The sequence below is a fragment of the Chiloscyllium punctatum genome, chromosome 22 (assembly GCF_047496795.1).
Source record: "Chiloscyllium punctatum isolate Juve2018m chromosome 22, sChiPun1.3, whole genome shotgun sequence".
In the NCBI taxonomy this organism is placed as follows: domain Eukaryota; kingdom Metazoa; phylum Chordata; class Chondrichthyes; order Orectolobiformes; family Hemiscylliidae; genus Chiloscyllium; species Chiloscyllium punctatum.
In genome coordinates, this window is record NC_092760.1 from 80,098,543 (window position 1) to 80,386,900 (window position 288,358).

The following is a 288,358-nucleotide window of genomic DNA, read 5'->3' on the forward strand; positions in this document are numbered from 1 at the left end:
AACAAACTCATGTCATTTATCACAACTAAAGACATGAGTCTTGGAGTATTTACAGCCATGCCTTCAGCTGTTGAGACTCTAAGCACGAGGATTCCTGTCATGGGGCTCATTCTCCCTCCTCCCCTCTCCTCTCATTTAAGTTGCCTCTCTAATCCTACCTCTGATATAGAATCTAGATATCTCCCCTCATAACTCATTAAGCGGCTCAATGTCAAATTTTTTTTTGATAATGTTCTTGTGAAGTAACTTGGCACATTCTACATCAAAGTCGCTACACAACATAAGTCGTTGACTTAAAAAGCAAAGAGTTTTAAAACAAAACCTGGATTAGTACTAAAAGAAGTGACAATTTTTAATAAAGCAAGGGAGTGCAAGAAAAAAAGGCCAGTGACAGAGGCTAAAAGAAACAGCAGAGCTGAGAATGGGAGTTAATCAAACAGCAAAGATCTGCTTAAAAACACTCAAAAGTAACACCAAAGAAACACACACATACACACAGGTGCAATAGTTCAAGAAAATAGCTGGATTGACATATACAAACATGGAAAGTGCTGTGGGGTCAGCTCTGACATATTGAACCTACAGCCTATCACAAAGGAAGATTAAAGCAACAAAAAAAGGAGCCATAGCTGATGCAAAATTACCAAGTCCTAGGGCTATTTAAAAAAAAATACAGTTCCTATGGAGTTCTGGTGATCTGCTTATCAACATGAGAAGGAAGCCGTTTTGCTTTCTTTCCACTGATAATTTTTAATTTATTCAGTGCAAGGCAAGCAACTGAGTCTACAAAATGTTAAAAACCTGCAGGCTCCTTACCTGAAACAGGTTTCGAATGGACTTTAAGGGAGCTCCCTCCTGTCTCAATGCTTTTATTAGTGACATTCCCCTCCAGCAGAAACAAAACACTTTGCTTTCATTTGAACAAAACTGAGTTTTATCTTAAAAGTCCAGGAAGGGGTGCAACCCATACTCCAGCTGCTGCTGTACAATGAACATCCCTCAAAATGGGAGTGTGCTTGGCCTCTCTTAATTGTATATTTCCATATAGATGCAGAAATTGAGAAATCAATGGAGCATTCCAAAATTAATATACTACATGGAGGTATAGCACACAGGAATGTAGTCAATTTTGCTGAATATGTTCTTCATTCTAATCTGTGTGCATGTGAATTTAGAGTGTGCAGATCGCATTTTATTATTTGACTTTGACTCGATGAAATAGAATAAAGCTAATCTCCTGTTAAAACTCAAGAAAACCTGGCCGCTTGTGGATTTTGACACCATAGTACGTGAAATATTGATCAAATTGGCAAGTATACCTTTTCCATATAAACCTGACACAGCCAACCGATGAGTAGAAAAAGGAAGCTGTTCAACTACAACTCACCTGATCATAACAGACCTTTCAGGTAATGCATATTCCAGATTTTAAAAGTTCATAAATTTTATCCATTCAAGCTATTTTGCACCAACTATTACAATTTGAGCACTTTAGTTATTGATCCACACACAAGTCTGGGTGGGTTACCCTTCAGGGGGTTGGTGCAGACTTGTTGGGCCAAATGGCATGTTTCCATACTGTAGGGAATCTAATCTAGTTGAAATAGTTACATCATAATTAATCTATTAAAGACCATCAGATTTTGAACTCATTGGACCTGAGGGGCTGAATGGCCTACTGTATTCCAATGATAAGCATCTTTCATGAAGTCTTCTTTTAACCTAGTCTGTTCCAGATGGAACCATTTCAACTTCTCTAGTCTCTACAAATAGCCAAAGTCATGTCATTGCTGGTATACTTCTGATAAGTCTCCTTGGCACCATTACATGTTGGAATAAAATTCCAAAGATTAAGATGAGGAGATCAAATTTACATTCCAAATGTACTACTTTTACTTTATTTGGTCAAAGTTATGTGCTTTTACCTTTTCATTTTTTCTTTGCACCCAACGTTTATGTTCAGCTTCTGCAAGAATCCTCTTCCTTTCACGTTCTTCTTCTTCTTTTAATTTTGCTTGTTTTAATGCCATCTCCTATAATAAATAAAGCGTTTTTACATTTAAAAACCGTACAAAAATGATTTCATCTTTGGGTGCTCGTGAGAAACTTTTGTTGTATTTTATAATGCAAAGGTCAAAATATTGATCACGGAATAGTTAAAGGTGAGGAATCCTATACTATCCATCTTAATTGATGCTATCTAGAAGATCCAAATGCATTTGATCATCTAATTGCTTCTCTCTACTCCCCCTTCCATTCCCAACTGCATCACTTCCCAGCATGCTCAGCTCCTGCCTAATGCATCAGTCTTATAACTCCTTAGTTTAATCTACAATAAAGTATGTGCAGTGCTTGATGCATCAATGTTGTGGCTTGTTGGCTAATAGCAGCTACAACTGAGTTTCAACTGATGAAAGGCAGGCATCTGTATTGGCTACAACAGAATTTAATAGCTTAAATTCCTATTGCCACTTGAGTTTTCCTCATCAGTTCAGCAGTTGTACCTTGAAGCATTGGTTGCCAAATAAATAAAGAAAACAGGCAGCAACAGAGCTTCACTATACTAATAAAAATTGCAAGATTTTGTCGGAAGAAAATCTGATCAACAGTAACAACAACTCGGTTTAATTTCGGTTGAGACCTACATTACATTAAAAAAATGGTCAAAATCCGATCACTGGTATCAGGAAAAATCCAAATTGAAAAATACAGTCCAATCTAACTTGATTGGACTGCACAATTTACAACAATCAAGAAATATTTTCTGGCAACAGAAAAATCAAAATTAATTTAATTATGCCAGTATGGGAGGTGATTTGTCATAGCAAGTAAACTGGTTTACATTGAAGCTAGTTCAAATAAACACTCAATTAAATTTGTGGATCTCGAGAATTCAGCTCAACAGATTTCACTTGCTGAAGATTGTCCTTGAAATTATTTTTATTTGACACAAACAGTCTGTAATTAAAAAGTAGCCAGTAAATTGGGTGAAACAAGCATTTTGTTTGAATTTCATCATAACTAATCCATTATATAACCAATAATATTATTTATAGATGTTTGTCTTTATTCAATCGTCCTTAGCTATTCTTTTGGTTTCAGTTCAGTAATCTAAAAACAAAGAACAATAAGGCAACAGTATAATTCACTATAAACCCACTCAGACGCACTGTGTCATTTAATCTTTCAAATTTAGTGGCCTAGGCACATGAACTGAAAGACTTGCCTGTTGAAATTTGTTCTGTATTTTTATGCGTTCTTCCTTTGCTTTCTTGATAAGCCACTTCTCCCAGGCAGTAAGATCACCTCCCTTATAGTGTTGCTCTTCCTCTTCACTGAGTTTGTCTTTACTTAATGAAGCTGTAAACCTTTGGAACAAAGTAATTCTTCATTACAGAGTTTATGCAATGTCTGCAGCAGTCGGTGTATTAAGTGCATGGAGCACTTGAAAATATACATGCAGGAAAAATGTAAGAGTCATACATATCTTACTTTTACAGATCCTTGATAACTCTCACAGAGGTACAGAGCAATTAGTGATTTTCAAACTACACTATCAAGCAATCTGGGAGCATTGCACAAGTTGGATAAGAAACAACAGATCATTCATATTATTGTTATCAAAGGCCAGTAGGTATAAAGGTACCAAGCTGACACTTATTTTAGAGACTGGATTGTGAACTAGAGGTATGTGGGTTTTGTTCTGAGTTTTATAATTCAGGATTATGCAGAATGTTTAATAATTAATTTGTTACTCGTTCTGGAGCCATGATTTTTAAAACCAGGATATGAGAGAGAGAGAGAGCCAGAGAGAGCTCTTAGCTTAATAAGATTTATAATCAGACAGAATAAACATTGAAAAGCATTGGCTTGCTTTCAGTTTAGAAGAATCAGGAACTTGTTTCTTCGCTTAGGAAAAACCCCATAAGGTGCAGATGTCCTGGTGGCTTTGGGTGAAGAACACTTTCTCCTGAAGAGAGGAGTTCATTTGGAACAGTTGTGAACTACGTTATTTTGGTGTAAGAGTTTTAAGTTGAAATTTCATGCCAGAAGTGTTTGGTTGGAACTGTGAAAGGATTCAAGAAAATTTAAGCTCAATGATATTAATAATCAAGGAAAATGTTATCAAACTTTCAAGAACGGGAATCAAAATAAATAGCTAAGTCAAACCTAATAGATGTGATACAGAAGGGAATGCTCAGATTTTGAGTACTCTAAAGTGGTGGTATTGGTACAGAGATTATTGTATTTTTTGCTGGTGTTTGCAGTTGGAATCATACAATTACTATATTTAAATTCCCCAGTTGTCACGGTGGGATTTGAACTCATGCCTCCCATCGATCGTCTAGACCTCTTACCAGAACAGTAACATAATTATTAGCTTATGGTATCTTTGTGTAGCAAGAACAAGAAAACTATGTTAGGATCATTTCTGGTACCAATTCTGACCATATAAAAGTACAAAGTGTCCAAAACAAACTAATTCAGTACTGTGCAGTTAAAATATGTGTCATCCATTATTTGAGGTATAGTATTTGAAGAAACAATTAGTTCTAACAAGAAAAACAATTGTTTCAATTACTACAGGATTTTTTTTTTCAGTCTAAGATTATAGATCATCGAAATTTGCAAAATAGATCCTCAATCAGTAGAACTTTAAAACCCTGGAATGGATAGACAATCCATTGTGATATGCAATTTCATATCCTGGTTCATATACTTTTTGGGGCTGCAACATATAGATGTCTTATATTTAAACATTCTACTCTAAAGCTGAAGGACTGAATTGAAGGCAACAAATTAATTGTATACTTTCTCTTAAAAGGCGTTGCAGCCTTACGGGTTTAAAAGATGAATCACCCACTAAGACCACACCTAGTTGCCAATTAAACAACGATATCTATTCAACTATGTGGATGTATTGAAGTAATTAAGACAAATGGCATAAATGAAAGATTTAAAGTTCAGTGGCCAAAAAAGTAGTTTAATATCGGCATTCACCATCTCTGAATTCTCACATTTGGATACTATCTTTAGTTACAGAAAATTCTGGTTTACCTTTTTTTGGCTAAGCTGAATTAAAAGTATAATTTAGAAAATTTGAGTAATGATGAATTAATGACCCTTTGCAGATCTCACAACTGTTGAATGCTGTACCTGGATGTTTTTGGTCTGACTGCAGTAGACACCGTTGGTCTTTTTGACGGAATGCTTTTTTGTTTGCTTGCAGTAGATATCAATCCTTTATTTGATGTTCTACTTGCAGGTGTCATGGGGGCCTCAATATCCCCCTCCTCACTTTCATAACTATCATGGTAAATAGGAGAGAGCAAAGAAGTGGTGGAATCTCTCAAAAACTCCAAATTACAACTCCTGTGCAGACTTTCTCTTTTCAACCAATTGTTGTCTCTATGTAGAAACAGAACTGAAGATTAGAATTTTATAGACTTTATTCAGAAGAAGCATATTTCACAAAGTAATATATTATTTTGCAAACATTCTTGACGTTTCATAAAGGTCTATGACAACACAGTTCTTCCATGTCATGAAATGATCTAGCAATATCTCTTATAAATGTCACAATCCCAATGGCAAACACTGTTCAAAACAACCTTTGATACGACAGCAAGTCAATCTAATTTTATTCACCACATTTTAAAACAGTTATAAATACACATGCTATACTTGGAAATTCAGGCTGTAATTAAACAGAATAAGCCTGCAAACCAAATTCCAAGCTTGTACATTATCTACATGTAATCTACTGAACTGTAACCATATCTGCAATTGGTTAATATGGAAATTATAGATTTAATGAAGAAATTAGGCCAATTTCTGAATAAGAAGAATCCCATTTTAGTTTCAGTTGGCAACTTTATTAAACTGAGTTTGAAAAAAATAATGTCAGCAACCAATCACTGAAATGGACAAGAATAAATGTTAAGTCTGCATGTTGTTTTGTAAAAAGAATTAACTCAATAAGTATAATTAACAAATCAGAAATCTTTACAATTTTTTAAAAACTACACAAGCTATATAGCTTTTCAGTAAAAATTAAACACTGTTGTGCTGAAAGGACTGTACTGTACATAGAGAGCAAGTGAGAAATGCAGATATTGTTGATTCATTTGATCAGACCCAAATCTGATCTGCAGAATCATATTAAGGCTAGAAGTAACCATCTTTGGCACTGAATTTGGTTACTTATAGACTAACTTTCAATGGGTTAACTGAAATATCAGCACAGTAAAAGGACACATCGGCTTTGGCAATTACCTAATTGGCACTTTGTTTTCCTAATGTTGAAGGGACTACAGTGGTAACTGATTACAGTGGATCAGAAGTCTTGCAAAGAAGAATTGCTTTGGTCCCAGGACAATGGTGCAGGAAGAGGTGATTCCTATAGTCGCACATCAAATTGCTTGGAATTTAAAGCTGGGGTGCTAAAATGCTGGACAAGCACTATCTGGAGAGAATGTCTCTCTGGGAAATAAAGCTGGGTGTTCAACATGTGCATGGTGCTAGAGTCATATTGTAGGTAGCAAAAATGACACTTGACCTGGTAAATTCAAAATTGGCTAGAGGATGGCAAGGAGCAGGATTGAAGGGGAGGACATGGGCAATGCAGTAAAGAGGGTAGGTCAAACAGAATACGGACACTATTTTGTTAAAAATCACACAACATTGGGTTATAGTCCAACAGGTTTACTTATAAGTACTACTTTCAGAGTGATGCTCCTTCATTGGGTAACTAGTGAAGGAGCAGCACTCAAAGTTAGTACTTCCAGATAAACTTTTTGGACTATAACCTGGTATTGTGTGATTTTTAATTTTGTCCGCCTCAATCCAACACCATCACATCCACATCATGACAATATTACTGAGGGAGTTGAGGACATTGTTAACCATGATAGGAGAAAAACACAGAGGCTCTCTTTTTTTCCAACCTATATTTGCCTAAAAGGCAAAAGTATACCTGGATTTCTTTTGCCCATGTGGAGTAGAAACTACTGGTTTTTTTGAGGCACTGTCTTTCCAACTGCTTGGCGTAGACTCTGAATCTCTGCTTGAAAGTCTGTCTGCCTGCTTGTTTGGAGACTCATTTTCCTCATCTTCACTTTCATAACTATCATGATAAATAGGAGAGAGGAGAGAAGTGGTGGAATCCCCTGAAGAGGATAAATCACAACTCTTGGATCGGACATCAATCTCCAACCGACCATTTGGCACATATGGTTCTGAATGAGAATCTTTTGTTTTCAAATCTTCTTTATCACTTCGCGTTGAAGTCATTCTTCAAGAAACCCGTCTGGTCAAAAATAAAGACAATCAAATTTAAGGTTTCAAAAAAACTTTTATTACAGATATGAAAAACGATATAAAAGACTGCATGAAAGTGAATGAAGCACATCAGGACAAATCAGTGTAGAATACGTACGTGAAGACAATGAATCAGGCAGGAAGGGGAGGAGAAAGTGGAGTAGAGGATGGGGGGACAGGGAGACGGGGGGTGAGGGAGGGAGGGTAAAGAGAGGGTAAGGGGAGGGGGAGAGGGTAGGGGAGGAGGAGAGGGGGATGGGGTGGAGAGGGGGAGGAGCGGGGAGGGGGGGCGAGAGGAAGAGGGGGAGGGAGAGGGAGAGGGGGAGGGGAGAGGGGGAGGGGGAGGGGGAGGGGGAGGGAGGGGGGAGGGGGAGGGAGGGGGGAGGGGAGAGGGAGAGGGGGAGGGGGGGAGGGGAGAGGGGGGGAGGGGGGGAGGGGAGAGGGGGGGAGGGGGGGAGGGGAGAGGGGGGGAGGGGAGAGGGGGGGAGGGGAGAGGGGAGAGGGGAGAGGGGAGAGGGGGAGGGGAGAGGGGAGAGGGGGAGGGGAGAGGGAGAGGGGGAGGGGAGAGAGGGGAAAGGGGGAGGGGAGGGAGGGGAAGGGAGGGGGAGGGGACGGTAAGGGGAGGGGGACGGTAAGGGGAGGGGAGGGGAGGGTAGGGGAGGAGGAGAGGGTAGGGTGAGGGTAAGGGAAGGGTGAGGGAAGGGTAAGGGGGAGGAAAGGTACGGGAGGGTAGAGGAGGGGAGGGGGAAGAGGAGAGAAGGGGAGAGGGAGAGTAGGGGACGTGGAGAGGGAGGATGGGGTAGGGGTGAGAGGGAGGACGAGGGGAGGGTGTTTCTCTTTCCTCTGTCCATCTAACTCTCACTCACCCTATCACCCTGAGTGGATCTTCTCGCGCTCTCAGTCACTCCTTTCCCCCCCGAGTCCTTGTCTCCCCGTGATGCTGCCTCCACCAATCAGGACGCACGTCCCCGGCCGCGAGGACGCGGTGACGTCGTCTCCATGGTGACGAGCTGGGCCTAGTTCCCGGCGAAGCCTGTACCACAATAACGGCTCGTTCCCCCCAGTCCGACCCACCACTGCCACCACCGTCAGTATCACACGGATCCCGAGTCTTCTCCCTCTTCACTCTGCATTCAGCCTTTAATTGTTGCTCTAAAATCTCATATTATAAACATGGGTGTAAGCTGCTAGGCTCAGTTTGTGACCAAAAGTAATTTAAAATCTGTAAGACTGTGGACCCCAGGTAGGTTGGTGCTAATGACTGATTGTGGGTCCTGAGGGGAAGTGTGGTTTATTGACTGACTGCTTGTTGCAAAGTAAAGAAAGTAAGTTAATAAGGCGGACGAAACATTGGAGCATCATGTGAGGTGGGAAAATAGGAAACAAAATCAGAAATTTCTGGAAAAGGCTCAGCAGGTCTGGCAGCATCTGTGGGGAGAAACCAGAGTTAACGTTTCAGGTTCAGTGACCCTCCTTCAGAACTGATTATAGTGAGGAAGACGTTGGTATTTATGCTGTGGGTGCTGGTTGGGATGAGTTAAGCAAGAGATGGAGCCTAGAGAGAGAGAGAAAAACAGTTGAGCAGACAAAAGAATGGGTAAAGGTCAGGTCGGGGAAGCCAAGAGTAGACAAACTGCAGGCTGGAAGAATGCAGCAAGCTGGGTGGCGTTAGGAGGTGGAGAAGTCAAAGTTTTGGGCCTAACCCCTTTTCAGGACTAGCCGTGTCTGTGGGTTTCCTTCCACAATCCAAAGATGTGCAGGTCAGGTAAATTAGCTGTTTGAAATTGCCTGTAGTGTTAGATGCATTAGTCAGGGGTAAATATGGAGTTAGGGGAATGGGTCTGGGTGGGTTACTCTTCGGAGGGTCGGTGTGAACTTGAAGGGCCTGTTTCCACACTGTCGGGAATCTAATCCTAAAAGAGGTGTCAGGGTAGGGGCAGCTAAAGATGAGGAGAAGGACAATCAGTAGCTGCTAATGGGGGCTATTAGAGCCTCACAATGGGTTGTTTGTGGTAGCAACCCATGCAATGTGGGGTGTTGGGATCCTTTAACATTTTTTCTCAGGTCACCATTTATCTCAGTTGAGGGGAGAGTTGAAAATTAGACTCCTTCAAAGTAAGCTGAGCTGGTGCATGATTTGAATCCATGTTTTTTTTTAAGATTAGATTACATTACAGTGTGCAAACAGGCCCTTCGGCCCAGCAAGTCCACACTGGCCCACCGAAGCACAACCCACCCATACCCCTACAGTTACCCCTTACCTAACACTACGGACAATTTAGCATGGCCAATTCACATCTTTGGACTGTGGGAGGAAACCGGAGCACCCGGAGGAAACCCACACAGACACAGGGAGAACGTGCAAACTCCACACAGTCAGTCGCCTGAGGCAGGAATTGAACCCAGGTCTCTGGTGCTGTGAGGCAGCATTGCTAACCAATGTGCCACCGTGCCGCCCAGTGTTGTGGTATCTCTCTGTATCACAAACAAGCCATCTTGCCAAGTGAGCTAAAGTACAGGGCAGATAATTACCTTGTTGAAAACTATGAATACTTTTACTTTGAAATGTCTTATAACATTTCTCTGTTTCACTTTAGCTACTTTTTAACTTCTCTCCCTGTTGAATGTGCTGATGCATACTGTGTACACTAGTATTTTAACAAATTGATGGTTATTTTTCTTTTCCTCCTGTCTTTACCTGAAACTATTGAATATTTTAATGGGCAGGAAAAGAAACGTTGCGTTGCACACTTGAAGCCAGAAATACCAAGTGGATGGTCCATTTCAGACATCACACTATGGTTGTTGGAGATCCATCATCTCAATCTTAGGAAAACAGCAGGAATTCCTCAGGACATTGTCTGTGGTCCAGTTATCTCCAGCTGTATATTGAATCTTCTTTTAATTCATTTGTAGGACATGTGTGTTGCTGGATGACCAGCATTTATTGCTCGTCACTATCTGTCCTTGAAAAGGTGGTGTTGAGCTGTCTTCTTGAACTCCTGAGGTCCACATGCTGTGGGTTGGCCCACAATGCTCTTAAGGAGGGGTTTCAGGACTTTGATCCAGTGACAGTGACAGACCTCTCCGTTTACCCTGTTGGTGGGAGCCCAAGGATTTAAGCCTGGGGTTTAAATGGACTCCGGCTTTAAGTTATGGGAGAATAAGGGAATATCTTGTCTGGGAGGGGGGATGTCCTGATGTCACTTAGCCAGCTAAGTCACAAATATGGATTGTCTAAATAGGGACCTTTTCTGGTACTTTCAGATAAGGGATTATAAACAGAGGAAGACAAGGAATGGCAAAATATTTGCCAGTCAACGTTGTGAGTGGCTTGTTGGGAAACTTGCTGGTGGTGGTGTTCCCACTTATATGTTGCCCTTATCCTAGATAGAAGTATACGTGAAGTTTGGAAGATGCTCTCTTTGGATCTTCTGTGAATTTCTGCAATACATTTTGTAGATAGTACACACCTGCTATTGGGCATTAATGGTGGAGGGAATGGATGCTTATGGATGTGGTAGGATCAGGCCGGATGCTTTGTCCTGGATGATGTCAAGCTTCTTGAGAGTTGGAGCTGCACCCATTCAGGCAAGTGGTGAGTATTAGATTTGATTTGATTACTTACAGTGTGGAAACAGGCCCTTCGGTCCAACAAGTCCACACCGCCCCGCCGAAGCGCAACCCACCCATACCCCTACGTCTACCCCTTACCTACACTACGGACAATTTAGGATGGCCAATTCACCTGACCTGCACATCTTTGGACTGTGGGAGGAAACCGGAGCACCCGGAGGAAACCCACGCAGACACAGGGAGAATCCATCACAGAACTGACTTATGCCTTATAGATGGTGGACAGGCTTTCGGGAACCAGAAAATGAATTAGTCGCTGCAATATTCCTAGCCTCTGACCTGCTCTTGTAGCCATTATTTGTGTGACGAGTCCAGTTGAGTTTCTGGTGAATCTACCTGCCCCTTGAATACAATAGATTATGGATGTGCTTGTGTATAATATGTCCCAACCTTCCTTGACAATTTAAGCTGGGAAAAAAAATCAGACTTTATGCTTGTGTATCTCTGTAAACACTGCATCACCATTGAATTGTATGAGTTCTTGTTGTTTCAGGAAGTTTTGAAGTTTCAGAATATAGATTTGTTAAAGCATAATAAGACTGTGTACAGCAGTGTACCTGACTCAGTACCATTGCTATTAAATAACCATCTGTCCAAGAACATATGAACCCTTTAAGACCACTAGGATATTGGCGTTTTGATAGATTACCTCCTGTTCGTGTAGCCAAAAATAGTTTAAATATGACTTATCTTCGGGAAATCAGATTATTTACTGTTCAAAAGAATGTTATCCAGGATTAGAATATTGTGAAGATTGTACTGAAATGTAAAAAGCAAAATGCAAACACAATGTTTGTCATGCATAAATTTATTATTCACAACAGTCATGCAGAGGGGAAGAATATCACAAAACATAGTTACACAGCACAGAAGCAGACCCTCTGGTCCAACTCATCCTTGCTGACCAGATATCCTAATCTGACCTAGTCAGATTTGCCAGCATTTGGCCCATATCCTTTTAAACCCTTCTGGGTCATCTACACAAGCAGAAGCTGTTTAAACATTGTAATTGTACTTGTCTCCATCAGTTCCTCTGACAGCTTGTTCCACGCATGAGCCACCCTTTGCATGAAAATGTTTTCCCTTAGATCCCTTTTAAATCTTTCCCCTCTCATCTTAAACCTGTGCCCTCTACTTTTGGACTCCCCTACCTGGGAGGAAAAAGTCCTGGTTATTCACCCTATCCATGCCCCTCTTGATTTTATAAACCTCTATAAGGTCACTCCTCAGTTCCGACGCTCCAGGGAGAAAAGTCCCAGCCTATTCAGCCTCAAATATAGCTCAAATCCTCCAATCCCAGCAAAATTCTTGTAAATCTTTTCTGAACCCTTTCAAGTTTAACAAAATCTTTCTCATAGCAGAGAGGGCAGAATTAAACATAGTACAGGTATTCTAAAAGTGGCGTTACCAATATCCTGTACAGCCGCAACTTGACGTCCCAACTCCTATACTCAGTGCACTGACCAATGAAGGCAAGCGTGCCAAACACCTCCTTCACCACTTTGTCTACTTGTGACTCCACTTCAAAGAACTGTGCAGCTGTACCCCTTCGGTCTTTGTTCGGCAATACTCCCCAAGGCCTTACGTTAACTGTGTGTCTTGCCCTGATTTGCTGTATTAAAAACCCAGCACTTCACATTTATCTAAATTAAACTCCATCTGCCACTCCTCAGTTCATTAGCCCATCTGATCAAGTTCCTGTTGTACTCTGAGATAACCTTCTTCACTGTCCACTACACTACCAATTTTGATGTCATCTGCAAATTTACTAACCATACCTCCTATATTCATATCCAAATCATTTAGCTCAAAGTACACTTTAAATTAAGTTTTAAAAAATGCTACTTTAAAATGTATTCCGATGTTTTAGCTGTGAGCATGCTTGGAGAGAATCAAATGTGTATACGTAATGGTAATATAATTAACTGCATCCAACTCCAAGTCAAATAGATCCGGACTACAGTCCAACACTGAATTGCCAGATGGAAAACAGAAAGTGCTGAAGAAACTCAGCAGGTCTGGTAGCCTTTGTGGAGAGAGAAGTACAATTAGTGTTTTGAATCCAAGAGTCATGTTGGATTTGAAACATTATCTCTTTCATGCTCTACAGATGCTTCCAGAACTGCTCCCAATTTCTGTCTTTGTTTCAGATCTCCGGTGTCCACAGTACTCTGCCTTTATTAAAATTATCCTATCTACAAATTCTGCAAGCAAACTGACAGTAGAGGTTCAACTTTATGAATCTCCCTCCTCTCTGAGCACCAAAATAGTGTCCAAGGAGATTACATCCATTTATTTATTTGATTATTTAAAATCACTGTTTTGGGGGGACAGCATTGAGTCATAGAGTCGTAGAGATGTACAGCATGGAAACAGACCCTTCGGTCCAACCCGTCCGTGCCAACCAGATATCCCAAACCAATCTAGTCCCACCTGCCAGCACCTGGCCCGTATCCCTCCAAACCCTTCCTATTCATATACCCATCCAAATGCCTCTTAAATGTTGCAACTGTACCAGCCTCCACCACATCCTCTGGCAGCTCATTCCATACACGTACCACCCTCTGCGTGAAAAAATTGTCCCTTTGGTGTCTTTTATATCTTTCCCCTCTCACCCTAAACCTATACCCTCTAGTTCTGGACTCCCCGACCCCAGGAAAAAGACTTTGCCTATTTATCCTATCCATGTCCCTCATAATTTTGTAAACCTCTATAAGGTCATCCCTCAGCCTCCAATGCTCCAGGGAAAACGGTCCCAGCCTGTTCAGCCTCTCCCTATAGCTCAAATCCTCCAACACTGGCAACATCCTTGTAAATCTTTTCTGAACCCTTTCAAGTTTCACAACATCTTTCCGATAGGAAGGAGACCAGAATTGCATGCAATATTCCAACAGTGGCCTAACCAATGACCTGTACAGCCGCAACATGACCTCCCAACTCCTGTATTCAATACTGTGACCAATAAAGGAAAGCATACCAAATGCCTTCTTCACTATCCTATCTACCTGTGACTCCACTTTCAAGGAGCTATGAACCTGCACTCCAAAGGTCTCTTTGTTCAGCAAAACTCCCTAGGACCTTACCATTAAGCGTATAAGTCCTGCTAAGATTTGCTTTCCCAAAATGCAGCACCTCGCATTTATCTGAATTAAACTCCATCTGCCGCTTCTCAGCCCATTGGCCCATCTGGTCAAGATCCTGTTGTAATCTGAGGTAACCCTCTTTGCTGTCCACTACACCTCCAATTTTGGTGTCATCTGCAAACTTACTAACTGCACCTCTTATGCTCGCATCCAAATCATTTATATAAATGACAAAAAGTAGAGGACCCAGATTTATGTTGAATGCGTACCATCTAAGTTATGGCTACAGATTTGATTTTCTGCTCTTGGTGGCACATTTATGCAAAGGCAAGATCATACTCAGAATATAGGAACAGGAGTAGGCCATTCAGCCCCTTGAACCTGTTCCGCCATTCATTGAGATCATGGCTGGCCATTTGCCTAAGTCCATGTACCTGCCTTTGGTCCATATTCCTTTAAAACATCTGCTTAACAAAAAGTTGTCTATCTCAGATTTAAAACCAACAACAGATCTCCAGTGGCATTTGTGGAAGAGAGTTCCAAACATCTGCTACCCTTTGTGTGTAGAAGCTTTTCCTAACATCTTTCCTGAGCAGTCTGACCCTAATCCTCAGACTATGCCCCCTTGATCCAGAATCCTCAACAAGCAGAAATAATTCACTTTTATCCACCCTGTCTTTTCATGTTACTTTCTTGAAGACTTCAATCAGATCATCCTTAACCTTCTAAATTCAAGAGAAAACAGGCCTCATTAGTATAATTTGTCCTCATAATAATTCCTGAAGTCCAGGTATTATTTTTACAAACCTATCTTGTACTCCCTCAAAGGCCAATATATCCTTCCTAAATTGTGGTACTGATTCATTTACATTAATATTATTGCTACAGTAAATACAGTCAAATAGTGCCAGTTCCAAGTTATTTGCGCAAAAGAGGTAAGTGACCAAATTGCTTCACAACTCACTGAAAGGAAGCACAACACATAGTAGTAAAATTACTCATTAAACAGTTTTCATTCCAAGTCTTATTCAACTTATTCTTATACATTTGGTTGTCTTCATAATTAATTATTGTTTATACAAAACCTACAATATCTAATGTTTAATGTCATTGCAAATCCTCTATTAATTGAAATGAAAATGAAGAGGCTGAATTTTAGGGGGGAAAAGGCTTAAAGTAGATAAACCTCCAGGATCAGATGAAATGTATCCCGGTTTGTTGAGTGAAGCAAGGGTGGGAGTAGGAGGGTGCCTGCAATACTTTTAAATTCCTCTCTGGCCACAGAAGAGGTGCAAAAGGGCTGCAGGACAGCCAATATGGTACTGTTATTCAAGAAGGAAGGAGAGGAGAAACCAGGAAATTATAGGCCAGTCAGTCTAACCTTAGCAGGGAAACTATTGGAAGCAATTCTGAGGGACAGAGTTAATCTGCACTTAGACAGGTGGGGATTAGTTAAGAACAGTCAACATGGTTTTGTTAACGAGAGGTCATGTCTGACTAATTTGATTGAATTTTGCAGAGGTAAATGAGTGTGTAGATGAGGACAATGCATTTGATGTAATCTATTTGGGACTACAGCAAGGCTTTTGATATAGTTCTGCATGGGAGACTGACTATGAAGCTAAGAGATCATGGGACCCAAGGAAATTCAGCTAACTGAATCCAGAATTGGCTGAGTGGCAGGAAGCAAAGGGTAATGATCAAAAAGTGTTTTTTTGACTAGAAGTCTGTATCTCTTCGGTTTCCATAGGCATCACTTTAGGGGTCCTTTCTTTTGTGGTGTATGTACATAATTTAAACTTAAATATAGGAAGGTTGATCAGTAAGTTTCCTACTGCCTCAAGGAAGCAACCAACTTAATCAAAGACCCATCCCACCCAGTTATACTCATTTCCACCCTCTTCTGTTGCTCAGAAGATACAAAAGGTTGAATACATATAAGAATAGATTCAAGAACAACTGTTATCAGGCTTTTGAATGGACCTCTCAAGTGTTAATGTCGATCTCTCTCTCTCTGTACTGTAACACTATTCGATACTCTGTTCTGTTACCCTGAATGCATTTCGTATGGTACGATCTGCTACAGAGCAAGCAAAACAACACTTCGTGGTTTCTCAGTAAATGTGACAACAATAAATCAAATCAAATCAAAAATAGGTGAAGTGGTAAGTATTGGGGAGGATAGCCTCAAATTACAGGAGAATAGAAACGGATTGATCAGATGGGCTGATCAGTGGCAAATGGAATTCAATCCGGATAAGGTGGGGCACTTGTGCGGGATAAACAAGACAATGGAATACATGATAAATGGTTGACTCTGGGAAGCACTGAGAATTGGAGTGACCTTGGTGTGCATGTCCATTGGTCCCTTAAGGTAGTGAGGCAGGCAAATAAAGTGGCATATGGGATGCTAGCCTTTATTTGCTGAGGCATAGGGTTTAACAGCAGGGAAATTATGCTGAAACTCTTAAACAAAAGGTTAAGCTACAGCTAAATCATTGAGTTCTGGAGTCCACATTATATGAAAGCTATGGAGAGGATGCAGAGGAGATTTACCAAGAGGTTGCCTGGATTGCAGAATTTTAGTTATGAAGAGGGATTGGATAGACGAGGGGTTCCTTCCTTAAAATAGAGGTGATTAAGGGGGGACATGATTAAGATGTTTAAAATTCTATGGAGCAGACTGGAAGAAACGTTTCCCTTTGGTGGAGTGATCAATGACCAATGGGTTTAGAGTTAAGGCTTGAGGTTTGTGGGGTATATGAAGAAATACATTTTCATCCAGAGGTTGGTGGGAATGTAGAACTCAATGCCTGCAAGAATGGTCAGCACAGAAACTCTTAACATTTGAAAATTATTTAGATGTTCACTTGCAGTTTCAAGGCATACAAGGTAGTGGTCCAAGTACAGTACTGGAAATGGGATTAGAATAATTGAATAGCTGTCTTTGATCAACACAGATTCAATAGTTAAAGGACCTTTTCTCTGTGCTGTAGACCTCTATGAATTTATAATCTCTCTCCTCTCAGCCTTCTCCAATTTATCTTCATAACTGAAGTTCCTCATTACTGAAACTGTTGTTATGAATCTCATCTGTATCCTCTCAAATGCCTTCACATCCTTTCCAAAAATGTGGCACCCAGAACTGGATGTATTATGACCAGGTAAGGAGAGTTGAATTCATTTTCTCCATTTAACCTCCTAATATGGTTGCAAATATTTATATCCTTTAGGCATGATGCTACACCTTTTTCTAATTTAGGATTGAGAAGGCAGAGTCATAGTGCGCAGAAACAGACCCATTGGTTCACCCAGTCTATCCTGACCATAATCTATTGTAAACTATTCTCACCTGCCTGCACATGGCCCATATCCTTCTAAATTTTTTCTATTCACGTACTTAGCCAAATGTCTTTTAAACGTAACTACCTACATCCACCACTTCCTTTGGAAGTTCATTCCACATATGAGTAAAAAAGTTGCCCATCATCCTTTTTAAACCATGCTCCTGCAGAAATTAATTCATTCAGAGGTTGTTGAATCTGTGAAATTCTCTGCACCAGACGGTTGTGGACGTTCCATTCATAAATGTATTCAAGATCAAGGTTAATTGATTTTGTACACATTAAGAACATCGGGAAATATAAGGATTGTTATAAAGTTTGACCTTTTTTGTTGTATTTTTAATTATGGACTGATATGAGAAAAGGACTCTTTCAAAACCAAGGTTTGCTGAAGGACTATTGTGTGATTTGAAAACAAGTAACCTAATACTCATTGGAAGCAAGGTTTACACAGCTGCTGTTTCAAGCAGTAGTTGGAGAATGTGCAGATGAGCTGGAACCATGCGTGTGCAAAACAGAGATTCAACCAGCAACAAGCAGTTGATTGGTCTGTGAATTAATGACCAGTTATTGATGACAAAGGCCTTCTGACTGCCAACAACGTTATAATTGGTTCTCAGTAAACTAAACAGCTTTGAACTGTGAACAAAATAGTGTGAAGTCACAAGATCTCAACAAGCTCTTAGCTTTCTCTATTCTCTGCAGTGAATAAAAAAAGTTTATTTTCCCATAAGCAGTTGCTGGTAATTCAACATTTTAATACATCTAAGGCATTTGCAAGTGTGAAGCATTACCCTGTGCCTCCTGCAAATGAGAAAAAAAATCTGGAGAAAGACGACTGAGAAGCAGTGATCTGATCAGCATAAGAACCATTTCAGATTCTGTGAACATGAAACCCTGAACTGCTCTCCTAGTTTGTTCCTTCTACCAGTAACATCTATATTTCTTTCCTGTCTGTGTGCAAGTATGTAAGGAGGAAATTATATGGAGATGAATGTTTTAATTTGAAGTACAAACACTTTTTATTATAAATGGAAGCATTCAATAGTCTCCTTTCATTAAAAAGATATGAAGGTAATGCTTTTATTTGTTCTTTGATAATATCTGGGTATCATGAACAAAGTCAGCATTTGTTGTTCATCTCCACTTGCCATTAAATTAAATGCCCTCTCGGCCATTTTTTTCAGGCACTTGGGAGTCAATCACACAGCTGTGTGCTTGGAATTGCATGTAGGTCAGACAAAGATGGCAGATTTCCCTCCCTAAACAATATCAGTGAACCAAATAGGTTTTTATAATAATGATACTGAGACTGGCTTTATATTCCAGTGTTGTTAATTGAATTTTATAGAAGATTTGACTGCGTGTCTCGAAGAACATTATCCTGGGTCTCTGAATTATTAATCCAGTGGCATTACCACTGTCTAACTAACTTGCTTACCCCACTTATGCATATGCAAACATTAGACCCAGTAGACAGAGGTTTAACAGACTAATACTCTATTGCAGCATCCATATATCCACTGCTGGCATTCAAATAAATCCTTCCTTCCCATAAAGTTTCATTCCATTGCCATGAAGTATAAGATGCAGTTGATTGAGGTACAAGGGAGAAGCAGATCAAAAGGTTTTGTAATGCATTTTCATGCTTTTACAAGTTTGAAACTGTCAGGACGAATTAGCAGAGCTATCATAATTATATGAAATAAGCTCAGTGAAGCAGTTACATCATAAATCACTGCATTTTGCCCAGCGGCAGAGTCAGATTAATTAGTTTCAAAAAGTAACAATGAACCAGATAATAGATATGATTCAGAAGTTGTGGCATGAAGTGCAGAATAGGCACATGATGGTCAGAACAGTGACAATCGTGGTCCATATATGTACGAATGATGCTCAACTCTGCCCATCAACTCCATGTCTTGATCTAAAAACACTTATGCTGCTCCCTCTCCAGATGTCTGAGACCCTGAACAGGAAAAGAAATAATCTCCAGTTAAATGTCAGCAGAAGAGCCACCTTCTTCACTTCAAGCCATGCAAAATGGGACAGCTTCTTAGCTCTCTCTTCAACACAAACGTTGCTTCCTACCTCACATTACACACCATCTCTTACACTAAACTATCATTTGGCTTCTTCTAGTCTGTACTGAAACTCATATCCACGCTTTGCCAATTTTAGGACTTGGTTCATTCAACACTTTCATCCTCACCTTATTTGCCCCACAATTGGCAACTTTGTTTTGAATTTGGAAATCATCCTGTTGAGGGCTCTGGCTAAACTTCAGTCCTTTCAAGATTGCTTTTGAATCTGCTTCTTCGATCAAACGTTCATAACCCCCCTCCCTTGGCTCAATAGCTGCCTTTTTCATTATATCTCTTGTGAAATGCCTTGGAGCATTTTTCTACATTAAAGGTATATAAATGCATGTTACTGTTTCTGATACTCTTGGTCTCTAATAAATACTACATATTCTAAATTCACCGGTGTACACTTTGAATCATGTTCATCATTTTCATTCTTTTTAGGGCAAAGGGACTTGCTGTGTCCATTAAATAGGCCCCATGCTCCCTTCACTACGTTCCATTGAAACTTTCTCAGTTGGTGTTCAGAATCACTGAAATCATCTTATGCCCCTCATTTAAAATGTCAGGCACTTCTTTGGGTGCTTTGTCATCGTTATTTTACCAAGTATTAAAATACAAATTTGGGAGTGTTTTTCACAGCCTAGGGATATCCCAGAGTGCATTGCCACCAATGAGGTACATTCCAAATGGAGTCACTGCTGCAACATAAATTTGCATACAAGAAAGTTCCTCAAGCAACATACTAGTAAGCAGTTAATCTTTACTTTTATAAAGGTGTTGGCCAAGGTGATGATTTGGAAGTAGTACGGTAAGAAACTGCCTTAGTTCCTTTATAACGTCTGTGGAATCAGGATTGTTTATTTTAGGAACATTACATTTCAAGAGTTGCACAATTGTAAAGGGATCAAATGTTATTTTCGTAAAGAAGAAATGCTGGTTTATGTAACTTGCTGACCCTTGATCCAGAAAGATCAAAATGCTGCAATATTCTAGATATGATCTCACCAACATCCTGAACAGTTGTAGAAAAATTGTCCTCATTTGTACATCATGCAACAATCTAGGGAAGGCAGTGGCTTGGTGCTAATGTCACTGGACTAGCAATTCAGAACTCCAGATCAATACTCTGGAACATGGGCTTGAACCCCACAATGACTGATGGTACAATCTAAATTCCATAAAACAAAATTCTGGAGTAAAGAGCTAGTCAAATGATGACCATCATTGATCATTCTTAAAAACACAACTGGCTCACTAATAACATTTCCTTCCTTTAGGGATACAAATCTATTGTCCTTCCCTGACCTATACGTTACTGCAGAGCCACATCTTTGAGGCTAACTCCTATTTGCCAGTGACCAGTGGGTCAAAGTGGGGACACCAGTGACCAGCAGGTCAAAGTGGGGATGCCACTGACCAGCAGCCAAAGCTGGGACACTAGTGACCAGCGGTGACACCAGTAACCATTGGCCGAAATGGGGATGCCAGTGACCAGTGGCCCGAAGTGGGCACACCAGTGACCAAAGCGAGAACACCAGTGACCCAAAGCAGGGATGCCAGTGACCAGCAGCCTGAAGCGGGCACACTAGTGACCAGTGACCCAAAGCGAGGATACCAGTGACCAACAGGCCAAAGCGAGGACATCAGTGACCAGCAGGCCAAAGCGAGGACATCAGTGACCAGCAGGCCAATGCAGGGTCACCATTGACCCAAAGAAGGGATGTCAGTGACTTGTGGCTCGAACTGGGCACACCAGTGACCAAAGCAAGGACACCAGTGACTTAAAGTGGGGATACCAGTGACCAGCAGGCCAAAGCGAGGACAAGAGTGTCCAGCAGGCCATGCGGGGTCACCAGTGACTTAAAGCAACGACACCATTGATACATATTGGAAGTAGTTCTGGGTCCAGTATGGATTCCTTTGGTACCATCAGTTTGCTTATATTAATTTATTTTCCTGATGCAACTCCTCATCAAAAAGGCAGTAGTTCTGAAATACAGCAGGTCTCCAAACTTGTCCTGAAGTGTGAGCCTTGCTTAGCTTAGTCTTGAGTGGTATTGGAGGACATGAACTTCTCACACAGCAATTGAAGATAATACCAAACTGACATGCTTCCACTTGGTGCCCGAATGTTTTCCGTACGATCTGTTAGTCTGTCAGAACAGGTATCGTTCAACCTGAGGAATGTTTTCATTAATAATTTCAAATGATATAATTTATGCATTTTATTGATTGCAAACACAATGCACATGCAATAGATTTAAAACGTGTGCCTGATTTGTGCTACGCAAGTACGAGGCAATGACTATCTTCCCTTGATGTTCGAAGGCACTCCCTCATCAACAGCTTGGGGATTACAACGGGATGGAAACTCGACTAGGCCAGCCATATACTTCTTGTGGTTACATGAGCAGATCAGAGGCTGGGTTATCTGTGGTGAGTAACTCACCTCCTGATTCCCCCAAAATATTTCCAACATCCAGAAGTCACAAGTCAGAAGTGTGATGGAATGCTCACCACTTGCTTAGGTTAGTGTAGCTCCAACAGCATTCAAGACGTTCAACAAAACAATAAAGTAGCCCACTTGATTAGTATTGCATCGATCAGCTTAAATAATTAGACTCTCCAATATTGGCATACAGCAGCAACAGTCTGCAGCATCTGCAAGAAGCAGTAACTTGCCATCACTCTGCTAAAGCCAAATACGTAATCATGTGTGTTTATGCATGACTCGGGAGGCAACAGCCAAGTAGTATTATTGCTGGACCATTAACCCAGAGACCTAGATAGTGTTCTGGGGAACCCGGGCTCAAATCTTGCCATGGCAGATGATGGAATTAAGAGTCGAATGATGACCAATCCATTACCGATTTTGGGAAAAACCCATCTGTTCAGAAGGAAATCCGGCCTACATATGACTCCAGATCCACAATAATGTGGTTGGCTCTTAACTGCCCTCTGGGCAATTAGGGATAGGCAATAAATGCTGCCTAGCTAGTGATGCCCTTGTCTTGTGAATGAATAAAGAGAAAAAGAAGTCATGGTAACATGAGATTAGAACACACAGTTTTAAAGATCATGAAGCACGAATTCTTTATTCCATTGGCATTGGATCATAAAGAGAAATTATGGCTAAACAAAAAGTATTTACAAGGAATGAAGCTTGTGGTTTATATTCGATTGAGGAATCCTTTGTCAGACCCTTCTTCCTATAAACCTTCTATCACCGAAGGAGAGGGTCTGTTGGCTGCTTGCCCTCAATGTTATCACGTGAAGCTTGAGATCCTGTGGCCTCTCTCACTGACACCACACGGTCTTAAAAGTTCTGTTACACATCTCCATCATTGAAACTTCCTGTCCCAGCAATTACACATAGCATAGTGACCATTTAGAGTCATAGAGATGTACGATATTTGTATCATCGATAGACCTAAGTGAGGTGACAGAAGACTGGAGGTTGGCAAACATGGTGCAACTGTTTAAGAAGGACGGTAAGGACAAGCCAGGGAACTATAGACCGGTGAGCCTGAGCTCAGTGGTGGGCAAGTTGTTGGAGGGAATCCTGAGGGACAAGATGTACATGTATTTGGAAATGCAAGGACTGATTAGGGATAGTCAACATGGCTTTGTACATGGAAAATCATGTCTCACAAACTTGATGGAGTTTTTTGAAGAAGTAACAAAGAAGATTGATGAGGGCAGAGCAGTAGATGTGGTCTATATGGACTTCAGTAAGGCGTTCGACAAGATTCCCCATGGGAGACTGATTAGGAAGGTTAGATCTCATGGAATACAGGGAGAATTAACCATTTAGATACAGAACTGGCTCAAAGGTAGAAGACAGAGGGTGGTGGTGGAGGTTTGTTTTTCAGACTGGAGGCCTGTGACCAGTGGAGTGCCACAAGGAAGCAGTTGTGTGATTAGTAGGTTGACAGGGTTGTTAAGAAGGCATACAGTGTTTTAGCTTTTATTAATAGAGGGATCAAGTTCCGAAACCATGAGGTTATGCTACAGCTGTACAAAACTCTGGTGCAGCCGCACTTGGAGTATTGTGTACAGTTCTGGTCACCGCCTTATAAGAAGGATGTGGAAGCTTTGGAAAGGGTGCAGAGGAGATTTACAAAGATGTTACCTGGTATAGAGGGAAAGTCTTACGAGGAAAGGCTGAGGGACTTGAGGCTGTTTTTGTTAGAGAGAAGAAGGTTGAGAGGTGACTTAATAGAGACCTTTAAGATAATCAAAGGGTTAGATAGGGTGGACAGGGAGAGCCTTTTTCCAAGTATGGTGACGGCGAGCACGAGAGGTGATAGATATAGGACAGATATCAGAGGTAGTTTCTTTACTCAGTAGTAAGGGTATGGAATGCTTTACATGCAACGGTAGTAAGATTCACCAACTTTAAGAACATTTAAGTCTTCATTGGACAAGCATATGGATGTACATGGAATAGTGTAGGTTAGATGGGCTTCAGATTGGTGAGACAGGTCGGCGCAACATCGAGGGCCAAAGGGCCTCTACTGCGCTATAATGTTTTATGTTCTATATGCTCTAAGTGTGGCCTGATGGCTAAAATGTTTGAGTCCACATTAATGTCTGCATGCTGTTCCTGTATCACCAATTCGGTTATGGTGATAGCCAGCATTGGTAGTGTGAAGGGATCCAGGCTCTGGGTCAGATCATCCTTGGTCCATCAGTACCCGAACAACCATATCATTGGCAGCACTTATTGCTTCAGCTTCTGCTTGCCAGAGATCCTCTCTGTACCATCTACCAGGGCCTCCTCACGTTGGGTGATCCCTGGATTCACAGGCCACTTCAGAATTTGACATTGCTATTCGGGTCCACTCCATTCAAGCCTTCACACACAGAAAATCACCTGAGGTTGGAATCAAACTCTGGTCCCTGGTGTTGTGAGGCAGCAGTTCAACAACATAAGCATGATTAACCTGCATTAAGCCACCTAACAATTCTATGCAATTCTAAGCTTTCCACACATCTTGTATCTCATTCCAATCTCTGATATTCCAACTTTGGAGGAATATCCTTGTGCCGATTAGAAGATCAGCCCTGTCAGCCTTGTAATAAATCATGTTTTCCTTGCTCGGTGTCTCTTGCTGTCTGTCCTTTTGGACACCATTTGAAATGCATGGGTTAACCTAGTGATGCTCAGGAATCCACTTATTGACCTGGCCATTCCCGTCAAAAGGCATGGTGAGTCTCAGGAGGTGTTCCATAGGGAGATCTGTTTCTCATTCAAGTGTGGAGAATAGACTGTGGATAATTGTGAGATGCCATTATAAGCATAAACCAGTTCCAGAGGGTAACTAGGCCACTGCTGTTCATTCAATTGTACACTTTAATAGTTTACAGTAGATGAAGGGGGTAGTTCAGTACTTATCAATGCTATAGATAAGACAAAACCTCTAGGAAATATCTGTCAAACTTGCATCCCTGATAACTAAATCCATCATGGCACACTCAAATGGACAATCCATTTATAATCTAACACTTCCGCTATAGTTGAGACATTTTGGTCAGGAGTGGAAGTGGCCTGTGCAAACCTGGGAGAGACATCCAGGAGTATGAAAAGATGCTCAATTCCATTACTACTGGGGTGAGGGATCATGAAATCCATTGCAAGAGTCTTTGGATGTGTCATGGGACCACAGATTTCATCTAGAATCAAAACTATATGGGTTCAACAACCCATTGTTATGAGTCTCTTAACTCCAAGCTTTCCTCATAACTTTTCATAATCATTCCTTCAGCATTCTCTGATTTCCTCAGCTCATTCTGGAGTGGGGAGTCAAGGCATAGCTATGCACAAGCCTCCTATAGTAATCAGCTGGACAAAGATACCTACCAACTCCTTCCCTGTCTTAGACTAGGGCCACTCCTCTCCTGCTCAGATTTTCTCACCTTCAGGAGAAATGCCTTCCTTCGTAATAAAGTGCCCAAGGTAATTTAGCCAGCAAAATTGGCACTTTTCTGCTTTAATTTTCAAATTTAACAGTAACAAGTGAGCTGAGGTGGTGTCTAATCTTGTAAGGGTTTCCTCGAATGTGGAGCTGAATATATGTCTATTTGGTTACACAAGGAGGAACTGGGAATTAAGGCCAACAAATATCTATCACATGCATGAAAGTGGCAGTGGCATGACAGAATCCAAATGGCACCCTTGAGTATTCACAAAATTCCTCTGTACTCATTCAGAATGCTGTCGACTCAATGCCCTTTTCAGCAATAGGTAGCAGGTTATAACTATAGGCCAAATTGAGATTGTAGGAACTCATCGGACCTTTGAGGATTTAAAGTGTGGTGTTGGAAAAGCCTGTCAGGCAGCATCCAAGGAGAAGGAGAGCGATATGCTCAAAACATCGACTCTCCTACCCCTTGGATGCTGCCTGACTGGCTATGCTTTTCCAGCACAACACTTTTTGATTCTGATCTCCAGTCCTGAGCTTCTCCTTTAAGGACTTTCAATGTTTTGCCAATCCGAGGTAGATGGTAAAGATCCTTCTGCATCTTTGCACTGAAGGTGGGATCCAGCAGGACGATGCGATCAAATAACTTCACTATGGTTACTGAAACTAGGCCCACCCCTTCAGCTTACCTGTATACACAAAGATCCTGAAAGATCCACTGGAGATATTTTTTGCAATGTTTATTCCAGTAAGCCCATTGGGAAGAGTTACAAATGTTTATTTGCGGACACTTCCTGCTCACTCACATTTAGCATAACTATCTGCATGACCAAATTGAATTGTCAAATCATCGGGTGTTTCCAGTCTTTCTAGCCACCTGCTCATTGGCAAATAGAACATCCAACCAGAAGTTTCGCTTCCTTTCCTCTGTAGCTTCATTGGAATGCACACAGAAAGCCTTTGCCTGGGTTTGGCCTTTGGTCGGATTCCATTTGACAAGACTTGAGCCTCCAATGATCCCAGAGAAACTTCAGCCTTCTTCACAGACCTTACCACTCCTCCATCATCTGCTTCATCTTGACAATGTGCATTTGAACCTTATCCACCATGACTTTTTAGATTTAGATTAGATTACTTAGTGTGGAAACAGGCCCTTCAGCCCAACAAGTCCACACTGACCCGCCGAAGCGCAACCCACCCACACCCATTCCCCTACATTTACCCCTTCGCCTAACACTACGAGCAATTTCGCATGGCCAATTCACCTAACCTGCACATTTTTGGACTGTGGGAGGAAACTGGAGCACCTGGAGGAAACCCACACAGACACAGGGAGAATGTGCAAACTCCACACAGTAAGTCGCCTGAGGCAGGAATTGATCACGGGTCTCTGGCGCTTTGAGGCAGCAGTGCTGACCATTGTGCCACCGTGCCCCCCCACTTGATGTCGATGCAGTTTAATCCTGCCAGCTATGCCAGAAATGTAACATGATTTCAACATGGACGGCCCAAAGATCATGAAGCAATGATTCATTATTCCACTGTCATAAAATCATTACAAAGATAACAGGAAATTAAGGCTAAACAAGAAAACATTCATAATATTTACCAGGAATGAAGTTTCAAGTTTACATTGGGCTGAAAAATCCAGTGTCTGCCTGGTCCTTCTTCCTAAGAAGCCACCTTCCTTCAAAGGCATCTTTTCCTCCAGAAAGGATCAGTTCGACTGATCCAGCTGCTCTCCTTCACCATCTCCTGTTATTGGAAACCCCAGTACCACTACTTGAGTGGCCTGCTCAGCGAACTCCCTCATCATTGCCACTTACTATGGGAGGTTCTGAACCTTTCATTTCAGCAAAAGACTACCAAGGAGGAAAGAAAACTCCACAAAATATGATCTATTAAACCAGACTTCATTATCATTATGGGATCAGCCTTGTCAGGAGTCAGATCAGTTGGGATCATTGTTCCTGTTAGTTCTCCAATTCATTTGCCTTCTGCCCAGTAACTGTATTGTCTCACCTTCACAACGACTGGTTCAAAAATTTGGAAGTCTTTTCACAACAGCACAGCAGAGCTATATGAACAGTATAGGTACAATGGTTCAAGAAGGCAGCCCACCAGCTTCTCACCAACATTATGGAAGAAGAATTAAAAGCTGGATGCATCAGTGCCACCAAGTGAATAAAAACTACATTATCACAAGTATGCTTTCTTTAATCACTTTTTTGAACATATGCCTATTTAGTGAACCTAAACATGAAATCAAAAACAGAAGCTTTTGAATTTCAAGTGCACTGACATTTCTTGAACTTTCAAATTATATTGAATTTTTTTTTCAGAGAGAAATCTGATGCTTCTTTTTCAGGCTGTGTGTCTGCTTCTCATCAGGTGATTTAAAAAAAATTTAAACTGTGTTACCACAGATATCCTTTCAAGCCTTCTTTGTGACACAGCAAAACATTCACATTTCATCCTGTCTCATTGGTTGAGCTCACAATGAAGCAAGCGCAATGATTCCTTTGGTACATTTCTTTAAATTTAATTATATGTGAAGGATCTTTCTTTTACTTAAGAGTACTGGGTTTTAACTATCCCTGCCAAAACTACAGCTGAAGTTTAAGAAAAGATCTGAAAGATCAAGATAGCTTTTCTCTCCTTTTATCTTCACAAAAGTAGTAGATAATATGGTTTCTTCAACACTTAGAATAAGTACCTCAAAACCAAGCCAATTGCCAGGACAGAATGCACAATCTGGCAGCATGAATCACACTGGATTGACAAACATAACCAAGATTTCTAATGTTGAAAAATCCAAACACCTTTGCTGCATTATGTGTTGTTAAACTACAATGTTTCTGGAAAACCAATAAAATAAATCTCCATTCCTAAAGTTAGTTTGGTTCTGCACGAGTGCAGTTTCAGAACTCATCAGCAGAGAAAAAGAGTTAAGGTGCACGTCAAAATACTCAGGTGTGCTTCCAATAAAATCTTTTCGTCCTGAGGCAGTTTTGTCATGTTGTCATCTATAGTAACCAGTGGTTTAGGAATATTGACAGCTGTCCTTGATCTTTGTCTGATTTTTCTGTTGAAGGAGCAGGAGACAATACAAATTACCCACAGGATTGGGTACACGTGTGACTGCCAACAGGTGATGGTGGCACAGCTGCTGGCAAACAAAAAACAGTGGAAGGTAAGGGATGCCTAATGACAAAATGACCCTGGCTTGAGGAACTGTCTCTATGAGAGTTGAGATGGGACTGACGGGAAGGAATGGAAATGGCGGAGTGGGATGGGAGGCGCATGGGAAAGGCAGATATGATGATGGAATTGGTCAAGCATGGGAAAATCATTGGAATAATTATTTGATCCAGCTTATTCAAAAGCAACTCTTTTAGCTAAATGTAAGGAAATCACTAGATTTGAAGTAATGAGAAGAATTTTCCCATTTTGTTGTGGTGTTTTCAAGCGAGATTCATTGCACTTGATTCACCATAACCCATGTTGGCTTTTTTCATATAATCTTCTGTTTTGCATCTTATTGATTTTGCAGTTGGTCTTTTTGGCACCAGCCTTACGTGCAGGGGAAGCAGAAGTGCTGGTTGCAGCCAGGAGTTTCATCATTCACACCACTGGCCCCATATTTAAACCTCAGTTCCACAGCACTTCAGGTGGTACAAACAGGAATTAACCTTCACACTGGGGTTTCAGCATTGGTCCCAAGGAAATGGCCCAGAAAAGTGGGTCACCTCCATGCTTTACACACAGGTATTTCAAGATGCCTGGGATTGGGTGGAGGTGAGGGCCACCTTCTCATGAATAACCAGCAAAGGAGGCCAGATCCCCAAACTCAGCCAGTTTGGACCCAGCTAACAGCGTGGGTCAGTGCAGTGACTGGGATTAAAAGAAATACCCAGCAGTGCAAAGATAAGGCTACTGTTGGATCTTACGTACTCTGCATACGTAAGTGCCATCACTTTCTCTTGGCTACCTCACAATCAAGGTCACCTTACCTGCATCTATCCAAGACTCATGGACTTTAACTCTATCATATGTAGTACATCGTCTCAACCACCTTTCTTTCAATCCACACTTTCTTACTGTCACTCTGTGCTTCCTACTCACTGGGGACATCTCACTACTCGTTCTGCACCTTCATCACCACTAACTGCTCTTTTGTTATATTCAAAGCCCTCCATGTCTCAGTCTAGGTAACACTGGCCCAACCTTGACAGTAATGTCTCCCACAGACTGGCCTACCTGTAATCCCCCAACTGATTGGACAATGGCACTTGACTTGCAATACTGACCAATTGGAGGACTGTAAGGACACAGATCCCCAGACTTTGGTCAGACCAACCCCCTGGACTAAGTTTCAATGATCACCATAACTGACCATGTTCCCATTTTACTTTCAGACATGATCATTTGGTTGAAGCCCATGCAGTGAGTTTGCCATATGAGCTACTGACCCTTGCTGAAGGTATGACACTGGCATTGCCATCTCCCGACTCAGTATGACATGCCCATCCTGTTTAATGTACAAGGCTCCAAACTGTCTGCCTCTCGCTTTGTCTCTGTACTAAACAGCAATGCAACTCAGAGGCAGGTAGCCTCCAAGCAAGCATAAAGTGAGTACGTGCTAAGAAAGCAAGCCTAAGAACCCTAAGATGCACACTAGGTAGATGCATGAGATGGGTCTGTTGCTGTTGGCAAAGTGACCTGGCAGAAGCATGCAAGCCAAGTGATGTCTTGACGGGTTGAAGTGGCAGTTGGTCCGGAAGCAGCCATGATGATGTTACTTGTATAAACTAAAGCTAGAAGACGAGTGTCCCTGGATCAAAGTTACATTGAAGTGAAGTGAAGAGAATTAGATGGAAGCCCAGAAAAGTGAAATGCTGCTGGGTAACCACATTGACTTTAATGTTGAGAATGCCACCATCTAGTTTGCTGGAGGAGAGAAATGGAAACTATATAAAATGAGCAAGTCTGGCTAACAATGAGATGCAAATGCATTGAAATTGGAAAGCCATTGCTCATTAGTGAGATTCTGAAATCAGCATTTAAACCTTAAGCAGATAATCTGGAAGTTTATTTCTCAATATAAAGACTTTTTAAAACATTTTCACCAGATTGTGCCAACTTTCTTGCCACTGTCCACACAACTCAAAAGGAGCAGGAAATCACACTCAGTTTTAGAAATGTTGATGGTGAATTGATAAAATACATCAGTTTTAATTCTACAGCAAGGATGATGTTAATAATTTATATCCTCCTGAGTTTCTACACAGTCAAATTCCAATCAGCACACCACCGCTCAACTTTAGACCCTGATTATTTTTGTTCTCAAGTTGGGTATGCAGAGGCGAGATGATTATTTAACTGAAAATACAGCCTTTAAAATGTTCATTTGCATTGCCAGTTTTAATCTGGTGGAATGGGCTGGATTGGAAGTTAGATTGGGAACAACTGGGTTGGCTAAAAAAGAATCATAGAATCGCTAGTGTGGAAACAGGCCATTTGGCCCAATTAGTCTACACCAACCCACCGACTGAGTAACCCACCCAGACCCATTCCCCTACACTATTATGCTATAGTTACCTTTGACTAATGCACCTAACCTATACATCCCTGAACACTATGGGTAATTTAGCATGGCCAATTCACATAACCTGCACATCTTTTGATTTTGGGAGGAAACCCGAGCACTCAGAGGAAACCCATGCAGACACTGGAAGAAATGTACAAACTCCACACGGACAGGTGACCAAGGCTGGAATCAAACCTGGGTGAGGCGGCATTGCTAACCACTGAGCCACCGTGCCACCCCACAGTATTCCCCTGGAAGATTGGGCAGAAAGCCTGCCTTGGGGCTCCAGCATTATGGTCAAAGATCAAAATGAAAGAAAAAGTAAAATATTCCTCCAGTCCTCACCATTCATCTCCACACACTGCCCATGTTCTATCCATGCCATCCCTTATGCCATCTCTACCCCTCCATTCTGCAGATTTTTTTACTTCATCTATCATGCCAAGTTACCTGGTATCCTCAAGCATCCATGTATACTCAATTAAGATTTATTATTTAAAAGTTCCACATTGAAGGTAAGCATTCATTCATAAAAACACTGATAGTTCAAGGTCTCAACACTTCTATGTAGGTCTCTTACACAGTTGATCTTTCCAAAGGGACCATGTTTACATGCCATCTTCTCAACAGATTATCCTGAACAGAACAGAGATCCCACCGAACAACAACATAAAACATCACTTTCAAAACCTTATCAAGCATTGTAGGTATAATAAACCAGGTTTTAAATGAAGTTTTTTTTGACAGTAGTTAGCTTGACATTGACCCAGTTATCATTTGACCCTGAAAATTGTGTTTAACAAGCAATCATGAACTTGGACTCACCTTATAAACAAATACTCGTGTAAGAGGGACTGAATGACTGAATGTAACTTGGGCTCTAGATGAACAAATTTCTAAAATATAGTCACATGAAAGCACAAAACAACATTTCATCTTGACTTTCTCCATTCCAATAACAATGCTTCCTAGCCTTTGACTTTCAATGTAACTATCATCTCCAATTCTAGCTGTATAGTAGACTTCATTCTCACCTTCATTTCTGTATTCAGTCATGAGCCATGATGATGCTAGAGACTTTTTTTCTTAAAATAGTCTTTCCAACCTGCACTCTCCGTCAAGAGTCAAAGGTCTACAACACATCTAGAGGAAATACACTTGACCCTTAGGTTTCTCTGCCTTTTCATACTTATATAATTTAATTAAGTTTAGGGGAAAAAAAGCATATCTGTCACAGCCACAGTCATCTCAAGTTTTTTTAAACAACACTCCATTTCACTATTTTCCATAGCCTCCAACTTTGGACAATCAGCAAATTTATTGAATGTGCTTCCCAAAACCAAGTCATCTATAAATTTTGAAAACATAATTGGACACACCACTGATTTCTTCAGTACATTATATCTAATTTTTTTCTAATTCAAGCTTCCATTTATTGAAGCCCTTTGCTTCTTGTCCAGTAATTAACATTCCTTTTGTTCTTGAATCCCCACCCTTTCCAATAAGCTATGATTATAGAGGGCTGTCTCAAACAGTACACACTGCACCACTGGTGCAACAGTGGGGTTGGTCAAACTTACCACCATCTTAATGCCTTTCCTGATATGAGCACCATCCTGGGATAGTTATAATCAGTAGTAAAATAAAGTGTTAGAAAAAACTGCTCTGACCACATTCCAATTTCTGAATTTTGCCAGCCACCAATATAATCAGTCTTGCAGGAAATTCCGTTCGATTTTGTCATTGCAGACACTGGTGTTGCTTGGATAATATGTAGCTTTTGTTAAAGCAGTGCTTCATTTTCACTAATTTTGTGTTATTTACTGCATGGAGGTACTAAGAATGAGATTTTAATTTCTGAAAATTATTTTTGAGATTTGTGATGACAAACTCCACAAAATTGAAGGCTGGAGAGGTTTTAAACTTTTACTTGTGAATAGCTTGGTTTAAAATTACAATATTAATAATCCATTCCACATTGTAAAAACTACAAAAAGTTACATTTTAATATTGATTTACAAAGATTCTGCTTTATTTTTATAACATGGTGATAATGTACATCCAAAAGTATTTACAAGACAAGAATTGTTAAAACCATGTACTGTATGTAGACCACAATCGGGTAAACAGCTACTGGTGGTCCAACTTTATTTAAGAGGTAGTTACCATTACTTAAAATGAGTACATAAAAGAATACCCCTTTATATTTTCATCCAATAATTTACAATACAAATTTGAAAATGTGTCATATGCACAGTATCTACAACCCATTCCTGAAATTTCAGTTTGGAAATAATTTTTGGCATCTTCTAACCTCCTGAGGAACTACAAGTGATGAATCCAAAGTATGGTATTCACATTTGTTTACGCTAACTGAGTGGAGCTTCTGTTTATTCTTCAATGCAGGCAAGTGTTAAGTTACTCAGCAGGGAACATGTGAAGAAACAGCAATACAATCTGGCAGTGAATTTTCCGTTAAGAGACACAACTGTAAATATAAGCCAACAGCTACTTTAAAGGACAAAAACACAGCAAAATTGCATGACTATGAGACAGAATGCACCATAAAAATAGTAGCTATTTTAAAAATAAATCTTTCTTGTCAATAAGTTTATAAACACCATTGTTATATACCAAACACACAGGCACACATAAAATTAATCAGTTTGGGCGATTCTCTTTTTGTAAGAACAGATGGCTCAAAATAAAACTGACTGAACGTGATTCCCTTTTCTTTTGACAACTGTCAGATTGAAGAAAAAGTGCTTCCCAGAATAAAAGTTCACACAAGAAAAAGTTAGATTGTTTCTAAATGTTCATACATGTACCTTCCTGGCATTAAGTCTTCTGAAATTAGTCTTTGATCCTTGGAATATTATACGCATAGTGAACCAAAGGAAATCCCCGACTTTGATAGAAGCAGGCTCTCCCACAGGCCTGTACTTGGTCGGAACTATCGGAAACAAAGGAGTCTCCCTCGTCAGCATATTCAGAATGAGCAGACTGAGTCCCACAGTCTGACCAGTAGCCGTTGGGCCGCTGGCAAGGCACCACAGCCAAGGCTGGGCAGCTATGTGACTTCACTAAGTGTTTGCATGTTGAAGGTTTTGTCAATAACAATGATTCACAACAGTCACATACAGTGAGATTACCCTGTAGGTGGGTATACACTCCGCAGTCATAGAAGAATTCCGGTGACACACAGTTGCTTTGAGCATTCACTGTAACTGCAATAGATTTGTCTTTTTGTTTTGGGCGCCATTTCAACATATTCCAGTCTTCTCTGAATCGTGGATTGAAGAAAACATACAGGACAGAGTTCAGACAAGCAGGCAATGGAAAGAAGATTAGTGTTACGGACTTCATTATTTCAGGGCTGATGGAAATTGCACTGATAAGAGGTGCAAATGAGAAAAAAGCAACAGGACAGAAGAAAATGCAGTTGGTGAAAATTAACCAGGCAACATGCTTAATCATACTTGACTGAGAACTTTCTGCAAGATCCTCTTTTTCCAAGTTGCAGTAGAGCTTTGTGTAGACAACTGCCATTATCAGGAAGGCTATTGAGTTTAGCAACACCAGAGTTACTGTATAACCCAGGGAAGGAGACTCACCAGTGGGGAAGGGCAGACAGAGCGGAGATGCTGAAAATTCTCCAATATGAAACCACGGAAGGCAAGCTATCACTGCAGCAACCAAGACAGCAAAGGCAGCAGCTATCTGAAAGTGTATCAAACGATGGCTTTTCCCTTTTTTGATTAAGTCACGTGTAGTCAGAGTCCGTTCAAAAGATGCCAGGGTAAGGAAGAAAATTGATGCTTCGGAAGAGAACATGGCGAGGAATCCAGCAACTTTGCAGCCACTTCCTGTCTCCCACCAGGCACCATATCGAGCAAACTTTCCCCAAGAAATTGAATCTAGAATAGTCAGGGTACCAGTATACATTCCCATTAAGAGATTGGCTGTTGCAATTAGACCCACAAACAGCTTTGCAGAAGACAATGGCGCACGTGATGCAAATGTTGTTACGACAACAATTATATTGAAAATTAGTGCCACTAGAAAGATGAACCATACAGTCAGGCGAATCATCCAGCTTCCCAACAAATGTTGACATGGTTTGAATGCACCTGGTGGAGATAAAAATTAAACTCATTACCAAAGGATGCTAGGTTTGTGGAAGTGGGTTTGTTGACATACATTCAAGTAGAACCACAACTTTCAGAAAAAAACCCCCAAGTTTCTAAATTCTGATGCACTAGCATATTTATTCCATCTTGAAACTACAATGTTCGTTCTTTCATGTTCACATGATATGAAGGAAAGTATGATTACTTGGCTCCACGGAATACCAATAATTACAACAGTCAACAGGATGCTTGGACAATCTGTTCATTTTTTGATCTTACTGCTGGTTACCCATCAAAAAGCATGCGCTTCAAGCAGGTAATTACTCTTTCAACAACCTTTCATTACTTTCTATTTGTTATCATGCTGCATTCTGATCTTAGTCTACTTAGATTCTATTGTCTTCTCTGCTAAGTGTGCAATAATTATATATTTTTTAAAAAAAGGATTTCCTGATGGTTTACTGAAGTGCCTGACAACAGACATTGACACACAAAATCACATGGATTATTATGATGGTTGCCCCTTGCCCATCATCATGCATTCTATACATTTTTAAAATAGCTGTTCATGTGGCAGCAGCAATCACTATTCTTATGCAGTTTTTAGTGACAATTACACAATCATGGAGGACCTTTTAAAAAATACCTCCGAATGCATGAATAAATATTGGGAAAGGTAAAACTGAAAACCTTAATAACAAGTCCATTTTTTTTAAACAAGACAGACAGAAAGAGAGAGGCAAAGAGAGATCCAGTGAGAGAGGTCAATGCAGCTGATGGAGCAGATTCGCTGAATACTTTTAAGAACTAAAAGACCATAAGATAGAACAGCACCAGGTCTGCTCCATCATTCAAAGAGATTGCAGCTGATCTGATTATTCTCAACTCCAACTTCCAGTCTTAACCCTATTGCATTAAAAATGTCTATCTCAACCTTGATAATGCTTAACAAACTAACCTCAACACCGACAAAATGGACAACCCTCAAAAATTCCTCAGCTGTTTAAAATGGGAAACCTCTTACCCTTAGGTAAGGGAAGCAGAGCTGTTCACAGTATTCCAGCTGTGATCTGACTAGTGGCTTTTATAACGCAAGCAGGACCTCACTAATTTTATAGGGAGAAAAAGTGAGATTGCAGATGACGGAGATCAGAGTCGAGAGTGTGGTGCTGGAAAAGCACAGCCGGTCAGGCAGCATCCGAGGAGCAGGAGAATCAACGTTTCAAGCAAAAACTCATCAGGAATGAAGAAGAGCTTATGTTCGAAACATCGATTCTCCTGCTCCTCTGATGCTGCCTGACCGGCTGTGCTTTTCCAGCACCACACTCGTTGACTCACTAATTTTATAACCTATTCTCCTAAAGGCCAGTTTTCTTTCCAATTACCTGCTAACCCAGGATGCCTGCCTTGTGATTCAAGCACGAGGACCCCCAAATCTCTGCTACAACATTCTGAAGTCTTCACTGATTCAAACAATATTCAGCCTTTGTATTCTTCCTGACACAGTGCATGACCTCACATTTTCCTACATTATATTACATAGCCAAGTTCTTATCCACTCAGTTACCCATCACTATCCCTCTATAGTCTTTGGGTCATCCTCAGCAGTTGCTTTCTAATTTTTGTGTCACCTGCAAATGTGGTGGTAGTTCATTTACTTTTGCCACTCAGGTCCTAAATATATATTGTAAATGATTGTTGCCCCAGTACCGATCACTATGGCACTTTATTAGTTACAGGTTGTCATTCTGAAAATACCCCCTTTATACCAACTTTGTCTTTAATTAGTTATGATATGGAGGAGCCAGTGTTGGACTGGGGTGGACAAAGTTAAAAATCACACAACACCAGGTGACAGTACAGCAGGCTTATTTGGAAGCACTAGCTGTCAGCTATCTGACGAAGGAGCAGCACTCTGAAAGCTAGTGCTTCCAAATAAACCTGTTGGACTATAACCTGGTGTGGTGTGATTTTTAACTTCAATTAGTGAGCTAACCTTCCATTCACACTAATATACTAGTCCCAACACCACGGCCTTTTAAAAAAATTCACTTATGGGATGTGGAGGTCATCTGTCTCCTTGAACTGCTGCAGTCCATGGATGCTGATCTTGTTAAGTAGCCTTATGTGTGATAACTTATTTTGGAAATTCAAACATATTAAATTTACTCATTTCTCTTTATTTAGCCTATTTGTTACTTACTCAAAGAATTCTCAGATTTGCCAGGCATGTCTTCCCTGTCATGAAGCCATGTTGACTCTGTTTAATTATCTGATGCATTTCTAAATGCTTTGCTATTGCTTTCTTTATAATCGACTCTAGCACTTTGCCAATGACAGATATTAAGCTAATTGGCTTATGTTAGCTGCTTTTTTATTTTTTGCCCTTTTTGAACAAAAATGTTAGTTTTCTAGTACTCTGGGACTTCTCCGGAATCTGAAATTCTAGGAAGATTACTATTTATGCAGGAGATCAGTTAGCTCAGTTGGCTGAATAGCTGTTTTGACGCAAAGTGATGCGAGCAGCATGGGTTCAATCCCTGCATCAGCTGAGGTTACCATAAAGGATTCACCTTCTCACTCTCTCTCCTTGCCTGAGGTTTGCTGACCCTCAGGTTAAACCACCACCAGTCATCTCTCTCTAAAAAGAATGCAGCCCTATGGTCTGGTAGGAATATGCTGACTTCACCTTTACTACTAATAATTCCCCCATCACTGTAGCTAATTCCTTTTAAAAAAGGTGGATTTTCTTGCTAAGCAGTGGAATCAAGGATTATTGGAGTAGATGAAAAAGTGAAATTTAAAACACAAATACATCAGCTATGTTTTTATTGAATGGTAGAGCAGACTCTCTTAGGGTCAACTGGTCTACTTAAGAGTCGTAGAGATGTACAGCATGGAAACAGACCCTTCAGTCCAACCTGTCCATGCCGACCAGATATCCCAACCCAATCTAGTCCCACCTGCCAGCACCAGGCCCATATCCCTCAAAACCCTTCCTATTCATATACCCATCCAAATGGTACCATCCTCCACCACTTCCTCTGGCAGCTCATTCCATACACACGTGCCACCCTGTGTGTGAAAAGGTTGCCCCTTAGGTCTCTTTCATATCTTTCCTCTCTCACCCTAAACCTATGCCCTCTAGTTCTAGACTCCCTGACCCCAGGGAAAAGACTTTGTCTATTTACCTATCCATGCCCCTCATAATTTTGTAAACCTCTATAAGGTACTGCAGCTTCTTTCTCATATGTTTCACTAAAGCTGTACAAAAGGGAGAGTGAGCACAGTAAGCAATTTTTAAAAAAACTCAATAGGGTTGACTGTCCTCAGGTAAATACTTCTAGGTGGACAATAAATGTTCCTTCTTGGATACATGAACTATTCTGGAGGATTTCAGTGCTTTCTCAACTTCAAGTGAAGAGAATTGTTTTTGCCACATTTGCTGGGGACCTCAAATGCTACTACTTAGATTTAGCTAAACTGAACAAACACAGAAATGAAGTACAACTAACTTCAGTCTTTGTTGCATTTGACTGAATTAATTAAGTGACTATTAGCATGTGACAGCAAATGTGTTGTATTGTAAACAGTATACAACTCTCAAATGTGGTAAGATAATTACTCCAGCTGATCTCTGGAGACAAGCAAATGAAAGCGTGTTGGATTACTGCTCAGTATCTTTCCTAATTGAGAGTTCCATTTCCAAACAGCTCCTTCAAAAAAAAATCCTCCTTATAGCACATGACACCTTCAACTATTTCAGTTCAGACCAGAAAGGTCACCTAAGAAACAAATCAGCTTCAGAGGAAAAATAGCATTTAAGTGACTTTAAGTATCCACTAAGACAGCATGCAAAGCAAGTTGAATATAGAATTTTGTAAACAGTACCTGGAGATGGGGTACAGTGCACTGTGGACGGGATCTTGTCTTCTTCATTTTTAATCTCATCATCTACACTTTGACCTGAAGAAAAGACAAGAAAAGTTTGATGATTTTCCATTTCAACACCATAAATATTTGCATAAAGACTAAGTGCAAACGTGCAATCCGTTTTTGCAGGATTGAGCATGCTAGTGTGATGTCATTTTCCCCACCTTGCAGCTTATGCTGACATGTGCCACCAATATCTACAATTATAGTAGTTCATGATTGCCAGTCACCCAGGACTGAACATTTAACAGCAAATGGAAAAGGTTTGGTAATTGAGTGACGAGTAATTAGATATTTTGATTTGTGTGAAAACAGATAACTACAGGCCAGTTAGTTTAACATCTATCAAAGATGTTACAAGTTGCTATTAAAGAAGTTATAGCAAGGAAATTAAGAGACATGTCAAGGTTTTACGAAGGGGAAATCTTTCAGCAATTTATTGGAATTCTTTGAGGTTACCTTTGCTGTGAATAAGGGGAAATGGTACTATACTTGGATTTCCAAAAAGCACTTAAAAGCATTGCAGGTTATTATGAAAGTACAAGCTTATGGAGTAACAGGCAACGTACTGGCAATGGATAGAAAGTTAGTTAACTAATAGGATATTTTTTCATCTTGTGAAGACATAATGAATGGTGTGCCAGAGGATGGTTGCCAAATTTGATGATGATATAAAAATAGGCAGGAATGTAAGATGGGATGAAGAGTATGTAAGGAGGCTACAAAAGGGTAATAAGGTTGGTTAAATGAGTTGGCAAAGAACTAGCAAATGAAATATAATGTAGGCAAATGTGAACATGTTCATTTTAGCAGGAAGCATAAATAAGCACTTTTAAATAAATGGTGGGAAAATGCAGAGGTCTGAGATGCTTTAGAACACCTCGATCCTTTTGCATGACTCACAAAAGGCTAGTATGCAAATAATCAGGAAAGATAATAGAATGTTATCCTTTACTGTGAGGGGTATATGATGTGAAAGTTGGGAAGTTATGCTTCAGTTATACTTCAGACCATATTTAGTGTACTGTGTTCAGTACTAATCACTCGTTTAAGGACCAGTGTAGAAACAGGTCAGACAAGGTTTTCCAGACGAAAACCTGGAATAGGTGGGTTGTCATAAGAAGAAAGGTTGGACAGGCAAGGTCTTTACGTGTTGGTGTTTGGTAGCGTAAGAGATGATTTGATTGAGACGTAAGATTCTGAGAGGTCTTGACAAGATAGATGTGAAGAGAAGGTTTCCTCAAATGGGAGAATCTAGAGCTAGTGGTCACTATATTAAACATGTGACACAGTATTTTCAATCAAAGATGAGGTGATTTTCTTTCTCTTAGATGCACATGAGTCTTTGGAATGCTTCCTAAAAAGGAGCTGAAGCAGAATATCTAAATAGTTTAAGGCAAAGTGGATAGAGGGTAACAAGATACTGAAAGATCATCACTGGTAGGTGGAAATATGTATTACAGATTAGTCACAATCTTATTAAAACAGCAAGAGTAGCCTCGAAGGGTTGAACAGCCAACTTCTGGTCCTCAGTCATATGTTCAAATGTTTGTACGTCATCATTACCAGGGAAAAGGTACTCGGGAGACTATTTGATCACAGGTTTGATAAGTCAAGACTGCATGCAGCCAAAGGCTTTAAAAGAAGTGGCTAAAGAGAGATGGTAGAGGCACTGCTTGTAATCTAGAATCTAACGAATTTTTAAAAGAAGGGTCCCAGCACATCAGAAAATAGCTAATTTATCAGCATTATTCAAATAACAGACAAAAAGCAGGAATCTGTGTGTCAGTTAACCAAACACCTATCATTGGGAAACTGCTACAGTACATTGTATAGTAGAATACTTATCTAAAAAAAAATCAGTGTGATCAGGCAGAGTCAATATGGGTTTTGTGAGCTTTTTGAAGGAAGTAACAGGTAAGGTGGATAATGGGGAACCTATTGGATGAATGTTGTAGATCTAGTAGGTAGAGTCGAGAGTGTGGTGCTGGAAAAGCGCAGCAGTTCAGGCAGCATCCGAGGAGCAGGAGAAGCGATGTTTCAGGCAAAAGCCCTTCATCAGGAATGTAGGATTACTAGGTAGTCATGTTGAGCTTAGTTTACTTATTATCATGCAATCCAAATGAAGTCATTAACATAATAGATTTTAGTACCTTCATATCACATGACTGATTAGCCTAACCTGAACAGGAAATGCACATGATTTCAGAAGGTTAAACAGTGAGAACTTTGAACCTTCAAGGTTGAGGAAGCTCACACCCTCCAAACCTGTTAAATCCTTATGAAAACCTGATGTTATCAATAAAGGAAGACTACAAGGGATCTATTGTGGGAAGGAAGAAAAGAAAATCAGCTGTGCTCTAAATTAGCTTTGTTATAATTGATGTTTTAGAAGAGAAGCAATGAAAGTTAGCTAAATATCATTTTTATGCTATAGAGGTAACTTTGTACATTGTGAGTTTAGGTTTGTAACTGTATAATCCTTTAGGATTCTATCACTCAAGACAATGTACTTACTGAGTATATTATGATACTCTTAAGAGAGTGAAAGACTGAGCAAATACACAGAGTGCTGGAGAATTTACAAAGTAACATTTGATTCAGAACAAACCGCATACGCTGAGTTGGTAGGAGACAAAAACACAAATTCAAATTTGGTTAAATTATACCCTGAAAAATATCAAACTCCAACTCAATTCGAATTCAGTACATTGACAATCTTAAAAGCCAATAACACAATTTGATGCTTTGGGAAGCAAAAGACCGGGGGGGGTATTGAACAGTTGAGAGGAGAACTGCCAAGCCCAGCATGTAAACAGACTGCTTGAAAAATACCTCTCAAAAGTATTTTTTCAATCAGTAACCTGTGATGCAGAAATTCCTAAGAAGACGGCAACGACACAGGAAGATCCAAATAGAAGCACGAAAGCTGCGTGGTTTTGAGATAAGAAGTGCGGTTTTGTAAATCTTAATTGGGAGTTTTATCGGACTAGTATTTTAAAAGGCAAGGTAAAAGATAGGTTAGAGGAAGAAATTATAAATAGTGTTTAGTCAATTATTCTCTGTTAAACTTTAAGAAATAAAGTTGTTAATTTTTACTTTAAATAGTTCTTGGCCACTCAGATGTTTACAGATTGCTGCATGGGAACAATTTGTGTGTTGCTGGTTTTAAATTAAGCAGGAGGGTTTAACCCTGTGTCGTAACAATACTCTGATTTTCCATAGCTAATAGGAAACACAACTTAAGGATAAATTGTTTTTTTTTTCAGGATGACAAGCTAGAACAACAAACACTTTTGGAAAGATCATTGGACTTAAAATGTTAACTGTTTCTCTCTCCGCTGATGCTACCAGACTTGGTGTTTCTCCAGCAATTTCAGCTTTTATTCAAGCTTTATAAAGCTTAGATATCTTTCTTCTAGTTGGTTCCTGACCAGTTGGTTTAAAACTGCAAATTCCCACATTGAATTTTAACTGTCCCTTGAAAACGTCAATCTCAAAGGGTTGGAAAAGGAGTTGAAGAAAAGGTTTCTAGGGAAATCACAAATCTATAGGCCTTGTTTTGATTGTGGAAATTGTATCTATGCTGGGGATAAAGCACCAGATCCATTTATTGGGATCTTAAGGGTTTTAAGAGCAGCATTTGAGAGAACTCTGAATACTGTATATATGGATTTTATATTTTTTTGATTGGATAAGATTTAGAAACAAAGAGAGATGGCAATGAGTTAGTCTGGATTTTCAATGGTTTTATCAGTGATTTGCTATTGTGGGTCTGCTGCTGTCTTGACACAATTAAGATATCTAAACGTGCATATATTTTACAGTGCATTCAATTTAATATCAATTATGTACAAATCTGAAAGGTGATGGAGAATCTAGACTTGATCATAACCTAACTCCTGTGTCAGAATATGCAGATTCAGATGAGGTGTTTAACTTTATTGATAGCTTAACAAGGTAGGGTCTCCTGATGATACAGAGCAGTCAATATTCAGGGATATCAAAGAGAGGCAGCCATCAATTGGGAGGTGAAGGTCAATCGCACACTGTCTAATTTACCTTTGATCGTCCTGGTTTGATACAGCTGACTAATTGATTTCTAAGACATAGACAGGTGGTAGAAGAAACTTGATGTTACAGCACGTTGGGAATTATATGCCCAAAGTTACTTATTTATCCCAAGAATACTACATTTACTAAATGTCATGTCTCCATTTATTCATACGTTGCATTTCAAAATGTGATTATCTGAAGTCCTAATATTATATGGTCAGGAAAATTCGATTCAGCCACAAAACTTAGATAAATTTTAGCCAGGTCACAAGACTGAACAGCTTACAACAACCTCAAAGCAGGAAAGATACAAATTAACACCATCTATTCTCAGTGTAACAAACATAATATTTTAAAAAAATACACAACCAGTGAAAGCATGTAAGAAGTTGCATAATCAGAGTTAAAATGTCTATTTAATAAGTCTATTAAGTAAGTTGGGGTAATTTTCTTTATACAGTAAAGTCCCCATCATCCAGTACTCTGTTATCCAGAATTTTCATGCAACCGGCAATTGTGCTGGGAACTGATGGTGTCATCACTTCTCTCTTTCTTTCTCTCTCTCCCTGCCCCTTTGATTAAACCTTGTTGAATAGTCCTAGCCATAATTGGCAGCCCCATTCTGGATGCGAGTCAGATACTGGGGAATTTACTGTATCTGCTTCAAAACAAAAACCCTCTAAAATCAGCAATCCTCTCAATAGGAAGGTTAAGTAGTCTGCTTCACATCCTTTACTAGTCAATAGCCTTGTTTTGCTACTTAGCAGTGCTTATGGAATGAGCAAATCAAATTCCTTTGTATGGTCTTGTGGTTGTTGACCACCTGAAACTGGCAATTTGCCATCTAAACACAGCCTGTGTCAATGTTTAGCAACTTGTGAATGGCACTTACCAGTCTTCTTTTCTGATGGTGGAATATTTGCTTCCTGATTTTTGATGCCTTCAGGTTTTACAGCTTGATAGGTTTCACAGCTACTAAATGCACAGCACTGATAGGCATATGGTACCATCAACGTCCTATAAGGAGTTAAGGCAATAAAACCTTTTTTCAAATTAAACATGTGTATGTTTCAATAACATTAACTATTAAATTGTAGTATTGGATGCAAAAATCGTGCACTGGGAAGAATCCAATGATAAAGTATCCAACTATTACTCTCAGTTTACACACAAAATGTCTTACTCTTCTAAATTGCGCTTATGGTAGATAAGTTGGTTGCTATGACATTCTATAAGAATTATAGGTAAGTTTCTACACTCTAAAAATGGCAGAGAGGAATGGTATGGGTCAGTGATACTTAGCGATTGAGTTATGTGCTGTTTTAAAGAAACACAAAGTTGATAGTCATTCATGTGACTTTTAGCTTTGACAGGGGTACAATGCAAGACAAATGTCTGTTAGTGTGAATGCATTAATCTACCAGGAACAAATTAATAAAGATATTATGTTGCTCTGATCTTGCAATTAGGCATTCAATTTTGCAATGCAAGCTATATGGAGACAAGCAGTTTGATATTCAAACTTTCTTTTAAAAACAGACAAACCATTGCAATAAAGCACATGAAAGATTTCAGGTTAACTCGGGCATAGACAATAATGTTAACTGAACTATTGCATACTTTATACTTCACACATGATATACTACAAGAGCTATGCAGAAATGGGAGACAAAAGGAAATTGGTAACAAAACCATTGGCCACAAGTTAGCAAGTAACCAATTCCCAGGCATTTGCCAATACCACTTGGCAACTATTCAGGTAGTTTTAAAAAGTAGCACAAGTTAACATATAATTATGGATTAGAGCATATTTGGTTTGCTGTGTTGGTGCGAGGTCTTCAACAACTTTAGTTCTATTTGCCTATACCTTTCATATTATTTTTCAAATGCTTAATTCCCTTTTAAATTATGGTACAATGTGTGCTTGAATAGCTAATTCTGATAAAATATCTGAAAAAAAATTATACCCTTCATGAAAGATTAATTTGGTTCCCTTTATGACTATTGTCAGTCCGCATTTGTGATTTGCCCTCTGAAAACTTCATATCATCTTAAATCACAAGTACTCCCGCCAAAACCAAAAGTCACACTGGAATGTAGTCACTCATGCACAATTACTTCATGGCAACATAAATTACCCCTAACTTGTTTTTGAAAAATTACAAGTATAGGAAGTTATACCAATATAAAATCTGGTGCAACGGTCATAGCAGAGAAGAAAAAAAATTGAACTTTTATTTAAACCACTACTGTTCTCAGGCCTACACAAACAGAATAAAGTTAAGGTCAGCATTAAAAACTCAACATAAACATAGGGTCACAGGAACAGGATTAATCTCTGCAACTCTGCTCCACCATGCAAATTGGATAATGGCTCTAGAATAGATTGGACTCCCAACAGTGTGGAAACAGGCCCTTTGGCCCAACAAGTCCACACTGACTTTCTGAAGAGTATCCCACTCAAGCCCATTCCCCATTACTCTACATTTACCCCTAACTAGTGCACCTAACCGACACACTATGAGCAATTTAGCATGACCAATACACCTAACCTGCACATCTTTGGACTGTGGGAGGAAACGGGAGCACCCAGAGGAAACCCACACAGACACAGGGAGAATGTGCAAACTCCACACAGACAGTCGCCAGAGGTTGGAATCAAACTGGGGTCTCTCGCGCTGAAAGGCAGCAGTGCTAACCACGCATTTTCACTCAATTTACTTGCCTTGGTTCCACATCTATTAATTGCCTTAGCTAATAAAATGCTACCAATCTCAACTTTACATTTTCAACTGACCTGGCTTTTGCATAAATTTTCACCTAAACTTTCCTGACTCACCTTTGAGCAATTCAGCTCTAATTTTAACATAATGCTCCGCTAATCTTGACATCTGCCAGGCAGCATAGTTTCTCTCCACCTACTCCAGCATATTATTTATGCATGTCAGATATGGCACAGATGCAGGCCATTCTACCATGCTGTTAAAAAGGATGAATGTAAATACTTCAAACATCTCTAATTTTATATACGCTAGGAAAAAAAAAACAAGACCATACTATTGTCCTCATCATTTAAACCTCGAAGTCCTAATATCATTCTGCTGAATCTAAATTTCACCTACTTTAAAGCCAAACATTTGTTTCCTGAGCTGCAGCACCCTAAACTGAATGCAGTACTCATTGTTGTTTAACGATAGATCTATATAACTGCAGCATAGTTATCACCCGTTTTTAACTCTCGATTGCCTTAAGCCACAGTTTAACAAACCTCAGCCTAGAGAGGTCCTCTGGTATCAGTAGCTCCTTCAGGCCAGCATTCCCAGAAAGTTTAAGTTGATTGAGACCTGTTAGCCCAGCTGTTGGGAAAGAACTCAAGTGATTGGAACTTAAATCTCTGAAAACAGAACAAAACATATGAATTAGTGCATCCTAATGAATGAACGTTGACAACATAAAAAAACAAGTAGGCCATTTAACCCTTGAACCGGCTCTACCATTCATTTATAAGCATGGACTGATCACCCAAATCGATAGCTTGTTCCTCCTTTTCCCCAGATCCTTTCATCCATTAGCTATATCCAATTCCTTCTTAAATCATACAATATTTTGTGCTGAACTGCTTTCTATGGTGATTGCACAGTCTCCCCACTCTCTGGATGAAGTGATTTCTCCTCATCTCAGTTCTAAATAGTTTAGAATAAGAATTAGAATCTGTACAGCGAGGGAACAGGCCCTTTGGCCGAACAAGTCCACACCGGCCCTCTGAAGAGCAACCCACCCAGACACATTCCCCTAACCTATATTTACCCCGATTAATAACCTACACTGTGGGCAATTTAGCATGGCCAATTCACCTAACCTGCACACCTTTGGATTGTGGGAGGAAACCGGAGCACCCGGAGGAAACCCACTCAGACATGGGTAGAACATGCAAACTCCACACAGACAGTCACCCAAGGCTGGAATCAAATCTGGGTCCCTAGCACTGAGGCAGCAGTGCTAACCACCGAGCTACCATGCCACTCATATTTACCCCGTTTACCCCGTATTCTTAGACTGTGACCCCAGCCGTAGACTCCCGCACCAGTGGGAACGTTCTTCCTGCATCTACTCTGTGTAGTCCTGTTAAAAGTTTTAATTTGGTTGATATGAGATCCCCTCTTCATTTTTCTCAATTCTAGCGAATATAATCCTAACTATTTCAAGCTTTTCTCGTAAGTTATTCCCATCATCCCAAGAGTCAGTCTGGTTAAACATTCACTGTACTACCTTTGTAGAAAGAGCATCTTTCCAAAGATAAAGAGACCAATTCAGCACATAACATTCCAGGTGTGGTCTCACCAAGGTACTGCACAATTGCTGCAAGCCTTCCCTGCTCCTATACTCAAATTCCCTCCCTTTGAAGGCCAACATACCATTTGCCTTCTTTACTGCCTGCTGCACTTGCACACTTACTTTCAGTGACTGGTATACAAAGACACTCAGATCTTGCTGAAGATTCCCTTCTCTCAACTTATAGCCATTCAGATAATAATTGGCCTTCCTGCTTTTGCTACCAAAGTAGATAACCTCACATTTATCTGCCATGCATTTGCCCACTCACTCAACTTGTCCAAATTATCCTGAAGCATCTCTACATCCTCTTCACCCATTCCACCCAGCTTTGTATTACCAACAAACTTGGAGATATTACATTTAGCTCCCTCATTGGAAATCTTAACATATTGTGAATAGTAGGCGTAGTACTGATTCCTGTATTACCTTATGAGTCACAGCCATTTAGCAACAAAAAAGGGCTGTTTACTTCTAATTTTTATTTTCCATCTTCCAGTTTTCTTTCCATCTCAACACATTACTCCCAATCTTATGCTTCAATTTTGCAGGCCAATCTTTTAAATGGGACTTTGTTGAATGCCTTCTGAAAGTTCAAATAAACCATATTCACTGCCCCCTCCCTCATAAACTCTACTTGTTACATTCTTGAAGGAAATATGTAACAAAAACAACACTGGCCACAAGTTAGAATTCCAGTATATTTGTCAAGCATGATTTCCCTTTCTAAAATTCATACTGAGTCTGTCCAATCCTGCCACTGTTTCTAAGTGCTCCGTTATTAAATCTTTTACAATAATGTCCAGCATTTTCAACACTACTGATGTCAGGCTGACCAAGCTATAATTCCTGGTTTTCTCTCTACATCCCTTTTTAAATAACGGGGTTATTTGTACTCCCCACCAATCCACAGGAACTGTTCCAGAGTCCAGAGAATTCTGGAAGATCACCAAAGAATCCACTATTTCTGAGGCCACTTCCTTAAGTACACTGGGACGTTGATCATCAGCCCTCAATCTCATCAATTTTCCCAACATCATTTCTCTACTAATGCTAGTTTGCTTCATTTCCTCATTCTCACTAAACTCAATGTTCCCCAACATTTCTGGTATGTTCTCTGTGAACATGAAATCAAAGTACGTATTTAGTCAGTCAGCCATTTCCTTGACTTCCATTGTAAATGTCCCCATTTCTGACATGCTTTTCAACTTTATTTTGGGAAGAAGTAGTTAAAATTAAAAGCACAACTAATATATCAATCATTAAGCACAAAGTTTAATATTTTAAGCTCATGACCATAATGCAAAAATCAACATTAACAGCTTGAAACAATTTCAGTCACTTACAAGTTTGTAAGTTCAGTCAAAGAAATGAATGCATTCTTGTGAATTGTAGAGATCTGATTTTTACTTAGGTCTCTGTAAAGGAATAATGGAAGAGGGGAGAGAAAAATTAATTATGCATATGAATATAAAAAAAGGAACTGGTTTGCATTCTGATTTTACTTAACCCAACAGTATTATTTTTAAAATTCAATGACAATACAGCATATTCCCCTATTATCTCTGCAACTATAATTTAATAATTTTCTTGCATTTCGTTGGCAGAATAACATTCCTATATACAGATAGTAAATGCTGCTTGATTAGAAAACATTTTCTATACCTATCCCTGTTTAATTTTACAAACAGTACTTGTACAAATTAAAGTTCAATCAAGAAAGACAGAATGATCAATATTCAGATATTGCAGTAAAACTTTACAGCTATATTCTTCAGTTCACACTTTCTCTTAGATAGGTAACCCGTCACATACGACTAATGACAGTCTGGATCTGGCTTCAGTGGAACTATTAGTACAACTGAGGAAAAATACAAGATCTGTACTCACAGCAAATGAAGAGACACCAGTCTCTGGAATGTCTCTGTTTTGATCTCTTTGATTTCATTGTGCTTTAAAGAACTGTAAAAATAATGTAATACAAAAACATTGGCAATAAATGTACTTTAATTAGACAAGACGATGAGATTTAATTTTATTGCTCTCAATTTATTCTTTGCTAATATCCAACAGGATGGTGTTGATGGCCTGGTGGTATTCTCCAGAGACACAAGTAATGTTCCAGGAGACCCAGGTTTGAATCCTGATATGACAGATGGTGGAATTTGAATTCAAAAAAATTCTGGAATTAATACAGTCATGAATCCATTGTTGATTGTCACAAAAACACATCTGATTCACTAATGTCCTTTAGGGAAAGAGATCACCATCTTTATCTGGTGTGGACTACAGCAATGAGGATGACTCTAATTATGGGCAATTATGTTTGAGCCATAAATGCTGACCTAGCCAGTGACAGTCTTATCCTGTGAATGAATTAAAAAAAGACTATTACAATAGATTAATATAAATTGTGGTGGGATGGGGTGGGGGTGGCAGCGGAAGGGGGAATAAAGATATCCTTCTTCTTTCTCTTAAGTCATGATTTGGAGATGCCAGTGTTGGGACTGGGGTGTACAAAGTTAAAAATCACAACACCAGGTTATAGTCCAACAGGTTTAATTGGAAGCACACTAGCTTTCGGAGTCTATCACCTGATGAAGGAGTGACGCTCCAAAAGCTAGTGTGCTTCCAATTAAACCTGTTGGACTATAACCTGGTGATGCGTGATATCTTTAAAGGGTGATCTTGTCAACTGTTACATAGAACATAACAGCGCAGTACAGGCCCTTCGGCCTTCGATGTTGCGCCGCCTTGTCATACGAATCTGAAGCCCACCCCACCTACACTATTCCATGTACATCCATATGCCTGTCCAATGACTACTTAAATGCACTTATACTTGGCGAATCAACTACCGTTGCAGGCAAAGCATTCCATACCCTTACTACTCTGAGTAAAGAAACTACCTCTAACATCTGCCTTATACCAATCTCAGACCTTAATTTCAGGTTTCTCCCCTCACTTTAAAGTTGTCCCCCCTTGTGTTTGCCATCCCCATACTTGGAAAAAGGCTCTCCCTGTCCACCCTATCTACCCTCTGATTACCTTGTATGTCTCTATTAAGTCACCTCTCAACCTTCTTCTCTCTAACGAGAACAGCCTCAAGGCCCTCAGCCTTTCCTCGTAAGACATTCCTTCCATACCAGGCAATATCCTAGTAAATCTCCTCTGCACCCTTTCCAAAGCTTCCACAGCCTTCTTATAATGCAGTGACCAGACTGTACACAATACTCCAAGTGTGGCCATACCAGAGCTTTGTACAGCTGCAGCATAACCTCCTGGTTCTGGAACTCAATCCCTCTATTAATAAAGGCCAAAACACTGTATGCCTTCTTAACAACTCCGTCAATCTGGATGGCAACTTTCAGGGATATGTGTACATGGACACAGAGATCTCTCTGCTCATCTGCACTCCCAAGAATCTTACCATTATCCCAGTACTTTGCATTCCGATTACTCCGTTCTTGATAATCAAAGTTAAATATTTGTTTATTGTAAATTACTTAGGCAATAATTTGACCCTGTTCAACATGAGAAAGTTAGGACTGCAGATGTTGTAGATCAGAGTCAAAAAAAATGTGGTGCTGGAAAAGCATAGATGGTCAGGCAGCATCCGAATAGTAGGAGAGGCAACAGTTTGAGCATAAGCTCTTCTTCAGAAATGTGGGGGAATGGCCCAAGGGAGATAAATGGGAGGGTGTGGGGGTGGTGGAGAGAGATAGCTGGGAATGTGATAGGTAAATGAAGCGTGGGGTAATGGTAATAGATTATTTTAATTAATAGGGACATTATGATGATTGCAGCATTAACATTTGGAAGCCAAAAGAGTGACGAAGAGAATTGTGCATCATATAAGTATCTTCAAAGTACATCAAATTTGAATCTGTTAATTGATATTTATTGTGACAAATAGATTTTCTTCATTTTTGTAGCTACACATTAAAGTCCTGTTTTATAAAAATGGTCCAAGCAGCCAAAATATATTTTGCATTATAGATGCAGTTCACACAATTCTTCTGTTAATCAAATTCAAGTTCCATGAATCCTATTCAGAGAAAAAAATGCATCTCTTTCACAGACATGCCTCGAAAGTAAATGTCTTAGGAGTACAATATAAACATATTTCACCTCATTACTCCTCAAAGTCTGCCTATCATCTACAAGGCACAAGTCAGAAGTGTGAATGGAATATTCTCCATTTGCACGGATAAGTGTAGCTGCAACAGAACTTAAAGGAATTCGATAACACCCAGGACAAAGCAGCCCACTTGTTTGGCACCACATTCATAAACATCAGTTCCCAATTATGGATTAACTGTAACAACAGTCTGTATCACCTACAAAGTGCACTGCAAAAATTCACCAAAGCTCCTTGTACACCACATCCCAAACCCATGATCACTACCATGCAAAAGGTCAAGTGCAGATACATGGGAACACCAAACCTGAAAATTCCCCTCCAAGTCAGCCAACATCCTGCCCTGGAAATACATCAGCAGTCCTTTAGTGTTGCTGGGGCAACATGAAGGAAGTCCCCTCTTAATGGACTGTAGTGGTTTAAGGAGACAGCTCACCATCACCTTAAAGACAACTTGGGATGGTCAGCAGATGCTGGCCAGCCAGCTATACCCACATCTCAATGGATTTGAAAAAAACCTCATGCACTTGTAGGTATTAGACAAGTCAACAAATGAGTGCGAGACCGCCAGAATGCTGTGTTCAGGCTGACTCTGTATGACCCATCACCACTGTATTCATTTCACTCATTGTTCTCTGGATTTGTTTTAATTGGTCAAATGGTAAGGAGGATACACTTATTTCAGAAATGGACATATTGAATAGAATGACTGTTGCAGAGCTGGATGATTGTATATGTCTCAGCTTGCCTCCTTTTTCAGCTAAGGGATTTAATAACTGTGTTAGGCTGAACAATTCTACTTTGCCTACAGCAGTGAGGAAAGCTGTCTTTGCAGAGAAGGCAAGCAGTTTGTTTCCCCCTATCATCTCAAGAAGATTTCATAAAAACTGCACAAAGTAAGGACTGACAACGGCCACACAGAACAGTAAACATATTAAATTTGTATCCAGATTGCATAGGAAAGAACTACAACTTCAATTTCAGCAAAAATATGTAATAATTTTGAAGTCCTGTGATAGGATAATAAGCATTACATTGCCCCATTAACTGTATTGTTACGTTAATATAAACACATTCACTAGAAAAGCCAGCCCAACTCTGGGACTATTATGAAAAAAAAAATTACTAAACATTTCCACTGGCATATATCCTCTTTGTGTATACTCCTTACACCTGCTTAAAGAGTGGAATTTGAAAGAAAGTTGAAACAACCAGCTGATCTTTGTAAATCAAGAACCTTTTTTAATCTCGCCAAAAAAACAAACTATAAACCACAACAACAGTTACAAAACCTAGAAGAAAATACTGTATAATTGGATGCCAAACAGCATATAGCATATCTATTTATAAAATCCTAAAGGTTCCTAAATTTGTGCATAAAAATATTCTAATACAACCCATGACTGGAAACAACTAAGTGATGTATTAAACACAGTTTAGCTCCAGGCTCCAAATGTCTATGCCAAGCAGCAATTAAGTGGATGCTGTTGGTTTCAATTCATAATTCAGTATAATCTCCACTATGACAGGTGCGATGCTAACAATGTAACCAAATTTTCTAAAGCATTGAGAGAATCCTTGTCCTTCTATCTCTAATATTTACACTATGGTCACTGAATAACTTATACAATCAGATCTCCTTTAAAAGATGACTTGTCATTCCAAACTACTACAAAAATTTTTTCAGTTGATATCTACTATGGTTTAGGGTGTAGGTTTGCTCGCTGAGCTGTAGGTTTGATATCCAGACGTTTCATTACCTGGCTAGGTAGCATCAGTGGCGACCTCCAAGTGAAGCGAAGCTGTTGTCTCCTGCTTTCTATTTATATCTTTCTCCTGGATGGGGTTCCTGGGGTTTGTGGTGATGTCATTTCCTGTTTGTTTTCTGAGGGGTTGATACTTGGCATCTAGATCTATCAACCCCTCAGAAAACGAACAGGAAATGACATCACCACAAACCCCAGGAACCCCATCCAGGAGAAAGATATAAATAGAAAGCAGGAGACAACAGCTTCGCTTCACTTGGAGGTTACCACTGATGACGTTACCTAGCCAGGTAATGAAACGTCTGGATATCAAACCTACAGCTCAGCGAGCAAACCTACACCCTAAACCTCAACCTGAGCTACAAACCTTCACAAACCTTACACCTACTATGGTAAATTGTAGCAGGAGGAGTTTGATAGTACAATGGCTGTGAACCCAACTGCTTGGGTCAAACACCTAAATGTGTCCTGGGAAGCCAAGATATTAGATTCACCTGAAGAGGTCTGGCTCCAGACAGATCAGAGCTTTGGCAGAGATCCTGGATTTCGTTGAACCCTGGTGATGGAAACAATTGTGGTTCTGGTTTAGAGAATCTGCTGCTTGGAGACGCATCTTTTCAAGTCAGGGAAGGATTTCAACACAGAAACAACATCATCTCTTTCCTGGGATTTGCATGGCAATGACATTAACTATTGCCCATTTCTGAATTTCCTACAAAGTGGTGGTCAGCCATTTAGTGTCATAGAGATGTACAGCATAGAAACAGACCCTTTGGTCCAACCCATCCATGCTGACCAGATATCCCAACGCAATCTAGTCCCACCTGCCAGCACCCAGCCCATATCCCTCCAAACCTTTGCTATTCATATACCCATCCAAATGCCTCTTAAATGTTGCAATTGTACCAGCTTCCATTACTTCCTCTGGCAGTTCATTCCATACACGTACCACCCTCTGTGTGAAAAAGTTGCCCCATAGGTCTCTTTTATATCTTTCCCATCTCACCCTAAACCCTCTAGTTCTGGATTCCCCGACCCCAGGGAAAAGACTTTGCCCATTCAACCCTATCCAATAGTTACAGACAATCTGGACCACACTCCTCCAGAAAAGTTGGGATTATTCCATCACATTTCTGACTTGTATTATGTACTAGAAGATAAACATTTTTGAACGGAGGCCACATTTTTAGAGAGGGCTTTATTTTAGCTAAACACACACCATAACAAATCAGATCCCCACATTTATACAACACACTCACCTAATTAATCATTAATTAATATAGCCATCACCTGTTCCCTTGTTCCATTAGGCCTCAGGCATCCCTTCAGATCAAATTAAATGATAACAGCCTGTACCTTGTAGGTGATGGTCAGGCTTTGGAGATGAGTTTCTGACCTGAACTTGGATTTATATGGCTTGTCCAGTAGTGTTTCTGACCAGGTAGCCATTGGAGCTCAAGGCTGCATTTCAATGGGTAAGATACCCACAGTGGTGCCCATTGCTGAAGGCTTTTCCATCCTGACTAACAGCTCCAGCCCTTTCAGGCTTTATATCCCACATTCATAACCAGCAATAGGAACAGAGGTGCAAGCTAAGGGCCTCCTATTTGAAATTGTGTCATGGGACCAATACTCTAATCCAGGAGGTATAGTTTCCCAATTAGGAATTCTGGAATAAATTATGAAACAGTCTCACCAGATTAAAAGACTTAATTGACTGGATTCAGAATAATTTTCTTTTTGTAGAAGAGCTTTTTCATATTTGTTGACAGGACGTAGGTTTCACTGCCTAGCCCTGCATTTATTGTACAATCCTAATTGCCTCTGAAAAGACAATGCTGAGCTGTCTTCTTCATTCACTGCAGTCCATATTGTATATGTACACCATTAGGAAGGGAGTTCTAAAATTTGACCAACTACTAAAGGAAGGCGATACTGCTGCAATTCAGAAGTGTGCACAGTTTAAAGGAGATTTTACAGGTGCAAGTATTCTGATACATCAGGTGCCTTTGCCCTTCTGGGTGGTAGAGGTTGCTGGTTTGGAAGGTAGTGAATTGCTGTAGCGCACCTTGCAAATGGCACAGATTGCTGCCATTGCATCAATGGTGAAGTGAATATTTAATATGGAGGATAGGGTGCCAATCAAGCCAGCTGCCTTGTTTTGGATGGCACAGAGTTTCTTGAGTGTTATTTGAGCTACACCCATCATGCAAGTGGTGAGTATTCCAAACACCACTGACTTGTGAGGCAGACTTATGATCAGAGATAGTGGTAAAACAAATTGGAACATTTCCTGCCTGATTGACATTTAATACTGAAGGAGTGGTACACCATGCAAAAAAAGTATTTTGGTAGATTTTTGCAATATTACGTTTCCAATTCTTTGTCACAGTTTATTATGCATTCAAAAACTCAATGTTATTTGGTCATTCATATATTCTTACAGCTTTGCTCTCATCATTATTTCGTTCAAGCATTTTTCCATGTGTAGTTGATCATGTACTTGATTTGGTTTGGCTCATGGAAAACTTGCTACACAGCGAAACTAAAAGCTACTTCAACTATATTACAAATGTTAATATTTGATGCTGCATTTGAAATTACAAGTGAACCTTTATTCTTAAAAAAAAAATGCTGAAACACAACTCCATTAGTTTGTCAAACCCCCGGGCAGTGTCAATAAAATTCAGAGTTTACATCCAGAATCAGTAATTATTTAATGATTCAAAAGCCAAAAAGTATCTTCACAGTAACAATGAGGATTTTGTTATTCTTAAAACACAAAGTATTGTAGGTACAGTTGAAGGTACTGTACCATCAATTTACAGGGTAACTCAAATTCCACTATGGCAAACTGTGCAACTGAATTCAATAAATTGGTATCAAAGATGTGCAGGTTAGGTGGATTGGCCATGCTAAATTGCCCTGTAGTGTCCAGATATATACAGAGACCCATAGGGGTGAGGGACTGGGTCTGGGTGGGATAACCTCTTTCTGCATTATTGGGATTCTAAGATTCTATGAAAGCAAAGTACTGGAAAAACTCAGATCTGGCAATAGCCATGGAGAGGGGAACAGAGTTAACGTTTCAACTTGATTACCACTCTTCTGGAGAACTCAGTAAGCCTCATGGGCTAGTTCAAGTGACCATAAAAGTGGCCAAACTAGATCACCTATGTTCCTCAAAGAAGGAACTTGTGTCTATACTTGGTCTTGTTCTCCTATGATGCTAGCCCCAAATTATTGACTGACACCTTAATACCCTGAGAGAAAATGGAACGTTGGGTAATAAACACTTCTTGTCTCTGTCTCTCATAAATCAAGAACGAAGACTTGAAAAAAAAAATTACAGCATTTTTCATTTTATTCCCTTCACAATCATTTGGTTACTGTAATCATGGGCTTGGAAAGATAAAACCTAAGTTTTGGGATTGTTAATAATAGCAGAATGAATTTGCATTTATAATTTTTAAAACATAAACTTACATTTCTTCCAATGCTGAGCAACCCTGGAAACTTGGCAGTTCCTCTATCTGATTATATGACAAATCCCTGTGAAGAATAACATATTATGCAATGAAAAGGCTTGAAAAAATACACATATTTCCAATTATTGCAAGTCAAATCCAATTTGGGAATGAAGTATAAAAAATCAGAACTTTCAGCAAAGTCCAATATTTGCTTCATAGTTCAGGAAAACTTGGATCAAGTTTTCAATTCTTAACTACATACAGAAAGTGCTGGGAATTCGCAGTTCCTCAGGGAGTATCAGTTAGAAGGAAACAAGAGTTAACATTTTAAGTAGATTTTGTATCAGACTGAAGTGTTAACAATTTCTCTTTTTTAAAAGTCTTTCTATAGACACTGACTGATCTGTTCAGTATTTTCATCTTTTTCTGTTTCTTTGCTTCAGATTTCCAACAAGTTGTTTGATTTTGTCTCAGGTCATAGATGTTGGGAGTTACTCTTGCATCATCCCGAACTATTTTCTTAATAGCTTTTCTCAGCTTTGTAATTGTCTCTCTCTTTGTCAAGAGCAGGGTGATAAGGCAGGTCCGCACTCTGCCTTAGCTGGAATGGGAATCAAACATGAAATATTGACATTATTCTGAACCACACACAAACCAAGCTACTCAAGCTCTGAAAAACATTCTTGCTAAATAACTATGCAAATTCTTTTTTATTTCAAAAGTAAAATATTACACAATAAAGTGGTATACTGTTATTGAGTTACTGAACACAAAACAGTCACTAATGTGGATGACTTACCTACTTGCTAGCTCAGTTATCCACATGAACAAACTGGGATATGAAAAGCATCTAACTTTTGGGTGGTCACCTAAACACCTTCAAATTCTGTTCTACACAGTATGCACATTTAGATTACTCCATGACACAAAGAGGCAAATTGTTCAGCTCCTCCTTGACAAAATGAGACACTGAAAACTCAACATCAAAACTCTGCTCTGTAACCATAGCAATTATTAGACAATCTTGGCTTTCATGGCTACTGTTAGCTCATAACACCCAAGCTCTCATTAATTCTTGTTGCAAACTTATACCATTTAAGAGTTTTACATTCATAGTTTATATTTTGAAATTGGTATGAAACTACGTAAAAAATTGATTAGGCTACAGCTAGAGTAATGTGTCCCATTCTGAAATCCACATTATAAATGAGGGATGTGATTGCACTGCAGAAGAGATTTAACAGGATGTTGCTGGGCTGGAAGTTTTTAAATTAGGAAGAGAAATTAGATATACTGGAGTTGTTTTCCTTGGAGCAGAGGAGGCTAAGTGGGGACACAATTGAGATATATAACATTATGGAGGACATACACAGGGGAAAGACATGAAGATATTTTTCCCTGTAGTGGAGTAATCACTGACCAGAGGACATCGATTCAAGAAAAAGGGGAGGAGATGTGAGGAAATGTATTTTTCACCTAGAGGGTGGTGGGAATCTGGAAATCACTGCGTGTAAGGGTGGTAGAGACAAAAACCCTCAAAACATTGTAAGCATTCAAATATGCAGTTGCGATGCCAAGTCACACAAGGCTATGGCCAAGCGTTGGAAATCAGAATAGTTAGGTTTTTGTTTTTGATGGGCCAAAGGGCTTCTTTCTATGCTGTACATTCCTACGACTCTAAAAGTAGCAAAATAAACATACTAAAATGATTTAACTTATACAATGTTATCTTGCTTTTCAAAGGATGATGGAAGCCAAACTTACAAAAATCTGAGCATCTTCAGTTGTTGGCACAAGTCAGTCGGGATTTTGTTTATTCTGGTTCCTGTCAAGGTGCTGAATCATAGAAATATACCAAAATAAATATGTTAATATGGTATTTCATTATAATTATGCAACTTGATATGAGCATTCCAGAGAATCAAAATATTGATATTTTAGTCTTTAAGGTCTTTTTGAATAATTTGATCATTATTAAAATTAGTTCACTGTTCACTCATAAATACTATTTGTTTATACATGGAGAATACAGGAATGACAGGTACACTTTTGTTGTCTATGGTACATTGAAATCGTAAATAAAAAATGTTAAAGAGGAAATCAAAATTTCTATTGATGCTGTAAAGTCTTCAAATTAAAAGATTTCAAATGGTAACAAATTGGGTGCTATCAAAGACTTATGTACTTCGTCAGATTGTTCCTCATACCCTTATAACAGCTATTTAAATTCAATAGCAATTTTCAAGTACTGAAATATTGCAAAGTGCTTCACAGGCATATTATAACACCAAGTATGACAATGAAACTCACAAGGAGATTTTGTTAAGACCACGAGAGAGGTCAAAGAGAGGCTTTATGGAGTGTCTGAAGGGGTAAAAAATGAGGTAAAGTAATGAGGAAAACATATTACAGAGCATACAGCCTAGGCAACTGAATGTGTGACCATCACTGACGCAGCAATTACAATTGGGTGTGCAAAAGAGGCCAGAATTAGAGGAATGCAGATATCTCAGAGGGTTGTGGTGCTAGAGGAGTTGCACAGGTCACAGAGGTGTCTGAATGGTCTAGATCTGATTTGCTTTTGTAGTCATAGTATTGCATCAGATGCACTTAGGTTTTTGGTCAATTATGATCTCCAGAATATTGTTAGTGATGAAACTTTTGATTTGATTTATTTATTGTCTCATGTACCTAAGTACACCGAAAAAATTTGATTATGAACAGTACAGGCAGATCATATCAAGCAAGGACATACAGATCACAGGGTGAAATAAAACTAGACAGAGGCATACAAGTTAAATTGCACAGGTGTGCGCTAGGCAAGATCAATATTAGCAAGGTTTGCATTTTTTGAAGTTAGAGTCCATTCATCAGTCTGATAATGGCAGGGAAGAAGCTGATGCGTGTTCATGCTTCTGTATTTTTTGCCTGACGGACATGGTTGTAGGACAGCTTTGCCAGGGTGTAAATAGAGTCCACGGATGGAAGGTTGGCTTCCATGGTGGTCTGGGCTGTGCACACAACCTTTGTAGTGTCTTATGGTCCTGGGTAACACAGATACCATACTAGGCAGTTATGCACCCAGACAGTGTGCTTTCAATGGTGCACCTGTAGAAGTTGGTGAGGGACCTCATGGACATGTCACATTTCTTGAGCCACCTGAGGAAGAGGAGGCATTATTATGCCTTCTTGCCTGCCACATCTATATGGAACGTTCAGGATAGGTTGTCAATTTTCGTCACTCCCAGCAACCTGACAATGTCCATCCCCTCAATCTCAGCATTGTTGATGTAAATAGGGGTTTGTTCTCCTGTCTTCTTCCTGAAGTCAATGTTCAGTTCTTTAGTTTTGCCAATGTCCAGAGAGAAGTTGTTCTCATTGCACCATGTTACCGAGCCCTCTATCTCTGTTCTATATTCTGACTCGCCATTGTCTGATCTCTGACCTACCACGGTGGTGTCATCAACAAATCTGTAGATGGCGTTCATTCAGAATTTAGCAACACAGTCATGGTTGTATAATGAGTACAGTAGAGGGCTGAGAAAACATCCCGGGGTGGGGGGGGTTTCCAGTGTGAATGTTACGATTGAGGAGGTGCAGTTGAAGACAGTAATGTGCTGAACTTTGGAGGAAGTCACGATCTCTTATTTGTAGATGGTGTTGCATGGCATTTGAAAGATACGAATGCTATTTATCAACCCAAGCTCAAATGTTGTTGAGGCCTTTCCGCATGGGACTTCCTGGTGAGATGAGCAATTCTGGGTAAAATGAACATTGTGCAATTATTAGTGAGGAGTTTCACTTTGACTTCATGTGGAGAGGTAGCTGATTAAATGCTAGGTTGAGTGGCACTTGTCTCCAGTCAGGTAGAGTGAACTTCTTTCTGGCAGCATTACTTGTGTCCAATTTCTCATACTCTAAGCAGATATGCAACTCACATCATGCATGGAGTTGATTATAAGCAATTTGGTTAGACTCCCTAACATACAAAATTAAAATTTTTAAAAAAGTATATTACATATATATATATTTTTTAAAACTTATTTCTCTTTTCACCTTAAGATTCATCCACATGAAGAGGATTCAACTCTCAGATGTGCTTAAAAATGGTTTAACAACCCAGATGCATAATAAGAATTTTAACAATGTTCTTCTTTTGATCACTATCTTGCACCTATTTTTCCTAGCAACCATTCATTAACCACCGAAATCATTTTCTTCTCATTGACCAACAACACCCTTCAACTTTGAGAAGTTTGTCAGGTCTCCTCCTAACTTCCTTGTGAAAGAAACAGTGACCCCAGTTTAATCAGGTTTTAATCTTCCATAGTCCTCCATCCTTTGGATTATTTTAGTGAATTTCTTGTTACATGACAATCTAACAGCTGAAAATGGACACAATTTTGTGCCTACAGCTTAAATGGAAAAAAAAGTCGCACATATTATCTATTACTGCTTTAGCTGAGAGAATGATTCTGGGGCATTTTTAATCCCATATTAGCAATCACTCTGGTTTAACATTTATTAGATCAGTTTATAATAATGGCAGTAGCACAGTAATTGTTATTTGCAAAGCAACTTCAACACATTGGAAAAACATGTAAAAAGAATCAAGATATACATGATCCCACACCAACATTTGTTAATACTTAAGTAAACAGATACTATATTTTACAAGTATCTACAGAATGACAGGTTAGTTCATACAAAGCTTATAATCTAATTTTTGGCATCAGAACACACAGGTAGCAACACTTAATGTTTACTTTTTTAAAAGACCTGTCTATTTTTGGAGTAGTCTTTATAATTAGCTTTATAAAGGTGCTTTATAATTAGCTAATTTGAACCTAAAGAGTGAATGGGATAAAAAAAAGCATTCAGATTTGCCATTAAGTGGATTGTCAACAATCTTTTATAATCATTCAGTTTCACAGAACCCCTACAGTGTGGAAACAGGCTCTTCGGCCAAACAAATCCACATCTATCCTCCAAAAAGTAATGCACCCAAACCCATTCCCCTGTATTTACCCCTGACTAATATACTTAATCTGCACATCCCTGAATACTATGGACAATTTAGCACTGCCAATTTACCTAAGCTGCACATCTTTGGATTGTGGGAGGAAACCAGAGCACCCAGAGGAAACCCATGCAGGTAGGGAGAGAATGTGCAAAACTCCACACAGACAGTTGCCTGAGGCTGGATTTGACCCCGGGTCCTGGTGCTGAGAGGCAGCAGTGCTAACCAATGAGTCACTATGCTGCCCCAAACTGTTAGCTTAGCAGCTTCAGAGTTAGCAAATGAGTTAAAATGATGAGAAATGCCAAATGCCTAAACTTCAGACTGTGTTCAGTTTACAGATCTTCCTTTGATACAGTAATAACAGGCAACCTCAGAACGCCAGGAGATGAGGCATGCGGAGATCAAAGATTCCCACTACTCACTGCAATGCAACAAACCATAACTATATGGATGTCTGGTGAGGAGAAGATTGTCTTGAGCTGCACTACTTCTGCTAAGTATCTGAAATCTAGTCCAATGATTAGATTTTAAAAAGCATCCTGAAACTGAAAATATGCATGGTAGCCGTTGATAAGATGGTCAAGGCTATACAGGGTATTTGCAGAATCTTCCAAACTTGACAGTTCAGCCCAAATTCTTTACTCCTTTGCTTTTGTATCCAAATACTTTTGCTGCATCATCAGTCACAGTCTTTCAACTCCCAAGTTCTAATCTCTGAAATTCCTTTTCTAAGATGCTATTTCCCCTCCCTTTCTTTTTAAAAAAATCCCTCACCTTTCAAGTCATCATTGAGAGACCAGTAGCCCTTCATAAATCATGTCCATATTTGACATCAATATACTCAATTTTGTACAAATCCAAATTTTGTACTTACAGAGATTGGAGTTCAGACAAGTTTTGAAAAGCTGAAATCCCCACAGAAGAGATTGGGTTATCATACAGATGTCTGAAACATAAGACAAAGGTCAGTTAACCATCAGGATAAGAGCATGAACCAAAAACGTAAATGGAAGTTACTCCATGGGGAGAATTCTACTTACACAGTCCGAAGCAAAGGATTCCCACTGAAAGCTTTATCTGGAATTATTGCAATGTTGTTACTGTGGAAACCACTGCACAAAGAAGCAAAACACCGATCAGTTTTAAGCTCATTAAAGTCAAAACAAAATGCTATGCCAAATATTTGACAGTCTCCAATTTCTAGCTGATTGCATTTCATAATTTGGACAAACAGTTTTCTCTTGCTTTTGTTTGACAGGTAAAGTGAACCATAAAACTGACAATTTTGTTTAATTCGGTAATACGATCTGTTTTCAACTCTACATTTTGGTTTGATGTTTTAGGCCATCGTTTATCAGACAAACCTGTATTAAGGTTTAAGGGCAGTCCTGAAGTAAATCTGAAGGTAACATGTCAGATGGTAAAGACAACACAGGGAATACTTTCCTCAATCGGATCAGGTGTTGAATACAAGAGCAGAAATGTAATGCTGGAGCTACAGAAGATGCTGTTTAAGCCACGACTGGAGTTTTATGCACAATTCTGGTCATCACATTACAGAAAGAAAATCATTACTCTAAATAAAGTACAGAGAAGATTTCCAGGGCTTGAAAATTGCAAAATTGGATAAGTTAGGGTTGTTATTCCTCAGAATGGAGAAAACTGGAGGTGTATAAAACAATGAGGGGCTTGGATAGAGTAGACAGTGAAGACCTATTTCCCCAAGCAAAAATGTCAATGTCCAGGGGACACGGATTTGTGGCGATTGTTAGAAGGATTAGAGGACATGAGAGAAAAAAAATGTTTCACCTGGAGGATGGTGGGTATCTGAAATTTGCTGTCTAGTTTGGCAGTTGAGGCAGAAAGCTTCAACTCATTGAAAAGGAACCTGTGGATTACTACTTTGTTCAATCAGTGCATTCACAGTGGGCTGTATGGCTTCTTTCTGTTCTGTAATCTATCTATGATCTACAAGGGATAGGCACTAAATATTGACCCAGCTATCAACACCCATATTCCATGAATCAATAAGAAAAACAGTGGAATTGTCAGATAACAATGTAGACTAATTTGGTTTTCACCAAACTGTTATTTTCATAGTACAATGAAAACAAACACTTCTTTTCAGTCTGTCAGAGGTATGAGGGAATTTTCAGTCACAAAAATTGGATTGGTCAAACCTTAAATTAGTTATAAATGTAATGCTTAGCACACTCTTAGGTTTGTTTAAATTGTTCAACAGAATCTCAATTTTATGAGTCAGGATTGCAATATGGCTCATTTGCAATTGGTATAAGCTCAATATATTCATGCACAGGTACCAGTTCTTGGCAAGCCAAAGGATCTCATCCAGGCAATGCACCTCTTTTTGAGATAAACAAAAACATAGGAGACAAAGGTTCTCCTACTGCATTTGCTATGACAACACTGCGATGAAAATTAACTTTTCAACCTTTTCTCCTCTTGTATAACTTGTTGCTCCCTTTGAAATTTGGCGTTCTTGCATCTGTCCTGATAAGTGCACAATGATTAACTTGACAATGTCTCTGTTTACACAAATACTTCAAAGAATATTAAAGCAAATTATTTGTTTAGATGATGTTTTAAATATTGCCTGTTTGCGCTGACTTAGGACAGATTTTGCATTCAGTCATATGCACATGAGTTTGAGTGGAAACATGAATGGTGGTTGTAGCAGTAAAGTGGCAAGATATTTGATGGTCTGCAACTATAAGGTTGCGATACTTATGTTCGCCTTCACAACAGATATGAGATGTGGGCCATGCAGTCCGAATAGATGTAGTGACTGGTTCTTAGCAGGAATAAATCACATTGCAATACAGTAGTTGCAATTTTGAGTACAACTTTCCCCAGAACCACTGAATGTAGTTAAAGTGTCCAAAGGCACATTTCTCCAATTACTGGATTTTTTTTTGTTATTTCCAAAACTTTATGTAACCCATTGTTACAAATTAGTCTTCTTACGACACGAAATGATTTTTGTGTGGATTTCTGATATCAGTTTTGAATTTGTCAGTTTATTTTGCAGCTCACTAATCAGTTTTCTTAATCTTCTCATATAGTTTTCTAACCATGATTTGATCTAAATTGGAGAAAGGCCAATTTTGACGGTATTAGGCAAGAACTTTCGAAAGCTGATTGGAGGCAGCTGTTCGCAGGTAAAGAGACGGCTGGAAAATGGGAAGCCTTCAGAAATGAGATAACAAGAATCCAGAGAAAGTATATTCCTGTCAGGGTGAAAAGAAAGGCTGGTAGGTATAGGGAATGCTGGATGATTAAAGAAATTGAGGGTTTGGTTAAGAAAAAGGAGGAAGCACACGTCAGGTACAGACAGAATAGATCAAGTGAATCCTTAGAAGAGTATAAAGGAAGTAGGAGTATACTTAAGAGGGAAATCAGAAGGGCAAAAAGGGGACATGAGATAGCTTTGGCAAATAGAATTAAAGAGAATCCAAAGGATTTTACAAATATATTAAGGACAAAAGGGAGAGAATAGGGGCCCCTCAAAGATCAGCAAGGCGGCCTTTGTGTGGAGCCGCAGAAAATGGGGGAGATACTAAATGAATATTTTGCATCAGTATTTGCTGTGGAAAAGGATATGGAAGATATAGACTGTAGGGAAATAGATGGTGACATCTTGCAAGATATCCAGATTACAGAGGAGGAAGTGCTTGCTGTCTTGAAACAGGTAAAGGTGGAAAAATCCCCAGGACATGATCAGGTGTACCCGAGAACTCTGTAGGAAGCTAGAGAAATGATTGCTGGGCCTCTTGCTGAGATATTTGTATCATCGATAATCATGGGTGAGGTGCCGGAAGACTGGAGGTTGGCAAACATGGTGCCACTGTTTAAGAAGGGCGGTAAAGACAAGCCAGGGGACTATAGACCAGTGACCCGGTTGTTGGAGGGAATACTGGGGGACAGGATGTACATGTATTTGGAAAGGCAAGGACTGATTAGGGATAGTCAACATGGCTTTGTGTGTGGGAAAGCATGTCTCACAAACTTGATTGAGTTTTTTGAAGAAGTAACAGAGGATTGATAAGGGCAGAGCAGTAGATGTGATCTGTATAGACTCCAGTAAGGCGTTTGACAAGGTTCCCCATGGGAGACTGATTAGCAAGGTTAGATCTCATGGAAGACAGGGAGAACTAGCCATTTGGATACAGAACTGGCTCACAGGTAGAAGACTGGAGGTCTGTGACCAGTGGAGTGCCACAAGGATCGGTGCTGGTCCCTCTACTTTTTGTCATTTACGTAAATGATTTGGATGCGAGCAGAAGAGGTACAGTTAGTAAGTTTGCAGATGACACCAAAATTGGAGGTGTAGAGGACAGCGAAGAGGGTTACCTCAGATTACAACAGGATCTGGACCAGATGGGCCAATAGGCTGAGAAGTGGCAGATGGAGTTTAATTCAGATAAATGCGAGGTGCTGCATTTTGGGAAAGCAAATCTTAGCAGGACTTATACACTTAATGGTAAGGTCCTAGGGAGTTTTGCTGAACAGAGAGACCTTTGAATGCAGGTTCATAGTTCCTTGAAAGTGAAGTCACAAATAGACAGGATAGTGAAGATGGTGTTTGGTATGCTTTCCTTTGTTGGTCAGAGTATTGAGTACAGGAGTTGGGACGTCATGTTGCAGCTGTACAGGACATTGGTTAGGCCACTGTTGGAATATTGCATGCAGTTCTGGAAAGATGTTGTGAAACTTGAAAGGGTTCAGAAAAGATTTACAAGGATGTTGCCAGGATTGAAGGATTTGAGCTATAGGGAGAGGCTGAACAGGCTGGGTCAGTTTTCCCTGGAGCGTCAGAGGCTGAGGGGTGATCTTACAGAGGTTACAAATTATGAGGGGCATGGTTAGGGTAAATAGACAAAGTCTTTTCCTTGGGGTCAGGGAATCCAGAACTAGGGGGCATAGGTTTAGGGTGAGAGGGGAAAGATATAAATGAGACCTACGGGGCAACTTTTTCACACACAGGGTGTTACGTGTATGGAATGAGCTACCAGAGGAAGTGGTGGAGGCAGGTACAATTGCAACATTTAAGAGGCATTTGGATGGGTATATGAATAGCAAGGGTTTGGAGGGATATGGGCCGGGTGCTGGCAGGTGGGACTAGATTGGGTTGGGATATCTGGTCGGCATGGACGGGTTGGACCGAAGGGTCTGTTTCCATGCTGTACATCTCTATGACTCTATAATTGATAGTTTACATTGCTCTGACCAAAAATAAACTTGTGATAGGAAGCTGAATAGGTTCTTCCAAGTACAAGTTAGGAGGTTTGTTCTGATAATCACATGGATTCCGTACTTAGCATGCTAAAAGTTGGTTATATTGCAAATATTCTAACAGTCTTATTTTGTTAAAATAGCATGAACTCAAAACAGTAGTGCAACCAATGTATGAAAGAAATAATTTTAAACAGCTATGGGATTAAATGAATATGGGCAAAATGATTACATTAAATTTCTACTTAATCTGTATTCCGGTTACATTCAGCAACAATTATAAGCCAACATATTTTAATCCAAATATTTGTGACCAATAATTCTATAATTAGCATGTGAACTTCAATTAGAAAAAGGGTCTGATAGTCATTGTGAGGTCAACGCATTGTTAAATATTTCTGTAAGTTAATATAAGAAATAGGCAGCATACTCCCTAAAAATTCAGCTCAAAATTGATATTGACAGAATAAACATTTTCAATTGTAGCTGGACATCAACTTATCTATTACTTTTTATTCTTCTGGTGACAACAGAACAAAGAGCAAGTTCTGGCACATGGAAATAAAATTCTCAAGAAAGAACCATTTCTGAAGGGACAAAACTTGTTAAAGAACAAACTTGCACAACCTTGGCATGTCTCGAACTAGCTGAAAAACAGTACCTGCTTTGAGCACAGCAAGGTTCAGTGAACCACAAAGATGATAATGATCATCTATTTTAGTGACACTGGTTGACTTTTGGCGATGATGGTCTTAAGAACTCCCCCATTCTTCTGTGATGTGTAATGTGATTCTTTAAATGTAGCTGAGAACAGGCTTAGCCTCATCTTAACAGGCCTCACTTGAAAGTGGTATTTCTCAGTGCAGTGCTCCTTCTGAATTACCCTACAGTTTCAAACTAGATTGCATGCTTATCTTGCTGAAATGGGTCTTGAACCTGCAAATGTCTGACAGATAAAAATACTGCCGCCGATTGATCAGTTTTGCTTGTTAGTTTTCAATCTATAAAAGGAATTTTTATTTAGGGGAGTGCATCTCAATTGAGAAAGGATTTGAGCTGTCACTCTATAAACCTTAATGCTAATTCAACTGGAGTTGTACATTTTTCTTCTGTCAGTATTCCATGCTCAAGAGTAATGGGTAACAGCAGCATTATCTACCCCGACCCAGGGTTTCTTTCAGAGAAACTTTTAGGCACTAACAAGATATTTGAAAGACTGGGACTAAAAACTATCATCTGTGCACCATAATTCTTTCAGCTTTAATATAATTTAGCTCTGTTTCAACAAGGGTCACTCGAGATAGGAAGGAGTTTTTTTAAACTAAAACTTCTTAAGTGCAGCATTCAGGACTTCAGAAGCACTGAACTTTTTAATTCAACATGTAATTTTCCAAGGACTGAAAACAACTGTCACTGAAGACCACTGAGATCACTGAAACACTAAAAAATAAATACAGAAATTGTAACTCACAGCTCTTTCAGATTCCGAAGAGACTTTATAGCTTCAGGAAACTCCTTCAGATTGTTGTAATTCAAGTCCCTAATGAATAAATACATTAGCTAAACAGTCAGGTAATAACGTTTACTACTGCAAGCTTTGGGAACAATAGCTAACAAAGAAGAAAATCACTTGCAGACAAATTTTCACCAAGACAGACCTAGCATCAAAGGTTAACTTTCACCAATTTCAATTATTCCACGATACACAAATCATTATCCACTGTGTATATTAGATTTACAGTATACAGACAGGCCAAATACAGTCACGAGTCTAGTCCCTCCACAACTATTGTGCACAATTATAACTAGCTACAAGCTCGGGTTAGTACTTGCAAAGATTTTACAAAAAAAAATCAAACTGAAAACCAGGAAATAAGTGTAATTGGGAACATGAAAAGATGGTCACTTAAAAATCAGACAGGCAAAACTTCTTTGCAGAGTATTGAATTAAAAGTAAAAATATACATTAATATATAACTGAAGTGTAAGCAAATCTCTTTAGGAGATGTGGGATGGTATGAAATTTAAAAACCTAGATAATTGCACATGCAGTGTCGTGCCCCTTTCTACATACTACTACCAAAAGATCTAAAAATCATTAAGTAACAAGTTAATCCCAAATATCACTTCAAAGAAAACATTAGTTTCAGCAAAATTTGATTATATATTCAAATATGCTTAAACTGTATAGGCAGTTCAACTGCAGTTTAATTTCTCATTTAATTAATATGATTCAGACTTACGCTTAAGTGATGGTCATAAGTACAAAAAGGGAAAAAAAAATGTACTTACAGCGTCTCCAGATTATCAAGCCCATCAAAGCAATGTATATCTACTGTATCAATTTTATTATTGTGAAGATGTCTAGAGAAAAATGGATGAGAAAGAAAGCAGAAAGGATCGTGTCAGATGGAAAAAGGTTTCAGTATGTTGAAACTATTCGTTACGCATTAACAGAATGTTACAAATTACTTTATCACAAACCAAAACAAATTCTAAAACGTCCACATGCACAATAGTTACTTTGACGCACAAAATCTGGTGAGATAGTTAATATTTTCAGCCACTCAAAAAGGCAAGATTTCATAAACAGCAATTGGAATCAAGGACAATTCTATTTTTACTTTGTGATATTAGAAAAATTGCTGGCTAGGACACTGCAACTTACTGCTTTTCAATATTTACATGGGATTTTTATAACCATCTGAAGAGAAACAGGATGACAAGGTTGTAAGTACAACACCTGCCACAGTTAGTACTGTAATGGAGTAACTAAACCACGTAGATGCTTCGCACAATTAGTTGTACATATATACAGAAGCAGAAAATATTCATCAGATTAAAGATAATTCTAGGATAAACTCATTTTAAAACTCTTTCATTCACGTGATGTAATACCGCATAATAGAATTGGATAGCCATAATGAAGCATGCATACTTCAATGGCTAAGCTCAAACATGCAAAGTCACAAAGATAGAAGACTGGTCTGTGCAGTAGATACAGATGCAGATGTACAGCTACTTTTAACAATACATTTTGAAAAGAATACCACACATCGATTACTCCAGCTGAAGTACTTAACCGTCCAAAGCCTTAGGAACCTTATTTTTTCCAGTTTACAATACAGCTCTTAAACTTTAGTCATGCTTTAAAATTGTGTTCTATGTTAACCTTTTCTATTTTATGTATTGTTATGTCTACTTTCATTCATGTCATCTTAATACCAGACTTATTAACCCTTTTTCCAAAAAACCTCAATCCATTATCTATAGACGTCAGTCTTGTTGAAAAATTAAAATTAATATTAAGTTAGAAATATTCAGTACTTCGATGGGATGACATCAAGGGCTTGACTTTTATTCATTAAGGCGGTTAAATGTAATTAAAAAATAAACTGCAATAAACTTCCACCAATTCCCTGAGGGCAAAATACTCGGCTTGCATCAAAGAATTTTAATGCCTATCAGCCCCTACCAAATGACATTAGTGCACACAGCAGAAAATAAATATGCGCACTGCCAAGCAACCAGTTTATAAGTTTGTTCCTTTTCTAAGGCCCCTGCAGAGTTTCTCAGCTGAGGTTGTTAGAAATGAACAAGTCCATCCAGAATGTGTACAATATTCCAATCTTTGAGCTTCAGTACAGATTTTTAAAAATTCATTCCAAGGACATGGGTTGGGTTACCCACACCAGCATTTATTGCCTATATTTAATTGCCCCCCTTGAACCACGGCAATCTTTAGTGTGCAGAGACATCAGCAGCAGAGTCCTGAGTAGAGCCCCTCATTTCAAATTTATTCAGCTGGGAATTTATGCATACGGAAAACAGTTTTTAAATAGTAACAAAAATGGCTTTTAGACCTGGCTACTTAGCAATGCACATATTTTTTCCCTGACGTGCAACCTATGCCACACCACATGGCAGTACCTAAAAGTTATTAAAACAAAACTCTTTGTTGTAAATAAACACAAGATTACAGCTCCTGGAGATGAATGGAAGGTTAATGAAGAAATTTCAGGTGTTTATTTGTGCAATAAAATCTCCAAGGTCAGAAGCTTACTACACTGGGCACTGCAGAAACACACACATCTACACCATAAACAGCTCCAGCACTACCAAAAACCAGGATGCCTAAAATTATATCAAAGCAAATAGATTGTATGAATGGAAGAAATAGAGGAGGGAGTACAAAGTTATGATGCAGTGCAAGATTTCTGTTATTTTACTGTTTATAAGTCGCGTTTGAAACCTGTGTGCAGAGTTAGTAATGTCACCTGAAGCTCAGATTGTGCTACAACCTTTAACCACTTTTCAGCTACTGATTTTATTGTCAAAAAAGTAAAGTACAGGCTATTCTGCATTAAGTACTTTACTATTTTCATCTAATAAACTAGAATATTTACAGTGATTCTGCAGAAAAAAATGGAGAGTTCTTCCAAAAGAGACTGGGTTAAAACAAGTTATAAAGCTACATAAAGACTGCAATAATACACTTTGCTGCTTGAAAACCATATTTGATTTTTTTGTACCAGCACTAACATAAATACATCAGTTTTAAAACTGCCATAACAGAGAAAGCTACTTACAGTACAACTAGACTGGATAGATTTGCAAAGGCAAAGTTGGGTATGTGCGTAATTTTGTTCAACGCCAGTGTTAGAGCTTGTAGTGAAGGTAGTTTGCTTAGTTGATAGATGGGAACTTCAGTTAGGCTGTTATCATCAAGCCAAAGGTGCCGCAGTTGAACTAGACCCTCAAAGCTGTCTTCAGGAACAGATGTGATGTGGTTTGCATCCAAACGCCTAAGGATTAAAGCATAAAACCATCAGAAAACATGCATGGCCTTGTTACTCCCACTTGCTGTAATGTCCAATCACCTCTTTGCTTATAACAACACTAACTCTGAAATGTTTTTCAGTTATATGAGAAAGACCTGGAAAATTAAACTTCAGTTCCACCATTTATAAAATTTTCAATGCTGGATTATGATGAGTTTCAACAGAGTTATACCATTTTAGTTACAAATAAGTGAGGAAAGTCTATGCAGCAATTTTTTTTTTTAAAACAGAAGCCATCAATGAAAAGTTGCATAGTGGGATCTCAATTTATTTATAATCGATTAGGTGCTCCACTTTTCCAAGACAGGGCAATTGGACTCTGAAACCCACTCCACAAATCTGTAACATGCATCCGAATGGTAAATTAGAATAACATTTGCCACATTGAGTTTTTAACCCTCTTATCAGTCATGGGAAGTATTGAAAAGTTTTAATGGAAGCCATTAATTGTCGTCAATTACCCAAGAATTAGGAGTACAGAAACTATTTTGCGATATTACTCAAGATTGATTTTCAGTCTAAACTGTGACTTGAATTATTAAGACAGATACAATTGCAGTGTCAATACAACTGCCATCAATTTTAATGCAATTGGCTTATTTGAATGAATTTAATGAACCTTAAGTGTCTTATTGCATTCCCTATGTAGCACATTACTGATCCAGAAAAAAACATAGGATAGATGAATATACTGACAATGTTAGAATATAAAACAAACACAGAACATTGAACTGTACAGCACAGCACAATGTTGTGCCGAACATGATGGTAAATTAAACTAATCCTCTCTGTTGCCCTTTGGTCCATATCCCTCTGTTCCTTGCACACTCACTTGTTTATCTAGAAGTCCCTTAAACCCACCCCACCACCCCCCCCCACCACCACCACCATTGTATCTGCCTCTACTACCAACCTTGGCAGTGCGTTCCAGACTCCTACCACGATGTTAAAAAAAGCCCCCTCCTTTGAACTTTCCCTCGCTCATCTTAAATGCATACCCGCTAGTATTAGATTGAAAGAACATTTGAGATTTTGCACTGAAACTTTGGGTAAAGAAACAAATCATTTTGTTTATCAAACATGCATTTATGTTTTTCACCACACATTCCCTCTAATGTTCTCCCTTTCAGGCAACTACTTAGTTTACATTTAAATGGATCAATGGGACTGGATTTCACAAATGCTAACCACTGTACAAAAGATGCTTTTTATGACCTTCAATTCTATACAATTATATCTTCAATTGGCATGCTTATCAGTGAAATGGATTTATCAGTCACAGATTGCATGTTCAGTTTACTAAGGAAAGAAAGGATTTAAATTGTATATGTTCTTTGTTGCCATGTTATTCAAAAGTCTTACCAATCTGTCAGAGTAAATCTAACATTTCTATATCTTTTAAGAATGGACCCTAAAGAATTAATGTATTCAAGAAATTTTACTTGTATTAAATTATTGTAAATGCCTGCCACACTGCTCAATGTTTATTCCATGAGTAACTGCAAGGCACAGATAAGATCGATGGGTGATCATCACGATTAAAATCCTGGAACTCCTCGCTTAACAGCTCAAGAGAAATTTTTACCACAGACTGCAGCAGCTCAAGATGGTGGCTTAACATCACCATTTTGAGTTCAATTGAGGGTGGGCAATAAATGCTAACCTTGCCAGCAATGTCCATATTGCAAGAAGAATTTAATAAAATAAGACCACGAAAATAGTGTAGTGGTGGGATATATTTGTCGCAGTAAGTGTCCAGTAAATAAATAATAGTAGAGAGGGTTATGGTCCACTATCTCAGTCCCATTATTGAGTATCCTGCTGTTTTTCACTGTAAATAGTAGTCACGCAAGATAAGGGCTACCGTATACTAAGGAAGTATGCCTAACGAGGTATTCACGTTTTGAGGAAAGGAGAACAGATGAAAAGTAAATAAAAATTAAAATTTACAAAAGAAAGTCGAGATGAATAGACCTATACTTCTACAGAAGATCAATACAACACAAGTCATTTTCCAGACCCTCAAACAAAATCACAGCATGCTAAAAACCAAATCTGAACAATAGAAATCAAATGAACTGTTTGATAACATAGCTCTGTTGAATGATGGCTGGAAGCTACCTGTCTACCTTGTTGATTGAACTCCTTCCCCCACCCTGAAGATCAAAGACATTGTTTCCATTACCTGGAATGGATCTGGCAGAAAAGTACGAACAAATACTATGCCTTTCCTTTGCAAACACTTTGAATAGGCACGCAACACGAGGAAACTAAACTGATTTGATGAGGTGCAGGAAAAGGGGAATCTTTCAGTTGATTACTTCAATAGATGCACCTTTAAGCCAGGCTTCACTAACATAAAAGAAACAGCAGTCCCCAATCACTGCACCCACACCATGCCACCACCATCCCTCCCCCCCCCCAAAGTAATGCACTCGCAACAGTACACAACCAACAGCGGCTCTTGCCTTCAAGTCAAATTCAGATTGCATCCCAGAGACTTGATCACAGAAATCAAGGGTGACACTACAATGCAACATTAAGGGGAAAATTGTGCTGTTGGTGGTACTACCTTACACAGAAAGTAACAAACTGAGGACCCACCAGTACTCTCAAATGGGCATTAATGACACGGTGAATACTTTTAAAGAAAAACAGGGACGTTATCCCTGGTATTTGCCCAATCAAAATACAAATCCTCTGGCTACTATTACATTGCCATTGGTGGCAGCTTGTCAGTGTGCTGTCTCTCTGGAGGAGACACCTCTCCCTTCATATGGATGCAGAAGATTCTCTGACACCATTTCCCCTGGTGTCCTGCCAATATTTAGTCCTGAACATCCATCACTGAAGCACATCATCTGGTCACATCATTATTGTTCACAGAACTTTGCTTTGTGCAATTTGCCTGCTGTACATGCTAAATTGCAACAATTAGTCAACTCCAAAATTTACTTGAGGAACCACTGATGCTGTGATCTTTTTTTCTTATCTGAACAGAGGCCTAACAGAACTTCCATTTACTAATTGGGAAAGCATTATATGCTCTGTTTTCCCATCTACAATAATAGGGGGAAAGAAAAGTCACAACACAGCAATATTCCCTCCAAATTGGCAGCTGCTGTGAAGCTCTGCGCATGCCAATTGGTGCCAACGCATTGGCTTCTGCTTTCAGAAACCGTAGCCACACGCAGGTCCAATACGCAAAAAAAAGCATACAGAGAATGTTCCCACTCAGTACTTGACAATATTTCTCAGCAGATGGATGGACGCATTTTGTCATTTTTGTCTGGCCAGATTTTCACTGAAAATGAATAGAGTAAGTTCGCAAATATTTAGAATGAGATACTGTGCCAAGAATGGGAAGTTTTCTTACAATGATGTTGCTATAACTAATCCATGTTTAAATAAAAACAAGTAATCCCATGGGTTAATTATAACACATTTACATTCAAGGGAGCATGCAATATCACCGTGAGATGATAGTTACCATCAAACCTTGTCTTTTGAGTTCAGAAAAGGCCTTTTGGCCCATTGAGTCTGCACTGACAAAAAAAGCCAACCCATCACCTATCCACATTAACCCCACCTTCCAGTAATTGGACTTCAATGTTATGACACTTCAAGTGCTCAGCCACATACTTTTTAAAGGTTGTGAGGTTTTTGACCTCTACTATTCATCCATACAATGGATTCCAGATTCCCACCAACCTCTAGGTAAAACATTTTCTTCCTGAATTTCTCTCAACCTTTTACCGTTCACCTTCAAATTATGCCTCCTCATTCTTGATGCTGTTTGTAATGCACATTAATTACATAGGCAATGATGTAGGAAGTATGATAAGTAAGTTCACAACTGACATGAAAACTGGTATCATGATAAATAGTCAGGAGGAATGCCTTAGATCTTAGGATAACATAGACAAGCTGGTAAGATTGAACAAAAGCAAATTGAATTTAATTCTGAAAAGTGTGAGGTGATGCATTTTGGAAGGACTAACAAAGCAAAAGGAATACACATTGAACAGTAGGATCTTAGAAAGCACAGAGGACCAAAGGGATCTTGATGTATATGCCCATGATGGGCTGATCAGGTGGTTAAAGGAAGCATATAGGTTAGTTTCTTTAATTAATCAAGGCACTGATTATGAGAGCAATCAGATTATGATGGAGCTCTGTTTAATGTTAGTTTGGCCACAGCTGGAGTACGGTGTACAACTCTGGGGTTACCACACTACAGAAAGGATGTGACTGCACTAGACAGGGTGCAGAGAAGATTCACCAGAATGTTAAGTGGACTGTAACAATTCAGCTATGAATACAGACTAGATGTCCTGAGGCTTATTTTCATAAAGCAGTGAAGGCTGATGTGGGACCTGATTGAGGTGTTCAACTTATTATGAACGCGAATAGGGTACACAAGGAGGAAATTTTTCCCTTAGTAAAGGGTTCAAAAACCAGAATGCACAATTTTAAGGTACGGAGCAGAAAGTTTAGAAGGGATTTGAAGAAATACTTGTTCACCTAGATGGCAATGGGAATTTGAAACTCATGGCTTAAAAAGGGTTAGAGAGACAGAAACCCTCAAGATATTTAAGAAATATTTAAATGAACACTTGAATTACCATAGCAAGACTATGGACCAAGTACCGGAAAATCGAACCAGAACATTGCAACCAAAGACTTTCTCTTGTCACACTTGTATGGCTACCTCAAGAATACAACCTATATTGGTCCCTTTGTTTTCTTTATCTAGAGGCTGCCTTGTGGCAATATCGTCCACAGATATGGATTAAAACTTTACATCATTAGCTCTAAACCCTCACCACCCATGTTTCAGTGCCGCTCTGTGATTAGAGCTTGCTTGATATCCAATCCTGGATAAACAATTTCCTTCTGCTAAACACTGGGAAAACAGAAGCCATATTCTTTCGAAACTAAACTCCTTCTTCGGCAATATTTCAGGCTGTTTTGAAACTTTTCTTACCTCAGAATTCTATTATGATCCTAAAATGGGTTGCTGATTCGGTTAAGTAGAGGTTAATAGGTTAAAAAGTGCCATTCGAGAAAGATTAGCTGGCTGAAACCAGCTTTCGAAATTACAAAGGCTGTATTTTTTTGACTTAAGCCAACATGAATCAATGTACACTTCGAGTAAAATTGACAAAAATTATGAAATAGCAAAATGGTCCAATCAATTTCCTCTATGCTCCAAAATTACTGTCCTTTTGTTTAATTGGAGGGCTGGATACTCAAGGGAATGGACTTCTCAAAAGCTCAGTTTGATTCAATGACTCTGTTTCAATGTTCAAACAAGCAACTAACCAGCTTTCCTTAAAAGGCGAAGATTATTTTGTGCAAGAACACTGTATTGTCACCCAACTGGAAAAATGAAGACAAAGGCAAAATACTGGTGACGCTGTCAATATGAAGCAGACACTAACTGCAGCAGAAACTCAGCAGATCTGGAAGCGTCCATGGCAAGAGCAACAGAGTTGATGCTTCCAGTCTGGTATGTCTTCTTCAGAACTAGAAAGTACTGAATTTTTTTTAAAGTGTTCTTGGCAGATTTAAGAGACAATGAAAAAATAAACATTTCCGAACATCTTTCAACTCTAAAGAGTCATCCTGGATTTAAAACATAACGCTGTTTTTCTCTTGGTAGATGCTGCCAGACCTGTGTGGTTTCTCCATTATTTTGTGTTTTCTTTTGGAAAAATAAAATGAAGACATTCAACATATTCTAATTAACTTCAAGTGCAAAAAAGAGAATAAGAAAGGAAGGGAGTTTGTGGAGTGCCTCAGAGATGGAATTTTAGAATATCTTGTACTGGAGCCTACCAGGGAGAAGGCAATTCTGGATCTGGTGTTGTGCAACGAACCGGATTTGATCAGAGATCTCGAAATAAAGGAGCCATTAGGAGGTAGTGGCCATAATGATAAATTTTAATCTGCAATTTGATAGGGAGAAGGGAGAATCGGAAGTGTCAGTATTGTAATTGAACAAAGGGAACTATGGGGTTATGAGGGAGGAGCTGGCCAAAGTTCAATAGTTCAATATGCTAACAGGGATGGCAGTGGAACACCAATGGCAGGTACCTCTGGATATAATGCAGAAGGTGCAGGATCGATTCATTCCAAAGAGGAAGAAAGATACTTAGGAAAGGCAGGGGTGGCTGTGGCTGATGAGGGAAGTTAAGGACTATATAAAGATAAAAGAGAAGTAGTATAACATAGAAAAGATGAGCGGGAAGCCACAGGACTGGGAAACTTTTAAAGAGCAACAGAGGATAATTAAAAAGGCAATACATGGAGGAAAAAATGAGGTACGAAGGCAAACTGGCCAAAAATATAAAAGGAGGATAGTAAAAGATTTTTTAGGTATATGAAAAGAAAATGGGTAAATTTACTATGGAGAACAAGGAAATGGCAGAAGAGTTGAATAGGTAGTATGGATCTGTCTTCTCTGGGGAAGACAAAAGCAATCTCCCAGATGTAATAGTGTTATGAGAATATAGGGTGACTTGGGCAGGCTAGTTGAGTGGGCGGATGCATGGCAGATGCAGTTTAATGTGGATAAATGTGTGGTTATCCACTTTGGTGGCAAGAACAGGAAGGCAGATTACTATCTAAATGGAGTCAAGTTAGGCAAAGGGGAAGTACAACGAGATCTAGGTGGTCTTGTACATTAGTCAATGAAAGCAAGCATGCAGGTACAGTAGGCAGTGAAGAAAGCTAATGGTATACTGACCTTCATAACAAGAGGAATTGAGTATAGGAGCAAAGAGGTCCTTCTGCAGCTATACAGGGCCCTGGTGTGACCGCAGTTTGGCTCTCCAAATTTGAGGAAGGACATTCTGGCTATTGACGGAGTGCAGTGTAGGTTCACAAGGTCAATTCCCAAAATGGCGGGACTATCATACATTGAAAGATTGGAGCGACTGGGTTTGTATACTCTTGAGTTTAGAAGGATGAGAGGGGATCTCATTGAGACGTCTAAGATTATTAAAGGATTGGACACACTGGAGGCAGGAAGCACGTTTCCACTGATAGGCGAGTTCAGAACAAGAGGACACAGTTTAAAAATAAGGGGAGGCCATTTAGAACAGAGTTGAGGAGAAACTTCTTCACCCAGAGAATGGTGGATATATGGAATACTCTGCCCCAGAAGGCAGTGGAGGCCAAGTCTCTGGATACTTTCAAGAAAGAGATGGATAGAGCTCTTAAAGATAGTAGAGTCAAGGCAGGATCAGGATACTGATCGTGGATGATCAGGCATGATAATAATGAATGATGTGCTGGCTTGAAGGGCCAAATGGCCTACTCCTGTACCTATTGTTTATTGTCTATAATATTGACCTTGAAAGGCAAATAAGCAGGACGCACGTTTGCAGCTTACACTTGAAACATCATCTGGTCTAACAAACATTTCGGGTAAAAACAGGATTATACAAGGATGAAGCCTCAATACATTGAGATTACATTAGGCTGAACATTCAATTAGCACAGCAAAAGGTTAAGGGGATAAACTCTAGAAATTGTATACCCAGCTTTTTAACACAAAATGGGGAGATGAATCCAAGAGCACCAAATAACTAATTTTGCCCTGCAATACTCAGTGGGAGTATGGCATACGAGTTTGGTTACATTTAAGCTGTGTGTACAAAATTGAGCTGGAATCAATCAATCCTGACAGAGCAACACAAGTGTTTTGATATTGACTACTACAATGCTGATATTGCACTAGTGAGATATACATAAAACTTTTAGAGGAAAAAAGACATGGTTTTCACTTATGACTTAAAAGTGCTTTAGAATTAATGAGGTAATTTTGAAATGTAGTCACCATTGTGATGAAAACAAAAGTTAATTGCACATAGAATACCCCACAAATAGCAATGTAATAGTGACATGCTAGCCTGTGCACTATGGAGAGTTACCAATAAAAAAAAAATGGCCAAGATGCTAGAGGAAACTAGTCTCCCCTTCTCTGAAATAGTATCATTCTGTCTTTTACATCCACCTGAACAAGCAGGTAGGACCTTGATTAGATATCTTACCAGAAAAATTGCATTTCCAACAATAAAAGACCTCTTCTGAATTGCACTGGAATGCCAACCTCGATTTTGAGCTCAAGCCCCTCAACTAGTACTTGATCCCAGAACTTCGAGATTCAAAAGGTTACCAACTAAGCTGTGGCTGACTCTATGAAACAATGTTTACCACTGGATGGAATTCCACTATTTAAGTGGGTGAAGACGTTTTACCCCAATGAAATTCACCAAAGTAGCAGAAAATACCACTGACCTGGGAACTTGTTTCTTTTAGAACTCCTCCCAGCAGCTAAATATACTAGAAGGGAATAAAAACTCCTCCCAGCAGGTAAATACGCTAGGCGTGATAAAAACAACTGTTGTAGTAGAGATAAGTAACACTCTGACCAAGTGGAATCCAAGAAATGACGTCAGAAGTGAATGTAGTGTCTACACTATCACTTCAACCATGCTAAACGCAGAGCCTCTGTCAATGCCTCCTGCTGCCAAATAACCGTTCAAGATAATGACAATGCAAAATCCAGGAAAGTGAGCTATGATATTAATGACCCTTTTTTCCTCTATTATAAAGACTTCTGAATTATATCTTTGCAGGACTACTGACCCCTCAACACTGAACCTCTCAGCCTAGCGTTTGTCACCTCCAGGCTCAACTTTTCAAATTACTAATGGTCGACTATCCTTCAAAACGTAAGTTTATTCAAAACTGTGTTAGTCATAACCCACCTCTCACTAATTCTGTTTATTCCATAATCTTGTTCTCACTGTACAATGCTAGCTCAGTCTACCAAGTATAAAACATTTAAAAATCTAACCCATGCATTTAAATTGCCTCCTTTATTTTGCTCTCTATTTTGCAATATCCTTCAGTACTACAGAAACTCTTTGCCTTTGAATGCAGTTTCTCTTGCATCTCCTTGTCCATATGCCCCACTATTGGTAGCATATCATTAGCTGGAATTCCTCCTCCCCTGTCCCTTTCCTTTTCATTTTATTTGTATAAGGTATTGTTAACATCTACCTCTTTGACCAAGCTTCTTCCCCTGACCACATAACTCATTTGGTTCAGCATCCTTTTTACCTTGATTACCCTTCTGTGAAGCACATTGCAATGTTCCTTTCAAGTCACGGCAAGCTGTAACTGTTGCAATTAAAAGTATGATCAGCCAGTGCATTCAAGTTTACTGTAACAGCGTATTAGCCCATCCAAATAAAAACCTTGGTTGCCATTATTTCTTTTGTTCAAAAGCTCAACCAAAAGTACACATAAAACTTGCTGACAAATGTCGCATAATTTGCAACACTCGTCAGCATGATTCACCTTTTAGCAATATGTTCCATAGACTGTACTCATTTTGCTCAGTTTAGAGAACTTCTTACAATCCCTAGATTTTTTTTTCTGAAGAGCAGACTGCTTATAATTTTTCAATAATTGAACATTTCCGACATGGTCAGATTACTGATGATTTACACTGAAATGGTAAAGGAGGAAGTGAGGACTGCACGTGCTGGAGATCAGTGTCAAGACTGTGGTGGTGTAAAAGCACAGCAGGTCAGGCAGCATCCGAGGAGCAGGAGAGTCAACGTTTCGGGCATAAACTCTTCATCAGGAATCAGAAACATTCCTGATGAAAGGCTTATGCTTGAAACATTGATTTCCCTGCTGAAACAGTAAAACATCCCTAAAAGACTGGAACCTTGAAACATTTCTTTCTTCATGCTTCCATGAGGTAAGCAAGACAAAAAGAATTAGATATGAAGAGGAATGTGCAAATGCTTGGTATAAGTTGGATTTTAAGATGGTCCTAATAAGCCATCGTCCTCAAGTTGTACAACTAAACTGGATTAAACCAGAACAAAACACTGCTGATAGTGTAAATTTACACTAAAAGCAGAAAATGCTGGACATACTCAGCAGATCCAGGAGCATTTGTGGAGAGAAAAACAAAGTTAGCATTTCAGATCCATGATCCTTCATCAGAACTGAATTATAATCAAGGTTTATGTTCAGAATAGAATGGAATCTATGGCATCTCCAGGGAACACTTCCTCTGTTCCAAACTGATGTGAAGTCCTAAATATTTTAAAGTGTATTTGATATTATCTGAATACTGGAACCCAAAACAAAGGTCTACTAGCAAAATCCAGGGATTTAATAAGACAAAAAACCTGCAAACTTAGAAGTTTTCAAACTTTAAGACAATGAATTGTAGCAGGCTGGGGCTTACACAACTCTTTCTGTAGGGCCATAGCTCTCCATATACTGAAATGATAGCTGAAATCAGGGAGAAACATAGCATGTTGACCATATTTATGAACACACCCAAAATGCACTAACCACTCATGAACATATACATAATTAAAAATAATTACTTCATACCCTGTTGTTACGAGCATGAAAAATCAGAAAACAGCTGATCAGTTCAAAACAGACTGTTCTAGTTTCTATCACAATTACTAGGAATGTTTATGACACTCCTTCAACTCATGCTGTCAATAAACATTGAAACCTGGATGTTCAGTGACGTTTGCTGCAGAAGGTATCTCTCTGTACACATTATTTTGGGATGAAACTAGTGCTTTCCATTCTTTAAAACAACTTATATACAGTGTAAATTACACAGTGCATTCATAGTTAGAAAGTGAAACCCATAACTACTTCATATTGATCGAATTTAAAAACTAACTTATAAGCAATGGTCAACTTCTTCCTTCCTGAGATTGAAAGCATAATGCACTTTGGTTGTTTGTGGCTAACAGCAGAGCTTGTCTGGTAATCAGGTTCAAATTGTGATCATCACCAGAGTCTTGATATAAGCTGCAAATTAGAAATCCTCTGCTGTAACTCATTATACCCGATGACCTCCCCTCAATTCACCTGAATTTATGGACTAATTTTTAAGAGATTCGAGATTATGAAGTGTTCAGGAGAATAGCACCATCTAGATAACCCAGATCAGCCATTGAACATTTAAATAAAATTTTCCGTAACTCTGCTACTTAAAGTGCTTTGCAGACATTTAAAGAAATGTAGTCACTAGAGATTCAACAGTGAATTTTCACACAGCAAGGTTTCACAAACAGCAATATAAGGAACATTGACCAGACTGGGCCAATATTGATGGAGCTGGACAGATAGTAAGGGGACATTTTCCCTCGCTGAGAAATTAAGAACAGGAGGCAGTTTCAAAATGAGTGATATTCAATTCAAGAATGAGACAAGGAGGAATTTCTTCTCTCAAGACGGTAATTGTTTGTTTATACTTCTCTCTCTGGCAAACAGTGGAGGCTGGGTCCTTTTTTATTCATTCACAAGATTAGGGTGTTGTATGCAGCATGTATTGTATATTCCTAATTGCCCAGAGGGCAGTTAAGAGTCAAGCATATTGCTATGGGTCTGGAGTCACAAAGACCAGACGAGGTAAGGATGGCAGTTTCCTTCCCAAAAAGGACATTAGTAAACCAGATGGATTTTTTTCCGACAACCAATTCATTGTCACCTTGAGGTTCTTAATTCCAGATATTAACGGATTTCAAATTCTACCATCTGCCGTGGCAGGATTCAAACCCTGGACCCCAGAATGTTGTCAGGATCTGAATGAACAGTCCAGCGATAATACCACTAGGCCATCGCCGCCTCCTTGATTGAATTCAAGGCTGATTTAGACAAATCTTTAATCTAAAAGTATAAAAACGGGGACATGAGAAAAGATTTATTCAGGCGTCTGGAACTCAATGAACAAAAGAGCAGTAATTTCCAGGGATATGGACCAAGTAATGTAAAACTTGAATTAACTTTGAGTCCCGTTTATCAGTAGCAGAGTGGCCACTTTCTAGTCTAGAATAAGCCTACAGCATTGCAATATAAAGTTACAGCCTCCATTACTGCGTCAAAAATTGCCTTTTTAAAAAATATGATTAAGGCACAAATCAAAATTCATCATTTTCTGTATTTTAGATGCACAGAGCCGAGATAAATGTCAAATATCTACAATCTGATGACAGCTGTACGTTGATGAAATAATATTTCTGATCAAATTATGACAAATTAAAAAATACTCTATGCTGGTGCCATTATCTGGATTACCAATCCATTTAGCGCATGTACTGAATAGTTACAGCACTTACACAGCTGATCAGTTTACATGTGTGTAGCTATGAACACAGTTCAACTTTTACATAACATAAACAACGTTTGCCACTTTTCAAAAGCCAAACATGCTACAGGCAACATTGTTATTTTGTAAATCTTTATTTCCCTTCCATCTGTCTTTAAGAGGAGTATTCTGCAGATTTGTTTTTGCATCCATCTAGTAGAGAATAGGTCAAACTGCAAACAAGTCTTTTGTGTATTATATGCCAACAACAGTACAGTATGTATTTCTTTTGCGTCAGAAGACTTATTGAGTATGTCTGCAGCCTGGACTCTCAAATATACTGGTTAGCAATATTCTCATATGTAGTTAATTCCTGTAAATCCAAACCATGTGCTACCTATTCCTTAATCTTAATGGACAATTGTCAGAATCAAGGCTACAAATGTAAACAGAAGCAATCTTTTGTTCTGAGTTAAACTGTATAAACCACACAAAGATAACATGGACAGAACCTACACCTTCAAGATGAAAGGCATTAAAAGTTATTACAGAAACGATTGTCAATGTCAAACGATATATTTTGATGACCATGAAAGAATCATTCTGGAACAATTTCAAGAGTGCTTCAGCAGGAGAAAAAAAAAAGCTAAAATGCAGCTGCAAAGTAATACTTACAATGACTGTAGTGTAGACAGTCCTTTCAGGGCTTCGCTTGGTACAGTTTTCAATTGGTTGTTCTGAAGCATTCTGCAAAATGAAAAAGGTGGACAACTCAGCATTTTAGAGTCATGTAAATGCACTGAAATATAACCACAAAATATCTCAAAACAAATTCTTTTATATCTCAACATTCACTGAGGTCATAAACCAACAGCATTTTTGCCACTAAAATAGGCAAAAAAAACTAATGCATTTGACACAAGCTACGTAACTCCATGAAATGCAGTAAATACTGATGAAGAATGCCAAGGACATTGTAAGAAAATGACACTTCATGAAAATAACAATATTTTCTAATAGATTTATAGAGCTGTATAGCACGGAAACAGACTTTTGGGTCCAACTTGTCCATTCCAAACAGAAATCCCAAATTAATGCGGTTCCATTTGTCAGCATTTGGCCCACATCCCTCTAAACCCTTCCTATTCATATACCCATTCAGATGTCTGTTAAATATTCTAAGTTGTACCAACATTCACCAGTTCCTCTGGCAACTCATTTCATTCACACACCACCCTCTGCATGCAAAGGTTACCCCTGAGGTTCTTTTTAAATATTTCCCCTCTTACCTTAAACTTATGGCCTCTAGTTTAGGACTCCCCTACTTTGGGGAAAAGACCTTGTCTATTGACCCTATCCATGCTCCTCATGATTTTATAAAATTCTATAAGGTCACCCATCAGCCTCTGACGCTCCAATGAAGTTAGCCCCAGCCTATTCAGTTTCTCCCTACTGTTCAAATCCTCTAACCCTAGCAACGTCTTTGCAAATCTTTTTTGAACTGTTTCAAGTTTTAGAAATATAGAATCTTGGAGGCAATTTTGTCCATGTCAGCTTTTTAAAAAGGTTATCTCATTTCATCACCCTGCAAATTACTCAACTTTATTTATTCCTATACATTAAGTATTTTTTCTTTTGAAAATATCAATGAATTTGTTTCAACCATTCTTTCAGACAGGGCACTTTCAATCATTACATTACATGGTGTAAAATAATTTCTTTTCTTGTCCATTTCATTTACCGATTACCTATTACAATTTCCTGAAGTACGGTGCCTAGAATGGAATACAATATTCCAGGTGGGACCTAATTAGCAATTTGTAAAGATTTAGCATAATGCCCTTGTATTCACACTCCTTGCTCCATTTATAACATCAAGAGTCCAGAGTGTTTTTTAAATAGTCTTCACAACTTGTCAGTATTTCCAACAGTATGTAAATCCCTACATTTCTCTCTATTCCTGTGCAACTTTAAAATGTAGGATTCAGGAAGACCGCAATGCCATTATCCCCATAACCTTTTATTTTATCAGTATCCATCAATTTTTATCTTCAACTTAGTCTCTAATCTACCCCAGTCCTCTGGGAGAAAGCATTCCAAACATTTCCTCTGACTGAGGAGATTTCTCTTAGTCTTTCCAGCATTTTGTTTTGGATGGCATGGTGGCACAGCATGGTGCCTCACAGCACCAGCAACCCAAGTTGAATTCCAGCCTTGGGTGACTGTGTGGAGATGGAAACAGTCTCTTTGGTTTACCACTGGGTACCCTGGTTTCAACCCACAGTCCAAAGGTGTTCAGGTTAGGTGGTCTGGCCATGCTAAATTGCCCTGTAGTGTCCAGGGATGTGCAGGTTAGGTGGGTTAGCCATGGTAAGTGCAGGGTTATGGGGATGGGATGGGGCAGAGTGTCTTCACAGGGTGGGATGTTTTTCACAGAATTGGAACAGACTGAATGGACAGAGTGGCCTATTTCTGCACTGTAGGAATTCTATGACCCAATGCATTCTGTCCGAAGTGATTTAACTTTTATTCCAAAACAGTATCGCCTAGTTCTAGACCGTATCACTACCCACACACCCAGCCAGGAGAGAAAAAAAAAGTTTCTGCATCCACCTGATCCCAGTCACATCTGTAAGAATTGTGTTAGTTTCAATTAGATCATCTCTCATTCTCTGAAACTCTGAAAACAGACCCAGTTTCTTCAATCTCTCCTCACAGGATTGCAGGACCAGCCCAGGATTAAGTCTGGTGACTATGCTGCACTCTTACTACAGAAAGGACTTTCTTCCCACGAAACCCTTGAAGTGTTGGTAGCTCTTCGATCACTACAGATGGCAGAGCAAATCTAAACACGGTCTTGCTTATAATCTTGATTTCGCTTCCAGCAGACACCACCACCTTTTAAAAAATAAGTTCAAATGTGTTGATGGAATACTGATTACAATATTCAGCAATTGGAATGGCAGTACTGATACATGAAGCTGTATAAGAGGGATTCTCTTGGAAACATACAAAGTTCTAGCAGTGCTAGACAGGGGAAACATAGGAAGGATGTTCCCAATGATCAGGGACAAAGATCACAGTTTAAGGATATGGGATAGGCCATTAAGGACTGAGATGAGGAGAGATGTCAACACCCAGAGTCGTGAGCCTATGGAATTCTCTGTCACAGAAAGCAGTTGAGGCCAAAACATTGATGTTTTTCAAGGAGTCGTCAGGTATAGCTCTTTGGGATAAAAGAACAAAAAGGGTATGGGAGAAAACAGGAAGAGGGTATCAAATCAGAGGATCAGTTATAACCATATTGGATGACAGAGCAGGCTCAAAAAGGGCCAAGTTGCCTCCTCCTAATTTCTGTTTCTAGGTTTTCTTTTTGTTAACAAACAATTGCTCTTAAATACTGGAATCTAGTTCTTTGGCTTTATAAAAACAGACGATCTATTATATTGTTAACAATATCATTCTTTGTGGGTCCTACTGAAATTGGAATGCATCACAACTCTGGCAAACAATCAATTTGAGAGGATTAATCACTACAAGAGTGAAAATCTCAAAAGAAAACACAATATATCTAAATTACAACTCTGTTAGGAAAACTTGTTTTCTCCACATAAGTCACAATATCCCCCTGACCTACATAACCTGCAGCTCCCTTGGAACCCAGCCTAGAAACAAACACATTTATACACACCACAATACTTTTCAGCATGTCCTAGGAAGAGAACAGTCATTGGGAAACCTGGTTCTGCCAAAACAGCCAGCCAGAAAGGTTTCATCAAAAGCTCACCCACCAAAAAAATAAGATTAACTTTTAGCTAGAAGCTATATTATTCTGACTTTTTTTGAATAGCTAAAGCATTGCCATCCTAGAAGACAAGAATTTATACAAGGTTCTTCATTTTCCACAAAAATACAAGCGTGTGGAAGCTACCGTCAATGTGCTATAAGGAGGAGGATGCAAGCTTGAATTTATTCTATGAATATCATGTTCAACCACTTTACACTTATAGACTATTCGGATTCTGTCCTGTGGTAAACCAGCATTAACATTTACATGAAAAGTCCTATCACTGTACTTGGATTTTTTTTTGTCCACTTAATTGTGTTCTTCTTATAGTGGATCTCCCCTGAACATTTGCAAATAAATATTTTGCATCAAAACTCCAAGTGTTTGGCTGTACAAAAGTGGACTCCAATTAGTGCTACTGCAACATGCTATTTAATTTCAAATCAAAAGTGTAATATTTCCTCTCATCTTTCCAAAGATAGAAAAACATAATTACTTCTTATCGAGTGTAATTTTGTTTGAGATTAGAATACATCTCAACATGGCAAGGCAAAGTCTGCCTACTGTTTTTCTATAGTTTGCTGATCTTTATATAACCAAAGTAGTAAATTAGTGTTAAGGTCTGATGAAGAGTCACTGGACTCCAAACATCTTTTTTCCTCTAAAGATGCTGCCAGACCTGCTATACTTCTCTAGTACTCTGTTTTTGTTATAAATTAACATTAGTATAATTCAAAATTGTGCTTATGGAAGACATTAATTGGATAATTCAAGTCTGAATATAGAAGATTCAGAAGGGAAAATGAGAAAGTAAGAAAAACAATTAGAGATTAAGATGAGAAACTGGCAGCTAACATACGAGAGAATCCCAATGCCTTCGAGAATGTTCAATACCAGGAATATAGAATCTTGGAGGTCATCTTGTGTTTGCTCTTTGAAACAGCTATTCCATTAGTTGTATTTCCATCTCCCTTACTCACCTTTATTTATTCCTCCATATTAGCATTTTCCAATTTTCTTTTTAAAACAAATTGTTGAATTTGTTTCAACCATTTCAGGCAGAGCATTGCAGGTCATTAAATCGCATTGTGTAAAATAATATTAAAAATTAAAAGAGAATGGAGCCAAGTAAGGACCTAAAAGGGGATTAATGCATGCAGGCCCAGGCTTTTATTGCAGTATTAAATGATTGCCTTACAACTGTCTTGACAAAACGTAATAGTTGCTTCTCAGGTTATGATAAAAGAGGATAGTGTTCAAATATTTGGAAAAAATTTTAAATTGGTAAGGCTGTCTACATTTAAAGTTTGTAAGACACCAGGATAGGATGAGATGCCTCAAAGGTAACGGACGGAAGTGAGTGTGGAATTTGCAGAAGCACTGGACGTAATTTAGACTCAGGAATACTGCACATGTCACACCCTTGTTCAATAAAGAATGTAAAGATTAGCCTAACAATGACAGGTCAGTCAGTTTGAGTGTGTGAAACTTATGCAAACAATAAACAAAAAGCAAAGAACTGCAGATGCTGGAAATCTGAAACAAACAGAAAAAAAGGTCACTGAACCTGAATCATTGACTTTGCTTTCTCTACAGATGCTACCAGACCTGCTGAGTTGCTCTAGCTATTTCTGTTTTTGTTCTAGAATCAATAATTCAGAGCAAAATTAATAGACTATTGGACAAAACTGGCTTAACAAAGGAAAGCCAGCAAGGGTTCATCACAGGCAAATCATGCTCAACTAATTTACTGGAGTTTTTCCTAATAGAGATAAGAGACTATCAATAAGGGTAATGCTGTTGAGGTACTGAACATGAACTTTCAAAAAAAGTCAACACTCGCTGCACAGACCTATGAGCAAAGTTACACTTCGTGGATAAAGAGGGACAGTGGCAACATGGATATGAAGTGACTGACAGGAACAGAGTAATGATTAATGCATATTGTTCAGACTGGAAGGAGGTTTGAGGTGAATTCCTCAAGAGTCAATTTTGGTTGCTCTTCATAACCAAAACCTTGGGGTGTAGAATTGAACATTGCAGATGATACAAAACTTTAGAGTAATGTGAACTCGTAGAGTAGGGTTGAGTAGAATGGAATAGAGTAAAAATTCAAAATGATAGAAAGATGGAATGGGCAGAGAGGTAGCAGATGAAAGCCTTGCAGGGAAATGTGAAGTGATTCACTTAGTAGTAAAAACATACAGAGAGACAATATAAAATGAAAAGTGCAATTCTAAAGGAGGTGGAGTTGAGGAATCGGGGTGTCATAAGTCTTTGAAAATGGCAAGACAAGTTGGGAAAGGAGTTAATAAACCATAAACTATTCTAGGCCTTACTAATAACAGCATAAAGTATAAAAGCAAGGAGATTAATGTAAATATGCATAAAACTCTTTTGGCCTCAACTAGAGTATTGCATCCAAAACTGGGTGTCATACTTTAAGAAAGAGGTGAAGACATTAGAGACAGTACAGAAAGAGAGATTCTCAAGAATAGGTCTAGAGGAACTTAAGTTATGCAGTTAAGATTAAAAAAGTTGGGATCGTTTTTGTTGGAGATGAGCAAGTTGAGATGTGATTTAATATGGATATGCAAAATCAAACCATTCCAATTCAATTAAGAAACCGAGTTCACAGATTTAAAGGTAACTGACAAAAGTAGTAATGAAAACTCGTCAGGAAACTTCTTTTACAAAGCTGGTGGTTAGCATCGAGCTAGCACTGCCCAAGAGTGTGTGGAGGCAAGTTCAATCGTGCCATTCAAGAAGGAATTAAATTACCTGAAAAGGAAAAACGTGTAGGGTTACAGAGAAACGATTAATGCCTCATTCAGAAAGCCAGCAGAGATGTGTCAGGCCCAAAGGCCTCAATCTGTTCTGTGACAATTTTAAGATTCTGAGAGATCAACAGGATGTTTAGATAAAAAGACTCTTGCCAGCATTTAGGTCTGGATTGAGGGGTCATAGATAGATGATTAAGATAACGACATTTTGAAGATAACTAGATGAAGCCCTTGACAGATTTGTGGAGTTGTGAATTCATTTTCAGGATTAGTAGTTACAATAGAAAACAAAACAATGTTTATGAAAATAGACATAAAATTAAATGAAAACAGGGCAAATAGATGTGATTCAGAATAGTAAAGGTAGAAGAACCTGACTGGGCTGAATAGCCCACTGTAACTTTTGTCTATTTCTGTATAACTTACCCTGAACCTCACTAAACTTTAAAGGATTTTTAGGAACTAGCATTCTGTTTTTCTTTGTTCACAATTCAAACACAATCAGAGTTAGAAAAAAAAAGAGGTTACAAACATCTGCAGACTCAAGTACAATCTTGCTGGGCAGACAGCCGAACACACCTTAAGTATTTGTGCAAACAAATGAACATTTTTACCACATGGGTGAAACAGGTTGTCACAAGCTACACCAAACACTCACTCCTGACTGTTAAGTAACATCATGGGATAAGGTTATGGGAATTTGCATCAAGCACTGATGAATCGCAAAATTAATGGTAACTGTTGAATAACAGAAATTAATCAGAGAACTTATACTTAAGAAAGGTTTTATATGGATGCTACAAATCAAACTGGAGGGAACTAAATAAGTTGCTTAGACATTTTACTCTGTCATGAGTCTTCTGCCTCCAGTTCCCTGAAAAAACTCTCGGTCTGCATAAACCGGCTCATAATTGCACTCTATATGATTCTATCTTGCTTTTAGTAAGAATGGAGTGCCATTTAAACCCAAATATCTACATCTCACGGGATCAGAAATGATACCAAGATTCTTAAATTGAATGATAAGTATATACAGAACAACCTTGGTTATCCGAACATCGATTATCCGAATTTCAGATTATCCGAACAAGATCTCAAGATCCCGTAAAAATGTTACATCAAAGAGGTGTTACCAACACCACCTCCAGTCCCCATTAACGAAGCTATCAAAGGCTTGTGACATTTCATGGAGTGGTATGAAGCAGGCGGTAAGAGCAGTTTGGGGCTGAGAGGAGCAACTGATACACAATAGTACAAATAATATTCACCTCTGTTGCTATGAGCAGTTGCTGGTGGATAACAGTCATCAGGACTATGGCGCTTTATTCACAACGCAACAGTTACTATAACTGAGGCTGCCTCTCGCTCACGCGCACATACCCTCCCTCCCACACTCCATCCCTGAGCCTCCACCCCCCAACCGACTGATGGCAGAAAGCCAGCCATCAGCATCATCTCACACAGCATTGGGGCTGCGCTGCACTCTGATCACCTTTTGATCCTTGCACGTTTTAAGGAGCCCTTGTTTGTGAATCCTGCTTGGTGCCTGCTTTTTGTTTCGTTTCCTGACATTAATCATCCTGATCTGTGCGCAGCGTGGACCTCTGTCTTTTCAACCTTCCTCTATCTTCAATCTCTACCTTTGCAGCACAAATCAGTTATCCAAACAAAATAATCCCCACACGTCTCATTCAGGTAATCGAGGTTGTTCCCTAGATATTCAAAGAAAACTCACATTCAAGACTTAAATACTACAAAAGTAACTAATGTATTAATCCAACTTTGAAGTTCTGGTGACATTCACAATCCAATCAACACCTCAAATGCTTTAAGTAATTTCAATTCATTTTGGGCTATCCTTACCTTAGCATATAATCATAATACAACTGTATAAAATAAAATATTTGTTTGATTTGAAATCTAGGAAAGAAGATCTATATAGGGAACTTATTTATATTATTTTGATATTGCCAGTGCAGTGGAGCACTGTGAACCTTTGTAAATGCAAACATTTCTTATAAATAGATTATGCTTTTCCACCTGAATGTGTGAATTTGACCCATCTCTCAAATTCCAATCCATGGGTATTATGACTGACCTATTCTCATAGGCTTCTAAAAGCTCTAAGCAAATGCTATTTAGATTGGCTTGCCTTCTAAACTAGTCCAAAGTATCTATAAACTTGAATCAAATCATTCTGAAGCATCGTACACTGATGCATCAATATTTTTGACACACACGGAGAAAGGTGGAATTAAAAAATAAATTGAGGTATAAGATATTACAGGTAGTCAAATCGTGCTCATTCTTTTAAAATCTAGTTTACAGATGTTATGACACGCATCTGTGATAATTGGAACTTGAACCCAGACCTTCTTCCCCAGTGGTTGGGACATTACCACTATGCCAAAAGAGCTCATAGGAGATAGACTATTTAGTAGTTGAATATGGTCAATAATCACCGTGTACAAGCACAGACAAATAAATAAGTGCTCAAAGTATTTCAAGACCTAACTTTTTCTCTTTCATCACTGTGGCAAAAAAAAATCATGCATCAACATGCAGCACTCCAACAATATGATGCATTTTTATACACTTGTTCAGTTGCGCACTTCAGCAGTCATATTTTAAGAAAACTATGCTAATTGGACTGGTTCAGAAGGCAAGTCAGTCTAAACAGCAGTTGCAGTTTTACCAGCCACTGTGGAATACGTCAGAGAGATTGGAGCTCAGGCACTTATACACACCCAGAGATCAGAATGGGAAAGATGGTAAAATTTATTCATTCAGATAGAAAAGCATGATCACTATAAAGAATATTGGCATTAATGGGTCACACCTGTTCTCCACTACAATGCCAATATCACTGATATCTAAAATGAGATTTAATTTAGGACCAATAATATTTTAAAACAAACATCATAGGGAGTCACCTTTGGCAATTCCTAACCCATTTTTAGCAAACAATGATCAATTTCAAACAGCATTATTGACTATATCTTGAAATATTTTGAGGTGGAAATAATGGACTAATACTTACAAAACTTTTAGTTGGTACAAACCAGACAAAGCCTCCGGGTGAATGTAAGACAGGTCATTGCCAGCTAACCGCCTATAAAAGGGAAAAGAAGCAATCTTGTAAACCAGTTCAGAGACAGGTAACTTTTTTTTAAAGTCAATACAAGAAGAATTACTCTATAACAGACATTAATCAATCTGAAATTAAAATACAATCCTGCTTGTTTAAAAGCACTTTAATTTGGATGACTCTCAGCGGATAACAGCCCACATATCACATTCAGGCACTCAGTTGTATTTGATACCCTGTAATTGTAATAACCACCAAGATCTGCAAAAAGTGTAAACGTTTTACTAAAAGGTTGTCACAGCATCTCAATTCCAATCTCATCATTGGACTGTCTTAAACTAATCTATAATGCAGCTATTTTGTGTACTGTATGGTGGTAGTGACATGCTGGAAATAATGGCTGTAGTTAAGAATATAACATCAAATGACAAATAGAAATTATAGGTTGTTGAACCAATATACCTTATATCGCAGGGCCACATAGGGATTCATTTCAAACACAAAACAGGGTGCAATGTTTTAATTATGTGTAGTCAGCCTACAAATTTATCCCAACTACTAAAGTTCTGAAGGCATACAAAGTTTGCCGGAAATACAAAAACCTGAGGCACGTATGCTGCGTAATCCACTTTAAAGGCCATAATGCCCACCAACCCAGTTACTAGTTGTCCTCTTCACTACTAGAGCTCCAACTCAACTTTGCACAGGTTTCAGTGAATATTTCCAATCTTGCAATCATTTCTTGAAACAGATTTCCTGCCTACAGCGTGCAATATAATTTGATTGCTAAGAGCAGGAGAATAAGCATCCTGTAAAAGGCAAAGCAGCAGCAACACGGTTGGATGTATGAATCGTTACAGGAAAAAGGTGGAAATAAAGGTGCCAGTTTACATTAGTAGAATGTGAAATGAAGCACAGGTATCATAGCGAACAGAGTTGAGAACATGGCGAAGATTTAAAAAAAAGTAAAAAGTATCTCCAAGGAACTGAAACTGAACCAGGCAAGTGGAAAAAATTGGTTTCATAAATTAACAATCTTAAAATTAATTTTCAAAGTTAGCAAAGAGCATCAATATATCCTCAATCTAGGCCGTTTTGGTTTAGCCGCAGGGGAAGAGATCCAGGCCTCTGTTTTATCTCAGAAAAGTCTGCTGCAACATTCCACACTACTCAGTTCTGGCTAAGTAATGTGAGCACTTAAAATCAAGAGAGTATTAGGAAGCAACACACAAATTATGTTTTTGCAGATTGTTTTCTAGCACTGTGAATCACTTTTATGAGGACAAACTAATTTTAAAGCCAAAGAATCATTGTTTTAATAGCTGTACTTGAATAATGAAATATATTAATGAAAATCCTTAACCAAAGTGATTACAAAGCATTCTCTGCAAAAGATTTAATAAGGATGAGAGGAGGGGGAAAACCTCTACATCGACCAAAGCAATCTATTTCAAGCCATCTCAAAGCAAGGCTCATAACGTGGGACAAAATAGCAAAGTCACATGAATATCCTTCTATTGTGCTTTAGATGGCTGATATGATTCTACATTTCTTCAGAGAGCCATATCTTTAGCTGATGCACTGTGTTTAAACAATAGAAATGGCAAAGTTTATGCCTGTAGATCAAATGTACCAGATGTGTAGAACTCTCTTTCCTTGCTTCAGTAGTTAAAAGATAACAGGTTGGCATCTTCTCAGTGACCTTAAAAGTGGATTTAGTGGCGTTGCCAGGTAACGTGGGAAATCTGAATTTTTGTGCCAAGCAAAATACAGAACTGTTTACTGACGTTATAAATAAATTTTGCCTTGCATGCATTCTGTTGGCAGTTATATTGTGTGTTGTACAATGGCCATGATAGACTGACCTCAATTTACGCAACTACACTTTACCCAACCCAGACATTTATCAGTTTGTACAATGACTTAATTATATATCACCGGTTATGTTCTAAAGGTACAATGCAAACATAATGTTGAGCAACATAAAATTGTTTTAAAATTACATGAATTACAAAAGAGTACTTTCAGCAATAACTCAGAATAGAACTGAAAGTTAGTGTCCAAGAACTCAACGGATTTCACTTTAGCTGTGCAATGCCAAACTATAAACTTAGTGTGAACCTTTCTACAGGATCAGAAGGATGCTAACCATGTAAGCCCATTTTTTTCTCACTTTGTTCTCTCACCGATACAGACTGTATTATACAGCATGAGCTTGATATATTAAACCTTTCAAAAATGTTTGGAGTGAATATTCAGACTATTCCTTATGGTGCCGTTCAATGTACTGAAAGTGAAAGTGACAAATTTGTCACATTTTCCTTTTGCGGGACCTACAGTTGGTGTGCTTTCTGTCAACTAGACCACATGTCCTGGATATCCCTCCACAAACCCCCCTCTTCATCTTCTCCCTGAAGATCACTTTAAAATCCACCTCTAAGCATCTAGTGACCCCGCTCGTGAGCCCTTCCTTACATGTCTGCTCTTTTCTGAACATGCCTCTGAAACCACTTGGCACACATTTCATGCTGAATTTAATTTATGGCATTCTGAAATCTTCTAAATATAACAGATTAACTTTATCATTCTGCAATCAATTCATAGACATGTATAAAAATAATGCTATACAATGCACTAAAGGCCTTAGGATAAAACTGAACGACTGTTCACAATGCCCTTCTTTCCATTAACTCCACCTAGATCATACCCTTGAAAAAAAGTGACAAAGCAAACATCAGTGAAGCTATTTTGAGGAGGGTGGAATAGATGGCAGTTATTATGTTAACTCAACATCACAAATTTGTACAAATGACTTGCCACAATATAACTGAATCTCAAATTTACAATAAAAGCAAAATACCACTGATGCTGGAGAAACTCAGCAGGTCTGACAGAAGCTTTGGACAGAGAAATAAAAGTTAAATGTTTTGAGTCTGGCATGACTCTTTTCATTCAGGAGCCAAAACGTTAACTCGGTTTCTCTCTCCACAGATGCTGCCAGACCTGCTGAGCTTTTCGATCATTCTGTGTTTACTCCAAATTTACAAGATGAAATAATTTTATTAATTCATCATACAAGCAAGAAGCAAATGGTTAGATTTTTAAATTGGCAGCTTTGGTTTGTTATTATAAAGACGTGGCATGCTTTCTTCTCTATGATCAATATGGAATATGTTACAAACCATATTCTTTGGTGACAAAATGATTTTGGGAGGAGACTTTTACTTCAGATGGTTGCTAGGAAGACAAAAATTGTGGTCCTAATCAAGACCTATCCAATGTGCTACCCAGTCACGCTTCAGAGAATGGAAGCTTTGGAGCCAGCATGCCTCTGTGGTTTCTGCCTGAACATAGTGAGATGACTATTAAGATATGCATGTGCTTCTAATCAGTTTATCAGCCTCTGCAGTTACTTTAAAACCATGAAGTTAGAGACGGTTCCTGGGTGTGGCATAAAAATAACATTTTACACAGTTGCAGACATGATAGTGAAATTATCAGCACATTCCATCTTTGCCTTAAAGTGCTCGAAACAGTTCCAGAGAAAAGCCATTTCTGTAAGACAGACTGTCAAAAGTACATCACTATGTAATACAAAATTAAAAATGCAGAAATTTCCTGTGGACTTTAACAGGAAATTGAATATTTAATTAGTCAAGTAAAATTCCACATGAATCAATATCAACTGATATTTGTAACTGAATTCTATGCTTAATATGAACACTTATGAACCTGCAAGTTAAATTGGGGCTTTAAGTTTTCATACAACCGGACAATTTTAATTTACAATGTACTGTATTCTGCACCGATCGCATTAAGGAATGGTGTAAATGTAACCATCCTTCATAAATGCTTTTAGAGGTACTACATTGACTTGAATTTAGCTTTACCCATCACAAGCTTCTCTTAGTCAATCTGAATGAGACTGCATTCTTTGTGAATTACTTGTAGTTCCCCTTGTTTTGAGCTCTGTAGTCTGACTGCAATCAATTCTCAACTTACAGCCCTTAAAATACACAAGGGCAAACCTTCCCTTGAAACTGGATTTGAACCTTGCTTCTGGTGAAAAGATTCTGCTCCAAAAGTGCCCCACAATTATGAGAAAATACATCTGCTAAGACCAGAAATGGGAAGGTCATTAGAAAAATGCAAAAACAAAATGTTATTTGCGTAGCAATTGCAAAATAACAAAATAATACAATATACAGAATTTTTTCTCCATCATTCAAAAGTTTCACTGATTACATTCCAGAAATTGAGGCTCCCATCTAGGCATCTAATTCACTACTCACAGTTACTACAGAAAAATGTGTTTATTATAATTTCTGATTTGAAATAGGTTTCTCTTTTTTTAAAAAAAAATGCAGTAAACCACAAGCTTTTCAAAGCTGTTTTATGTGGTAATTTTGGACTGAGTGGTTCACCAAAACGGATGTGTTTAACACACGTGGAAGCATTGACTACTTAGTGAGATCCGATTAACTGCATCAGAACTACACAAAATATGTGAACTGTATCGATGTGGGCCATACTACTAAATTCCCAGCGTTATAACTCCAGGAAACAAATAGTGCCGCATTTCCTCATAAAACGCTTAATTTTTGAAGCCATCAGTATATGAGGGAAAATATTCTTTGTTCAATTGAATGCAGTTAATGTGGCATGCTAAAGGTCGATTTGAAAATAACTTTAATACTGCCGAAAGTAAACATATTGGGAAAAAAAGTCAAAATGAGAGACAATATTTTTATATAGTGTACCCATTGAAAAAGACTAATATTAACCATCTAATGTCAGTATTATTATAACAAGAGACTTTTACTCGCTGAGCATCACTGATCACATCCGCAATTGGAGGTCAAGTTTCCCACCCTCGAAAGTATACCTTTTTTGCCAAATAACGAGATAAACAACACTGAGCTTCACAGGTTATAATGGGTAACTCTTGACTGTATGCCAGCAATTGGAATGCATCGTGTTTTGCCACATGATTGTCTGCATTTCAAATCTAGAAATCTACAGTTATCAGACTGATGTTTCTATCTTTCAAATCAAAATGCTATTTGCAGCAGTCTGATGACTGAATAAAATGGGAGTGTGCACTTCTTGAGCCTCTTCTGTAAATAAAAATATTAAAGATACAGCTTACCTTTGGCTCAAGCACAGGTCTCGGTTACTTTAGCAGTTTGGGGGTTTTCCTGCATTAAAAAATCTATTTGAACACATGCTTCTTTTTGCGAAACTGGTTGCTGTTTAGAAACTAGCTTACCTCTATTGAGCTAGCGCTAGACATTTAAAAACACAATCTGCACAGGTGTTTAATACAAAAATTCTCAGTGACTGACACTAAAAACAAACCTAGCACTGATTGTAGATTGGGCCCCAAATATAATGCTGTAATATGATAGGTCTGACCACAAATGTCACAACTACAGTCAAATAATGACCCTGTGTCCTCTGAGAGGTTCTCAAATGGCTTTAATTTAAGCCACTTTGGCTAAAGTTTATTATTTGACCCCTGTCCAGGTGGCTTTGGACTACCCAATTGTCCATCTTGAAAAGTAAACTGCAGATGACTGCATCTCTCAAATACACAAAGAGCAATTTATTAATGCTGAATACAGTCACTCTCTCCAGCAAGGACCTCCATTGCCACTGAATGCAATAGCTTCAATTCACACCTTAAAATATGAGCTAATCTCAAACTTATCCATAAACAATTACTAAGCCCTTGTCTGGAACGGATCTGATTACCTGTAAATAGATTTATTTAATATATGTGAAAGTGTTGATTCTGTACCAACACTGAAGAGTATTATATAAATGGACGTGTTCCTGAAAATTCTTGACCATTGAGGTGTTAACTTGGAGTATTGCGTACAGTTCCAGTCACCGCAATGTAGGAAGGATGCAGAAACATTGGAAAAAGTACAGAGAACATTTACCAGTATGTTGCCTGGTATTGGTGGTGGTGGTTTTGGAGTGGGGGGTGCTTATGAGATAAGGTTGAGGGACTGGAGTCTGTCTTCGTTAGAGAGACGAGATTGAGGGGTAATTTAATAGAGACATACAAGATGATCAGAGGATTAGATAGGGTGAACAGTTGAGCCTTTTTTCCTTGGATGGTGATGGCTAGCATGAGGGGACATAGTTTTAAATTTAGGGGTGACAGATATAGGACAGATCTCAGAGGTAGGTTCCTTACTCATAGCAGCAAGGATGTGGAATGCCCTTCCTGCAAAGCTAGTAGACTTGCCAACTTTTAGGATATTTAAATGGTCATTGGATAAAGATATGCATGATAATGGAATAGTGTAGCTTAGATGGCCTTCAGATTGGTTTCACAGGTCAGCGCGACAGAGGACCGAAGAGCCTGTGCTGTGCTGTAATGTTCTATGTTTTATGTTAACTACTTGCAGTCTACTTCTGATCAAACAATGAAAGTAAAATTATATACAAGGGAAAAAACATTTTTGTCTTAACAATTTGAAGATCCTGAACACGAACCTGCTGGGATTTTTCATTCCCCCCTCATCTATTCAAATCTGTCTAACAGTTCAAATCCCTGATGAGCACCCAAACTGTTATGACACAAGGTAAACGCTCCTGCTGACTATAAATCAGCAACAAAAAATTTATCCCATGCAATAATCTGTGAAAATTCAAGAGGCCAAGAACTAAGTAAAAATTAACAACTTTATTTCTTAAAGTATAACAGAGGATAATTAACTAACAATTATTTACAATGAGTATAGGAGTTGGGAGGTCATGTTGTGGCTGTACAGGACGTTGGTTAGGCCACTTTTTGAATAGTGCATGCAATTTGGTTTCCTTCCGATTGGAAGGATGTTGTGAAATTTGAAATGGTTCAAAAAAGATTTACAAGGATGTTGCCAGGTTTGGAGGGAGACACTGAACAGGATGGGGCTCCTTCCCTGGAGCATCGAAGGCTGAGGAGTGACCTCAGAGGTTTATAAAATCATGAGGGACATGGAAGGAGAAATTGACAAAAGTCTTTTCCCTGAGGTGGGTAGTCCAGAATTAGAGGGCATAGGTTTATGGTGAGAAGGGAAAGATATAAAAGGGACCTAAGGGGGCAACGTTTTCACGCAGGGGGTGGTGTGTGTATGGAATGAGTTGCCAGAGGAAGCGGTGGAGACTGGTACAATTGCAATACTTAAAAGGCATCTGGATGGATATATGAATAGGAAGGGTTTGGAGGGATATGGGCCAAGTGCTGACAAATGGGACTAGATTGGGTTAGGATATCTGGTCAGCATGGACAAGTTGGACTGAAGGATCTGTTTCCATGCTGTACATCTCTATGACTCTATCCACTGTTAAGCTTAGTAAAGGGTTCTTCGAATTTACTAGATGATTAGAACATAGAACTTTACAGTGCAGTACAGGCCCTTCAGCCCTCAATGTTGCGCCGACCTGTGGAATTAATCTGATGCCCATCTAACCTAGACCGTTCCATTATTTTCCATATGTATGTCCAATGCCATTTAAATGCCCTTAATGCTGGTGAGTCTATTACTGTTGTAGGCTGGCCATTCCGTGTCCCTACTACTCAGAGTAAAGTAACTACCCCGGATATCTGTCCTAAATCTATCACCCCTCAATTTAAAGCTATGTCCCCTCATGTTAGCCTTCACCATCGGAGGAAAAAGGCTCTCACTGTCCACCCTATCTAACCCTCTGATTGAATCGCGACGTCAAAGACAGTCAGCTCTCAACCTCCTTCTCTCCAACGTAAACAGCCTCAATTTCTCAGCCGTTCCTCATAGAGCTTCCTTCCATTCCCGGCAACATCCTAGTAAATCTCCTTTGAACCCTTTCCAATGCTTCCACATCCTTCCTATAATAGTGACCAGAACTGTATGCAATACTCCAGATGTGGCCTTCCCAGTGTCTTGTACAGCTGAAGCATGACCTCATGGCTCCTAAATTAAATCCCAACACACCATATGCCTTCTTAACAATCCTATCAACTTGGGTGACAACTTTCAGGGCACAGATTTCTCTGTTCATCTACACTGCCAAGAATTTTATCATTAGCTCAGTACTCTCATTCCTGTTACTTCTTCAAAAGTGAACTACCTCACACTTTTCCGCATTAAACTCCATTTGCCACTTCTCAGCCCAGCTCTGCATCTTATCTTTGTCCCTCTGTAACCCACAACATCCTTTGGCATTATCCATAATTCTGTCTACCTTAGTGTTATCTGCAAATTTACTAACTCATCCTTCTACTCCCACATTCAAATCATTTATAAAATTGACAAACAGCAGTGGCCCCAAACCAGATCCTTGTGGCACACCACTGGTATCAGAGTTCCAGGATGAACATTTCCCATCAATCACCACCCTCTGTCTTCTTTCAGCTCACCAATTTCTGATCCAAACCACTAAATCACCTTCAATCCTGAAACTCTATTTTGTTCAATAGCCTATCGTGTGGAACCTTATCAAATTACTTACTGAAATCTATATACATCAACTGCTTTACTTTCATCCACCGGTTTTGTCACCTTCTCGAAGAACTCAATAAGGTTAGTGAAGCACGACCTACCCTTCACAAAACCGTGTTGACTATCCCTATTCAAATCATTGTTCAGATGATTATAAATCCTCTCTCTTAGAACCTTTTCCAACACCTTACCCACAACCGAAGGAAGACTCACTGACCTATAATTACCAGGGTTGTCCCGACTCCCCTTCTTTAACAAGGGAACAACATTTGCTTCTGGCACTACTCCTGTTGACAATGATGACATAAAGATCAAAATCAAAGACTCTGCAATCTCCACCCTGGCTTCCCAGAGAATCAGAGGATAAATCCCATCCAGCCCAGTGGACTATTTTCAGATCTTCCAAAATTGGTAAAACCTCCTCTTTGTCAACCATAATTCTTAATCTAGTAGCCTCTATCTCAGTATTCTCACTAACACTTCCCTTTTCCAATGTGAATACTGATGAAAAGTATTCATTAAGCTCTTCCCCTATGTCCTCAGATTCCACACACAACTTCCCACTACTATCTTTGATTGACTAGAGTAGGATTAGGGCCATTCTTTTATTCTTGATATGCCTATAGAAGGCCTTAGGGTTTTCCCTGGATCCTATCTGCCAACAACTTTGCATGTCCCCTCCTGGCTTTTAGCCCTCTCATTATATCTTTTCCAGCTAACTTAACTCTCATGTCCCTCAACTGAACTTTCATGTCTCATTCTCACTTAAGCCGCCTTCTTCCTCTTGACAAGAGCTTCTTCTTTAGTAAACCATGGCTCCCTCTCTCGACAACTACCTCCCCGCCTGATAGGTATATACTTATCAAGGACCCGCAATAGCTGTTCCTTGAATAGCTGCACATTTTGAGTGTGTCCATCCCCTGCTGTTTCCTTCCCCATCCTATGCTTCTTAGATGTCTCCTAATTGCATCATAATTGCCTTTCCCCCAATTATACCTTCACATATCTTCCCTTCATTGGTGAACTGCATCAACTCCCCCAATTCGTGGTGCACTGTATTGAATCTGGACCACTAATCGTTTGCAACATTTGTCCTAGTTACTGATTCACTGCCCAGGGTCTCCCAGTTGCTCCAATTCTCAGTTATTAGCACCCTCCACCAGGTCTTTAATTTACTGATACCCCGCACCAATTCTCCAATTCAGTGTTGCTTAGCACCATTTTCCCTCAATTACTGAAGTCCTGAACAAGTTCTCCACTCAGTGTATCTTTCCCTGTGGTATATACATATCCCTGCCCATTGTTATTGTAAACATAACCGAATTGTGGTCGCTCACCTACCTTATTGGTGATGAATTTGTTTTTGGCCTTGCCAAGCTTAAAAAATATCTATTTGTAATAGCGAGCAGATGCTGCCATTTCCAATCCTCTGTGTAAATTTATTTTCCTTATGGGTTTACAGTTCCACTCTTTTGCAATAATTTGGTGCCTTTTGGTCTTGTGGCAAATTCAGGGAAACATTGCAATCATGAATAAATGCCAAACCTGAACGTTCTTCACATAATACTTGAAGAGATTCAGATAGTTTGTTTTTCATAAGGTGAATCAGTGTTAAATATAGATGGTCATTAATATTTTAGGAAGCAATAATACTGAAATCACGAATTACATTGATACTGTACTAAAATAAAAATGAAAAATATTTAAATCAAACAAATGGAAATGATAAGATTCATTTGATATATTGAGTTACCAAATTACGAAATTAACAATTTTATAAATTGTAAGTCTTGAAACATTGGCAGTGGTAAGTAGACTTACAATTTTAACAATATTTGGTTGTGTTTGTTAATATTCATTCATGGGATGTAGGGATAGCTTGCAAGGCCAGAATTCATTACCCACTCTTAAGTGCCCAAGAAGAATTTGATGAGTCACGTTCTTGAAATGCTGTTGGCTTTAGGTACAGAAAAACCTCGATTATCAAAACATGATGGGCGGGCACTATTTCGTTCGGATAATTGATTAATCGGTTAATTGATTAAATGCTTTTCCTCGGGGCTCGGAATTTTTAAAAGCTGCTCCCCATTCAGGAGACAAGGCAACAGCACACAGCGTGCGCGGCCCCACCCCCAACACCGCCCCCACCCCAGCCAACCATGTCCCCCCACCTCCAACACCTCCCCCACCCCATTCCATCACTCCATCGAACACCACTACCCTCCTCCGGCAACATCCAACGCTGCCCCCCTGTCCTGACCCTGTCCGACACTGCCAGCTGCCCCCTGACCTGGTCCAACACAGCTCCCGGCCTGCCTCCCAAGACCTGCATACCTCTGCCCCCTCTCCGGGGCAGCTGGACTGGACATCAACAGGACTGCTGCTGCTACTTTTGTGGGGCAAGTTTCCAAATAGTGCGCACACACAACTCTTTAGTGCAAATTTTTGACAGGTTTCACCTTTGCCCTGTACAGGACAATGTTGAGAGATTATATGGGGAAGGGGGGGTTTAGGGTACACCCCTCTGTAGAACTCCAGGGAAAGTGTGGGGAGAGGGGGAGGGCGGGAGGTTAGTTATTTGGAGACGGTGCCTGTTTAATCACTATAAACAAAAGACACGATCACTGTTGGAAACACGTCTTTGATGTAATGTTTCCATTGGGACCTCCAGATCTCCTTCAGATAATCCAATTTTTGGATAATTGGTATTCGGATTATCGAGGTTCCTCTGTATTTCCAAAGTATTGTTAAATAAAGGCATTCAGATAAGGCAGCTGAAAAAGCTATTGTTAGGTCACTTTTTCAACAATACAAATTGAGATCAACCTTCAAGAGCTCAACTCGGTAAAAACAATGACTGCAGATGCTGGAAACCAGATTCTGGATTAGTGGTGCTGGAAGAGCACAGCAGTTCAGGCAGCATCCAAGTAGCTTCGAAATCGACGTTTCGGGCAAAAGCCCTTCATCATCAACACTGTTCAAAATAGTCACCATCTATGTAACTTGCAGAAAAAACAGTATTGAGGGGGAGACATTTAGGAATACATAAATCAGAATACCCTTATAGCAGATGCATGTTCTAAAAAAAATAATTTTCTAAAATATGATCTAATAGATGTTCAGATCAAGATAGTTTAGGATAAAACCATTTTGTAGACCATTCAATTAAGAAAAAAAACCTCCATTTATGGCAAACTTTCAGACTTTATAATCCTGCAATCAGCAAGACTATTTTGTAAAATGCAACCATAATATGGCCTTTTGCTCACTGAATTTTGCTTACAAACAAATAGTAATTTAACATGCAAGCAACAGAAACCAATAAGAGAACAGCATTTGAGGATCTAATGTGTTTATGGCAGGACGACAGACAAGGGACCTTTACTGATTATTAAGTCACAAGCAGTGATCGTAAATGTCACCAATGTACTACGCCTTAATTTCAGATTTTAGATTTTTCTTGATTTTCAGTCAGAAACAAAATGGGTTTAATGAATACATGTTTATTTGAAATATAAGCAAAAGCTTACAACAAATAAAATACAGGTGGCTGTAAATGGATTTTAAAAAAATAATCGCGACAAGCATCTTCAGAAAGCAAAACACTAAATAGAGGTTGATGTTCATCATTATCAGCACATCTGACTAATCAACCCCAGCTGTACACGCCATTCTGGGAGTTACAAGCTGAAGCACACTGTGCACCAACATGGATGTATTGGCCTACATTAAAATATTATTTTTGGCATTTGTGCGTTTTTTAATTGGATTGGACATGACTTTGCAAGTTCATTTTTTTTAATTATTAGGATTTAGTTATTAGGTTTAATCAGATTTTTTCAAAAAAATCAAAGAGCTTACAAATATTAGCATAATGTTAACATTTACCTTAAAAACTGCCCCTCATTAGACAAGTTTTAAACATTGCAGTAAGAGTTAATTATAGCTTCAAAGTTAATTATAGCATTCAATACAGATTAAACAATGAATGTTAAGTCTCGGAGCAGTATTTCGTATGTTTCAATCTTTTCCACAAAATGTCAAATCATACAAGAAAATGTGCAAAAACACCACAACTAAAAACCTTAAGTGTTTAGATTCAAATCAAACAAATGCCCGGGTGAGATGCGAGAACATTTAGGTACCTCAAGGCAACTCCTGTTTACTCAGAATGCTGCAGCCACCCAACACTAGACTCTGCTCCACTGAACATCCGTTTCTCTACATTCTGGCAACCCTCCAGAAGACAGGATACAACTAGCTAATGTGGGAGGCTCTTGCAGAGCAGTTCAGCCAGATTCTATTTATCATCATTCATCAAGGCCTAAGGGCCTGTATGCTTTTTCAGTGGGGATCTGTAAGGTTTTCATCATGACAAGACTAACTGATTAATTCACTATTGGCAGCATTAGCAAGAAAACCAACAAGGCTGGCAAAGAGCTTACAACATGAAACAATTACAGAATCCATCAAGTGTCAAAGCAAGCCGTCACAGAGGCACCATTTAACCTTCACTATACATTATAACCACACCCATTTCATTTCATGGTTCTCTAAATCATAAAAGTACTTCTCCAACATCAACAAGAAACTATGAAAGGTAGCATGAGCAACAAACTTAACCTCATTACGCTGAACCAGCAACAACTTTATTTATCCAATGCCTTTAAGGTAATGGAATAACCCAAGGTGCTTCACAGGAACATTACAAGAAGTATGAAAACATAAAGGAGCTGTTTTATCAGATGAGAAAAAGGTTAGTCAAAAACATAGATTTTGAGAAATGTCTGAAAGAAGGAGTATAATGGACAGCTTGAAAGGTGTAGGGAAGAACTGCAGAGCTTAGCATCCAGACAATTAAAGACACAGCTACCATTTTTAAAGCAATTATAATTGGGAATACACAAAAGGACAGAATTAAAAGGACAGCAATTTCTCTGAGGGGGAGATCAGAGAAATAGGAAGGTGCAAGATGAAAGTTTTAAAATTTAGGCATTACTTTCCTAGGAGCCAATGAAGGCCAGCAAACGCAGGAGTGATGGAAGAACTGGACTTGATGTGATTTAAAGACAAGGGAAGGTCAGTTTTGCAAGACCAAGTTTACAGAGGGTAGGATGTTAGAGATAGTCAGAGGTATAATGGAATAGTCAAGTTTAGAGGCAACGAAGGCATGGTTGAGGATTTTTATTTATTTAAAGGGAAGATATTACTTTGGAGGCAGTTCAGAGAAGTTCACTATGATGATCCCTGGTATGGAGGGATTGTCTTGTGAGTAAAGGTTAATAGATTGGGACTCTACTCACTGAAGTTTAGTAGGATGAAAGATGATGTCAATGTAACATATAGGGTTCTTAAGAGGCTTGACAGGGCAAATGCTGAGACAATGTTTCCCCACATAGAAGAGCCTAGGACCAAAAGAGAGTCTCAGAATAAAAGGGTCCCAATTTAAGACTGAAACGAGAATGAATTTATTCTCTCAGATCCTTGCCACAAAGTGCTGTGGGAACAGAGTTCTTGTGTATATTTAAGTGCGATATACTGTAGATAGATTCGTAATCAGTTGGGGAATCAAGGGTTATGGGGAAAGGGTAGGAAATTGGATGTGGGGAATATCGGATGTGGGGAATGTTGGATCTGCCATGACCCTATTGAATGGTCGTGCAAGCTCAAAAGGCTGAATCATCTACTCCTATTTCTTATGGACTTAGCTTCAGTAGCAGATTAACTAAGACAGGGGCAAATTCGAGCAATTATATTGAGGTAGGAAAAGGTGATCTTAGAGATGGCACAGAATGAGATCAGATGTTCACCTCAAGATCAAAAGTGATGCCACTGTTGCAAACAGGTAAATCTCATACTATTGTCAGAGGGAGGGAGAAATCCAGTCATTGGAGTCTGAAAGCAACAGCTTCAGTCTGTAGGAGCGACATGTGCGCAGTCCCAACTAACTCAGTGATAACATGGAGGTGGTGGATCGTGTTGCGAACCATATCATAGGCTGCAGATAAGATAGATAAGGACAGAAAATCTTCATCAGAGTCACATAAGATACCACTTGCAATGCTTCATTATCAAGAACAATTACTGTTAAAGAAGTACAAATTGTAAAGTTGAAAAGCTACCCAAAAGCACCAAATACGAGAGCAAATTTGGTTGTTGAGATGTGCAACACCATCTGCATCATGACAAAATACTTGTAATACATATGTTTGCCTTCTCTTTCAAGAACTTGAAAGGGTTCAGAAAAGATTTACAAGAATGTTGCCAGGGTTGGAGGATCTGAGCTACGGGGAGAGGCTGAACAGGCTGGGGCTGTTTACCCTGGAGCGTCGGAGGCTGAGGGGTGACCTGAAAGAGGTTTACAAAATTATGAGAAGCATAGATAGGATAAACAGACAAAGTCTTTTCTCTGGGGTCGGGGAGCCCAGAACTAGAGCGCATAAGTTTAGGGTGAGAGGGGAAAGATATATAAAAGAGACCTAAAGGGCAACTTTTTCATGCAGAGGGTGGTACGTGTATGGAATGAGCTGCCAGAGGAAGTGGTGGAGTCTGGTACAATTGCAACATTTAAGAGGCATTTGGATGGGTATATGAATAGCAAGGGTTTAGAGGGATATGGGCCAGGTGCTGGCAGGTGGGACTAGATTGGGTTGGGATATCTGGTCGGCATGGACGTGTTGGACCAAAGGGTCTGTTTCCATGCTGTACATCTCGATGACTCTGTAACAAGTTATGATATCCACACGTGTTTATTGGATTGCTATGTATGTCTCAATTCATGCTAAATTAAATCTTTATTTACCTTCATTAAATTGACATAAATTTAAGTTATTTAATAGTCTGGCATGTTGAAAAAGATTTTAGTTCTTCAAACCATTAGTCTTAGGCCATGGGGCAAAAAATTGACCTCATTCCTAATTTCAAGTATTTTATTTCTTTATAAAGTTAATGGCCATCCTTCATTTCCAACATAGTTGAGGCCTAACCTCAATCCCAACATTATCTTCAATTGAAAGCAATGGAAGCTCCAAGTTGGGAGTAGGAAAATACTTCAAAAAGTGTACCCTCAGATTTTTACTATGCGGCTAGTTAAGATTTGATTAAATATTTTTATGCTTACTTTTTATGAAAGTAGGACAAGCTCTTTCCATTTAACTATTATTTGTGGTCATCAAGACATCCTTAAATAAGCCATGCCTTTAAAAGTGATGACACTTGCCATCAGTCATAGAGTCATATTGATGTACAGTACAGAAACAGACCCTTCGATCCAACTCATCCATGCCGACCAGAAATCCTAAATCAATCTAGTCCCATTTGCCAGCATTTGGCCCATATCCCTCTAAACCCTTCCTATTCATATATCCATCTAAATGCCTTTAAATGTTGTAATTGTACCAGCCTCCACCACTTCCTCTGGCAGTACATTCCATAAGTGTGCCACCTTTGGGAAATGAAAAAGTTGTTTCAGTCAGTGTTGGACACAGGGCAGAATCTACATCAATGTTCAATTTCAAGAATACAAAATCTGAGTGCTGGACAGAGTATTTTTTTTAAAAATACTATAGGAAGTAATTACTGCAGTGCATTGTGTGAATGGTGTAAACTGCAACAAGAGTGTTTTGGTGGTGAAGAAAGTGAACGCTGAAGATGTTAGATGGGATGCCAAATCCAGCAGGCTGTTTTATCCTGGATGAGGTTTGGCTTCTTGAGTGTTGTTGCAACTGTACTAATCTAGGCAATTAGAGAGCATTCCATTACAATCCTGACTTGTGCCTTGTAGAAGGTGGACATATACTGGGAAGACAGGAGGTGAACTACTCTCCAAAATCCCGAGTTGCCAAACTGCTCTTGTAGCCACTGAGAGAAAGACGAATTGCTTCACTCAAAAGGTACTCACTCTTAGGAAATCTCTACCCCGAGGGGTATGGAGGCTGGCTATCTAGTTTATTCAAGACACACTGATCATCTAAATGGTGGTGATAAACAGATATGGAGTAGCATGGGAAGCGGTGTTGAGGTAGAAAGACAGCCTGAATCTAATTGACTAATGGAGCAGGCTTGAGAGGACAACCTTCTGGTCAGCAGGGTGGTTGCATGCTAGACCTCTGTCACTGCCCAGGTTCTTTTAAAACTAGATGCAAGAGACGGGACTTGGGCTTCAGATTTTAACATCTTAAAATACAATTTGACCAAAAGTCATCCAAGTTTTGTGATTAAAATGCCCCCAACTGTCACAGTGATTTCTTACAGTTTATGCATTGTGGCCTACAGCTTCTGAAGCACTTTCACTCTGCTAAATTTTCTTATATTTCCCCATAGCCCTACACATGTTTAAAAACAGAAACAATCAAATATCCTCTCAAATGCTTTAATGGAAGCTGTCTCCACCACACTTCCAGGTAGTGCATTCCAGACCCTAACTACTCACTATACCAAAAAGAATTTTCTGCCCTCAAATTTATTTCTTTTGAAAAACATTTTTAAACTGTACCCTCTGGTTCTTCATCTTTTCCTAAGTGGGAACAATTCCTGCATATCTACATCGTTCACACCTCTCACTATTTTAAAAACTACCAAATCTCCAGCTAGTCAACTTCTCCAATCTTTTCTCTTAACTGAAGTGACTCATCCCTAGACCCATTCTCATAAAGCTCTTCTAAATTCTCTCCCAGTGCATTTACATCCTTCCTGTAGTGAGGTGAGCAGAACTGTATCCAGTTCTCCAGCTGACAGCTAAACAGCATCTTATACAAGTGTCATAATGACCCTGTTCTTCTAATCTATACCCTTATTAACAAAGCCAGGAAAAAATGTGCAGGTACTTTAATGACTATATAGATAAACACTCAGGTATCCCTACTCATTCTTACATTTTAAATAGTACTCTTTAACTTTATACATTTTTCCATGTTCTTTGCACTACAATGAATTATGTCACAATTCTCTGCATTGAACTTCAGCTGCCACCAATTCACCCAATTTGCCAACTTGTCAATGATCTTTCTGAAGTTCTAAACTGTCCCCCTCACAGTCTACAATGCTTCCAAGTTTTGCATCATATTGAAATTGCACACGAAAACCTAGATTATGGGCGTATATCAGGAAAAGCAAGGGTCCCAATGCTAACACTTAGATTTGTAGTGGTATTGTCCCGTTTCCTACCACCTACCACCTCTACACCCCCCCTCCCCTCCCCTCCCCTCCCCCCACCCAAGTCAAAGCAAAACACTCAGACACATTATAATTTTACCTCCATCTTTACTCTGGGCCCTGGAAGCAGAGACAACAATCGCCCATGTGCACAGAGACAAGAGTTCACGGCCTTCTCTGGAACAGCAGTTTCTCAATCACTATATAGTAATTTTACAGGAGGAGCATCCAGACAAGGTAACATACATATTGATTGGATGACCATTACAATCAGCGAGTGTCAATAGTAAAGATTAAGCCATCTGCTGTTACGCAATGAATAAGTGACTTCACATAATGAATACTTTTCACTTTGTTAACCTTACCTCCAGCATCCCATTGTTAACTGTACGTTGTTATCTGATCTGAGTCATGCTCAGCTGAACCTCTTGTTTCTCAAAACTCAGAACTTAACTCTTTCCATGCCTGCTTATACCCTATACACATTCTCAGTGGAGTTCCCTATTTCCAGCCTGAGAAGTTAATACAGGCTTAAAATTGACCTCATAACTTTAACTATGTGGGAGGAAGAAAAATGTGATGGGGAAAAATATTAGCCAAGGCTCCTGCTCACTCCTGATTATTATTTATGAGTAGAAGATAGAAGTTTGAAGCAAGTTTTGTCTTCCAAGTGGGGCAAGCAAACAGTCACTTTCATCCTGTCTTATTCTCACATCCTGAAGTTATTGTTCAGTCCCATTCCAAAAATTAGTTTACTGTCAACAGTCCAAGATTAACCAGACAAATCACAAATTTTGTCTTATTTGACCCTGAGCTGATCAACCACATATTCATGCCACCAAGACCACCTATTATTTTCACCATGATAACATGGCCAAACCTCAACCAGCCTTAGTTCATTTGTTGCTGAAACTCCCATGTTGCTATTACTCGTAAACTTGAGAATTCCAATATATTGCTGAAAATGTGTTGCTGGAAAAGCACAGCAGGTTAGGTAGCATCCAAGGAGCAGAAGAATCGACGTTTTGGGCATGAGCCCTTCTTCAGGAAAGGAAGAAACTAGCTCATGCCCGAAACATCGATTCTCCTGCTCCTTGGATGCTGCCTGACCTGCTGCGCTTTTCCAGCAACACATTTTCAGCTCTGATATCCAGCATCTGCAGTCCTCATTTTCTCCTAGAAAATTCCAATATATTATCAGGTTGTCGCCCATATTCTAATCTCCATAAACCTTAGGTCATCCAAATCTCTGCTGCTGTGAATTTACTTAAGTAATTCCTAACCCCCTATGTTTCCATGCTTGCTGGCCTAAATGGCTCCAACTTAAGCAAAGGAATTTTAAAATTCTCATTCTGGTTTTTCAAAGACTTCTTTGACTCTATTCCCCAGCCTCAAGATGTTTTCATTAATTCTGCTATTGTTGGTCACACCTTCCTTTGCCTAGGCTCTAAGTTTGGAATTAAGATTAGAGTGGTGCTGGAAAAGCACAGCAGGTCAGGCAGCATCCGAGGAGCAGGAAAATCAATGTTTCGGACAGGAGCCCTTCATCAGGAAAGTTTTTAAAAATCTACCATTTTTGTCAAAGGTTTTTTTTAACCAACTGAGATAATGCTACAGCCAGTTAACAATGTTGTACTTACATTCCTTCTGGACAGCCTCACATTCAATCCATCAATTCCCATGTGCCCACAATTGCTGCATCAATGTCACATTGCTATTCACTAGTACACTGTACTAACACCAAAACAGCAGTTTTGGCCAACTAGGAGGCCAGCACTGAAACCATTGACTGTAATTGCGTACCACCTAAGGCAAAAACAAACTTACAATAATAAAAAAAGGCTCGGAAATATACGATTCAGTGTTAGCACTGCTGCCTCACAGCACCAGCGACCCAGGTTCAATTCCACCCTCAGTCAACTGTGTGTGTGGAGTTTGCACATTCTCCCCGTGTCTGTGTGGGTTTCCCCCGGCATTCTAGTTTCTTCCCACAGTCCCGTAGATGCGCAAGTTAGGAAGACTGGCAATGCTAAATCTCCTATAGTGTCCATTCATGCGCAGGCTAGGTGGCTTAACCATGGGAAATGCAGAGGTGAAGGGATAGGGTTGGGGGGAATCTGGGTGGTATGCTCTATGGAGGATTGATATGGACTTGATCAGCTGAATGGCCTGCTGCCACACCATAGGGATTCTATGCTCCTATAAAAGCACCCAAAACTAAATTAAACATATTGTGCTTTAAGTTAGTAAAATAAATACAGCTTTTAAATGTTAATACATTCAGTTTCTACTAGTGATTAACTACGTTGCTATACAAAAATCGAGATCTGGGGCACCATTCAATCTGTGAGCCAATGTCACAGAGAAAAATGCTTGCCAAGCAGACGTCGTGGGAGCAAACTCCAAGTATGAAGCAGTCGACCGTTTATTGTATAATGAATTCTCAGTCATTGTGACTCTGTGCCAATTTTTCACTAGAGAGTAAAGAAACAGTAGGACCCAAAGAAAAGCAAGAAAGTGTTCATAACAGCTATCAATTTAACTCCATTTTAATATTTCAGTAATGTCTTTGACATGCTGTAGCAGCCGCCTGAGAAATCAGGCATACTTTACATACATAATAATAACAGTTTCAAAATGTTGGCAAAAAAACACATTTGGGTCTTAAATGACCAGCTCACTGCACAGAGCTTGCTTACACACATAATGTTTATTTAATGAAGTGAGCTGGGCTTTCAGCTTGAAAAACGCAACCAAGTCCGATTAACAATTTTTTGTCATTGTTATATGAGAAACCGGGAAAGGTGTTTGGAATGAGGAGATTTAAAAGTGGACTAGAAGTGCAGCAAGAGCTATTTTTGTAATTTCAAACTGGAAGTGAAGGATACTTAATTATAAACTTGGTCACAATTTACTTGGTTTACGTAATCGCTGAAGATAGATGGTGATGCTGCATATATTGAATACATAAATTCCAGTTGTGTAAACGTGATTTTCAAAACAAAGGGTGTGTGTAAATGTGAAAAAAAAATTCCACACATCTCAATATCAAATATGCCTAGACATATTTTTAAAAAATCCTTCTTTGGAACATTTACCCTTGCATTATCTCAGAGAACTTCAGTAGGCAATTAAAGCTCTTGTCTCTTACTTTAAAATGGTACAACTAACGTTGGCAATTCCATAGGTTCTTGCAATATGCATTATGATTACTATGGAGTTGAGAAGCAAATTTGTAATTGTTCAGTCGCAAAGCCACATTCTGCTAAAATTGCAGCATTTAAAAGGCATCTGAATGGGTTTACGAATAGGAAGGATTCCGAATAGGGATATGGGCCAAGTGCTGGCAAATGGAACTAGATTAGGCTAGGATATCTGGTTGGCATGGACAAGTTGGACCGAAGGGTCTGTATCCATGCTGTATATCTCTATGACTCATATTTGATTGGGCATATAATCTTATAAGATACATATTCTTCAATATACTTACAGTTCCTCAAGGTATGGGAGATTTTTGAAGGAATCAGGTTGCAGCTCAGTAATGTTATTCATGCTGGTGTCCCTGGGGAGAAAAGTTCATAAGACGTTATAAGTACATGTCAACAAAACTGTACATTTTTAACAAACTGATTTATTTTCATTCAATATTTATTTTAATATGATTCTTGCTTTTGAAGGTTATGATTCTTTGCTGAGGTTAGCAGGTACGTCATACCACATTTTGCATGGAAAGTGATGGGAAAAGATCTGGGATGGGGGGGCTCAGCATAGGTTATTAAACTTTCTAAAACAAGCAACTGGGCATGGAAACGGTCAGTAATGTACCTTCAGGCACAGCAGATACAGGGACAACAACGAAAAGTAGGGAGTGACAGTCAGCGCAGGTCGAAGAGTGTTGTACTTAAATGCACACAGCATAGGAAACAAGATAAATCAGCTTGCAACACACATTCAAATTGATAGGTATGACGTTGTGGTTACTACAGCGATGTGGTTGCAAGGGGATCAGGGCCGGAGGCTTGCCTTGTTAGTAACAGTCAACGCAAGAAATAAAATTAACTCAATAGCAAGTGATATAGAGCCTGAAGGTTAGAATCTGTGTGGGTAGGATTGAGGAATTGTAAAGGACAAATAATCCCCTTATGAGGGTTGTGTACAGGTCTCCTAGGAGTGGTTAGGATGTTGGGAAGAAAATAAATCAGGACATTGAAAAGGCGTGCAAGAAAAGCACTATTACAATAATCATGGGGGAATTCAATATACAGATAGACTGGGAAAATCAAGTTGGTAGCAGATCTCAGAAAAGGGAATGTCCACAAGATGGGTTTTTGGAGCAGCTTGTGCTAGAAACTCACTGGGGAACAGGCAATTCTGGATTTGAAGCAGACCTGCTAGAAAGCTCAAGGTGAAACAGCACCTGGGGGGCAGTGACCACAATATGATAGAATTCACCCTGCAGTTTGATAGGCTGAAATGAGATGTAACAGCATTACAATATTACAGAAAGAGCAAAACTTGGCTTTCTCTTGAGAAATAAGGAGGAGCAAGTGACTGAAATGTCAGTGCTGGTGCTCTAGGATCATAACTCTGATAGTTTTAAACTAGTTACGGAAAAGGATAGACCTGATCTAAAAGTTAAAGTTTAAACTGGAGGAAAACTTTGACAGTATTAGGCAAGGATTTTCAAAGTTGATTGCGGGTGACTATTCACAGGTAAAAGAGATGGCTGGAAAGTGAGAGGCCTTCAAAAAGGAGATAATGAGAGTCCAGAGACAGTATGTTTGTGTTAGTGTTAAGGGAAAGGCGGGTAGGTGTAGGAAATGCTGGATGACTAGAGAAATTTAGGCACTGGTCAAGATAAAGAAGGCGACATGTTAGGTGTAGACAGCTGGGATTAAGTAAAGCCCTAGAAGAGTACAAAAGCAGTGGAGTATACTTAAGAGGGAAATCAGAAGGGGACATGAGATAGCTTTGGCAAATAGGGTTAAGGACAAACACATCAAGGACAAAAGTAACTAGGGAGAGATCAACAAGGCTGCCTGTGTGTGCAACTGCAGCAGATGAGTGATATACTAAACAGGTATTGTGCATCAGTGTTTATAGTGGAGAAGTCGTGGAAGCTAAATGTTGAAAAATGTTCCTATTACAGTGGTGGTGGTGCTACATGTGTTAAAATGCAAGAAGATGAATAAATCCCCGGGATCTGATCAGGTGTACCCCAGAATTTTACGTGAGCTAGGGAAATGATTGCTGGGCCACTTGCTGAGAAATTTGTATCATCCATTGCCACACGTGAGGTGCCAGAAGACTGGAGGGTGGCCAAATGTGGTGCCATTAATTAAGAAAAGGTGGTAAGGAAAAGCCAGGGATTTATCTATCATGGCGTCAGGCTCATCAGTATATAAGTTGGTGGAGGGATTCAGAAGGACAGGATAAGGAAAGATCTGATTTGGAAAGGAAAGGTCTGATTAGGCACAGTCAGCATGGCTTTTTGTGTGGGAAATCATGTCTCACTAACGCGATGGAGTTTTTTTTAAAGTGACAATGAAGATTGATGAAGACAGAGCGATTAACTTTGTCTATGTAGATTTCAGCAAGGCAGTTGATGAGTTTCCTCATGGTAAACTGGTTAGCAAGGTAGAATCATATGGAATACAGAAGGAACTAGATATTTGGATACAAAATTGGCTCGAAGATAGAAGACAAGAGGGTGGTGGTAAAGGGTTGCTTTTTGGATCAGAGGGCTGTGACCAGCAGCATGCCACAAGATTCAGTGCTGGGTCCACTGCTTTTTATCATTTATATACATGATTTGGATGTGAAAATAGGAGGTGCACTTAGTACGTTGCAGGTAACACGAAAGTGGGAGGTGTAGTGAACAACCACGAAGGTTACCTCAGAGTACAAGAGGACCTTGATCAGATGAGCAAATAGGTCACGGAGTGGCAGATGGAGTTTAATTTAGATAAATGCGAGGTGCTGCATTTTGGAAAGGCAGTTCAGGGCATTATATGCTTAATGGTAGGTCCCAGGAATGTTGCCAAACAAAGGAATTGGAGTGCAGGTTCACAGTTCATTGAAGGTGGAGTCTCAGCTAGACAGGGTAGTGAAGGTGGTGTTTGGTATGCTTGCCTTTATAGGTCAATGCTTTGAGTGTAGGAGTTGGGAGGTCATATGGCAGCTGTACGAAAAGTGGCCTAACCATTCAGTTCTGGCCTCCCTGCTATAGAAATATATTGTGAAATTTGAAAAGGTGCAGAAAAAATTTACAAGGATGTTGCCAAGGTTAGAGAGTTTGAGCTATAGGGAGAGGGTGCATAGGCTGGGGCTATTTTCCCTGGAGCATCAGAGGCTCAGGGATGAACTGAGAGATTTTTAAAATCAATGTGTGATGAGCCACAGGAGATAAAGGTCGATACTAAATGATTATTTTACATCAATGTTGACTGTGGAAAAGGACGTGGAAGATACAGAATGTGGGGAAATAGATGGTGACACCTTGAAAAATGTCCATATTACAGAGGAGGTGGATATCCTGAAAAGCATTAAGGTGGATACATCCCAGCACCTGATCAGGTTTCCCCTAAACCTCAATGGGAAACTAGGGAAGTGATTCGCTGGGCCCCTTGCTGAGTTATTTAGATTAGCCATAATCACAGATGAGGTGCCGGAAGACTGAAGGTTGGCTAACGTGGTGCCACTATTTAGGAAATGGCTGGAAATTACAGACCAATGAGCCTGACATTGGTGGTGGGAGGGAATCCTGAAGGACAGGATTGACATGTATCTGGGTAGGCAAGGACTGATAAAGGATAGTCAAGATGGCTTTGTGCATGGGAAATCATGTCTCACTAACATGACTGAGTTTTTTGAAGAAGCAATAAAGAGGATTGATGCGGGTAGAGTGGTGGATGTGGTCTACACAGACTTCAGTAAGGCATTTTACAAGGTTCTTCATGGGATATTGGTTAGCAAGGTTAGATCACATGAAATACAAGGAGAACTAGCCATTTGGTTGTAGAACTGCCTAGAAGGTAGAGACAGACACGCTGACTCATCGAATGGCACGGCAGCTCAGTGATTAGCACTGCCTCCGCACAGCACTTGGGACCAGAGTTCGATTCCAGCCTCAGGCAACGACCTGTGTGGAGTTTCCGCATTCTCCCGGTTTCTGCGTGGATTTTCTCCAGGTGCTCAGATTCCCTCTCAGTCCAAAAAGTGCAGGTTAGGTGGAGTGGACATACTAAATTGTATTAAGTGCATTAAATAGGGGTAAAATGTTGGGAAATGGGACTGGGTGGGCTACTATCCAGAGGGTCGGTGTGGACTTGTTGGGCCAAATGGCCTGTTTCTACACCGTAGAGAATCTAATTGAATAGAGGGTGGTGGTGGAGGGTTCCTGGTCAGGCTGGAAGCCTGTGACCAATGATATTCCACAAGAACGATGCTAGGTCCACTTCTTTTCGTCATGTATATAAATGATTCTGATGTGAACGTAGGATGTATGGTTAGTAAGTTTGCAGATGACACCAAAATTGGAGGTGTAGTGGACAGCGAAGAAGGTTACCTCAGATTATAATGGGATCTTGATCAGATGAGCCAAGAAATGGCAGATGCAGTTTAATTTGGATAAATGTGAGGCGCTGAATTTTGGAAAGGCAAATCAGGGCAGGACTTATACATTTAATGGTAAGGTCCCGGGGAGTGTTGCTGAATAAAGAGACCTTGGAGTACAAGTTCATGGTTCCTTGAAAGTAGAGTCTCAGGTAGAAAAGATAGCGAAGTAGGCATTAGAAGGCCTTTATTGGTCAGAACATTGAATATAGGAATTAGGAGGAGGTCATGATGGGGCTGAACAGGACATTGGTTAGGCCGCTGGGTGAGAGGGGAAAGATATAAAAGAGACCTAAGGGGCAACTTTTTCACACAGAGGGTGGTACGTGTATGGAATGAGCTAACAGAGGAAGTGGTGGAGGCTGGTATAATTGCAACATTTAAAAGGCATTTAGATGGGTATATGAATAGGAAGGGTTTGGAGAGATATGGGCCGGGTGCTGGCAGTTGGGACTAGATTGGGTTGGGATATCTGGTCAACATGGACGGTTGGACCGAAGGGTCTGTTTCCATGCTGTACATCTCTATGACTCTATAACTTTTGGAATATTGTGTACAATTCTGATCTCCCTCCTATTGGAAAGATGGTGTCATACTTGAAAGGGTTCAAAAAAAAAGATATACAAGAATATTGCCAGGGTTGGAGGAATTGAGCTACTGCGAGAGGCTAAATAGGCTGGGGCCATTTTCCCTGTAGTGTTGGAGGCTGAGGGGTGACCTTATAGAGGTTTATAAAATCATGAGGGGTTTGGATAGGGTAAATAGACAAGATATTTTCCCTGGGATGGAGTAAAAAGGAGAAAGTGAGGACTGCAGATGCTGGAGATTAGAGCTTAAAAATGTGTTGCTGGAAAAGCGCAGCAGGTCAGGCAGCATCCAAGGAGAAGGAGAATCGACATTTCGGGCATAAGAGTTAGGGCGAGAGGAAAGTTTAAAAGGGACCTAAGGGGTAAGTTTTTCATGCAAAGGATGGTGTATGTATGAAATAGGCTGCCAAAGGCAGTTGGGAAGCCTTATTTAAAAGGTATCTGGATAGGTACATGAATAGGAAGAGTTTAGAGGGTTATGGGCCAAGTGCTGGCAATGTGACTAGATTAATTTAGGATATCTGGTCAGCATGGGCGAGATGAACCAAAGGGTCTCTTTCCGTACTATACCTGTCTATGACTCTATGCACGGCATGGATAGAGTGAATAGCCAAGGTATTTTCCAAAGGATAGAGGAGTTCAAAACTAGCAGGCATAGGTTTAAGATGACAGGGGAAAGATTTAAAAGGGAGCTGATGGGCAACCTTTTCATGCAAAAGGTGGTGAGTGTATGGCATGAGCTGCCAGACAAGGTGATGAACGCTGGTACAATTACAACATTTAAAATGCATCTGGATGGGTACATGAATAGGATGGGTTTAGAGGGAAATGGACCAAATGCTGGGAAATGGGACTAGGTTAATTTCAGCTATCTGGTCAGTATGAATCAAAGGGTCTGTTCCAGTGCTGTACATCTCGATGACCCTATGACTTTACAATTGAGTAAAGATTAACTACCCCAATATGAGAGGGGAGCTGGCCAGAGTTGACTGGGAGAGAAGGCTAGCAGGGAAGACGGTGGACCAGCAATGGCCGGTGCTTCTGAGAATAATTTAGCAGCAACATTTCAACACAAGGAAGAAGAAACATACTAAGGGGGGGATGAAGCAACCGTGGCTGACACAGGAAGTCAGGAACAGCATAAAAGCAAAAAGGAAAACATACAATGAGGTGAAGATCAGTGGGAAGCCATGAGATTGGGAAGCCTTTAAAAATCAGAGGATAACTGAACAAGCAAAAGGGGGAGAAGGTGAAATCTGAGAGTAAGTTAGCTAGTGATATTAAAGAATATGGCAAGGGCAAGATATCTAAAAGGTAAGAGGTGTAAGAGTGGTCATTGAAGGACTGGAAAATGAGGCTGGAGTAGTGTGGAACAAAAGAAATGGCAGAGTTTTAATAGGCACTTTGCATCAGTCTTCAGTCGAAGACATCAGCACATTATTAGAACTTCAATAACCCAAGGTAGGGTCCATTCCAAACTTTTCTTGGAAAAACACATTTTTGGGCTGGAAACAAGATTGTATACATTTGCTTTGATGTAAAACTGTTGTGGCTGTACTTTCAGATTGGATTCCCAAGTCAAACACTTTAAGTAAGGCACAAAGTGTAATTACTGAACATCCTATGAAGGCTTTTTCTAAAAAATGGTTTTACTTTAAATTCAACTTTGTTGGTTCAAAAACATGAAAATTCTTGTACTGTGAAAGTCATTTCCCACAAAATAGAATTCTGCAAAGCAAATTTTCAAAAATCTTAAGAATTCAGCTAAGAAATTAGGTATGTTTCAATATGTTATGGGACACTGCATTTTTTTTTCAAATAAATAGCAAAATTACCTTCAGCATGTCATAACAAATATAATATTAAGTTAGTTTACAAAGCCAGATTAATTTTTTTAGCCATGAATTTTTCAATTAGTTACGAAGTATTTACATCACAGTAACAGGCTGTCTCAGACAACTAAATTTTGAAGATCTTCATGCTACACCTTTGAAAATAAAGTATTCAAAAGAGGATTCTGTTCATAAAGATGAACAGAAATTAAAGATAGTGAAGAGACCAATTCAACAGGAAATAACAGGAACAAGATAAATCATTTATAATGAAAGCAATGGCACATTTTCAGATAGCTGACCAGACAGTTATTGCAGCATAGATGAGTGTTTCACATTGGGGACCTGCAAAATCCCCATCATTGCAGACTTCAAGAGAATTTTCCAGGAAATTGAAGATTCCACTCGAGAATCCCACTACGTTTGGAACCCTCCGAAGTATCTATTGAGATTGGAGAATTGAGGGGATTCAGGAAAAGGTAGATTGCTAAATAATTAGACTAAATCCCAAGTAATTATTCCATACTGGCTTCACATCAACATTATACCTTTGCCTGAGTACTTACCCCACAGGACCCAATACCTATGTTCTACTCCCCGTTGTGAACCCAACCTCCCACCCACCTACCCCTACCTTAATCACTGCATCACTCACCTGGCCTTCTTGTATTGTTACCCCTCTGCCCAGCACTCAAAGTCCTACCACCCCTGGCATCATATTCCTACCTACTTGGCAGCCTACCCCACCTAGCAATTTACCCACAAGCACCTGGCTTCCTAACCTAAGACTTATACACTTCATGATTAACAGCAGTTGTCAAAGTGGCTGTCTGAGATTCTGGACCTTCTAAAGTTTAGAGTACAGCAGCTGATTGCTATGACAAGGTGGCTTAGTTCATCTTCCTATGGACATCAAAACTGTTCTCAACAGAAGTATAGTTCCACATATCTAAAGAAGCCCTGATCGGAGTCCCCTATCAGAAATACAGAGCTCTCTCTCCCTTGATAATAATGAAGAGGCAGAGTGACATGAGATCACTATCCCTCAGAAAATGAGGATTAATTCAGTCATCAGGTAAACAAGAAGTTCACAAGATTTTATTAAAGGTTTACTATAACTGAAGATATAGAATAAAACTAATGACACCATCAAGTTTCAAGAGTTTAGGAACATTTCTCCACACAAAAAAGGTTACTCCTCACTTTCTTATTGCATACGTGCAACCTCAGATTTTCTTTATGAAAACTGCAATTATTTACATATTCATAACATTTGCCACCTTCTATATCTTCTCTGGACCTTCAAGGGCTATTTACATTCTTGTACTTTACATTATCTGAGTAATATGTTCTATTTTATGGCATTAAATTTGTTTTGATCAATGAGAAGGGGTCGGTCACAACAGACCAGATAACTGCAAGATCTCATTGCATATTAATTCAAATAAGTTAGAGTCCTGAAAGTTAAGGCAAGTATCTTTCTTAGAATTATGAATTATTTAAATTGCTTCCCCTCCCATATGCGCACACTTCCTATTACAAGCTAGTGGAGAGAACAGTCAAATAATTCAATTCACCTCTCCCTCTTTCCCCACACTTTGGATAAAGGTATGCTTGATACTTTCCGACCTAAACTTTGCTTATGTCAAGAAGTTGTGAAGAATACACAAGGAGACTCTAAGGGGATATAGATAGGTTAAGTGAGGGGGAAACGGTCTGACAAATGGAGTACGACATGTGATGTGTAATTTTTCATTTGGGTAGGGATAGTAGAAAAACATTATTTAAATAGTGAGAAATAGTTGAGTGATCTGGGTGTCCTAGTATATGAATTATAGATGGTTAGTACGCCGGTACAGGAAATAAAGAGACAAGTTAATAGAATGTTATTGTTAGGGGAACTAAATATAAATGCAGGGAGGTTATGTTTTGCTGTACAAGGTGGTCTCTGTGCAAAACAAAGGATATACAGAATAACTTTGGTTATCCAAACAAGATCTCAAGGTCCCGTAAAAACATCATCCATTATCCGAACAGTTGTCCCAACAAAATACTCCTCACCCGCATCTTCTGGATAATCGAGGTTGTTCTGTAAATGTGTTTGAAGCAGTTTAGAGAAGATCTATCAGACTAATATCTATATTGGGTGGACAATTGTTACAACATGGGGTAAACTCTGCTGCTTAATTTAAAACCAGCAACACAGAAAAGATTTATCCTGTGCAGTAATCTGTGAAAATTCAACAGGCCAAAAACTAATTAAAGTAAAAATTAACAACTTCATTTCTTAAAGTATAACAGAGAATAATTAACTAATAACAATTTACAACTCCTTCCTCCAACCTATCTTTTACCTTCCCTTCTATAATACTAGCCTGATAAAACTCCCAATTAAGATTTATAAAACAACACTTATCTCAAAACCAGGCAGCTTTAGTTTCTCCTCTGTATTTTGGTCTTCTTTCCTTCTTGGGGATTCTGCTTCACAGGTTACTAATTTGTACAGGTACTTTTAAGAGAGCTATTGTTCAGGCAGTCTTTTTACATGCTGGTAGCTTGGCAGTTCTCCTCTCAGCTGTTCAATTTTCCCTGGTCTTATTGGATTGTGTGATTGGCATTTTTAAAAAATATTTTTATTGAAAAATGTTTTCTTTTCAAAGTTATAAAATTACAAAAATATGAAAATATAACAAACAATAAATAATAAAACTACTACACTACTCTACAAAACTCACAACTACGCTCATTACACATCAATAAATAAGTAAATAAATAATGCTGCTTAGTGTAACAAGACTTCAGCTCTCAACCTTCGACGGCATCAATTATTAAACCTATGTTTGCTCAAAATTCTTCTTCTCAGGACATTAGGCTAAACAGCTAAACAAAAGCCCTAATTAAAATGGCAGACAGATCTGCTTCTAAATAATTCAAGAAGAGCTGCCATGTCTTATAAAAACTGTCCATTTCCAGGCGCACCATATTTGTAATAAAGTCCAAAGGAATGCGTTCCATAACTAACTTATGCCACCCCACAGACCCCATGGGGTTCTCAGACACCCAGCACATCAGAATGTTCTTCTTCGCACGAAAAGTGAGGATGCTAAAAAGCTTTCTCCCACGTACATTTAAGGGAGATAAACTTGGCAAACTCAGAAGAAAAAGGGGGTCCATCTTGACTTCGGTCCCCAAGACCTTCTCTATTACTCCTGCTACAGCACTCCAATATGTACAGAGCCTGTGGCAGGACCACAAACAAACGAGTGAGGATACCTGTATTTATTTTACATTTGGGGCACGGGGAAGACATACCCTGCTTAAATTTTGCAAGCTAATCAGATGAGCTTTATGAAGAATCTTTAACTGCACAGCATAGGTCCTATTACACATTGAAGTCTTGCACTCTAACAAATGTCCTTCCGTGTTTCCGGAGTGATCTCCACACTAACTCTCTTTGGCAGACCTCCCATAATCGTAAGGCCTTTAAGGTTGTCAATATACTAAATCCAAACCGGATTGGAGTTTGGTATTTTTCGGGGTATAATTTAAACTGATTGGCTTAATTCAATTCTGTTTTGTCATTTCTAGGCAACCTGCTAATTTAGCTTTTGACCAAAGTGTTACATTGTTACCTTATTGAGAACACTTTGTGCTGTCAGGTAGCTCTAACAGCTTTTTACTCTCAAAGGTACAGAACACCCCACATCTTCATAACAATCTTTTGAGGAACATCAAGCAGGTCAAAGAAGCTCGGCGATTGTGAGCTAGTTATTTGATTGAAACATACATGTTACTTACCAACCTTGATGGATAAGATGTGAAAGAATGCTTCCTCCTGTGGGACATACGTAGAACTATGGGGTCACTGTTTAAAAATAAAGGGTGATCTATTTTTGAGACTAAACTGAAGAGAAATATTTTCTCAGGTTTCAGAGTCTTTTGAACTTTTCCTCAAAACTGGGGGAGAGCAAGGAGTTTGACTACTTATAAGGTGGGATAGACAGATTTTTGATAAGCAAAGGGGTAAAAGGTCATTGGGGAATTTGCAGGAAAGTGTAGTAATACGATCTATGATCTTACAGAATGACAGAGAAGGCTTAAGCAGCCAAGTGGCATATTCCTGCTATTAATACATGTTTTTTCTGTACTGTATTCCGGTAAATAAATATAAAAGTCATTATGTTCTTCACTGAAGTACTGACAGTATTACATTGTCAAAAGTGGGACTAAAATGTCTCTTGACTCTTTTCAAGTAGCCCTAACCATCATCCCCTCTCAATTAGTAGTGCCAATAACAGAGTGATCTTGCTGTTGTTTGTGGGAAATTGAAATGTGTAAAACTGCTGCATTTGCTTAAAAATGAAGACTGAACTTCAAAAACAGTCAACTGCATAATGGAATGAGTTATATAATAATTTTTTTAACAGCTCAACACTGCTTAAACTAAACAAACTGGAACAGTTATAACATGTTCCTGTGAAAACTATTGCAATTTTTCACCTCATGAATTCATTAACTCATGCAAAGGTGTTCATATTAGTCATACTATTACCACATCCAAGTAGCCACTCTTTGTGTAAGCTGACAATATCGGTGATCTTCTTGACTACCAGAAGGCATCATAACTGATTTTGGTCTTCTCCTCACACAATACTCAAGTACGTACCTCGTGAATCAACAACACAAAGGACTGAGAGCCATTGCTAGTCTTTTCATCTCTAACTTGGGCCTAACCCTGTTGTCATATACCAAGTAACAGCCTTAATGTAATTAGTGGATGCTAATAAATATTTCATTCCCATTAAAGTGTCGACAAAGTTTGAGTTTAATTTTTAAACAAAATGTGCAGTTATAGAATGATAGAATCCTTACAGTGTGGAAGCTGGCACTTCAGCCCAGCAAGTCCACACCAACCCTCCAAAGAGTATCAAACCAAACCCATTCCCCACTACTCTACATTTATTCCTGCCTAATTTACGCACCTAATCTACACATCCCTGAACACTGTAGGCAATTTAGCATGGCCAACTCACATCTTTGGATTGTGGGAGAAAACCGAAGCACCCGGAGGAAACCCACGCAGACAAGGGGAGAACGTGCAAACTCCACACAAACAGTCGGCTGAGGCTGAAATCAAGCCAGAGTCCCTGGCGCTGTGAGGCAGCCATACTAACCACTGAGCCACTGGAGCAGGAACAATATTTTTTTAAAGGCAAAACCTTTCACTGTAGCAGTGTATAATATTTAAACTTTTATAGGAACAAGTCATTTGTCCTAATTGTATGAAGTGTTAAATATTTTAATAGTACTGAATTAAATGACAAACAATATTATGTCTGATTGACGTAAGTGAAATCATTGAAATAAAAAAATAGAAATTGCTGAAATCAAAGTTGCACAGAAGTTAAAATTCTATTGTATAAAGGTATAAACATTTTCAAAATGACAGGGCAAAATCTTTGATCACAGCTGCAACATTGAGTCAAATAAAACTGATGTATGAATGAAGGTGTTGCTGAAGAAGCATTGACCAGTTCAAACATTCCTGTTTTTCCATCACTCAAGGAGTTAACTCATGTTGGGGTACAGTTTCCATTGAAGATCTTATCCAAATCTCCACTCTTCATATACAAAATCAGTCAGCAAGCACAAACATAATCAATTAATTACCCACATATCACAATTGCCCTTCTGCAACTGATGATGTTAGAAAGTACCAGAGTGTCCATTATTACTATGCAAAGCTGGCAACAACTTCCGAAGTCCGCACATAGGTTAAATGTGGAAATCCAGAATTTGCTGTCAGTTACACAGTGCTCCTCCATGGCACAGTGGTTAGCACTGCTGCCTCACAGCGCCAGAGACCCGGGTTCAATCCCCGCCTCAGGCGACTGACTGTGTGGAGTTTGCACATTCTCCCCGTGTCTGCGTGGGTTTCCTCCGGGTGCTCCGGTTTCTTCCCACAGTCCAAAGATGCTAAATTGCCCGTAGTGTTAGATGCAGGGGTAAACGTAGGGGTATGGATCTAGGTGGGTACGCTTCGGTGGGTCGGTGTGGACTTGTTGGGCTGAAGGGCCTGTTTCCACACTAAGTAATCTAAATCTAAAAAAAAATGTGCTGTTATAGGCTTTTAAGCTGCAAACAACACAAATTAGTAGATTCACCTAAATGTAACATTTTGTTCACAATATAAAAATCACTGAAAATGTTACATTTTGTTAAATTAATTTTCAATGGGATATCAAGTCATAATTGCAAATGAGCAAGCATGCTCTCCCAAAAATAAAATAGATTTACAAATGAGGGGTACCGTCCCCTTTGTGTGAAAAAGTTGCCTCTTCGGTCTCCTTTATATCTTTCCCTTCTCACCCTAAACCTATGCTCTGCAGTTCGGGACTCCCCCACCCCAAGGAAAATACATCAATTTTCCTGATCCTCGGACGCTGCCTGACCTGCTATGCTTTTCCAGCACCACTCTAATCTGGACTCCTAGCTGAATATGTCTATCCCAAATCCTGGTGGGATTTCAGAACTGGGAGATCCACAATTGACGCTCTCTCTTCCCTGTTCAGCAGCTGCAAGAAACAGCATGGACAAAAGGAGACCATTATGTTAGCTTTCGCAATCTCACCTAGGCATTTGACCATGTAAGCAAAGGGTAGTAAGCTGCCAGAGAAAATTGGAAGCCTCCTTTAACTGCTCAATTTGATCTCACCCTTCTGTTACAACATAGTGGATAAAGTCAGTTATAATAGGACGCAACAGTACCTTGAAATCTGCAATGGGTCAATCCAAATTGTGTTCCAGCACCAACACCAATTGCCATGTTTTCTCTGCTGATGTCATAGAGTCATAGAGATGTACAGCATGGAAACAGACCTTTCGGTCCAACCTATCCACGCCAACCAATATCCCAACCCAATCTCGTCCCACCTGCCAGCACCTGGCCCATATCCCTCCAAACCCTTCCTATTCATATACCCATCCAAATGCCTCTTAAATGTTGCAATTGTACCAGCCTCCACCACATCCTCTGGCAGCTCATTCCATACATGTACCACCCTCTGCATGAAAAAGTTGCCCCTTAGGTCTCTTTTATACCTTTCCCCGCTCACCCTAAACCTATGCCCTCTAGTTCCGGACTCCCCGATGCCAGGGAAAAGACTTTGTCTATTTATCCTATCCATGACCCTCAATTTTGTAAACCTCTATAAAGGTCACCCCTCAGCCTCTGAAGCTCCAGGGAAAACAGTCCCAGCCTGTTCAGCCTCTCCCTATAACTCAAACCCTCCAACCCTGGCAACATCCTTGTAAATCTTTTCTGAACTCTTTCAAGTTTCACAACATCTTTCCAATAGGAAGGAGACCAGAATTGCACACAATATTCCAAGTGGCCTAACCAATGTCCTGTACAGCCGCAACATGACCTCCCAACTCCTGGACTCAATACTCCGGCAATAAAGGAAAGCATACCAAATGCCTTCTTCACTATCCTATCTACCTGCAACTCCACTTTCAAGGAACTACGAACCTGCACTCCAAGGTCTCTTTGTTCAGCAACACTCCTTAGGACCTTACCATTAAATGTATAAGTTCTGCTAAGATTTGCTTTCCCAAAATGCAGCACCTTGCATTTATCTGAATTAAACTCCATCTGTCACTTCTCAGCCCATTGGCCCATCTGGTCAAGATCATGTTGTAATCTGAGGTAACCCTCTTTACTGTCCACTACACCTCCAATTTTGGTGTCATCTACAAACTGCATCTCTTATGCTCGCATCCAAATCATTTACATAAATGACAAAAAGTAGAGGACCCAGCTCCGATCCTTGTGACACTCCACTGGTCACAAGCCTCCAGTCTGAAAAACAAACCTCCACCACCACCCTCTGTCTTCTGCCTTTGAGCCAGTTCTGTATCCAAATGGCTAGTTCTCTCTTTATTCCATGAGATCTAACCTTCCTAATCAGTCTCCCATGGAGAACCTTGTCAAACGCCTTACTGAAGTCCATATAGATCACATCTACTGCTCTGCCCTCATCAACCTTCTTTGTTACTTTTTCAAAAAACTCAATCAAGTTTGTGAGACATGATTTCCCATGCACAAAGCTATGCTGACTATCCCTAAATCAGTCCTTGCCTTTTCAAATACATGTACATCCTGTCCCTCAGGATTCCCTCCAACAACTTGCCCACCACTGAGGTCAGTCTCACCAGTCCATAGTTCCCTGGCTTGTCTTTACCGTCCTTCTTAAACAGTGGCACCACATTTGCAAACCTCCAATCTTCCAGCACCCCAACTGTGACTATCGATAATATAAATATCTCAGCAAGAAGCCCAGCAATCACTTCTCTAGCTTCCCACAGAGTTCGCGGGTACACCTGATCAGGTCCTGGGGATTTATCCACCTTTAGACGTTTCAAGACATCCAGCACTTCCTTCTCTGTAATGTGGACATTTTGCAAGTTGTCACCATCTATTTCCCTACAGTCTATATCTTTCATATGCTTTTCCACAGTAAATACAGATGCAAAATATTCATTTAGTATCATTTTCTGTGGCTCCACACAAAGGCCGCCTTGCTGATCTTTGAGAGGCCCTATTCTCTCCCTAGTTACCCTTTTGTCCTTAATGTATTTGTAAAAACTCTTAGAATTAAGGAGAATCCAATTTGCCAAAGCTATCTCATGTCCCCTTTTTGCCCTCCTGATTTCCCTCTTAGGAGTATACTCCTACTTCCTTTGTACTCTTCTAAGGATTCACTCGATCTATTCTGTCTATACCTGACATATGCTTCCTTCTTTTTCTTAACCAAACCCTCAATTTCTTTAGTCATCCAGCATTCCCTATACCTACCAGCCTTCCCTTTCACCCTGACAGGAATATACTTCCTCTGGATTCGTATCTCATTTCTGAAGGCTTCCAATTTTCCAGCTGTCCCTTTACCTGCGAACATCTGCCTCCAATCAGCTTTCAAAAGTTCTAGCCTAATGCAGTCAAAATTGGCCTTTCTCCAATTTAGAACTTCAACTTTTAGATCTGGTCTATCCTTTTCCATCATTTTCAAACTAATAGAATTATGGTCGCTGGCCCCAAAGTACTCCCCCACTGACACCTCAGTCACCTGCCCTGCCTTATTTCCCAAGAGTAGGTCAGGTTTTGCACCTTCTCTAGTAGGTACATCCACATACTGAATCAGAAAACTGTCTTGTACACACTTAACAAATTCCTCTCCATCTAAACCCTTAACACTATGGCAGCCCCAGTCGATGTTTGGAAAGTTAAAATCCCTGACCATAATTACCCTATTATTCTTACAGATAGCCGAGATCTCCTTACAAGTTTGTTTCTCAATTTCCCTCTGACTATTAGGAGGTCTATAATACAATCCCAATAAGGTGATCATCCCTTTCTTATTTCTCAGTTCCACCCAAGTAACTTCCCTGGATGTATTTCCGGGAATATCCTCCCTCAGCACCGCTGCAATGCTATCCCTTATCAAAAACGCCACTAGCATTTGTATCCTAGAACATTAAGCTGCCTGGCCAGCCCACCCCTGAGCCATGTTTCCGTAATTGCTATGATATCTCAATCCCATGTTCCTAACCATGCCCTGAGTTCATCTGCTTTCCCTGTTAGGCCCCTTGCATTGAAATAAATGCAGTTTAAATTATTAGTCCTACCTTGTCCCTGCCTGTTTGATTCACTTCTGTTCTCAACTGTACCAGTCTCAGATTGATCTCTCTCCTCACTATCTCCCTGGCTCCCACCCCCCAATCTTACTTTAAATCCTCCCAAGCAGTTCTAGCAAATTTCCCTGCCAGTAAATTAGTCCCCTTCCAATTTAGGGTGCAATCCGTCCTTCTTGTACAGGTCACTTCTACCCCAAAAGAGATTCCAATGATCCAAAAATGTGAATCCTTCTCCCATACTCCAGCTCCTCAGCCATGCATTCATCTGGATTAGTGGTGCTGGAAGAGCACAGCAGTTCAGGCAGCATCCAAGGAGCTTCAAAATCGACGTTTCAGGCAAAAGCCCTTCATCAGGAATGTGCTTTTGCCCGAAACGTCGATTTCGAAACTCCTTGGATGCTGCCTGAACTGCTGCACTCTTCCAGCACCACTAATCCAGAATCTGGTTTCCAGCATCTGCAGTCATTGTGTTTACCTCATGCATTCATCTGCTCTATCCTCCTATTCCTACCCTCACTAGCTCATAGCACTGGGAGGAATCCAGATATTACTACCCTTGAGGACCTCAGTTTTAAATTTCTGCCTAACTCTCTGTAACCTCCCTTCAGAATCTCAACCTTTTCCCTTCCTATATCATTGGTTCCAATGTGGACAATGACCTCTTGCTGGCCCTTCTCCCGTGAGAACATTTTGCACCCATTCCGAGACATCCTTGATCCTGGCATCAGGGAAACAACACCATTCTGATTTTTCTCTGTCTGTACCTCGGACTACAGAATCCCTTAACACAATTGATCGCTTGGAAGCCGACGTACCCCTCGTTGCATTAGAGCCAGTCTCAATACCAGAAACTTGGCTGTTCATGCTACGCTCCCCTGAGAATCCATCACCCCCTACATTTTTCCAAAACAGCATACCTGTTTGAAATGGGTATATACACAAAAGACTCCTGGCCTAGGTGCCTGCCTCTTACCCTTCCTGGAGTTAACCCATCTATGTGACTGTAGGAAGGGGGGACTTTCCCCCCTTCCTATAACTGCCATCCATCACATACAGTTGCCATATGCCTTCAAGTCAGCAATACAGGATGACTATTCACATACAAGAACAATTACAGCATTTAAAAGTCATCTAGATGGGTATATGAATAGGAAGGGTTTGCTGGGATGTGGACCAAGTGCTGGCAAATGGGACTAGATTAGATTAGGATATCTAGTTGGCATGGACGAGTTGGACCGAAGGGTCTGTTTCTGTGCTGTACATCTCTATGACTCTTTAGCCTTGCTTGTCTTAGACAAAACCATTTGCTAAGTCGTCCTCAGAGACTCTTTAATGCAGACGATGCCACATTAGCATTCCATACAAGCATCTGCAATGGCAAAGAGCACACTGCATCATGCTTGTAAAGAACTTTGTTTGACTATCAGTATTAGGAAGACAGTTGTTACGGTCCAGAATGCTGCAATACCACCATCTATCAACATTGACAATGTGATGCTGAATGAGGTTGATGGCTTCACATATCTAGGCTCTACAAGCCATCACAGGAAGGATGCCATGAAACTTGAAAGGGTTCAGAAAAGATTTACAAGGATGTTGCTAAGGTTGGAGCGTTTGAGTCATAGGGAAAGGCTGAATTGGCTGGGGCTGTTTTCCACGGAGTGTTGGAGGCTGAGGGGTGACCTTAGAAGGTTTATAAAATCATAAGGGGCATGATTGGATAAGGCTTTTTCCCTGGTATGTGAGAAATCAGAACTAGCGGTCATCGGTTTCAGGTGAGAGGGGAAAGATTGAAAAGGGTCCTAAAAAGCAGCTTTTCATGCAGAGGGTTGTGCATGTATGCAATGAGCTGCTAGAGGAAGTGGTGGAGGCTGTTTACAATTACAAAATTTAAGAGGCATCTGGTTGGGTAAACGAATAGATTAGTTTACTTAGTGTGGAAACAGGCCCTTCGGCCCAGCAAGTCCACACCGACCCTCCAAAGAGCAACCCACCTAGACCCATTCCCCTACATTTACCCCTTCATCCAACACTACGGGCAATTTAGCATGGCCAATTCACCTAACCTGCACATCTTTGGACTGTGGGAGGAAACCGGAGCACCCGGAGGAAACACATGCAGAATGTGCAAACTCCACACAGACAGTTGCCCGAGGAAGGAATTGAACCCGGGTCTCTGGTGCTGTGAAGCAGCAGTGCTAACCACTGTGCCACCGTGCAAATAGGAAGGGTTTAAGAGGGATATGGGCAGAGTGCTGGCAAATGGAACTAGATTAATTTGGGATGTCTGATTGACATGAACAAGTTGGTCCAAAAGGGTCTGTTTCCATGCTGTACATCTCTATACCAGCTCATGCTGGAAAGCTTCAGCTGTTATGTCCAAGCTGAGTAAGACTTTTGAATAACAGCAACGTGGTTGAGAACAGCAAATTAGTGAAGATTGACTGGCTATGCTAGCTAGGAGACGGGTTAAACAATTTTCACCTTTGTTGTCTCAGACATATTCTTAGCATTCCCTGGTAGAACAAGAACTCAGAGCATTTTTGCTAATTCTGTAGCGTACAGTTACTAAGTCAACAGTTCTGCATTGGCTCAGCTGTATCTTTACAGATGGCAGACTACTTTATACCCAGAAACCACCCTCGCAGTGAACTCGTCATTCGCCAACATTTAGATGCACACACTTCTGCTACAAGGATGCCTGCAAGTGAGATAGGATATTGAGACGGATAACTAGGAAGTGAACACTGACAGCAGTGACTCCTGGAGACTATTTGTTTGAAAAGACATTGGAAAAAAGTGAGCAAAAATAAAAAAAAGGTCAGATGACAAAGAAGTGTACCCAGAGAAAACAGAAGGCAGTGAATCATGCACCTTTTTGGCCTAGTGTCTTCCTTTGCATTAAATCCAGAGACATCCATGCCAGAGATGGAGTTCCTCAACCATAAAGGCAATCCCAAATACAGATTTCACCAACATACCTGCTGTGCTTTTCCAGCACCACACTTTTGACTCTGACCTTCACCATCTTCAGTCGTCACTTTCTCATACTGCAAACAAATATCTTCTATGATGGAAGGCTGCCAACATAGCAGTGAGGTCTCATGAGTCAGCTAATCTAAGCCCCAAAAGTAGTCTGTTGTTATATGGTGCAAGTACTCGTGCATATATTTAGTTTGAGTTGTATTCATTCTAGATTTTTGGGGTCATCAAAAAAAAGGAGGGTAGCACGTGCTGCTGATTTTAAGAGTATAGAAACGTGCACATTTAAACAGAAGTAAGCCATTCGCAACAGAAGTAAGCCATTAGCACCTTGAGCCTGCCCCATTCAATAAAATCATGACTGATCACAGTTTTGAATTCTACTTTCCCATCTACTCCCAATTAACCAGGCATTCTTGTTCCTATTTCTACTGCCCTCTGAGGTACAAAGTTCCAAAATTGTACAATCCACTGAGAGAAAAATGCTCTTATCTTTTACCTAAAAAAAATCAATCCCTAATTTTTAAATACTGTCCCCTCATTTTACAAGGATGTTGCCAGGGTTGGAGGAATTGTGCTATAGGGAGAGGCCGAATAGGCTGGGCCTGTTTTCCCTGGACTGTTGGATGCTGAGGGGTGACCTCATACAGGTTTACAAAATCATGAGGGGCATGGATAGGGTAAATAGACAAGATCTTTTCTCCGGGCTGTATGATGATACCAGGTATTCATGAAATCTTTGGATTGTATCACAAACCTGCAGATCTTGTTTGAATTTTGAAGTCATCAATCATTCGTAATAACTTTTACAGACCTCTGGATATTTAACACTTATTTATAAAGGCTAGGGTCCTATTCTCACAACTTTCAACAAGCCAATAACTAGCGATAACAAAACCCAATCCAGTGCAACAGCTTCCAAAGCAGGAACTGCCTCCAAAACCCAGTCAAAACCACTTCATTCTTTATTGTTTTTCTTTCTTTTTCAAGATTTCTGGTTGGCTGGCCAGGACAAATCCATCATTGACTGACCAACTCAATATTCAACCAGCTACCAGTTCCTGAACATAATGTCCTGGTGCCAGTTCATTTATAGCGTTCTTAGAGCAGTAATTAAACTATCTTTTCAGACCAGTTCCTAATAGCAAACATCAGCCTTTTCTTCTTTTTAAAAAAAAGTAAGCTTCTGATCAAAGTTCAAAGGTCAATTTCAACATCAACTCACTGTTCCAAACCAAAAATGAGAAAAATATCAGAAAAAAGCCTTGGTCTCAACACTAATCTGCCCTAAAATTATTTAGTGATTCGGCATCCACTGCCTTTTCAGGAAAGGAATTTTAACACACCCAACCCTCAGAGAGAAAACAAAAAGTGTCCCCATCTCGGACTTAAAGGGATGCCCACTTATTTTTAAACCTCTACCTCTAATTCTAGCTTCTCCCACACAAGGAAACATCCTTTCCACATCCACTCAGTTAGATCCCATCTGGATCCTACGTGTTTCAGTTAAGTCACCCCTAACTCTTCAGAGGATGCAGGCCTAGTCTATTTAGCTTTTCCTCAGAGTTGGAGAGGGCATTTTGACCTAATAATTTTTCCAAATTTTTTTTCCAGTCTTTAACAGAAAGAAATATAATGACTAAAGTAAATTAAAATGAAACTTTTGGAATTAAGGTTTCAATTTCTTTCTCCAAAAATTGGCAGTTTCAAAATTCTCCACAGCCCAGTCCTGAGTTTGTTGGCTTTAAGACATGTACCTGTACTTGTGGACTACCAAGACTTTGCGAGGAAGAATTACAGTTTTGTCATAGGAAATGATCAAAAAGTCCACTATCAAACCAAACTGGAAAATCTCAATGCTATCTTAATGGCCTTTGACACAATAATGAGGCAATGACAGAACTCTTTTCAACTGAGAGAAAGTTGTCCTCAGTCCCATCTCAAGAGTCATTGACCAATGATTTAAGATACAAAGCAGGAGTTTTCAGTCACCAAAAAGACAGTAGTTGCTGTTGACCTCAAAAGGAACCAAACTCTAACAATCTTTGTGGCATGGATTGCCATTTTTCTTTCGACTTTGAGTCTGGTGCCAAATGAAGCGAATCAATAAAGTTGTCACACAAGGTAATCACAAGCCAATCACATTGGAATACTTTCACAGATCACAAGACAGGAGTAAAATCCCCTTACTTCCTTCAAATTATAGTTTTTAAATTTTACAGATAAACAAGAAATCATCAGGTCAACATTTAGGTTAAAATATGAAAAACATTTTTTAAAAAAGTGGAATTTATCTGCAACATAAAATTATTCTTTAAGAGCCAGCAAGATTGTTTAAAAGTAGTTAGGAAGTTCACATAACTTTTAAAAAAAAAACTTATATACATCTCATTTAATGAGGCATAACTTTATGAAAGCTTCTAACAGTTAGACTCTAGAAACCAATACTCTAATCAATTCAGCAATTTCTAGTTAATTGTCCTCTGGGGAAACCTCAAAAAGTGCAGCCTCTGAACTTAGCTGAAAACACTGACACAACTTATAGATTTCTACATTTTATTGTGCATGTTCAGGATGCACAGGTTGATATCAGTTTCAGAAGAACCACCAACAATAATGCTCAGAATTGTATCATAATTGTGACAAAGTCTGGACAAATATCTTGCACGTCAAGTGAACACATGAAAACCAATGGTCTAGCATCTCTTGCATAGTATATTCTGCAATTTACTCCAGCTGCACAGTATGCTTGCACTACCATTTAGCTTATGACGACAAATACATGCAATTGTTCAATTCAACCTAGTACAGATTTAAATATTTGCCAAAACGGATTATCTATAATTTAATAAAGTTTCTACAATTACGGTTGTAATCCAAGTACCTTGAATCTTCAATTTTGATTTAGGGTTAGCTGATAACCAAGCAAAGAACAAAACAGCCAAGCTGAAAATAGAAGGTTAACCTCAAATGTTATCAGGGTAAGCAGGAATGTGGAGTAATCAGATCAGTGACAAATTATCAAATGACAGAGCAGGCTTGAAGTGCCCTACTTCTGCTCCAAATTTATCTGCTTGTTATTTGGAAGCCAACTGCTTGTGGAACTTACAAACATTACAACTTTGGGAAGATACAAAACAAAGCTGAAGACTTGGTTTCAAATATGACAGGCAAAAATCACAGCAATCAACAAAAGTGAGTCATATCCACGCACACTTGAATACACTCTATCATAAAATTTTAGCAAATGCAATTACAAACTCTACCATCTTACTTTCATGTATGCAGCACCTTTTACTCTGAACGTATGGGCATAAGGAAAACAGACCAAGAGGGATTTTGTGGGCAAATTATGCTCGACTAGGAACACTTGGAAGTTTAATTTCAATAAATTTCAGTAACTATATACCAGGCTTCACATTTTAAATATCAAAATGTACAATTACCACAAACACACCACTGTTGAGATAAACAAATTGATTTTCCCAGAACTAAATGAAGGTCAAGAATTGTAAAACTAGGCCAAAGCAGAGTCAAACCATAGGTTGTTCAAATATTTGACGTGAAATGTTTAATTATGGAGCATGCAAACTTGAGAGGAAAATATACAGACTTCACATTGCATTTGGATGCAAGTCAAACCACATTAATAAAAGAGCATATTCAACCTCTGATTATATGTATATTAAATATTTTTCCTCTTGCAAAGGATTGTACTGTTCAATTTCCACTGAAGCTTTGTGCAAACTAATTGTGAATTATAAAATTTGCAGTACAAAAATTACAGTAATTTTATCATATTCCAAGAAAACCATAAACCAAGAAAGTCAATTAAAATTTGAAGTACTGGTTTTGTCTTGCAATGACTAGTAGTATATTGCAGTTTAAAATAGTTTAATGAAAATTTCCATGGCATCAATTTTTATATCCTTGGGAATTAACCCTCAGCCACAGCAACGAACCCAGGTATTTGAGATTTTTTACTTTACATTTTCTTTTTCACAACGATTTATGAAAATATGAATTACAAGATGTACGCCATTTGATCTTTATAAGCCTATTCCACACTAGTCAATACCATCATAGCTGATAGTCCATGGCTATTTGCATTCTGAATTCTACATTCTCATTTCTCCCTGATAACCTTCAATTCCCTTTCCTAAAAATAACTGTTCTTCTCTTAAGAATATTAATGGCCCACCTCCACTGCTTTCGGAGGTACTGCATTCCAAACATACAATTTCCTTTCTTACTTTTTGTTCCAGGTTGAACCCCCTTTTCAAGTGGCCCTGAGTTCTGGACTCACCTCCACATCACCTTGTCAAGGCTATTCAAGATTTTAAGCTTCGATCAAATCACCCTTCGCTCTTCGAAACTTCAGTGAAAACAAGCCTAGCCTGTTCAATGTTTCTAAACAAGACATCCCTCGCTCATTCCAGACAGTCCAGTAAATCCCCTCTGGACTGCTTCTAACGCATTTATATCCTTCATTAAATAAGACGACTAAAAGTTCAAAGTGTATTCGAGATGTTGTCCCACCAATGCCCTGGATAACTGAGGCAAAATATTTTTCCTTTTATGTTCATTTCATCTCATAAGAAAGAAAAGTATTCCCTCGCTTTCTTAAATCACCTGCAGTATCTGCATATTACTACGTTTTTATTTCAGATTTCTAGCATCCAAAATACTGGAGAATCTCAACAGATCTGGAAGCATGTGCAGAGAGAGAAATAAAGGTCAACTTTGAATCTAGTATTATGCCTTGGAAACTTCTTCGGTTGTACCTGTATATTAATTTTTTGTGGCCCAAGTACCAACAGAACATTACCTGCCCCACCAGGAGCCCGAACATTTTAGTCAACTGTTACACCACTGTGAAAGATGCCTACTGCTCCATCCCCTGCCCTCATTTTGGGAACTCCGACCACAGTGCTGTGCTTCTTCTCTCGGCTTCAAGGCAATAGCTCAAGCAGGAGACCCCCTTGCGGATACAGGTCCATTGCTGGTCAGTGGAGGGAGAGGATCAACTCCGGTGCTGTCTGGAATCGGCTGATTAGGCAGTGTTCAAACAAGTCGTAGGTACCTTGGACGAGTACGCCACCACCGTCACAGACTTTATCAGCAAGTGTGTGGAGGACTGCATACCAAGGAAGTCAATCCGGGTGTTCCCAACAGGAAACCCTGGATAAATCAGGATGTCCAGAACCTGCTAAAAACCAGGCGTGAGGCCTTCAGATCAGGAGACCCACTCAAATATAAGGAATCCAAGTATGACCTTTGCAGAGCCATTAAGACAGCCAAGGACCAATACTAACCCAAACTAGAGACCCAAACAGACACCTGGTGACTATGGCAAGAACTGAATGACACCACAGGTTCTAAAAGGAGACAGTACAAGATAGCAGATGATGACATATCCCTCCCAGATCATCTCAACGCCTTCTATGCTCGCTTTGAGCAGAATTTCTGTGGAGAGGTAACACCTACTCTGACAAGTCCTGACAAACCTATCCCAACAGTCACTGCACCAGAGGTCAGATCAATTTTCCTTCGTGTGAATCCAAGGAAAGCAGTGGGACCAGACTGAGTACCAGGCCATGCACTCTGAGCATGCGCAGATCAACTGGCAGAGGTCCTCTCAGACATCTTCAACTTCTCCCTGCAGCAGGCAATTGTTCTTGCCTTTTTTAAAAGGGCCAACATCACCCCTGTGCCTAAGAAAGCTCATGCAAGATATGTCAATGACTACCGCCCTGTGACCCTAACATTGGTGGTCAGGAAGTGCTTTGAAAGGTTGGTCATAGCATTAATCAACTCCAGCCTCCCCACTTCTCTTGACCCATTCCAATTTGCCTATCGGACCAACAGATCCACATCAGATGCCATATCACTTGCCCCTTACTCCTCCCTAGAACATTTGACACCAAGAACAGCTGTGTAAGAATCCTACTCACTCACTACAGTTCAGCCTTCAACACTATTATTCCTTCGGGACTGATTACTAAACTTAGTGATCTCTGACTAAGCCTCACTCTCTGCAACTGGATCTTCAGTTTCCTGACCCAGTGGCCTCTGAAGATTGGGGACAATATTTCATCCTCACTAACAATCAACACTGGAGTCCCCCCAGGGGTGCATACTCAGCCCCCTACTGTACCCATTGTATATCCATGAATCATCACTAAATAGCAGACTAATACCATTTACAAGTTTGTTGATGACACCACCACAGTTGATTGAATCTAGATGAAACAGATGACAGGCAGCAGGTAGAGTACCTGGAAAAATGGTACACTGAAACAACCTAGCTCTCAATGGCGGCAAAACCAAGGAACTCATTACAGACTTCTGGCAGGATGTTACTCATGAAGACGGTTACAGAGAGTGGTGAACACTCTCAATCACAAAGGCCAACCACCCATCTACAGAATCCACCTACCAGGCCCGCTGTCAAGGAAAGACCACCAGCATTCTCAAAGATCCATCCCACCCTGGCAATGTTTTCTACAACCTCTACCATTGAGAAGGTACAAAAGCCTGACCACACGCACCACCTAGCTTCGAAATAGTTTCTACCCTATTGTTGGTGGAACACTGAATGGACTCTCAAACTTCTTAGCATTCACCTGTACTTGTGTTTTTTTCTTTTGCTGCTGTTTACTTATCTACGTTATTTAACTATGTGATCTGCTTGTATTGCTCGCAAAGCTTTTCACTGAGCCTCGGTACACGTGACAATGAATTCAATTCAATTAACACCTGAGAATACTTAAATCCCTCTGCACCTCTGAATTTGGCAGTTATTCGCCATTTAAATAATAGTTTATTTTTTTCCTGCCAAAGTGAACAACTTTGTATTGCCCAAATTATACTCCATCTATAAGTTTTGCCCACTTAACCTCTATCAGTCTGCACCCTTGTTGTCATCTTCACAGTATACTTTCCTACCTTTGTGTCATTTGCAAATTTATCCATCTGGACTTGAATCCCCTTATCCAAGTCATTGATGTAAATTGTTGAAAATTGAGGGTCAGCACAGATCCCTGCAGAACCCTGCTCATCACATCCTGCCAATCTGAAAAAGTGGCCATTTACACATAATGTTTTTTTTGCCAGTGAGCCAATCTTCCATTCTTGTTAGAATGTTACTCCCAGTACAATAATAAGATTTTATGTGGCACCATTTCAACAGACTCTCCTTTCTTCACAGTGCATGTCACACCTTCAAAGAATTCCTGTAAATCTGCGAGACATGAACTCCCTTTCACAAAACTGTGCTAACTCTCCTAGATTAAGCTGAGCTTTTCCAAGTTCCCAGTTATAACCTCTTTCACAACCAACATTCCCCATGACTGACTATAATCCAACAAGTCTATAGTTCCCTGTTTTCTGCCTCCCTCCCTCTTGAAGAGAGAGGATATACTTGCTACTTTCCAATCTGATCGAACCTTTCCAGAATCTAACAGCTTTTGGAAAATGAACACCAAATGCATCTACTTCCTCAATAGCCATCTCTAAGATCATAGGATGAAGTCTATTGTGACCCAAGGACTCATCATTAACTTGCAGCTCCATCGGTTTCCTCAATGCTGCTTCACTAACAATCAGAATTCGCTCATATACAGGTATAATTGGGATTTCTTTAAATACTGAATTGAAAAGTATGGCACTAGAAAAGCACAGCAGGTCAGGCAGCATCTGAGGAGCAGGAGAATCGATGTTTTAGGCATAAGCCCTTCATCAGGAAGTTTTTAATATCCTCTAGAATGAAGACAGAAGCAAATATTTATTTATTACATCCACCATTTCTTTATTATCTACAAACAACTTCCAATTTTCACCTTCTAGACCAACACATACTTATCCTTTTCATTTTTAGATACCAAAAGAAAACCTTACTGTTTTCACATTCCTCACACAATAAAGCAAAATACTGGAGATACCATGAGCAGAATCAAATACAAAATGCTAGTGAAACCCAGAAGTCCGGCAGCAGCTTTGGGGAGAGAAATAGAGTTAACGTTTTAAGACTTTTGCAATCGACCGAAATTTGCAGCAATTTGTGTTTGTCCCTCTCATGTTACAATTTATTCATCTCTATTAACCTTTCAGTCATTCTAAGTATTCAGTCATCTGATCTACCACTCGTCTTTGTGCAATAGATGCTTTTTCCTTTAGTTTTAGGCTGTCTTAACAGTTTCTTGAAATCCAGTCTGAAGACAGTTAGTAGTCTGTCATGTGAACAGTTATTTCTCTCTTCAGGTTTACTTACCCTGGAAGGGAGCAATTAGTACTCAAACAAGATGACTGATTTACTCAATCCTCTGTCCAAATTAAGCAGTGATAACTGAGAAACAGTCAATGGAAAGTTATATTTGGCACAGTGCCTTTTTGTGACTCCATGTTAAAGGTACTTTCAGGGCAGAGCTGAAAATATCCAAGCGCACATACCCATCATATATTGATAAATATATGCATAGACAAATATATTGGTTCAATAAACAGGAGTAGGAATTTAGTACAGATAAAATGACATGTTGCTGTACCATTGGAGATTTATTCTGCAAAAAAGAAAAATGCAGGCCAAGCACAATTATACATTCAATTCCTCCAGCTGGAGGACACAACTGTCTAGACCACAGAAATCTTAATAAGTACTGGCAAAGTCACTCCATAACAAACCAAAAATAGGAGCATAATGTAGCTTTCTGAACAATATACTTTAATTATAACACTAAGACCCCCACACCCACTAGCATTTGTGTAATGTATTCACTGCTGTATAGGCATGCAGGCTAAATAAGGTCAGGCAGCATCCGAGGAGCAAGAGAATTGATGTTATGGGCAAAAGCCCTTCCCAATGAAGGGTGTTTCCTTGAAACGTTGATTCTTCTGCTCCTTGGATGCTGCCTTACCTGCTGTGCTTTTCCAACAACACACTCTTGACTCTAACCTCCAGCATCTGCAGTCCTCACTTTCACCTACGCAGGCTAAATAAACCAAGTGAACCTAGCATGTACCAGTGTGAAGGCCCATCTAGAGTCAAATCAGCTTAGAGACTTTGGCATCAGGCTAACAGTTGAATAAACTATCTGCTCATTTAACTTAAAAATGTTCAATGACTCTTGAAAAAGAGTCATTAACCATATCAGAGACTACATATAAATAAATGGTCAATAAATTTCCATACTAGTTGAACCTCAAGTTTAACTGTACTGAAAACGGAGGGGGAATTTAATAGTTTTACAACAAAAGGTAGAACTGTAAATCAACTGATTATAATAAATTCATGCAAGTTAATTTTACTAGATCAACAAAACATTCTAATTATTTTGTGAAAAGTTAAAGTTAAAAATGATGCCATTTCACATTTAGAAATATTTATTTGTGGTTTGTTTCAGCCATCTCCAACATTCAGCATAACTGGGAAACAAATGTATAACTTTGCCGAATTAAGTCACTTATGAAGATGTGGGTGTACTGTACCTTTAAGAAACTTAAAAGGTAGCAGAACCACCTGATAGCACCCAGTGTTCTGAATAAGATATAATGTAATAAGTGGTCCACCTACTGGGGTAGCTAGGATAGCTGGTTGCCTGGAGACAAAAACAGATTTGAATTAGGCCAATCAGTTTAAATTATACCCCAAAAAATTACCAAATTCCAGTCAAGTTTGAATTTAGAATATTGACAATCTTAAAAGCCAATGACACAATCCGATGCTTTGTGGGCAGAAGACCAGGGAAAATTGAACAGTTGGGAGGAGAACTGCCATGCCACCAGCATGTAGAAACTGCCCGAAAAATAGCTCCCTTAAAAAGGTGCCTTTATCAATCTGTGAGTTGTGAAGCAGAATCCATGAGACAACAACACAGGAAGATCCAAATGCTGGCCGATTTTGAAAACATGAAATTTTAGTAAATCTTAATCGGGGGTTTAATCGGACTAGTATTATGGAAGGGAAGGTAAAAGATAGGTTAGAGGAAGGAGTAGTAAATAGTTGTTAGTTACTCTGTTATACTTTAAGAAATAAAGTTGTTAATTTTTACTTTAACTAGTTCTTGGCCTCTCAGATTTTCACAGATTATTGCACAGGATAAATCTTTTCTGTGTTGCTGTTTTAAATTATGTAGGAGGTTTTACCCAGTGTCGTAACTTCATATACACCTCAGTTACATAGGAAGTAACTTTGTATGCTCCATATATATTTCAAAACCTGTTCATAGACATTATTAACCCAGATTAAGACCACAGCTGTTAAGTTATGTGGAGGTTTTCAGTTCCAGCAAAAATTGCTGAGCTTAGGGTGCCCCAGTATTGATCAGAGATGCAAAACAGGATTTCTTTTTTAAAAGTTACCATAAAATCAAGGGATCCAGCTACAAATGAGAAATGTAATAAATGAAATAACTTGTTATCAAACTTAAAATACTACAGAATTTCAACATCTGGATGAGCATGCTCTGCAACTGTATGGAGATAGCAAGACTGAAATGTTAGGACACAAGAACTAGGAGCAAAAGTAAGCAATTCAGCCCCTCAAATCTTTTCCACTAATCAAGGCAATGATAGTAAAAAAACTCCTCTTTAAGTGTACTCAATGTACTGATATCCTACACACTCCGGAGTAGTGAATGCTAAAGGTTCACAACCTCTTGAGAGAAGTAATTTCTCCTTACTGGTTTTAAATCTGCTACTCCTTAACCTAAAAGTATGACCTCATTCTAGATTGCTCCACATAGCAATATTCTCTCTATATCCACTTTATCAATTCCATTTAGCATCTTGGACTCAAATTAAATCTCTCGCATTCTTCTAAACTCAAGGGAGCATCAGCCTAAACTGCTTAATGTCTGTTGATAAGACAAACCCCTCAACCTGGAAGCAATCAAGTGAATCTTCTCTGAACGGCTTCCAGCGCAATTATACCCTTCCTTAAGAAAGGGGACCAAAATTCTATGCAATTCTTCAGGTATATCAGGAATGTCAAAAAATTTCAAGTCACAACGCTAATTACTTAATATATTGAGCACTACAAAACAATCTCAAAATATTCTGTTAACACAATCACATGCTCATTTTCATCAAGTGTACATGCTGGATTTGATTTACATTTAGCTTTTTAAAATCCCCGAATGTCCTGACCATATTCAAACTTATTTTCCAGCCAATTTGCTAGCCATGTTAGAGTTAAGCAAAGGGGCTAAAGAGAGCAAATTCCTGTTTGCCTGCCATTCTCCTATCTGTTCCAGGTTACTCCATTTTCCAGTTCTGAAGTAACCAAATTGCCAAAGCTCTTTCTCAGCCCCATACCATAGCAGAATGGTGTTTATTGGAGAAAGGAAGTAAATTTGCAAATGACAAATATAGGTGGAAAGGCTAGGCATGAAGAGGATAGAGTTTACAGAGAGATATTCATAGGTTAAGTGGGCAAGAAGTTGGCAAATGCAGTACGTTATCATGTGGTAAAATGCAAAGTTGTTCATTTTGGAAGGGAGTACAAAATATTATTTTAATAGCGAAATACAGCAGAAAGTTGCAACACAAAGGAATGTGGACCTACCCATGATTTGGAGATGCCAGTGTTGGACTGGGGTGTACAAAGTTAAAAATCACAACACCAGGTTATAGTCCAACAGGTTTAATTGGAAGCACACTAGCTTTCGGAGCGTCGCTCCTTCATCAGGTGATAGTCACCTGATGAAGGAGCGACGCTCCGAAAGCGAGTGTGCTTCCAATTAAACCTGTTGGACTATAACCTGGTGTTGTGATTTTTAACTTTGGACCTACTCAGCCATTCTTTAGTTTTGTTTAATCAAACAAAAAGGCAAAAAAGGTTTTACGAGCTAGCTCTACTGCTTGGTACTTTTTTTAAAAATCGCCTTTATTAATTAATTTAAAAATAATCAATTTATTGCTTTAACATGGTTCCACTTATTTGATTTCTTCATCTCAATTTTTAATAAAATTCATGTTTCATATTGTGTCAAACCTCATCTTACTGAAATTTATTCAATGGTCACTTAATGAAAATAAAAGGTCCCTCACACAAGAAAAGATGGAAAACTTCGTTATTCCACTATTCCAAACGCAGAATTAGGGATTTTTTTTTGGTTCAGAACAGCCTTTACAGTATATGGTGTGGTTGACCATTTCACAATTTCCAAAGCATACAAAGTACCATATACGCATATCTTCACAATGGCGTGTCTTTTCCATGCAAGATAACCACTAATTACCTCCAAGTTAGTTGCTAATGGCAATCTTAATTTTGAGACAAGAACAGAAATTGCTGGAAAATCTCAGTAGGCATAGCAGCATCTGTGGAGAGAAATCAGAGTTAATGTTTTGGGTCCACTGACCCTTCCTCAGAACTGATGGTAGCTAGGAAAAGTTGCTTTTATGCCGAATATAGGGGGAGGAGTAAGGAGTAGATGATAGGTGGAGAGAGACCCCAAAGAGACAGAAGAACAGTTGGACACACAAAGGTGCTGCATTTTGGAAAGGCAAATTAGAGCAAGACTTATACACTTAATGGTAAGGTCTTGGGGAGTGTTGCTGAACAAAGAGCCCTTGGAGTACTGGTTCATAGTTCCTTGAAAGTGGAGTTGCAGGTTGAGAGGATAGTGAAGGTGGCATTTGGTATGCTTGCCTTTATTGGACACAACACTGAGTATAGGAGTTGGGAGGCCATTCTGGGGCTCTATAGGACATTGGTTTGGCCACTTTTGGAATATTGTGTGCAGTTCTGGTCTCCCTCCTATCTGAAGGATGTTGTGAAACCTGAAGGGGCTCAGAAAAGACTTACAAGACTGTTGCCAGCTTTGGAGGATTTGAGCAACAGGGAGAGGCTGAATAGGCTGGGACTATTTTCCCTGGAAAGTCAGAGGCTGAGGGGTGATCTTATACAGGTTTATAAAATTATGAGGGGCATGGATAGGGTAAATAGACAAGGTTTTATCCCGTGCAGTAGGGGAGTGCAGAACTAGACGGCATAGGTTGAGGGTGAGAGAAGAAAAAATTTAAAAGGGGCCTAAGAGACAACCTTTTCATGCAAAGGGTGGTGCTCTATGGAATGAGTTGCCAGAGGAAGTGGTGGAGGCTGGCACAATTACAACATTTAAAAGACATCTAGATGGGTATAATGAATAGGAAGTGTTTAGAGGGAATGGGTTAAGTGCTGGCAAATGGGACTAGATTAGGTTAGGATATCTGGTCGGCATGGACGAGTTGGACCGAAGGGTCTGTTTCTGTGCTGTACCTGTATATGACTCTATGAGTGGATAATGGTCAGCCTAGGAGAATGAATTAAGAGAAAGTGACGACTGCAGATGCTGGAGATCAGTGTCGAGGATAGGGTGCTGGAAAAGCTCAGCAGGTCAGGCAGCATCAGGGGTCTCTCTCCACCTATCAGGCATAAACCCTTCATCAGGAATGAGCTCATTTCTAATGAGGGGCTTATGTCAGAAACGTCAATTCTCCTGCTCCTCGGAGGATGCCTGACCTGCTGTGCTTTTCCAGCACTACACTCTCAAGTAGGAACATGAATGACCGCTAATGGGACTATTAGATGCTAACAATGGACAGTGTGTAATAGTGTGTAATTTTGAGAGACTTGGTTCCAATCGTTCTTCAAAGTTCTCTCGACCCATTCCCACCAAAAGGCACATTAACCATTTTAACTATTACCCACTTTTAGGCAACTTATTTTCCAGTGATCCGTTAATGGCATTCTATGCAGGCATATGCTTAGGTTGGATCTCATACGATTAATGACTGTCAGCCAGATCCTGAAAGGTTTTTAATACCAAATGTGACTTCTGCTCTGGTGACTATATTACAGAATCATGAAAAACTGGTTGCATGAATCTGCCACTGGGTAAAGGGAGCCAGATTTAACAGTTTAAACATTAAGCACCTCATTGATGTCAGATTGCCAGAATCCAACTTAAACAAGCACCATTGTAAGAGTGGCTAAACTCTTCATTTCAATTCCAGACCTCAGGGTAGTGCATCTGTCAGCAGCTTTTTCAAGGTGCCAGGCCAAATCAGGCAGACAGACAGTCTTTATATTACCATTCTATTGTACAGGATACTGCTGTTTTTCTTCATTCCCATTAAATTATTTCTGAATACTTTCAAGTATAAAAATCTCTTAAGTGTGACATTTCCAAATGCCCCACTGCACATTCTTTAAAGTAAATATGAACTTATCGTTAGCATGAGATTGAAACTCTTATGTACCTATTCCATTCACATTTTTTTTGAATAAAGGACAACCTTTGCTTTATGGGATTTCTTGTACCAAAGATTAACATGAAAAAGCTAAGGACAAGAAAAGACCACAAGATCCACAACTTCCATGCATGATTTAAAATCGAAAACTCTTGTTGCTTTTCTCCCTCCTTTGCCTCTGTAGCCACAGATTTAATGCTGTGCAGATTTAGTCATTTCACTAAGTATACTGAGTAAACCAAACGTTGTTTCCAACGTGTTAGTTAACTTTCTGAAGCACTTACATTTTACTTGAGTTTTGCCCTCCCCCGTCCCAAGGCCATGGACTGCTTGTTGGGTTACAAATCCACAGAGACATACTGGAATTTCTTCTGACTTAAAAACCCCCAAGGCAGAGAATCACCCCTATTGATCATATTAGCCTTTGTTTGATTTTTTTGTGAAATCAAAGCAACCAACTAGCACACTATATTCTAAACATGGCCTTATTAGTCAGTGATCTGTACAAGGTGAAAGTTACATTAGAAACTTACTCAATGTCATTTAATTGCATATCATCAGTCCAGCATGTTTAATAGTGAATAGTATTTTGTAGATTTCATTTATAGTTATTCAGCCCAAGCCACAAAAGGAAAAAGATACTGTACTGCTCAATTTCTATGGACTTAAGTTTGTAAAAACAAAAGAAAACTGGGAAAATTTTCAGGTTTGGTTATTGGAAGGTTTGCCCATAACACACACTATAGCTGAAGACAGAGCTGAAACTGTTAGGAAACTGCTAAGACAGGATGTCAGCTGTCACCACTAAAAAGGGCACATTATGCAAAGATTGAATCCATTAGTTCTTTGACCAACTTTCTCACAAGACTCATATACCAAATTTCTCTCTCTACCCTATTTTGGCCCCACCCTCCTTGTGTTACACTGGCTTGTGTTTATTTTGTTAGAAACCAAAATACAGAAAAAGAAATGTGAAATAGGTGCTGAAGCAAAATTTCAGAGCCTTTCAGGCCCAAAATCTTGTTTTAAGAATTCTCTTCCCTTTCAATTAAAGCTTAACAGCACAAAACTAGGCAAATCTAAATGATTGCTATGAACTGAAAACATTTTTTGCTGCTCAAGAATTGGTGCCATAAGCACCTGCTGCCCCTACCCAAATAGTTAGTATTCGTTTTGTTTACTTGGAGAAGTGCTGCAAATATAGTATACAGTACTTAAATGAAAAGACAGTCAGAGATATTCACGATACTTTCTCTGACATCCACTTCCAGAAAAAAAGGATTTGTCCTTCTTTATCAAGAAACAGATAAATAAATTGCAAGGCTGCTGCAACTGGCCTAATTCAGAACAAATCATTTAGATAGCCATCAAAAATACACCCCTTAACCTTGGGCAGAAATATCTGCCAGTACAAATAAGCAAAGATAATGTTTTTGCAAAAAAATCATATGAATAATCTAGCATGAAATTAATAGCTCAAGGATGCAAAATAGCTCCTTAATGGTAAACAGACATAGTAATAGCAGTATAACAGCTCTTTGTTTACCCTCAAACTGGAATCATTTTCTCATCAGTTGTATAATAATCAAGACATTAACAGTCACTTCAGTTTTCACTAGTTTCTATACATCAAATAGCCTTCCACTGGTCCCTTAACACCAAACAGCACAAAGCTTTACAAGGAAAACATCTTAATGATTCACTCACATTCCAGACTAAACCTAAAATGGTTGGAAATTTCTATTTACCTTCAGCTTAATCTCCCATGCTTGCAGCTGCCCATAGAAATAAATGCAATAATTGGCTTCTTTCACCTCTGTTAGACCAGAACAAAAGTGTCATTCAGTTTAAATTTACAAAATGCACCAATGGATGGTCAACTAGCAGAACCAACAGGGTGGAATAACAATAACTCTGTAGCATTTTCTTCTTTCTTTTGTTTAGCCTTTCAAAGCCGTTAATTAAGACTTACACAATGCACCCCCGTGGGTTTTTTATCTGGAGGCATTACACGCTTGTAATTTTTTTATAACTAAAAAGAAAGTTGAATCCTGACACAGTTGTGCTAAATTACACAGGTTAAGACTCTTATATTAAAGAATAAAAATTCAAAGAAACGTGCACAGGTTCAGCATGGAACAGATTGTTTATTTCACACTATGGTGCACTGGGCCTCTATTTATTTAATTATCCGAAAAAAGAACTTGGGTTCTTCCTTACATAAGCAGGTGGAATTAGGAGGCAGCACAAGAGGCCCAGGACAGGAAAAGAAAGGTCTGTGAAATAAAGACAAATCTGTAATTTAAACTCCAACTTTTGTCTTGACAGATCTTAGACCATTTTGGCAAGAACCTGACTGTTCCGTTTTTCCTTTCTTCATGATGAGAGACTGAGTGACAGATTAATGTGATTGCTTCTTTTCATGGTTCACTGGGGGTGGTTTTGGGGGAGGGTGCTAAACAGGAACAAATGCCTAACAATGCACTCATTCTGAGGAGTAATTTTCAATCCGTCAAAGAGTAATCTGGCCCCATTCTATTGTAAATGTGTTTATTCTGTGGCAAACAGCGCTGGACCTGTTTCCATGCAGCAGCATGACAGTAAGATGGAGAATGCAGACCATAAAACTCCCAGGCTCCTTCAAAAGAAGCCAACATAACAATCAACCTCAACATAACCTTTTTTGTATAGGAATTACTCCAACTCTAGATCTAATCGTGCACGGCTTTGAGAGGCTTCTGTACATTTCCTTCCATTGGGTTCGCTACCATTTCGGAGTCCATTTAGCAAATTCAGCTATACACACAACTGACACCCCCTGCACACTTTATTCCATTAATTTGTAATGCTCTTTTCAGAGGCAACAAATCCTATTACAGTAACATCTTTGAGAGACTTTCAAATACTCACAAAAGTTTAGCAAGAGGCTTAGGGAGACTGGCATATAATACAACAAGAGGACTGTGTGCATGATATCAGTTTCCGTCTGCTTTTTATCTTAACCAACTGTTTTGGCGCTTGCTAAGGGATTCCCAAAAATAAGCTCTCTTCTCATCTACTCAGCACTGGCTACATGGCAGCTTTTATTACTGCTGTATATTACAGACTTAACAACCAGACATACTGGACAATAGATGTTTTACTACCCAATCAGAAAAAAGCAGCTCAACTTCCAACATCTCAAAATTACATGATATTTGCATGTTTCAGAAAAGTACTACATAACCAAGCAGTTTTGGTACAAGATTCACTAGAGAGGGGAAAAAGTTTACAATCACTCGTTACCATTTGCTAATGGAGTTTGTAATTTGATACACTGCAATTAGTAGAACCTCAAGGCTACTTCAAGGACTATAATTACTCAAGGAGGGGGCAGCAAAGTAGTAATGCTAAACCAATAGTCAAATTATTGACAAGTAGGTTTTTTACTTCCTTTATAATTGCTGCCAAGGAGTTATTTCCATTACAATAAATACAGCCAATAACTTGTAACTCTGTAAAGTTAAAATATTTGAAATAGTTTGAGAGAAGACATTTCAAATAATAGTGAACACAGCAGCCAGTTTCTCATGATTCAACGCAGTAAACATGCTGCGTGCTGCAGCCTTGAACTGGGCAATATGGTGCAATAAATCAGGAAGACGCCATTCAGGCTGATTTCATTACCTAATGGTTGGACAATGCAGAGTCTTATTCTAGCACACTTTTTTTTGCCCGCAGCTTCTATATGATGGCTGTAAACTAATTAACACCTACTAAAGAGAAATAAGCAGTTCTGCCCACATTGCTAGCAACAAAACAGAAAGGAAAAAAGGTACTAAAAAGAGAGGAGTGGTTGGTCTGGTTTATTTGACAACCTTTAGTTTCAATACTTTCCACACCAATCATTATTACTATCACCCATGCCTCTGTTAATCAGCAATTACCTGAATACATCCGAAACAAAATACCAGATATTGTTTACCTTGCGTGCCATTGACAAACCACATCGTTTAATGTCTTGATACAGAACATGTTTGGGTAAAAAGCTAATTTTTCAGGTTACAAATTGATGTATCCAGAGGAAGATAGTTTTGTTGCATTTATCGTATCCATGAAGACTGAAAACCTTTAATTAAACTGTTAATTGTAAGTAGTGAGCACAATGTGTAAACGTCAATAATATTAAATATTATCAATAGAGCAACAAGTTTAAGCTGTTATTAATATTTAAACAACAAACTATTTGATAGACTTTTAAATTATGTTTATTGTGCATTGTTTGTTATTATATACATAAAATGACATTTCTTCTTGATTTGCCCTAAGGATTGCCAAAGCATGACACTCTTCCAGGCCAGATAAAAAGCAGGTTTCCTCAAAGCATTGAAATAGTTACTCGGACAGTCTGAAGAAGTGATTTTAGATTTGTGAGATCCATGGTGAAAAGTGTCATCAATAGTGCTATCAAGCAGTACCTGCTTAGCAATAAGCTGCTTACTGATGCCCAGTTTAGGTTCTGACAGAGTCATTCAGCTCCAAGACACATCCTAGGCTCAAACATGTACAAAAACAGCTGAATTCCAGAGGTGAGGTGAGAGTGACAGTCCTCGACATCAAGGCTGCATTCAACTGAGTGTGACATCAAGAGGCCTTAGCAAAACTGAAATCAATGCATATCAACAAATTTTCAATTGCTGGACTTATACCTGGCACATACAAGCTGCTTGTGGTTGTTGGAGGTCAGTCATCTCATCCAGGACATCTCTGCAGGAGTTCTTCAGAATAGTATCCAAGGCCCAACCATCTTCAGCTGCTTCAATGACCTCCCCTCCATCACAATATCAGAAGTGGAGATGTTCGCCGATGATTTTGCAATGTTCAGTCCCATTAGTGATTCCTCCAACGCTGAAGCAGTTCGTGATCAAAGGCAACAATATCCAGGCTTGGGCTGACAAGTAAAATTTGCATCACACAAATGCCAGGCAATGACCATCGCCAATCTAACTCCCAGCCTTTTACATTCAGTGGTGTTACTATCACTGTGACCCCAATATTAACATCTTTTGGGCTGCCATTGAACAGAAACTCAACTGGACTTGCTATAAAAACACATTGAGCCAGAGACGAGGAATACTGCAACAAATAACTCGCCTCCTGACTCCCCAGAGCCTGTCTATCATCTACAAGGCATATGTCAATAGTGTGATGGAATACTCCCCACCTGACTGTATGGGTGCAGCCCCAACAAGCTCAAGAAGCTTGACACCATCCATGACACAGCAGTCTGCTTGACTGGCACCACATCCACAAGCATCAACTCCCTTCGCCCCAATGCTCAGTAGCAGCAGTGTGTACTCTCCACAAGGTGCACTGCAGAAATTTGCCAAAGATCCTTAGACAGCACCCCAAACCCACAACCACTTCCATCTAGAAAGACATGGGCAGCAGATACTTGGAAGCACCGCTGGCTGCAGGTTTCTCTCAAAACCACTCACCATCCTGACCTGAAAATATATTCCCATTCCATCACTGTCACTGGGTCAAAACCCCGAAATTCCCTCCCAATAGCATTGTGGGACAGCCTACAGCATGTGGACTGCAGAGGTTCAAGACGTCTGCTCACTACCACTTTCTCAAGGGTAACAAGGACAGGCAATAAATGCTGCCCAGTCAGCAATGCCCCCATCTCTCGAGTGAATTTTTAAAAAAGTGCTAGTTTTTACACCATGAACTGTTGCTCATTTAGTACTGGATTTGGATCAGCAAACTCAATTTACCTCTGACCTTTAAGAGCCAGATAACAACAGGTAAATCATTCATGAGAGTAAAAAACAGTGCAGGTACTGGAGCCAATTGGAGTTCTCAAGTTAGTTTTTAAAGCAATAGATTCCCAGACAATCACAGCTTTGAATGCCAAGGCTACATGTTACTCAAACCTACATCGGCAAGATATTATCAGTTCTCAGCTACAAGATGGAAAATCTCAAATGTGGATCACTCCAATTTAATGGAGGAAGGAACAGAAAAGCAATAGACTGTCCTTCCCAACTAATGGTCTTACAGATAATTCTAGTAAAGTACAATTGAATGCATTTCCCCAGCAAGAAAATAAATTACATTAATGAGACAGTGAATGTGAGTAGAAAAACAAGAAACCAGTCAGTCTAAAGTGACCCATTAACAATATGATTATAAGTCCAAGTAGTGCCAAAAATGCATTCATGTTAAAATGCCAAAGGTTACGCCCAATTTAAAATGTGTAGAAAAATATAAATCACAAGTCTTACAAATTGTATTGACCAAATCCTTTGATGCCAGCAAGTCATCTTTTTTTAAAATTCACATTAAATAAAATGTACGTCTCAAAATTGATCGTATTGCATTCTGGTTAAAAAAACAAATCTTTTGATTGAAAATGATTGCATAAACTGAATATGAAAAAGAAGCATTAATATATTGGTAAGTGGCAAGTAATTTTTCAAACCAAATGGATTAAATCCTTCAACAAAATCAAAAAAAGGTTCAAAGTAAGGATTAACACTTATTTTAAAAAACAACAATTGTAACCTAACTATAAAACAATTTTAAAGTGCAGCATGCACATTTTGGAACAAGGAAAGCTATTAAGATGAGCTGTGCTGCCTAGATTTTGCACACAGATAAGTACAAGTTATCTAAAAAAGAAGCTTAAGTCACTGCATGGTTTAATTACTCACTAACACTCCCTGAAAAACAAATTAAACATCCAGGCATGCCCTGGGTGAAAGGGCACAGAACTCAATTACTGGAAGGAAATATCTCACTAGCCAGAGAGAATAATCAACCCTGCATGTCATTAGCCACATCAAGATTTAAAGTCAACTTAATGAGGTGGAAAAGGGGGCAAACAAGGAACAGACAGAGTAACAACTTATCTAGGCTTTCAGACTATTTATCCCTGACAGGAAGACTGTTATTCGGAAAGAGAGATGGAAGGATTTGTCGAAAATAGAAACAGAACCATTTTCACATTCTGCAAGCAAATGATTTATAAGAAAAGAATTCAGGAACCTTTGACATTGACGACTTCTGTAGAACATGCTGCACTACTCTGCTGGAAAACTGCCCTTGAAACAAATAGGCTTGGTGTATGCTTTCATCGAGAACAACTCGATATCAACCATTCAGTTAATGTCTACAATTCCAGATCAAGGTGTTAAAACAAAATAGATATCAAAAATTAAAATTATGTATATGCATACTGCACAGTTCAGACCGTGAACAAAATATTCATTCGGAATCATACACCATACAAACTTAAGTTCAGCATTACAATTTTTTCTTCTTGCCATGTAAACATTATGCATTTTAAAACATTTAGTTTTATTTTGTAACCTGTATTACATTTAAGAAAGTAGTTTCAAATGCTAGATTCTATTACATTGATTCTTCAAAAACATAAAAGTGAACAGATATGTTGACCCCATGTCCCAAAACTGATGGTTATATGCAGCACAAGTCACCAAGCTCTACTACCCTAAAAAGGGAAAGTGAAATATTCCATATGTTTTCTTTGTTGCCAGCAAGGTTCTTGCCATAAAGACCACATCAGCTTCCCTGCAGAGGGACCAGGTCAATGCCCCGTGCAACTATTCATATGCATCCAAGTGGAAGCTAACAACTCATTTCAAAATGGATACTGTGATGCTTGCCAGAAAACTTATTTCTCTAAACTGCATTTTTGTTACTTCCTTAGAGTTTACATCTCAAAATTGAACTCGTCCTAAAAAAAAATGCAGATTTTTGTTATAAACCAATGGAAAAGTTTGAATATAATGTGTATTTTGCACCTCTATATAAATCCCTGTACCCTGTACTACATATTTTGGCTGAGACAGCCTAAGGTATTGTGTTTCCTGGGTCGCTATGTCTCACAATGGCCGTAACTACAATCATTTGATTTCCAGATGGAAGTTCTTACTCATTTTTCTTGCTCTCACCTCTTCACAGAAAACCAAATAATCCTCATGTAGGCCATTTTTGCCTAATCATTCCCCCACAAAAATCCCTGACCAGGAATAGCACTCAACTCAACTCGCTCCATGTAGCGCCCTCAGTTGTCGTAAGCATAGCTCTCAACACATCTAACTCCAGAAATATTTTCGCGAATCCATGATATCATAAATGCAGCAAGGAGAAGATACAGACCCCGAGAACTCTCATCTGATGACGGGATTGAACACATGCTGCAACCATTAAGTGCTACAATCCAGCCAACAGAACCAACCAGCACATACAACTCTTCAGCTGGATTAAATACCAAAATGAAATCACCATCATATTTTATAGATGAAAACTAATTTATTTTAGAACAGACAATTGTTTTAATTGTAATTTTTTTCCTCCAATATGTAGAATGAATCACTGAAATGTACCTTATGGACAAGATGCAGCAACAATGTTTACATGGAATTGTTTCAATAATTATTCAACTCTATTTTACAGTAGCTCATCTTAACCAAGCGTCATTTATGGTCTGAAGCTGTATAGATTTAGCTGTTGAAATATATAAAAAGGAACATGAAACATAAGATCCAGAGGGGTTTGACAGGGTGGATGTGTTAAGGATGGTTCCTGTTGTAGGAGAATCTAGAACAAGGGGCCACAGTTTAAAAATAAGAAGTTGCCCATCTAAAACAGAGATGAGGATATTTATTCTTAGAGAGTTGAAACTCTTCAAAAGTCTTCCTCAAAAGGCAGCAGAAGCAAAAAAAAATTATTTGAATCTTTAAAGTAGGGGTGAATGGATTATTGGCAAGTAACAGGATGCAAGTAGGAATGTGCAGTTGAAGTTACAATTAAATCAAACATGATCTTACTAAATTGTGGAGCAGGTTCAAGAAACTAAAGGGCCCACTTCTGCTCAGAATCCATCAGTTTGCAGTTTTGAGTAAAATCAAAATGTCAGGTGTAACAGATATAGATGTCAAATGTAATTCGTTAAATTTTGGAACTATGGAATGCAAGCTCTGATGAGAAATTAATGCAGAACAAATAGAATTAGAATCTGATTTTCACTGCAGTAAGGTAGAATTATATATGATTCTCAGTTTCTCAACATGACTTATTAGAGTGAAAACAAAATTGTGTAGTATTATATTACTCATTATTCATATCCCTTCTCAACTAAAACACAACTACTGAACAATGTTAAATCACAACACAGAATTATGTAGCAGAGAGCAAGACCATTCAGTCCATTACACCTGTGCTGACTCAATAAAGCAATGTCCAAATAATCCTACTCTCCAGCTCTGTCCCATGACATTGCAAATTGTTCTTATCAATACTTATCCAATTCTTCCTTGAAAACTACTATTAATCTACCTCCGCACTCTCAGACATTTCAGATGTGATAAAGAAATCAGATTTTCACAAAATCTTGCCACTTCTTCAAAAAGGTTAACTAGAATCTTCTTTGGACACATAAGAACAAGCTTATCAGGTACTGTACTACTAGCAACCTAAATATTGAGTGATAATTACATTATGAAACCCAGAATAAAGTAATTTCCCACTTAAGAGAAATTAGCTCAATGAGTTATTCTATAGCTCCAGACAGAAATAGAGTCATAGTCAGAGAGCTGTCCAGCATGGAAACAGACCTTTCGGTCCAACCCGTTCCATGCCTACCAGATATACCAACCCAATCTAGTCCCACCTGCCAGCATCCGGCCCATACCCCTCAAAACCCTTCCTGTTCATATACCCATCCAAATGCCTCTTAAATGTTGCAATTGTACCAGCCTCCACCACTTCCTCTGGCAGCTCATTCCATACACATACCACACACTGTGGAAAAAGTTGCTCCGTAGGTCTCTTTTATATCTTTCCCCTCTTACCCTAAACCTATGCCCTCTAGCTCTGGACTTCACGACCCCTATCCATGTCCCTCATAATTTTGTAAACCTCTTTCAGGTCACCCCCCAGCCTCCAATGCTCCAGGGAAAACAGCCCCAGCCTGTTAAGCCTCTCCCTATAACTCAAAACCTCCAACCCGGGCAACATCCTTGTAAATCTTTTCTGAACCCTTTCAAGTTTCACAACATCTTTCCGATAGGAAGGAGACCAGAATTGCATGCATTATTCCAAAAGTGACCTAACCAATGTCCTGTACAGCTGCAACATGACCTCCCAACACCTGTGCTCAATACTCTGACCAATAAAGGAAAGCACACCAAATGCCTTCTTAACTATCCTATCTACCTACGACTTCACTTTCAAGGAGCTATGAACCTGCACTCCAAGGTCTCTTTGTTCAGCAACACTCCCCAGGACCTTACCATTAAGTGTATAAGTCCTGTTAAGATTTGCTTTCCCAAAATGCAGCACCTCGCATTTATTTGAATTAAACTCCATCTGCCACTTCTCAGCCCATTGGCCCATCTGGTCAAGATCCTGTTATAACCCTCTTTGCTGTCCACTACACCTCCAATTTTGGTGTCATCTACAAACTTACTAACTGCACCTCTTATGCTCGCATCCAAATTATTTATGTAAATGACAAAAAGTAAAGGACCCAGCACCGACCCTTGTGGCACTCCACTGGTCACAGGCCTCCAGCCTGAAACACAACCCTCCACCACTACCCTCTGCCTTCTACCTTTGAGCCAGTTCTGTATCCAAATGGCTAGGTCTCCCTGCATTCCATGAGATCCACCCTTGCTAATCAATCTCGCATGGGGAATCTTGTCAAACACCTTACTGAAGTCCATATAGATCACATCTACTACTCTGCCCTCATCAATCCCCTTTGTTACTTCCTCAAAAAATTCAATCAATTTTGTGAGACATGATTTCCCACGCACAAAGCTATGTTGACTATCCCTAATCAGTCCTTGCCTTTCCAAATACATGTACATCCTGTCCCTCAGGATTCCCTCCAACAACATGCCCACCACTGAGGTCAGGCTCACTGGTCTATAGTTCCCTGGCTTGTCCTTACCGCCCTTCTTAAACAGTGACACCACGTTAGCCAACCTCCGGTCTTCCGGCACCTCACCTGTGACTATCGATGATACAAATATCTCAGCAAGAGGCCCAGCAATCACTTCTCTAGCTTCCCACAGAGTTCTAAGGTGTACCTGATCAGGTCCTGGGGATTTACCTTTACCCTTTTCAAAACATCCAGCACTTCCTCCTCTGTAATATGGATATTTTGAAAGATGTCACCATCTATTTCCCTACAGTCTATATCTTCCATATCCTTTTCCACAGTAAATACTGATGCAAAATACTCCTTTAGTATCTCGCCCATTTTCTGCGGCTCCACACAAAGGCCACCTTGCTGATCTTTAAGGAGCCCTATTCTCTCCCTAGTCACCCTTTTGTCATTAATGAATTTGTAAAAACTCTTTTGATTCTCCTTAATTGTATTTGCCAAAGTTATCTCATGTCTCTTTTTTGCCCTCCTGATTTCTCTCGAGTATACTCCTACTTCCTTTATATTCTAACGATTCACTCGATCTATCCTGTCTAAACCTTATATATGCTTCCTTCTTTTTCTTAACCAAACCTTAAATTATTGCTTTTGGCAAAAATGTTACAAACTGAGAGCATGGACACTTTGTTTAAAAAAAAGATTGTGAAATCAATGCCAACCATAGTTCAGGTCACCACCAGGTCTGGAAAATGTGCAATGCAGGCAAGATTATTCAAGGTAAAAATAATGACTGCAGATGCTGAAAACCAAATACTGGATTAGTGGTGCTGGAAGAGCACAGCAGTTCAGGCAGCATCCAACGAGCAGCGAAATCGACGTTTCGGGCAAAAGCCCTTCATCAGGTTATTCCTGATGAAGGGCTTTTGCCCGAAACGTCGATTTCGCTGCTCGTTGGATGCTGCCTGAACTGCTGTGCTCTTCCAGCACCACTAATCCAAGATTATTCAAGATCTGGCCAATGGGAGACAAGATTTGGGTTTTGCAGGAGAGGTATAGAACTCCCTCATTCATAGAAAAGAATGAGTTAAGAATTCAAGACCTGCAAAATGTATTTGCAAATTTAAATAACCACAGTGATCACAAAATTTAAAAATTATTACAAATATAGTTGATCATTGAATAGTGACCATTACATGGGACAATGTTATATTTCTTTGTTTTACTAACCCAAAAATGAAGTGTTTAGTAATGAAAGTTTCATACGATAAAACATTTTGGCACATAGTTCACCAAAACAGACTTTAAAGATATTCAATTGTTTTCAGTCAGTCAAGCCATGCTTCTTATTAACCACCTTAGGCAAGATAAGAGGAACTGTAGAACACCACATGAGACTGAGCACAAGGTTGCATTTTAAGTTCTTGATTCCAAAAATACCTTGAAACTTTATAATTACAATACAGATCTAGCTGGTTTAAAGCAATGTACAAATTGATTACATTCAGAAGACTGCAATCTGCAATTAACTACTGTCATGCTCAGTGTGCAGAAACTTAACATAATTACACTTCTTCAGAAATAGCGAGCTTTTATTGCATAAAGATCACATATATATATAAGGAGTGTTCAGAGTTCACTAGCACCTGTAACTAAAATAGCCATGCAGATATTAAAATAGGCCACAGCACCTCTGGGTTTTAAAGGGAAAAAAATAAGTTGGCCAGACTCTCTATTTCTGGTCAATATTCAGGGAATGTTATTTCTGTGCAAACATCAGACAAGAACACAGAGTTGCACTTTGATCCAACTTTTCCCCAGAGTGCAGTAACCTGTCAACAATTACCATCAGGATTCAGACATGGTGAACAGTCATTTGGACAAATTAACAGGGAGCACCAACACCTAATGGCACCATATTTTGGTAACATGCTGAATGTAGTTTAAGGACAGGTATAAAAGTAGTTGAAAAATAATATTCATATCAGTATAACTTGGCTTTTTTTTATTTTTAGCTCCACTGGTTACAGTTACAATCCAACACTTGTTGGAAAGGCTGTTAAACAACATTAGATGCAAGATCTTACAACTTTTCAAAATCTGCTAAACACCAATACCTGCAACCTCCCATTTAAATTGCATATCATCCCAAGTTAGATACATATGGTCATTCTTTCATCCTCATTAGATCAAAATCCTGGACCCCTGACAATAGGAGGACAATCACAATATGGATGTAGCCAAATCAAAAGGGCTCACCACCAACTTCTCAATTAAAAACCCGATAATAAGTGCTGGTTTTGCTCATGACACCACCAACTAAAGGAAATTTCTCTTAAAAGAATCACATGCACAAATAAATAAATTCCCTCAACTTCTGTGGCATGGCACTGAGATTGAGACAAGAGATTCACCATCCTCCTTGTTTGCTACGATACCTTACAGTGTAGCCAAGCAACAGCTGAACATTCCACTAAAATAATTTAGTTTTGTCCAACTGTAAAATGAAAACACCTAAATTATTACCAAACACTTAATAACAAAGCTGTACATTTCTTAAGTCTCAATCAAGTAGATTAAATGCCTAGTTCACCTATTAGTATCTTGGGCACTTTATCTGTTCAAGATGACAGAAACACAAGTCCTGTTTTACTGATAATGTGCAACTGTTCAAGTAGGTCAATATGGGTAAGCCACAAACTACCCCCATTTATGGCTACCAGGTGCATATGAATACTGAATAATATTAGCCATATTTTCCCCTCATCCCTTTACTTACAAATTATGTTCAGACTATGCAAATACAAAGGTGACATTAACTTTGCAGGGGAAAGGTAGATACATTAGTTCTTTAAGGAAAAATACTGTCGAATTATTAAGCAACAAAATAACTTAGAAACTAAAGCTAGCTGTCAAACACAATCACTATTTATAACTTGCGTGCTGAGGCATACATAACCCTGGGTTAAATCAAGCGCATAGATGTAGATGTTGGCACTGCACAAATGGTTCAAGATTTTGTGAACTATTTAATTTCCTAGACTTTTGAAAGCAACTAATTTATTGTACAATATGTTATCAAAGTATCCGCTAAAGCACATACTTATGACATAAGAAAACATTGTCTTAAGGATTTAAGTTATTGTGTGACTGATTTCAAATACTCTAACATGCCCTTTCTAAAATTATCAGGAATATCTACATTTTACTAAATTAACATTCCAACATGCAATACATGATGCAAGTTGAGCATACAGTAGCCAAATACTGCTGCATACCCCATGTAAGTAATAACCTTTGAACGTATAAAGCTCCAAGCAGTTATTCGAGAAAAGATAATACCAAAGTCTCAAAGATTTTGGAAATATTGCAATTTTGTTTTACCCATGATCAACACAACCTTTCTATTTGCAAATTACATTGCTGTCAAATATTTACTGCAAGATAGTTCCAAGGTCACAGTTTCAGTGGTTTTACATTTTTCTCTATCATAACTAATAGGACTTTTCTCCCTAGTCAAAGTTTTGAGTTGCTCTGAGACAACATGAAGCAAAACCTTTGGAACACTGCACATAATTGACATTTGTTAAAGAATAAATTTGTTGCATTGGATAATTTTTCCTGCCTGTAAATAAATGTTTTACTAAACTGAACAGAATCTACTTCAAAACTTTAACTGCTTTTCCCCGTAAAAGAATGAAACACAGTAGTGGTAAAAGCAGATGATATTCTTTCTGAATAACAGGTATCCAATAACTATCATCTCAGATCACTGATGAAAATTATGGTAGCTGAAACTATGGCTTTGCTAAAATTCATGACCATTTACTCAATGCATAAAGAACATTTTTGATTTCATATATGAAATAATAATTGTGTGCTGCTGCTTTTGTTTTAATATGCATTAATGCCCAAGTTATACTGCTCCAAATAAGAACATTTAACAGCACTATGACTTGGGTTAGAATTGCAGTGCCCACTTTCACACTTGGTTGATTTAAGGGAAGGGGCTGTGATGCATATGCACACACAGAGAAAATGCACAGAGGTAATGCTGGAAATCCATAACAAAACCAGAACACACTTGAAATACTCAGCAGGTCAGACAGCATCCATGGAGAAACAGGGTTAACATTTCACATTAAGAAATTGCTTCTTATGGAAGATAAACTATCACTGTTTCTCTCTGTGCAGATACAGCCTCATCTGTTGCATATTTCCAATATTTTCTGGTTTTATTCCATTCACAGTTCACTAACATCTTTCTACTGGTGTAAGTTGTAGTAAAGGATAATCAGCTCTTGGCTTCAGAAATTTATATTGCAGCAAAGGAGCATAGCCTCATTAACTTATCATTCAAATAGCAAATGAAAGTCATAACAACTCCCTTTTGCAGCAGCATTTATACTGACAAACTACCAATTTCTACACAATCAATAACTGGCTGTATGTTGTTCTGTGTGTGGTCCAAATGATCACCCAAATGCCAAAACTAAAACATAGCTGAAGCAAGCACAATAAATACAGAAATTATCCTTAACTGAAAACCTACTGCTGGTCAGCCAGAATCTGATACATTAGATTTTAATAAATATACTCACAAACAAAGCATGAGAGAAATCTGTTTACATTATAAAATCTGCATTGGGTCATTTTAAACCACAAGTATGCAATCTGATGGGGCTAGTCAATAGTCTAATTTGCAATGCAAAACTGAGATTTGACCGCAAATCATCTGCATACTTCACTGCACATCGGCTGCATTTCCAGCTTCAAACTTGACTACCTCGTAGGAGATGATTTGTATAAAGGCAGGCATTTTTTGTGTATTTTAAAAAAAGTGACTAGTCATGCTACAAAACATCTCCCCCGTGGCAATCAGAAGTTGCACCTTACAGCAGTAATCATTTTAAAAATATCTGATGCTCTCTACTCCGCATTTTTGTAGAGTTTCAGCCGGCAAGAAACTCTTTCTTCAGCTGTCCCGAGAGAGCACTTTCTTGCGCTGAACCAACCTGAAAGAACAGTTCCCTGCGAAACAATTAATATTCGCTGCACATATTATTTCCAAATAAAAACTGTCAGCACTTTCTCTTAAAAAGATGCACGCACACAACCTCTCAAGATTTCCCTGGCATTTGCAGGACAGGGATCCAAATAAATCTAAACGTACCTGATGCGCGAGCGATTTTTTTCTATACTTTGCTTCAAAAATAAAAGGCATTTCATTGAATTTTTATTTTGAGAGCCGGCGGTTCTGATACTCACAAGAAGAAGGTGAAGATGCTGAGGCCTTGCGGGACGGTGGTCAACCCTCGGCCGGAGCAGTCGACCCGGAGCGCGGCTCCACCGTCGCCCTCGCAGCGACACACGGCCGGGCACGGAGCGGCCACATTCTCGGAGCGGCCGCCGCTCGATCCCAGCAGCAGCAGCAGCAGCAGGACAGGGAGCAAGGCGGCGGCAGCAGCCGGCCAGCGGCGTCCCGAGCCCGGCCGCCGCCGCCGCCGCCGCCGCCCCGCACAACACCAGCGGCACATGAAGAGGGACTCTCAATTAATTTCAAATATCAAACCGACCGCAGCGAACCTCTGTCTTTCTCACACACTCTCTCTCTCCCACCCCCCCGGGGGCGGCGGGCGGTCGGTCGGTCGCCGGTCCGTACTCTCCTGCCCCCAGCCCCGGTTCCAGTCCTCAGTGACCCGACACACACACCGATCCCGTGCTCTCCCTTCCCTCACTCCGACAGCTGGGCCCAGCCCGGACCGCCCAGGGGGGGAGGGGACAGGTACCGTCACCATGGAGACAGGGGCGGAGCTTGCACCCTGATTGACAGCTTAGCCTCTGATTGACAGCTCCCCCTCTGATTGACAGCTCCCCCTCTGATTGACAGCTCTTCTTTTGACAGCTCTCTCTGATTGACAGCTCTCTGAATGATAGATCTCCATCTGCTTGCGTTCTCTGTCTGACAGTTCTCTGGTTGACAGCTCTCTCTGATTGACAACTCTCTATCTGATTTATAGCTGTCTGATTGACAGCTCTCTCCCTCTGATTGACAGCTCTCTCCCTCTGATTGACAGCTCTCTCTGATTGGCAATTCTCCCTCTGATTTACAGCTCTTTGTCTGATTGACAGCTCTCTCTCTGATTGACTGTTCTCTCTCAGATTGACAATTCTCCCTCTGATTGACGGCTTTCTATCTGATTGACAGCTCTCTCTGATTGACAACTCTCTATCAGATTTATAGCTCTCTGTCTGATTGACAGCTCTCTCCCTCTGATTGACAATTCTCCCCCTGATTTACAGCTCTTTGTCTGATTGACAGCTCTCTCTCTGATTGACAATTCTCCCTCTGATTGACGGCTTTCTATCTGATTGACAGCTGTCTGTGATGGATGGCTCTCCCTCTGATTGTCAACTTTCCCTCTGATTGATGCCTCTCCCTCTGATTGACAACTCTCCCTCTGATTGACTGTTTGCCCTTTGATTGACAGCTCTCTCTCTCTGATTGATGGCTCTCTTTGATTGACAGCTCTATCTCTGATTGACAGCCCTCACTGATACAGCTTCCTCTATGATTGACAGCTCCTTCTGATTGACAGCTATCTCTCTGATTGACAGCTCTCTCCCTGAGTGACACCCCTCCCCTCATTGTCAGCTCTCCCCCAATTACGGCTCTCCTGTAATTGACAGAACCCCCCCCCCCCCCCCCCCACCGCCCCGTGAACAGCTCTCTCCTGATGGACAGCCCTCCCTTGATTAATAATTCTCCCTCGATAATAGCTGCCCTCTCTGACTGACATCATATCTCTCAGATTGACAGCCTGACCCAGATTAACAGCTGGTTTCTGACATGCAGCTAGCTCCTTGAGTGATAGCTGACACCCAACTGACAGCTGTCACATGATTGATTGTCCACCCACCCCAAATTAACTTCTTACACTTCTGATTTACAGCTTGAGATTGATCCCTGTTTGACAGTCAGCTACACTATCTGTGAGATCCTCTGTGTATGCCTGGACTGTTTGCGACACTGCACACTGCCTCAAATCAGCTGGAGGGGCCGGGTAGAGACTATCACTCATCCACTTCACAAATGTGCCTTTGCAAAGGAAGTCTGGAGAGAGAGAGAGAGAGAGATGCTGTGGTTTTTGTCAAGGTTCATCACGTGCAGCTCCATGATGCAGGACTCTTATGTTTTCAGGGCTGTTCTTGAGATGCACACTGAGACAAACATTGACTGCACCTGGATGACCATCAATTTGGTGAAAGACGCTCTCCATTCCACCCAAAACTTCCAGAACAAGGCGTTGACCTTGAGCGAGTGTTGTAGACTGGAACATTCCAAGGTCTAGGACTAGGTGCGAAGGGATGCATGAAAGTTTGGGGCAGCTGTCGCGAAGACAGAGTGGGGAAAGACCACTATCTAAGGTCTTTCTGCCAAAATTAAATGGAGATACATTCAATTATCGGACCCTCCCAGTGCCTCAAATGTATGTAAATACAATCTTGTATAAGTAAGAAATGCCTTGGGTTTGTTGTTCTACATAGGAGCATAAGAGGTACAGTTAGCAAGTTTGCAGATGACACCAAAATTTGAGGTGTAGTGAACAGCTAAGATGGTCACCTCAGATCACAACAGGATCTGGACCAGATGGGCCAATGGGCTGAGAAGTGGCAGATGGAGTTTAATTCAGATAAATGCAAGGTGCTGCATTTTGGGAAAGCAAATCTTAACAGGACTTATACACTTAATGGTAAAGTCTTAGAGAGTGTTGCTGAACAAAGAGACCTTGGAGTGCAGGTTCATAGCTCCTTGAAAGTGGAGTCGCAGGTAGGTAGGATAGTGAAGAAGGCGTTTGGTATGCTTTCCTTTATTGGTCACAGAGTATTGAGTACAGGAGTTGGGCGTCATGTTGCGGCTTTACAGGACTTTGGTTAGGCCACTGTTGGAATATTGTGTGCATGTATGGAATGAGCTGCCAGAGGATGTGGTGGAGGCTGGTACAATTGCAACATATAAGAGGCATTTGGATGGGTATATGAATAGGAAGGTTTTTGAGGGATATGGACCGGGTGCTGGCAGGTGTGACTAGATTGGGTTGGGATATCTGGTCAGCATGGACGGGTTGGACTGAAGGGTCTGTTTCCGTGTTGTGCATCTCTATGACATTTGTAAAGGCTTTGTGTAGAACCAAAATGCTCTAGCTACTATGCATTTAGGAAAAGATTTTTATGAATAAAGCATATTTTTGAAATAAAAAAGGGACAGCTAGCTAGCTACCTGACTGACAACATGCTCCTCTAACAACAGCCAGTTTGCTGCCCATCTTGTGACAGGACTTGTGGATTTTATTCACCTCAGCACACACAACTCCCTAGTGGAAGAAAATCATCCTTGATTCCAAGGGACTGTCTAAGAAGAAGATAACTAATCCACATCTCTCTTCTGCTGAAGCTACAGTTTGTTTGTTGATTTGATGGACTCAACTTTCTTTTGTCCTTATTTTCAAGTGTAGGGATTCACTTGTTTTGGTTCATGCTTCAGTGTAACTTTGCGAAATAGTTGTGCAGGATAGCAAGACACATCACCTGTGAAATCCTTCCAAGAGATGCTCGCAATCCTACTACCCAATCTCAGACAATATTGGAAAGACTTACAGTCTTATTTTCACTGGGGTTTAGAAGAATGAGGAATGATTTGAAGTTCATTCGATTTTGAATGGTTTTTGGCAAGGTGGACGTGGAGAGATATTTCCTCTTGCGGATGAGACCAGACTAGGGGCTACTGCTTCTAAATTATCGGTCATGTTTTATGCAGAGGTAGTGAGAAATATTTTCACTTGGAGGATTATGTCACTTTAGAACTCTCTGCCTCAGAAGACGGGGTCAGTAAATATTTTTAAGGCAGGAGTAGATAGATTCTTATTAAGTAAAATAATCAAAGCCTATTAGGGATAGATGGGAATATGGAATTCAGAACAGAAAGAAATCAGCTATGATCTTATTGAATGGTGCAACAGGCCTGAGGATTCAAATAGCCTACTTTGCCCTGAAGCTGTATGTTCATTATAATCATTCAATAAGCAATGACCTAGCAGCATTACTGATAGACCTATTAATCTAGAAATTCAGCTATTGTTTGGAAACGTGGGTTTGAATCTCAGCACAGCAGAAGGTGGAATTTCAATTTTAAAAGAAGTCTGGAATTAAGAATCTAATGATGACCATGAAATCACTGTCAAATGTCATAAAACCCATCTGGTTCAGTAATGCCCTTCAAGGAAGGAAATCTACCATTTGGTCTGGCCTATATGTGACTCCAGACTCACTGCAATGTGATTGACAATCAGCTGACCTCTGGGCAATTAGGGATGGGCAATTAATACTAGCCTAGCCAGTGATGCCCACATTCTGTGAACAAAGAAAAAAAACTTCCATAGCAAGCAAGTCCTTCCATGGGATTTGTAGGTAAAAACAAGGACTGCAGATGCTGAATTCCTGATGAAGGGCTTTTGGCCAAAACGTTGACTTTCCTGCTCTTCGGATGCTGCCTGAACTGCTGTGCTTTTCCAGCACCACTCTAATCTAGACCATGGGATTTGTATCCAAGACTTTGTAGTTTAAACTTGAAAGTGTATCACAGCTGATAAATCTGCTGAATCACCTGCAGATTCTGACCTTTCTTTCAGTACTAATGGATTTCCTATTATTCACATTTGCACAATAATGAAAAACATTATGATGTAAATGCAAATAAGGGTGGACATGTAAAGATAAAAGGTACAAAAATGATTGCACATTGCACAATTCACTTTTGTTGGAATTTTACATGGCAAACTTCAACAACAAATGGTGGAGGCTGGTACAATTACAACATTTTAAAGGCATCTGGATGGGTATATGAATAGGAAGAGTTTAGGAGGATGTAGGCCAGTGCTGGCAAATGGGACTAGATTAATTAAAGATATCTGATTGGCATGAACAAGTTGGACTGAAGGACCTGTTTCCATGCTGTACAACATAGACTCCATGACTCTAAATGTTTAGAAGCAAATTTTAGGACTCTAAATATTTAGGAGTACAAACATCTGTAAATTCTTTGGTTTGTATATTGTGCACTTGACAAAGAAGTGGAGATCTTAGAGAAACATACCGCATGTGCTTTTGGTGTAAGTTGTCTTCACAGTGTTCATGCCTAACTAAATTATGTTCATTTCACTCTGTAGCATTCATTGTATAGTATTCCTTGTCCAGGCAAAGGGTCAGTCTACAATGTGTTATTCTCAAGCATAACATATACTAGAACTTGTTTTATAAAATGGTAACATTCATTCTATCAAGCTTAATCCAGTCCAAGACAAGTAAAATATGTGTTTTAGCTGAATGCACTTAACTGCATAATTAATTATATTAATTATAGTAAGACATTTTAAACTTGGTTATTATCTTGCAAAGTATGTTCATAGCATGGCTGCCTCTGGAAAACCTCCAACACTTTAGCAACTCTGAACTATAGAAAGAGCTTTTCAGGTTCTGGAATGTTTTAGGAGAAAGTGAGGACTGCAGATGCTGGAGATCAGAGCTGAAAATATGTTGCTGGAAAAGCGGAGCAGCTCCTTGGATGCTGATTGACCTGCTGCACTTTTCCAGTAACACATTTTCAGCTCTATAATGTTTTAGCCAACTTGCGCAGTACCTATAAAGAGAATTGCTGCCTTCTAATCTGACATTATCCTGACAGTCAATTTGTTTCTCCCCACCAGAACTTTTTGTGTTCCCCTTTTTATGTCTGTTTTCTCTTAGTGGCCTCATCTACTTTATCCTCCATCTCCTCTAAATGTTCCTCTTTGAGTGCAACCTTCCTCTATGTCAACCTGTCACAGAGCTTCTTTCTTAAATGCCTTCCCATTAGTATTGCTTCCAGTTCAATGAACAAGAGGTCTCATGGACCTAAATTTCTTATTATCTGAGAAGATTACAATTTGCCCCTTTGCAATGATGCAAGCTCTTAAAAGTTCTTCCCTCACACTCTTAAACACAGATAAAGAGGACTTTTAAATAAGTTTTCTTAACAGTGATATTTCCACATTAAAGGTGTATATTCTGTTGTCAAAAGTAGCCCATCTTAAAGTGAATTCAACTACTGAATATATCACTCATAAAGAGTTGCTGACCAAGACAAACATCACTTTATTTAGCTCACACCAGATTCACTTGCTGCTGAAACCTTCATCAAAACATCTGTTAACACAAAGCCTAATGATTCCTCTTTCCTCCTGGCCAGCCTGCCACACCCCACAAATTTTAGTTCACCTAAAACTCTGCTACCTGTAAGCTATCCCATGCCAAGTTGTTCACATCCATCCTCCCTTTCTTCAATAATCTACATTAGTTCCCAGTCCCTCACTTCTTCCAATTGAAACTGTTCACACTTACATCTAATTATATCTCTTCATTGCCTTTGATCTTTCATGTCTTTGTAATCTTACCTGGCACCCCTGGCTTCCGCTACCTTTCTGATTCAATTCACTGACATATCCCCATCCCATTATTGGTTGCAATTTATTTAATTGCTTTTGATCCATCTCTGGAATTTACTTCACAGTTTGATGCCAAATGAGACTAGATCAGTTTAGGGTATCAGGTTGGCATAGATAAGTTGGATGGAAGAGTTTGTTTCCATGCTGTTCATCTCTATGACTCTCTGACTCTAATTGACCAGCCAGCTTTGTCAACTAATAGAACCAAGCAAGATAGAGGGTACAGTAGACTGTCTTCTAATAACTATACTTTGATGAGATGTGAGTGTCTCTGACATTGGTATTTAAGAGTCCACTGAGTTTGTATGGATCTGGAATCACATGTAGGCCAAACCATTTCTTTCTCTAAAGTACATTAATATTTTTCACAACAACAGATAATAGTTTCATGGTGACCATTACTAAGACTAACTTTCAATTTCAAAAACTTCAATGAATTTAAATTCTGCAGCTGGATTGTGTGCTTTAATCCCATGATATCACAGTGTTAGATTGATCTCTTCCCAGTAACATCCTGATAATATTGCAGGTCAGGGTCAGGATACTATCAATCACTGATCTACTTGCAGTTTCACCAGGTGCAACTGCAGATTAAGGTTCTGTGGTATCTCACCAGTTAGCTCTCCAATTCTTCAACCTGCCAACCACAACCCAAACCCTCTTTATAAATTGAGTAAGTTCTTACACAGGGAGTGCATACATTTTGCATTGGGTAAGCAGACACTTCCATGTGAAATGTTTGCAGAAACTAGAATCATAGGCTCATAAACATTGTTTTCATATATCCAACCAACCACCAAAAGTTTCTAATCAGCTTCTATCTAAAATGCCTCCCTCCAAGATGCTGAATTTCAAATATTAAATTATAATGCAATTAACAGCTAATGATGTTGATGTGCCCACATTAGTAATAATGAGATAAACTCTAGATGTGTTCTTAACATATTGCAGAAACACTACATATGGCGGATGTGTAAAATTCGGCTGATTACTCTGTATTTAGAGCCTGATCTTTTTGGAACAGAACATGAATTTTCAATGGGCTGTCATTGTCCAGTTTTGTGTGTATAGAAAACTGCCACCACTACTTTCACAGGTCCCTATTAATTAGTTACTCAGTTTTCACATTACATTACATTACCGAGCCCATGGACCTGCATATAACTGAGAAGATATTACATCAGCATAGATTTCCTGATGTGGTATTTCTTGTTACAGGGAATTGTAATGTTTTCAGAATTAAGTCAAATGTTACATACAAACCTCATTATTTTCAACCTTGCTCTTAATTGTCATTCTGGTCTGATCACATCTTAATTCTCTACAAATGGTTGTGAAAGGGTTCCACTTAGTGCATCTATCAAATATGATTCAGATTTGATTTGGAGTAAGTGAATCCATCAGGGTACATTTTTCAGCCTTTTACATATGGCCACTGTTTTCGTTTGAAAGTATCTGTCAGCATGTTCATGGCAATTACACAGCTAAATCTGTTCTCTTATCTCATTGGCTATCTCATCAACCTAGTTATTTGCTCCCAGATGTGTCTCTGGTAACAGAAGCAAAAGAGCACAAATATAAAAGTGGCCTTAGCTTAGATGTGCTCTGAAGTTCTATATTTAAGACATGTACATGGTATCTTCAAAGTAAAACTGGATGCTGGCAGGTGGGACTAGATTGGGTTGGGATATCTGGTCGGCATGGACAGGTTGGACCGAAGGGTCTGTTTCCATGCTGTACATCTCTATGACTCTATGACTCTAAATTACAAAAATTTAGTTGAGTGTAAAACTGAAAGATTTCAACTTGTAAAAACCAGCTAGCAGATTCACTGATTCATAAAATAATTATGCCAGGGATTTTACACATTTGGCACTTTGTATGAGCAGTCAAATATGTCCCCCTATAAATTAAAGTTCTTTTATAATTTAAAAGTTGAAAATTGATTTTAATTACTTTACATGGTAGCATTTTTGAAAATACTACTTACGTTTTATTCAGGTGTATTCTGTCAGTAGAACAATGCAAAAGCAAAATTTACTAAAATCCATGCACTTTCTCAGTCTGCAGCTAATGTGCTTGAAACTGACACATATAGGACTCTGGAACTATGCTGATAAACACTACCACAAATTTATCATCTGCTTAACCAGCATAAATTACTTTAGGTGTGTTCATTTGTTTTTAAGGATGGTTGCTGCTTTGAAGCATGGGTTGTATTTTTCTAAGCTTGGGGCCAAACTTCCAAAAATCTACAAAATACAAATGCATCCAATTTGTTTTAATATCCATATTACAACATGTCGTCGCAAACAGTACCCTTCCATCGACACCATCATCCACCTGGTTGAACTGGTTCTCACCCTCAATAACTTCTCCTTCCAATTCTCCCACTTCCTCCAAACCAAAGGGGTAGCCATGGACACCCGCATGGGACCCAGCTATGCCTGCCTCTGTGTCGGGTACATGGAACAGTTTATCTTCCACGGTTACACCGGCACCATCCCCCACCTGTTCCTCCTCTATATCGATAATTGTATCAGTGCCACCTCATGCTCCCATGAGGAGGTTGAATAGTTCATCAAATTTACCAACACCTTCCACCCCAACCTCAAATTTACCTGGACATCTCAGACACCTCCCTCCCCTTCCTGGACCTCTCCATTACCATCTCTGGCAACGACTAACTACAGACATCTACTACAAACCCACACAGCTATCTAGACTACACCTCCTCCCAGCCTACCTCCTGTAAAAACACCATCCCTTATTCCCAATTCCTTCATCTCTGCTGGATCTGTTTCCAGAATGACCAATTCCACCCTTGAAAATCCCAGATGGCCCCCTTCTTCCCACGTGGTTGACGATGCCTTCCAGTGCATCTCCTCCACTTCCCTCACCATCGCCCTTGAATCCCACCCCTCCCAGCGCAACAAGGACTGAATCCCCCAGTCCTCACCTTCCACCTCACCAACCTCCACATACATTGCATCTTCCTCTGCCAGTTCCGCCATCTCCAAATGGGCCCTGCCACCAGAGATATATTCCCTTCCCACCCCTATCAGCGTTCTGAAGAGACCATTCCTTCCATGACTCCCTCATCAGGTCCACACCCCCCACCAGCCCACACCCCACTCCTGGCACCTTCCCCTGTCACTACAAGAATTGCAAAACCTGCACTCACATCTCCCCCCTCACCTCTGTCCAAGGCCCCAAAGAATCCTTCCACATTTGACAGAAATTTACCTGTCCCTCTACCAATGTCATCTACCATATCTGTTGCACCCAATGTGGTCTCCTTTACATTGAATAGACAGAATGTCTTCTTGCAGAATATTTCAGAGAACATCTCTGGGACACCTGGACCCACCCACGCCACTGCCCCATGGCTGAACACTTCAACTCCCCCTCCCACTCCATCAAGGACATGCAGGTCCTGGACCTCCTCCACCGCCAAACTGTTACCACCCGATGCCTGCAGGAAGAGCGCTTTATATTCCACCTTGGGAGTCTGCAAACACAAGGGATAAATGTGGATTTCAACTATTTCCTCATTTTCTCCCTCCCCCCCCCACATTATCCCAGTCCCAAGCCTCCAACTTGGCACCATCCTCCTGAACCGTCCATCACCTATCCCATCTATCCGCTTCACCCCCCCCCCGCCTCCGACCTATCACCTTCTCTCTCACCTTCAGCTACCTATTGCTTTCTCAGCTACCTTTCCCCCCAACCCCACCCTCCTCCTATTTGTCTCTCAGCTTCCGGGTCCATAAGCCTCATTCCTGATGAAGGGCTTATGCCCGAAATGTTGATTCTCCTGCTCCTCGGATACTGACTAACCTGCTGTGCTTTTCCAGCACCACACTCTCAACTGAAATCCATATACATCACATCAACCGTTTTACTTTCATCCACCTGTTTGGTTACCTTCTCAAAGAACTCAATAAGGTTTATGAGGCACGACCTACACTTCACAAAACCATGTTGACTATCCCTAATCAACTTAATCCTTTCTAGATGATTATAAATCCCATCTCTTCTAATCCTTTCCAACGCTTTACCTACAACTGAAGTAAGGCATTCTGGTCTATAATTACCAGGGTGGTCTCTACTCCCCTTCTTGAACAAGGAGACAACATTTGTTATCATCACGTCTTCTGGCACTATTCCTGTAGACAATGATGACATAAAGATCAAAGGCTCTGCAATCTCCTCCCTAGCTTCCCAGAGAATCCTAGCAAAAATCGCATCGGGCCCAGGGGACTTGTCTACTTTTTCATCCAGATTGGGAGACATATTTTTCTTTACCTAATCCTTCTATTTGGAAGCCTCAAGTTTTCCTCATCGATTTTTCAATCTCTCGTTAGCCATCCATCCTTTGTAGAAGGCAGACTAGTAGAGAGCTATACTTTTTGAAAATTTTCAAAAGAATTTTGCTCTTGAAGAGCACCACTGGCTTAAGCTTTGGCCTCGTGGACATACTTGATAGTTTAACAGTGAATCTACGTATTAATGGCTAACTGTCATTGCTAACATAATTTTCTCTCCAATCTTGCTAATTTTTTTAACAGGTTAGCTAAAGTGTGGGAGTCTAATCCATGTTCACAATACATGCCAATATGTATCCATTTTGTTGATGTCTTATTATTAATCTTATCAAATTCTAGATAAATTTTATTATAATTTTTTATTATAAATGAAATGCAATATGTCTGCTATTATATTCTGTTGGCAGATGCAATGAAATTTTTGTCTTTTGTTGCATTACTAAATTGCTTCTCTTTATAAACCTGGTATACCAATCAAGGCTGTTTTCAAAATCTGCATTATCTAGCTTTCCTGCTGTTTCAGCAAGAAAACCTATCTCAGACTAAAAGTGTTGGGATAAGGCCTTGAAGATGTTACTTAAAGCTGAGTACATTTAGACAGGTGCATGATAGCTCCAAGCAGAGGTTATCTACATCAGTCTAAAAGTTGAAGACGCAAGTGAGCTAAAACTACTGAGGTATTAAATCCAGGGATTCTGGTGTGAGTATTGCATGGTGGTATTTGATTACTGTACTAGGGGTGTCTATTGGGTACTGTACAACTAGGAGAAAGTGAAGACCGCAAATGCTGGAGATCAGAGATGAAAAGTATGATGCTGGAAAAGCACAGCTAGTCAGGCAGCATCCGAGGAACAGGAAAATCGATGTTTCGAGCATTAACTGTTTTGTTTCTTTTTTATTTATGATGGAAGGTTTTGAGAGTAATGAGATTATTATTTTAGCACTAATAATAATTATGCTAATTAGATAACTTGCACTTGTAAACACATTGTAATTATAGACTTAATAAAAAGCTGTTGTAAGGAAAGGTCACTCGACTTGAAACTTTAATTCTGATTTCTCTTCATAGATGCTACCAGACCTTCTGAGTTTTTCCAGCAATTTCTGTTTTTGATTGTAATTATAGACTTAGTTACTATAGACTTTAGTCGCAATACTTTCCTCTTCTCTTGAAAGCTTTGATACTATTCTACATTAGCCAGGCATCTTTACTACCTGCTCAAGTAAGTCAGTCTTCACGATGAGTGAGCATTGATATTGGCCATTAGCAATCTATTTGACTCCAAACTCATGTAAATGAAGTTCAATCCTTCCTTTTGCTGTTAGCACATGTGCACTTTTAACCAAGGTGAATGCATCATCATCAGAAATTGAAACACAAGCCAACTTTCGCCCTAAAAACCTTTAGAAAGATTTACATTTTTTACATTTTCATGTGCTTTGGACACCTCTGGGTGTTTGATAATACATGAAGTACTTTTTGGTGCAGGTCATTGTTACAAAGTTGGAAACATGCCATTTAACAGAAATCTTATTTTTTTCTATTGGTTAAGAGCTAAGTATTGCCCAGGACACCAGGGATAATTCCTCCATTCTTCTTTGAGATACTATTTTAAAACCTTTACACCAGTGGAGTGAGCAGTTGTGGCTTTACTTTAAACTTTCATTTGAAAAGCAGCACCTCTGATAATGTGGAAACTCATCATTAATATATCAGAGTGATTTTATGTGCTCAAGCCCTGGAGAGAGATTTGACTCCAGAATATTGTGATTCGGATGAAAATATGCTGCCATCTCAGCCACAGGGTCAATATAGTGACCCCAATCTCCACAACTGAGATTATTAAGTCTAATTTTTTGGAGACCATGGATTGAGACTATCATCAGTTTCATCAATCTTACTTTCAAAGTTCCAGTTGTTGTGAAATCTTAACCTGGAGTATGAAATACCTTGGCAGAAACCATTGAAAAACTAGCTGTGTTTAAGTGTATTTTTAATTTTGTAAACCTAAAATTATTTTTTAAGTTAAATTTATCGTTACTGAAATGTGGAGTTATAATCATTATTTCCAATAGTGTGGCTTGCTGATTAGATGGAGACAATAAAACTGCTGCGGCTGGAATCCAAAGTAGACAAACAGGAGTTGGAAGAACACAGCAAATCAGGCAGCATTAGGAGGTGGAGAAGTCAATGTTTTGGGTACAACCCTTTTCCATGACACGACAGAAAGATTATACCTGAAACGTTGACTTCTCCATCTCCTGATGCTGCCTGATTTGCTGTGTTCTCCCAGTCTCCTGTGTGTCCACTGCTGATTAGACTGTGTAAGGGTAAATTCTATTAATGCAGAATTGCCTCAATATTTGCAAAGTGGAAACCATATAAGCTGTAACAAATAATTAAATAATTATCCACTTCATTACAACAATTGTAAAATATCAATAACTTGCGAATTATAGTTCATCACAATTCATTTCAATAAGTTTTTTTTTATTTCCCCAGTGTTTTTCCCTTTAAAGTATTGATTGAAGTATTGTGTTTTGCCTCCAAGGACTCCCTGGCATTTTTTACCAAGTGGCCCTTTCTCATGTTAGCCTGAACTTTGTTGAAATGAGAAATTATTTCTGAAGCTTTCCATCTTGCAGTCATCAGGACTAGTGCAACATTTCAAAATTCCAAACAATCACAACAATTTATACTGCAAGTAAAAAGGGTGATAATTGGCTGCCAAGATGACTCTGATTGGTTGGGAATGCAAGCCAAAAAGATTAATTGGCATATCTCTCTTTTCAGTCATACTTTAGTTATTGTTAACCATTTTTTATACTGTGAAACTTTATGAAATCTGGTATTTAATTTTCTAGGCAAACGTTTTTTTGTATTTCTGAAGAATAATCACTGGACATGGAATGTTAACTTTGCTTTCTCTCCACACATGATTCTAGGCCTGCTGAGTTTCTCTCGCAATTTCTGTTTTAGTTTCAGATTTCCAGCATCTGCAGTGCTGTATGTTTTGTTTACAGTTATTTTTAATGTTAAAAGGCAAAGGGCTGTTGCTCTTTGTGGTTAGGTCAGAAGTCAAACAACACTAGGTTATAGTCCAACAGATTTATTTGAAATCACAAGCTTTCGAAGTGCTGCTCCTTTGTCAGGTAGAGTGAAGAGAGGCACCATTTGATGAAGGAGTAGCACTCTGAAAGCTTGTGATTTCAAATAAACCTGTTTGACTCTAACCTTGTATCATGTGACTTTTGACCTTTTCCACCCCAGTTCAACACCGGCACCTTCATTTTGTGATTAGATTATAGATTGGTTTCAGTTTTCAATTTATTTCCTTTATTAACATACTGGTAATTAAAAACCACAGAAATATATAATTCTAGCTACCAGTGATTTTGTTTTTGAAGACCGCATTACCTTTCACTAATAAAAGTCATTATTCTTTGCCTGGTAACAGTTAATTCCTGCTACCAGATAATGACTGTAATGAGCAATTAAATTGCATTGATTCTGTGGATATGCAATACTTTCAACAGTTTAAAGTATATTTCTTGAAAAATGGTCTCCAGTCATGGCCAGGCTTCACAAGGGCACAAACAGAAATTAACTATCTTCTTAAAAGTATGCTTGGAATATTCAAATATCACTTGAAAGAAACTTCACATTCACATCTTTGATTGCAGTGGAATATTTCATTCTTTGCTTACTCTGACTAAAATTGACAGTAATCTTATTCTGCAGCATTTCATATCACTTTAGACTGAACGTCATTAAAGATAGATGTTCCATGAAAGAACAATATTGGCAACCGTCACTCTGCCAATTGTTTGCTGTATTGAAACTGTTGCTTAAAGAGCAGACATTTTGAGCAGAATTATTAATCATGAATTAGTCCACCACTGATGTAACAAATTTGAACAAATGAAAGAGTTGCATTTATATTTGGCAACTGGAGACTAGGAGAAATATATGTTTTAGACATTGTGACCTCTTTCTATGTTTAAGTTTCTGTCATTCAATACAAAATGGGAGATTGTGGGAGCAAGGGTAACTGCTCCTTCAATCAAGGCAGTGCAGACATGAGGGGCTGAATGGTCTATTCCTGTGTTGAAAGCTTTCATGATTCTATTCATTTATTTCCCCAACTTGGCTTAAAACTAAGATTGTAACATTAAGATCTTGTTTATTATATTTTCCAATTGTTTCCTTTTTTTGAATATTACTAAAGCATGTTGCCAAAGCTTTTTGTTTTGCCCTCATCAAGGCAATGCAAGAATGTCAAATTTATCATGTTTTTTATCATAAGTATGGTCAGCAGGAGAATGATCCTTGATCAAAATGGAGGCTTCATGGAAATTGCCATTTATTAATAAAGGAAAATAATAAAACCTTTTTACTTTATCAGGTCTGGAGAGAACTTTAGAAATGTTTAGACCTTAAAGGTCCGAGCAGAGGCAAGAATGGTGGACTCTTCACCAACAAGCAAGTTTTTGTAAGTTAATGAACTCTGACTCAGTATGAACAATGGCACAACAGATTGGTGCATATAATACCCTGAGGGGACTTGACAAAAGAAAGTGGTTAAAAAGGCATTTAGCATGTTTGCCTTCATTGCTCAGACCTTTGTTGAGGACGTGCAGGACATTGCTTAGCCTTCTTCTGGAGTACTGTGTCCAGTTCTGGTTACCTGTTATAAAAAGAATCTTATTAAGATGGAGAGGGTTCTGAACAGAGTTATCAGAATACTTCTGGGAATGGAGGGTTAGAGTTATAAAAAAAGGCTGTATAGGCTGGGACCTTTTTCACTGGAGCAGAGCAAGTTGAGAGGTGGCCTTATAGAGGTTTATAAAATAATGAGGGGTATTGATAAGGTGAATGACAGGTGTTTTTTTTTCAAGGCTAGGGGGTAATTTTTAAGGTAAGAGGAGAAAGACTTTAAAATAACATGAGAGGCACATTTTTTACACAGAGAGTGGTTCGTGTGTGGAATGAACTTCCAGAGGAAGCATTGGATGTGAGTACAGTTACAACATTTAAAATACATTTAGATAAGTACATGAATAAGAAATGTTTGGAGGGATATGGGAGAAGTACAGGCAGGTAGGACTAGTTTAGTTTGGGATTATGATCAGCATGGACTCGTTGAATGACTCTATGACTCTGTAAAAGGATGTTTTCTCTTGAGGGAGAATCTAGAACTAGGGATATTAGTTTAAAAATGAGTTACCCATTCAAGACAGAAACAAGAAAAAATTTTGTTTTCACAGAGGATTGCGAGACTTTGGAACTCTCTTCCTCAAGAAATGGCAGAGTGACCTTTTTATGTTTTAAGGCAGAGGGTAGATAATTTTTGATAAGCAAATGTTATTGGGGGTAGGCACGAAATTGGAGTAATCAGATCAGCTGTGTGGCCTTCTCTTACTCTGATGTGATGTACAATATCCATGAGTTTATGTCATACACATTTCATCGGGCCTGGAAAAGAACTTGGAATAGTATGGGAGAGATCCAGGAGTCATTATCCATGCCGGCAGTAACGACATTGAGACGTCTGGAAAGGTGATTCTGTTGAAAGATTTTGAACAATTAGGAGCTACACTAAAAAGCAGAACCTCCCAGGTAATAATCTCAGTGTTATTACCTGAGCCACAGGCTAACTGGCTTAGAGTAAATAATGTCAACAGGTTAAGTTGATTGGTGTGGGAGGAATTGGTTTCAGTTCATGGGGCACCAGCATCTGTACTGGAGTAGGAGGGAGCTGTTCCAATGGGACAGATTTCATTTGAACTGTGCTCAGACCCAGTGCTGGGACCAGTGCGCTGGTGTATCAAATTGGGCTGTAGAAAGAGCTTTTAACTAATTAGAGGGGAGATGGTTAAGGAGGAGTGATCTGTAAGCTGACAAAGCAAAAGGATACGGTGAAATTGCAGGGCAACTATTTTGTTAATGATATCCAGAGTGGTACAGGAAGAGTCAGAGAGTACAGAAATACAAAAAACAGTAAGTAGATTCAAAGAGGAAAAGAAATAGTAAAAAGACAAATTAATGGCTCTTTACTTAAATATGTTTAGAATTAAGAACAAATTAAATAAATTAACAGTACTTATTAATGACTTTGAGGAAGCAAGTGAAAGTACTGTTGCAGACAACACTAAAATAAGTGGAAAGGTGGGTTATGAAAGGGATACAAACATCTTAAAGAAAGATATTGACAGGTTATGTAAATGGGCAAGATATTGACAAATGGAGGACCATGTGGGTAGATGAAAAATTGTTCATCTTGGATGGGAGAACAAAAGAAGAGAGTACTATATAAATGGAGAAAAACTGCAGAAGGCTGCAACACAAAGGGATTTGGGGAAACTCATGCACAAAATACAGAAAGCTAACACACAGGTACAGCAGGTAATCAGAAAGGTCAATGGAATGTTAGCCCTTATTTCAATGGAGTCTGGAGTGTAAGAGTAAGGAAGTCTGACTGCAAATGTACAAGGTGCTGGTGAGATTACGTTTAGAGTACTGTGAGCAGTAAGGCCCCTTATTATTTCTTTGGAAGCAGTTCAGAGAAGGTTCACTAGGATGATCCTTGGAATTGGGGGGGGGGGGAGCGATTATTGTCTTATGAACAAAGGCTAAGAGGGCTTCTTGAGATATTGAGACTCTACTCACTGGGGTTTAGAAGAATGAGAGGTGATGTCATCAAAACATATAAGATTCTTAAGGGGTTTAACAGAATAAATACTGAGAGGATGTTTCCCCTCTTGGGAGAGTCTAGGACCAGAGAGCATAGTCTTAGAATAAAGGGTCACTAATATAAGAGATGAGAAGGAATTTCTTCTCTCAGAGGGTTGTGAGACTTTGGAACTGCCTACTCCTTGCCACAGAGATTAGGCGGCAGAGTGGAGGGGGCGGTGGGGAAGTGGTGTAAGCAGATTTCTTTTGCATATGACAGCTCAGATCAATTGATTCTTCATCTGTAGGGGATTTGAGGGTAATTGGGAAAGGGCAGAAAAATACCACTATTGAGTGGTGGAGTAGGTTTTAGTCGCCAAATGGCCTACTCCTGTTTATATTTCTTATAGTCTTTTTGTCTGATTGTCACAAATAAAGGTTAATGGGTATGATCTTAGAACCATTACAGAAAAAATAGTATGAGGAGATCAAAACTGGAACTAAATATTCAGGTGTTTATGACTTTTTGTAAGGACAGGTAGGAAGGGAAAAGTGGTGTGGTAGTTTTGTTGGTGTGAGATAGGGTAAGTATAACAGAAAGAAATAATCTTAGATTGGATGATGTACAATATGAATGAAGGTAAATAATAATAAGGGTAAGAAGACTCTGGTAGGAACACTCTATAGGCCCCTAGCAGTATCTGTTCTATAGGACAGAGAATAAATCAGGAGAGCTTAGGAGATATGAACAAGACAGGACATAAATCATCAGTGACTTTAATCCCTATATTGATGAGGTAAAATAAACTGGCAAATGTAGCCACAAGGAAAGTTTCAGACAGTGTATTTGGGATTGTTTACTGGAACTACATGTTGTGGATCAAACCAGAGAATCAGAGTCAAAAGGTGTGGCACTGGAAAAACACAGCATGTCAGGCAGCATCCGAGGAGCAGGACAATCAATGTTTTGGGGCATAAGCCATTCATCAGGAACATGTGGTGGGGGGTTGCTGAGCGATAAATAGGAGTGTGGGGGTGGGGATGGGGGGGAAGGTAGTTGGAAAGGCAATGGGTAGATGCACGTGGGGAGTGATGGTGATAGGTTAGAGGGGAGGGGATAAATGGAAAGGAAGATGGACAGGTAGGACTGTTCAAGAGGGTTGTGCCGAGTTGGAGTGTTGGATCTGGGATGAGGTGGGGAAGGGGAGAATAGGAAACTGGTGAAATCAACATTGATGCCATGTGGTTGAAGGGTCCCAAGGCAGAAGATAAGACATTCTTCCTCCAGACATCGAGTGGCTTGATTTGCTGGTGGAGGAGGCGGAGTCCTGGGCGGAGTGGGAGGGGGAGTTGAAGTGTTTGACCACTGGATGGCGGGGTTGTTTGGTGCATGTATCCCACAGTTGTTCCCTGAAACATTCTGCAAGTTGGCGCCCTGTCTCCCCAACGTAGAGGAGACCACATCGAGAGCCATGGACACAGTAAATTAGTTATTTAAATGTGCACGAAAATCTCTGCAGGATGTGGAAGGATCATTTGGGGCTTTGGATGGAGGTGAGGGGGGAGATATGGGCAAGGTTTTATACCTCTTGTGGCAAGGGAAGGTGCCAGGAGTGGAGGGTGGGTTAGTGGGGGAGAGCGCGGACCTAACAAGGGAGTCATGGAGGGAATGGTATCTGCAGAATGCTGATAGGGGTGGTTAGGAAATATATCAGGGAATCAGGCTATTTAGGATCTGGTAATGTATAATGAGGAGATATAATTAATTACCTCAGAATAAAAGATTCCCTAGGGAACAGTGACTATAACCATGATAGAATTTAGCATTCAATTTGAGAGGGAGAATCTTGGATTGGAAATAACTGTGCTAAACTTAAATAAGGGTAATTACATAAGGTTGGGGGCAGAAGTGGCAAGAGTGGACTGTGAAAGGGATTTAGCAGAAAAGGTTTCTCAAGAACAATGGTTAACGTTTAAGAAAATAGCTCATGACTTACAGCAAAGGTATATCCTGAATATACATTTTATATATAATATATAGTCAACTCACATGACTTCTAACAAACCTAGAAAAAGTTTGCAAACATTTCTCAACACAACTTCTGACTGCCTATTGTCAGTTCCCCTAACAGGTTTTTCTTTCTGAAGCCTGGTGTCTGACAGGGGCCTGGGGCTGGGGCTTGGCTCTATGACCACAATCTGTGCTCATGGTGGACCCTTTAGCAACAAGTTTTTGGCAACTTGCCATTAGCCCACCCACCAGAACACTGTTTTGTGCTGCTCCACCCACAGTGTCCTTCCCAATTCATGCCTGCCTTGGCCCCTCCTGCTCAAACCCAGATTACTCTGCTTTGTTCAGCTTTGTTGATTGTTATCATGACCACAGTCTGCAGCAACAGCAGAACAAGAAAGTCCAAGTTGATGCTTTCATGGGTCAGACAGCCTTGGTGGCCAGCTATAGCATTTAAGTCTATACTCCCATTAAAATGCATTTATCTGAAGTTGTGATACTAGAAAACATTATTTTGGTTTAGTCTTTATTCATTAACAATGTTAAATAAAGCTATTCTCAGATCTCCAAGCCAACAAATTTCAAACTAGCAGATAAGGAACAAAAGCACAGATAGGACTGTGTTGCCTGCGCTTTGAGTATCAGATTACACACAAAAATGTCAGTCATTGATGTTCTATGTCAGTTACTTAGGGCACTCCTTAGTGTTAGAGATTTACTTTTCACCTTACGATGCGGCTGATGCTGATGAGACCTCGGTTATTGCCCATCCCTGGCTGTTCATACTTTCGGTTTCCTAGGACATCTTTTTAAAATCAATCCACACATTGTGGAATTGGAGTCATAGGCAGAGCAGATTAAAAAGGTTTCTTTATTTAAAGGAGATGTGCGAAATACAGCAGAGCAAAGGGGCCTCCTCTTATAGCCTCTCTCCATCCTCCTAAATGTGATTGCTACCATATCCAATTGGCTCCAATCCTCCTGTTCTCATGCTCCCACTGGTGCTGCCCTGAGCTGCCAACTGTGTACACTGTATATGTGAACTCCTGTGACAGTGTGCACACCAGTGAGGCTACCGCCTTCGCAACTTACTCTTCACCTGAGATGTGGTGACCCTAAGGTTAAAGTCACGTCTAGCCCTCTCTCTCTCTCTCTCTCTCTCTCTCTCTATCTCTGTTGGTGGAGCAGCCCCATGTCCTCTGGGACGACGGTGAGGAATGGGAGGTCACAGGTTCGCTTTTTCATTTAGAAGTGGGTGGATGAGTGATAGTCAGCACTTGACAATGAGTGAAGGATACCAAAGTGGCAAGGAATTAGCAGAGAGCTGAAAAGAATCAAATTCAGGGAAGAATGAGGAAGGAAGAGCTCTATTTTCTTTCTCACACTGTGTCTCTAAGAAAACAATACTTAGAGTCTTAGAGTCATAGAACTGGAGAGCGCAGAAACAGATCCTTCAGTCGAACTCACCCATGCTGACCAGATATCCAAAACTAACCTAGTCCCATTTGCTAGGGATTTTGAATGACCCGGCTGGGTTCATGCTGCAGTCAATCTCCTTCGACCTGAACCAACTCTCTCACAAATCCATTTTTTTCTTCCATTTGTCTTTTCCCCTTTCTTGGAGAGACAAATAATGAATAATAAAGAATAGAGGACACTTTATAACCAAAGGCTTTTGAATCAAATGAAGGTGCCAAGGACCTGAATTTAGTTAAATCAAATATGCATAACTCTGTTTTATTAGCTTACTTGGCAGGTAATGTAACTGTTTTCTTTTGGATATGCAAATAAACATTTGAAATTTAAAAAAACATGAGGGTTGGGTAAATACATTGAAAGGGAAAGGAAGGGAGGATGAGAATAAATTAGAGGGGGAAGGAAGAACTGAAAGCGCCTGTAAATGAAGAAGAGAGAGATTACATGGAGCAGGGAGGAATAGAAAATGGAAGGAGAGAGGGACAGAATGGATGAATCTAGGAGATAGCAGCCTGCATTGCAAAAGGAGAGGGGTAGAGTCCAGAATAAATTGGAAGGAATGATTGTGAATACTTAAACAAGGGAAAAGTACTGGAAAGAAGGTGTGGAATGCATTTCAAAGGAAAGGGTAGCTTGCATGGCAAGAGGGAAATTGATGTGGAGTGGAAAGCAGATGAAAGAAAAAGCTTGAGCATTGGCCAAACAGCAGGGAAGGACAATGGGGAAAGTGAAGAGGAGAGGTAATAAAAAGGTTGGGAAGGGAGGAGAATCCCAAACTGATGAATGGGTGTGGTGATGATCGATTGGAGACAGAAAATGAGAGGAGAAGCTGGGAATGTTTTTTTTGGTTGGAGGGGCCAGTGACTGAGTGTGATAAGACTCAGAGCATGAGCTCTGGATGGGGTAGGGAAGAGTTTGAACTCAACAAGGTTAGAGCTGAGACCAGAGTGGCAAGTTGTATTGTTGAGGGAGAGATGGAAGAATGTGAATATGAGAAGGAGGTTTGAATAAATGCTGTCACCATGAAAGTGTGCGGATTTAAAAAAAAATCACTTATGGGATATAGGGGTTGCTGGCTAGATCAGTGTTTGCTGCCCATCCTTAATTCCCCTTGAACTAAGTGGCTTTCTAAACTAACTATGAATTAATAATATTTCAGAGTTTTTAAAAATTGATTAATTTGTAGGATGTGGGTGTCACTGGCTGGTCAGTATACTTTGCCCATCCCTAGTTGCCCTTGAGAAGGTGAGGGTGAGCTGCTTTGTTGAACTGCTGCAGTCCACTTGCTGTGTGTTGACCCACAACATCATGAAGGAGAGGATTCCAGAATTTTGACCCAGTGACAGTGAAGGAACGGCAATATATTTCCAAGTCAGGATGGTGAGTGGCTTGGAGCAGAACTTGAAGATTGTGGTGTTCTCATGTATCTGCTGCCCATGTCCTTCTAGATGGAAGTGGTCATGGGTTTGGAAAGCGTTGTCTGAGGATCTTTGGTGAATTTCTGCAGTGCATCTTGTAGATAGTACACACTGCTGCTATTGAGCATCAGTGGTGGAGGGATTGGATGCTTGTGAATACAGTGCCAATCAAGCGGGTTGCATTGTCCTGGTTGGTGTCAAGCTTCTCATGTGTTACTGGCGCTGCACTCGTCCAGGCAAATGGGGAGCATTCATCACACTCCTGACTTGTGCCTTGTAGATGGTGGACAGCCTCTGGGGAGTCAGAAGGTGAGTTACTTGCTGCAGTTTTCCTATCCGCTGACCATCTCTTATAGCCATTGTGTTTATGTGGTGAGTCCAGTTGAGTTTCTGGTCAATGACAACCTTCAGGTTGTTGTGAGTGGAAGATTTGGTGATGGTAACACCACTGAATGTCAAGGGGCAACCAGATTGTCTCTTACTGGTGATGGTTATTGCCTGGCATTTGTGTGGTGCGAATGTTACTTGCCACTTGTCAGCCCAAGCGTGGATACTGTCCAGATCTTGTTGCATTTGAACATGGACTGCTTCAGTATCTGAGGAGTTGCAAATGGTACGGAATATTGTGCAATCATTGGTGAATGTCCACACTCCTGAGCTAATGATGGAGGGAAGGTCATTGATGAAGCAGCTCAAGTTGATTGGGCCTGGGATACTACCCTGAGGAACTCCTGCAGAGATGATCTGGAATTGACTGACCTCCAACAATCACAACCATTTTCCCATGTGTCAGGTATGACTCCAACCACTGGAAAGTTTGCCCCCGATAGCGATTGATTCCAGTTTTGCTAGGGCTCTTGGATGCCACACTTGATGTCAAGGGCTGTCACTCTCCCCTCCCCTCTGGAATTTAGCTGTTTTGTCGCATTTTTGAATCAAGGCTGTAATGAGGTCAGGAGCTGAGTGGGCCTGGCGGAACCCAAACTGGGTGTCACTGAGCAGGTGTTGCTTGACAGCACTGTTGGTTACACCTTCCATCACTTTGCTGCTGATGGAGAGTAGACTGATGAGGTGGTAATTGGCCGGGTTGGATTTCAGTTGCTTTTTATGTACAGGACATGCCTTGGCAATCTGGAGTCACATGTAGGCCAGACCAAGTAAGGTCAGCAGACTTTCTTCCTTAAAGGGAATTTATGAAACAGATAGGTTTTTATGACAATTGACAATGGTTACATGTTGGTCATTAGGCTAGTTTTCTTTTTAAAAAATTCTAGAATTTATAGATTTCAAATGTCACTATCTGCCCTGGTGGGACTTGAACCCATATTCCCTGAGCATTTATTTCTTCACACACTCAAGCACACAAATGCAACCTTTATCAATTCTGAGAAAGAGTCAGATTGATCTTAAAAGATTAACTTTGCTCCTATCTTAACACATTGTGCCAGATCTGTTGAATTTCTCCAGCATTTTCTGTTTTTATTTCAGATTTCCAGCATTTTGTTTTTATGCCCCCAGAACATTAGCCTGGAGCTCTGCATTACTAGTTCAGAGACATTATCACGACAGCACTGTTGGGTGAAATGCAATCTAGCTGGGTTGATTCTTGAGGTTCGAAAGCGCCTTTGTGAATTGCATTGATGGGGATTCTCAGCATACTGCACAGAAACAGACCTTTCGGCCCATCATGTCTATGCTAACCAGCAAACACCACGCTACACTAACTCCATTTACGTGCATAAGCTTCAAAGCCTTCTATGCCCTGACATTTGAATGCTGTTTCTTAAATGTTGTGAGAGAATATGCCTTCACCACTCACTCAGGCAGTGTGGTCCATATTTCTGTCATCTCCAGGTGAAAACTATTTGTTCAGAATCCTTCTAAATTACTTGCTCCTCACGTTAAGCCTATGCCTCCTAGTCTTAGACACGTCTGCCATGGTGAAGCTATTCTCACAATCCACCCTGTCTATGCCTCTAATAGTTTTAGCTACCTCAATCAGATCCCCTTTCAGACTTCTCTGCTCCAGGAAAGATATATCCACCTTATCAAATCTCCTCTCATATCTGAGTTTTATTTTCCTCCCAGACAATGACCTGGCGAGTTTCCTTTGCACCCTCGCAAGTGCAATCAGGTCCTTCCGATAGTGTGGCGACTGGAACAGCACACAGTATTTCATCTGTGGCATAAGCAATATTTTATAAAGTTGTAACAGGAGTTTTTTGCTCCTATACTCTATGCACCAGCTAATGAAGACAAGTATCCTGTATACCTTCTTCACTACCCTGTCCATTTGTACTGACACCTTCAGGGGCTTTTGGATTTGTACAAGAATCATCAGTACTCCCTAATAGCCCACCGTTCATACCCTTCCTTATTGGACCTCCCAAAATCCATCACCTCACACTGACCAGGATCAAATTGTATCGACCATTGCTCTGTTCAATTTATCAGTTGATCAATATCAGACTATAGCCTGAGACTATCCTCCTTGTTATCAACAACATCATCAACTTCCATGCCATGTGCAAACTTACTATTATACCTTCTACATTCACATCTAAGTCATTAATGTGCTGAACAAACAGTAAGGATCCCAGCACCGATCCTTCTGGTACACTACTGGTCACAGACTTCCAATCATAGAACAACCCTCCACCATCACCCTTTGCCTCTCATTTATAAGCTAATTTTGGAAATCAGTTTGCCAACTTACCTTAGATTCCATGGGCTCTTACCTTTTGGACCAGCCTTCCATGTGGGACCTTGGTAAAGGTCTTAATGAAGTCCATGAAAACCACATCAACTACACTACCTTCATTGATATAATTAATCACCTTTTCAAACAAAAATCTCTGCCCAGAGGCCCTGCAGTATCCTCCTTTGCCTCACACAGCAGCCTGGGATACATCTCATCAGTCCCTGGGGATTTATGCACCTTTACATCCAATACAACATCTAATACCTCCTCCTTCTTAATCTTACATGTCAAGGATATTTCATGGTGCCTCTTTGTCTTCCTAAGTTTTTCTGAAGGGCCTTCTCTACATTTAATGCTCTGTACCTAATATATACTTCCTTATTTTTCTTTATCAAACTCTTAATATCCATTTGACATCCAGGGTTCCCTTGCCTTTCATACTTAGAGGAATACACAGGCCCTGAACACACATTATACTGCAATCAGTCTTTCTATAACGTGATGGTTGTGTTTGTGAGCAACCCAGTGTTACAGAAAAATCGCGCTTTAGAAACAGCGCTTAAAGTGTTGGCAATATAATTGTGTGACAGCCAACGCATGTTTTAAAAGTTCGTGCTTTAGAAACAATGTTGCCAATTTGCCAATCGTGTTACAGTGAATTTGCATTGACGAAATGCACATTATAGCAGAATGATCTGTATTTTAAAAAGACTGCCACTTTCCAATTGTAGGCTTCCTTGCAAGGAGCTGCTCCCAGTCTGTTTGCCAGCTCCTGTGCAATGAGATTGAAATTGACCTTGCCACCAGTTTAGACACAATATTTGTTCTATCTGACAGGGTTATGGTCATTATCCCCAAAATGCTCAATCACTGACACTTCAACCACTTGACTAGCTTCATTCCCTAGGATTGGGTCTAGCACTGGCCCATCTTTATTAGAACTATCTATATACTGGATCAAAAAGCTCCCCTGGATGCACTTTAAATATTACGCCACCTCTAATCCTTTCACACCAAGGTGATCCCAGTTAATATTAACAAAGTTGAAATCCCTTCCAACTATAACCCTCTTGTCTCATGCCTTTCTGTAATTTGCCTGCTCATCTATCTTCCTTTGACGGTTGGGAGGCCTATAGTATGATCCCAGTAAACTAATCGCCACTTTTTTAGAATAGGTTCCCTACAGTATAGAAACAGGCCCTACGGCCCAACAAGTCCACACCAACCCTCCAAAGAGTAACCCACCCAGGCCCATTCCCCTATCCTCTATTTCCCCCTAACTAATGCATCTAACACTATTGGCCATTTAGGATGGCCAATTCATCTGACCTGCACATCTTTGGATTGTGGGAGGAAACCAGAGCACCCAGAGGAAACCCACGCAGACACAGGGAGAATGTGCAACCTCCACACAGACAGGCTTCCGAGGTGAGAATCGAACGCAGGTCCTTGACGCTGTGAGGCAGCAGTGCTAAGCAGTGAGCCACTGTGCCACCCGTAAAGCTGTTATTTCAAACCTTTTACCCAGATGGCCTCATTTGGGGCATCCCCCCTCAGTACTGCAGTGATGGGTTCCTTTATCAATATGCAATCCCCCCACTTCTGTTATATTCCCTCCATTTTCCACCTGAAACTTTTATACTCTGGAATGTTGAGCTGCCAGTCCCGTCTTTCCTCCAACAATGTTTCAGCGATTGCTACAATATCATATTTTCATGTGCTGAGTGTTGTTCCAAGTTCATCTGTCTTACCAGTCAAGCTCCTTGCATTATAACAGATACAATTTCGCTTTCTGGTTTTCCCATTTCATGAATCATATCTTCGCTCACACATCTGTTTTGCTGCACTTTATCAACTATCCTTTGGAAGTCTAGGGACATTTCATCAGCAACACACTCCGTTTTCTCTTCAAAACCTCCAGTAGGTTGGTCAAGCATGATTTTCCTTTAACAAATTCCCTGGCATTCCCTTGGCATTTGCCCAAGGAACTACTAATTTTCTCTTGCATTAACATTCCCAGAAGCTTCCCTACCACCAAGGTTAAACTAGCGGGTCACTTTGTTTTTCTCTTCTATAAATTTTTGAAAAGCTACAAATTGCTTAAAGTTACTGAGACTGAATCACCCAGTTTTCTGCTAAACCAACTAAAATAGAACCTGCCAGGTCTGAACCCAGGATTGTGCTGAATTAGTTGATCTGCAGAAGCCATGATGAGGCAGTTGGCTTATCACTGGTGTCTTCGGACCAGGCAGGGAGAAACAAGGGAGTGAGCTTTGTTTTGGCTATCAAAATAATTAAAAGAAATGTACTAAGGAATGGTATCTCCACTTGGACCTGTAAAGTACACAGTTGTTTTGTAGATAATTTTAATCAAACTGTTCAGATATATTTTGACACACCTTTAGAGGTTGAACCTAGGCCTTCTGCTTCAGAGCTAGGGACGTTACCATTACACCACAAGAACCCTCATGTTTGTTTCATGTAGTAGTCAGAGCATGTGCAGCATATAAAGGAAGGGACCAACAAAATAAAGATTGTGTGAGGCACTGCTTAAACCTTAATAGCACACACAGTTATCTTTTTACTGAGAATACCAAGAATTGGCTTATATCTCTCTTTTAGAGAAGTAGTAAGACTAACAACACATTACTATTTGGAGATAGGTTTTGCAAATATATTGCACAAAGGTCAACATTGATAAGGAAACCTTAAGATAAGAGAATCTGAGTTGACCTCAGTGCAAAGTAAAACTGACAAAACCTTTAGTAAAGCTAGTACAGCCTGACCCTGAATTCACAGTGCTGACAACATTGGGGAAAAAAAATCTAATTAAGTTGTATTTGAGTACCCTCAGAATTACTCTTTCAAAAGGACCATTCTGCCCTATCACAGCTTTCCACCTGACACTACCTATGTCATGTTGTTTCTAATAGCATAGAGTTACATTCCTGGCAACCAGGAGGGAAAGCAGCACCACTTGTTTTCTTTCTGATTAGGGTTGTGCAATCATAGATACCTGCCTAGAAAACTAGTAAAGGCAGACAAACAGCTTCCGTAAAGCTGACAATACCGGAGAAAAAAAAAAGTGACAATCTATAAACAGCTCTAAGTATGGGCTTAAGACAGGTGAAAGAAAATCGTTAACTAGGCTTTGCAATTTGAGTTGGGACCTAATGCTTCCTTACTTTTGTTGGATGTAAAGAAAAATTGTATTGAAAGCCATGAGTTTTGGGGGGGGGTGGAGGCGGAGCTTAGGATGGATATAAAATGGTTGCAGGCAGAAATATGGTCTTTTTTAAGACTAACATTTTCTGCTCATGTAAAAGTTTTATCTTTTACAATTGATAGACTTTGCATTGAAAAAGTATGATATTTGAAGTTTCAACAGAAAAACCAAGCCATCACCTACTCAAAGGTTTCATGAGCTTTCCCATTGTATTCCTTCTGTTACTAGTTATAGAGTCATAGAGTCACAGAAATATACAGCACGGAAACAGACCCTTTGGTCCAACTCGTCCTTGCTAACCAGATATCTCAATCTAATTTAGTCACACTTGCCAGCACCTGGCCCATATCCCTCCAAACCCTTCCTAATCGTATACCCATCCAGATGCTTGTTAAGTGTTGCAATTGTACCAGCCTCCGCCACTTCCTCTGGCAGCTCATTCCATACATGTACCACCCTCTGCGTGAAAATGTTGCCCCTTAGGTCTCTTTTATATCTTTCCCCTTTCATCCTAAACCTATGCCCTCTAGTTCTGGACTCTCCCACCCCAGAGAAAAGACTTTGTCAATTTATCCTATCCATGCTCCTCATGATTTTATAAACCTCTACAAGGTCACCCCTCAGCCTCCGACGCTCCAGGGAAAACAGCCCCAGCCTGTTCAGCCTCTCCCTGTAGCTCAAATCCTTCAACCCTGGCAACATCCTTGTAAATCTTTTCTGAATCCTTTCAAGTTTCACAACATCCTTCTGATAGGAAGGAGACCAGAATTGCACGCAATATTCCAAAAGTGGCCTAACCAATATCCTGTACAGTCATAACATGACCTCCCAACTCCTGTACTCAATACTCTGACCAATAAAGGAAAGCATACCAAACACCTTCTTCACTATCCTATCTACCTGCGACTCTACTTTCAAGGAGCTATGAACCTGCACTCCTAGGTCTCTTTGTTCAGCAACACTCCCTAGGACCTTACCATTAAGTGTATAAGTCCTGCTAAGATTAGATTACTTACAGCATGGAAACAGGCCCTTCGGCCCAACAAGTCCACACCGACCCACCGAAGGGCAATCCCACCCGGACCCATTCCCCTAACACTATGGGCAATTTAGCATGGCCAATTCACCTAACCTGCACATTTTTGGATTATGGGAGGAAACCGGAGCACCCGGAGGAAACCCACGCAGACACGGCGAGAATATGCAAACTCCACACAGAGAGTCGCCTGAGGTGGGAATTGAACCCAGGTCTCTGGCGCTGTGAGGCACCAGTGCTAACCACTGTGCCACCGTGCCACCCATAAGATTTGCTTTCCCAAAATGCAGCATCTTGCATTTGTCTAAATTAAACTCCATCTGCCACTCCTCAACCCTTTGGCCCATCTGATCAAGATCCTATTGTAATCTGAGGTAACCCTCTTTGCTATCCACTACACCTCCAATTTTGGCGTCATCTGCAAACTTACTAACTATACCTGTCATGCTCACGTCCAAATCATTTATATAAATGACAAAAAGTTGTTGATCAAACTCAGTGATTAAACTGGAAGATATGAACAATAAATGTATGTTTGGCAAATTAAAGGAGAAACTGACTGGAGATTCAGGGTGACTATTGCAGACGGTATCATCTAAAACACAACACAATAACATACTTCCCATTATTGTTGGGGGAATATGAGCTCTCCTATTTCCTGAGGCACATCCTTAGATTTTGTTTGTAAAATGGAAAGAGGGCCAGCATATCAAAATGTTGATGCTGAATGCTGCACGGTGGATCCTACAGATCGCATGGTCCTGATTCCAGAAACAGGACCAGCAGATGTAACCTGGTGCATTTATCCATCCCACAGCACAAAGGCACTTTGATCCCGATGTAGCACCAGAGGAATATTGGATATTTGCCAACCAGGACTTGCACAAGGTTCAGAAGCCAGAGTGACTGAGAGGAGATGAATGCAGCTAATACCTAACCAGAAAATCATTTGAGACCATTGAGATTTAATAAAGAAAGTGGGGAATAGTGGTGAATAGATATTAAATGCTGAATCCATCGCTGTCCTGACTGTGTTAAAAGTGAACCATGACTTAAGCATTAAAGAAACATCAACAGGACAAAGCACTTGATGGACACCAACTTAGAGTAGCTTGTACAAAAGGTCAAATCATAACAATGTATAGTATGTTCAAACACCATAGTTTCCATTTAAGAGATGTGAGTGGCCCTGCAGTGTACAATAATTTACATTATTTCAGGTTCAGAATCCTGACTTTCAACCATTCTTGTTTTATGGCTGTAAATGAAAACCAGCCTCTCTGGTCCATTTCCTAGAATCATCCTAGAATTATCATTGGATGAACTATCTTTTTGTTTTGAAAACATTATTTTGCAGTTGTCTTCTGAACCACAGACAACCAAATCTAGGTATTGACAAATTAATCTTGCAAACATATATCAATAACACGCCAAAGCTAACAATGCTTTAAGTAGTATATTTGTTCTACTTATCCATTTTAAACAATATATAGCAAATTCCTAGTATCTTTCTCACAAATTTTTACTGGGTCATATTTTAAAAACAGCAAAATGCCTCCATGTCAAATATATTCTTATTGACAGAAATACATTTATAATTCTTAATTAAATGTTAATACTGTTTTGGGCCACTTTTGGTTAAATTCTCCTCTTCCAGTATCACCTGCAACCAACATTTCCTGTAGTATAGTGGTTATCATGTGCCTCACATGTGCAAGATTCCTGACTCAAAACTGAGTAGAAACAGAAGTACTTGTTTGTTCTCAGTGACTGGTTTGCTGTTTCTGCCTGCAGATTGAGGTAAATCGAGCTTGTGTGTTTTTGGGGTGGGTCAGTGGTTAGCACTGCTACCTCACAGCACCAGGGACTTGGGTTCAATTCCAGCCTCGGGCAACTGTCTGTTTGGAGTTTGCATGTTCTCCCAGTGTCTTTGTGGGATTCCTCCCACAGTCCAAGGTTAGGAAATTAGCCATGAAAAATGCAGGGTTACAGGAATAAAGTGGAAGAGGGGCTGGTGAGCCTGGGTGGGATTCATTTTCAGAGAGTTAGCATTGCTTTGTTGGGTCGAATGGCCTGTTTCCACACTGTAGGAATTCTGTGATGCTGCTATCTCTCCTTTCCCTTCAGTGATATAACCCACGATTTTTCTAAATACTCAAAATAAATATATCTGTGTTACTTAACCGCCACTGTTCCGTCTTAAGGAGTAAATTACTGTGACATAGATACACACAGCAGCAAGTGGACAAGATAGTGGTCTGTGTCTTTGTCCCCAAAACAGTGTTAATCAGTGGGATTGTGCACACATTAAAGGTAGGTTGCATGAGAGCAATGGGGAGGTGGTGGCATAGTGGCAATGTTACTGCACTAGCCGTCCAGAGACCCCAACTAATACTGTAGGGGTACATGTTGAAATTGTAGCAGCTGATGAAATTTAAACTAAATATGGAATTGAAAACTATTTTCACAAACAATGGCTGATGTAAGATCCACCCGGTTCCCTAAGGCCCTTTAGGCAAGTAAATGATGGGGTTGAGTGCTGGATCAGTCATGATCCTATTGAATGGCACAGCAGGATTGAGGAGCCGAATGGCCTAAGTTCCTGTTTCTTAAGGCCTTCAATTAGCTCTCCTTACCTGGTGTGATCTAACTGAGGTTTCAAACCCACAGTAATGAGATTGACTCTTACTTGCCCTTAGAACTGGCGTAGCAAGGTCCTCGGATATTAGTTCTAGGGAAATCAGGGATGGGCAACAAATGCTGGCCTAGTTCATGACACCCACATCTCATGGAGGAATAATGTAAAGGCAGCTGGAAATGATAGGGGAAGAAAAAAAAAGACATCAGCAAAACCTGAAAAATGAAATAGCTGGGTGTGGTGATTATAATGAGGTCAGCCAGCAATTTCCTGATTGGGGCTGTTAATCTGGGCCAATCAGGGAGCCCTAGCTAACAGATAAAGAAGAGGAGTATGCCAGGAGTGTTTGCATTATATGCACTGTTTTATTGTTCGGTTTATCTGATTGTCTGTATGTGATTGCATGTACTGTTTCCTTTTTGATATAATAAGGTGGGATTTATAGTTCACTCTCGTTTGCCTGTGATCTGGTTGTACGGTGGGGTTTGGGTGTCTGCCTTTGCTGCCCCCTTCCCCTGGAAACTGCTGTTTCTTGTAAACTGCTGTTCATTGTTAACTGTTCGTAATTTGTACTGGGTAATAAAATAAAAAGAGGAGTATCAGAGATGCGGACACTCTGGTAGCTGACTCTATATGAGGCACTACTAAAGTCAGGGACTGTTAATGTGTAAATGAAAGGTGATTTGGTGATAGATACTGGCCTCTGTGGAGTTATTTCACTGGGAAGAGGAGAAAAAAATTGACTTAACAATAATCATTAGTGGAAAGATACATAAAACCTTAAACTGAATCGTCCCAGAAATTGGCAAAGTATCATTTTTGGTGAGCTTCAAGGAGGGTTTCTCTCCAGGAGGCCTAATGTGTTTTATAGTCATAGAAGTCTGCAGCACATCACCTCTGTGCTGGTCAAAAATAACCACCTAACTATTCTAATCCCATTTTGCAGCACTTTACCCGTAGCCTTGTGTACCTTGGCAATATACATGTCCATCTAAATCCATCAAGGGCCAAAGGTTTATTCCCTTCTATCCTGTCTCTACTCCTCATAATTTTCTCATATAATTCTCTCAACCTCACCTCATTAACTGTGCATCACACTCCTATGATTCCCATTTGTCATGTTCTCCCAGAGGTCACTCTTGGGAAAATTGGGACTGGTGCCATTTTTAAAGCGCAGCCTACAGCTGCCCTGCACAGTTCCCTTTATTTGCTGTGGACATGCCTGCAATGGGTAATTGGCACCACACATCGCTGAGGGAGACCTGGGGGGATCCTGCTGGATGGGGTGGGGATGTGTGTAATTACTGTCCGTGGAACTTACCCTGAAATGTTACCAACTGATGGATCTCTGTTTTTTTATGACCGGAACTGTCACGGTGACCTTTCTACTTGGCTGGTGGGAGAATGGGAATCTGCTCTTCACTGAGGTGAGATTATGTAACATGTTAGAATGTTAATAGTATTTTTGTAAATTGGCCTCTCACTGTTCATAAGAGAAAATCTTGTATTGCCATTCAACTCTGCGTTGAAAAATCAGACAATATGCTCTTGATGTCGGGAAGTTCCTACCTACGGAGTATTTCCAGCATTTTCTGTTTTTATTTCAGATTTCCAGAATCTGTTGCAGAATTTTTGATCTTGTGTTAACAAAATTAGTTCCTTATACGCCAACAAGCAGTTCCAAGTGGCACCTGGTGGTCAGAATCTGGAAATGCAAGAGAACTGAAAGAAATGTTTAAAATGGGAGAACTTTGGGGAGCTTCAGGTATTTTATGATTTAAAAATACAATAAAAAGCAGATGGCTGAAAGTGAAAAATAGATTAGAGAATCACATAGAGGCGTCACAAAAAAACTCAATAAGGAATGGATAAAGTTACCTTTGAAACTCCAGAAGGCCATCTCGATGTTGGAAAAGTATCGATGTACCCTTAATGCTTTTCAGAAATATTGTGGTGACTTAGCAGCCCAACTCTCCTGATTAATTTTCAGATTTATATCCTACCAAACACATCCAGCAAGCTCAGCAGCCAGAAAGCTCAGTGGGGAAACCAGAGCAGGTACGTGGTGGATTCAGCTCACTGCTTGCTCTGAATGACCTCCATGCTGGACAGTGGGCACCAACATCTACATGGGCACCAGTCCACATCTACAGGGTTTGGCATCTAATACATGCCACCCTCTAAGAAGCTCCTTGGCAAATCTCCAATCCACTTACAGTATGCTTCCGCAATTCAATGTTGCACCACTAACTCTCATTGTAATGCTGCTGCAAGTACACTATGTGCTCAGGGGTATGCGCCCAGCTCAGTGAATTGACCAGGCTGGATCACTGGGCTGTATCACTCACTGTCATGGCATTCACTCATTCTGAGCCAACCTGGATAATCACAGCATCTCTCCCCTGCATTGCCTTGTCCTTTTGCACATTGGCCCCTTAGTCAGAGATACCAGGCTCATATCACTGCCATTAAGTGAAGACACAAAGCCAGGAAGGTTTGCAATGGTTGTCAGTGAGTCAGGGCACAGTAAGCTTTGATATTAATCTTGGAAACAAACAATCAGCTGCTCAGGGTGGCTTGAGTCAGGATTCTGGCCACATCAGGAGCATTGAGATGAAGTTGGTCAGCTCACAACCCATCTTGACTCTTTTGGTCCTGTGGACAATTTTCTTCCTGGAATAAGGCTGTAAGACAACAAGATATAGCAGCACAATTAGGCCATTCAGCCCGCCATTTGATATGTTTCTCAACCTAATTTTCCTGCCTTCTCCCCGTAACCCTTGATCCCCTTACTGATTACGAACCTATCTACTTCTATTTTAATTACACTCAATGATTTGGCCTCCACAGCCCTTTGTGGAAATGTGTTCCACAGATTAACCACCCCCTGGCTGACAAAACTCCCCCTCATCTCTAAAGGATTGTCCCTTCACTCTAAAGCTGTGCCCCTCAGGTCCTAGTCTCTCCTGCAAGTTGGAACATCTTCTCCATATCAACTCTACCCAGGCCTCTCAGTGTTTGAGAAAATTCAATCCAATCAGATCCCTGCTCATTCTTTTAAACTCCATCGAGTAAGGACCCAGAGTCCTGAACAGCAACTCCAATGATAAATCCTTCAGCCCCAGAATTATTTCCCTCCAAGGCCAGCACATTCTTCTTTAGATACAGCTCATAATACAGAGGAACCTCAATTACTGAAGGATACAGACGGGGAGTATTTCAATCAGTTAATCAAATTCTGGATAATCAAATGCTGGATAACATAGTTTAGCCAAGCATTAGGATTTTGCCAGATAATTGAGGTTCCTCTTTATTCTGAATGTGGTCTGACTAAGGCCTTAGATAATTCTATAGGAATTGGAAAGGTTTACTAGGGAACAGAGTAGGACAGATGTTTGTTGGAAATTGGGTTTCTCTTTTAAAAAAAACATAGGTTTCAGCTGGGTGCTCTGGTTTTCTCCCACAGTCCAAAGATGTGCAGGTTAGGTGGATTGGTTATGCTAAATTGTACATAGTGTCCAGGATGTGCAGGCTAGGTGGATTAGCCATGGGAAATGTGGGGTTATGGGGACAGGGTAAAGGTCTGGGTGGAATGCTGTTCAGAGGGTTGGTGCCGACTCAATGAGCTGAACAGTCTCTTTCCGCACAGTGAGGATTGTATGATTCTTGTATAATTGTATGATTATTTTTAAAAATTTAAAGATTTTTTAAGCGCCTAGCGGACCCGGAAGCTGGTGTCGCGCTAGCTTACCTGGGAAGGTTTTTTTTTCTTATAAAAGCGCGCAGGCGAGGAACCCGAGGCACTACAGGGGTAGAGCCTCCCACCCGCCCTCCTCCTCTAACCTAATAATAAGACCCATTGTGACAAGCAGGTAAGTGCTGCATTTTGCTTGTTTGTTTCTTTAGATCTAGTTTTTAAAGTTTCTCTTTTAGAGGGATGGCAGCGAAGGCAGTGCAATGTTCCTCTTGCAACATGTATGAGGTGAGGGAAGCCATTAGCGTCCCTCCTGATTACACTTGCAAGAAGTACACCCATCTCCAGCTCCTCCAAGACCGTGTTAGGGAACTGGAGCTGGAGTTGGATGAACTGCAGATCATTCGGGAGGCAGAGGGGGTCATAGATCAGAGCTTTAGGGAAGTAGTTACTCCGAAAGTTATAGAGAGATGGGTGACAGTGAGGGGGAGTGGGAGGAAGCAGCCAGTGCAGGGACCCCCTGCGGTCATTCCCCTCAAGAACAAGTATACCGTTTTGGATATTTGTTGGGGGGATGACTTACCAGGGGTAAGCAACAAGGTTCAGGCCTCTGGCACGGAGCCTCTCCCCGTTGCTCAGAAGGGAAGGGTGGTGAAAGGTAGAGCGATAGTTATTGGGGACTCAATAGTGAGGGGCACAGATAGGCGGTTTTGCGGGGGCAACAGAGACTCACGATTGGTATGTTGCCTCCCAGGTGCAAGGGTACGTGATGTCTCTGATCGTGTTTTCCGGGTCCTCAAGGGGGAGGGGGAGCAGCCCCAGATCGTGGTCCACGTTGGCACCAACGACATAGGTAGGAAGAGGGGTGAGGAAGTTAGACAGGCTTTCAGGGAGCTAGGTTGGAAACTCAGAGCTAGAATGAACAGAGTCGTTGTCTCTGGTTTGTTACCTGTGCCACGTGATAGAGAGTCAAGGAATAGGGAGAGAGAAGAGTTAAATGCGTGGCTACAGGGATGGTGCAGGAGGGAGGGATTCTGGTTTCTGGACAACTGGGGTTCTTTCTGGGGAAGGTGGGACCTCTATAAACAGGATGGTCTACACCTGAACCTGAGGGGCACCAGTATCCTTGGGGGGAGGTTTGCTAGTGCTCTTTTGGAGGGTTTAAACTAACTCTGCAGGGGCATGGGAACCTGGACTGTAGCTTTAGGGTACAGGACCTTGAGTGTAGGGAGGTTAGGAACATGGCATCGATCTTGAAGGAGGGTGCCTGTAAACAGGAAGGTGGCTTGAAGTGTGTATACTTCAATGCCAGAAGTATAAGAAATAAGGTAGGTGAGCTTGCAGCATGGGTTGGTACCTGGGACTTCGATGTTGTGGCCATTACAGAGACATGGGTAGAACAGGGACAGGAATGGCTGTTGCAGGTTCCAGGGTTTAAATGTTTTAGTAGGGTCAGAGATGGGGGTAAAAGAGGGGGAGGTGTGGCATTGCTTGTCAAGGATAGTATTACAGCAGTAGAAAGAGTGATGGAGGAAGATTAGATTAGATTACTTACAGTGTGGAAACAGGGCCTTCGGCCCAATAAGTCCACACTGACCCGCCGAAGCGCACCCACCCATACCCCTTCCCCTACATTTACCCCTACATCGAACACTACAGGCAATTTAGCGTGGCCAATTCACCTAACCTGCACATTTTTGGACTGTGGGAGGAAACTGGAGCACCCGGAGGAAACCCACGCAGACACGGGGAGAATGTGCAAACTCCACACAGTCAGTCGCCTGAGGCGGGATTGAACCCGGGTCTCTGGCACTGTGAGGCAGCAGTGCTAACCACTGTGCCACCGTGCCGCCCACCAGACTTGCCATCTGAGGTAGTGTGGGCGGAGGTTAGAAATAGGAAAGGTGAGGTCACCCTGTTAGGAGTTTTCTACAGGCCTCCTAATAGTCCGAGAGAAGTAGAGGAAAGTATTGCGAGGATGATTCAGGAGAAGAGTGAAAGTAGCAGAGTGGTTGTTATGGGGGACTTTAACTTCCCAGACATTGACTGGGAAAGCTATAGCTCGAGTTCGTTAGATGGGTCGGTGTTTGTCCAATGTGTGCAGGAGGGTTTCCTGACACAATATGTAGACAGGCCAACAAGAGGTGAGGCTATACTGGATTTGGTTCTAGGTAATGAACCAGGCCAGGTGTTAGACTTGGAGGTAGGTGAGCACTTCGGGGGCAGTGACCACAACTCGGTGACTTTTACTCTAGTGATGGAGAGGGATAAGTGTGCACTGCAGGGCAACAGTTATAGCTGGGGGCAGGGAAATTATGATGCGGTGAGGCATGACTTAGGATGTGTGGATTGGAAAAATAGGCTTCAAGGGAAGAACACAAATGATATGTGGAGATTGTTCAAGGAACAGCTAATGGGTGTCCTTGATAAGTATGTACCAGTCAGGCAGGGAGTAAAGGGTCTTGTGAGGGAGCCGTGGTTTAATAAGGAATTGGAATCCCTTGTGAAAGGGAAGAGGGCGGCCTATGTAAAGATGAGGCGTGAAGGTTCAGTTGGGGCGATTGAGGGTTATACGGTAGCCAGGAAGGATCTAAAGAGAGAGCTAAGAGCAGCGAGAAGGGGACATGAAAAGTCCTTCGTTGGTAGGATTAGGGAAAACCCAAAGGCTTTCTATAGGTATGTCAGGAATAAAAGGATGACTAGGGTAGGTATCGGTCCAGTCAAGGATAGTAGTGGGAAGTTGTGTGTGGAGGCGGAGGAGATTGGAGAGACACTAAATGAATACTTTTCATCAGTATCACTCAGGAACAGGACACTGTTGCTGATGTGAATATTGAGTCACAAGTGATTAGAATGGATGGCCTTGAGGTACGTAGGGAAGAGGTCTGGGGAATACTGGAAAGGATGAAAATAGATAAGTCCCCTGGGCCTGATGGCGTTTATCCTAGGATCCTCTGGGAAGCTAGGGAGGAGATAGCGGAGCCATTGGCCTTGATTTTTATGTCGTCGTTGTCTACGGGAATAGTGCCAGAAGACTGGAGGATGAATGTGGTCCCCTTGTTCAAGAAGGGGAGCAGGGATAGCCCGAGTAACTATAGGCCAGTGAGTCTCACTTCTGTTGTGGGCAAAGACTTAGAGAGAATTGTAAGGGATAGGATTTATGAACATCTGGATAGGAATAATGTGATCAAGGATAGTCAGCATGGTTTTGTGAAGGGCAGGTCGTGCCTCACAAACCTTATTGAATTCTTTGAGAAGGTGACCAAGGAAGTGGACGAGGGTAAAGCAGTAGATGTGGTGTATATGGATTTTAGCAAGGCGTTCGATAAGATACCCCATGGCAGGCTAATGCAAAAACTACGGAGGTATGGCATTGAGGGTGCATTAGAGGTTTGGATTAGGAATTGGCTGGCTGGAAGGAGACAGAGGGTAGTAGTTGATGGTATAGGTTCATCTTGGAGCGCAGTTTCTAGCGGTGTTCCACAAGGATCTGTTTTGGGACCATTGCTGTTTGTCATTTTTATAAATGACCTGGAGGAGGGGCTTGAAGGCTGGGTGAGCAAGTTTGCGGATGACACGAAAGTCGGTGGAGTTGTGGACAGTGAAGAAGGATGTGGCAGGTTACAGCGCGATATAGATAAGTTGCAGAGCTGGACAGTAAGGTGGCAAATGGAATTCAATGTAGCTAAGTGTGAAGTCATTCACTTTGGTAGGAGTAACAAGAAGATGGATTACTGGGCTAATGGTAGACTACTTGGTAGTGTGGATGAGCAGAGGGATCTTGGTGTCCACGTACACAGATCTTTGAAAGTTGCCACCCAGGTAAATAGTGCTGTGAAGAAGGCATATGGTGTACTGGGCTTTATTGGTAGAGGAATTGAGTTCCGGAGTCCTGAGGTCATGTTGCAGTTGTATAAGACTCTGGTGCGGCCTAAGCTGGAGTATTGTGTGCAGTTTTGGTCACCATACTATAGGAAGGATGTGGAGGCATTGGAACGAGTGCAGAGGAGGTTTTACCAGGATGTTGCCTGGCATGGTAGGAAGATCGTATGAGGAAAGGCTGAGGCACTTGGGACTTTTCTCATTGGAGAAAAGAAGGTTTAGGGGAGATTTGATAGAGGTGTACAAGATGATTAGGGGTTTAGATAGGATTGACAGTGAGAACCTTTTTCTGCGTATGGAGTCAGCTGTTACTAGGGGACACAGCTTTAAATTAAGGCGTGGTAGGTATAGGACAGATGTTAGGGGTAGATTTTTTACTCAGCGGGTTGTGAGTTCATGGAATGCCCTGCCAGTAGCAGTGGTGGACTCTCCCTCTTTATGGGCATTTAAGCGGGCATTGGACAAGCATATGGAGGTTATTGGGCTAGTGTAGGTTAGGTAGGCTTCGGTCGGCGCAAAATCGAGGGCCGAAGGGTCTGTCCTGCGCTGTATTTTTCTATGTTCTATGTTCTATTATATAGCCTCAGCATTACACATCCGTTCTTGTACTCTAGCCCTCTTGAATCGAATACCAACTTTACATTTACCTTCCAAACTGCCAACTGAATCTGCATGTTAACTTTAAGAGAATCCTGAACGGGAACTTTCAAGTCCCTTTGTCTTTTGGATTTCTGAAGCCTTTTCCATTAGAGAATAGTCTATTTCTTTATGCTACCTACCAAAGTGCATAATCTCACAATTTCCCATGTTGTATTTCATCTGCCAATTCTTCCTTTGTCCAAATTGTGAATGTATTATATTAATTGTTATGGTCCCAACATGGACCCCAGTAGAAATCCACTAGTCACTGCCATCTTGAAAAATACCCCTTCATCCCTACTGTTTGCCTTCTGCCAGTGAGCAATCCTCTATCCATGCCAGTTCCTTGTCCCAACATCATGGTCTCTTATTTAGCAGACACTTGTATCAGAGGCCTTCTAGAAATCCAAACAGATCACACCCACTGGCTCTCCTTTGTCTCACTAGCTCACTGCCTCCTCAAAGAATTCTAATGGATTTGTCAGGCATGACCTCCACTCGACGCTGTGTTGACTCAGCCCTATTTTCCATTGCACTTCCAAGTACTCAGCAATTTCATCCTTATTAATGAACTCCAAAATCTTACCAACGACTGAGGACAGGCTAACCGGTCTATAGTTTCCAGTCTTCTGCCTCCCTCCGTCTCTCCTTAATTAGGGGTATTAGCCATTTTCACATCCTCTGGGACAGTCCCTGAATTTAGCAAGTTCTGAAAGATCACTACCAATGCCACCACAATCTCCTCAGCTATCTCTTTCTGAACTCTGGGATGTAGTCCACATGGTCTGGATGATTTATCCACCTTCAGAACTTTCAGCTTCATCAGCGCTTTCTCCTGAGTGATGGCCACTACACTCACCTCTGCCTCCTGACTGTTGAAGTTCTGGTATGCTGCTGGTGTCTTCCACTGTGAAAACTGATGCCAAGTACCTATTCAGTTCCTCTGCCATTTCTCTGTTTCATATTACTATTTCTCCAGTCTCATTTTCTAGCAGTCCAATGTCTACAGACCAATGTCTAATCTTTTACCTGTCCAAAATTACTCTTGAAATCTTCTTTAATATTACTGTCATATTTCCCCTTCTCCCCCTCATTGTTTTTTAGTTATCATTTGCTGGTTTGTAATGGTGTTAAAAGAAGGGTGAGAGGTGGGTGCAGTAGAGGTGGAGCCAGTGTAAGGTATCGGACAAAAGATGCATACTCCAGAGAATGCAGAAGCTCATTGATCTCCTTCCCACAATGTTGGGCATTTTTTCAGAAGTCTGAGATTGCTTGAAGGCAGGTGCCAAGCTCAGTCCAGGTTGGCATTGTGACCTCCACTGCTGGTCCTGGGGAGAAGAATGTCCTGCCATTGCATTACCCTGTCCAGCAGGCCATCCTTGAGGATCATTCCCACAAATCAGGGCTTGGATTTCCTCCAAGTCTGCCATGTCTGGGGCAAATGCCAGGAACTGGGCTGGGTAGTTCTGGATTGTCAGTGCTTGGCGGGCGCACAATGGGTTGTGGGAGCAAGGGATATTGGTGATTCCCAGCGACATCCGCTGAGTGGCAAGTTGGTTTCGGAAAGGAGTGTTGTAAGATGGTGCTGAAGTCAGGTGCAAGGGACAGCATGGGAGTGGGGGTAATTAATGAGGTGACTTTGGGAAGTGAGCATGAGGGAACTTGCTAGGTCTTGCAGTGACAAACCCTCCAAAGAAAACTCTGAATGATTCCAGAAAACATAAGATTCAACATATATATATTTCCAAAAATCTATAGTTGACCAGACATGATAATACTCACTAATCATCAGAGAAAATGCTATAAAGGCATGAACCTATTCAGACACATTATTACACGCCTCCATGAGAGCTAGGAGTTGAACCGACAACATTAAACCCAGAATTAGAGATACTCCCACTGCACCACAAGAACGGTCCATTTAGCCCTGCTGTATTTTTTCAGAGTATTCTTGGTGTTCCTGGTATAAGTGAACTCAGTTGGAAAGTTCAATTGAGGCATCCCAGAAGGAATAGGACTATTATCAGTAAAGGAAGAATGCGCAAAGCTACAGGGAGAAAGAAGGGGACAGCCACTAGGCAAACTGCTCCTACACAGAGTCCATAGAGGGCTGAATGGCCTCCTTATATGCTGTAACAATATAGGGATTCAGTGAAATTTGTAGATTAGATCTTTAATTGCATGGAAACCATGAATCAGTGGCCTGGATTATTACCAGATATTCAATATCCTGTAAAGTTCACATTCCACCTCTAAACAGAGGACTATGTTGCACAACAATACTTTTCACTGTATCTCAGTACATCTGACAATAATAAATCAGAAAGCAAAAGGAGAAGTTGCTTTAGATGATAGATATCATAGAATCCCTCCCTAACCTGCACGCCACTGGACTGTGGGAGGAAAGAGAATGTACTGCTGGAAAAGCACAGCCAGTCAGGCAGCATCTGAGAAGCAGGAGACTCCATGTGACAGGACGATTCCTAATGAAGGGCCTATGCCCGAAACGTCAATGCTCCTGCTCCTCGGATGCTGCCTGACCTGCTGTGCTTTTCCAGCACTACACTCTCGACTCTGAACTCCAGCATCTGCAGTCCTCACAATCTCCTCCCTGTGGGAGGAAACCAGAGCATTCAGAGGAAACCCACACAGACGTAGGGAGAATGTGCTAACTCCACACAGACAGTTGCCTGAGGCTGGAATCCAACCCGGGTGTCTGGTGTTGTGAGGTAGCAGTGTTAACCACTGAGCCTCTGTGCCAGCACCAACATGTGTAGGAAGGCTAGGGGTTTATTGAGCTTACAATATTGGGCGGCACGGTGGCACAGTGGTTAGCACTGCTGCCTCGCAGCGCCGGAGACCCGGGTTCAATTCCCGCCTCAGGCGACTGACTGTGTGGAGTTTGCACGTTCTCCCCGTGTCTGCGTGGGTTTCCTCCGGGTGCTCCGGTTTCCTCCCACAGTCCAAAGATGTGCAGGTCAGGTGAATTGGCCATGCTAAATTGCCCGTAGTGTTAGGTAAGGGGTAGGGGTATGGGTGGGTTGCGCTTCGGCGGGGCGGTGTGGACTTGTTGGGCCGGAGGGCCTGTTTCCACACTGTAAGTAATCTAATCTAAAAAATTGGCACAGTTGTCTCAGGTTTGTGGGAGCGTTAGAGGAGGCTGAGGCTGCAAGATGTGTAAGCAGTGAGAGGAGGTAGCCTGAAAGTGGGAGAGGTGAGATGTATATGATAAAGGTGGCAGCAAAGGTGGTCTTTGTGAAGGAGATGGCAGAGGAGTTGTGGGTCAGAGAACGTCATGTGGAATAATTGAGTTCCTGAGTGAGAACAGTGAGGAGATGCCTCAGAGACAAAGGAACAGTAAGACGGATTTCTCATACATGGGTCAGTGGATGTGTAAAAGGAAGGAATGATTCCTGTAGCAGAAGGTGGGATTGAAGAGATGCCGCAGGAGGGAGCCTGGAGATGGGAAAACCATTTTCCTGAATGTTTCTGACAACTGGTTCTAAGTTCTTTCAATTTTTCCAATGCTATTAAACCACAAAATTCAAGTGTGGAAAACAGTTAACAAGATGTCAGGCTATTGAGAACGTGGGTTTTCAGAAGACAGGGCAGCCTGGATGCAAGTTTGGGAATGACAGGTAGGCAGCTGGTGCAGGAGTCTTCTGTGGCTATCCCCATTTCAAACAAGTATGCTGTTTTGGAAAATGTAGGGGGTGATCGAGGTCATTGTCCACATTGGAACCAGTGATATAGGCAGGGAAAAGGTTGAGATTCTGAAGGGAGATTACAGAGAGTTAGACAGGAATTTAAAAAGGAGGTTCTTGAGAGTAGTAATATCTGGATTATTCCTGGGGCTACTAGTTAGTGAGGGCAGGAATAGGAGGATAGAACAGATGAATGCATGGCTGAGGAGCTGGAGTATGGGAGAAGGATTCATATTTTTGGATCTTTGGAATCTCTTTTGGGGTAGAAGTGACCTGTACAAGAAAGATAGATTGCACCTAAATTGGAAGGGGACTAATATACTGGCAGGGGATGTTGCTGGAGCTGCTTGGGAGGATTAAAACTAGTAAGGCGGCGCGGGGGGTGGGGGTGGGGGGTGGGGTGGGTGGGGGTGGGGGTGGGGGGTGTGGATGGGTGGGGCGGTGTGGGTGGGTGGGTGGGGGGTGTGGATGGGTGGGGCGGTGTGGGTGGGTGGGGCGGTGTAGGGGTGGGTGGGGCGGTGTGGGTGGGTGGGTGGGGGGTGTGGATGGGTGGGGCGGTGTGGGTGGGTGGGGCGGTGTAGGGGTGGGTGGGGCGGTGTGAGTGGGTGGGACCCAGGAAGATAGTGAGGAAAGAGATCAATCTGAGACTGGTACAGTTGAGAACAGAAGAAAGTCAGTCAGGGCAGGCAGGGACAAGGTAGGACTAATAAATTAAACTGCACTTATTTCACTGCAAGGAGCCTAACAAGGAAGGCAGATGAACCCAGGGCATGGTTAGGAACATGGGACTGGGATATCATAGCAATTACAGAAACATGCCTCAGGGATGGGCAGGACTGGCAGCTTAATGTTCCAGGATACAAATGCTACAGGAAGGACAGAAAGGGAGGCAGAAGAGGAGGGGAGTGGCGTTTTTGATAAGGGATATCATTACAGCTGTGCTAAGGGGGGATATTCCTGGAAATACATCCAGGGAAGTTATTTAGGTGGAACTGAGAAATAAGAAAGGGATGCTCACCTTATTGGGACTATATTATAGACCCCCGAATAGTCAGAGGGAAATTGAGAAACAAACTTGTAAGGAGATCTCAGCTATCTGTAAGAATAATAGGGTGGTTATGAAAGGGGATTTTAACTTTCCAAACATAGACTGGGACTGCCATAGTGTTAAGGGTTTAGATGGAGAGGAATTTGTTAAGTGTGTACAAGAACATTTTCTGATTCAGTATGTGGATGTACCTACTGGAGAAGGTACAAAACCTGACCTACTCTTGGGAAATAAGGCAGGGCAGATGACTGAGGTGTCAGTGGGGGAGCACTTTGGGGCCAGTGACCATAATTCTATTAGATTTAACATAATGATGGAAAAGGATAGACCAGATCTAAAAGTTGATGTTCTAAATTGGAGAAAGGTCAATTTTGATGGTATTAGGCGACAAATTTTAAAAGCTGACTGGGAGCAGATGTTCGCAGACAAAGGGATGGCTGGGAAATGGGAAGCCTTCAGAAATGAGATAACAAGAATCCAGAGAAAATATATCCCTATCAGGGTGAAAGGAAAGGCTGGTAGGTATAGGGAATGCTGGATGACTAAAGAAATTGAGGGTTTGGTTAAGAAAAAGAAGGAAGCATATGTCAGGTATAGACAGGATAGATCAAGTGAATCCTTAGAAGAGTATAAAGGAAGTAGGAGTATACTTAAGAGGAAAATCAGGAGGGCAAAAAGGGGACATGAGATAGCTTTGGCAAATAGAATTAAGGAGAATCCAAAGGGTTTTTACAAATACATTAAGGACAAAAGAGTAACTAGGGAGAGAATAGGGCCCCTCAAAGATAAGCAAGGCAGCCTTTGTGTGGAGCTGCAGAAAATGGGGGAGATACTAAACGAGTATTTTGCATCAGTATTTACTGTGGAAAAGGATATGGAAGATATAGAATGTCAGGAAACAGATGGTGACACCTTGCAAAATGTCCATATTACAGAGAGGGAAGTGCTGGATGTCTTGAAACGCATAAAAGTGGATAAATCCCTGGGACTAGATCAGGTGTAACCTAGAACACTGTGAGGAGCTAGGGAAGTGATTGCTGGGCCTCTTGCTGAGATATTTATATCATCAATAGTCACAGGTGAGGTGCCGGAAGACTGAAGGTTGACAAATGTGGTGCCACTATATAAGAAGGGTGGTAAGGACAAGCCAGGGAACCATAGACCAGTGAGCCTGATGTCGGTGGTGGGCAAGTTGTTGGAGAGAATCCTGAGGGACAGGATGAACATATATTTGGAAAGGCAAGGGCTGATTTCGGGTAGTCAACATGATTTTGTGTGTGGGAAATCATGTCTCATTGAGTTTTTTGAAGAAGTAACAAAGATGATTGATGAGGGCAGAGCAGAAGAGGGAAATAGATGGACTTCAGTAAGGTGTACGACAAGGTTCCCCATGGGAGACTGGTTAACAAGGTTAAATCTCATGGAATACAGGGGACTAACCATTTGGATACAGAACTAGCTCAAAGACAGAAGACAGAGGGTGGTAGTGAAGGGTTGCTTTTCAGACTGGAGGCCAGTGACCTGTAGAGTGCCACAAGGATCGGTGCTGAGTCTTCTACTTTTTGTCACTTACATAAATGATTTGGATGCGAGCATAAGAGGTATACTTAGTAGGTTTGCAGATGACATCAAAAGTGGAGGTGTGGTGGACAGCGAAGAAGGTTTCCTCAGATTAAACCAGGATCTTGATCAGATGGGCCAACGGGCTGAGAAGTGACAGATGGAGCTTAATTTAGATAAATGCGAGGTGCTGCATTTTGGGAAAGCAAATCTTAGCAGAATTTATACACTTAATGGTAAGGTCCTGGAGAATGTTGCTGAACAAAGAGACCTTGGAGTGCAGGTTCATAGCTCCAAGTGCAGGTAGATAGGATAGTGAAGAAGGCATTTGGAATGCTTTCCTTTACTGGTCAAAGTATTGAGTACAGGACTTAGGAGGTCATGTTGCGGCTGTACAGGATATTGGTTAGGCCACTGTTGGAATATTGTGTGCAATTCTGGTCTCCTTCATATCAGAAAGATGTTGTGAAACTTGAATGGGTTCAGAAAAGATTTACAAGGATGTTGCCAGGGTTGGAGGATCTGAACTACAGGGAGAGGCTGAACAGGCTGGGGCTGTTTTCCCTGGAACGTCGGAGGCTGAGGGGTGACCTTATAGAGGTTTACAAAATTATGAGGGGGATGGATAGGGTAAATAGACAAAGTCTTTTCCCTGGGGTTGGGGAGTGCAAAACTAGGGGGCATAGGTTTAGGGTGAGAGGGGAAAGATATAAAAGAGACCTAAGGGGCAACATTTTCACGCAGAGGGTGGTACGTGTATGGAATGAGCTGCCAGAGGAAGTGGTGAAGGCTGGTACAATTGCAACATTTAAAAGGCATTTGGATGGGTATATGAACAGGAAGGGTTTGGAGGGATATGGGCCGGGTGCTGGCAGGTGGAACTAGATTGGTTTGGGTCATCTGGTCGGCATGGATGGGTTGGACTGAAGAGTCTGTTTCCATGCTGTACATCTCTATGACTCTATGTCAGAGGGCAGCATTTGGTTCTTGTACCAGATTCCTGAAGTCATCACCTGACTCATTGCTTGGTCACATAGCAAGAGGTCTCCCAGTCAAACAGTTATCCAAAACAGAAATCAAATAACATCAACTCCCTCGCACAACGACTAAATTGAGGCTTGTTGCCAGCAAAGTGCAGACTCCAAATTGATGAGTGAAATCTTCTCCTGAAAACCAGCAGTGCAGATGGCGGGATGGGAAGATAAACAAATAAATTGGTATCAGGGAGATACCTGAGACTTTCCTGCCATGACAGGAATTAACCTCTCGGTAGGAAGGCCCAAGTCTGACCTTCCTGTCGGCATGGGAAAAATTTTTCTCCTTCTCGTACCGAAAATGATCAAACTCCTTTGTTCAGTGGTTTATTCAAGCATAAAAAAAAGGGGGACTGCACACTTCCCAAGAAGTCCTGAAAACAAAAAATGCTGGAGGTCACAGTGGGTCAGGCAGCATCCATGAAGAGAGAGCAAGCTAATGTTTTGAGTCTAGATGACACTTCATTAGAGCTGACGTGAAGTGTGGAGGAGGTAGCAATCAGTGTTTTCCCAACTGGTCCTTTGCCATTTTGGTTGGCCACAAGCCAAGATCTCCCATGTGCTAGTTGGGGGAGTTGGTGGGGGAGGTGGTGGTGTTGTTTGATTTCTGCTTGGATGGCTATTTGTCCTGGGAGACTCCTGTTATGTCCTGTCTAAAATGATACCCACCATCACACTTAGAAAAACAAACCCATAAAATCCTTGCCAATTTGTTGGAGCAAATGTACAAGACTCCAAACAGCCTACCTACCCAACCCTTTGAACACCATTTTCCGCACATTTGACGAGGCGAGGGACTGCATGTACTGATCAGGTATCGCAGAATCCATTGGACAATAGATGGAGGTAAGTCATTCTTAATCATAAGGTAGTATCTAAGAAGAAGAGGAGGCATTCTTGCTAGGGAGGGTGTGGCAGTGGTCATAGTGTGCAACAGACAAATATTAAAAGCAACCTGGTTATGGTTAAGAACAGTTGTGATCACTCAATCACAGAGAGAGCTTTTCCTCCTAGAGGGTACAGAGGCACACAACTAAGATAGTTCAAGATTTCAACATGCATGAAGAAAAACTGAGGAACTTGAGTTAATTTTAAGTAGTGAGAGACAATTAAATTCTTCGCAGTGATCAATTGCCAAAGATGATCCAAGTTGAAATAAAACCATAAATTTCTGGAAAAACTCAGTAGGTCTGGCAGCATCTGCAGAGAGAAATCAGAGTTAACGTTTCAGGTCCAGTGATCCTTCCCCTTTTAACACAGGTAAATAAAATACTACACTTGGTGCAAGGAGGATAACTAAGCAAAATGTTTAATTTTAAACAAAGGGTATGCAATAACGAACGCAATTAAAGAGTCAACTAGAGGAAACAAATATAGCAAATGGCACTTACAAAGCACTGTTACAGTCAAACATCCAAGATTTCCATCAACAAAGTTCAGTTAACAAAGCGGTTTAGCTTCATTTTGGTGAAAATAACAAATGCTGGAGATTAGAGCTGGTCAGACTGCATCAGCATCTGCAGTCATATATTCCTTCATTTTGGCAGAGTCTGATTGAAGTGTGCCATCTAGTGGCTCACAGTCAAAAGAACGGTCAATGAACTCCACCTTGAATTCACTAACATGCAGGGACATTAAATATATTAGGTTCTCTAACTGCAATTAAAATCATGGTCTTATAAATTTTCTTAAAATGCACACTTTACCTCTTTGTTTTTATTAACAGAAGGTAAAGTTTTCACAGATTTACCAGTCTATAGACAGAGAGATGAATTGTGGTGGCTAACCTGAGGATCACCATGCCTCAGGCGAGGGGAGAGGTTAAGAAGGGGAATCCATCGTGATAACCTTAGCCAGTGCAGGTATTGAACCCACAGTTAGCATCACTCTGTATTTAGCCAACTGAGCTAATCAACTCCAGCTTGTTTATTAATCACGCTAAATGACAAACAAAAGTTGAACACGAAGGAACAAAATAATTCTGTTTAATTAAAGTTGTTATAATTTTTGTTTCTTACAGCTTCTATTAAGAATACATTCTGTTCAAAAACAAAGAAAAATAATGTTTTGGAATGTTTGAAAATGAGACTTTGACTCTTAGTTCAGAACTATAGACCGGTGAGCCTGATGTCAGTGGTGGGCAAGTTGTTGGAGGGAATCCTGAGGGACAAGATGTACATGTGTTTGGAAAGGCAAGGACTGATTAGGGATAGTCAACATGGCTTTGTGTGTGGGAAATCATGTCTCACAAACTTGATTGAGTTTTTTGAAGAAGTAAAAAAGAGGATTGATGAGGGCAGGGCGGTGGATGTGATCTATATGGGCTTCAGTAAGGCATTCGACAAAGTTCCCCATGGGAGACTGGTCAGCAAGGTTAGATCTCACAGAATACAGGGAGAACTAGCCATTTGGATACAGAACTGGCTCAAAGGTAGAAGACAGAGGGTGGTGGTGGACGGTTGTTTTTCAGACTGGAGGCCTGTGACCAGTGGAGTGCCACAAGGATCGGTGCTGGGTCCTCTACTTTTTGTCATTTATATAAATGATTTGGATGCGAGCATAAGAGGTGCAGTTAGTAAGTTTGCAGATGACACCAAAATTGGAGGTGTAGTGGACAGTGAAGAAGGTTACCTCAGATTACAACAGGATCTTGATCAGATGGGCCAATGGGCTGAGAAGTGGCAGACGGAGTTTAATTCAGATAATGCAAGGTGCTGCATTTTGGGAAAGCAAATCTTAGCAGGACTTATACACTTAATGGCAAAGTCCTTGGGAGTTTTGCTGAACAATGAGACCTTGGAGTGCAAGTTCAAAGCTCCTTGAAAGTGGAGTCGCAGGTATATAGGATAGTGAAGAAGGCATTTGGTATGCTTTCCTTTATTGGTCAGAGTATTGAGTACAGGAGTTGGGAGATCATATTGCGGCTGTACAGGTCATTGGTTAGGCCACTGTTGGAATATTGTGTGCAGTTCTGGTCCCCTTCCTATCGGAAAGATGTTGTGAAACTTGAAAGGGTTCTGAAAAGATTTACAAGGATGTTGCTAGGGTTGGAGGATTTGAGCTATAAGGAGAGGCTGAACAGGCTGGGGCTATTTTCCCTGGAACATCGGCGGCTGAGGGGTGACCTTATAGACATTTACAAAATTATGAGGGGCACGGATAGGATAAATAGATAATGTCTTTTCCCTGGGGTCGGGGAATCATCGAGTCATAGAGTCATACAGCTGTACAGCATGGAAACAGACCCTTCGGTCCAACCCGTCCGACCAGATATCCCAACCCAATCTAGTCCCATCTGCCAGCACCCGGCCCATATCCCTCCAAACTCTTCCTATTCATATACCCATCCAAATGCCTCTTAAATGTTGCAATTATACCAGCCTCCACCACTTCCTTGGCCATAGGTTTAGGGTGAGAGGGGAAAGATATAAAAGAGACCTAAGGGGCAACCTTTTCACACAGAGGGTGGTACGTGTATGGAATGAGCTGCCAGAGGAAGTGGTGGAGGCTGGTACAATTGCAACATTTAAGAGGCATTTGGATGGGTATATGAATAGGAAGGGTTTGGAGGGTTATGGGCCGGGTGCTGGCAAATGGGACTAGATTGGGTTGGGTTATCTAGTTGGCATGGATGGGTTGGACCAAAGGGTCTGTTTCCATGCTGTACATCTCTATGACTCTAAATAACCTAAACAGTGGATCTCAACGAGCACAGTATTGCATTCATCCCAAAACAAAGCAAATTTCCTCACCAATTCCTGCAAACATCAATAATTCACATGTCACAATTAAACAGACACTTGCATGACATGAGACTAAAGGTGAGTACAATTTTGCAAATGCATATATTGTGTTCCATTGAGCAGTGATGCTGGCTAGTTTTAATCATAATCCTTGTGGAGTCTAGGTGTCATTCTGGTTAATCTACGCTACACTTCCTTCAAGATCAATATATTCTTCCCAAGACGTGGTGCTCAGAACTGCTGCTAGCATTCCAGTTGATGTCAAACTAGGTTTTTGCAACTGAAGGAAAACTCTAACCCATTGTCAAACACAAGCAGATACTAGTGCAATGTGTTCAAGAGATTCCTTTTACCAGTCCCACTTGGTCTTTCCTGTAAGTCCTGCAACATTTTCCTTCATGTGGATCATCACTCAGTAGGGGATCCATTTTTCCATATTGTCAACTTGGCAGGGAGCCAGATGGGAATGGAAGAAAAATAGAAGGTAACTCTGGAAGTACCTTCACATTCCCAGTCTCACTGGCTTCTTCACTGCCTTCCCACACACACCAGGACAGTAAAATCCTGAGACAAACATTTAAACACTAAATTTATCAGTTTAATCCTTTTAAATTCATATGGAGATTAAATTCATATCCCTCACTGAAAAAAATCTATTCTTATACACAGTATACATTTTGTTTTATGGACAATGTTGAATAAACTTGCATTAGTAACCAAATAGGCTGCAGATATCTTTATGAAGGCTACAAAAACCACAATCCATATTTTTTTGCCAACAGCCATACTTATAAGGACTTAACTGGATATACTATGGACATTTAAATTTAATTATTTTGTACTCTATTCTGCCATTGATATAGGATTGCTGAATATGTCACGAGTAAGTTTGTTTACTGCTCTATGAAGTACTGTGGGAAGTTGCACAAAAGCATATTGTTGATTTGGACACAGCCGAACAAATCCCGGAAGGAGTTTCTGGAACGTGTTTTTCGGACAGCAGTCAGAAAGAGGCAGTGCTCGAGGAAACTATTTATGGGCGGGTTGCAGCAGACTAGATTGGATTGGGATATCTGGTCGGCGTGCACAGGTTGGACCGAAGGATCTGTTTCCATGCTGTACATCTCTATGACTCTATGAACAGTTCAATCAAGTTTGAAGCACTTGAGAATAAAGAGAATATAGGGAGTTAGTTTGGAAGTTAGAAGGTAGGACCAGCAGAGGACTACTACCGGTGCCGCATGCTAGTGAGGCTAGGAATAGAGGCGAGTGCAGGTGAACACAAGGCTGCAGGGCTGGTGTAGGAGGGAGGGCTTCAGATATTGGAGCAAAGAAGAATCAGTGGTGACTTGATAGAGGTGTACAAAATGTTGTGAGGCATAGTGGATAGCCAAAGACTTTTTCCCAGGGTGGAAATGTCTATCACACGGGAGCAGAATTTTAAGGTGATTGGAGGAAGGTTTGGGAGATGTCAGAGATCGGTTCTTTACACAGAGTGGTTGGTACATGGAATGGTAGAGGTGGTAGAGGTAGACACATTAAGGACATTTAAGCAGCTCTTGGATAGGCACATGGAAGATAGTACAATGAAGGATATGTAGGTTAGTCTGATTTTAGAGTAAGATAAAAGGCCACCACAACATAGATGGCCGATGGCCCTGTACTGTTCAATGTTCCTTCACTTTTCCCAGAAAAGACAAAGACAGGATCATGAAATGGAAAGTAGTAAAAAAAAAGAAATGGTACTGGGGGTGGGATGGAGTTTATTAATTCAGGTAGGAATGGGATTGAAGTGGCAGCCTAGATGAAGAACATCTGATGCTTTGTTGCTTCTCAAGTACCAGACTTAGATTAGATTAGATTAGATTACTTACAGCATGAAAACAGGCCCTTCGGCCCAACAAGTCCACACTGCCCCGCCGAAGCGTAACCCACCCATACCCCTACATCTACCCCTTACCGAACACTACGGGCAATTTAGCATGGCCAATTCACCTGACCTGCACATCTTTGGAGTGTGGGAGGAAACCGGAGCACCCGGAGGAAACCCATGCAGACACGGGGAGAATGTGCAAACTCCACACAGTCAGTCGCCTGAGGCGGGAATTGAACCCGGGTCTCTGGCGCTGTGAGGCAGCAGTGCTAACCACTGTGCCACCGTGCTGCCCACTTTGGAATGGTAATGCTATGGAACGTAAGGAATGGCATCCAATCATCATAGCTCTCATGGAAAACTGTGAGGCTTGCTCACAGATACCTTGTTTGGATTCTGCCAGGGAGCTTTCAGCTTCTTACCTTGTTACAGCCTTGGTCCAAATAAGAACTAAGTTCCACAAGCATGTTGAATCACACTCCTGAGTGTGCATCATTTAGCCCAAGCAAGAGGTTATTACAGATCTCTGAAGCAGGCACGACTTGAATATTTGCCTCCTAGGTCAGAGGTAATGACATTATCATTGCACCAGAAGAGCCAAAGTTCTTCAGGATGGTGTCCCAGTCCCAACCATCTTCAGCTGCTTCATCAATGGCTTTCATTTCATCACAAGCTCAGACCTGCGATGTCTACTGCTAATCATACAATCTTCAGCAACATTTTAACTTCCCAGATAGATGCAGCCAATGTCTATATGAAGCAAGACTTGTTCAACATGCAGGATTGGGCTGATAAGTGGCAATAATATTCACACCACACAGGTGCCAAGCAATAATTGTATTCAACATGAGGGAATGTAGCCATCTCCCATTGATATTTATTTGGATCCCTCACTACCAATATCCTAGGGCTACAATCGACCAGAAACTGAAGTGGATTAGTCATGTAAGTACTGGGACCACAAGAACATTCCACAGGTTAGAAATTCTGCAGTATAACTCACCTCATCTTCCCAGTGCCCTGTCCACCATCAAGACACTAGTCCGGAGTGTGACGGCAAACCCCCCCCCACTCGTTTGATGGATGCAGCTCAACAACATTCAAGCTTGACATCATACAGTAGCAGCAGTACGTACATCTATGAGACACACTGCAGCAATCATTCAGGCTGCTTTGATAGGAACTTCCAACCAGTGACCTCTAACACTTGAAAGGTCATAGCTGTAGATGCAGATAATACCAACACTTGTAATTGCCTCTCCAAGTCATAGAAAATCTGGGCTCAGAACTATATTGCCCTTTCTTCTGTTGCTGGATCAGATCTTGGAATTCCCTTTCTTATAACATTGTGGGTGTGCCCACACCCCAAAGACTGCAGTGATTCAAGCAGGCAGCTTACTATCATCTCGATGGCAATTAGGGATAAGCAACAAATACTGGCCAAGCCAACATTGTCCACTTTCCATGTGAGAAGGGGAAAATAAATCAGAAAGCACAATAGGAAATAGGAATATTCAAAAAAAGAGAATTAATGCATATGAGGAAATGGGAACAAAGGAATTTGGGAGACAGGGTGGGAAGACAATAGTGGGAAAACAATAGTGGGAGGATGCTTTTCGGGAGTGTTAATACTGGACTGTGTTTATGCAATACAAGACCAGTTATTAGCAAGAAAAAGCCTGAGATAAAGTAATGAAATGTAATGTTGAACAAAAATGGTAATATAGTCAAAACAGACAGAAAAAAAAGGACAAGTGCATTTTTTGAAATGCTGAGTGAGAAATCAACTGGAGGACTAAGTATTAATGCCACAGGATGACATAGATTTAATGACAGCACTGTTTTCACTACAAAATATCCCACACTTGATATCACAACTGACCACAAGCAAATCCCAGGCTTTAAGCTAAATTTAGTTCAGAAATTGTGCAGTTTGCAAGAAGGGGTAAATGTTGCATTGAAAAAATTATAAACATTCAAATTAGGTTTATTTATCATGACCCAGTATTTGCTACCCTTGAGAAGGTGGAGGTCAGCTGCCTTGATGTGCTAGTCTGTTTGCTGTTGGTAACCCCATAAGGCTGTAGTGAGCGAGTTCCTGGAGTTTGGCCAAGTGATACTGCAGAAATTGTAATATATATATATTCAAGCCAAGATGGAGGGGGACTTGCAGATAGCAATGCTCCTATTGCTCATGAGCTTATAGATGGTAGTGGGCTTGGATTTGCAAATGCTGTCAAAGAAGCCTTAGTGAATTTCAGCAATACATCTTCTAGATGATACACACTGTTGTTCTTGTGCATTGGTGGTGGAGAGGAGTGAATGACTGTGAATGTAATGCCAAAGAGTAGGTTACCTTGTCCTAGATAATGTCAAACTTCTTAAGTGCTGTTAGGGTTGCACCTATCCAGGCAAGTAAGGAGCATTACATCACACCTCTCAATTGTGCCACTAGATGGTGAACAGACTTTGAACTCAAGTGGTGAGTTGCTGCAGGATTCCTAGCCTCTGACCTGTTCTTGTAGCCACAGTATTTATACAGTTAGTCTAGTTCAGTTTCTGGTCAACGGTAAACCCCCAGGATGTTGATAACGGAGGAAGGCAACAATCTAGTGTTGGGCTGTTAATCCAAAGACCCAGGTAATGGGGATCCAGGTCTGAGTTCCACCTCTGCAGATGGCGGAATTTAAATCCAATAAAAATCTGGGAAATAGGAGTCCAATGATGACCATGAATCCATTATCAATTGTTAGAAAAATCTATTTGGCTCACCAAAGTCAGGAAAGAAGCTGCCATCCTTACCTAGTCTGGCCTACATGTGACTCCAGACCCATAGCAATATAGTTGACTCTTAACTGCTCTCTGGGCAATTAGGGATGGACAATAAATGCTGGCCTGGACAGTGATGCCTACATCTCATGATTGCATAAAAAGATCCAGTGATGGCAATACCAGGAAATGTCAAGGGACAGCTGTTCGATTCTCTCCTGTTGGAGATGGCCAATGCCTGGCATAAATGATTCTTGCCATTTGTCAGTCTAAATCTGGATTCTGTCCAGGTCTTGCTGCTTTTGGACAAGTACTGCTTCAGTGCCTGGGGAGTCATGAATGGTGAACGTTGCACATGAGCATCCCCACATCTGACCTTATGAAGGAAGGAAGGTCATTGATGAAATAGCTGAACGCAGATAGGCCCAGGGCACTACAATGAGGAATAGAAGGAAGTATAACATTTGACAAAGCATACTAATTTTACATATATAATTTTATTTTAGGTACAAATTTCAACATACACAAAACAAAATAGACAAAGATCAGATTAAAATAAAGCTACTGGATCTTAACTGGTTACAAATTAGAATCCCAGTGCAAGGTGGATCTACCTTTTGGAAAGTATATATTATACAGATACAAAAAAATCCATTCAATATTTTTTGGGTTTCAATCACTATAAGCTGCTCTTTGGGTCTCACAGTATCATTTTGCTCACTTATATCAGGCATCTTATTTCGCTTCAGTGCTGATAGTTAATTCTAAAAGCGTATTTATAAAACGACATTAAGGATGACATAATTAACCAAATAAATTTGAGGCAATAGTTTAAAAACAACTTTACTAATTTTTCTCCTCTAGAAGTGTCTCGTAGCAAATAGGCATCATCGTAACACAATTAGGGCTCCACAGATTTGATCTGGCTCAGGTAACTAATGCAACTGGTAACAAATTCTATTCCTTTCATATTTGATTTTGAACATTTGGTGCCAGAGTTTGAAAGAAAAGTGTCTTCAAATACCCCAAAAAAATGTGTTTTAAATCAAAGTGCAATGGCTGTGCCTGAAGTGAGTTCAGTCTTCACACAACATTGGTGCCAGAAAATGAGACTTTTGAATAGAAATACAACTGTGACAAACAACAAAACATGATTGGAAGAGATTCTAGTAAAAATATTGTACAATAAACAGGCTGAAGACTTTCTAAATCCCACCTTGGCCTGAGTCAAATCTGTGGTTTTTTTTCTTTGAATGGCAGCAAGAATAAAAAACCTCCATCGTTAAAATTCAGTAAAAGTTGTCAAAAGTTGAGAGATATTTATGAGTTGTTCACTTCCCATATAACCACACTGACATGTGGGTTCTTGGATTTAAAGGATTGCACTGCTCAGGTACAAATAGGCAATTTAGACAAATGAGACAAACATTTGGTCAAAACGAACAATCATGAACATCAACAGTGTCCAATCTGATTTCTATTTAAACACATATAGAACACAGGCATATCATTACACAGCAGAGCATGAAACAACAAAGCTGCAGGACAAAAAAGCACATTTCTGACAAGCAAAATCTTAAAAATATTACAAGGTTCTCTTACAATCAGCTGTATAATACTCTAATTAATTGACATAGTCCAGTTATGTGGATAAATTGGAAACAAAACATTTTGTAAGTGAATAAATATAAAACCATTTGTACTTCGTGTAGTACTAGGTAAGTCAAAACAAACCAATAGGTAGTAGTACTAGAAAAAAAGGCTTCTTTTATGTAACTAGCTGCTCAAACAAAACAAAATATATTGGAGATTTGCTTCAGTTTCTATCACCATGAGATGTTTATGACCACCAAATTGTAACAAGTTTGAAGATTTTCATAGGATCAAGTGGTTCCTTTTTTGGTTTCTGATGATTGACTGATGACTGAAGGATCTAATATGGGTTTTTATGCATTTTTATTCTACTGAATTGCCCCTTTTAAATATAAAAACCAGTACAAAAATTAAGCTGTCCAAATACAAAAAATTGTTCTGTAAAAATTACTGGCCTTGTAAGTGGTAGAAAATCTGAAGCAAAGAATTAATAGAAGCCTCATATAAAAGTTTATTCAGTTTCAGTTAACAATTTAGTAGTCTAATTGTCGTTTTATTGTGGAGACATGAGTTTGGAGGCAGAAACTTAAAGTGAACTATTAATTTTATGTAAAAATAAGCTAAGAATGATTTCGATTGCCCACTTAAAACTTGCCCATAAATTGCATGCACTTTGGTCAGGCCAATGCAACATGACTGGATGCTATTAGTTTTGAGCTCCGAACAGTGTGCTTAAAAAAAGTAAATCAGGCTTGAAGTCAAGTTAATTTATCTTTTACTCCTTGGAAGTAGTGTTGAAATGATAAGTACTGGGCAGTTACCAGCAATAAGATGTGGTCCAATCATGCATTATTTGTTTTAGACTGACTCATTGACTTCTGTTATCTATTTTACTGGAATGAAGATCTGAACAACAGCAGTTCAGTTACTGAAAGGAATGCATCTCTTCTGGGATAAGTACCATAACAGCACAGTATTTATTTGACAAAGTTATGCGTAACATGGACAGGTTAGCTGTTTTGAAGAGCAAGCCTCACCATTAGTGCATAGAGTATCAACTAATTTGAAAAGAAAATATTAGGAATCTTATTTTTATTCTTTTGTTTACTCTCATTTTTTGATGGTTTAACTGGCCAGTGCTGAACTTAACTAGGGATATTCACATGGACTGTTGCAGCAAAGTGAGACTGAACAGTTCAAGCAACCCTATTCCTGAATTTCCCAAGTTATAGTGTTGTTCTGATGATTAAGCATTTATGGATTAGGATATGGACAAAAATGAATAACTGCAGGTCTTATTTCATGGTCAGACTCCAGTTTAATAACAATTAAATGGGAGAGCATAACTGCTCTCTAACTATATCCATAACAGCTATCTAATTCTGAAGTAGATACTCATTTTCTAAGTCTTAATTTTCATTGTTGTAGTTGGACCAAAGGGGTAGAGTTTGCCTCAATTACACAAAAATAAGTGACAAAGGAAACTCCTGTCCCTGATGTCACACCATCAACTGAGGTTTTCTGCATTTGCAAATTAGGAAAAGTAATAATTCTTTGAATTAGAAATATGATACTTGAAACAGATTTAAACTGACTTCACTGTAAATTTAACACTGGATTAATAAGCAAAAATGCATTATTGTGATGTACTGTTAGTGTGACTAACTAATTTGAGTATGACACTGACTGATCATGTCACATCAATAGCAAGTACAACATTCAGAAATCCCAGCTGTCATGAAAAATAACAGGAGCACAGCACCACAAAAATCAATAATTGATTTGCTGCCTGCGTTTTGCTGACCTCATTTTCTCAAACCGCGATTCCATTTCTTCCAGAACTTTTGGCGTGTATCTGACGACTAATTTAACCGTTCCATGGGCAGCTTTCAGAAGTTCAACTGCTTTTTCATGGTGTTCTCCTTCAACACTCTGCACACAAAAAAAACCATTAATCCATTTGCTCTTTAAAGCTTTTGACAAATTAAATACATGCTTGGTTAGTTCAGCCTGTAACTTGTCCACCTGAGTCAGAAGATTGTGGATTAAGCTTCATTTCAGCACTATGATATTTGTTTTTAATTAATGTGTTCAGAGATGTCATGACACACCCATCGAGCACGTGGGACTCTAACTTGGGGCTCCTGCATCAGAGGTAGGGACACAGTCACTGCACCACAAACACCTGTCTGGTCCACTGTGATACCTTCAGGAAAGTCTCAATTGACTGTACCATGAGACACATTACTGCATGCAAATTGGTTGCATCATCTGCCTAATATTACCATTCAATTTCATTATTAAATGAATTGGTTGGCATTAAATCTTTTGGGAAATCCAGAAGACATGAAAAGCACACGATAAATCATTTTTTAAAAACAAATCCAGTAAAACAGTAATGTAGTTATGAAGAAACATTGCTCCAGAATTGTTCTCGAAGTAATACGCTGATTTCCTATTCCAGCATAAGTTCCTCTGAGGTTTAGTTGTTCTGCATTCATATTGACTATTGACAAATTGTTGGAAATATAAAGATTAAACCAAAATTTTAGGCATTCGGAAAATTAAAACAAACATTTTAACAGAATTAGGGTAAAGGGCAAGGAGGGAAGACAACTCTGTTTCTATTACAGATTTGCCATATGCCTCAATCTTTTATGTTCTCTTTTCAAAAGCCACGAAAAGAGACTTCAAAGTGAATGATGCCAAATTTTAAACTTTAGTTGACAATCAATGCAAATTGCAACACCAGCTTTGAGCAGGAATTCATCACCACAATGAGATGTGATTTCATACGCGAAAAAGCAGGTGCTAGCTCTGCAGATAAAAAGCTTCCATACCAGTGGTAAGGGACAATTCATATGCAGCAGACTTTGTCTTTCTAGAATCAGGTTGTGCAGTCATCAAAAGTACAGTACAGGCAGTCTCTGGTTTGCGATTGGGTTCTGTTCTAGAGTCTATTTACAAATTGATTTGTATGCATGCTGGAACACAATACAGGACAATATAAAATACCAGTTTGTAAACAGTTGCATGTCAGACGTTTAAAATTACTCCCCTATATGGGATCACATTTGTAAGTCAGGGACTCCCAGTACATCATCTCCTCTGTTGTCAATGAAGTGCTCGAGGCTATATTCACTCTCACAGATAGAAGGATGCTAATTAGCTAACAGACTAAAGATCTTAGCTTTAAATTTTTTCTCTGAATGAGGGCCCTCTCTTAAAAGTTGCCAAATTTTTTCTCTGTTCAATCTTACGTGTGCATTTGCAGTTGTCAAGGCAGTCAATGCAGAAAAAATTAATTGCTTTCTTAACCAGTGGTCAAATCACAGAGAGACAGAGCTGTACAGTATAGAAACAGACTCTTTGGTTCAACTCGTCCACGCTGACCAGATATCCTAACCTAATCTAGTCCCATTTGCCAGCACTTTGCCCATATCCCACTAAACCCTTCCTATTTAGATGCCTTTTAAATGTTGTATTTGTACCAGCCTCCACCACTTCCTCTGGCAGTTCATTCTATTCATGCACCACCCTCTGCATGAAAAAGTTGCCCCTTAACTCCCTTTCAAATCTTTGCCCTTTCACTTTAAACCTATGCCCTCTAGTTTTGTACTCCGTTACCCTGGCTATACCCCTCACAATTTTATAAGCTTCTAAGATCAGACCTCAACCTATTCAACCTCTCCTTATAGCTCAAACCATTCAATCCCAGGAATACCTTTGAACCCTTTCAAATTTCACTGTCTGTTTGGAGTTTGCACATTCTCCCCATGTCTGCATGGATTTCCTCCGGGTACTCCAGTTTCCTCCCACATTCTAAAAAAATGTGCAGGCCAGGTGAATTGGTGATGCTAAACTGTCCATAGTTGTTAGGTGCATTAGTCAGAGGGGGGTGGGTTACTCTTCAGAGGGTCAGTGTGGACTTGTTGGGCTGAAGGGCCTGTTTCCACACTGTAGGGAATCTAATCTAATCGAATTTAATCTTTCCTACAACAGAAACCAAAATTGAATGCAGTATTCCAAAGTGGCCTCACCAATATCCTGTACAACATGACCTCCAAACTCCCATATTCAATGCACTGATCAATAAAGGCAAGCATACCAAAGGTCTTCTTCACTTTCCTTTCTACCTGCGACTCAACTTTCAAGGAACCTTGAACCTGCACTCCAGAGTCTCTTTGTTCATCAACACGCCCCAGATCCTTACCATTAAGTGCATAAGTCCTGTCCTGATTTGCTTTTCCAAAATGCGCTGAATATAATCCATTTCTTATATCAATGAGGCTGCTGAATTTTAGAATATATCCCAGTTTCAGTCCAACTGTAAAAAGGTACCATTAATCTCAAGTGAATTCCCTTCTCATGACTCACTTGTGCATTGAATGAGTGGTTTGAACCTTAATAAGGACAGGTAATTTACCAGAGTTAAACCTGTTAATGAGCAAGCTATTCTCAGTCAGATTGTACCAAAGTTACTATCGGCTACGTTCATTTGCATTTGGTAGGAAGAAAAATACATGCATAAAGCTTCTGCTTGCAATTGTTATCCAGTGATCCTGCTGTAAACACATGTGAGGATGTCAGGTAATTAGTATCCATATATCAACAAAGGAATGTCATTAGGAAATAAAGGGAAAAACTTGCAGAGGAAAGAAATCTGGTTTAAAATGAGGTGAATGTTAATGATTTAAGTATTCACCCACATGTTCAGCTCAACTGCTTAGATTTTTGTGGGTGGCACAGTGGTTAGCACTGCTGCCTCACAGCGCCAGAGACCCGGGTTCAATTCCCGCCTCAGGCTGGAATTTGCACATTCTCCCCGTGTCTGCGTGGGTTTTCTCTGGGTGCTCCGGTTTTCTCCCACAGTCCAAAAATTTGCAGGCTAAGTGAATTGGCCACGCTAAATTGCCCATAGTGTTAGGTACAGGGATAAATGTAGGGGAATGGGTCTGGGTGGGTTGCGCTTCGGCGGGTCGGCGTGGACTTGTTGGGCCGAAGGGCCTGTTTCCACACTAAGTAATCTAATCTATTCTTCTCTTAAACTAGCAGGTTCCAGTCAGTTTTCAAAGATGCACAAAACCAGCATGTAGCAGGCAGCAGGCTTTAAAACTTTAAAAATACCCAATCGTAAATCTAAATACTAAAGTATATATCATGATGAGAAGTAAAAATAATGCAAGGCAGCAACTAAGTCTGTCCAAATCCTCTTGAATCTGTTTTGCATGTTTCTCAGAGGACATATTCCCATGTACCTTTGCATCATCCAAAAATTTACATTCGGTCTCCACATCCAATTCACTGATTTATACTGTGAACATTACACTAGTCAAAGGTGGCCAACACAAGACTGACCCACTTATTCCAATATTTCTGGCCGTTAGTTAATCCTTAATTCATGCCAGTAGATTAGCAAAATTAAAAGCACTTGGGTAGGTGAACAACGCCTTCTGCAGGGCATTGTTTCCAACAGCTTTCTGAAATTCCAAACGTACTGAGTCCCCTTTATCAAACATCCTAAAATAAATCCAACAGGCTTGTCTAACATTATTTAAATACACACTAACTATCTCCAGTCAGGTTTTTATTACAAAACTGCCCATTTATCAATCTATAAACAAATTCTAACGATTTCTCAACCACCAGTACAAAGATATCACACCTGTAGTTCCCAGTTTTCTCTCTCCTTCACTTCTTTGAGTGAATTGGATTTATTAATTGATTATAAATCCCATTAGATGAAATGGTGGGATTTGAACCCTTGTTTCCAAAACATTAGCCTGTGCCTCTGTATTATTCATTACGCCACCATTTTCATTTCAGCATTTTCCTTGAAACCTTTCAGAGGTAGTATGGAATTTCAACTCACACCAGACAATCAGAAATCCAGCCACCTGTACTGCAAACCTTACAGCCTCATCACCACTCCAACCCCTCCAGCAGTGGGACATTCAAGGAGCTTAAGTCATTGCCCATTAGACCTTCGCTTTCCCCATGATCATTTTACACCGAGTTGAGATTAACAACTCATTTTTCGGTTACTGCATGCTAAATTGTCTTCTTTCATAATTTTTTCCATGAAACCAAGGTGTAGAAGCAGGCCATTCAGCCCATCATGTCTGCCCTTTCATTCAATGCATTATGGTGAGTCTGATTATCCTCAATCCCATACTCCTGCTTTATCCCATAATCCTAGTTTCTCTTACTGATTAAAAAAATCGCTCAGCCATGAATACAATTAATGACCTGCCTCTATATCCCTGTATGGTAAAGATTTCCACAGATACAATAGCCTCAGAGAAAAAGAATTCTCATCTCTGTCTTAAAAGTGCAACCACTTATTCTGAGATTATGCCTCAATGTCAGTATATCTTTCCTGAGATAAAGACCCAAAACTGTTCACAGTATTCCTAAGGTCAGACTGATGTTATTTAGTTTTAAGGAGACTTCCCTATTTTTACACTCCACTCAGAAATAAAAACCATTTCCCCATTCCATGGGAAGAGTGCATCACTGGAATGGTCAACATTTATGGCCAATTCCCAAACTTTCAGAAGTTAGCGAGCTTTCTTGAACTTCTACAATCACACTTACAATGCTGGTAAGCAAGGGAGTTGTAGGATTTTGACCCACAGACAATGAAGCAATAACAAAACCGTTCCCAATTAGGAAGATACGTGGGCTGGATGGGAACATGCAGGTGGTGTGTTTCCAAGTGATTATTACACTTGTCTTTCTAGGTTACAGAGATGATAGTTTTTGAAATTGCTGCCAAAGAGCCTTGTACATGGTACACACTACTGCATTAGGGATCAATAGTGGAGATAGTAAATGTTTAAAATGGTGGGCAGGGTGCTGAACAAGCCATGCTTTGTTCTACATGGTGTTGAACTTTTTGAGCGTTATTGGAGCTGCACTAATTCAGACAAGTGAAGAATATTCCATCATACTCCTCACTTTCATCTTGGAAGGTGGAAAAGCTATGGGGAGTCAGGAGGTGAGTTACTAATTGCAAAACCTGAGCCTCCAATCTGCTCTTGTAACCACAGTATTTCTATGATAGTACAGTTGGTCAAGGGCAAGTACCCAAAATGTTGACGGTGGACAATTCAGTGACGGCAAGCTTGGGATTACTTGATTAACACAATTAAGAGTGCCGGTGTAGGTCTCAAAGTGAACATTTAAATATATTTTGGACAACATTAGTGGCTGTACTTCAATTGGCTGCAAAATATCTTAGGATGGAAAAGGTGTGATATAAACACAAGTTCTTGCAAAAGAATATCAAAGATACCTACCACTCCATTGACTGACAGGAGCTGGTCCCCACGTTTCAAACCTCCATGACGATCTGCAATGCCAGCAGGGATAATGCGGGATATGTATATGGGAGAATTTTGTTCCTTACCACCCATGATATTGAATCCTAGCCCTTCATCAGTTTTGGGTAATTCCACAACTCTTGGATGTGAGTGACCTTCACTGGCAGCAAATGCTGCCACTGTTGCCTGTTGAGACAAATTACACATTTACAATCATATCAAATTCTGTAAAACAAGCTGGTGCACAGCACAGACACGATAGTACACAACCATTCCAAACACTACAAAGGCAACAAAGGTCCAAGTAACCTACTCCCGTTCCTCATTTGTGTGCACAATATTCAGGAGAGAAATATTCCAACTCACAATGGACTCTTGAGGAAATGTTACATTCAAATGTTCTCACTATAACTCACTGTTTGACCTCAGGTTCAAGAGAGTGGTGCTGGAAAGGCACAGCAGTTCAGGCAGCATCTGAGGAGCACGAGAATCAACATTTCGGGCATAAGGCCCTCATCAGGAATGAAGGTTTACTGAGTGTCGGTTCAAACAAAGTTTGATGTTTCATCACAATTCTTATAGGTTCAAAGATAACTTTTCATTTGGTAGACTTAAAGAAATCAAGGTTTCAAAATTGAAAGCTCTATCTAGGGGCTCTCAATATCTTGTCATCCACTGTTTTTTAGTACTCTCTTTCTCTGTATGTCAATCAGACCTTTCCCACCTTGACCACCTGTTTCGACTTTGTAGGTGCCATGTAAAATTCTCTTTTGCTGCATCACTTTTAAAGCGTTTCCACTGTTTTTCTTTCTCTTATCCACTCATTTTCTATGGCCATTTTTTTCCAGGTACCGTTCAGATGGTAAAATTGTGGGCAATATACAGGACTGGAAGTGAACAATGGGTCTGAGAAAGGAAATCCTTCCAGGAGGCAGGAGAGAGTATGCAAATAACTGAATGCAGGGCTTTGGAAAGTCAAGCAGGGATACTGGGACTTGCAAGCACATTGCAGAGGTCTAGAGTCAGATTGGATTTGTTGCTGCTTTCCTGTCTGGCAACCTATGTGGAGAAGAGATAGTGAAGCTCAGGCATATTAAACAAGATTCATGAGAAACTAAGATGAACAATTCCTGAAGCATTGGTGGCTTGAAGAATTACATTGAGGGAAGCAATCTTGGGCTTGTTAAACACACTAATGCAGAGTGGAGAAAGTTTGAACCTGACAGCAATTTAAGAGAATGTATAAACTACAATAGCACGATAACTGCAATTGTACAGAGTATAAAAGTTACATTTTTTGACTGGTCTACTTTCAAGCAAACAATCTCCATAGTTAACATTTATTTGATCAATCAGTTGCAAGTATTATGCACATATCCAATGTATTACAGACACGTAACAGATGTAACAGATATACCATAAAATCGCATGCTTATCCTTCACACAAGCATCTAGATCATGAAAACAGAGAAATTGATATATACCAATTATTATAAAACTGATATTTTGAGCAAAAGATCCGATCTGGTCAAAGAACGGACACAGTCTATTTCACTCTGGGAAATCTAAATATTATGCAGCAAAAAAACAATTTTGCGTCAAGTCAAATTTATTTGCTAATATTCAATAATAAAGTCACAATTCCAAGTTCAGTTTGTGTTGAGGAAGGGATAAGCAAAAACTGCAAATTGCATTTCTCATCATGGATCCAGTTTCCTATTGTCCAACAGAAGAATTGCCTGTTTTGGTCAGCAATGAATATAAACTGGTTGGAATGTCAGCTATATGGGTTCATTCCAAACCTTAACTTATAGGGTAAGGATTATATAGAAAATGGCATAGTCAGCATAGATATATCTCCCGTCGGATTGAGACAAATTTTCAAGTTATATCATTCTTTCATACGGTGCAAGGCAGCAATTCAATATTCAAGGAACAGATGATTCCAGAAGTTGCTAGGTGGCAATACTCAATTTTGACCAACAGCATGGAAGCTTTTTAATGCGTCATTCTGGACTGTTAAAGGTCACTGATAAAATATTATAGAAAGAAACTGAAAGTCATTGTGTTGGGAAGGAGACAGAATGTAGACTCCATGCTTCAGGCTAGAAGATTTTTTTTAGCTATACTGCAGGAAATGCAAACGAACCACTCAGGTTCTGTGTGGAGGACATTGAGTTAAGTCCCAACAACAATTGAATACCTCTGTACTGTCGGAACTTAGGACAGGTTCTAGGAATTATTAAGCAGTCAGGATTTAGGAAAAATCTGAGAAGTCATGGTGGCAACTCATAGGTGACTAGAGAGTGGGGGTTGAAAAACCACATGTATCTCACCTTTTGCCGATAATGTATGTTCCGTAACACAGATCGTATCATAATTTGGTGGTCTCACTGGAGTTCAAAATAGCATACAGTTGTAACACGTGCCAATCTTTCTAAAAGACAACAATGCTATTTTGCTGAAACAGGGCAACAAAGAGCCCCTGAGGCTGAACAAAAGCAGGGCAAAGCTGGTACCTATAATGCACCAGGACCCCTCTACTTTGTTCCCATTTAGGTATTGACATGTCAAGTGCATGGTGGAGTAGGGGAACAAAGGAAATCAGAAGATATCCATGCTTCCATGGACCATGGCACCTCACAGAAGCTTGAGCAAACAGCTGATATTGCAGTGAAAAGGTATAATGTCATGAACAAGAAATTATACAAAAATTGTCCTGAAAAATACTAAGAAACCTGCCTAAGGGTATACTCTCAAATCTTTGACTCAGAGGAATCTGTAACAGATTTTGCCAATTTCGAGAGGAAAACACATAAAGAACTCTCCTTTACTTGTGTTTTTCCCCAAATTACACAATATTCCCAACATACAAATCAAGTAATTAGGCTTCTCTGTTCTTTGAAACCAATTGTTTGTAGGTGAACAATGAATGGATGCCTTATTTTCTTCCCTTACAGAAAGTGCATTATTTCCACCTGGCACTTTGCCACAGTGACACAGTTCAGATAGAGCAAATTATCATAGGCATGAAACTGCCATTCAAGCAGCATGTTAGAGCAGTAACTTGCTGAGCACATCTCCAGCAATTTTTCTTTTGCAAGAGAGAGTTCAGAAAAAATAACTCAAAGTATTCTTTGCAGATTTCTCCTAATAAAGAATTAAAAGTTTGCTGAGAAACAAATCAAATTTCAAATTATTTGAACAGAAGCCTGTCAAGCAACATGCATAACTAATCACGTCCCTTATCACAATACGGTAGGAGCCTAACTGAAGTTTCAGAAACTTTATACCAATTATGAAGATCACTCAAATTACTATGGTAACAAATATGAATCCTGGTAATAACAGCAAGGCATTATGAAAGAAATATTTGCTTAACTTGCCAACCTGGTTACTCAACAGACCCCTCATCTCTTAAAAAGTAAGACATACAACTTGGGTTTAAAAAGTGGAAACTCATTGAATATACACCCAAGGAAAGCACATTGTCAGGAAAAAAATCATCATGACGTACATTTATCTGCTCTAAATATATTCAAACTAAAAGTAAAATTGAGATTCATTGCAGCAAGGTAAATAGTATGGAGGGATATAGGAGTACAATAATGCAGTGAAGCTCATACAATAAAATTTAATTCATCATAAAAGCTGTGGTACTTTTACAGCCTAACTGTGCAATGCCAGCCTTTTCAGAAATACTGTTGCAAGTCTCCTTATCATAAAGCACTGTCGAATTAAGTGATTCTGAGGAATTTAAGCCAACAAATATAATATGAGCCATTAACCAATTTACAACAGTTTCCTACCTTAGCAGTAGCATTGGCTCTCACCTCTGGACTACTATTAATATCCACAGTTTCATAAACATGCTCGTAAACCTGTGGGCAACACAGTGGATGTTACTGCTGGGAGCTAACTAATTTCCAGGTTTACAGTATTCATTCACAAATAAGTCTTCCATATACTTTGGCAGAACAGAACTGGACAAAAACCAACTGTCAGCAAACAAATTCAAAAGTTAAAATAAAACAAATTATGTTTATTTAAAGATCTAAATTTAATTAGAAAATTAAGGTAATCATGATATTCAAAAGACTAGTTCTTAGAAATCAGTTGTATATGGTGGTGAGAGGTGGGATAATTTTCATTTATATTTTCCCATTTGCATAAACAGTTTTATTTTATGAAGCGCAGCAAGTAATTATTACCTTAAACCATAAACCACCAAGCATTCCAGGGTTCTATCCTACATTAAGATTGGTTTGGATTATTCTGCATTAGACTGATATAACCATGTCGCAACCTTTGAAAGTACAAGATTTTTCTCAAATGTTTGTCTGAATTTTTGCACAAAAGTAATTATTCAGTGAAATAGTATTTAAACAGCTTTCTTACTTTATTATACATCATTTAGAGGGGAAAATGTACAGGGACATACTTCTCGTACAGCAATGCAGAATTCACTCTGAAGTACCCTTTGCAAAGCCTGCAGTTTCTGCGGTGGCACCTCTCCACTCCTTTGTAACTTCTCCAGCAGTTCAATAGCCCGGGAAACATCTGAAAAGTCAAGTACAAATTCAAATACAAATACAGTCAGTTACGCAACCCAAATCAATTCTTTGCAATTAGTTCATATACATAACAAAAACCTGTCCTACCCAATTGTGGTAGAGCTTTCTAGAAAGTTTATGCACAATATTGGCTAATCAAAAAAATCTTTTTTACTTGCTGTCCTCTATTGGTCAGTACTCCAGAACAGTTTAATAATCTTTTAAATTCAGACACCTGTCTGCATCATCTATTTGAAGTTCCTAACTTGATTTGTTTTTAATGAATTAGCAACTCTGCATAAAAGCAGACTTTCAAAGAGAAGTTCTTGCTAACAGTCCACCTCAAACTTACAATTGAAAAAAAAAGGCAAGGTATGTTCCCGATCTTTATGCTATGTTAGCTCCATGCTATAAAATCAAAACATCATTGAAGATTTCTGTTGTCAAAGTAGTCATTAAATTGGAAATTAGTTAGGGAGCTAATTAGCCACAGTGCACAAGGGACTGTGGGCAGATCTCTATGAGAATAGGAAAATAGCTATATTACTTGAGGAGCACCACTCTACAACCAACAAGGGACAGGCAAGGACCAGGTCCCAAGTCGACCTCAGTCAGAATGGGAACTGAACTTGCTTTGAACATGAGCTAACTGAGTTAAGATTAGATTACTTAGATTACTTAGTGTGGAAACAGGCCCTTCGGCCCAACAAGTCCACACCGCCCCGCCGAAGCGCAACCCACCCATACCCCTACATCTACCCCTTACCTAACACTACGGGCAATTTAGCATGGCCAATTCACCTAACCTGCACATCTTTGGACTGTGGGAGGAAACCGGAGCACCCGGAGGAAACCCACGCACACACTGGGTTTCTGCGTGGTTAACTGGCCCACTCAAAATTTTAAAATGCCACAAATTTTAAAAGTGTCTTTAGCCTTCAAATTTGAAATAAATGACTGTCCTACATCTATTCCCATTATAATCATGTCCAAAATTCAAGCTAATGAATTTTGTTACTGCAAGAAGGCTTTTTCTATAGACATGTGTACAATTCTCAGGAAAGTCTGACTTTGCAAAGAACAATTGCAGCAGAGCACAACATATCTGGGTGATAAACACTAGAAAATGTCCTTACACACAACTTTTATATTGTATGGTGATGTCAATACTACCAGAATAGCACCAGCAATTATTGCCAATCCAGTGGATAATTACTTTTATGAATGAGAGTACATTATTCTCCCTTTGCTACAGTAATCAGTGTTTCAGTATCAGTACTTGATTGTCATTATTGTGTACACATCTTCCAAAGCCACTGAAAAATAGTCTGATTACTGCACATTATTTTGGAAATGAAACATGTTTTTAAATTTTATGACAATGTCTTTAGTTTTCTATTCTAGCAATGTTTATTACAACATTTGAAGCGAACTGGTCTTCATTCGATTTATTTCCAGTTCTTTTGCTAACCCTAACTCCATTAGTCTCCTCGTGGAATTACAAGTAGCTGTCCGCCCATTTCCTACATTTGGTTAAATTAGCACAGACTGTACACCAGAGGCATTACTTTCTCATTCACTTGCAGCTAAATTGATTCCAAACAATGAAATGGTAGTTCTGCCTCACAGGAAGAAAGAATTTGATTTATATAGCAGCTTTAACATCCTTCTGTTGTCCCTTGGCACCTCACAACCAATTAAGTATTTTGAGAAGCATAGCCAGTAAAAGAAAGAAAGACATCTAATTGTTCATAGCAATGAGCCACAAATAGCAATAGTCAGCCTTAATTATTTTGATTGACAAATATTACCCAGAAATCAGAATTCTCGACTCTCATCTGAATTGTATCAGGGAACTCGAAGGACTAGGTAGTCAGTTCAAAACTCATCTTGAAGGCAGAATATCTGACAGACATTCCCTTCTATTTTTCTGGTTCACAATCCAAGATGTTCACTGAGTTCAGTTAAACTTTACAAAATTACAGATAGTACAGAATGTCTTAAAATCTACTTCCCCCAATTCCATTCCTGGTTCCTCGCTGAAAGTTGCCATGCCTTCAATGTCATCTACTGTCCCATGTATAGTAACCTTAAGTTCAACATGAGGAAAATTATAATTACAGGTTCACTCTCCTGCTTTTAAGTAATTGCATAGAAGTTTAGCTTTAGTTTCTATTTAGTATGTTTCTTGAACATAAGTTCAATACTATCATTTTCCAAGATATTAATTTATACCAATATTTTTAAAGCCTTGTTCAGGTAAGGCAGTTGTCACAACTAATGCATTAGTTACTCTGTTCTTGTAGCTCATTCCACAACAATCAAACAGCAATTATCCTTTCTTTCCACACCATTATCAGACAGTTCTGCAGCATTAACTAAACTGCAAACAGACAGAATTTGAAAAGGAAAACATTGAGTGCACTATGATGGAATTCTTCCTTTCCACAGTAATCTGTACAGAAGCCATCACAAAGTATCTTTCTCACAAACCCATGATAAATACATACAAAATTGCTCTTGAGTAAATTCACTGCCTCAGTTACACTTGCTGATGTTTCTGGGTCAAATTTAAAACTCACATGGTGAACTAAGTGCACAACCAAGGCTGAATGCATGTATCCTTCACTCCAAACCTAACTTGCAAATACAAATTTTTTTATAATTTGTTCATGGGATGTGGGCATTGCCCATCTTTAATTTCCATTGTAAAGGGCAGTTCAGAGTCAACTACATTGCCATGTGTACAGAATCACAGGTAAGAATAACAAATTTCCTTCCTTGTGTTTCTCTCTAAAGATGCTGCCAAAGCTGCTGAGTTTCTTCAGCACTTTGTTTTTGTTCCAGATTTCCAATCTCTAAAGTTCTTTGTTTTAAATATCCTTCCCTGCTGACCAGTGCATTCCTAATTTTATACTAAAACAAATGTATGATTAACAATATTACTGCTACAACTTTGCACCTTAAATATTACTCCAAAGAAATAAAGTCTTTAAAATAAAGCCCAGAACACTGAGAAACAGGTGCAATACCAGGGATGCAATTTTTCAGAGAGACAGCTGAAGTATCTATCCCAGAGGAAGCAAAACACCTGAATGCAAGAATAATTTTGTTTTAGACAAGATTCCTCTCTGAACAGATCCTTAACAACAGCAAAACCCTTGAGATCTGAACACCTCCTAAAATACTTTACAACAGCATGAAGTAAAATTTGACATTGAGGAACCAAAGGATATGAGGGGAGCTGATCAAAAGTTCATTGATTAAAGGAGAAATGTTTTAAAAAGTTTGTTAAAAAGATGTCACAATTTATTCCTTTTCCTTAAGGAGGAGGAATGAAGCAATTGAGGAGAGATAGCACTATAGCATCTGAAGGCACAGGCTCTTTTTTTAAAGATTAGATTAGATTACTTACAGTGTGGAAACAGGCCCTTCGGCCCAACAAGTCCACACCGACCCACCCATCCCCCTACATTTACCCCTTCACCTAACACTACGGGCAATTTAGCACGGCCAATTCACCTAACCTGCACATTTTTGGACTGTGGGAGGAAACCGAGGCATTTCGGTATAATGGGGGTTGCATGAGAGGCTGGAATTAGGGAGTCCATGTACCTCAGTTTTTTTTTGGGGGGGGGGTGAAAAGTGAGTGGATGGGTTCACAGAGGGGCAAAGGCATGGTGGGATTTGAAAACAAACATGAGAATTTAAAAACAAACAAAACCAGAAATTAGAGAAATTCCACTGGTCTGGCAGCACCGGCAGAGAAAACAAACAGGGTTAACATTTTGAGACCTGTGACCTTTCCTCAGAACTAGTTTTCTCTTTGTTCCTGTCTCTCGAGGTACAGCTGGACCTGCTGAGCGCCTCCAACAATCACTGGTTTTATTTGCTTCAGATCCCCAGTTCTGAGCTTTATTTGAAAATTATAAAAGCCTGCCTTGTCGTTTTTGCCCTTTTTGGTTGGGGGTAGTGGTGGTGCTGGCTCTCTGAGGAAGGAAGAGCGTGCTGCCCCCTTAAAAAAAAACCTCTGTTGGCATCTTCCAGCTGTAAAATCCTTTCTGTGAAGCACCTTGAGGCGTTACCAAGGGGTCAGGTAACCCTGGAGCTGGAAGGTATACCTTCGTACCAACAGCCTAGCTCAAGCACCTGACAGCCTGCTCCACTCAAACTGATTTATACCTCTGGAGTAAGTCGAATTGCCCCCGGGCCGGCCGCTGGGTGCGGAGAGAGGGACCTACCTCTGTCCAGTCTGATGGGCTCCATCACCAACGCCATTCCACAACAAAACGACAGAAACGGACACTCCGGAAGTGACGCCGACCCCAGCCGCTCTGCATCCGCATCTACTCGCTCCTCCAACTACAGCGCCACCGCAGGCTTGGAGGACACATCAAACCCACTTACAGCCCTGAACTCATCTTGTCCACTTGTCCACCTCAGTTGGGCACATGGGTTACGAGCATTATGTTTTTCCACCTAAGTTTTTTTTTGGGGAGGTCCTATGTATGCTTCTAGTTTTCTCGTTTAAAGTTTTTTTTCACAAGACCCTGTTTCATATGTAGAAACAAAATCGAAAGTATTGCAGATGCTGAAAAATCTGTTACAAAAACATAAATTGCTGGAAAATCTCAGCACATCTGGCAGCATCTGTAGAGAGAAAGTACAATTAATGTTCAGGGTCCAGTGACCCTTCATCTGAATGTTTTTTTTCTGAAGAAAGATCACTAGATATAAACATTAACTCAGATTTCTCTCCACAGATGCTGCTAGACCTGCTGACATTTTACAGCAATTTTTATAGAACATAGAACATAGAACAATACAGCGCAGAACAGGCCCTTCGGCCCACGATGTTGTGCCGAACTTCTATCCTAGATTAAGCACCCATCCATGTACCTATCCAAATGCCGCTTAAAGGTCGCCAATGAATCTGACTCTACCACTCCCTCGGGCAGCGCATTCCATGCCCCCACCACTCTCTGGGTAAAGAACCCACCCCTGACATCTCCCCTATACCTTCCACCCTTCACCTTAAATTTATGTCCCCTTGTAACACTCTGTTGTACCCGGGGAAAAAGTTTCTGACTGTCTACTCTATCTATTCCTCTGATCATCTTATAAACCTCTATCAAGTCACCCCTCATCCTTCGCCGTTCCAACGAGAAAAGGCCGAGAACTCTCAACCTATCCTCGTACGACCTACTCTCCATTCCAGGCAACATCCTGGTAAATCTTCTCTGCACCCTCTCCAAAGCTTCCACATCTTTCCTAAAGTGAGGTGACCAGAACTGCACACAGTACTCCAAATGTGGCCTAACCAAAGTCCTGTACAGCTGCAACATCACCTCACGACTCTTGAATTCAATCCCTCTGCTAATGAACGATAATACTCCATAGGCCTTCTTACAAACTCTATCCACCTGAGTGGCAACCTTCAAAGATCTATGTACATAGACCCCAAGATCCCTCTGTTCCTCCACCTGACTAAGAACCCTACCATTAACCCTGTATTCCGCATTCTTATTTGTTCTTCCAAAATGGACAACCTCACACTTGGCAGGGTTGAACTCCATCTGCCACTCCTCAGCCCAGCTCTGCATCATATCTAAGTCCCTCTGCAGCCGACAACAGCCCTCCTCACTGTCCACAACTCCACCTATCTTTGTATCATCTGCAAATTTACTGACCCACCCTTCGACTCCCTCCTCTAAGTCATTAATAAAAATTACAAACAAATTATCTTTGTTTCTGCTACATAAATGTTTCTTTGTTTAATTTGGAGCAAATCTATGCATTTAAATTTTGTGATATTTCTGCATTATCACCATTGACTAAATTTGTTCCCATCTCCCAAAGAGGCATAGAATGGTTTTGGCATCAGATTCAGCACATTATGTGTATGAGCCTGGCTAGCTATCACTATTTGGGTTTTGGAAATTGAGTTGTCATTGTGTTACATTCATGTCAGGTTTTTCACAAGCCATAAAAGTATAGGTGTAAAAGTGTGATGGTATATTTTAGTTGTTCATGTGACATTGTTCTGAAACACAACTTGGCTTGCTTCGTTATGCCATGGACAAATCATATTGTTATGTAAGTATGATAAATATCTATGGATAGCTGAGATTAAAACTGTCTATCTATTTCTACATTTTCTTGAAGCCACTATTGAGATTTTTTCCAAAACATATGGTGCGAGAGTGGGTGGAGGTGGAGAGAAAGACTGGCTTTAAAATGATAGTAAATTAAATAAAATAAGACACTAAAAAAGCCAGTTTCTGCAGCAATTTTTGTTTTTGTTTAAAAATATAATGTTTACTTTGGTTGTCCAGGATGGTCTTTCCTCATGGAATTAATTAAGATCAGGTTTGGAACTTATGTGGCACTGCACAGGTGTCCTTAGGATGAAATGTCATTTGGATTAGAGTTTGGGGTAATCGTTATTACTACTAATAAACATCTTCTCATCACTTATTTTAAAGTTACATTCCACCAAAGTTTGATGTGATATTTTAACAATAGTACAGAACTTAGATATTGCTTCAAAAGAGACACTCTGTCAGAGCTTTTCCCCTTGTAATCATCAGGACATTTTGCAGGAATATCAATTTAAGGAGCAAATAATAAATTATATTACATGAGTGGAGAATGCAGATTAGTTGGAAATCAGACTCTGGTTGGTAGAGTCTCACAATATATGGACTCTTTGTTTAAATAAATGGTGAAAAACTGTATACAGTGTTCCATCTGTGGTCTGAATAGTTTTGACCATGTGTAGTTTTAGCAAAACCTCTCTACTTTTATACTCGTTTCCCATTGAAATTAAAGCCAGCATTTGCCTCCCCTATCACTCACTTAACTTAGATGCTAGCTTTTTGTTTTGTAGTTTTCTGTAGTTCTTCTGATTTAAATAATATTCAGCTTCTTTACTCTTCGTGCCAAAGTGAGTAACTTCACATTTCTCCACATCATATTCTACCTGCCAAGTTTAACCTGTCTATATCCCTCTGCAGACTCTTTGTGTCATCCTCAACACTTGCCTTTCCACTTATTTTTGCAACTGATGATTACTAAAAGACAAAGCATAATGTTTAAAGAACATTTTAAAAATGTACAGTTCAGAATTACTATGGGTTAGTGTTTGATGCATCACAATTCAGACACTTTACTCAACCGTATTTTATCTCTAAAGAGAGGTTGAAAGCCTAGGCTATTTTAGGAAAATGAGATCTGAAAAACTCTTCTCCCAGCCATTTAAGTAAGAAAGTGTATTCAGAAGACCAAGATTTACATTATCAGCTCCATGTCTCTTTGCAGAAGGTGATCTCTTTAGCTAGAAACAGGACTGCTTTTTGTGTGAATATCAGCATTTCCAGACTTAGGGGTGTGCACTCAATTTATAACAATACAATTATGTTACAATCATTGAATTATGGAAGGCAAATGCTCAGAAACAGGTCAAATACTATTTGGAATCTGGACATAAGGGTAGTCCATCAAAAATTTAAGGTTTCCGGTCTGTGGTCAGTAAAAGGAATGGTAGCAAATGTTGCTAAAGCTTCAGATTTCTAACAAGTAACTTCCCACTGTTCTCCAAATCATGACTTCCCACTATTGTCATTCATAAGGAATTCATGATTTATGCTGTCAGTTTCACAAGAGCTCGAAACTATATCGGTCAGTCATCAAATAACCATCTGTGACGACATGGGCTCATTCAACTCCTCTCTTTTTAACCCAGTTAGTCACAAAAAGTTTTTTATTTTGTTTCTAGTACAAAACTATTTGTTAATGCATAACTTGTTGTAAAATTACAGAGACAATTACTAAGGTTTTCTTGAGTCAAAGAAAGGAATTTTATTATCCACTAACTCCGACGAAAAATAAATGAAAACTGACATCAGCAAACACATAAACCCAGAAATGAAGTTAAAAAGGGAGATTATCTGGTGTGGACAAGAAGAAATAAGGCTAGTTTTCTAAAGGTTCATCATAAATACATTATTAATAGGTGTTTGATAGTACAGAACTTAGATATTGATTAAAAAGAGACACTTTTCCCCTTGCACTGATGAGGACAGTTTGCTGGAATACCAATTTAAGGAGAAAACAAGAATTTATATTACGTGAGTGGAGAATGCTAATTAGTTGGACATCAGACTCCAGTTGGTAGAAGTGGCACCATGGAAAATATACCATTGAATTATATTTGACAGTTTACTGCCAGGCTTTGTTTAAATTTTCAAACAAGCAGTTGACTCTAATTGGTCAGTGTGTTGCTCTAAGAAATGAGCCAACAAATGACTTGTTTATTAAATTGAGTTTAAGCAGATGCAATTCACATACAGGTTAATTCTGTCTGCACTGTACAATGCCTGTGTATTGACATTATATATATGCATATAGTGCAAGTTGACCTTACTCTAAGCACAACTGACAATTCTAAATTAGTTGTCAGCAGAATACTTTGCTCACTTAGGATTATTCAACTAATGTTGTCTAATATCAGGATCACATCTAATGTTGGACACTGTTGTAGGTTTTGTGTGCATGGCCTGGTTGTCTGTGGTCTGTATCTTTTGTGGAAAACAAAAATGCTGGAGATCACAGCAGATCAGGCAGCATGCAAGAGCAAGCTAACGTTTCAAGTCTAGACGACTCTTCATCAGAATTCCATTTGCACCTTTGTTATTGTGAACAGCCAAACGGATATGCAGTTATTGTTATTATTAATATGTTACAATGATTTGAGAATTTGGATTTTAAAGTGCAGGAAAAGTAGATTTTAGTTTAAATGCTGCAAAGATCTGACCTATTTTATTTACAGGTCAGAAAGGCATTTTGAACATTGATTTTAGAACTTCATTTACAAGAAATTGTATTACTTCAGCTAAGTGAAGAGCAAACCACCTGGTGAGATAATTTTCAGGCTCTTTAATGAAAGGTACTTATAACTAGAAATGTATAGCTTTCATTTACTATAGAGTTTAGATTTTCAAGGTTTTGAACATGTGGGTTTTGGTCTTTGTATGAAAGAGTTATATGATGAACCTGCCAGGCTTTCTAAAGCTATACTTCTTTTAAGAAAAACAAACACAGCAGTATAACAGAAATAATTCCTGGTGTAGAAAAGGAATTTATTTGATTTGGGAGTTTTTATGAATGGACAAAGTAAACAAATAAAATAGGCCAGGTCTTTCTTTCCCTTAAGCATGAGGACAATCACTGAACATCTTCACAAGATACTGCCAATTTATCATTAACAAAACAACATAAATGTTTAATACACAAAAGAAAAACATATACTATATTACACTATGCTAGAACTATCAGATCCACCTCAATACAAATATCAGAAAAAATGATTAATCCATTTTACTTCAGCAATATTTTTACAGACATTCAAAACTCAATGTACGGTAACCCTTATCTTCACTCGAATGCTTTTTGTTCATTTGGAATGGCTATAGACATTTTCTGTTTTTGTAATTGCTGCACTTTCATTAAATTTTGTCTTCTTCAGTTAATAACTTTTCCGAAGACCTTTAAACAAGCTGCAAACTCAGCTCACTGTTACTATTCTTGATTCCCTGAACTTTATCTTCACAGCTTTTCGCTTCTGGAGAAGCATTCACACCAGCCCATAAGAATCTCGGATTTCTCCAAAGCCCTGGCTGCTTGCAGACTGCTCGTGAAAGCAACTTTGTTGCTATGGACCTCTTCTTCCTATGTGAGCCTGCTCTGACATCTTGTGTATTTGTCTCTTCTGAAAAGAGCTTATGTCGTCATAAGGAATTTAGTTTGAGAGTTCCACACGAGATGATTTTAGTACAAAGCTATTTATTAATATATAACTCATTATAAAATTACAGAGTTAGCAATGTTTTGTTAGAACTCTGAAACGACTATCTGAAGTTGAAAAGTCTAAGCTCAGTTGGAAGAGGTTACCAAACTCTCAAGACTGGAAATTGCCAGTAACAGTTGAATCCAATCTTTAGATATGGTAGAGAAGGTATTCTACCCATTGTTTGAGTACTGTAAAGGAGTGCATTGGGATAGATGGAATATTGTATTCTACTGCTTATTTCAAAATCTTTAAAATGATATTATATGTAAATAGCTTGTTTTTAAAATTTTATCTTCTCTTCTGTTGCACAATAAGTTTAAACATTGAGTCGGAACTGCATTTACAAGACCCTGTGTATGATATAAATATAATTTAAGTGCATATAATGCAAGTGGGCCATATTGTTCATATTGTTAAACCAAATATGAAACATTGTGCACTTATGGTCTATAAAGCCAGGTTTAACACTGGGATCTGACTTGTCTAATGTTACCAGCTGGAATCGTAACAAAGTGGTTGCTATTTGCAGGATCAGACATATTGAAATTTAAGCGCTTTCTGTGAATCTTTTAAAATTAGGACATGGAGACACTGAGCACAGAAACAGGAAGACTGTTGTGAAGTATATAACATGGAGCAGTATTTTAAAATGGCTTTGAACATTGCAAAAATGTTTCTGCAAACAGAAGATGAAACACTGGATTAGTTAAAATCTTTGACGAAAGCTAAACTAAGAGAGTAGGCCAAAACGCTGGAGGTACAAATAAAATGAGTTATTTATTTATTATTACATTTATCTAGAAATATACAGTGAAAAGTGTTTTATCACCACAATCTGGCACCATTTGAGTTATAAAAAGAATAAAAATAAATTACATAAATAGATTAGATTACCCTACAATGTGGAAACAGGCCCTTCAACACAACAAGTCCACACCAACCCTCCAAAGTGTAACCCACCCAGACCCATTTCCCTCTGACTAATGCACCTAACTATGGGCAATTTAGCACAGCCAATTCACCGAACTTGCACATCTTTGGACTGTGGGAGGAAACCCACGCAGATATGGGGAGAATGTGCAAACTCCACACAGGCAGTCACCCAAGGTTGGGGCTGAACCTGGGTCCCTGGTACTGTGAGGCAGCAGTGCTAACCACTGAGCCACCATGCCGCCCATTCATTGAGTTCATCTTCTCTACAAGATGTCTTCAGACACAGCTCCAGGGCTTCTGCAAATTGTCCCGGGCCTCAAGAAGTCCCCATGCTTCAGATCTACCACAGCCAGGAGCTCCCCACTCTGGGTACTGCTTCTGCCATAGTGATGCATTGCAGCCAAGAGACCCTGCACTGGGCACCACCATCACCACAGAGGATGACCGGCTGAGTCCACGAGTCCATGGCCTGGGCCTACTGCAGTCAGGAGTCCTCGGTCTGGGCATTGCCACTACCACAGCCTAAGACATGCCGAGTATCTGAGTCTACACTGGGCCTACTGTAACCAGAAGCCCTCACTCCAAGTACTGCCACTGTTGCAGCCAAAGAGCCGCCGATTCCCTGAGTCCATACTCAGGGCATGCTGTAGTCAGAAGTCCTCACTCCAGGTACTACTACTGCTGCAACCAAAGAATTGCCAATTCCCTGACTCCACAGACCAGGCCTATTTTAGCCAGAAGTACTCACTCTGGACACCGTCACTGCCGCCGATTACCCTCCAGATTCCCCATGATGTCAGAAGATGAAGAAAAGAAAAAAAGAGAAAGAAAAAGATGATAAAGGAGAAAAAGAGAAGGATGTGGCCAGGCTGAAGCGGGTGGGCTCAGGAGTCTGAACACTGCCCACTGTGCCGGCACTGCCATCTTGGAGTATCTGTCTCAGCAGGATACTGTAAGGGTGAGACTCATAAAGTCATTGCCCATTACTTAGAATTAAAGAGAGTGAAATCTGAAAGTGATGTGTGGTCATTAAAATAGGATTCACTTAGAACTGAAAAACTTGAATTACAGAAAAAAAGAGAGAGGAAGAGCAATGTAAGAAGTTGAATTGGATTTAATTGGAAGAGTACCGAAAAAAAAATGAAGATAACCGGAAAGAGAAGAGAAAGAAAAAGAGATGGAAATAGGAGAGTTTGAATTGGCAAACGAGGAGAAGGATAGAGTTTGAAATCCAAAGAGACCAAGAACTTATGCATCATGAAGTGACTAAAGAAATAGAGTAAAGGAAGAAAGAAGAGATGTAGTTAAGAGGATGGCACTGACTCCACTGAGAGATTTGATTTAACTAGACATTTGAATTTAGTGCTAAAGTTTGCAAAAGATGGAATTGAAAGATATTTCACCTAATTTGAAAAAAAAGCTGAATTTGAAATTTGAAATTGAATGTGAAACCAGATAGATCACATTGTATATAGATTGTTGTAGAGACAATGTGGCAACAAAGGCAGATTCGTATCTAATTCCTCAATTAGGGGCTTGTATTGAGAGGACTGGACAAGTACAGATCATTAGAAAAAAATTAGATTACTTACAGTGTGGAAACAGGCCCTTCGGCCCAACAAGTCCACACTGATCCATTCCCCTAACACTGAGGGCAATTTAGCATGGCCAATTCTCCTAACCTGCATATTCTTTTTTGGATTGTGGGAGGAAACTGGAGCACCCCCATGCAGACATGGGGCGAATGTGCAAACTCCACATAGAGAGTCGCCAGAGGCAGGAATTGAACCCAGGTCTCTAGTACTGTGAGGCAGCAGTGCTAACCACTGTGCCACCCACAATGATTTAGCAAAGGGATATCAGTAAGTTACATTGACTGATACAGCCAAAGAAGTAATAGCTTTTATAAGGGTTGAATAAATGTGTAGCTGGAAAAACACAGCACGTCAGATAGTATCAGAGGAGCAGAAAAGTCAATATTTCAGGTCAGGACCCTTCATCTGGATTTTAATGAAGGATCCTGATGTGAAACGTTGACTTTCTGGTTCTCTGATTCTGCTCTGACCTGCTGTGTTTCTCCAGCTACACAGTTTATTGACACTGACGTCTAGCATCTGCAGTCCTTACTATCACCATCAGCTTTAAAACTTGAATGGACCTTATTATTATAAAGTCTTTTCAGAATTAAAAATGCACCAGCAATGAATTAATGATTAGCCACTGCAACAATGTCATATAAACAGGATTTGTTTCTGTTCGGTTAAACTTGAGAAGAATATTTCCAAAATTAGAATGAACTGTTTGATGGATTATAATGGGAAAGCAATGGCCTAGTGGTATTATTGCTAGACTACTGATCCAGAGACCCGAGTAATATTGAGGGAACCTAACCACAGCATATCTTCAATAAAAATCTGGTATTAAGAATCTAATGATGATCATAAAACCACAATTGATTGACAGGGAAACCCATCTGGTTCACTAATGTCTTTCAGGCAACAAAACTCTCATCTTTACCTGATCTGGCGTACATGTGACTCCAGATCCACAGCTGTTTGGTTGTTCTCTGTGCAATTAAGGATGTGAAATAAATGCTGGCCAAGCCAGTGATACCCACATCCTGTCAATGAATTAAAAAGAAAGAGACAATCTGGTATTAAACTTAGCCAAAAGTAAATTTACCAAAGCAAAATTAACTTATCTGGGTCACAAGACATGCAAAACCTTTTAAAATGTTAGGGTAACTGATGCATGACTTGTTGTCCATGTAATTCCTTAAGCCATTAAAGACTACTTGACAACCAATCAGCACTCTTTTTCTCATGTATTAACTGGTCATCAGTTGGTCCCTTTGAAAATTGATATTCTTGCATCTGTCTGATGAGTATGAAATGGAAACCTTTGACAGCATGATTTTTTAAAGCAATACTTTGTTTACATCTATAAAGAACAAAAAACAAATAACGTTACAGTATAGGAACAGGACCTTCGGCCCTCCAAGCCTGCACCGATCCAGATCCTCTATCTAAATCTGTCATCGATTTTCCAAAGATCCATATTGTCGGACTTTGGTTCAATCTACTAACTTACTTTCTTCTATGTGTGAGCCAAGTCCTGCGTGTTCTTTAAATGAAGCAATAGGAGAAGATATTCGGTCTCACACTTTAAGTTTATTTTAGCAGTAAGTGGATAAAGCATACAGAGCTCTGGGTCTAGACCTTTCTGTCCCTGACAAACTATACAGTGTGTCAGTTCAGAACTAAATACACACACTTGTCCCTGACCCAGTCTTTTTATATAGTAAAAAACATCATGCAATCACTGAGGTGGGATTATCTTCTGATTGGTTGTTGATCTGACTCCATTCTCTGCCTCCTTGCGTTCCTGGATGTTCGACCCCACGTGACCTTGTTTTGCGCGCGAAACGGAGTACCACGTGACCCTGTTTTGCCCGCGAAACGGAGTACTACGTGACCCTGTTTTGCCCGCGAAACGGAGGACCACGTGACCTCCTTGCATGCCTCCGGCGCGTGAAACAGTGCATCACGTGACCTCCCTGATGCCTCCAGCGCGTGAAACAGTGCATCACGTGACCTTGTTTTGGAACGGAGCGAAACACCACGTGACCTTGTTCTGCGCGCGCGCATAACGGAGCATCTCCAAAGGCTTCCGATTGCCGAGTATATTTACAGTGGCAGCCAGCCATATATTTACAAGTAAGCCATATATTTACAAGTCCCCCTTTTGATCTCATGGATCAATGTCACCCCCTTTGGGAGTGACATTGATCCAGTATGTGGATGACAATATCACTCTGCTCCCTGCCCATTCATGTATCTGTCTGGATACATCTTAAATGACGCTATCGTGCCCACCTCTAACACCTCTGCTGGTAACGTGTTCCAGGCACCCACCACCCTCTGCGTAAAGAACCTTCCATGCCTATATCCCCTAAACCTTTCCCCTCTCACTTTGAACTCATGACCCAAGTAATTGAGTCCCCCATTCTGGAAAAAGCTTCTTGCTATCCACCCTGTCTCTACCTCTCAAGACTTTGTAAACCTCAATCAGGTCCCCCTTCAACCTCTGTCTTTCTAATGAAAATAATCCTCAGCTACTCAACTTCTCTTCATAGCTATAAATTTTGAAACAAAGTTGTGTTGAAAACTCATGGATGTCGTTTTAGTTGTCTGTTTTCTAATATTTTACGTTTTCGTGGTTAAACAGAGTTGTGTCTGATTATACAGTTATGTGTTTACTCTGAGTTGATGTTTACATGTCCAATACCTTTCGCAAATGAATTGTGAATTCATTGAAAAACTATGAATTCACTTACATTCTGTTGATTCCAATTTAGTTACCGTACTGAGCTTTCAATCCATTTTGCTTTGGACAGAAGTACTAATGAATAGCAGCCATAACTGCTTTTACAATTTCCTATCAGTTTTTAGAAGATTACATTGAGGAGGAATTGTTGATTTGTATCCATAGAAGTTTTTCATTTTGTGCACCCATTTAAATTTGCCCTCATCTTCAGCACACATAGGATGCATTCTTGCTTTAAGAGCTGAATATGCTAAAGAGCCAAGTCCACAATGATACCATCTGACCAGCAGCCATACGGACTCCCAGCAGCAAGCTAAACTAAGGATGTGCATGTAAGTTGCTCTAAAGCTACAATGATCAGTTTGTCTTGGGATCTGAGCATCACTGGCAAGGCTTGCATTTGTTACACATATCCTAGTTAAGAGTCGATCACGGGGTGCCATGGTGGCTAAGTGATTAACACTGCTGCCTTGCAGGGCCAGGGATCTGGGTTCCATTACTACCTTGAGTGACTGCCTGTGTGGAATTTGAATATTGTCCCCTTGTCTGTGTGGGTATCCTCCCACAGTCCAAAGACTGGGTGCAGGTTGGGTGGATTGACCAAAGTTGTATCCATACGCTGAATTCAGGCTCATATTGAAATCTCTTCATGGCCACATTCCTCCCTATTTCCTTTAGATCTATAACCCATTGGGAACTCTGTGTTCCTCTAACATTGAAAAACAAAATGCTGGAGAAGCTTAGCAGGTCTAGCAGCATCTGTGGAGAGAAATCAAGTTAATGTTTTGGGTTGAGTGACACTTCCTCAGTTCTGTTTTTGTTTCTGATTTACGATATCAGCTAAATAACGCATAATGTTCAGGGTTGAACAGTTTAGGTGCATTAGCCATGGTAAAACATGGGGTTATGTGGATAGGGTTGCGGGTGGGGTTGATAGGACTGGGTGGTATGTTCTTTGGAGGGTTAGTGCAAACTTGATGGGCTGAATGGCCTCTTTCCACATTGTACGGATTCTATGATTCACACTGCTGTGGATCTGAAGTCACACATGAGTCAGACTGGGGGCTCATTTCCTTCTGTAAAGACATTCAGGATTTTACAACAATTGACAGTGGTTACATGATCATCATTACACTCTTTTTTTTTGCATTCCATATTTTCATTGAATTCAAATTCCATCATCTGCTACAATGTGATTCAAACCCATGACCCCAGAACATTAGTCTGGGCTCCTGGATTACTAGTTCTGTAACATTGCCACTACACCCCTAAACCACTTGGAGATCTTCAAGTAAATTGAACCTAAACTACTTCATTACTTAATATGAGGATGTTAATTCTACGTTAAGGAAAACAATAAGGATGTGACAGCATAATGATACAAAGAGTTGAACATGTTCATACAAAAGCGGTGTGTAATGGTACAATATCTGAATATAACATGGAAATGACGATATTTAGTGCAATTTGATATGATGTAAAATAATGGAAAAATGTGTCGTTCTACATTTGCTACCAAGGGATTGTGATAGATTTCAAATCAAAAATTTAAAGACACCAAATGAATTGTATCTAAACAGATGTACACATGTGTCAAAATAGCTGATACGAGTTAAACTTATCACATAAAGAACACATGTTATTTCATATGTGATTCAAATTAACCTCAGCCAAAACAAGCTGAAGTTGACACTGAACACTATTGCTTGGAAGAAATGCAGTTTCTAATTCCAATGGCTTTACAAGATGGTAAATACATGCATTACATTTTAAAAACTTTTTCAGTTCTTATATATTTTTTTGTCAGTTGTAATGAAAAAGCAACTGAACTCCAAACCGTGTCATATTGTTCCAACAAAGTTCGGGAAACAGCACCTCATCTCTCAATGAGACATTTGACAGACTTCTGGACTCCATATTGAGTTCAACAATTTCAAATCTTTCACCTCTTCCATGAGTTTTTCACACAACTGGTGTGAGAGGCAACAGTAGGGTCGGAGTCTTATTCCCAGGATGGCGATATTAAATACAAGGGAGCATAGGCTTAAAATGAGAGAGGGAACGTTTAAAAGAGATGTGTGAGGCATGTTGTTTTACACAGAGGATGGTGGGGTCCTAGAATACGCTGCCACTGGAAATGGTCGAAATATTTGCAATAGCAAAGTTTAAGACGGATTTCAACAGACACATGAACAGACATACATAACATGCACAGGATTAGTTTAGAATGGCACTGAGGTCTGCATGGACATTGTGGGCCAAAGGGACTGTGCTGTACTGTTCTGTGTTCTATGTTTTATGGCAATAATGCTGCTACGCACATTTATATGTTCTCTATACCCATTTAAAAATTATTAATTGTTCCATTGCCACCCCATTTGTTTTGTATGTTTGTTCCCTCTTATCAACCTTTCCTTTCACTTCATCGCAGAGCTTTCACTTATTACCACCCCTCCTCGCCCAAGCTTTCTTTGCTTTCGCTATTGCTGTACTTGCTCAGAACCTGCGACATCTCTAACCTTTGTCAGTTCTGATGAAGTTCATTGACTTGAAAAGTATTAGCTCTGCTTTTTTTTCCCCACCGATGCTACTTTATGAGCTAATTATTTGCGGCATATTCTGATTTTATTAAAGTTGTATCCATACGCTGAACTCAGGCTCATATTGAAATCCCGTCATGGCCATATCCCTCCCTATTTCCTTTAGATCTATAACCCATTGGGAAACCTGCCTTCCTCCAACATTGAAAAAAAGCAGAAATTGCTGGAAAAGCTCAGCAGGTCTGGCAGTATCTGTGGAGAGAAATCAGAGTTAATGTTTCAGGTTAAGTGACCCTTCCTCAGTTTTGTTTTTGCTTCTGATATACTGTATCAACAGTTCTCTTGGCTTTTATTTCATCAAACGTTTTTCTTTTAATGTATTCTTTCCTGAGATGTGCACATCATCGGCAAGGTCAGCATTTCTCACATATTCCTAATTGTCCTTTCACACTGAAGTTCATAGGCACAGAGCATGACTAGGAGTTAATCACGTTACTGTGGATTTGGAGTCATCAGGAGGCCAGACCAGGTGAGGACGGCTGATTTCCTTCTCTGAATAACATTAATAAGCCAGGTTCTTTCCTAACCTAAAACAAGGATAGTTTGATGTTCACCATTACTAAAAAGCAGTATTCAATTTCCAATTTTATTAATTGAAATTAAATTCTGCCTGTTGCCATGGTAAGATTTGAACCTATATCCCCAAAGCATTAGCCAGGGCCCCCAGATTACAAACTGCGCTGCTGTCTTCCTGTCTAATGCATTTCCTACTCCCTTTGATCTGGTATTGGCAACCTGTTTTTTTCAGCTGCTCCTTTGTTAAGTTCCCTCATTAAACTCTCTCCCTTCCTTTTATCCCATCTTTAAAACCTGTCTCAATGACTGAGCTTTTATAGTCACTGTTTTAAAATGATTGCATCATTGGCTCAGTGACAGTTTTTGTCTGATTACAGTAATGAGAAGTGAAGTTATTCCGTATTAGTCCTGCACTTAGGTCTTAAAGTCATTGTGGAGACAGTGAGGTCTGCAGATGCTGGAGATCAGAGTTGAGAGTGTGTTGCTGGAAAAGCACAGCAGATCAGGCAGCATCTGAGGAGCAGGAAAATCGACATTTTGGGCCAGAGCTCTTCATCAGGAATGAGCTGTGCTTTTCCAGCAACACACTCTCAACCATGATCTCCAACATCTGCAGACCTCACTGTCTCCTAGTTAGTTTCAACCTTACTGCAAAGCCTCTTCCAAGGATGCCTACCTTGAAGAAGTTCTCCTTCTGTCTCTACACCTCATTCCTGATGAAGGGCTCTGGCCCGAAATGTCAATTTTCCTGCTCCTGAGATGCTACCTGACCTGCTGTGCTTTTCCAGCAACACAGTCATAAACTCATTGCTCCCAGTCCAGGTCCAAGGAATAAACAGTCAATGTCCCTGACAAAAGACACATTTTATCAACACTTTTCTTCTTGAATTCTTCAGGACATTTCACAAGAACACCAATTCAAAGGGAAGACTATCATTTTTCCTGCATGAGAGGATACTGTTAGTTGGTTGACAAGTGGACTCTGGTTGAGGCATTGCTATGGAGATTGCATCCATTAATGCTCCTTTCACCGCACATTGCACCCTCACTTCCTTACCAGATCTTCAGGTATCCTCGCCCCTAGCCTGGCTCACATGATCCCCCCTCAGCTCAGCTGTGACACTGCCTGGCCTCCACAGTCACTTCAGCCACCTGTTATGATGGGCTTTGCCCGTGCTGTGTTGCTAAATTGAAAATACCGTAGGTTGAAATATTGACAGCTTTGATTTTTCCAATTCCTGAAGATTTGATTGACTCCCTGAAACAGCACACTCATGTGTAGCAATTTTTACTAATCTTGTTTTGGCTGATTATCTCTCAGTTATTTGTTGAAAGTAAATGAAGCACCATTCTATTTACATTGAAATGTTGCAGAGCAATTCACACATCAACAAAGTAGCAACTGTATGCAGTAAAAGAGACAATATGTTTTAAATTATTACTGCACAAATTTCACTCATGTCACATACAAATTATAGGTTTGTCTTACAGTACTACAATGCCATCCAATGGCAATTGAAGTTGCATAGGTTTTGTTCAAGTTGTTATTATTTTATATAGGAAGCACATTGTAGTTTTAGAAAAGTCTTTCAATAGCCAGTCGGGTGACCTCATAGGGTACCTAGTAGGAAAACAAAACGTCTGGAAATGAACTTTCCAGCTCAGTGAGCAAACCTACATCCTATGTGTGAAAGTAGTGACGCTTGTTTTAGAGGTGAGAACTCTTTTTTGCTTCCATTCCTTCTCTGTCTGGTTTTGTGCTGTTTTTGTACAGTTTTCCCTAAAGGATCTCTAATTTTACATCTGGAGCTTTCAATTGTTGTCTACAGAACCTTCACCTCTAAGGTCTCTTTCTCTCTCTCTGTCTCTCTTACATGCACACACACACTCACACACTCTCTTCCCAGTGTGGATAACTCTGATTCTTTTCACAATCAACAATGTTTTCCCTGCAGCCCTCAGCTCAGTTGGCTGAACAACTGGTTTGTAACTGAAATAACTGCACAGTCACCAAGTCAGCCTTTATTTGTATGTGCAGAGTACATCAGCTCTGACCAGCCAGCTCAGAGCCAATCCCTTAAAAAGAAGAGCTCTTCTGAATCTCCTGTTTACATCTGTCAGCCAGGGCTCCCTGGTTTGCCCAGATCAGGGATCTCATAGTTGATGAGATTCATCTGGACCTCATTCCAATCACTACAGTAACGTAAAGTGAGACCTGCTGCATGGGGTCAGTTCCCATGAGGTATGGTTGCAGTTAGCATGAAGGTCTTTACTTCTCAACCCTGGCCTGAGGCATGGGCAACCCTCAGGTTAAATCACTACTAGTCATCCCTCTGTTTAATGGGAGAGTAGCCCTATGGTCTGCTAAGACTATGGTGAATTTCCCTTTACCTACTCTGAGGTGAAAATCTTTTTTGGAGGGTTGTGTTTACATTGTTGCTGCTAACATGAGTGCTGCTGACTATCAGCTTTTGCATTCCAGCTACTGATTGATTGTCTGTGCCTTCTCAGAATGATAATGTTTTGAAACTGGTAAACTCTCTTCACTTTAAAAATATGTTTCTACAGGGTGAAATAGAATTTGAATAAGCAATACTGGTCACTCTATCACCATAGGTAACAGTAATGCCATACTATATCTTTGGTTGAGATAGTTTGCTGCCTTTATTTTAGTGTTGAATCTAAGTGTCTATCCAATTATTAGTTTTAGAGACTAGACCAATATAAACAAGGAATAGAACAATTTACAGTGGCTGCAATTAAACTAGCTCTTTGTTCCAAATTTTTGTTGAATCCAAATTCCACATCTGCTGTGGTGAGGTTTCAATCCATGTCATTAGAACATTAGCCTGGGGTTCACCACCCCCTCACACCTCCAGAACAGGTGGGACATGAACCCGAAACTTCTGTACCAGAAGTAGGAGTACTACAGTGTCACAAGACCCCACTGTTCTGTTGTATATCAATGTTAGCTAATTAAACAACAACTCCTCTCAGCTGTTCTTATGATTTGTACACATCCAAATGCACATTAAAAGATACAATGGCTTTTTACAATGTTTCTTATAAATCTGTAGATGCTTCTTATTAAATTTACATGGATTTGGGGAAAATATGCAGAAAATTCTTAAGTTTAATTGAATACATTTTAAAAATTATTAAATGCATGGGAGTTAAAATAAAATGCTAATCACAATCTTATAATTAAAGACTTCCCAATTTTTGAGAAGATTTGTAGCTCAGGTGGATAATAAGTATGTAAGTTAGCTCACTGAGCTGAAAGGTTTGTTTTCAGATGTTTCGTCACCATGACTAAGTAATATCATCAATGAGTTACTGATGATGTTACCTGTATGGTGATGAAATGTCTGAAAATAAACCTTCCAGCTCAGTGAGCTAACTTATATACTTATAACTAAAGACTCTAAAAGGAGCTTGATTAGAAATAGTAGGGACACTGACTGTAATTTGCTAAACTAACCTGAAAAAGGGCGGCACGGTGGCACAGTGGCTAGCACTGCTGCCTCACAGCTCCAGAGACCTAGGTTCAATTCCCGCCTCAGGGGACAGACTGTGTGGAGTTTGCACATTCTCCCCGTGTCTGCGTGGGTTTCCTCCCACCATCCAAAAATGTGCAGGTTAGGTGAATTGGCCATACTAAATTGCCCATAGTGTTAGGGGAATGGGTCTGGGTGGGTTGCTCTTTGAGGGTCGGTGTGGACTTGTTGGGCCAAAGGGCCTGTTTCCACACTGTAAGTAATCTATTCTAATAATTGTTTCAGAGGACAGAAAATTCTTTGTACTAATTTTTGGTTTTAAGTCTAAATGAATAGCTTACTCAGTTTCAACACCTGAGAACCCTCATGGAATTATCCCTCAATAGTCTGTGATAAGAGAACTAAATATTCAAGAGAAAATTGATCAAGATAATTCAACAAAGAGTTATAAAAGCCAATCAATCTTGGTTAACTTTGTGGGAATCCTTGAAAAAAAGAGAAATAAGAGATGGAACAATAAGGTAAAACCTGTAAAATTAGCAATGGAGCATATTCATCTGATTCCTCTTGTATTCTTCAAAATGGAGTTCAACTCTAACCAGTTCTTCCAAGTATTAAATGATGTTTGATTGTTTGTTCTCTCTAGGTCGGCTACAACTTTGTGATCCACTTTATAAGGTAGAATACAAGTAGTGCAATGTAGATTCTCTGAGGTAATCTCATAAATGGCTAGTGTTTCAGGCAGGGCAAAGAAAAGATACCTTCAGATTGTCCTTGAAGCACAGCAGCGTTGATCTTAATGATTAGGAGAAACATGCAGTCAATCATTCAGAATGGTGACAATTTGGCACCATTGACCTCCAGTGTGCTTTGACCCAAAGGGATAATGATGAGGCAGTGAAGGAACAAAAACAGCAAGCCCAATCCTACACTCTGGATCTTGGTACCTCAGGGGAATCCTGGTCCATGCGGTCAAAGATCTTCAGATGAAAGTTGACCTGTTCCAGTCATGAGAAGAGCCAAGGTCATAAGTAGGGCTCATCAGGTTTAAGTCTCATGATCACCTACCAAGGTCTGCTCAGAGTCATAGAATTATAGAGTCCTGTAACACAGAGACATGCCCTTTGGCCCAAACCGACCCATACTGACCAAAATATCCAACAACGCTAACCCCATTTTCCTGCACCTGTCCTATATTCTTCTAGACCTTTCCTATCCATGTATTTGTCCAAATATCTTTTAAATGTTGTTAACGTACCCGCCTCAACCATTTCCTCTGGCAGCTCATTCCATATGTGTAATACCCTCTGTGTAAAAAGGTTGCTCCTCAGGTTCCCTTTTATTCTTTCCTCTCTAATCTTAACCTGATGCCCTCTAGTCCTTGATTCTCCAACCCTGGGAAAAATACTGAGTGCATTCACCCTATCCATGCCTCTCATGATCTTATACACTTCTATAAGATCCTCCCTTAGTTTCCTGTGCTCTAGAGAAAAAGGTCCTGGCTTGTTCAATCTCTCCCTATAACTCAGACTGTTGAATCCTGTCAACATCCTTGTAAATTTCTTCTGCACTCTTTCCAATTTAATAATATCCTTCCCAAAGGTGACCAATACTGAACACAATACTCCAAGTGCAGCCTCACCAATGTCCTGTATAACTTCAGCATAACTTCCCAACTTCTATACGCCGTGCTCTTACTAATGAAGGCCAGTGTGCCAAAAGCCTTTTTCACTGCCCTGTCTACCCATGACTCCAATTTCAGAGAGCCGTGTACCTGAACTCCAAGATCCCTCTATTCCACTACACTCCTTAAGGTCCTACCATTCACCATTAAACTCCTCCCTTGATTTGATTTTACAAAATGCAATACCTCACACTTACCTATACTACACTCCATTTGCCATTTCCCAGCCCTCTTCCTCAGCTGATCAGGGTCCTGCTGCAATTTCTGATAACATTCTTCACAGTCCATGATGCCTCCTATTTTAGCATCATCTGCAAACTTACTAATCATGCCTTCTACATTCTCATCCAAATTATTGATATAGATAACAAACAGCAATGGGACCAGCACTGATCCCTGAGGCACTCCATTAGTCACAGTCCAACATGCATCCTTCCACTATTACCCTCTGCTTCCTACCATCTAGCCAATTGTGTATCCAATTTGCCAGCTCGCCCTTATTCCATGCAATCTAACCTTTCAGAGCAGCCTACCATGTGGAACCTTATCAAAGGCCTTCCTGAAATCCATATTGACTATGTCCACCGCCCTGCCCTCATCAACCTTTCTGGTCACTTCCTCAAAGAATTCTAACAAATTTGTGAGGCATGATCGCCCACGCGTGAAGCCAGCTTTCGATTTTATTCATTGAATTCAAATTCTACCATCTGCCATGGTAAGATTTGAGCACACAAGTACCACACCAAAAGTTTTAACCACAATGCTAGCTCTCAAATATTCATCATTTCTTTATTTTCATTCGCAATGTCCCCATTTTCAGTTCTGTGAGACCCACGCTGTTTCTTATAACTATTATGACTGACTCGGGAAAGTGCATTGATTTATCAAAGCCCCATCATTCCCAGGGTCACTGCAAAAGTTAATGATTTCATTGAAACATTAAAAACCCTAGATTTATCTGTTTTGTGAATCAAGTTAACATAAACCATTAATCAGCTTGGTGTACTTAACAAGAACTACAGTTCATTACAAATAAGTAAATTCTAATCATAGGTAAACAGCCTTGTAATCAGCACATGCTCTCCTGGTTAAAACTCCTCTTTTAAATCACACACACACATACCAACTTAGACAAACCAAACAAGTTACATTTTTTGGTGGATGGTAAAAAAATTGGGAAATACACTTCAATAACAGCAGTGTATGAGGTTCTTTGAGATATTCCTTCAATTTGCTAAGGCTTTCCGTTCTTTGACCTCATTTTTCCAGGTTCTTTCACTTCTTTACAATGGGCACAGGGATTTGATACATTAACTAAAAAGACTCTTGGTTACTGACTAAGTTACAGTTTAAAGGAAAACTGTTCTCAGCAACTGGTAGGAGGAAATAACGATCTTTTCTAGGTTTCCGTTGATCTGAAGGCTTCTCACTGTATTGTTCACCTCCACAAGCTACTCAGATATCCAGGAACTAATCAGAGAGTTGTCGCCAGCCTAGTGACCTTTGGCATCCGTGATGGTCACAATTGCACAAACCACTCAGCAACTTGATGCCAGCCAAATTGCACACAGCACACATTTTCAAATGTCACACCAATAACAACAGCCTCTCCCACTGTGGGAACCAAGCAGCAGTGTATACACCACACACTATTGTTTTCAGGAACTTGTTTTTAAAGACTTCCACTGTCTTTGATTTTAAAATAGCCTTTTTCCATTTTAGTCCACAATCAATAATACAGAAAATAAAAAGACAGTCTTTACACAACTATTATGAACTCCAAGAGACTGTGAAGTTTTTATGAAGGAAATTAATTTCCCAGTGACTGACAGAGTTTTAAGGACAAGATGTTTACATTGTTTACATTTGCTGTGCAAAGTAAAATTAATTTAGGTCAAACTTTACTTTATAGGCAACTTTTAAATAAAATTAGAGAAGAGATATTTTCACATTAATGAATTAACACAGTTGAATTATGCCTTACGAAACAGTTTTATTTTATATTAACCCCCACACTATCGCCTAACTGCGGTAGTGCCTATTTTTTTCCCCGAGCACCCATATTGTGAACTCTCCTTTCTTTTTCCCTAGCACCCATGTGTGTGTGTGCAGGTGTCTCTCTTGTTTATTTTTTCTTTTTTTTCCCCTCTTTTTTTATTTTCTTTTTCTTTTTTCTTCCTTTTTAACCCCCACACCACCGCCTAACTGCGGTAGTGCTTATTTTTTTCCCCAGCACCCATATTGTGAACTCTCCTCTTTTTTCCCCATGGTGTGTGTGTGTGCAAGTGTGAGACACAGTGAGAGACACAAAGTGCACAAATCTTTATTCAATTTCTACCATCAGGAAGATAGGAAAACACCCGAGTGGCCAGTGACAAGCACTGCCCTTCACATCAAAGGGCAATGCTGTGTGATCAAAACAGTGAAGGGGAGGGTAGGCACTAAATCAAAATAGAGTTGGAGAGGGAAATAATACACTCCACTCCCTGAGGCGCCCACCTCTCCCTGAACAGCTCCAGGGTGTTGGTGGACACCGCGTGCTCCTTCTCCAAGGACATCCGGGCTCTAACGTAACCGCGGAAGAGGGGCAGGCAGTTGGCCCTAACGACCCCCTCCATGGCCCGCTGCTTCGACCTGTTGATGGCCAGTTTGGCCAGGCCCAGGAGCAGACCCACGAGGAGGTCTTCAGACCTGCCCTCCCTCCAACAGTTTTATTTTACTCCACACTCTTGGTAGGTATGTCCAATTACAAGATTAGGTTCACGTTAATTAGCTTCCCAAGGCACTCAACTTGAATTTTCCAGAACAACATTACATCAGCAAGCCCCAACTCAGCCATATCTTATTCCTTAAATCTTCAAAAATCCTCTCAGTACTTCAGTCCTTTTCAAACACAAACTGCAATATTGCATTGTCAACAAAGGTGAAGCAAAAATTTTAAATGCAGACAATTTCAAGGTTAACATCATTGTGAGAGCAGTAACAGAATTTACTGGAGAAACTCAGTAGGCCTGGCAGCATTTGTGCAAAAAAGCAGAGTTATAATTTCAGATCCAGTGGCCTTTCTTCAGAACAGAGTTTCTCTAACAACTTCTGTTTTCGTTTCATATTTCCAGCATCCACAGTTCTTTGTTTTATTAAGTTACTGTGATAGAACCCTGCCATTGAAGCAAAAGATCTACTCTGGCTAGTTAAAAGAAATTCTAAGACCAGAAGGCATAAATAGAAGTTGAGGAGCAAGTGGTTTAGAGGGGATCTGAGGAAAGATTTCTTTCGGCCAGAGGATGTTAGAAATATGGAACCCACTGCCTGAGAGGATGTTGGAGGCAGGTATTCTCATGGCATTTGAGAAGCATCTGGAGAGCAGTTAAAATGTCAGGGCACAGTGGACTATGGACTAAGTGGAGGTAAATGGGATTCATGGAGTTTTGTGTTTGTTGGTCAGCATAACCGTAGTGGGCTGAAGAGTCTGTTTCTATGCTGTAGGATTTTATGACTTGAAAGGGTTCAGAAAAGATTTACAAGGAGGTTGCTGGAGGTAGAGGGTTTGAGCTTTAGGGAGAGGCTGAATAAGCTGGGACTATTTTCGCTGGAGCTGAGGTAAGGGAGTCCAGAGCTAGAGGCATAGGTTTAGGATGAGAGGGGAAAGATTTAAAAGGGATTTAAGATGCAACTTTTTCATGGAGAGGGTGGTAAATGTATGGAATTGGCTGCCGGAGAAAATGGTGCAGGCTAGTACAATTGCAACATTTAAAAGGCATCTGGATGAGTACATGAACAGGTAGGGCTTAGAGGGATATGAGCCAAACGCAGGCAAATGGGACTAGATTAATCTAGGATATCCAGTCAGCATGAATGAGTTGTATTGAAGGGTCTGTTTCCATGCTATACATCTCTATGACTCTATTGGGCTATGACTATGACAATAGAAATCCAAATGAGAAACCTGACGTCACTAAACGTTATTCAAAGTAAAATCCAACAGACTGCCCAGTGGTGCATCATTGCTGGTTACAACTTTACCAGGATATCCACATGTCCTTCAACACCAAGAATCATGTATGAAGGACTAAAAAAGGCAAGAGGTCCATCAGCAAAGAAAATGGCTCCACTGAAAACAGGGGGTGGTTGACAATGGGTGGAAAACTATCTTGAATTGTACTACTAGGGAAATTGTCACTGAGGAAGTTGTAAACCTGTCATGACAGACCTGGATATTGGACTTACAAAGAAGGAATGTCTCAAAGCTATTGATTTGCTTGCCATTAGCAAATCACAGGATTCTGATGCTTTACCATCTGAAGATGGAAAGCTTTGCAGCATCTATTCCTGCATATATACAATCTTCACTGTCTCTGCTGGAGGGAAGGGGCAATGCCTTAGGATATGTGAGATGGACAGGTTTTGACCCTGAACAAGAACAAGTGTCACTGTAGGGACTGTTGTCTGAATGCCTAATTGGACCAGCATTTTCCCAAATCCAGTGTGGTTTTTAGAAGACAAAGATCTGCAGTTGATATAATCTTCTCAGTCTGATAATAGCATGAGAAATATCATGAACAATGGAGAATATTACATATAGTCTACATCGGTATGACAAAAGCATTTGACCATTCAAATAGAGGTTGTCTATTTCAGCTCCTGAATTAAATTGAGCAGCTTCAGCAGGCAGCCAATGTGATTCCCTTGTTCTATGACAAGATGATGGGTGAGGTCAGCTATGATGGGGCAGCATCATTATGAGTTATTAATGACAGAGAAAAGGGGATCATCTTCTGCCTGAGGCTGAGCAGGTGCCTGCTGTCTCGCAGTCCTCCAGGTTTCAGAGGCCTGGTGTGTTTCTTCCTCACCCAGTCACGGAGGTGTGTCAATAAAGTGCCCAGTAGATTGTGCTTCCGAACCTGATCTAGATAGAGTGCCAACCAAGATGAAAGCATTTGAGCTGATGGAGGGTACAGAAGAAATCCTTTCCAATGCATCCTTTGAAGGTTCAGTGCCTTCCTCCTCAGAGGTAGTGGTGTAGCTGAGGGTCTCTGTTCTTTGTATAGTGCCTCTGGTGCCTGCATCAAAGAAGAAAGGAAAATATTAGACCAAGACGACTAAAAGCTTGTGTAGATTATTAATGAGTTGGGAATGATACAAGTGAAGGGGCAGTGCAGCACAGCACTTTGACCCTCACTGAGCTTGATTGGCTATTAGCCTCTCCTTATCTCCACTTCAGCGGTTATGGTGTTTCATACCCAGACCAAGGATTTTCTCTTTGTAAGGAGTGAGGAGTCAGATGTCTGCCACTCTCCCATTAGTGTTGTTGGCTCTCTCTGCCTGATTCTTTGGGCAATATTCCTGCAATGAAACAAAGGGAGGTGTTGAGTAGGACAGAAGTGGATGGGAGAGCACTGAGTGAGTGGTGATGCAGGAACAGAGGGGTGATAAGCTGTCCCTAGTGAATGAATAAGAAATGCAGAGGGCAGGAATAATCAGTAGTTTGAGAGATTGAGGTGGGTGCGTGCTGTTGAGGGGATACGATGTATGCAATCGTGAGAATTGTAGTCCATGAGCCTTAGTGGGATGTGCGTGCAGTGGCAGTTTCAGAGTGAGTAGTGACTGTGTAAGTGTGAGGTAATAGAAAGAAGATGCTGGAACTTACCTTGGTGTAGTGCAAAAGATCATTGATCTTCTTCCTGTGCTGCCGGATACCTCACTTCCCACCGGGACTCTGCACCAACATGGTTTGCAGTTTGGGCCCCGGTTAGCTAGGTTTGGTGTCACACTCTCCTGTAGCTCTGCTGTCCACTAACCCATCCATCCAGACCTGAGGCCGCTGTCTGCAAAGCAGGGAGTGGGGTTTCCTCCCCCTAGGTCATGACCTCAGGAATAATGGTCAAGCAGCTTACTGTGAGGGCTATGCCCTGCAACCTCTAATGGGGTACAGTGCTGCCTTTAAATTTGGAGCCAGTGATGTGAAGCAAGAACGTCCCAGCATTTAGTGACCACCCTTTGCCTGTCTGGCCACAGATTAGAGAAGTGGGTGCCCCAGAACTTGGTGGCATAATTGATGAGGGGAAGAGGAGAGGGTGGGCTAGACATCCTTCTCAAGAAAACACTTTAACTGAACACAGGAAAATTCCACCCATAAAGTCTCAAAGTTAGTTCCTAATCCCAAATCCTGGGATATTCATCCTTTCTTTACCTGGTGGTTTGTGGGGACTCAGTTATTTGAGATAACCAGGGATTTTGTTACAGTTCTATTCAAAGCATAACCTTTTCTACTCAGAGGTTGGTGGAAATCTAGAGTGCACTGCCTGGGAGGGTAGTTGAGGCAGAAAACCTCACAACCTTTAAAAAGTACTTGGATGAGCATTTGAAATGTCATAACATTCAAGGCTATGGGCTTAGTGTGGGAAAGCGGGATGAGAAGGATAATTTTAGCAGTACACGCTCGATGGGCCAAGTGGCCTCTCTACTACTTCATGATTCTATGTTAGTAAAGTTTGAATGTAAAATCTGTTCTGAAGAGTGCTATTCTCCAACTTTTTGTCTGTTAAATACTTCTTAGCATTTATTTGTCATTTCTTTTCTCTTTATTTCTTTTCCCTTAATTTCAATCCTGTTTGTATCTTTAAGTTGTTTTTGATGATACTCCTGCTGCTACAATACTGAAGGGATTTCCTCCCACCTAGATTCTTAATCCATCTCTGCTCTTGCTGTTTCCCTTTAGAATTTAGAGATCCCTATATTCTTCCCCCGCGTTATTCTAAGATTCACCATACATGCTTTTCAGTACATTTTTCTATACCTGCTGAATTTTATGTTGTTTTATCAACCTATTCAGAGCATTATTGTTTAGTCTGCACTTACATTCTTCACAATCATTGTGTCTTTTTAAATTGATCCAGTGGTCTTAAATTGTGCTTTCTCTTGTGCATTATCCCAGCCTCTTTCGATTTGCTGAAGCTCTTTCATCATTCCCGTGAAGTTGGTTCTTTTAAAGTTGTAAACTTGAGTATTGGGTTGCAGTATCGGCTTATCCCAGATCATGTTAAAATAAATTTTGTTATGGTAGCTGTCAGCAGGGTGCCACAACTTTCATCACCAGTGTGTTATTTCATTCACGTGCTGTTACTGAAGCAAAATATATGCTGTCTCGCACAAAAATCAACATTTTACTGAGTAAGAATACAGTCATGCAGAACACCTAGAACACTCACAATTTATTCCATATCAGTCGAAGTTCCTCATTAATATGATCTTTCTGTTCAAACAGACATTCTTTATCTCCTCAAAGCGTCACAGGCCTTTTTTTCACATTTTAATTTTGTGGTTTAAGAACAAGATTTGTAGATACGTACTTCAATGCTATAACTCTGATCAGATTAGTTCAGTGAAAAGCTTATCCTGTATTGATGGGCTTATTACTTCCTTTTCCTTCAATGTGTCCTTGACATACCAAGCTTCTCCACCTCCTTTTTAACTCTTTCCACACAGTTTCAGCAATTAAAGCTGTGAATGTTGTATTTGCTGCCTCAATCGGTCTAACTACGGTTCCCATCTACAACTACAGCCTTGATTTCAGCACTTGTCTGCCACTGCCTCCATCGTTGACATATACAGGCATTTATTCCATAAGCTAATGTTTCTAAATTGCTTCTGTCATTCCATCTTTCTATGAATTATTTCATTAATTTGCTCCCTTATTTTGATCGATTCTGTCATTCACTCTCCCACCTTAAATACTTGAATCCTGATGAAGGGCATATGCCCAAAACATCGATTCTCCTGCTCCTCGGATGCTGCCTGACCTGCTGTGCTTTTGCAGTTTCACACACTTTTACTCTGATCTCCAGCATCTGCAGTCCTCACTTTCTCCTATTTGAATCCTCCCTCATTATTTACCCTCATCCTACCGCAGAACCAATGGTGAAGAATCCAGAGCTGTCAGGACAGCTCCATCCTGATCACAGCCTGTTTAAACACCCTTTTCAGAAACTGATACTCCCCATAAATCAAGTACAACCAGTTAACATTCCAGCCCAGTGTTTCTCCGCTCAAGCAATAGAATTTGTACAGATTCGGTGCAGATGCACATCTCTGAATTCTGGAGGTCACACATTGTGCAAGCCACACACATCACAAGTCTAGCTTCCAATCTCATGATTTCTGTAAGTAGAAAGATTTGACCCATTTCATTCTTGTCTGTTCTTTCACAAACTTACAACCATTCTGACATAATCACCCATTCTCCTTAACTTCTAACATTTCTCAGCTATTTATTCAACTTCCTTTTATGAGCTAGAGTGGTTTCTGTTTCTGCCATTGTTTCTGGTAGTGTGTTCAATGTTACAGCAACCCACTGCTGAGAAAATTCCTGCAATTTCTCCCTTTGCTCTTTTTTTGATGATTTTATACTGAAGTTCATTCATTACTGACTCACTAATCATTCACTGGAAACAGTTTTCCATTGTTTGTCTTATCAAAGACCGTCATAATTTTGAACGTCTCTATCAGATTTCCTGTTAGCCTCTTTGAAAGTCACACAGGGTCAGAGAGTCAATACGGATGTACAGCATGGAAGCAAACCCTTTGGTCTAACCCGTCCCTGCTGACCAGATATCCTAAATTAATCTACTCCCATTTGCCAGCATTTGGTCCATAGCCCTCTAAACCCTTCCTATTCATGTACCCATCCAGATGTCTTTTAAATGTTGTAATTGTACCAACCTCCATCACCTCCTTTGGCAGCTCATTCCATGAACTCTCTGCTTGAAAATGTTGACCCTTAGTTCTCTTTTAAATCTTTCCGCTCGGGTTCTGGACTCCCCTCCCAAGGGAAAATGACCTTGACTATCCATGCTTTCTATGCTCCTCATAAATTTATAAACCTCTATAAGGTCACCCTCCGAAGCTCAAGGGAAAATAGCCCTAGCCTATTCAGCCTCTCCCTATAGCTTAAAGTCTCCAGCCCTGGCAACATCCTTGCAAATCTTTTCTGAACCCTTTCAAGTTTAACAATATTCTTCCTATAGCAGGGAGACCAGAACTGAACACAGTATTCTGAAAGTGGCCTTACCAATGTCCTGTACAGCTGCAGAGCTCTCGTTTCTTCTCTTATTCCTGATGCCATATACAATCCACACTTGTAGATCTTCACCTTCTATACTCTCAGCTTCTGAGCTGCTGCCAAAGTAAGTCTTCTCTCTTACCTATTTTAATGTTATAGGATCAGGTCCTATGCAGCTCAGCAGTAAATCCTCTTCAAGCCAATTTCCCCATCCTACTTTTGCTAAGTATTACCTTACCTGTCAGTGTAGCTGACTAGACAGTATTTATGCCACTGAGCCTAAAGGCTATGCATTCAGTACCATTCTGGGGGCCTGATCATGAAGTAGAGGCCATAACTGGTCACTGCAGTACTGTGGGAGAACTGCACATTTGGAATCATAGAATCCCTACAGCAGGGCACACGACCCTTCACATCCACACTGATCCTCTGAAGGTCATCCCACCCAGACCCTAATCTGTAACTCTGCATTTCCTATAGATAATCCACCCAGCCTGCACATCCCTGGACACTATGGGCAATTTAGCTCGGCCAATCTACCTAACTTGCATATGCTTGGACTGTGGAAGGGAACTGGAGCACCCAGAGGAAACTCACGCAGGCACGTGGAGAATATGCAAACTCCACACAGACAGTTGCCTGAGACTGGAATCGAACATGGTTCCCTGGTGCTGTGAGGCAGCAGTGCTAGCCACAGAGCCACCCTGCTGCCCCACCAGAGGTGCCATCTTTTAGACAGTGCAGAATAGAACACAGAACATTACAGCGCAATACAGGCACTTCGGCCCTCGATGTTGAGCCAACTTGTGAAACCAATCTGAAGCCCATCTAGCCTACACTATTCCATTCCTGTCTATATGCCTATCCAATGACCATTTAAATGGCCTGAAGGTTGGCGAGTCTACTGCTATTGCAAGCAGTCCATTCTAAGCCTCTACTATTCTCTGAGTAAAGAAACTACCTCTGATATCTGTCCTTTATCTATCACCCCTCAATTTAAAGCTATGTCCCCTCATGTTAACCATTGCCATCCGAGGAAAAAAGCTCTCACTGTCCAAACTATCTAACTGTCTGATTATCTTATATGTCTCAATTACGTCACCTCTCAACCTTCTCTCTAACAAAAACACCCTCAAGTCCCTTAGCCTTTCTTCATAAGACCTTCCCTCCATACCAGGCAACATCCTAGTAAATCTCCTCTGAACCTTTTCCAAAGCTTCCACATCCTTCTTATAATGCAGTGACCAGAACTGTATGCAATACACAAAGTGCGGCCACACCAGAGCTTTGTACAGCTCCAGCATGACCTCATGGTTCCAAAACTCAATCCATCTACCAATAAAAGCTAACACACCAGATGCCTTCTTAACAACATTACCAACCTTGTGGCAACTTTCCAGGTCTATGCGCATGGACACCTAGATCTCTCTGCTCATCTACACTACCAAGAATCTTACCATTAGCCTGTCATCCTGTTCCCATCTCAGTCAAAACAAAATGCTCAGAGACACAGTATGGCTTTACCTCCTTCATCTTTATTCTGGGCCCTAGAGGGAGAGAGAATGATCGCCCCTGTACACAGAGACAGCAGTTCTCAGTCTTCTCACTTGAACAACAGTTTCTTAATGAACTATATAGTCATTTTACTGGAGGCACATCCAGATAAGGCAACAAACATATTCATTGGGTGACTGTTACAACCAGCGATTGTCAATAGCAAAGATTAAGCCATCTGCTGTTACACAATCAATGTTCTTAACCTTAACTGGCTTTACACAATGAAAACTTTTCATCTTGTTAAACTTACCTTACATAGTGAATGCTTGCAATATTGTTAAATGGCTCTACATAATGAATTACCATTTTTCCATTACCCATTACCCTTGCCTCCAGCACCCATTGTTAACTGTAAGTTCTTATCTGATCTGAGTCATGCTCAGCTCAGCCTCTTGTTTCACAAAACTCAGATCTTATCTCTTTCCCTACCTGCTTATATCCTATACACGTTCTCATTCTCTCCTTTTATTATTTCATGATAACCGATGACATTACCAGTTTTCATAAGACTCTGATAGCCAGTATTTAAGCAAGTTATTGACACATAGCATACAATGATGATAACAGCAAAAATTACTAGTCCATTGCAGTAATTAGAGTTTGAAGAATCGTCCCATTTGGAAAACTAATTCATCTGTAAAGTTTTTAAATCCACAGTCCTTAGTGACCACTCAATCCCCTCCAAGTTGAGTGGGAATGAGCCAATTCTCCAAAATCTCCTTTATTAAAGTCCAACCTGAAAACAAAATCCAGTCTGTTCTTGCATCATTCCTCAGAGAAATTTAAGTTCTTGGAAAAACGCAGTTAAATGCTTCACAAAACTGATGAGACTTCCATCCTTGTGGAGATGCTTCGGATGGAGGATACCAGTGCATCTAACCATGCAGTGGAGCAGCTGCAGCTGCTGGAGCAGCATTCTTTGTTGCTTCTGCTCCCGCCCTGCTGTTAAATGTAACAAAGCCAACTGGCTGTTGTAGTAAGTTAAAAATCACACAACACCAGGTTATAGTCCAACAGGTTTAATTGGAAGCACACTAACTTTCGGAGCGACGCTCCTTCCAAAAGCTAGTGTGCTTCCAATTAAACCTGTTGGACTATAACCTGGTGTTATGTGATTTTTAACTTTGTACACCCCAGTCCAACATCAGCATCTCCAAATCATGGCTGTTGTAGTGTTAGCTTGATCAGTGAAATTTCATATCTCTTAAATGATCAAAATACAAGGTAAAGCTCACATGGTTTAATGTCTGTAGGAGTGCCACTGACAAAAGCGTACCGACCTCCTCTTCACTGTTGTTAATTTCTTCACTTTTTGTGTTCATGACTGGGGAGCTGATTGAATCCATTGGATCGGGTTGTGGAGGGGTGGGCAGTGGTCCGAAGGTGTGCTTTACCTGTGAATGGAGAAACTCTGGAGAAGATGTTAACTGCTGGAAGTACCTTTTCATTTCATCTCTCATTCTTTCCTTGCCAAGGTGGTTATCATATGATGACAGTTACACAATTAACTACACTAAATTGTGTCTGTGTATTTCAGCATTCTTTGAATTCTTGAAGCCTATTACTCTGTTCACTATTTGTGACATCATCAAGTTTTATACAATCCATAAACTTCTAAATTGTACTGCCTAAACAATTCAGTCCATTACAAACAACAATCAATGGTCCTAAAATCAAACCCTCAGGTTATTCAAGAACTATTTTCCTTTAACAAATTGATACCTGGCTAATGTGAAAGTTGTCAGGAAATGTATTTCAAATATCTTGAACAACAAGAAAACAACATGTTTCCTGTGCTTTAGCAATTGAAGAGGCAGTTTCAGTTCAGATTTAAATCTAAAATATTTGTGGGAAACAAATGCGGAATATTTTAAAATATGTTCTCCAAATGTAACTTCTCAAATAAAACAATTGGAATTACAGTGGCAACTTTGGTAGAGATCAACGTTCTTTGAATTTGCACTATGAAGGGGGCCAATGAAGTTTTAACAATAATTAACAAAACTGAAACCGCTCAGCCTCAAGTTCTGATATTCTCTAAAATCTTAACAAACCATCAAAATTAAAGTGCACTCTACTTTTTGAGAACACTCCACATTAAAAACACAGCAGCAAAGATATTTTAATACAACACTCTCATCTGGCTAATTCATGACCACTGACTCAACTGTTTTTTTAAAAACAGGCATTATAGAATTTTAAACAAATCAGGGGCTCAAGGCACCTCAATCAATTTGTTTTAAGGTTACAAGTTTGATAATTTTAAAAAGGACGTACTGTTGTACAATTTCAATGTAAACACAAAATCTGCCCCATTACACAGCTCACAAAACACATCGAACTGAGATTCTGATTCAAACAAGGCAAAACAGTTATTTAAAAGGATTTTCCAAACCAGTATTTTAACAAACCAAAACTTTTTTAAACATCAAACACTCACAGCATGGCACAATTTATATTGAAACTTTCCTTTTTCAATCCAAGTATTAGTACAACTTTAGTTTCAGTGTTTCTCATTTTTTTTTGCGGGCTCTCACTGAAATTACACTTAGAACAAAAGAAAGCCCTCACAGCAGACCACATGGTGCCGCAATCCAAGTCACTCTCTCCCCCAAGAACAAAGACTCACAGAACCTCAAATGTCACCACTAGGGGACTTTAACCACTTTCTCACTTTACTCCTCATGGGGCTTGAACCTCAATTAAACACAGAGGTCTCAAATCTCAACTGAACAAAGAGGATGCGGATCTCAATATAACACAGAAAACTCGAAACCCAATTAAACACAGAAAACCCGAAACCCAATAAAACACAGCAAATTCAAACCCCAATGAAGCACAGAAAATTCGAGGCCCAATTACACACAGAGAGCTCAAACCTCGCTTAAACACAGAAAGCTCGAAGCTCACTTAAACACAGAGAGCTCAAACCTCACTGAAACACAGAGCTCGAACCTCACTTAAATACAGCGAGCTTGAACCTCACTTAAACACAGAGAGCTCGAACCTCACTGAAACACAGAGTTCGAACCTCACTTAAACAGCGAGAGCTTGAACCTCACTTAAACACAGAAAGCTCGAACCTCACTTAAACACAGAGATCTCGAACCTCACTTAAACACAGAGGGCTCGAAACTCACTTAAACACAGAGAGCTCGAACCTCGCTGAAACAGAGAGCTCAAGCCTCAGCACAGCACAGAGTACTTGAACCTCAAATTAACCCACCCAGTGGACTAGAACCCCAGTACCACACAGAGGACTGAAACTTCAATCAAACGCACCCAAAGAACTTGAACCCCAGTACCACACAGAGGACTCAAATCTCAATCAAACCCACCCAGGGGACCCGAACCCCAGTACTGCACAGAGGACTCAAACCTCAATCAAACCCACCCAGGGGACCCGAACCCCAGTATTGTGCAGAGGACTCAAACTTCAATCAAACGCACCCAAAGGACTCGAACCCCAGTACTACGCAGAGGACTCGAACCTCAATCAAACCACCCAAAGAATTCGAACCCCAGTACAGTGCGGAGGACCTGAACATTTGTTTGTTAGTGCGCTTGCGAAACTGTGTCTCTCAACTAAACTAATTACCGTTTGAGGAATCCATAGAATAGAGAGTGATTGAGCAAGGAGACCATCTCTGGTACACAGGAATATCAAAAGGGACCAAGGTTTAAAATCTTTCCTTGTGGGCCCGTCCTTCTCGAGACACCGATGTTAAGGGAGGCAGCTGACACCTTCCGGTCTTAACTATTCATTTGTATCCTGCTGACTACGCCAATATTGTCATCCCATTTCCCCCTCTCTGTATCAGTCAAAGCAAACTGGTCAGAGACACAATATAGTTTTACTTCCTTCATCTTTATTCTGGGCCCTGGAGGGACAGAGAACGATCCTCCATGTGCACAGAGATATAAGTTCACAGTCTTCCCTCTTGAACAAAAGCTTCTTAATGAATTATGTAGTCATTTTACAGTGAGGACCATTACAACCAGCAAATATCAATAGGAAAGATTAAGCAATCTGCTGTTACACAATTAATGTTCTTAACTTTAACTGACTTCACATAATGAACACTTTTCATCTTGTTGAACTAACCTTACTTACTGAATTCTTCCAATATTGTGAAATGGCTGTACATAATGAATGCTTTTCCACCTTGTTAACCCATTACCCTTGCCTCCAGCACCACATTGTTAATTGTAAGTGCTTATCTGATCTGAGTCATGCTCAGCTGAACCTCTTGTTTCATAAAACTCAAAACTTAACTCTTTCCCTACCTGCTCATACCCTATACACATTTCTCAAGTCCAGTATTCATTATTCCAGTTACTCTTTCCAAAGTGAATCACCTCACACTTTTCAACATTAAACTCCATTTGCCACATCTTAGCCCAGCTCTGCAGCCAATCTATGTCCCTCTGTAATCTACAATGTCCCTTGTCACTACTTATAACTCTACTGACCTTAGTGTCATCCACAAATTAGTAAACATATCCTTCTATGCCCACATTCAAGCCATTTTAAAAATAACAAACAGCAGTCTACCCAAAACAGATCCTTGCGGTACACCACTGGTAACTGAACTCTAGGATGAATATTTCACATCAACCACCACCCTCTGTCTTCTTTCCGCTAGCCTATTTCTGATCTGAGCCACTAAATCACCCCCAATCCCATCATTGCGTATTTTGTGCTGTAGCCTACCATGCGGAACCCTATCAAATGCCTTACTGAAATCCATATACACCACATGAGCCGCTTTACCCTCATCCACCTTTTTGGTTACCTTCTCAAAGAACGCAATAAGTTTTGTGAGGCATGACCTACCCTTCACAAAACCGTGTAGACTATCCCTAATCAACTTATTCCTTAGATGATAATAACTATTATCTCTTATAACCTTCCCAGCAGTTCCCCCACAACTGAAGTAAGGCTCACTGGTCTATAATTACAAGGGATGTCTCTATTCCCCTTTTAAACAAAGGGATAACATTTGCTGTCCTCCAGTCTTCTGGCATTATTCCTGTAGACAATGATGATGTAAAGATCAAAGCCAAAGGCTTGGCAATCTCCTCCCTGTCTTCCTAGAGAATCCTAGGATAAATCCCATCTAGTCCTGGGGATTTAACTATTTTTACACTTTCCAGAATTGCTAACACCTCCTCCTTTTGAACCTCAATCCCATCTAGTCTAGTAGCCTGTATCTTGTCGACAACATTGTCTTTTTCTTGTGTGAAAACCGACAAAAAGTATTCATTTAATGCTTCCTCTATTGCCTCTGACTCCATGCACAACTTCGCACTACTACCCTTGATTGGCCCTAATCTTACTCCAGTCATTCTTTTATTCCTGATATTCCTATAGAAAGCCTTAGGGTTTTCCTTGATCCTATTCACCAATGACTTTCATTCCCCTCCAGATTCTTCTTAACTCTCTTTAGGTCTTTCCTGGCTAACTTGTAACTCTCAAACGCCCTAACTGAGCAATCACATCTTGCCCTAACATAAGCCTTCTTCTTCCTCTTCACAAAAGATTCAACTTCTTTAGTAAACATGGCTTCCGTGCTCGACAACTTCCACCCTGCCTGACTGGTACATGCTTATCATGGATCCGCAGTAGCTGGTCCTTGAATAAGCTCCACATTTCAACTTTGCAATTGTATCAAAAGTATCAAAACCAATATCACTCACCCAATATAGAGTCATAGAGTCACAGAGATATACAGCAAGGAAACAGACCCTTCAGTCCAACTCGTCTGTGCTGACCAGATTCCTAACCTAATCTAGTCCCATTTGCTAGCACTTGGCCCATATCCCTCTAAACCATTCTTATTCATATACCCATCCAGATGCCTTTTAAATGTTGTAATTTTACCAGCCTCCATCACTTCCTCTGGCAGCTCATTCCATACATGCACCATCCTCTGTATGAAAAGTTGCCCCTTAAAATTTTCTCCTCTCACCCTAAACCTATGCCCTCTAGCTCTGGACTCTCCCAACCCCAGGGAAAATACCTTGTCTATTTATTCTATCTATGCCCCTAATGATTTTATGCAGCTCTACAAGGTCACCCCTCAGCTTCTGATGCTCCAGGGAAAACAGCCCCAGCCTGTTCATCCTCTTCCTATAGCTTAAATCTTCCAACCCTGGCAACATCCTTGTTAATCTTTTCTGAACCCTTTCAGGTTTCACAACATCCTTCCGATAGGAGGGAGACCAGAATTGCGCACAAAGTTCCAAAAGTGGCTTAACCAATGTCCTGTATAGCCACAACATCCCAACTCCTATACTCAATGCTCTGACCAATAAAGGAAAGTATACCAAATGCCTTCTTCACTATCCTATCTACATGTGAATCCACTTTCAAGGAACTATGAACCTGCACTCCACGATCTCTTAGTTCAGCAACACTTCCCAGGACCTTACCATTATGTGTATAAGTCCTGCTGTGATTTGTCTTTTCAAAATGTAGGATTCTAGGTATCCAGGATAGAGGACAGGAAGAATTGTTGGCTGTAACATCTGCTGGAGGTGATTTCCTCGAATTCCAGGAGCAGCAATTACTGTTTTATATTCTGTTGCATTGTTTTGGAAAAAAAAAGTCAAAACAACAGCAGTTTTAAAAGGGAGAATAACAGACAAAGGAAGTACATGGTGAGGTCAGTGCAGGAGAGAGAGAGAGAAAGAAACTGACACTGCCGTTGCTGTTTGAATTCATGTATCGCTGGACATCGGAGTGCATCTGGGAAAAGGAACAAACAGTGAAATTCACAACTGATCTTGGAGGAACTGTTGGGTGAAGTTCACAGCACAGAATCCTTCCTATCGGAAAGATATTGTGAAACTTGAAAGGTTTCAGAAAAGATTTACAAGGATGTTGCCAGGGTTGGAGGATTTGAGCTATAGGGAAAGGCTGAACAGGCTGGGGCTGTTTTCCCTGGAGCATCGGAAGCTGAGGGGTGACCTTTTAAAATCATGAGGGGCATGGATAGGGTAAATAGGCAAAGTCTTTTCCCTGGAGTCAGGGAGTCCAGGGGAAAGATATAAAAGAGACCTAAGGGGCAACGTTTTCACACAGAGGGTGGTACGAGTATGGAATGAGCTGCCAGAGGAAGTGGTGGAGTCTGGTACATTTAAGAGGCATTTGGATGGGTATATGAGTAGGAAGGTTTTGGAAGGATATGGACTGGGTGCTGGCAGGTGGGACTAGATTGGGTCGGGATATCTGGTTGGCATGGCCGGGTTGGACCGAAAGGTCTGTTTCCATGCTGTACATCTCTATGACTCTATGACTCTATCTCACCTTTATCTAAGTTAAACTCCACCTGCCACTTCAGCCCATTGACTCATCTGATCAAGATTCTGTTGTAATCCAAAGTAACCTTCTTTGCTGACCACTACACTTTCAATTTTGGTGTCATCTGCAAACTTACGAACTATACCTCCTATGTTTACATCCATATCATTTCCAGAAGCCAATTATCTGAACATTGCCAATTGAATGTTTGTAGGGTGTTATTATGTACTGCTTGACAGGTGTTTTTCCCTACATGGTAACAGTGAGTATATAACATAAGCACGTCATTTAGTATAAAGTGCTCTGGTGTGTTCTGAGACTGAGAAAAGCCCTCTACAAAAGCAATGTCTTTTTATCTAATAATTTGTTAAACATTCAGCATAATGTAGATGGCTTATGATATTGAACTGAAGCCTTGGACTTAAATGTTCATTCACAGATCTTTGTGGTAATACCACTGATTCTTCTTACTTATTAAAGATGTATATTAATTTCATCTTTGTTTCAAATTTTGTGTGCTTTTGGCCTTTGGCATAAATCATCCCGCCCTAAACAGAATGGTAAGGGGATCCAGGGTTACAGGGAGAAGGAAAGACAATGGGGTTGAGAAACATGGTCCAATTCCATTTCCGCATCCACCCCTACCTCAGGAAGTTCATTCAAACTAACCTCTGCTTGAAAAAAAAATGCCCCTATGTCTTTTTTAAATCTCTCTCCTCTCACCATAAAAATGTACACCCTCGTCTTGAAAATACTAAAGATGTAATAACATTGAAAAATTCCTCAGCAATCATGGGATAAAAAGAGGAACGGAACTAAATAGGATAAGTATCAGAGGAAAAGTGCTAGAGAAAATAATGGGGCTAAAGACCAATAACTTCCCTGTACCTAATGGGATGCATCATAGGATATTAAATAAAGTAGCTGCAGAGATAGTGGATACATTGGTTGTAATCTTCTAGGAATCCTTAGATTCAGAAAAAATCCCAGAGGATTACAAAACCATCAATGCAACCTCTTTATTTAAAAATGAAAAGAGACAAAGGAACAGTTTACCAGTTAGCTTCATGTCTGTTGTTGGAAAAATGTTACAGGTTGAAAGAAAGGATGTCATAACACATCATTTAGAATTGCACAATATGATCTAGCAAAGTCAGCATGCCTTAATGAAGAGGAAATTATGCCTGGAATTCTACAAGGAGGTAGTAACAACATTACATTTCAGCTGCCAAGTTTTTGCCGACTTACTTAACATATCTATATCCTTCTCTGTGTCATTCTCACCACCTGTCTTCCCATCAATTTTTGAGTCACCACCAAACCTGATTGTAGTAAATTCAGTTTCTTCATCCAAGTAATTAATTTGAGGAGGTAACAAGCAGGATTAATAAAGGGGATGCAGTGGATGTAGTATATTTGAATTTTCAGAGGTGTTTGATTGGATATCACACATTAGGTTACTGGATAAGACAAGACATATGATATTGGGAGTAATATATTTACACAGATATAAAACAGAAAGTTAGGTAAGGGGAGTATTTTCAGAATGTCAACCTGTAACTAGTAATGTGCCACAGGGGTCTGTGATAGGCCCACAATTATTTACAATATATAAATGACTTGGATGTGGAAAGTAAACATACTACAGCTGGGTTTGGTGGTGACATAAAAATTGATGGGAAGGCCACTGATAAGAATGACACAGAGATTCTGAATGGGGATATAGATAGGCTAAGTGTGTAGGCAAAAACTTGGCAGATGGAATATAATGTGGGAAAATGTGATGTTATGAACTTTGGCAGGAAGAATAGAAGAGCTGAGTATTATTAAAATGGAGAAACACTGCAGAAGGTTCCAGAACATAGAGGTTTGGGAGCCCTTGTCTATGAATCACAAGAAAACTAGTATCCAAGTTCAGTGGGTAATCAGGAACAATGTAATATTGACTTCTATTTAAAAGGGAATGGAGTATAAAAGTAGGGAGGTTTTACTAAAAACAAGGCAGTAGTCAGAGCACAGCTGAAAGATGGTGAACAACGTGGTCTCCCTATCTAAGGAAAGGCATACTGGCATTACAGAGAGTTCAGAGAAGGTTTACTGGGCTGTTATAAGGTAAGGAGGGACTGTCTTATGAGAAGAAGTAGACGTGGTTAGGCCTGTACTCATTTTAATATAGAAGAATGAGAGGCGTGCTTATTGAAACACATTTGATTCTTCAGGAACTTTACGGGGTGTGTGTAGAAAGATTGTTTCCCATTAAGGGAGTGTTTAGGATCAGAGGGCATAATCTCAGAATAAGGGTTGCACACTTAAAATAGAGATGAAGAGGAATTTCTTCTCTCAGAAGGTAGTGAATCTATGAAATTCTTTACTGCAGACGACTGCTGATGCTGGTTCATTAACCATTGTAGAGACAGACACTTTTTAATTAATGAAGGAATCAAAGGTTATGGGCAAAAGACAGGAAAGTGTTGAGAATTATCAGATCAGCCATGATCTCATTGAATGGCAGAGAACCTCCGATGGGCTAAATGGCCTATTTCTGCTCCTACCTCTTATGATCTAAAGACAGGTCAGTGAGCCCAACAATTCTTCACATAATCTATTCCAATCTGGCTCTAACCATTCCTCATTGTTAAGCAATTTAAAATAAATTGTGGACTCTGACAGAATCTTGTTGAGCACTGGGGGGTCTTGCCAAACAACTAAAGGGTAATCTAAAGACACACTCTGCATCTCCTTGGGAAGGCCCATTTCAAGCGTGGCAAAGCCAGTAACAGGCCGGCCTTCTCCTGACATTAAGAATCTCGAGTGTCATGCCCAGACAGAACTAATCAGAGGCTGACAGCTCAGCAGCACCAAGGAGGAGGCTATGGTTGCTGCCAGAATAGCACCTCCAGAGTCCCAGAAATGTGAAGCATTCAGGAGAACAGTAAGTGATGGGCCAGGCTCTTAGGCTGGATTCATAAGGAGAGGGAGGCAAGGAGGTTGGATGTAAGTGTGGCTCCCAGCAGTTAGCCCCCGCCTGATGTCCAATCCATCCATTGGGCACCAATTGCCTTTGAACAAAGGGACTGGCTAATAGAGGAATGGAGTATAAGCATGTAAAAGTTATGCTGCAGTTATACAAAACCCTGGTTATCTGGATTTAGGGATTAAGTTATGCAGAGAGTTTATGCAAATTCGATGATTAAAGGGGTGATCTGATTGAAGTCTTCAAGATATTAACAAGAAAACATATAGTAGGTAAAGATATGCTGGTTGGAGATTCTAGAACTAGTTTGAGAATACAGGCTAAACCATTCAGCAGAGATTAGGAAGCACTTCTGCACACAAAAGGTGGTAAATGTTTGGAACTTCCACAAATGGAGGTGGCTCTGGATCATCTGTTACTTTTAAACCTCAGATAGAGTTTTGTTCAGCAAAGGCGTTAAGGGTTATGTTTTGTTTGTTATAAGGTATTTTGGGTCACAGCTGAAAATGTGTTGCTGGAAAAGCGCAGCAGGTCAGGCAGCATCCAAGGAACAGGAGAATCGATGTTTCAGACATACGCCCTTCTTCAGTCACAGACAGGCATATAGATTTAGGCCACAGATCTGTCATGGTCTCATTTAATAGTGAAACAGGCTTGAGGGGCTGAAGGCCTACTCCTGTTCCTATGTTCCTATGTCCCTGTAAGTAAGCCATTCAGCCCATTGAGTCTGCGCTACCATTTAATTAAATAATGGCTAATCTGATAATCGTCAACTCCACTTTCTTGCCTTTTCACCATAACCCTTAACACCCTTGCTGATTAAAAATCTATCACATCCTTGAATATACTTCACTTATTGGTTCATCTCAGTGGCAGCATGTGAGACCTATATATAGTCTTTCATTAGCCATTTAAGAGCCATGATGGTGGCACAGGAAAGTCATCCACTAACCTTCCCACCCTGAACTTAACTGGGAAAGTAGCAGGATTGAGGGACACCTTCATCCGACCTAATTAAATGTCTTTCCTGCCTCATATGGGTGAGAACAACAGAATTAAGAATAATTAAACAAAAATTAGTGGCTATTCAAAGAAAGATGGAGGTCCTGGTACACAGATCATATCGTGATCAGGTACAGAGATTATCGAAAAGGCTAATAGAAAGTTGCCCTGTAATTCTAGGAGGATTAGACAACAACAGGTTGGAAAGCTCTCCAAAGGTCTGCTTTTACCTGAAGAACTGTAAGCTGTTAGGAGTGTAACACTTGAGAAGGGATAGGTTGGGCAACAGAGATTTACTGGAATGCGAGTTGGATTCCAAGTATTAGGTTAGAGTTTGGAACTGCCTTCCACAAAGAGCAATTGATGCTAGATCAATTGTCATTTTTATACCTGAGATTGAAAGAATTTTGTTAACTAAAGGCATTAGTGGATAAGGAACAAACATGGGTTTACCGATTAAGTCTGCAGATCAGACAAAATCTTATTAGATGGCAAAGTAGTCTTCAGGGACTGAATGGTCTCCTCCCATTCCTATGTTTTTACGTCTTCATTAAAAATGACACTGGTAGCATGTGGTGAAATCCATGCGCTGTATCACGTTTTTCCCTTACTTGAAAGAATATAAAATTGAGGATACAAGCAGAAGATGTGGGATCTCTTTGTCATGCAGATTTCTGCAGTCATGGGACCATTCCCAATTCTTGTGGATGGACGACAGCAATGCTTCAAAGCTAGAGTTAATAACTGGGAAATTAATTATACGTTCTACTAGCTTTACTTTGTTGGAATAATGGTAGAACTCATCATGGCAGGAAAGGGTTTCCCACCTCACAACTGGTGAAGTGACGCTGGTGAATGAGGAGTAGCTCAGATGAATTTCTCAGACAATAAGTTCCCAGTACAAGTGTGAAATTGAACCTTTATCCACTGCATGGTCATGCAAAGATTGATAGTCATTTTAGTCACGACTTCTTGCAGAAAACAAAATGTGACCATAATTAGGAGATTAAGTTGGCTGTATGTGCAAGGGAAGGTTACACATTGAAATAGCAAGCTGCATTAAGTGATCAAGTAAACCAAAAGAATGACAGATATTGTGGAATTAGCACAATATTTTAGACCACTGTAATTACTAGGAAATATAGCATGAAAAAGATTGTTGGGAGTGTTTTGGCACAGAAAGAGGCCGTTCAGCTCATTGTGACTGCACCAGCTCTTCAAATGAATATCATTACCTATTGTCAATCTCCTACTTTTTCCCCATATTCCTGCACACTATTTCTATCCAATAAACATCCAATGCCCTCTTGAATGCCTCGATTAAACATGCCTCAACCATGTTCCCAGGCAATGCTTTCCATGCCCGAACTACCCGATATGTGAAGTTGTTTTCTCATATCACCTTTGTTTCATTTGTAAATTGCTTTAAATCTGCACTCTGTTTCTTGTTCCTTTAATGGGCAGAAATAACATCACTCTAGCTACTCCATCCAACCCACTCATGATTTTGAAAACCTCCATCAAATCTCCTTTTAGTCTTCTTGAAACATTTAGGATTCCTAAGGAGCTTGACAGGGTGAATGCTGAGAGGAGAGATGGGGGTTTAGATCAGAGTGGTGCTGGAAAAGCACAGCAGGTCAGGCAGCATCCGAGAAGCAGGAAAATCGACATTTCGGGCAAAAGCCCTGACCTGCTGTGCTTTTCCAGCACTACTGTGATCTAAACTCTGGTTTCCAGCATCTGCAGTCCTCACTTTTGCCTACCTGAATGCTGAGAGAATGTTTCACCTCATGGGGGAGTCTAGGACCAGAGGGCATAGCCTCAGAATAAAGAAGCATAAATAAAATCATTGCATTCAATTTCTAATATGGAGCTATTTAATATATGTGGAGCTCTAAATAAATAACCAAAAACAGGATAGTATGTTTGCATTGAAGTCAGCCTGAATAATTTCAGACTTATCATCTGAAGATCACTGGTTATAAATTGAACTCTTCTCAACCGTAAGCAATCTCTGATGATTACACTCTTTCCTTATCTTAAACCAAGTCTAATGACTATGTATAAAGATATAGATATATTTATTTTTAATAGTGAAGTTGATGTACAAGATGTATAATATCCGTGATTATAAATTCTGTATTCCTTTTTTGAATGTACCCAAGAACTTGTCAGTGCGCAGGATAACAGCTGCAATATTTCACTATTGTGGGTAAGATTTGACCACGTTAAGTCTGAGACTCAGAAATATGCAGAGTTCAACCACACTCTGTTTATTACAGACTTGTAACAATGTAGGGACACGATAACAAGAAATGTATATCTGGAATCATTAATCCAGGTTGAGTTTCGATAATTGAGATACAGCTGTCCAGTCTGGAATTTCTCTCAGTAGCTGAGACAATCTTCACGTAAACTGTTAGGAAATGGGACAGGCATGGAGCTGAGAAGCAAACTGACTGTAATCTAATTGTTGAACAGCTCGAAGGGCTCACTCCTGCTGCTATGTTCCTGTGAGCACTGAGCTAACAACTATTGCACCAGTCCTGGCACTTTTGTTTATCAAATATAAGCAATTACAAATAATTATGTCATATTCAGATTAAGAGCTCAGATAAAACAAAATGTATTTTTATAATATTCGTTTTAGCGTTATCTTATTGTACTCCAATATTTATAGTCATGATTTGAAGAAATTTATCACACAGCATTCTTTCTTTTCAATTAATTAAGAGAATGAGGGTGCTCCTGGCTGGGCCAACAATTATTGCTCATCCCTGGTTGCTTTTGAAAATGTGGTGATGAGCCACCTTCTTAAAGCACTGCAATCCATTTCTCCTGGAGTACTCACTACATGCAAGCAGAGTTCGTGATACGACATGTTGCAATACTGGCTGTATTTTACCTGTTGTATATGAGGGCTCATGGACAACAAATCAAACACATTTCACTTGGAGGATGGGAGGTGAATGGAACATATTTATAATATCGCATCTACATGTGGCTGAATGATTTCCAACACGTAATTTTTAATCTTACTTCTGAGGCATCAGTAGATTTATTTGCATATGTATAATTTACGTGGGCCACTATTGTTGTTCCAATTTCTACTAACAAACATAACATGCTGCTAAGAGTCTTCTCTTGGTTTTGACATCAAGAGTTGAATCAGAGTGTGACTGCACTTTGTAGTTCACTTAGCTTGGATTTTCAATACACCTGGGTTATATACCAACCTTTTACTCCAAAGTATGCTGTCAGACAAAAGTGAAAGAGGCATTATTTATTACGGTATTTTAATTCAAGCAATTCCATGAGAATTTAGTCTCTGAGGCCCAAAATGAAACAGCCACTAGACAAAGGTTTAAAATACCTCCAGCAGCTGGGACATCTTGTGTCTAAGCACCAGCAAAAACAGATGTTCACAAAAACTTGTAAGAAATCTCACTAATTGGCCAGAAATGTTGAAAAATGTTTCAAATGTTATATGTAAGGGTCTTCAAGAAAGTGGTGCAACTTAGCAATTGTTGACCTCATCATTTTCTGCTTACTTCTCCAGTTTTTAAAGCATGATGATCTATTTCTTTGCATGAAAAATGGATGAACTATGTTAGTTTCGTAAAAAAGAAGGTAAAGCAGAAACAAATACATTTAATTCTTAAAATGGACTTGCTAAGCTACCTTATGAAATAAAGAGGTGGAGTAGTTGTGATAACAAATTATAAAACAAGAAGAGAAAGTAATATAAGCTGTCAACTCAAAACTAAGTAAATTATGGCTATTTGACACACCTGTCTCTGCCAACTATTTCTTCTCTATTGTTTCATTCTACAGGTCGTTTCATTTCTTCAAAAATATTTGACTCCTACAATGTCACCTCTGGGTGTCTGGAAAGACACTGCAGTATTAAAGTGGAATGCCATTGTTGCATTATTGCACAGATCTCAGAAATGCACTGTCTTTAAATTGTGACATGTGATGCTGTCATATAAAAGGTCTCCACTTTACTCTTATTTCAGTTTGGTGCTTTGTAGTCAGTCAGCTCTGAGGCAGTTAGTAATAGTCAGTGACAGTCAGTTAGTCTGTCAATTATGTGTGTAATATAGCAGTGAGCATAGAACACGGACAATATATGTTGATCCATAAGTCTGAGATATAAATTCAGCATACATAGTGTTGTTAATAAACTTCAAGACATCAAACTCAACAGGAACCTAGTCTTTAGCGTATATGTTACATTGGCAAACATATAAGGAAGCACTCATATCATATCAGGCTAACAGTGGTGTTATACCCGAAGGAATATAATGGTGCCCTGTCCTGCTGTTATTGATACATTGTGGCCAATTGATAGCCTTTGAGATCTTAGTGAATCAGGCGACCCACTTTATCCACACTCTCCCCCCCTGAGGCTTTATCATATTCTGGTATCCCTCTCTGTGGATCTTGGAATTTCCATAGCCTGGGGTAGCAACTTGTATTAGTTTTGCAACGTTTAAAGAAATAAAAGGCTGTATTTATATGATTTCTTTTATGACCATAAGATGTCCCAATATGTTTTACACCCAACGATGTGCTTCTGAAGTGCAATCACTGTTATGCTGCAGAAACATGGCAATCAGTTTATGTGCTCCTACAAACATTGATGTGATAATGATCAGATAATCTGTTTTGATTTGAAGGTATAAATATTTACAGGTGCACCAACTCCAGCCTTCTTTAAAATAGTACTATGGGATGTTTAATGTCCATCTGAAAGGGCAGACAGGCCCTCAGTTTACTACTTCAATGAAAAAGCAACATTTCCAACAAAGCAGCACTCCACCAGTTCAGCAGTGGAGTATCAGCTTTGATTATTGTGATCAAGGTCTAGTGTGGGATTTGAGCTTATAACCCTCTGACCGAAAAGGAATGAATCCTACAAATCTTTCCTTGACTAATTCTGCAATACCCTCACTTTGTAGACTTCCAAAGGCTGCCCCATGCATGTTCTTTAACTAAACCCTTCTGTAAGATTCACATCTGCAGCTAATATGATTTAAGAACCTTCTCCATCTTTAAGCTCATGAATGCTAACCTGACATTGAGTAAAATATTAATTTTTGGATCTAGTTCTGTTGCTGTGGTGGTTGCACATCCTCAGTTTTAATGGGTCTGACCTTTAAATTGGTTGTGATAATCAAAATTCAACTTGTACTTTCACACCAGACACACATTCATTAATCCATTTTTAGAGTGTTATGAAATTCTTGTGACAATGCTTGCTATGAATGAAAAGGAATTCACACCAGCGTTACATTGCTTTTCATTCACATTTTTAAAAAAAATATACTTATTAAGCACAGCAATTGCTTCCTGTAAATCTGGATGAAAAGCTAGTTTCAGAAATGGTGATCATGAAATCTCTGTCGATTGTTGTAAAAAAACTATGTGCTTTCTGGAAAGAAATCCTTTGCTCTTATCTGATTTGATCTCATCGAGTTAGGGAGTCCTACAGCATGGAGACAGGCACTTTTGCCCAAATCGATCATGCTCACCAAAATATCCATCCATGCATACCCCATTTCCCTGCATTTGGCCCATATCCTTCTAATCCTTTCCTATCCACTTATTTGTCCAAATGCTTTTTACATGTTGTTAATGTACCTGCCTCAACCACTTCTGCTGGCAACTCATTCCAAATGCATACCACCCTCTGTGTAAAAAGGTTGCCCCTCAGGTTCCCTTTTATTCTTTCCCGTCTAACTTTAAACTGATGACCTCCAGTCCTTGATTCCACAAACATGGGAGAAACATTGAGTGCATTCACCCTATCCATACCTCTCATGATCTTATACACCTCTCTAAGGACCCCCTCAGTCTCCTACACTCTAAAAAAAAATGTCCTAGTTTGTCCAACCTCTCCTTATAAGTCAGACCATAGCACCCAGGCAATAACCTTGTAAATTTCTTCTGCACTCTTTCCAGTCTAATAACATTTGAATCTAGATCCAGAACCTAAATCTAAATATGTTTCAGCTTTGAATTGACTGAACAGACATCCAGTTCTGTCAAACTGCCAGAAGAATATCTAAAAGGAGCGAAACTTGACCAACTCCCAGCATTGATCTAAACATAAGAAACAACGACAGCAAGGCCAGACCAAAGCAACATTCTGCAGATGCTAGAAATCTGATATATAAACAGAAATTACTGGAGAAACTCACCTGGTCTGGCAGCAAGTGCAAAGACAGAAACAAGGTTAATATTTTGAGTCTTCAGAACTGCAAATTCAGGCTGTTGACCTATTTGAAAGTCCTCCTTATTAATGTCAGGGGGTTTGTGCTAACAACCTGATATAGCCATACTTACAGAATCACATGTTACAGACAATGCCCCAAACACCAACATCACCAACATCTTACTCCACTGGACAGGTCGGACCCAACATTGGATGTGGCAATGTGGTACAAAGTCCAGACAGACTAATTCTGGGAATCTTCAATATTGATTCTGGACCCTATGTCTCATGGCATCGGGTCAAACTTGGAGATGGAAAGCTCCTTCTGATCAGCACCTACAATTGCCCCTTGACTGATGAATCTGTAGTCCTGCACAGTGAACACCATTTGGAAAATGCTGGGTTGCAGTCTTCAATGTTCATTACAAAGAGTGGCTAGGTAGCAGCATTGCTGACTGAGTGTGTGGGTCCTAAAGGATGTAGCAGCTGAAGATGTTGTCCCTAGCATGCTGACCTGAGGAACTCCTGCACTAATAACCTGTGGCTGAGTTGAACTGACCGACAACCACTACAATCAACTTCCCTTATGTTTGCATGATACCATCAACAGGACAGTTCTCCCCCCATGCCCATTGGCTCCAGTTTGATTAGTGCCTCTTGATGCCACATTTGATCAATTGTTGCCTTAATATCAAGTGAAGCCACTTCACCTCACCTCTGAAGTTCAGATCTTCAGACCACATTTGGATCAAAACTATAATGAGGCCAAAAGATGTGTCATCCTGTCAGAGCCTCAACAGAGCATTAGTGGGTATGTTATTCATTTACAAGTGTTGTTTGATAATAAGGTTGATGATCCCATCACTTTGTTGATGATATAACGTAGACTGATAGGGTGATGATTGGCTGGGTTGGATTTGTCCTACATTTTGTGCATGGGACATGCCTGGAAAATATTCCACATTGTTAGGTAGGTTCCAGTGTTGTAATTATACTGGACAGCTTGGACAAGGGTGGAGTTAGTCCTGACACACATCTGTAATTTGGCCAGAATGTTGTCTGAGTCAACAGCCTTTGCAATGTCTTTTGTCTTCAGCAATTTCTTGATATCACATTGAATTGACTAAACTGAAGTTAGATTAGATTAGATTACATTACAGTGTGGAAACAGGCCCTTCGGCCCAACAAGTCCACACCAATCCGCCGAAGCGTAACCCACCCATACCCCTACATTTACCCCTTACCTAACACTACGGGCAATTTAGCATGGCCAATTCACCTGACCTGCACATCTTTGGACTGTGGGAGGAAGCTGGAGCACCCGGAGGAAACCCATGCAGACACGGGGAGAACGTGCAAACTCCACACAGTAAGTCGCCTGAGGCGGGAATTGAACCCAGGTCTCTGGCGCTTTGAGGCAGCAGTGCTAACCACTGTGCCACCCACAAAGTCTGGCATCTAACCCTAACTCTAACCCTATTATTGAGGAGCTCTGGAGGAAGCCAAGATGGATCATGCACTCTACACTTCTACATAAGACCATATGATATAGAAATAGGGTTAGACGATTCTGCTCTGCCATTCTCAACTCTATTCTCATGCTTTCTCCCCATAACTCTTGATCCCTTTCCCAACCAAAAATCTGTTTCTGTCTGTCTTGAAATCACTCAATGACTTGGCCTTTCCAGCCTTCTGCAGCAATGCATTCCAATGAGTTCTTCAGCTCTTGCTGAAGAAATTCCTCATCATCTCAGTTCTAAAGGTTGTTCCTCCACCTGAGGTAGGTCCTCAGGTCATAATCTCTCCTACTAATGGAAACATCTTCTCCACATTCAGTCTATCCAGGCCTCTCTCTATCCTGTAAATTTTAGTGAGATCAACTCTAATCCTTCTAAACACCATAGAGTTTGGACCCAGAGTACTCAACTGCTTCTAATATGATAAGCCCTTCATGCCCAAGATCAATCTTGTGAATACCTCTGGATTCCCTCAATGCTAGCATATTTTTCCTTAGATTCATGGCCCAACACTTCTCATAATATTCCAAATGTTGACTGGCCAGAGCATTATATTGATTCAGCAGTACATCCCTGCTCCTTTATTCTAGCCCTCTTGGACTGAATGCCAGCATTGTATTCACCTTTCTAACTGCCAACTGAACCTGAATGTTAACCTTAGAGAATCCTGAATTTGAACTCAATTTGAGTTCCTTTGTGCTTCAGATTTCTGAAGCCTTTCCCTATTTAGAAAAGAGTCTATGCCTTTATTCTTTCTAACAATGTGCATAACCTCACACTGTCACATTGCATTCCATCTGCCACTTATTTGCCCACTTGCTTAGCTTGTCCAAGTCCTTATGCAGCTTTCCGACTTCCTCAACACTACTTGTCCATCCACCTATCTTTGTGTCATCTGCAAACTTTGCAACAATACCTTCAGTCCTTTCGTTTGGATTGCTAATGTATAACATTAATAGGTGGGGCCCCTGAGAAATTGACTAGTCACTGGCTGCCATCCTGAAATAGACCCCTTTATCTCTGCTTCCAGCCTTCTGCCAGTCAGCCAATCCTCTGTCTATGGCAGTACCTTGCCACCAATACCATGGACTCTTATCTTATTTAGCAGCCTCCTACGTTGCACATTGTCAAAGGCTTTCTGGAAACCCAAATAGATCATGTTAGTTGACTCTCCTTTAACTTGCAAGCATTTCAATCCTGTCTTTTGCACAGATGTGCTGGTCTCTCCCAGTTTTGAACATGGAGATATTTATGAAGCTCCATCTCCTACTAGTTGTTTAATTGTCCTCTGCCATTGACCATATTGTTATAACTCCATAGCAATGCAGAGCTTAGATAATTGATTATAGTTTGCTTAGCCCTTTCTGTTGCATGGCATGCAAGTAGTCCTAGGTTGACACCTCATTTTCAGGTATGCCCAGTGCTGCTCCTGGAATAACTTCCTACACTCTTTATTGAAACAGGTTTGCTACCCTGGCTCAATGGTAATGGTAGATTGGGCAAGATGTCAGACCATGAGTATACAAATTGTGTTTGAAAGCAGTTCTATTGCTGCTGATGGTTCAAAGCACCTCATGGATTCACAGCTTTGAGCTGCGAGATGTGTTTGATGCCCATCTCATTTAGGTGATAGTGCAACACTACAC

General features: G+C 40.1%; 3 protein-coding genes across 7 annotated transcripts in view; all 3 read right to left on the reverse strand.

Annotated features, from left to right (window-relative positions):
* The window catches only part of LOC140493807 (coiled-coil domain-containing protein 34-like), an 18,681-nt gene extending 10,416 nt beyond the window's left edge, over positions 1-8,265 (reverse strand). For 3 of the 4 annotated variants that reach the window (XM_072592698.1, XM_072592697.1, XM_072592695.1), the window contains exons 1-5: positions 8,187-8,265; positions 6,977-7,309; positions 5,158-5,409; positions 3,227-3,368; positions 1,926-2,033 (exon numbers count right to left, since the gene is read on the reverse strand). In XM_072592698.1, coding sequence (XP_072448799.1) covers positions 1,926-2,033; positions 3,227-3,368; positions 5,158-5,409; positions 6,977-7,293 — 819 coding nt within the window. In that variant the 5' untranslated portion in view covers positions 7,294-7,309; positions 8,187-8,265. Of the gene's footprint in view, positions 1-1,925; positions 2,034-3,226; positions 3,369-5,157; positions 5,410-6,976; positions 7,310-7,438; positions 7,536-8,186 lie in introns of those variants that run through there. The other variant, XM_072592696.1, reaches the window with a different exon arrangement.
* A 24,631-nt stretch (positions 8,266-32,896) lies between these two features.
* On the reverse strand, positions 32,897-164,961 carry lgr4 (leucine-rich repeat containing G protein-coupled receptor 4). The gene is made up of 17 exons (XM_072592700.1): positions 164,477-164,961; positions 114,856-114,927; positions 93,691-93,762; positions 84,756-84,827; positions 71,678-71,893; positions 69,381-69,452; positions 68,560-68,628; positions 62,876-62,947; positions 62,710-62,781; positions 58,577-58,648; positions 56,829-56,894; positions 49,326-49,397; positions 48,782-48,853; positions 46,372-46,497; positions 43,996-44,120; positions 39,006-39,080; positions 32,897-35,114 (listed from the first exon to the last, which is right to left on the reverse strand). The coding sequence occupies exons 1-17, from the start codon at positions 164,743-164,745 to the stop codon at positions 33,838-33,840; spliced, it is 2,871 nt and encodes a 956-aa protein (XP_072448801.1). The 5' UTR covers positions 164,746-164,961; the 3' UTR covers positions 32,897-33,837.
* Positions 164,962-220,679: 55,718 nt separating this feature from the next.
* lin7c (lin-7 homolog C (C. elegans)) lies at positions 220,680-238,023 on the reverse strand. 2 transcript variants are annotated; one of them, XM_072592706.1, is made up of 5 exons: positions 237,914-238,023; positions 233,561-233,679; positions 232,929-233,000; positions 229,096-229,305; positions 220,680-223,726 (listed from the first exon to the last, which is right to left on the reverse strand). In XM_072592706.1, exons 1-5 carry the CDS (start codon positions 237,948-237,950, stop codon positions 223,565-223,567), a joined length of 600 nt encoding a protein of 199 aa, XP_072448807.1. In that variant the 5' UTR covers positions 237,951-238,023; the 3' UTR covers positions 220,680-223,564. The 2 variants fall into 2 exon arrangements, with proteins under 2 accessions (XP_072448807.1, XP_072448808.1); XM_072592707.1 differs by lacking the exon at positions 232,929-233,000.
* Between the last annotated feature and the right edge of the window lie 50,335 nt (positions 238,024-288,358).

Coding starts and splice junctions, on each gene's coding strand:
- lgr4 (XM_072592700.1), bottom strand. CDS start 164,745: ATGTGCCGCTGGTGTTGTGCGGGGCGGCGGCGGCGGCGGCGGCGGCCG. Junction 62,782..62,875: donor AATCCTTTGCTTCGGACTGT/GTAAGTAGAATT, acceptor CTTATGTTTCAG/ACATCTGTATGATAACCCAA. Junction 44,121..46,371: donor GAGGACCTCTCTAGGCTGAG/GTTTGTTAAACT, acceptor AACTCCTTATAG/GACGTTGATGGTACCATATG.
- lin7c (XM_072592706.1), bottom strand. CDS start 237,950: ATGGCGTTGGTGATGGAGCCCATCAGACTGGACAGAG. Junction 229,306..232,928: donor GAGCCAATGCTACTGCTAAG/GTAGGAAACTGT, acceptor TTGTCTCAACAG/GCAACAGTGGCAGCATTTGC. Junction 223,727..229,095: donor TCCTGTCAGTCAATGGAGTG/GTAGGTATCTTT, acceptor TTTTGTGTGCAG/AGTGTTGAAGGAGAACACCA.